Here is a 210,016-nt window from a genome sequence, read left to right as displayed (position 1 = left end):
ACTGGGCAGTCATGACACCAACGAAAGAGGAAATTACTGGACCTGAAGTCAGACTTCTCTGTCGCCGGTAAGCCGTTATCTTGCACCACGGAGCCGCTGTAAGCTATTTGACCGCCGTATTCCTGTCTGTGACCTCCGTTCCACCCACAACCGGCAGGATTTGCCTTTTGTTTCTGCTGCTGGTTGAAATCTGTACTTGTACAGCGAGCTGAATGATTTATTTTGCTCGCACAAAACTATTTTTAGTCGCAAATGCGAGTAAAATGCTCGCACGTAGAGCTCTGTGGAAAACAAATCACTGCCGACAAGTAAAAAGAAAAAAATAATAACTTTCACTGCTCAAAGATACTCACGTCTGGAAAACAACCACTACAGCAGCATATTGAGTGCCAGGTGGCCAGCGCGTGCCGTTATTGACCAGCGCGCGCTGTTATTGGATGGCGCATGGACATTCATCCTCTTGTGATTGGACTTTGAACTTATCCCACAGTAGTGGTACGTGAGGCACCGTAGTACAACGGTACTCCACCCTGCAACACTAATGATATCAGCCATTAGGCTACTGTATGTAGTTTTTAGATGTGAAAAGTTCTAGACCCATGCAAATTAGTTCCGGAACGCACCAGGGCCTTTTCTGAAAAGATCCTGGTATGCGTTCCAGTACGTTCCGGCTCAAATTAAGCAGTGACTCCAGTCACAAATTTGATAACCTGACAAAATCTAAATGGAATAGCTACTCGACTTGGACTTTAACACCAGTGACTCATGGCTTTACTTGGACTTGGGCCTCTTGACTTGAAAATACTTGATATATTCCACCAAGCCCAAAGATTAAACGTTTAAAACGAAGTTTAAATTTAAATTTAAATTCAAGTCCAAAGTTTAAACACCCCTCTCACCCCAGTCACCAACTCTTTGATCTGCTGCCAGATATCCATTAGCACACTAAATAAAACAAAAATCAAATAATGTTTACTGCTACCATCCACTAAGCACTTTGCGGCACTTACAATGCTTTTATATTTATTTATTTATTTATTTATTGAATTGTGTCTTGTGTTTTTATTGTCTTTGTTAGAATGCACCACTTGAGTGTCACAACTAATTTCGTTGTATTCCTATTCAATGACAATAAAGGCTTTCTAGTTCTAGTTCTAGACTTGGGACTTGTTAGTCTTGACTTAGAACTTGATTCAGGATTTCAGGGATTCAGGGATAGTGCACCCAAAAATTAAATTCAGCCATTATCTACTCATCCATATGCCGAGGGAGGCTCAGGTGAAGTTTTAGAGTCCTCACATCCCTTGTGGAGATCCCAGGGGAGAGGGGGTAGCAACCCAAGTCCACCTGATGCAGGCTGACAGCGCCCCAGATTCAAACGTCCAAAAAAACACATAATTGAAAGCACAAAATATCTCCATACTGCTCGTCCGTAGTGATCCAAGTGTCCTGAAGCCCCGACATAAAAAGTTGTTTGGAAAAATGTCATTTGAACTCTGTTTTTAGTCTCATTGCTGCCTCTCTGTACACCGCGCTCACGTGTGCGCGCTTGCACGAGACTGTGAGACATGGGCACCGCCTTCATGTGTGTTCACGTGCTTTCGCTGGTCTCACGGGCAAGCGCGCACACGTGACCGTGGTGCACAGAGAGGCAGTTAGAGCTGCAGGCTACAATGAGGCTCAAATGACGTTTTTCCAAAACAACTTTTTATGTCGGGGCTTCAGGACTCTTGGATCACTATGGATGAGCAATCATGTGTTTTTGGACGTTTGAATCTGGGGCGCTGTCAGCCTCCATTAGGTGGAGTTATGTTGCTACCTGCTACCCCCTCTCCCCTGGGATCTCCGCATGAGATGTGAGGACTCTAAAACTTCACCTGAGCCTCCCTCGGCATATGGGTGAGTAGATAATGGCTGAATTTTCATTTTTGGGTGCACTATCCCTTTAAGTGCAAAGACTTTAGACTTACTTGTAACTTATAAAAGAAAGACTTTGACTCGCCTCTGGTACAGGACTTTACCACTACACTGCATGTTTTCTAAAAGTTTTCGTTTCAGACAGCAGAAACAAAACCATCTGAAAGGCACTGCAACTGAAGTAATGAGGTAGGACCGATGGTTTTTACTATCATAACTTGTGTTTCTGCCTTTTTTTTGATTTGCATGAGACATGAATTATGTAAAAGTCACATAGCAAAACTACAGCTGGTTTTTCATTCATTGGTGCTCTCACAATGACAATTCCAAAATGCTGATATTTAGCATGTGTAATATTTTCTGCATTCACCATATTTGTTTAGGGCAGGGGTGTACAACATACGGCCTGTGGGCCAGAACCGGCCTGCTAAAGGCTCCAGTCTGGCCCAACAGATGACTGGTGTCCACGTCCTGTAAAATTATAAAGTCAAACTCTGTTCTTTTTTCTTAAACCTAACCACATTTGTTGTTGGAGGAAAAAAAAGTCAATTTGCATTGTTGTACTGACGTAGTGCATTTATTTTGAAAGAGACAGTATGTAACAGGCAGAACATGACACGGTGTCCCAGAACGTCAACAACCAGCACACCCAGGGTAGCTTTGACGTCATATCTGGACGTGGAAGGTCCATGACCAATAGCGATATGTGACAAGGTCAGAGTGAATGTGTTGCCTTTGGGGACCATGAATGTCAAATTTCATGACTTATTTGCCCAGTAAGTTGTACCCATGAGCAAACAGAACTTCAAAGTGAAAGTGAGGCTTATAGGGAACCAATCTAAACACTGATGCTGTCAATATTCTAAAGCCATTACATTGTGCAGTCAACATTTACTCCATAATAAGTCGTCTATTTCCACTTTGAGAAAATGCAACTCTTCACCCCCTTCAGTTTAAACCAACTTTGAAGACTTACTTGTCACTAACCTCCGACCCCAGCATGGTAATGTCAGACTGGGACCATGAGAGGGCCGAGATCAAACTGAGCAGTGTTACTCTGTAGAAACTGAATTATAATAGAGTTGCAGACACGACTGAAACAGAAGTAAATAGATGTTTGTCCACCAGCTGGAACTAATCAAAGTTAATGAGAACGCCCAAATAAAGCAATACATTTTAAAATAGATCCTCTTTTTTCATCCTGATGGAGACTCAGTTAAGAGCTAATGCATTACGTGCCAGGAATTAATCTGTCACTAAAACTTCCTACAAATGGCAATTACATGTCACAGTGCAAATAAATCACTGTAATAACGTGGTTTTTTATCTAGATTTTATCAGGAGAATGAAGGAAGTAGGTTTGTAACAGAAACAACACAAATTCAAATCCCCACATTTGTAACTTACTTACTTCTCTTCATCCTCTGTGGGACATGAGGCTTCAATGAGCTCTTTCCATTGCATTTAATCCTTGGCAGCATGTCGCGCCTCTCCCGATGACAGGTTCATCTTTTCCAACCCCATTGTCACAGAACTTTTCCAAGTGGTTTTGGGCCTTCCAGCTTTTCTTTTGCCTCGTGGTGTCCATCTTATGGAGGCTCTCGTGATCTGTCCCTGTTTCATTCGTAGCTCATAGCCTGGCCACCTCGAATGTCTGTGTATGATTATTATTATATATTTTTACTTTTTATCCGCTCTCGTTTGCCTTGACAAAGTTAATGCATTGCACCGCCATTTCAAACTCAACACTTCCTGTATCCGTTTCAAAATAGAGAAAGAATCCCTTCATTTTCTAAACGGGCTCTTATTGTGAAACATTTGCAGGAACTTGTTGTGGAGGATTCAGTGACTTGTATGTTTGCGTACGGTACTTCAAATGTAGCTCCTGCCATGGCGCTTTTTGGCTGGCACATGAACAGACACAGTGACTCAAATAATAGTAATAATAATAAAAATAGGACAAGAATAACCCGATGACAACACACATCTCGTGAAAGACGACCGGGGATAATTGACCTATAGCTAAGTCCCGCCCTCAAACGCGATGAGCCAATCACAGTGCGTATAGCAGTTCCGATACACTCGGACATTCTCTGCCTGGACGTTCATTGGAATGCATTACAGAAAGTCCGTTTGGTTTTATGAGCTTTTTTGGAGATTTGAAGATTAAAAATGGTCAAACAGTGTGCATACATGCAACTCCTACACAAGGTATCCTGAGAGGCTGGGCAACGAGGTGTATTTTTTACCCTTTCTTAAACCACATCTCAACCGAGAAAAGTGTCTCCTTTGGATAAAGTTGTGCGGTAACGTTAGACCACAACATCAACTCAACGTGAATAAGATTAACAATGATGTCTACATCTGTTTTAAGGCAAGACAACATAGTGTTTGAAGCAACATATTGTCACTTTGCTGGAAAGAAATATAAAGTTATCTTTAACATCTCTAGCTAACGTTAGCTAAAGTTAGCCTAACGTTAGCTCCTAGCTGCATTGTTCATCATGTCACCTTGTTTGCTGGGAGTTCATTAGCCTATTTTGTTCTAGTTTTGTAATTTGGTGATCGTACATCATTGTTAGCTGTTGTCCAAAGGGCTCTAGTTAAGGTAACGTTAACTTCTGGAGCTTAGCTTCATTAACTTATCTGTAATGGCAGAGATAACAAAGGTTGGCAAACGTTATGCTGAATGATTCAGTGTAAATACTGTAGCACCAAACTAACGGAGAGACACTCTTGGTAAAGATGGTAAAAAGGCTGTTATCCTTTTCTCATATTCTGAGCCAAAAACCTGAACTTCAGTGGCACTTTAACTTGTTGTCTTAGATGGCGACGGCAACGAGATGCGGTTCACAAACGTACACTGTGACCTGTAAATTTTGGCTTGTAATTTAAGCTTTTCATCGACCTTCTCAACAATAAAATGATGAATATATCCCTCCAATGAGTAGTTTAGGCCCTTTTGGTTACTTCTCAATGACATCTGATCGTTATGTCCCCAAAAATCATCAATTGCCTCCTGCGAAATGCCGTGTACTGTGACACCTGCCATAGCGCCAGTCACTGAATGTTGATAGTTTGTCTCAGAGGCCGTTTACACGTACACGGTGATTTTGATAAACGGAGACATCTTCCTTCGTTTGTGCCCTTCGTTTACACGCAAACAGAGATTTCTCCTCTGAAAACGAGTCTTTCTAAAAACTCCGGCCAGAGTGGAGATTGTGGAAAACTCCGGTTGCACGTTTGCATGTAAACTGAGATAAACGCAGATAGACGGAGTTATAGGCAGCCGACGTCACAGTATGCGCCGGAACTTGCGCCTGTGTCAAAAGTGCGACCCATGAGTGCGACCTATGTTGCTATGGTGACAATGGATACATGGAAGGCTTGAGCTACTCGTTACATTGCCACCTACAGGTTTGGCATGTTCTTGTGTATATATACACGGGTAAGTGTAAACGAAGAATTTTTTGAAAACGGAGACGGTGAAATGTCCGTTTATGAAAATAGCCGGCAACGTGTAAACGGCCTCTGAGTGAGTGGAGGGGGGCGTGGCTTAGCCATAGGTCAATTGGTGTGGACCATCGTGTAGTGTGTCATGTCTGTTGGCCAAGTCACGGCACGATTTTATGACTCCACAATCGTGTAATATGACATAGTGACTTTCAGAACGGGCAGAAAAGTCTTGTAGTGTGAACCAGGTATTAGTCATAGGTGACAAATCAGTTACTATTTCACTGTTCATGTGGTTATTCTAATTGTTTTAGTTACTAACACTCAATATACAAAAGGACCTGTAAAAGGACAAAAGACACACTCAGGACACATTTAGATTTAAATGTACTTTAATTGATGATCACCAGGCTGTTTCCCTTTTACAATGAATCTGCAGTAGTTCTAGTTTTACCAGTTAGATTTAAAGAGACAGAGAGATATTGAATATCGCATTGAGGAAGAAAAACATAACTAAGATTAATACAATGCAAAAAAAAAAAAAATAGAGATAGAGAGAATCAAACAGAACTACCAATACAGCGTCTTCTTAACAACATGTTAATAGGGCAAACAATAAAAGCACAGCCCAGTATTATATTACTGTAGGTCATTTCAGTACCATTTAAGACAATTAGCTTTTTTTTTTTCTCAAATATACCTCTTTAAAATAGCATTGTATTTTTTATTATTATTTCCAAGTTAAACAATTACATTCAGGATTATAACTAAATAAATCACATGCAGAGAGATTAGATGGACAGATGACCAAATGATATCTTCATTTCAATGCAGGTATGGTGATGAAATTGAACTGAAAGACGCTTTTTTTTTTTTCATTCTGTTTCTTGTCAGCGTTTTGTGTAGTTTTCTTGGTTCGAGGAGTAGTTAGCAGTTTGGGTCATACTGTCACTAAAACCAGTTAAAATGAGCAGGTATCACAAGAAGGATCGTTTGTTGTAGCTTTCAGATTTGTTCTCTCCGGAGCGATTATGTACAAATCTGTGTGCACAGTACGTACATGTACATGTAGCATTTGTTTAATTTCATCGATGGTTTTTGAGTCTGCATGTGTTTCAAGTCATATTCAGGAAAAGGAAAAAGTTGCAGCTGCAGTTAGTACTATTTCTGTGTTACTGTTAATATGTTTGTTACAGGATCTCAGTTGCTTTCTGTCGTGTCAGAAATCAAACTTTTCTCCTCTGAAGCAGAACCGTAATCGAAATGACAGTTTTGTCAAGACAGAACAACAGTATCTGCTCTCACTCTGCGCTCCCTAAAAATGTATTTCTGTCCAGGCTGGTGTGAGTGTTTTGTTTTTTTGTTTTGTTTTTTATTTCTTTTTTTGTCTATTGTTTTGTTCCAGCAGCATTCGCATGGTAGTACCAACTCTACATTCAGAAAAATAGATCTCCTGTATAGTGCATTCAGCTTCTGTATCGTCATACAGTTCAGTATTGAGTGATTCACAGCGTTCTAACTGATGCCTTGAACATCTCAAGGCTGGGTATTTGGAATCCGCCAACTTAAAAACACTATTCAAAGACAGTACAATACATCAGACCATCCACAAAATCTGATCTTCTTTCTGGCTTTTTCGGACACATTTCCAGACAGCATCGAAGAGGGGGTGAAAAGGACTTTTTGCTTGTTTTTAAGGGAGTCATTTTAAACGTTCACTGTCCCCTCTGTGTGCACGTCTTTATGTGCCCTTCACTTAATCATCTCCCACCAGACTAGGGTGTGTACTTGTGCGTGCCCAGCTGTTTAATATACAATCTGCATCAAACTCTCCCCAGTGGGATGAAAATAAAAAGCTATGTCTGCCTGAATCATCACAAGCACGAGATGCATACCAAGGCTCAATGTGCATAATGGACATGTCTAATGTTGGGGGAGGCCGGGCAGAGCGGAGAGCACGGAGGCTTTGGAAGATAAGGTATAAGGTAGCGTGAGCTTTATGAGTTTTACAGGGAAAGAAAATGGCACTGGTCCCAGGCTAGCATCAGCTGACAGCATGCTCTAGCCTTCTGTGGGGGTTGTCCCATATTTTTGAATCAGGTTGAGGGAATAGTTAATATGTGCAAGCAGAGGATCCTCCCTGCTTTTAGTTGGCAACATCCTGACAATCAATGTGTCGTCAAAAGCTCAAACAAAGTCCTTTCAGGAAACCCAAGCCTCCTCTCCTCTATCGCCCAGCCTGGCCTGTCCCCTCGCTTCATATCAATCCTCACAAAACAAAAATAAAAATCATGTGATGAGCCGACTTGGCAGAAATGTATTTCTTATTTAGACGAAAATGAAATTTAAAAACTAATCAAATTTGCGTCTTGGCACAAATTTGGAAAATGTAAATTTGTTACTCTAAAAATTCACATACAAATGAAGAAATAAAACTTGGCCTCATGTTCTACGTCAGCACATGAGCGACTCTCCAATCAGTCTGTGAACAAGCAGAAAGACCTTTCGTACTGAACCCACAGAAGTCACTCGCCTCAGCACCATGCTGCGTTACAAAAACAGCTACTCGGTGTGTATACTCACACACACACACACAACACTACTTCAAAGATATTCCTACTTTATATCTTCGTCCTGTACAATCATAATCATCACATTCATGCTCATTCTTTAAATATTACTCTGGGATTAATAGTAGGTAATTGCTTTATAATTAAAGTGTCGTCCCGTGTTTGACAGCAAGCTCAGTTTTTTTGAGAAACATCTTGTAGAAAATTTCATAATACAGTGAACAGTTATTTTCTGCTACCACACTCTCTCTCTGTGCTTCAACTACAGACAAAAATCCGACTCTTAAACTCTCAGAAAAGTACATTCCTATTTGGTGCAACACTTTGCTCAGAGACATTCATATTTGTTTAAAAGTGGCATCTCAGAATGTGGATTAATGCTGAATCGGATTTCAGAGCTCCAAAGATATTTAGTGTAGTGTTTCAGAGCGTCCTGGGTGTGGCTAAAGTTTGTGCGTGTACTGTGTGAACTGATTGGTCCTCTGCTTCAAAGTACTTGGTTTCTTTGTTTTACCCTGGTTTCTGGTTGCGCTTTAAATTGGCTGACATGTCCTTAAAACATTCCCCTCTCTCCAAAACTCCAAAACCACAAGCTAAAAGGCACATGAAAGAAGCCTCCTGTAACACACTTCACACTTTTTTTGTCCTGAAAAATAACCCCAATAATAAATATAAATATTGCAGTTTCCACTGGCGTAACACTCCCTCCAAAGGGACAAGCGCACAAGCTTCCATTGCTACATTTGTCACAGGTCACTGCTTGTTTTTTTGTTTTTTTTTATTCTCCCATCACTTTGTGATATTGACAGAGACAGTAAAATGTAGCTGAACAGGAGGAAATGACAGATAATGTTAATTAAACCTTCTTCTCAAACGCATGACCAAAAACGTTGCATTTGCCTCATAGTTTGCTGCATCATCACAAAATATATAATTTATTTAACATAACCTCTGTATTGATATAGAAACATTTACCCTATGTGTATACTGTAGTACATACAACCAACAAAGAGCATGATAAAGACTTAGAGAGGAACCATTACATCCAGCAGAGATATGATTAGTGTACAGACATCATCCTTTGTGCCTGGCGCCTACTGAGTTCACTTTAGCATCGACAGCCAAACAGTGTAGTAACTTATCTACACTATACTGCATTCCACACTTGAAGGCTGGCTAAAGGAAGGATTAACCCTAAGCAGTTCTGAAAGAGTCCGAGCTAAAACGCAAGCATCATGCACCAGCTAAGCTGTGAAAGCCGAGAAGAAAGATTTCAAACAGTGGCAACTTCAGGCACCTCCTAAAACCTCACCACAAATGACGACGTAATTTAAATTTTTTTTTTTTTGTCTTTTACATAACATCAATTTATGTCGTTATTGAGTTAATCCAAAAACTACTGTAGCGTGATCAGAATTGCAACAGATGAGTTTGTTATGTGCACAGATGGAAAATAAACTGAAAAAATGTCTAATCTTCTAAAGACACTGTGCACACAGTCTAAAATTATTGATCACTTTTTGATTTTAGGAGATGTTTTGGAGGAGTTAACTAATGAGAACTGTTTTGCAGTGTTTTGGCACTTCTTTTAGGTGAGAGATTTGCCTCTTGGGAGTATCACATTTCCAAATTAATTGAGATTTGAGCCACACAGTTTAAGATCTACACCCTATTATTCTATAGTTTAACTGTGGCATTATGCATTTGTGGGATAATAATGTCCATTTATCTGTTAGATATGAGGCAAAAGCATTATTATGCTAGTAAATGTTTTACATTTTGTAACCACGATTGTTAGTGCTAGTATAAGAGGTGTGTTTGGGCAGACTGTTAACTCACAGAAGAAAACAAACATAAAAGTACATTATTATTTGCGTGATAACCCCACTGTCACAGAGAGCATAAACCCAGAGTTTTGACTTTGACTTCAACTAACAGAATCTAGAGTATCGAGAGCTGCAGCAGATGCGTTTTGAGACTGGTACCATGAGAGAGCGAGAAGCCTTGAAGGAGCAGAGAGTGCTGTTAGCTCTCGCTCTACCTCCAGTAAGAACAGATGACAGGGACAGGGAGGATGGGAGGGGCAGGGGAAGCACAGCGGGGCTCGTGTAGCTCAGAACTCGATCTTGCAGGCAGGGAAGGACTCGTCCTGCATGACTACGGTACTGCTGGAGGCCAGAACCATGATGTTCAGGTCCTGCTGCCTCTCGTGGGTCTGCTGGTACCAGTCCCGAGTCACCTCAGTGTCGTGGGTTGGGATCAGAGTGACCTGACGGGGACACAAGGCAACAAAATGAGTTAGGAGATAGAAAAGACTTAAACAAGTAGTCATTTTTGGGTATATGCGGTGATTTGCTTTCTTCCTATAGTCAGATGATGATTTGATACCACTCCCTCTGTCTGTATGTTAAATATGAATCGACAGCCAGGAGTTTAGTTACCCTAGCTTAGCATGAAGACTGAAAGCAGGGAGAACAAAGTAGCCCAGGTTATCTAAAGATAACGAATTAACACGTAACATCTTACTATGACATTTTGATGACATACAATACTATGACATTATTTATGACATTTTGACTCAATACTATACTATGACATTTTTATGCCATTTTAATGCCATATTACACTATGATATTTTTTATCACATTTTGATGACATACAATACTATGACATTTTTTATCACATTTTGATGGCATACTATACTATGACATTTTTATGCCATTTTGATGGCATACTATACTATGATATTTTTTATGCCATTTTGATGGCATACTATACTGATATTTTTTGCCATTTTGATGACATACTGTACTATGACATTTTTATGCCATTTTGACGCCATACTATACTATGACATTTTTTTAATGCCATTTTGATGACATACTATACTATGACATTTTTTTATCACAATTTGATGCCATACTATACTATGACATTTTTTATGCCATTTTGATGACATACTATACTATGATATTTTTTATGCCATTTTGATGGCATACTATACTGATATTTTTTGCCATTTTGATGACATACTGTACTATGACATTTTTTATCACATTTTGACAACATACTATACTATGACATTTTTTATCACATTTTGATGACATACTATACTATGACATTTTTTATCACATTTTGACGCCATACTATACTATGTCATTTTTATGCCATTTTGACGCCATACTATACTATGACATTTTTTATCACATTTTGACGACATACTATACTATGACATTTTTTATCACATTTTGACGACATACTATACTATGACATTTTTTATCACATTTTGACGACATACTATACTGACATTTTTTATCACATTTTGACGACATACTATACTATGACATTTTTTATCACATTTTGATGACATACTATACTATGACATTTTTATGCTATTTTGATGCCATTCTGTACTATGACATTTTTTTATCACATTTTGACGACATACTATACTATGACATTTTTATGCCATTTTGACGCCATACTATACTATGACATTTTTTATCACATTTTGACGACATACTATACTATGACATTTTTTATCACAATTTGACGCCGTACTATCCTATGACATTTTTTATGCCATTTTCATGACATACAATACTATGCCATTTTCATGCCATTTTGACAACATACTATACTATGACATTTTTTTTTATCACATTTTGATGACATACTATACTATGCCATTTTTATGCCATTCTGTACTATGGCATTTTTTTTTAATCACATTTTGACGCCATACATACCATCCAGAATTGAATTTAAAATCCTACTGTTAACTTATAAAGCTCTAAATGGTCAAGCTCCATCATATCTTAGTGAGCTCATAGTGCCATATTATCCCACCAGAACACTGCGCTCTGAGAACGCAGGGTTACTCGTGGTCCCTAAAGTCTCCAAAAGTAGATCAGGAGCTAGAGCCTTCAGCTATCAGGCTCCTCTCCTGTGGAATCATCTTCCTGTTACGGTCCGGGAGGCAGACACCGTCTCCACATTTAAGACTAGATTTAAGACTTTCCTCTTTGATAAAGCTTATAGTTAGGGCTGGCTCAGGCTTGCCTTGTACCAGCCCCTAGTTAGGCTGACTTAGGCCTAGTCTGCCGGAGGACCCCCCTATAATACACCGGGCACCTTCTCTCCTTCTCTCTCTCTCTCTCGTATTCTATTACTGCATCTTGCTAACTCGGCCATTCTGGATGTCACTAACTCGGCTTCTTCTCCGGAGCCTTTGTGCTCCACTGTCTCTCAGATTAACTCATATCGCAGCGGTGCCTGGACAACGTGACGTGTGTGGTTGTGCTGCTGCCGTGGTCCTGCCAGATGCCTCCTGCTGCTGCTGCCATCATTAGTCATTAGTCATACTTCTACTGTTATTATACACATATGATTATTATCACACATGTATACTGCCAGATATTAATACATACTTTCAACATATTGTACCACAGTAGCCAGAACTATAACTATAATATTATTACTTTCAATAATGTTGTTGTAAGCTACTGTCATTACCTGCATCTCTCTCTCTGTCTCTCTCTCTGTCTCATTGTGTCATACGGATTACTGTTAATTTATTATGCTGATCTGTTCTGTACGACATCTATTGCACGTCTGTCCGTCCTGGAAGAGGGATCCCTCCTCAGTTGCTCTTCCTGAGGTTTCTACCGTTTTTTTTCCCCGTTAAAGGGTTTTTTTGGGGGAGTTTTTCCTTATCAGCTGTGAGGGTCATAAGGACAGAGGGATGTCGTATGCTGTAAAGCCCTGTGAGGCAAATTGTGATTTGTGATATTGGGCTTTATAAATAAAATTGATTGATTGATTGATTGATACTATACTATGACATTTTTATGACATCTTGATGACATACAATACTATGACATTTTCATGCCATTTTGACAACATACTATACTATGACATTTTTATGCCATTTTGATGCCATTCTGTACTATGACATTTTTTTATCACATTTTGACGACATACTATACTATACTATGACATTTTTTATCACATTTTGACGACATACTATACTATGACATTTTTTATCACATTTTGACACCATACTATACTATGACATTTTTAATCAAATTTTGACGACATACTATACTATGACATTTTTTATGCCATTTTATGCCATGTTATACTATGACATTTTTAATCACATTTTGACGGCATACTATATTATTACAATTTTTTCTCACATTTTGACACCATACTATACTATGACATTTTTAATCAAATTTTGACGTCATACTATACTATGACATTTTTTATGACATCTTGACGCCATACTATACTATGACATTTTTAATCAAATTTTGACAACATACTGTAGTATAACATTTTTTATGCCATTTTAATGCCATATTATACTATGACATTTTTAATCACATTTTGACGCCATACTATACTATGACATTTTTAATCAAATTTTGACAACATACTATATTATGACATTTTTTTAATCACATTCTGACAACATACTATACGATGACATTTTTAATCACATTTTGACAATATACTATGACCATTTTTATCACATTTTGATGCCATACTATACTATGACATTTTTGATCAAATTTTGACAACATACTATACTATGACAATTTTTATCACATTTTTACAACATACTATACTATGACATTTTTCATGCCATTGTCAAAATGGCATGACGCCATACTATACTATGACATTTTTGTACACATAGTAACATTTTTTTCGTCATACTATAATAAGAGTTTTTTGTCCGGAGGACTGCAGTTGAAAATTAGCCTTTGGCTAACACCGGCACATTTACAGCAATGGTCATTAATGTGCACTGTCCTCTAAATAAATAAATTAATAATAATAATACTATGTTATGACTCTTTTTTCAATATATGATACTATGACTTTTTTGTTATACTATATTACCACTTTTTTGTCACACTATACTATGACTTTCCTGACAAATGGTACTATACTATGACCTATTTTGTCATACTATACTGTGACTTTTTGACTACATCAAATGGAGCCAACCAGAACCAGACCATGGCATACTTTACTATGATTTATTTATTTATTTATTAATTTTTGTCATACAATACAAAAACGTTTTCTATTCTTTGTTTGTGAAAGTATTGTATAAAATGTATTTTTGGTCAAACTATACTGGGATTTTCTTTGGCATACTACTGCCCAAAAAGTACTGTTACGCTTATTTGTCATACTACATTATGACTTTTTTTTTTAACAGTATACTAAGATTTTTTTGGGGTCATACTAAAGTATGACTAATAACTACTATTATTTTTAATATCACAATTCACAATCAATCTTGAAAGTAAACAAGTTTCTTTGGTATGTATTTTAATTCTTAACTTCATTTTCAATGATTAAGACTTCGAGTGTAAATAAGTCACCAGACTTCATAAAAAAAAAAAGCATCAAAATAGACCTTATTTTAAAATAAATTCCCCAGAGTAGTCTTTACTGTGCATACACTTTAAAGCAGAAATTATGAGAACTGGAGCCACAGACAGATTGAGGACGACAAATACCTGTAAATTGGAGCCCCACTGAGCTTTGCCCTCCAGCAGGGCGTCCAGAACTCCACGGCTGGGCTCTCCGCTGCCAGGGTCGTTCCCGCTCACCACATAGTATGCAGCTCGCACTCTCTTGAAGAATTCCTGGTCCACATTCTTGGCACTGCAGTGGTTGGGCACATAGGCAAGGTCGACATAGATGGGTGGTCCAGGGGGGACGGCCGAGCTAGTTTTCTGGGAGTTGTTACCTGGAGGTGAACAGAGATACATGAGAGCATTAGAGGGCAATAATAGTACTTACTTAAAATGCAGAAGCAAAAAACAACTCAGCTGAACTAAATACATTTTGTTAACCAATTTATTTAAACAAATTGATTCTTATAAAATAATATGACCACAGTGTATTATTACACCTTTTGTAGAATACTGTCTGTGCTGCACATCCATCATTTCAATGTGCTCCTGTTTCCCTTGAGTCATGTTATTCTGTTTAATGTACATCCTTACTGCACAGTTTTTAATGACATAATCTTTTGCATGTCTACACTTGACGTTATTAAAACTAGACTTGTCAAATTTTCGAACAGAAAGTGTACAAGGCCTGTACAAAATGAGCTGTCAATCAAACAGCACATGTACAACTTTCTTCAATGGTACTAATGCAAGTATAACACTTATGTTAGTGTAGTTAACTGTATTTTCATTAAGAACTTAATCTCATTTATATAATTAAAGAGAATTCACAAACACTATGCTGACTTATAACTGCTTTTTAATGAGCATATAAATGTGGCTAATTGCAATTCAGTTGTATCGTTGGGTTTTAACATCCACAACAAAATTTATTTTTATTGTTGAAAAGATCCAATATCAAGTATTTTATTGCTATCTTAAATATGATTTCTGGCACAGGAAATTAAAACTCGTGCTTTTGTCTTAAGTCAGTTTTAATCAGCCCAGAAATAACTTTGAAGGTAAATTCATGTTATGTTTTAGGATGTGAAGATGTTAACACACCTGAACTGCTCTTGACACCGTTGACCAAGGCCTTTGCTGGGTTGAGCAGCTCACTCCTGGAGCCTTGGGTCTCAGACATCTTGATCAGCCTGGAGCTTCTGTCTGGGTCCTTCCTCCTGAGGGAAGCTGATCGAGGTGAGGCAGAGTCTTTAGAAGTCTGCTTCACTGGAGTAGAGGACCTTTTCCTGACTTCCCCCTTACGAGCGGGAGAGGCTGACTTGGGCTTGCCCTTTCTGAGCCCCTTGGTGGTCTTGTGCTCCTTTTTCAGAAGTTTCTCTGTGCTGCTGTGGTCATTGGGAAGCGCCTCTGGATCTACCATGCACACATCTGGGTGTGGAGGGTGGGGATGCGGGTCCTTCATTGGAGTAGGTAGGGGGTCATGAGTCTTTTGAGCTGACCTTGGTGATGGAGGATGGTGACCACCCCCAGTTCCAGATAATTTGTCGACTGGCAGATGTTCAGCGTCTTCGTCTGAGTCCAGATTTCCTTCAGCTGTTATAGACGGACACTCCTCGGTTTCTGGAGGGACATCAGAATCAGACTGTGACGGCAACGACTCGCTCACTGATGTCGGCGGTGTTTCCTCTCCAGCTAACGTCACAGCCAAGCCAGATGACATGGCGCCGGGCTGCTGTTGTGGCCCTTGTCCAGCGTCTCCATGGTAACTCTGAGCGTGGTGGCGCCTCTGCTTGTGGGACCTCCTTTTCACAGAGTGTTGCTCCTGATCATCCTCATCCCCTTCCTGGGAGTGGTCACTGCCAGCGTCCTCCTCGCCTTCCCCCTCGTCGCTGGAGAGCTGATGAGGGCTCGGGTTGATGAACGACGGAGAAAGTTCTCCTTTGCGATGTTTGTATTCGCAGGAGGAGTAACCTGGATGGGAGGCAGAGGAGGAGGTGGCGCCGGTGTTCAAGTCAGAGGGACGATCAGCCCTCACGGCTCCTGTACTGGATGTTTCTGTGTGAGAGGTACTGTGGACACTGGCCATCCATTCCATTGCTTCCATTGCTTCCTCTTCCTCCTCATCATCATCATCCCCATAACCTGGAGGAGGGGCACTTGGGCAGTCTTCAGGCCTCTGTAGTAGCTCCCAGTCAGATATGCTGCTCCTTCTCCTGGTTTCTAATCTCTCTGGTGGTTTGTCCAAAAAGCTTTTCTCCTCCACTTTTTCTGCCTCTCCTTTCTTACCATCCTCTGCTTTTTCACACATCTTTGGATCAGCTGTTGCCTTTTTCTCCTCTGTGCTGTCTTTACACATCTTTTCCTCCTGTTTCTTTTCCTCTGCTTTCTGCTTGACTTCACTGTCTTTAGCCATCTCTGTCCTTTCATCTTTTCCTGAAGCCTTTGCATCCTCCTTCAAAGGTGAAATAGCTCCATCTGTCTTTTCCTCTTTTACTCCCATTGTTTTATCCATTTTCTCTTTCTCTGTTTTGGACACGTCTGTTGTGGCACATGTGGTTTTGCTAGCTCCACAATCACTCAGTGAAGTAAGTGAGGCTGTCTGTTGAGTTGTTTCCATCACCACATCAGGTTTAGACACAACAGTAGTAGAGGTGATGGTGACTGTTTTCGTCTCTGCGGACTGTGTGGTACTTTCAACCACATATGACTCAGTTATTGATGAAAAAGTCTCCTTTTGCTCAGACACTTTGATTTTTTGACATTCAATACGACATGGTAGAGTGCTGTCATCCATTTCAAGTGTAACAGGCTCCTCATCTTCCGATGACTCTTGGGACACCTTGTCAGAGGAGTCAGCCCTTTGGAGGGGAGAGACATCAAAGTGAGCCTCTGATGTGGATAAACTCTCTAACACCTTTACTGGTTCGACACTTTGTGAAGATGGCGCTGCGGAAGATGTTGTAATCTTAGTTTCTAGCATATGAAAACTATCAGTGCTTGACTTTGTTGCCATTTCAGGCTTTGCAGAGCTGCTTTGATCCTCAGTTTGTTTGGCAGTGGTAGAGAACACTGAAGAGGATGGTTTGGTCTCATCAAACTGGCTGGGTAAGGTCACCTTTGTTGCAGGTTTCGCTGTAACCTCCATGTACTCATCTCTCTGAAACCCTCCAAAGCAGGAGCTTGTAGACTCTGTTGTAAACGACGACTCCTCTTTGGCTAGAGGTACTGTAGAGCTTGGTGGCGTTGTGAAAGTTTGGGCTTTTTCTTCAAACTTTTGGCTCAAAGGAGCAAATGTTGACGATGAGGATGAGTAACTATATGATGTGGAGGAGTATGTTGAAGAAGAGTATGTTAAGGTGGTGTATGTGCAAGGTGATGAGGCAGTTTCATGTTTTGTGGTGATATCTAGGGTCTGCCTCTCATCTAGACTTACTTCTTGGGTGTCTCTTTGGCTGTAATATTTATCATCGCCTCGCTTGGACAGCCCGGAGGCATCTGAGAGCACAGAGGTTTCTTTCTTATCGTCCTTCAATCCTACTTGACTCTCCTCACTGTAGAAATGCTCGGAATAACCTTCAGATCTACTCTGTCCGATGTCGGCATAGCTACTGCTTAGAGGAGGGGAGGGACTAGATGTAGTCTTGGACACGGATTCTGAATGTTCAGATGGCAAAAAGCTGCCCGTCACGCTGCTTGTGGATGTTGGTTGACACGTTTCCTTTGTCAAAAAGCTTGGAGATAGAGACCCTTTGTCTCCTTTTTTTGACGGCAGGTCTTCATGAGGTGGAAAATCCTCGGCTGAAGACAACCTTCTCTTTGTGGTTGGTTCAGGAGATAGATGCTTCTTGTCTGTGTCCTCTGCTTCCTTTGTTTCAGGAAGTTTTGGAGCATCTAATGTAGTGAAACTCTTTTCATCCATTCTTTGAGCGCTTAAGTCTGGGGGCGGAGTTGTTTTACCTACATCTTCACTCTTTGTCTCAGGAAGTTTGGATGTGGCTGTATCTTCTTTGAGTGGTTCTGTTTCTGGAGATGGTGATTTTGTTTCTGGAGATGGTGATTTTGTTTCTGGAGATGGTGGTTTTGTTTCTGGGGATGGTGGTTTTGTTTCTGGGGATGGTGGTTTTTTAGTCAAGTCCTGCTTGTCTGAAGCCGAGGCATCATCAGGTGTTGCTCTACCGATTGTTTCCTCTTTAAGGAAACTTGATTCAGGCAACTGAGACTTTTTATTTGAGTCCTCTGCCTCTGCTAATGTGGCACTATCCCCAGAGCTACGTCTACACATTTCTTTTTCAGATTGTTCTCTGGCACCCTTTTCCATATCTACATCACTTAACTCCTCCTCTTCTTCCTCCTCCTCGTCCTCATCGTCGTCTTCATCATCATCAACGTTGAAATCTTCCCCCTCTACAAGTAACCTTTTGTCTATCAGGCTCTCTTTTCCATCTGGAAGGTCTAACATTGATTTACAAGAGGCAGAGCTGCTAATTTGACTATTGTCAGATGCCAAAACATTATCGTCTATTTCGTGTCCTGAAAATGTGGCAGCAGATGCAGGCCTTGAATCACTTGAAGTTTCTTCTTTCTCCAAAGGTGATGCTTGTTGAAGTAAAATGTCTTTTTCTGCAGGTGAATGCCGACCAGATGGAGATCCCTCTCTGTCATGATCAGAGGAATCAATTTTGTCTTTGAGTGACTCAGATTTTTCTTTCTCTTTTTCAGTTGTTCTCTTTTCTGTGAATTCTGCAAAAGCCGTGGGAGTAGGTGAAACCTGGGTACCAAGATCTGATTGGCTCCATGAGGGAGAGGGTGTTTCTTGTCTCGATGATACGCCGGCTGATTGAACAGCAGCACTGCTGGAAACTGTATCACTTACTCCTGTTGCTCCTGGTTGAAAAGCTGCTGCTGCTGCAGCACCTTCCATCATGTCCTCTTTCTCTTTCTCGGATTTCTCAGGTTTGTCCTCTTTGGGACTGAAAGAATAAGACTCAGCAGCCTGGGACATTTTGTTATCTTGCATGTCTGCGGATGAAAAGCTCTTGTCAACATAAGGTGTATCTGGTCTTTCTTCTCTTTCACTCTCTTCCTCTTGGCCTTTCTCTCTGTCTTCATATTTAGGCGAGGCACTTTGACTTTGGTGGCTACTTCTCTCACTCTCTGTGAGGGACACCGGGCTGTAGTCCACTCTGCTGAAGGACAGAGGCTCTTCTTTGTACTGATCATCCAGGAGGAACATTGCTCCTCCAGCCTCTGTCTGGCTTGTTCTTCTGTTATCATCAATTGCAATATCAGAGGCGTGATCGAAACCTAGAGAAACCTCGCTTTCTTCCTGAGAGTCCAAGTCATGATCTTTTGGAATGGGCTTTTCATACGGATCATACTTGGACGCACAAAAGGTTTGCTGTTCATCTCCGAGGCTTCCACTGGCCGTTTCCTTCTCTGAGGTCATTTTTGTAGTGTCTGATTTTACAACTTCAGTTTGGCTGGCGTCTTCAGAATCCAACATAAAATATGAACAAGGCTGTGATAATCCTGGAGAAGCCACCTCTCGTTCTCCTTCCATCTCCCTCTCTGCTTCCTTTCCTGGCTTCTCCTCCAGCTTTGTTTTCTCTGCAGCACTCACCACTGAGCTTGTTGGTATCTGTTTCTCTTGTTGTGGCATTTCCTCCACACTAGACTGACTCTCAGTGCTTGAGAGTGTAGAGCTCCTGGGTTGACTGTCAGTGCTTGATACCGTTGACAACACAGGCTTTTTCTCAGCTGAATCTGAGACTGATTCAGCTTTAGCTGCTGTGACATCAGAGGCTGTTTCTTGTTTTGGAATAGTGGTAGTCTCCTCCTTTGATGTGACAATATCAAAAGAGGGCTCTGGCTTGGCAAGTGGCGCAGCTGTGGTTTCTGTTTTCATGACATCTTTACTGACTTCAGGTGAAAGTCTGGATTCTTCTTTGTCAAAGTCTTTGATGTCTTCATCAATAGAGGGCTCCTGCATTGTAAGTGTTGGTATGATCACTGTACTCTGCTCTGATATTGGCGGTTTAGTCTGGTCACTTGCCGGTGGTTTTGGGGATGAGGGCAAGCCTGCAGACGAGATGTCATGTTCGGATTTTCTTGGCTCCACGGACAAAGGTCTTGAGCCTGCTCCTCCCATACAAATGTCCTCCTCCTCTTCATCTCCTCTGTCTTCATCGGAGGACTGAACCACAAATGCGGGTTTGTAATCTGACTTGGATGCCATCGCTGCGTCTCCTGATAGTGTCTGTGTGGGCTGTTTACTGGTTTTGTCCAGGTCTTTCTCCTGTAACTCTTCTCTCTCCCATTTCTCCTCTTTGGTGTGGTCTGCATCGGAGTCTTTCTCAGTAATGTCATCTATCTTCTTGTCTCCAACATCCTTTTCTTTCATCATCTTTTCATCCTCTTCTGGTTTTGTCTTTTCTTCTTTGGTGTCATCAGTGTCGTAGGTGTATTCTTTTTCCTGCTCCTTTTCCATTTTCTTCTCTTTGCTCAGTTCAGCAACATGTGCATCGTCTTTCTCTTTCTCCATCTTCTCTTCTTGACTACTAATGACTTTTGCTTCTTTATCTTGCTCCTTTTTCTCCTCCTGGATGTGGCCGGGAGACACACAAATGTCATCTTTCACTGGTTTCAGGTCTTCACTTGAAGTAGTTACAGAAATGTCTTGCTGCTTTTCAACTGATGTAGCGCCAGAAGTTTCCTTCTCTTTCTGAGTTTCAGTGAGCTTATCAGAGGTTTCTTCATGTATATGCTTATCACCAACGCCACAAATATCATCCTTTTTAGTTTTCTCCTCGTCCAAGGTCTGAGACATGGGGAGATCTATATCTTTTTTATCTTCCTTCTTAGATTCAGGCTCAAAAGGATAATCATCTTTCCCTTTTTTCTCATCTTTGGCGGTAAATGATGGAGAGTGTATCTCCTTCTCTGCCTCCTGTTTGATGGATTCAGCTTCACAAGTGTCCTGTTTGACTTTGACCTCGATGGTTTCAACTTTAGCTGGCTCTTGCTCTTTTGTGTCCTTGGGTTGCTCAACAGTGGAATCTGTTTCTTTTTCTTTTTTTGTGTCGTCTTTTTCAGTTTCTTTATCCTTTATTTCCTCCAAAATTGGTTTGTCAGCAGAGACATCGGCCTCCTCCTGCTCTTTAGCCTCCTGCATTTTTATCTGTTTGTCAATTATGTCACTTTTTTCCACATCTTTGTCATCTTCAATAGTTTTGACAGAAGTATCATCTTTCTGCTCCTTGACAGACACAAAATCAGAACTTTTTTCTTTCTCTTTTTCCCTTTCTTCCTCTTTGACTGTAATTTCTTTTTCAGAAATTTCAGCCTTTGGGATTTCTTTCGCCTCTTCCTTGGTGAGTTTTACATCAGATGTAACATCTTTCAACTCTACCTTCTTCTCCTCATCTGCAGGGGGTTTTACACCAGGAGTGTCTTTGCTTTCCTCCTGCTTGGCAGAAATGTCATCCTTAATTACTACTGTATCTTTTTCTTCCTTAATGGGTTTGATAACAACACCATGATCCTGATCTGAAACATCTTCCTCCTTGGATGATTTCTCAGTGGAGGTTTCCTCCTTATCCACTGCTTTCTCCTTTTCTTCTTCTATCACTGATTTGTCAGCAGAGGTATCTTTACTGGTGTCTTTCTCCTTTTCTTGTTCTATCATTGATTTGTCAGCAGAAATATCTTTGCTGGTTTCTTTCTCTTCTTTCTCCTTTACTTCTTCTATCATTGATTTGTCAGCAGAAATATCTTTGCTGGTTTCTTTCTCCTTTACTTCTTCTATCGTTGATTTGTCAGCAGAAATATCTTTGCTGGTTTCTTTCTCCTTTACTTCTTCTATCGTTGATTTGTCGGCACAAATATCTTTGCTGGTTTCTTTCTCTTCTTTCTCCTTTACTTCTTCTATCGTTGATTTGTCAGCAGAAATATCTTTGCTGGTTTCTTTCTCCTTTACTTCTTCTATCGTTGATTTGTCAGCAGAAATATCTTTGCTGGTTTCTTTCTCTTCTTTCTCCTTTACTTCTTCTATCGTTGATTTGTCAGCAGAAATATCTTTGCTGGTTTCTTTCTCCTTTACTTCTTCTATCGTTGATTTGTCAGCAGAAATATCTTTGCTGGTTTCTTTCTCTTCTTTCTCCTTTACTTCTTCTATCGTTGATTTGTCAGCAGAAATATCTTTGCTGGTTTCTTTCTCTTCTTTCTCCTTTACTTCTTCTATCGTTGATTTCTCAGCACAGATATCTTTGCTGGTTTCTTTCTCTTCTTTCTCCTTTACTTCTTCTATCGTTGATTTGTCAGCAGAAATGTCTTTTATGGTTTCTTTCTCTTCTTTCTCCTTTACTTCTTCTATTGTTGATTTCTCAGCACAGATATCTTTGCTGGTTTCTTTCTCGTCTTTCTCCTTTACTTCTTCTATCGTTGATTTGTCAGCAGAAATGTCTTTTATGGTTTCTTTCTCTTCTTTCTCCTTTACTTCTTCTATCGTTGATTTCTCAGCACAGATATCTTTGCTGGTTTCTTTCTCGTCTTTCTCCTTTACTTCTTCTATCGTTGATTTCTCAGCACAGATATCTTTGCTGGTTTCTTTCTCTTCTTTCTCCTTTACTTCTTCTATCGTTGATTTCTCAGCACAGATATCTTTGCTGGTTTCTTTCTCTTCTTTCTCCTTTACTTCTTCTATCGTTGATTTCTCAGCACAGATATCTTTGCTGGTTTCTTTCCCGTCTTTCTCCTTTACTTCTTCCATCATTGATTTGTCGGCACAAATATCTTTACTGGTTTCTTTCTCCTTTACTTCTTCTATCGTTGATTTCTCAGCACAGATATCTTTGCTGGCTTCTTTCTCTTCTTTCTCCTTTACTTCTTCCATCGCTGATTTGTCAGCAGAAATATCTTTGCTGGTTTCTTTCTCCTTTACTTCTTCTATCGTTGATTTGTCAGCACAAACATCTTTACTGGTTTCTTTCTCCTTTTCGTCTTCTGTGGTGGGTTTAGCAACAGATTCGTCTTTGGATGTTTTGACAGCCGAAATATCTTCGCTCCTCATTACATCCTGTTCCTCCGTCTTGGCAGGTTTGATGGTAGATATGATATCTTTGCTTATATCTTGCCCCTTTTCTTCCTCTGTGACTGGTTTGACAGCATCCTTAGGTGTCTCTTTTGCCTCTACCTTGGTTGATGCAGCAGAGAAATCTTCATCTTTACATACTTTTACATGTTCTTCCTCCATTTTGGTAATTTTGATAGCAGCAGTATCCTCTTTACTTTCCTTTTGTTCCTTTTCTTCTCCAAGTGTTGGTTTAACAGCAGATGTATCTTCAGTACTTGGCAGCTTATCTTTGTCCTCTGCCTTGGTAAGTTTAATAGCAGCAGTATCATCTTTACTTATGTCTTCCTTCTTGTCTTCTGCTATCGTAGGCTTGATGTAAGCATCATCCTTGATTGTTGTTGTATCTTGTTCCTGTTCCTTGGAAAGTTTGGTGTCCAAACTATCATCTTTACTTGCCTCTTTCTCTTTTTCTTGCTCTGTGGTTGGCTTGTCAGCAAGAATTTCATCTTTACTCAGTGGTGCGTCCTTTTCTTCCACTGTGGTGATGCTGACGGGTGAGATAACATCTTTACAAATCTCTTGCCCCTTTTCTTCTTTCATGGAAACAGCAGATGTATCATCCTTACTGATCACCTCTTCTTCTTTGGTGAGTTTAGCAACAGTGATGTCAGCCATCTCTTTCTCCTTTTCCTTCTGCTCATCTGTAAAAGGCTTGGTAGCAGAAGCATCTATCTTTTCCATCTCCTTTTCCTCTTTCTTATCTTCGATCACTTTGATATCAGATGTTTCTGCCTCTTCTTCCCTCTCATCTTTAGTAGGCTCAGTAATGTGCATATCGTCCTGCTTGATATCTGTGGCGTGTACTTTTTCAATCTCTTTCTCTTCAGTCTTTATAGGGCTAACATCAATCGTAGCATCCTTCTCTGTCTCTTTTCTCTCCTCCATTTTCGAAATCTCACTATCAGCCACGTCATCCTTTTTAAGGTCAGTTTCTTTAACTTCACCTTTGGTTTTAAGGTCAAAATCATCATCTTTCTGCTTCTGCTCATCTTTAATATCTTTGGCCTCAGAAGCAACAAATTCCTTCTCTGCTTCTGTAGTAGTTTTGACCTCAGGAGTATGGTCTTTTTCGGGCTCTTTCTGTTCATCTTTTATGGCTGTATCAGTTGTGAGAATGTCTTTTGCAATTTGCTCATCTTTGATGGGTTTAATATCAGAGGTATCATCCTTTATTGCCTCTTTCTCTGCTTTCTCATCTGTGATGGACGTAATAGCAGAAACGTCTTCTTGGATGACAGATTTCTGTTTTTGTTCATCCTTGATTTGTATGACATCGGAGGTGTCGTCCTTTCCTTTCTCCTGTTCCGCCTGGACGGTTTTAACTGCAGATTTATCATCGTGATCATCGTCATCTTTCTTGTCATCATCATCATCATCCAGGAAACGACTCTCCTTCTCTGGAAATTTACCTGGAACAGGCACTTTAGGTTCTTTGTCTTTGAGCTTGTCGTCAATATCTTCATCTTTTTGTCCAGATGACACGAGGGAATCCCTCGCTGACGCAGGTGGCAGAACTTCTGTAAAAGACGCAGCGGCATCAGGGATTATTTCTGCTTGTTTGCCTTCATCTTTTGGTACTGATGGAGTTTCTTTTTCTGTCTCCTTCATCACTGGAACCTCTTTTATGTCCTTCTCAAATGGTTCATCCAAAGATGTTGAAATTTCTTCTTCCTGCTGCTCTGCTTTCTGTTTGTCGATATCTTTTTGCATTGCTGGTTCGTCTTTCTTTGCAGTTTTGTCTTCAAGAGCTGTGATGACATCAGGGAGCTCCTCTTGCTTTTGCGGCTCTAAATCGGGGAAGACCTTCATCTTGTCTTCCACTGGTGACTGACGAAGAGGAGAGTGAGCTGCACTCGGCGGTCCAGACTGTGGAGGGGAGGCCATTTTCACAGTGATATCATCCGGACTGAAGCAGCGCTCTTCACTCTCTGAAGTTACTGAGTCTGATCCGAAAGGTCTAGTAGGCACAACAGATGAAGTATCTTTAGGTGCAATAGCATCTATGTTTTCTTCTTCGACAGGGAGGTGGACTGGTTTGGTGTCTTGTATAGAAACTGGAGACACTGAGCCAGCAAGCTTTTCAATATCTGTCTCTTTACCCTGTAACAGCTGAGATGAAGCATAGCCCTCTTGAAGTTTTTCAAGTGAAATGTCAACATTAGGAGTTTGGTCTTCATCCTCTTCCTCTTCTTGTTCCCCCTCATCCTGAGCTTCAGAAGCTTTAGCTGGCGTCTTTACTTCTGTAACAGGAAGTGTTAGGTCATCAGATGGAGACTTGGATTGTTTGTCTTCTTCCAAAGACGGTGGTGAAAGTGTTCCTGCAGAGGTTGGCTGTTCTTTGCCTTGGGTGGCGTCAGGTGGTGTTGACAGGGTGACAGGGCTTTTGGGTGGTTCCTCAGCTGGAGGTGCTGCGACAGATGCCACAGATTGGTCTTCGGCGATAGAAGTAGGGAAGGAGGACACTTTGTCATACTCTGTGATGGACGTTGCAGAAGAGACATGCTCCTCCTCTGCCAGAGGAGCAGTGATGATGTTGGTGAAAACTGACACCTGCTCCTGCACACCTGGGATGAAAGTTTTCTCGGTCATAGCCGCAGCTTGCATCTCCCTCATGCCGTGGATGTCTACAAATGATCCAGTCTGATCTGGAACGGAGATGTCATAAGCACCAACGTCGTACTGGAGGTGTGGTATCCTTTCCTCTGCCTCCTCGTGAATCTCCTCGTCAGAGATGGTCTGCTCTGTCTCAGAGTAGCCAGGTATTGTCTCATCTTGGATGTAGGAGATGGGTTCAGCTGCAGCAGCTCCTTGAACAATGGAAGTTATGGGAGCTGTGGCCCCTGCAACATGTGACAGGTAGCCCTCCTCCTCTTCCTCTTCTTCAGCTCCAGTCGGGATTTCAGTAGTTTTGCTTTCAGTGACGATTTCTTCTTCAGCTGCATCTTTGGGTTTGATCTCTTCGTCTGCTATTACGTCTAAATCTTCCACTTCCTCCAGTTCGGCTTTCTCCACTGCCTCCTCCTCTTCTTCCTCCTCCTCGGCTTTAGATGGAATCATTTGTAGCTCCTCTTTTGCCACAACCTTAGCTGCGAGAATTTCAGATTTCTCCATTTCCTCTATCTCGTGTTTCCTGTCAAGCCCATCATCCTTTGCCTCCTTTGATTCATCCACCTCTTCACCTATTCCCATATCTTCTTCCTCCTCCTCTTCTGTTTTCTTCGCGGCAGCAGGGGGCTCTTCTTCCTCCTCTTCCTCCTCCTCATCCTGAGTTGCTGCTCCTTCATCCTCAAACTTCTGAGCCTCTTCCATTTCTCTCTCTTGTGTCAACACCTGGTCTTTGTCTTCAACTTCAGCTTCTTCTGGGACTGCTGCCTCCTTTTCTGGAGACTGTGTGCCAGGTGGAATTTCAGATGTGGTTTCTTGTGCTGCCTCCTTCTCTTGGGTAAGGCTTTGTGCTGTCAGCTCATTACTGTCTTGAGGCTCTGCTGATACAGCTACAACTTCAGCTTTTTTCATATCTTCATAATCCTTGGTGAGGTCTTCTGGGGTTGAGGGAACAGACGTGCCCTCAACAGCTCCATTCTCTACTGGTTCAGGTTGAATAGTTTCAGGTTTCGGCTCCTCAGGCTTCGGCTCAGCAGGTAAAGCCTTTGCTGCTTTGATTTTTCCAGTCTTTGCTTTACTTGACACTTTAGCTTTGTGTAATGTCTTTCTGACTTCTGGTGTGAGCGGTTTCAGGTCAGGCTTTGTAATTTTTCTCAGCTCTGGTTTGGATGTGTCCTTCTTTTTGTCCTCTTTGGACTTAACATCTTTCTTTTCATCCTTTTTAACGGAGTCATCCTTCTTTACTTTCTTGATCTCTTTCTTTTCCTTGTCCTTTTTCTCATCCATTTTTGACACTCTCTCCTTTGGGTGCTTTTTTAAGGATTTTTCCTTCAGGAGTTTCTTCTTTTCTGGCACATCACTTTTAGATTTTATAGTTTTAGTGGGCTTTTTCTCCTCTTTTTTCTCCAAGATATTTTCCTTGACAGAGTCACTCTTTGCCTCTGTGGCGGCTGACACATCATCTTGTCCTTCAGTCTCTTTCTTTGAGGTCTTTGCAGTAGTCTTCGGGGACGACTTGAGACTCTCTTTGCTGTCTGTTCTTTGCTTTAACTTGGTTTGTTTTATAACAGAGGGAGGAGCTCCGGAGGCAATGTCCTTTTGTGTGGCTACAGGATAGCGCAAGAAGTCAAGGTGCTTTAATTTTTCCAGCCCCTCTAGGATCTTGTTTTGTGGTGCATTCCCAGGGAACAGCACTCTGATGATCTTTTCTGCAGGGTTGGCAGGAAGCCAGACGACTAAGGCTGTAACTGATGTCAGGTAGGGTACAGATATTTCTCCTTCTTTCCCGTTGGGCAGCACAATACCAGTTTTGGCCTTGCTGTTGCCAGCCCACTTCTGCATTAAAAACTGCATTTCTTTACTGTCTTTGACAGGATTAAGAATATACATGTCTAACCTGCCCACACCCATCTTGTGGAACAGAGTAATGGGCTCAATGGTGTTGCTGACCACTCGAAAAAGTGGTTCAGGTTTGATTCCTAGTTTGTTAAGGTACTGCAAAGTCAGCGAGGCCTCTTCAATACTGCGCTTCACTTTAAGATTAGATTCTGGCATACGTAGCTTCTCTGGCACATTGAAGAATACCACGCCTAGTTCAGGAGAGATCAGGTTCTTCATCCAGTCGCTGTAGTTGGTGGAGCCTTGGGACTGCTCCTCCTCCTGTTCTGCTATCTTCCTCTGAAGCAGCCCATTGATACCTGGGAGATTGTCAGCGCCGATGTGTGTGAGCAGGATCGAGTCGATGCGGTCCAAGTGACGAACCAGCTTCCAGAAGCATGATTTTCGTTCAGAGCCTCCGTCCACTAAGATGTTGAAGCCGTTCACAGCAAAGAGAGCAGAGTCTCCTCGTCCGCCGGGAAAGATGTAGCAACACGGCTTGGACAGTTTCAGGAAGCCTCCGGATGTGGGTGGCTCCAGGAGGTCAAAAGGTGAAGGGACGTCAACCGTCTCAGAGATGTACTCTGTGAACTCTGTGACGCCTTCCATCTTGGGAAGAACAGACTCAGGGTTTAGTCTGTATTCCAGGAACTCCCGCAGGATCTGCTGCTGTCCCAGGGAGCTCCAGCCCACCTCCCCGCGGCAGGACACAGTAAGTGTTGCCTGCTGCTTGGGGGCTGTTGTGCCCAGTAATTCACTGACCTGCAGGAGGGAGAAACCCACAAACATCAGTCAGTGATCAATTCAGAAATGTGGTGGACTTGTGTTGTGAAAACATGCTGAAAAATACATATATATTAGTCAAGTATGCTTTTCGTCAAGGGGAATGTGTTAAATATTTTATTAATTATTTATTATTACTTGAAGGTGAGCAAGTTAGTGCCTGAATACTCTCATCCTTTGTGTATTATCTATGTGTCTGCAGTGAGTTCTTTGTGTATTTGTGGCCAAATTAGGTTAACAAATGCACTGCTAAAATGTGCTAAAACATGTCCCTTACTTTCATAATAAACTATTTTAAAGCACTGAAATGTATTTATTAATGTGCAGCATACTTTTTCATCTTGATAAGTGTTAGAGGACAGTAGATTGGACTCACCCCAGGATCAGTAAAGACTCGTGAAAAGGTCTGGTAGGTGAAAACCCCAGTTTGAAGAAGAAGGCCGCCGTGATCTGAGCTCTGACCACTCAAGACCAGAAGCTTGTGTCCTGCTGAGTCTGTGACTAGAGACTGGATCTAGGACACACACACACACACACACACACACATACAGAGAGACAGAGGGCAGTTAAAGGAGAGATAACATTGCCAAGATTGGAAGAGAAATGCTTGTGTCACTGATGAAAGAAGATGCACTTAAATTGTGTCAAGGATAACAAGACCTGGCAACGAATTATCTGCAAAAAAACAACAACAAAAAACAGACAAATCTACAAATGTCATCAGTATCTTCATTGTTGTATATCCTAAACAACTGGGAATCAAGTGATAAACTGGGTATCTAAGACCTGATTTAAATCATAATTTGTGCCTGTTGTAGACTATATTATTCTTGCAAAGTTGTAAAAAACAAAGTTATATTCCTCAGAGCAAGGTTTTGGAAAAAAGAACTAGAGCCCAAGTTATTACTAATGATTGGGCCCATATAAATATGGTGTTACCGTTTGAAGCAGCTTCTGAGCTGAAAAAACACATATGAGACATTTCCAACACTGTTCCAACACTTAAGGCCTACAAACACACATTAAGGAACGATGCCCATTTATATAGGGCACAACATTATAACAGCATATATGATGAAGCTACACTACTATTCGCCCTAATTGGCCACCCTGAGCACATAGGACGAATACCTCAAAGCTGAGGCTTGATATAAATAAATCACACACTGTACATGTGACACCTGATACTGTGGAAAAGCACAAAAAGAATGAAAATAAGCAATGAATATTTAACCAGCAGCTGCCTGGGTGCAAGGCTCAAACATGTGCAAGTAATGCCTCAAGTAAAGAGAATGTCAACACTTGCATGATGCTCTTGCAGACACACAGAAGAGGATATACAACAGAGACACAAATACTCTGATACCCACCATCCTCTTTCCCTATAACAACTTACAAACCAATAGAAAGAGAAATGCCTGTGTCACTGACGAAGGAAGATGCACTTAAATTGTGTCAAGGTTAACAAGATTTGGCAAAAATCTAAGAGATACAAATGTCATCAGGTTTTTTGTTGTAGCTCCTCAACAAATGCAAAGCAGGTGATTTACTGGGTATCTAAGACCTGATTTGAACCAAAATTTTGCCTGTTTTAGACTGTATTTTATTCTGGAAAAGTTGTAAAAACCAAAGTTGTATAGAACATATTTATATTCCTCAGATATAGATATACTAGTATTGGTGTTTATGTCACTGATAAGTATAACATACTGCAGTACAGAATAAAGCTGCAATAATTAATCAGTTAGTTGTAAACTATTAATCACCAACTTTGTTTTTTAGGGATTTTTCCTTATCCGAGGGGCCAAGGACAGAGGGATGTTGAATGCTCTAAAGCCCTCTGAAGTGTGATTTGTGATATTGGGCTTTATAAATAAAGTTGAATTGAATTGAACTAATTTGGTAGCTGATTAATTGTCTTGAGTAAAGTTTAGGAAAATAAAAAAGTCAAAGTTCTCTGATTCCAGCTCTTTAATGTGAATATTTTCTGGTTTCTTTACACTTCTGTGACAGTAAACTGAATATCTGGGTTGCGGACAAAACAAGACATTATAGGACGTCATTTTTGGCTTTGGGAAACACTGTTCACTACTTTTGACCATATTCTGACATGTTATAGACCATACTTCTAATTGATTATTTAAGACAATAATCTACAGATTAGTCGACAATGATCATTAATTGCAGCTTTAGTACAGAAATACCAAAAGTTTGTTTTGAGGTCATTTAGAAACAGTGTCTCTATTAAATACTTCATCCACAAGAGAGCACTGACAACTTTATTTCTCAACTGTTAAATGTTTTAAACACTTTACCAAAAATGTTAATTTCACGTTTTAATGTATTAAAAAAAAACACCTTTCTTTATTTGTATTATTTTCTATCATTGTTATTTTTTAATATATTATAATAACTATTTTTATATATGTATACATATATATATATATATATATATATATATATATGTGTGTGTGTGTGTCACAAAACTCAATCAGTCAATCACTTTTATTTGCAGTGGTATTGAAAGATTTGACAAGTAAACGTGTCAGTCAGAGATGTACTCGAGGGTAACATTAAATATGTCCCACGCCATTGATATGTCAGAGTACACATGACCACGTGACAGGGTCCTGTTCCTCAGAACATATTGATATTACCTCTGATACAATGGTGTCTTCTGAAGGGTTGACGAGCACCACAGTCTCTAGGGCATCACTTCTGTGGTGGAGAGTTCTTTGTCCTGAAGGAGAAGATTAAAAACATCATGTTGGCATCTTTCATGAATAAAGCACTTATGTGTACTAAGTGAGCTAGCAGTAGATGCACGCTTCTCTCTGCGCGATGATACGGTTGGTGGGTGTAGTTCGGTAGAAATAAAATAGTTGCTACATTAAACTGCTCACAGCAAGGTCTGTGGATCATCACCAGTAACTGCGTCATGATTTCTGGAAAGAGACATTGCTGTTGAGTTTTTCAAAAGTATTTTTTTTTTAGCTTTGAGAAGTTAGATAGCGCACAATTTGAGTGCTATCTAGTTTTATTATCTTCAAGAGAAGGCAGACATCTCTATGGCCGATATATCCAACCCTTGGCAACTCACACCAAAACAATCTAGACCAGTGGTTCCCAACTGGTAAGTCGCAGGTCCATTCTGAATGGACTGCAAGTGACTTGCAAATGTGTCAAGTTTGTAAAAAACACACTTTATTTTGAGGTACAGTAAATTTCGGGTACAGAGCTTTTATTTTGAAGTGCCATATCCTGCTGTAGAGCGAGTGACTAACGGACAGCTACTTAACAAAGACAGCACACTAGCTCGACGACATGGCCAAACGAAATAAATCTGGACCCCGTGTCTGGACCAGTTGGGAACCACTGCTCTAGACTGATAAGTAGCACCACAGGTAAAAGGAAAAACATATATCTTTGATTTTGTTGTAAACTGTCCCTTTAAGATTCAACTCCATCGAGGTCTAAAGGTCGGACGGGGTAAACGAGTTGACCCTCTGCCGTCTGGCCTGAAGACATCCTGCTGGACGACGTCCAAAGCTCTTTGAGTCGGGGAGATTTACTATACTGCATACTGCATCGTATGTGGGCCAATCACTGTATAGAGACAGACAACCCACTTGTGCATCAACGCAAGAATAAAAGTTGGATTAGGAAATAGGTCACTGATGTCTGTTGGGTGAAGTTTAAAATTACAGCCATGAGCACAACACAATCATAACCATTGATATTAGGTATTAAACCTGATTTCATGCTTTTCTGGCCATTTACAGAAACTTAAGCCACTTTGAAATTTGGTCCGGGTTGAAAAGGAGACGAATATTTTCACTGCAGCCACTGCAAAACACTAATGCGTGGAAATCCGCACACAAAAACAAAGACAATATCACAAAACGCAGCACATTGTTGAGCACATTTCCATACATCCTTTTGCATATTCATCGTAATTATGCCTCAGCACTTAATTCCACTCAGGGGTGATGTTAAGCTTTTAATTCCCCTTTGTTTCAGCACAGATGCAGGATCTAATATTAGACAGGTCTAATAATAGGGGGATCTCAGCGACTCCACTATCCACCGGGATCTTCAGTGCATCCCCTGAGTTTGCAGTGCTTCGCCATCTTTTTAGGATCTGGGCTGTCAACATATGTTTTCCATGGAAAAACTGTAAATGATTGTCTCAGGTACTGTGATGTATAAAGGGCTGAAATTATAGGATTATCAGCAGCTAAGATGCGTAAAAGTTTAAATGAAATGGATACAAAAAGTGATTTCATACATTGAGGAAAACACTCAGCTTCTAAATCTAGAAGGTAATCAGCACAGTACTTAGAGTCTAGACCATCTGTGAGTCAGAGGCAGAAGCACTCAATAAGTAGCTGTTATATTACAGATGATAATCACAGCTGAATTATCTGCTCTCAGCTCATGATTGTATTTTATGCTTTCTTATTCTTCATGGAACTTAATGGCATTAACATTAGAAAAGTAATGAAAAAACATGAGCTGAATTAAATCGTTTCAAATTCACCCACATTTTCTTCTTATCGAGCAAATAGCCATCTGTGACATTTCATATGAACAAATGTCAGGAGGTTCTTTCTCCTCTCTAAATTCAGATCATGAAACTTTTACACGTCAGTTCTGGTGTCTCTTTGTGGACAAAAAAAATATTGCATTTCATATATTCCAGCAGTGGTTTACATAGAATAAATATAAGGCTAACCACAGAGCAGATCCTTATATTCATCTTGAGCAAGTTCTGGTTCTATTGCACTGTCACTGTCTTCTCTCAGGTCTACCCAAAAAAATCTTTTACTGCAGACCTACAACATGTTCAAAATGCAGCTGCCAGACTTGAGACTGAGTCTGGCAGCTGCATTTTAAGTCTCAGAAGAGTCTGCAGCCATGCCAGCGGCTCTGTGAGGCTGCATTAAGGCACATTGGTGCTTTGAGCTAAATGCTAACATGCTGATGTTTACTGTAGCAGGTATGCTGTTTCTTAGTTTGGTATTTTAACATGGAGCGTTGTACTCAAGATCAGTCTTAGTCTCAAGACTATTCTCTGAAAGTCTCTGTTTCTTATTTTATTTTATTTTTTATACATTTTTGTCTTGGTCTCAGACAAAAAGTACTCTGGATTTTATTTCAAGACAACAATTGGGGGGTTATCGCTAAATTGCCTGTGCAAAAAGCTGATTTCAGGTCCTTACTGTTTGTCTCATAGAAACCAAAGGAATATTCCCACACATGAAGTTCACCTCTGTGATTCCTTTTGATTATTTTTTGATTAATTTCCCAGGGTAAACATATACATGCACACATACAGTATGACGATAAAAGACTTAGTTGTAGTGGATTACTCATATGTTTTCTGTGGACTCGCACTGGTCTAGTCTAACTGTGCATTCCCACCAAAAGCTTCATAGTCACCTGCGGGCGCTCTGGTCGCTCTGACATCGCTCACACTGCCAGCTCCAGCAGGCGCTTGCAGTGGCAAAAGGGGCGGGGCGGGGCCGGGCGCTGCAGATGTGTCCATCTAGGCTGACCGGCTGGGCACTTTACAAGGATGAACAAATATACTATCATTTATGTCTTCACTATGTATTATTCATGACTTTGATTACACAATTAAAATAACGCTTATAAACACATATAGCCTTTATGAGTCTTTTATAGTTCTGATTTTACCCTCCTGCTAGCACGTAGGACCACTGAGAAATATAATTGGTAATAAAAAAGCGGGAGCTCATGGGTCGCTCTTTCGGAAGCCTCCTTTATATTGCATCGGTGTATTTGCTGAGGAAACGCAGGGTCCTAAGCCGTCAGGCCGTCTGGGTCCACAGAGTCCTGCAAACCCGGCAACTCCACGGGGAACGTCACCAGCTGGTACAGCTCCGGGAGAGCCCAGACCTCCATATCTGAATCCCGGTCTGCAATTGACTGCTGCTTAAGTGCTGGCGCTGCTCATTTGCATAAGGTTCAGCTTCTCTCAACTTCTACTTGACGCTCTGGACGCTGGCATCACGCTGCTTGCTGCAGCCGACGCCCCTGACACATTTCGTCGCCAGCGTGCATTGAAAATGAATGGCTGCCGGCTGCTTATGATGCTCATGAAGCTTTTGGTGGGAATGCACAGTTAGACTTGACTCGGTCTTAACCCCTCAGGGTCTTGGTCTCAGTCTCGATACAATCTGCTCTTGGTCATTTGGTCTTGGTTGAGATGGTCTTTACTACAACACTGTTGGCCTGCTAACATTTGCTAATTAGCACTAAAGACAAAGAACAGCTGAGGCAGATCTGAATGTCAGATCTTCAAGAACATTCGTTCATTCATTTTCTGTAACCACTTATCCAGCCGACATTGGGCAGGAGGTGGGATACGCCCTGGACAGGTCACCAGACTATCACAGGGCTGACACATAGAGACATACAACCATTCACACTCACATTCACACCTATGGACAATTTAGAGTCACCAATTAACCTGCATGTCTTTTGGACTGTGGGAGGAAAACCCACGCTGACACGGGGAGAACATGCAAACTCCACACAGAAGGGCTCCCCCACCCCAGGGTTAGAACCACTGTGCCGCCCAAGAACCCTCTTCAAGAACAGTTTATCTAATGTTGGTCTGCTGACGGTTCACTGTCAACACAAATTACAGAAAAGTTTTGCTATCATGCTTCTCATAAAGCGGAATAACCTGTCTCACTGAGCATCTCCCAAATCTGACATTGTTGTTTTACTCTAATTCAATCTTCTCTTTATTCAGTTTAACTCAGTTTCAGTTTATTATTTAACCTTCTACCTCATATTAAGATTACTTTTATACTGCTTTGTGTTTCTATAACATCTTGTGATTTACGCCTGTAAAGCTGTTTAAATCGCCTTATGTTGGATTTTCTTTTTATTATTCATTCACTTATTGTATTGCTTTAATGTTGTAGTTACTTTCTACATTATTTTCATCTTATCCTGTTTAAATTCTTCTTTGCAAACTATGAGCCACTTTGAATTGCTTCTGTATATGTTACAGTCATAAATAAATTTGCATTGGCTTATGCACATGAGTAGCAGACAATGAGAGGAGTGCCACAATAGTTCAGAAGCAGAGGGACAGAGGTAACATAACTGCCACAGTAAAATATTACTTGTTAAAAAACGAAAAAATGAGCCTCCTGAACCCTGCAGACTGACTGTTAGAGTGGTCTATAAAGTGAAGATGTATCATTAATATCATTAATCATTCAATCATTAATATCACACAAACATTCAGAGAGCATCACTAGAGCAAACGAGAGGATGTGGCTCCCTCTGTTGATGTTACCATAGCAACACACTGACAGCCGTATGTTTCCCCCCTGCAGACTGACTGCAGTTACCATCACTGATGTGAGATAGAAAACAATGATTTTACTCAGCTGACCGCTGCATGGAGCGAGACGTGAGGAGAGATAATTGAAGGATTTTGTTGATGGATGGAGAACAATGATGTCCGTCACTGTTCAAATAAACATGCTGGTGCAGCAGTCAGGAGGACTTCTAACACTTTAGCTGATCTGCCCACAGACGCGTCCGGTTTCACAGCATGATGACTAAGCAGCGAGGGTGAGCCATGATTTGCAATTTTCTTTTTTGCTTTGATATTTCTGACGCTGGCAAGAGCAACAGAGACAACCTCAGCGATACAGACGCTGGACGCCAGCGTCAACGGTATGAATTAATAAATCCACTTTCAGAAGAATGAAACCCAGAGAGACAGAGTGTCCCTTTGACCTCCTGATGTGCTTTCCTCAGGTGAAACAGAGAAGAGACTGCATTAGCTGCCGTTGATGGCTGCCTGCAGGGTGACTCGTTGCTCGCTGACACATGCAGGCTGGTACAACGTGATACTACAACAACAAAGACACTCTAAGTCAGTTTGGAACGCTGCTGCTTCCTCCCCCAGGAGGGGTCGGAGAACATCAACAATGCAGAGTGTCTGAGAGGACTGTCACTGCCACTGCAGGCTGGAGGTCTCTCCTCTCACATCGGGTCCATTTTCACCCCCAAACAGCTAATGGACAGATATCTGTGGAGGTGACATTGGAACATAAAAACTCTATAAGGTCCTGTGATAATCAGATTTCACTTTGTTTGTCAAATGGTTTATAATTCAGGATAAGACCGTTGTTTTTTATGATATGACAATTAAGGTTTTTATTTATCACTGATTCTATTCTGTAAATTAAAATAAGAGCTAGAGCGGCAGTAATTAGTCTGTTGATCAATTTGTTGATTGCCAGAAGAGTAATAAGTATTTTTCTGAACAAAAATTTAAAACCAACACTTTTGTTTTTTCTCCCATTTTTACAGGATTAAATTAAAGATCGAAGACTTTTTTCATGCACTCATTCGATACATTTCTCTCAAATTTTGGTCATGTTTGTGAGCACTACTCCTTTTCCAAGATGATCCATCCACCTGACAGTAGCATATCAAGATGCTGATTAAACAGGATCATTTCTACACAGGAGTGCCTTGGGCTCATCACAATAAAGGGTCACACTAAATTGTGCAGTTTGAACACACAACATGATGCCTCAGATGTTGCAAGTTTTGAGGGAGCGCACCATTGGCATGCTGACTGCAGGAATGTCCACCAGAGCTGTTGCTCATAAACTGAATGTTTACTGAATGCAGTACATCCTGCTCGCAGGAAGCTCACCTGCAAGGCTGGTTGGATGTACTGCCAAATTCAGGGAAACGACATTGGAGACGTCTTAAAGTAGTAAAATGAACTTTTAGTCAGCATGCAAATGACACGTTCCCTCAAAACTTGCAACATATGTGGCATTTAGCGAGTTAATTATTTGACTGAGTGGCGCAGTAGCGTCCACAAAAGTTAGAAGGTATTTTTGCCTAAGAAAACCTCTTAAGTGCAGCAGACTTTTTTCTGTGGAGGTCTGGAAAAAAGTAAGAGAGGGAGAATAAAACTGAGGATAAGTGATGTGACTGACGTCGATGAGGGAAGCACTTCTGTAAAGCTATTTGACTCGGAAAATAGTGACGTTACCACCAGGCTACTGGGATATATTAAATGAGTCGCTACTTGTTGTGGCCCAACACAGCACACCTGTCAGTTGGATGGATTATCAGTAGCAGTAAACCTGCTGATTGGAGGGTTTTGGGTTCAAACACCAAAAATGTGCTTGAATGGAAAGATTGTTAGTGACATGAGTCAATAAGATTAAGTCCTGCTGTCATGTTCTGCAGTAATCTTAAAATCTAAATTTAAGGAAACATATTTTAAGGGGCCACTTTAATTAAACATCTTGAATCACAGACTATGGGAAGGAAAAACAGAATTACTGACGCACTGAGAGGTGCAGAACAGACTAAGTGCAAGACATAAAATGGACACTAGCTTCATGCAGAATATCAAACTATCACTGTCATGGGACTTTGCTGCCCTTGGGCTAGGAAAATTAGATTTTTCAGCCTCTTGGGCTGATGAATCTTTGTTGAATATAAGTTTAAAAAACGTCCACTGACGACTGTGTCACTTACCAAAACTAAAGACTATGCATCTTTGCCTCTAAAACAACTGATATGGATTCTCACCCCACCAGAAGCGACATTTAATCTCAGCATTTAATGAGTTTGTGCAACACGATCCACACCCTCCTTGCAGGCATGTCTGACTGACCTGCTCTTCTAATAAATGCTCTCTTATTGCTGCTGCAGAGACAGACCGGTGTTTCAGAGAGAGTATCAGTGATGACAGTCTCAGTCTCTGAGAGAGCAGTTTAAATAGTTCTGTGCAGGTGGAGGTGGAGGTGAAGGCACTGGGTTAGTGAGAAGTAGAAATTAAATGTGACTTACATTTCTATTTTCTCTTTTATCAGTTTTTCTGGATCTTTGGGCAAAGACGGCAGTGTTATGTACTGTTAACAAAAAGTTGGGTCACTGTCAGGTGTGGGTGTTGTTTTATCACAGCCTGTATCTGTGTTACTTACTGTAACATATATTTATACATATGTTGTGTCTGTACGAGTTTCAATTCATTTATGCAGTGAAACATAAAGTTCAGAGGCATTTTCCTTCCATTTACAAAAATGATGACATTAACTTAAACGTAATTTGGGTCTCTTCTGACGTAGCTTTTCATTTGTTGTGCATTTTATACAAATAACCAATAATTATTATTCCTTGACAGACAAATTATAATGATAGTAATGATATCATTATAGTTACGGGCTCATGGACAAAATTTTAAACTGACTTTTCAGTGACCCTTTTTTTTTTCTTGCCCCACTTGCTCCGCTTTTTTTTTTTTTTTTTTTTTTTTGACATATCATATTCAAACTCTCTTCAAACATAATTTCAGCTAGTGGGCATACACGAAGGGAGAGATGGAACGTGGGGGAAAAATGAAGTGAAGTACATTACATCATCAGCTACAGAAAAAAAAATTGCTTTTACGGTATGTTCCATAAGTGGAAGGTTATGTTTTGACTGGCTGCCACCTTGGCCAGGTCTCTCCTCTAAAAGAGATTTTCAATCTCAATGGGACTTCCTGGTTAAATAAAGGTTAAATAAATTAAAAAAAATCCACAGAAGATTACTGTAATAATGTCACTATACAAAACAAAACACCACAACTTTTCCAAAACTGTTATTGATTCTTGCTAATTCCATGACTTTTCCAGGCTTGGAAAATATGATGAAATTCCCAGAGTATTCCAATTTTCCATGACCATACTGACACATTATCACCTAATGTTGTGATGGTGAATGTGTTTGTGGCTACCAGATGAATCTAAGTCTATTATTGTCTTTCCTTTTAGCTCTGTTTTTGGTCCCTACCAACACCTGAGGGAAATATCTGGTTCTTTAGCTGCTTAATGTACAAACAATGTTCACCGGCTGGTCTCTAACTGAGTCTTTCAGTTGTTTGGTGGTGGGCAGCTGATGTACTATGGGTTTATCGTGGCTTTGTTGCAGTAACAAGTTGAAGAGAGTAGAAGGTCCGTAGAGCTACGGGACATTGAGTGACTTCTTTTATATTATCGGTTAGTTCTTAACATAATAACACAGCACACATACAGCTGGAATAAATTACTACAATCCAAATGTCCCTCTTAAATAAGGTGTATGCGACATTCAGAGTATATGACTCAGAGAGCATTGTCTGCACACAGCTCTCAACATGGACGTGGCTGATCTGGCCCGTAGCAGGTAATGGTGCTATCAGCGTGAACAGTGCTAGAGTACAATTACAGTGACAATCTGACAGAGCTAAAAGTGTTAATGTGGCAGGGATCGGAGGGTGGGAGTTACACTTCTGTGACAACACTGTTCTGCCACCATATGAGCGCAGTGCAGAGCAGCCATGTTTAGCTAGCTGGCGGGACATTGAGGGACAGACTCACATGCATTAACATATACATGTGGCTGTATGGGCTACCACAAATACGAACAGAGAAGCTCTGATTACAACCACAGATTTATAATAATACCTAGATACCTGATGCCAAGATGGCGCCTGTCCATTCCAATGGAGTTGCTCGCCAAAAGAAGATTTCTAGCTACCGTGTTTACTTCTGTGGTATGCAGCCCACTTAACGTGCGAAATAGTGTTTTGCCTGCTGGCGCAGACCTTACATTGCAATAAATTCACAGATTTTTAAGTCACTTTTCTCGGCTTGAAGAAAGTTTTACAAATATAAAACCACCATGGATCAAAAATTCAAAAGAGTAAAAAGTCATAATAGTTTTTTTTTTTTTTTACAGACGGCTCTTTTATAATCGTGGCCTATGTGGAAAATGCTTTTTAGGGCCATAGGTTTTTTTTTTCTGCAATACTGTGAGTGGCCAAAAAATCAGCTGCAAGGCTGATCAGCGTTCCTGGGGGGCTGATTACAACACAAAGAGGGAGCGTGACTTTGTTCTCTGTTCAGGAAGCTGTTACTCCATTATATCTTTACATAGCAAATTTTTTTGCTGCTACAATAATGCTCTAAATGTCATATATACAGCCCCTTTAAATTTCTTCTACAACAGACTGAGGTAGGACAAAAACAACACTTTGGCCAAACTGTAATTTGCCTTACACTTACACTTTTTTATCTGTCACATTTCATTAAAGCCCCTAAAATTAAAAACTAAAGTTGTGCTTTCTCTTTAAAAGGTTGCAAGAAAATGATCTTTGGAAAAGAAAAGAATCTCTGGGAAAAAATCCTGAAAGGTCTTCAAGTCTCTTTGTATAACTGCTTCATTCAACAGGCTGACATTAGCACACAATTGACAGCCATCTTTGTGCGGCACTGACAAATGTCACATTTATATACAAGCTTCAGTTTCTCGCTCACAAAAATGATAGATGTGCTCAGCCTTAAGAAAGCTGTCAAATGGGGAAGACTGATGGATTTTTCGATGACTTCAGTCAAGGTGGGAATCGACTTATCTCTGCAGTGCATCAGACACGCCTTGATTAAATACATCTCCACCTCCTACTACTCCACACACCATCACGTCAGCCTTCTTCTGTCTGTATCCTCACGGCAGGAGTCCATGAAGAAGTGAGAAAATGCTGTATTTTAAGAAACATCTTAGTAGAGCCACTAACAATTTTAGTTCCAGGCAAATTTCAATGACATTTTTAGGTATCTGTATGTCTGCTGCAGCAGAACAACACATATTACTCTGTTAATGATCACAGTCACAGTCTCTGGTGAGTAACATAAAGAAAACTGTGTCATATCATAACAAACATCTATCATCATATCATTCTTTCAACACTGTGCTCTATAAATTGTAATAAATGACAAGGATGTTACTGGAAATGACAACTCAGTGATGTGAGTGAGCTTTGACGGTCTCATTGCATCCACCGAGACACAAACAATTTGAAGCTAAAGCCTCCTCAGGCAGGCCAGCATCTGTTCCTCAGCTTAAATGTGTTTGTTTAAACAGTCCTTTTGAAGAGTGCGATGTTCAGCCAAGTCGCCCTCATCTATTCATCCCCGTGGCTTTCCTTCACCGGCATCCCAGACAGGGAGGGAGCATCATCCTTTGACATGAAGTGACTTTCAGCCAAAGGCATTTGGAGAATCTTGTGAAAATGTGCACGCTGGCTGATTATTTCTAATTGCACCATTTTAAAATACCTCTTATTTCTGCTCAGGGTTTATGGGCTCTCTGCTGTCTTTGTCAGCTGAGTCAATCTTACTCTTAGCTTCTTCTTATCACATCAGTTGGTCCTCAGTGATGTGCCTGTGATTCTGAACATCAAAGCGGTGCATATCATTAGCATATCATTGTGACACATTTCTGCAGTTCACTGAGTCCAACGACAAAACAAATGGCATCCGACTCCGGGATTTAAAAAAAGTGAACGCTCCTTCTGCAGCGAGATACTTGTGTACTTTTAGTGCCATTGAGTTTTCAAAGCTTTGAATCCAGTCCGTCTTTGCTTCAAAAAGCATCAGGCTGAGAGGGCTAAAAATAGAAATGAAGACTTCTTTCACAATAATAAATAAATGTGAGAGTCAACCAGTTCATCCAAAAACTCTTTTAAATTGGGTGTAACCAGTTTTGACAATTAAAGCCCAATCGATGATACAATATTTATAGCTCACCAGATAATAATAATATCAGCTGATATTTTTTATACATTTTACATTTACAGTGTATACTTACTGATACATTTTACAGTGTGGAGGACAGTGTTTGATGGCTAATGCTACGTTCAGACTGCAGGCTGATCAGTTTTATATCACAAATCAGATCTTTACGATAGACTGTCTGCACTGTTATTTGCAAACGATCAGACTTGTGTGTCCAGACAGCACTAACCTGTCTGCACTGGTTGCTCTGGTGACAATGTGGCATCAGCGACTACATAGCTACGTTGGTGACACGGCTTTCCAACTCTGAAGCATGAGAAATGGAGACTAACAACAACTATTTACAACACACAAAAAATGGATATATAATCACAGAAGACACTTAGATCTGCAAAGTCTCCAAAAACACACTGCAGTTCAAGGCTGGTTTACAAAGCTTCTGTAAGGGACGTGATCGCACTGGAGTCCTCGTTGGAACAGCACGAGGGTTACTGTTAGCTTATAGGCAAAATTAAGTAAGTCTCTCTATAATGCATCATGCTAGAGATATTTAACGATAATCACACTACATCTTATATGACGTTGTCCACCCCAGAGTTAATTTCTATGCTATCTAGTATGTTAGATTTTTCTCATCAGCCGTGTTAAACATTTGGTGGTAAGACAAACTCGTGCACACAGCTCAGCCGGAAAAGCTCCACTTAAGCAATACAGTACCGTCACACAAAAAACATTCTGAAGTCCACTTTGGCTGGCGAGAGCATCTCGAGTATAAAGATGTAGAAATCTGATTGGAATCACATTTCAAACCACCCCCACGTGGTTTGGATCAGATTTAGAAAATGTGTAATTTTTGTGGGTTTTTTTTTTTGCTGTCTAGACTTTCTAAAATTAATTTGGATACAATCTGGATATGCCAAAAAAACAGATTTAGGCTGGCAGTCTGAAATTGCCTCAAACACACCTTCACCATTTCTGGATAGCAATACCTTGTTATGTGCCAGCTGACAAATGAAGCACAGCTGATCTGTGAAATGCTAAAATCCATTGATTTGGCTCTAACAGTTCTGTTTGTAAGAAGAGTCAGTGGAATTGTAATGGAATTTATTAATGCGAAGGATAAAGCATGCCTTTTTTTTTAATCATCAACAAATCTCATGATAAATGTAAAATAAATAGTTTCTTTTTTTAAATGCTCTGTAATTTCCTGTAGTTTTTAGCAAACATTACTCAAACAGTAGCAGGAAGTGCATTTGTTGGGGACTACTTTTGGATGAAGGGATTAATTCATTGTTGGTTTTAGGCTTTACACAGGATTTGTTGACAATATGAAAAATACAGAATATTGCCATACTTTTTTCATACTTTCCTGACATTTCAGCGGAGTATACAGTATGTGATAGTCTAAAAAACACAACAAAACATAAATACATAAAAAAACAACAGATTGTCGAGTCTACAACGCTGCATGTCTTATGTGCAATTAGCCTACTTGTCTTGCTGGGTTTAAACACTTATGGCCCACTGAAGAGTGAATAGATATAAAATAAGTGGCCTAGATTCTTGCCGTGGGACCCGATGACATGTGTTGCCGTGGTGGGTACTGACACATCAGTGGGCTGAATGGAGATGATGTGCCGGTGGTGGTGGCAGACTGGCAGTTGAAGACAACTGTGTCGCTATTAAACTGCTTTTGTAGGTGAAAAAAAATACCTCAAGATAAAGTTATGAGTCAATATTTCCATGACCCATATCGAGCCATATCCAATTAAGTCATCCGCACCTCTCACAGTTGCCATCATTCTAAGCTCAGCTGTCTGTTTCACCAGCAGAGACTGACCTCTGGTGGAGTGTGTTGTGTGATACAATGCATCACCTTAATACAGCATCTCTGTATCACTTTAATAGAAAGAAGAGTGTATTTTTGACTGTTTTAAAAATCATACTTTCGGGATTTCTAAATACCCTGGTATACCGTAATACCTTGATACTGCCCAAGCCTAATTTATAGATTCTCTATCTTTATTCATGATGCATGCCATGATAAGGACGCAGGCCTTAAACCAGAATGTGACCTGTTTTTATGGCCTGATCCAAAATTTATTTCTAAACTCCACCAGTCCAAGGAAACACTTAGTAATGGTTGATCCAGCCGGGGTTTCGGTGTCATCTGAAATCACTGCAATCTGCAATGATCCATTTATCTTGACAAAAATAACTTGTGGCAGAGCAGACACTGGATATCATCTGCCCCGCTTCTGTCGGTTGACTTAAGGATCTTGGAAAGTGAACTCTTCACTCCCTCTCGCTCTTTCCACGACTCTGCTCATAACTGCGAGGCCCAGAGGAAGGGAAGGTCATTTGTCAGACAGAACTCAGTGTTTCTGCTCATTTCGGCTCTTCCTCAGCTGACCTGCTTGATATAAATATCCATGTCTGAACTCCCAAAACGAGAACGCTCTGTTTAAAGGCGACTAAAACGGAGCAGTGATCGACCGAGGCCCAGCCACTGCACTGCTCCAGATAGCATGTTCCACATTACAGTGGCAAGTGGGATGATGGTGAGAGGGTTCAAGGAATTTGAAGACAACATGTAAAACTAGCCAGAGCCACTTCTATACAGACTTTAGCATGTACTTTACTTAATCTTTGCTGAAATAAGTTGTGATATTCAAATGCTTTTATTAAACTCATCTCCAATGTTACCACAGCATCAGATCAGTTTTTCAGAGCTTAGTTTCAGCGAGATGCCAGTGTGTCATAAAGTACAACGCAGAGCTGAAAAATGATTCAGTACCAAGGACAGCTCCTCTTTCAAATGTAAAAGTCACAATTCAAATGTAATGTCAGACTGACAAGACAGCCAACATCCTGTTCTAATTATAAAACCAATGAGCATGATGGGGATGGTATTATGCTTTGAAAGCCACCCACGTCAGCACACACATACAAACAAGGACGAAGCATTTAATGTTGTTATAACGCAGATTTCTAGCCTCGACCACTGCAAAGAAATGAAAGGTTGACTGTTAGAGCTAAGATGATTAGTCAATAGGTTCGTCGAGGGAAAAAGGGGCCGAAATAGCTTTCTTGGGAGACACATCGGTAATGCCTCGGGATATAAGGCATAAAGCACCTTTATTCAAAATTGCCTCAACTACTGGCAGTAAACTTACTGCTATGATGTTCAAGAATGACTCACCTTCAAACTTCATGTGGTCCAAAGAACGAGCCTCGTATATGCCATTGAAAAAAAAAAATGTTTAATTCAAAAGAACTGTATAACTTTTTGAGAAATGTTCGAGTGACTTTAGGCAATATTCAGCAAATACGTCATATTTTTTCTGTGAAATTCAGACATTGGATATAACCTTGTGTTTGTTTTATAAGTAGCCTATTTACATAGTATATATAGTCATATCTTGTTTTCAAATTTATGTTATTTCTTGTTTATTTTTTAAATAGTTTAATAACTCAAAGTAGTTATCATTATTAACATCCTTATTATTATTATTAATATTATTTCAAGTGTAGAGGGAGAGAACATGAACATTACAGAGCTTTGCTGCATAGGGAAATATTGTAAATCATTTTTCAAAATTTCTAACACTGTTACAATCCTGTTCATTAATATTTTCAAGAAAAATAATGAGAAAAAAAAAAGGAAAAAAAATAATCAATGGAATCTGATTGAATCAAATACTCATTCGACGGACAGATTGGTTTTCCCAGAATTATTTATCCATAAAATAATACATCTGGCTTTTGGAATGCCAACTTGTGATCAGGATTTGATATTATTTTTGATATTCTATAGAATAAAACTAATTAATGAATTAAACAAAAAAATATTTTTACTCTGAGACTGGAATTGGTATTCTTGACCTAAGGGAATGATCCGTATAAAAAAAACGATCTAAACTTAAGTTACAAGAAGAGAATGACGAGCATCAGACAATGCAAGTCCATGAGGTCAACCAGAAATGTCCCTGTGGGCCTCCCTTATGTGGCTGAGCTGTTATGACATCTGTGTTGTCAGGTCTCAAAGATTTAGCACTTACCACAAGACATTTCACACCTTAAGATCTCTGCTGGTTAACCCTAAAGACTAGAAAACCACTTCATGGAAGACCGGAGTGGTGTATGATGTCACACGTTAATGGACCCCAGGAAGATTAGCTTTTGCATGTTACAAAAGCTGATGGGGATCCAATAAACAATAAACAATAAACACGGAGAACACTATCAGTGAATCTGAACCTGGACAAGCGAATGAATGAACACCAGAACCAGACCAGCATCAACCCGGATTCGAACTTATCTTCCAGGAGTCTGAGGACGGCCAGAGAGAGATCAACGAGGATTCTTACATCCTACATCAAAGACCATTCTTGAATTATCCATGACTTGGGTCATGTGATAACACCTGAGACGTCAGCTGCATTTACTGATCGAGACCTTCTGATGCAATTTTTAAATGTCCTGAAAGCTGGTAAGTGAACCTTCAGCCTAGTCTCAATCCCAGAGCATCAAAAATGCTGCTGAGGCCCTTGGCATCGGATATGGACGTACAAAGCACCCTTTAGAGCACTGATTCCTAACTAGAGGGTCACTGGTCCATTCTGAATGAACCACAAGTGACTCACAAATTTATTGATTTAAAAAACACACTTTATTTTGAAGTACAGTGAATTTCTGGCACATTTGAAGTGCAATTTCCTGCTGTGGAGTGAGTAACTAATGGACAGCTATGTGGCAGAGACAGCAAACTAACTCGTCGACATGGCCAAGCACAAGTATGATGCTGATGGACCTTAAACTAATGACTACAGAGAAATCTGGACCCCAAGGCTGGACCAGTTGGGAACCACTGCTTTAGAGTCGGTATGAGACGCACCCAGCTTTCATCCAACTCCAGTGTCTTCTCAGGGAAGGTGAGATTGAGGTGGATGGGTCAGACAAGCACAGGACTTTGATCTAGGAGACTGGTGTTCATGTCACGTATGAAACTGAAGGTCAGACAATGTCAGAGTTATTTTGTCATGTCAGTCATTGGTTACATGAGTCAACTGACATGACTAGCATCAACCATGATCTTTTCCTAAGCCTAACAAAGTAGTTTTGTTGCCCAGAATCAACTGCTGAACCCGGCATAAGGCTGCCTAAGCATCAAAATATTACGAGTAGGGATGAGAACATGTTGAATTTGTGCTTAGATTATTTAGTTTAACATATATATACTATATTTCTATAGATTCACTAATAATAAAATGAAAATAATTCCTAAATGCAGGCCCACCAAACATCCCACTGCTGTAACCCTGGCCTTGTTTTCTGTCAAAGGTAAATCAAGTAAAATTACGTTAAGTAATGAGCAAGTTAATGAAGCTGATCTGACCCCTCAGGTTTCATCTTCATATACACGTCAGACCAACAGAGGGTGATGAAGGCTGACATCGAAAAGTTATTACCCTGTTCTTAATCTCATTTGCCTAATGTGAGCTCATTCCTTCCCTCAGACTCACAACTATTGTCTGAGCTCGGAGATAAAGTGGTGTGAAGTGGGTTGGAAAATTAAAGAAGCCGGTACAGACCCGGCTGTCTCCGTTCTCATCTTCACCCACGAGCAAAGCCATATATCAACTATACATTTGTTTGTGTCTAAAAGCGTTGCTGCTGAGTCACTGCTGGAGTCTGCAGTGCAGATCATTGAAATGCAGGTCCTGTTACACTGAAATATGTCAGATTATTCCTGTTTTCACTGCTTGGAACAGTCTCAATATTAACTTGTGCAGATATTAAAATTCAGAAGGTATACTTAATTAATTACTGTCAGGTTCTGATGTTTATTCATCTGTCTCATCTACCTGAACACTGAAATACATGTCATGTTTGCCACCTGTTGTTTACTGTCATTAAGCAGGTAACTGCATAATTATGACAACCTCAGCCATTATGTTCAACCCTCGACAGTTGTCATTTACTTAACATTTCGTGCCAAAATGATGAAATTCACCCTGAGTAACCTCCAAGACACACATTTGCTCCTTGACCTAAAACCACTGTCACTAGTTCACAACAGCAACAGGAAGTCTTAATTCCTGATGCTAATCCTAGTCCTGTGATTTGGCAGCGCTGAATGTTTGGGCTGTTAAGCTGCTAGAGCCTTTATGCCACTTAGAGTTAGCAAACAGTGTTTCTAGGAAAAGAGGAAAAAAAATGTAACCAGTATCCATTTGAATAGGTCAAAATAATCACAGGTAATGTTAAAAACTTGTTCACCGAGAACAAGTGTTCATTTGTTTGTATTGTATGGTGGATTCGCCTTAGCTTCTGCCATAGAAAAGTAAAAATAATACAATCATGGCAGCAAAACAAACTGCGTGGACCTTGAACTAATGACTAAGGAGAAATCTGGACCCCCTGACTGGACCAGTTGGGGACCACTGCTATATATGGATATACTACTGTATATAACGGATTGTGGAGGGGAAAAACAAAGTTACAAAGTCATTTACAAAATGCATAAGTATAAAACAATAAAAATAGAGTAACAATGATAAAAAACAAAGAACTCAGACAAACATTGGGCGGAGAAGCGAACAGAACAAAATTAAATAAAACACTGTTTTAGGCAAAGATTTAAAAACAGGTAATGTGCTAACAAGCCTGATCTCCTAAGGTGCAGAATTCCAGAGTCAAGGAGTCCTGACGGCAGAACCCCAGTTACTTCATGTCACCAGCCTTGATTTGGGGACAACTTGCAAGGATAGGTTTGAGGATCTCAGACTATGACCTGGAGCATTGGGAGTCAGAAGCTAAGTAATAAACCTGGGGGCCAAACCATTGTTGAATAAACTATCTCTTAAAATGAATCCTGATTTTAATTGGCAACCAATGAATGGATGCAAATATTGGTGTGATAGTGAACTGATAATTGGTCCCAGTTAAAATTCAAGCAGCAGCTGAAGCTCAACCACTGAGGATTTACTCAGGCATGCAAACAGTGCGTTGCAATAGTTCAGGCGTGAAAAGACAAGGGCATTAATAAGGCTTTTTCGATCAGGAAAAGACAAAGCTGATTTAATGTTGGTAATATTTCTTAGGAGGGAGTAGGATTTAATGAAGTTGTTGACATGTGGTTTGAAGTTCAGTTGAGAATCAAATGTAATACATAGAAAATATTTCTGGCTGTAGATCTAGGTGATCAGAAGATTAATGTCTGTCTTGTCTGAGTTTAGCTGCCGAAAATCATGGCTACAGCTATATTTAACTATACAACCATCCTTAAAATTCATGAAAACTAAGATGGCAAAAAATGTGTATATTCAGTCATATAGTCTGCTTTAGGTGAAAGTGTACAAGCACTTTTTGATTTTCTGATGGTAATTTGTTCCACTCACAGAACCCCTGTATGTAACTGTATGATTCGAGAAGTTAGTCTCGGCTCTAGGGATAACTAATTGTCGTTTATCCACATACGGCATGGGATATGTACAGTATGAGTTAGAGAAACTCAACACAACAGATTGTACTGAACTTTGATGTACAATGCAGTGAATCTGTTACAGCGGTGTCTAGTAGAGTCAGGAGTGCAACGTTGGTTTAATGAGTGACTAGATATCCAACCTTAAAATCCTTCAAATATCCCCACAGGGATCAGTTAAAGCGCATCTTATCTTAAAATACTCAGTCCCTCTTGTGTCAGATTAAATCTGTACACAGAGTTTCCTCAAAGCTAATCTTCCTGGTGAATTCTTACCATGGCAAATTGTTGCTGATAAATTGTCAGTGTACTCAGCCAGCATGGTTAACTTGGTATAACTGGTTGCTTGGGACTTGAGTCCCAACAACGAGCCATGAGCCATGCAGTAAATTGCACCTTTAAAACAAGTACTTCAAAAGTGGAACACATTTTAAAATCATGTAATATCACATGAGAGGGTGTGCTTAAGTGTGCCTCAGTCAGAACAGGCGCCACAGTCGATACGCATCACTGGAAATAGAAATACATGGGTCTGACTAATAACTGAGACACAATTAGTCATATCAGTAGACACCTGTGTAATGAAACCTAGTTTACTACTCCAGCACATGGGCCAATGTTTAGTAACGACCTAGCAACAGAGAGCTAACGTTAATGCTTTGTAGAGACTGTGGGATTTCCCAAACTGAATGAATACCACACACATAAACACAAAACTGCCTTGCTAGTGTTGAAAAATGACTTGTATGACTTGGGGTCGATTCACAGCCTTTCGCGGGTATCGTAAGACACAGATCCTCCTCAGATAAACATCATACCTAACTTTCCATGTGTGTGCAGGTGTGATTTCCTGCCATTCTCAGAACTTGCACTTATCTTCATTTAATTGGCGTTCTACCACTCTTTGTTCTGCCAACTACATCTATTTGCCCATCACAATGTTTCTCCATCACAATGTTTGCCAGGTCACTAAGCTCTAAGGCCTCACCCAGAGTGAGACCATTCAGGGTTGCTCAATTTTAGTAAACATGTTTTGGTTCTAACTTGACCTTAAGGGACAAATACTTCTAGGCCTTTTTCGCCACCACACTAGCTCAGTGTTGTTGTTACTAATATATCTGCTGAATAATTTTTTTTTTCCTTGAACAAATTTACGTCTGCGATCATCATATGTAGCCCATTTTTGAGATAGCACAGTGTCATCGACTCGCCAACACAGCTAATATGATCCAAATATTTCCAATAACAGTTAACTCCAGAGCATCCTTAAGTCCAAAAGTTAAAGTTTATGAAAAAAAACATTAATTATTTCCAGAATTCACAACGTGTTTTTAATTGAACAAAATATTCTGCTTCAATCCATATGTGATGGTCACAGTCACACATGGTAATGTTTTCCCAGTCCATACTCTTTAAACTCATTAGTTTGTTGTCTACACAGGTTACTTTCATTTATGGTTAACCATACCTAAACAATTCACATCACACTATTTGATTTAGAGTCTGTTTATTTGTCTTTAACCTTACATTGCTTAATTTAAGTGAACATATTCTAGCATTGTAGGGTTACACAGGCAAATTCTTTGATATTAATCATCTGCTCCTTTGTCGCTGAGTTACCGTCATTGTTTGGGGAGGTCCCTTCTTGGTGGAGCAAAAGGTGCGGCTTAAATTCTGGAGACGACTCACTGGACCAAACCATGTGCTGCCATGTCATGGGGGGGATTTGGGTTTGGTTAGTTTTGCAACGTTTAGCGTTAAAAAGGCTTAGTTCGGATTCACCCAAGCCACACAAGAACACTAACAAACTAACTGATTAAGGCAGCAGCAGACTAGCTGCTCCCATGTTTGATAAGCTATAATTACTGTTTCTGTCAATGGAGTCTGGTGGCTTTGACAAGAGCATAGATGGAGAAGTGAAGCTGTTAGCGGCTTCCCTGTCAGGAGAGCTGTCTGTACTAGGTTACTAGGTTTACCTAGGTAAACCACTTAAAATACTCCAGTACAGCGTACATTTAAAGTGCTGTTGATTTCTTTGGTGGGACTTTTTTCAAGTGACTAAAATACATTTTGCTGCTGCCCCCGTCTACTGCAGTACATTGCTTCCATGGTGATGATAACGATTATTATAAAATACAATTTAATTCCCGACAAAGCAAAAACGATTTGGTTGAAAACTTCGTCCTCACTTCTTCAGACTGGGTTCTTAAATAGCTCCGATTCATTATCAGCATATGAGTCATTAACACATGAATAAGGAGATGAGAGAAAAGAATATTAGCCAACTGATTGCCAAGTGCTTTACTAACTTTTCCAGCCTTTTCAGAAGAACTTTTCACCTGATTTAACTGAGTGGCTGAAGCATTAGCTCACTGTCATCGTGTCTGACACATCAAAAGAGGGAAATCAATAGGAAGAAGAGGAGAAGATAGCGGGCGAAGAAGTGTGGATGAAAGAGTCAGCGCTCTTTGGTATTTCAGTATGTAAGTATTTCAGGTCAAACTCGAGCTAGTTTAACTTCCTTAATAGTACCAGCAATCCCAATCTCCTCCTTTTTCGTCCACTCCTTGAAGGGCCCCTGAGCTCCTTTTGCAAGTCTATCATTCAGTCTTTGTTGCTGCAGACTGCCATGGTGATGCCCTACAGCTCTCATACACACTCACACACACTGGCACCTGCACACACACATTCATGTGAATACTACTATGTCTCATACCCAATGCTGGAAGACGTTTTCAGATTTTATACTGAAAGGAACAGTTCAACTAAAAATCAAAAATACATATTTCTCCTCTTACCTGTTGTGCTATTTATCAGTCTAGATTGTTTTTGTGTGAGTTGCAGAGTGTCAGAGATAGCGTCTGTAAAGATGTCTGCCTTCTCCAGTATAATGGGACTAGATGGCACAAACACTGACTTTCACCCGGGAGAGTGGTGTTCATGTCCCGGAAGATCATAAAGCCAAACCTTTATCTTTTTTCCTAAACCCAACCATGTGCTTTTGATGCCTAAAACCAACCATGTGCGTTAGTCGCGGAAGAAAAAAACCCCGTCAATTTGCATTATTGTATTGATGTGGTGCAATTATTTTGAAAAAGGCTGTATGTAAACGATAAATTTCCTGTGAAAACAGAAGTGTACTTTGAAAATTGAAAATGCGTGTAACAAGTACAGCTTGACACAGTGTCCCAGAACGTCAAAAACAAACGCAGATAGAAATAGACGGTTGGAAAAAAAAAAGATGTACTTTTGCGAGATCTCATAAAACATTTACAAGATCTCGCAAAAGTTTTGCGAGATCTTGTAAAAGTCAATCAGGACCACAGAATGTTTTTCGACGAAAGTGTCCTCTTGCGTTAAGTAGTCGCTTCAGATGTCTCTCACTTACGTGAAAACCGTGTTTACTCGCGAGCACTGATTTAATGTCTTTATATTTGAGGCCAATCTCAAAATAAAACTCTATGAATCTCTCCCACGGATGAATGCACTCCATTGTTGCGTTTGTTTGCAGTCTCTATGGGCCAAACTGACCGCAAAAGTTTTGCGAGATATGCAAATATTTTGCAAGATCTTGTAAAAGTACATCTTTTTTTTTCTCAACTGTCTATTTTTTTCCCTTCCATGTTCCCTTAGGGGCTCCGTAAGAATGAAACATTGCTATTGAATTAAAAAAATAAAATAAAATTTGGCACTATGAGCACCACAAGCCGTGTTCCATCTAGTTCCATTATACTGTAGAGAAGGCAGACATCTCTACGGCTGATATCTCTGACACTCTGCAACTCACACCAAAAACAATCTAGACTGATAAATAGCACTTCAGGTAAGGGGACAAATATGTTTTTTTGATTTTGGTGTGAACTGCTACTTTAAGTGAAAGAAGCAATACTACAGTGTAGAAGTACTCTGTTACAAGTAAGTCCTGCACTCAAGTTCTTAAAATAAAAGTACAAAAGTATAAGCATTTATAAACAATATAAAATATACTCAAAGTACCAAAAGAAAAAATACTGATTATGAAGAATGGCCCATTTTAGAATAAGTATATTGTATTATTGAATTAGAATTATTGATGCATGAATTGGCTGATTTTAGATAGATAGATAGATAGATAGATAGATAGATAGACAGACAGACAGACAGACAGACAGATAGATAGATAGATAGATAGATAGATAGATAGATAGATAGATAGATAGAGAACTTTATTGTCCACCTCAGTGGAAATTTGTCCTCAACATCCTTTACATGTTGACTTCTAGATGCTTCCATCTGGGAGGAGGTTTTGTCTCCCCAAAGGCAGCACTAATCGACACAAATAGTCCTTTCTTCAATCTGCTATTGTTCTTCTTTCCCCTTGTTTTTTGAACAAATCATCAGCCCATATGTCATTTTGTGTTCTTTTCTAATGATTTATGGTGTCAGTGTGGGAGATATGGATCTTATGCTGTGCTGAGTTTGTTGTATTGTATTATTTTGTGCGTGTTGTGTGTGCGTGTGTGTATGAGACTACTGCCTGTAAAGCGTGTTCACTGTGTTAAGGTCTGTAAGTGCTTGATTACTTGTGGTTGATTACTCTGCCAATCTTACAAAGGAGGACGACACTTGAATGGTTTCCTCCAGTTTGTTTTGCTATCGAAGCTAACGTTAGTAAATGCATTACAGAGAAATCCAATATTCCTCTTAATACCTCCCCAGTTTCTGATGAGGTGGACATGATAACTCTTAATACACATAACTTTATTCATCCCTACAACAGGAAATACTTTTTCCCTAACCTGATATTAAGTGTGCGCTGCACATGTGAGCATTTTTGATGATCGCCTCCGTCCAGTTCTTTCGTCTTATCACATTTAACCATAGTTGTCTTTGTTTTTGTTGATGGGCAGTGGTGTCTGGTATGTGATAAGATTTAAGTTTAGAGCCATGACTCCTTCTATTCTGGCTCCCAATAACACAACAAGACAATATTTTAAGACTCTTACGTAGCCTACAGCCCTGTGGTGGAGAGTCGTGTTTTGCCTCCAGCTAATTAAATTATGTCATTGTGACATCAGCCCTTACTGGGTCTACAGTATCAAGAGGACTTTACTCTAATTAATTAAATGAAATAAAAATACTAAAAAAAATCCTGTTTAGCAATAAAATAGCAAGTTAAAGATTTTTTCTATCAAGCTGTACCTCAGGTAGAACAACATTACTGTAAGTGGGGATATATTGCCATACTGCATTAATGAAGGGTCAGTGATGTTTAATGGCCTAGTTTGCACTTTGTTAAACTTGTGTGGCATTAATTAAGTGCAGGCTTTACTTTTTTCCTCATGTATGCTGTTTTTTGATAGTCTTGCACCTACGTGATGTGCGTGTAATTATTCACTCTCAACTAGTTTACACACACACAGCTATCTTTAGATTAATACTTACAAACTGCATTAATGTTTGTAATTTATTTAAAGCAATCCAATTAACCAGTTTGTTAAAAGACTTTGATGATAAACTTTATAGGAGCAGAAGAGAATATAATGAGAGCAACAGTGAGAGAAACAAACAGACCGGCGGGCCGTCTGACCACCCCGCGAGTGAGGGGAAGCATGAAAATGCAGTGAGAGCTGCTGCTAGAATGGAAAAGGGCAGCAGGAGGATATTGGCAAAGTGTCATCGTCTCTTAGAGTCCGGTCCACAGCGTGCCAACCATGACATCACTGCTACCCCCTACCACCGTCTAAAGGCCTAAAGAGCCGCTGAAAGCAGTCTAAATTCACACACACACACACACACACACTAAAGTACAGTACATGCTGCCAAAAAAATCACACTAAAATGTGTCAGACCATCTTTTTCAGGCCACCACAAACATTTCCCCTCGCTGTCCAACAGTATAAATACCCACAGTAATGAGCCTTTTGTGTTCAGGCTGTATCTAGAACAAGAAGTCACACTCAGACATGTCAGCGTTATTTGTCCTACATGAATTTGTGTGGCAGTGTGTATGTTACTGAGTTAAATTATGGGCCTTCTGAAATGAGAGTCTTTATTTTAAAGGGTACGCATTATATTTCCTACTTTTCTCACTTTTCCTAACATGTTACTTTTTTATGGGAGTAATACATTCTAATAGAATTCATACAGTTTCCTATTAAAGTAAATGTTCTGTGTTTTAACAGTAAGTTTAGCAACATTTTTTTTAAATTAAAGGTCCAGTGTGTAGGATTTAATGGCACCTAGCAGTAAGGTTACAGAACTGAAACTTTGCCTGTGTGCCAAGTGCGAAGGGCAACTTCAGTGTAGACCCAGTGTTTGATATGTTTGACATCTTCACCCCGGCAGCACAGGACACCCAAGATTAGTGTCACCAGTTGCCACCAGGTGAGAAGTAATGAGGAGAATGAACTGTAACCTTATTCACATTAATATATGAAATACACAGAATCAATGCATGAGTTGATGATGTGAATCCATCAGCACATCTTAACTTTCACTGTGACAACTTTGACCATTACTTTAGTTTTTATTGTCTCTCTTGGATAACGTACACTTTTAGTAATGAGTTAGTAATAATCAGCTAGTAATGAGTGGATCCTCGTTCTGTTGACAATAAACGAGGTGCAGACATTCCATCTACAGTGAGTGCTGGACGGAGCAGTGAGTGACAACAACCCCGCCCACATTTAAGAGTAGTGTTTGCAGTGGAAATACTAAACAGACCTAGGTTCTTGGTACCATGTCTGAAGGGTTACTTTTGGTTCCAAAGGTACCATACTGAAAGTGTTTGGTGGAAACGGAGCTTTAGTGGCACTTAGTGCTTATAACAATTAACTGTAGTGGATGGAAACACGCATACATTTTTAGTTTCTTTTTCCAGTTTTCTTCAAATTGATATTAAAATTTGCAGATGAAAACTGAGACTGAAAAGCTTTACTTCTTTACAATTGAAGGGAAGATGTGCTGATACTATCTGTGGTGTCTTTCTATACAGTGCTGAAAGACTGTCCAGTGTAGTGTGCCGGTGCTTGTCCATTATCCATTATACAACACATCCCAGAGTTAGACCCACCATACTTGCAGCATGTCAACGTGTGGAACTTTGCCTAAAGCTGGAATAAATACTTTCTTAGAGCTTTATTTTCACCATGAAGCACTGACATAAATATATGCTGCATCACACACCCACACTCACTCACACATGCCCACATCTTTTTAAAAAAGGACATTCCTCAATTTCACTGCTGAGGACTTGCGGTGTCAGGAGAGAGCTACAATGATTATAAACTGGTTGTCAGCAATACGTTGACAAGCAGGGACATCTCATTCATCATGGTGACAGACACAAGACAGGGTCTGCGGGTCAGGTGCATACAGGCAAGGGAGACGACAGTTATGAAAAATAAGTGTCGACGTGACCTTCTCTCAAACAATGACAAGATATTCCATCCCTCAAGGTGGGAAAACCCAAAGCGATGGAAAAGGGGGAGAAGAAGCTTTCGTCCCTGAAGGAGAAAACTCGGGAGATCACAAGCTCGAGAAAGAGAAAATGGGAATGGAGAGGTGAAGAAAAAATGCCACTCAGAAGGCACAGGCTGTTAAATTGGCTGCAGATAGACTGCTATTTGTTTGGAGCTTTTTCTGCAGCAGCTCCTGAGTGAGTGGCATCGGCCCTCAGGGATTTACTCTCAGCTTAAGGTGGCTTTAAAACAGCCAGTGTGCGGGTTCAACATACTGGCTGGCTGCTTGGTAATAAGAGCTTATCAGAAACAACAGCCTCATAGATACGTGGCTTTGGATGGCAGATGACTGGGATGCTGATCCAGTCTAACACATACAGAAACTCCTCTATTTGAATGGCTATACTGCGATTATACAGCACTGCATCTGTGCAGTAGAGGCTCTCAGAGAAGCACAAGCCAGTGTAGATCCAAATCTGTGACTAGTGGAGCTCAAAAGGAAACTGGAGCACACAGCTTCAGCTTTCACTATTATTTATTGGCTGCGTTCAATTCAAAGCAATAATAAAAGAAGAAGAGCTGCGTGTTCCAGTTTCTTTCTGGGCTCTGCTACTCACTAGATTTGGATCAACATGCACACATGCTTATTTCAGGACTATCCACACTCTTAACTAGAATCATTTAGGGTTATCGCCACAGAAGAACCCTTTTTGGTTGCTGGTAGAACCTTTGATAAAGATGTCACCAGCAACCCTTTCAGATGGTTCTACCTAGAACCCCACAGAAAGCGTTATACCTAGAACTATTTTTAAATAGTTCAACCTTTTTCCACCAAATCAGCTCTGGATCTTGAACTGGTTCCACTCATGAGTCCTTGAACCTTGATGCTATCTTGCCAAGCAGCTCATTTTTCCACCAGTTTCGAGAGCAACCATCGTAATCAAGGATGAGTCATCAACAGAAAGCGTCGCACAAGGCACAACTGATGTTAGCGGTAGTAGCAAAGTGGTACTAATTACCTGAGAGCTTTTGTTCTGTGATTACAGATATTTAATTTTATCCAAAAACAAGTATGGCTCAACTATTAATTCAACCACTGCACACTCTTTTTCCCGGACAATTTCTCACTTGACATCTCCATTGTTGCCCATGCCATGCTCCCTTTCCAACCTGTAGAATGTGGGACACCAACTGATGTTGAGGTGAACCAATTTATCTATTTATTTATTTTGAAATGCTCTGAATGGTTTAAAATTAAATGCAGGAAATGGAATGGAACCAGTTCCATGTTGGTGAAAAAGGGGTAAATGAGAGGTTCTTCAGAGAACCCTTCTATACTATGATGGTTTCACCCAAAACCCTCTCTTATCCCTTTCCCACCAACATGGAACAAGTTTGGTTCTGGTTCTTGCACCTAATTTTAAACAGTTCAAAGCATTTTCGAAGAAAAATAAATAGGTTTTGAACCCAAAAAGCTGGTTCTCAGCTGGAACCAAAAATTAGCAGGTTTGCCTCTGCCTGAAGTGTGAACCGTGACGACATCAGTGAGCGTGTCATAGTCTACAGGTTGGAAAGGAAGGATGGAGAAGTCAACAATCAAGAAAAAAAAGGGCATTTAGTGGTCTCATTAAGTAATCAATGGGATCTGCCACCTTGCTACGACTACTACTTCCATTGTGCATTGTGCAACGCCGTCCACTGATGATACATCCTTGATTACAATGGTTCCACTCAAAACTGGTTGAAACGCCTGCAGGTTCGCTAGACAGCACCAAGGTTAAAATAGTCCAGAACAGAACTGGTGGAAAAGGGGTATCTGGGGGATTTGTCCAGACACTTTCCACCTAACAAGAACCCACCCTTGCTCTTCTACCAAGAAACCTTTTATATTCCAAGGGTTTCATCTAGAACTCACCCACGGGGGCTCTAAAAATGCCCATAGAACTATCTCACTAGTAATGGTTTCAGTTTAAGATGTTAGCCTGAGGCCAAGGGATCCAGCAGCACTGGGCTTCATGAGGCTCCGACCAGCCGGGCCCGATGTGGTCCAGCAACCTACAACACTCATGGTTCACAAGTTTGTCTTTAGGGAGTGATCGTGAAATTACTACTACAGCCTTTACTATTTCAATGGTGCAGTAGAGTTGAGAAACAAAACTTGGTACCAAGTTAGAACCGGCTACAAAATACCAAGTACCGGATACCCAACCAGATCATGTGGTACTGTATGACATGAAGTAATGGTTAAGATATCAACTATGGCAGAACACAAGTAAAATAAACCAAGGATATTCAGATCTACATTGAAAAATACCATATAACACATGGGTAAACATTTGAATTTTTGAAGGGTGAGAATATTTTAACACCCTTTCCTTCAAAAATCCTTTAAGATTTCCTTCTTCAAAAAGGGTTGTTTGGATAAAAAGGGCTCCACAAAGGACCCTTTCTTCAAAAAAGTGTCCTTCAGAAGCAAATTGTTCTGGGTAGAACCTCAGCTCTTCAGGAAGAACCCTTTTGCAACCCTTATTTCTAAGAGTGCAGCTTGGCATGGTGGATGTTATTCAATCTATTGTTGCAGGTTTAAAAGTCTGCAAGAAGATTTGAAGATTTAAATTGCAAAATTAAGAGTCCAATATTTGAAAAATGTGACCCTTACTCTGACAGAAACCCACTAATAAAGACTCACCAAGGCCTCAGCTACTCTAAGACTTTTGTGTAAAAAAATAGGAGTGTGTCTCAGCTTTGTCACAGCACGTTACAAACCAGAGAAGTTATTTCACATTATAGGGTTAAGTGAAGGACAGGTTACCATGGACACCGGCTCCTCATTAGTTATCGTCTCCCTCCTCATTTGCATCTCCTGGTTGCAGAGCACATTCAAACCTGCTATGTTCAGCAAGATGCAGGTCCTCGGGTTAAACCTCATCATTTTTTACAAACAGACAGTGTTTCTTGTCTGTGTTTTGTCTAATAACCATACTCGCTGCCTGTGTTCACTACAAGCCAAGCAGCTTCATAAAAAGAGAAGCAGTAGAACATTTTTCAGTGGCACATTGAACTTCAGTCCAGATCTGAGGAAAATAAATTCAACTGCAAAGACCGAGTTTCTCTCAAATGCTCAGTTTATCAAAAGGAGTTCTTTTGATTTACTGTTCTGGTGACCTCACCTTCATTATGTACCATAATCCTCACTCATTTTCCTACATATACCAGAATACCTTTTGATAACCTTTTTAGCTCTACAGTAATAATAACATATCATGCTGAGGCATTACATTCTGGTCTGTAGAAAAACAAAACCTTGTTTCTGTTCTCCTTAACCACAAAGGTTTGAAAATTTTAACCTCCTACATTTACCAAAAGGTATTACTTTTTTTCTAGCATTCAACAATTTCACCTCGCATGCTTTCGTGACTGCGCACACAAAATGTGTAGATGTGTAGGTGCGGAAATCACAATGGACAAATGTGGAAAAAATGCTAGCATAGCGGCTAAAATTTGGATACTTTTGTGGGGTTTTTTACAGATTTCTTCCTGTGTGATTATTGAACATCAGTGCAGAGTGTTGGTGCTGGAAAGAAGCCCTTGCTCTTTATTTCAAAAGGGCAGACATGGAAAATATGTCAGATAAAAACTAAATGCCGATCTTAAAGGATTATTCATCTTGGGTCTTGAACAAAGACCATGTGACACACTGAAAGCCCTACACAAAGCCAGTAAGTGACCCTTGAGTTAGAACTGTTTTGTCAAACTAGTATCTTCAAAAGAAATGAAAAAAAGTGAACTTTGACATCCTGAAAATGCTGTGCTACTACATGTAGACAGATTTATTTCCATGACAACTGAGCAAACTCCATCCACTTATAAAGACAATGGATGTGTCCAGAATTACATACCAACATACTAACATGCTATTTAGTGGGCTAAAACAAGATGTGAGGTATTTTGGGTTTTATGTCTAAAACCTAGTATGAGACCAATTGTACTTGAATTGCATACTACTTCCGGTGACGTATTACAGTATGCAAACTCTGGACACTATGCTACATGGTAGAAGACAATGTTCACAACAGACTGACTGTTACTGCCAACTGTTTAGCCAGAATATGTAAACCACATTATTCATCAGTAATGGCAGTAACAGTCAGTTATAACCCCTCACTGGACCGGACCGGAAAACTGAGCACATGCACAACCCCAGCAAGGGTTTAAATTTGGACGATGGTTTAGGGTTAACATTTTGCCATTGCCTGTCATTTCCTTTACCCAAATAGTACTGTCATGATACTGGACTTTCTCACTTCGGTGCAATACCTTGAAAAATATTGGTATTCTAATTCCGATACCATTTTCGATACCGCAGGAAAAAAAAATGACATTGAGGGCACACAATTTAATATTCTTATTAAAAGATAAATATAATAAGGCTATGACAAGATAATGCAACTTTTATTTTCTTGATTAGCAGCAGAAAATAACAAAATGACTGCAGTAAACACTGACATAATAAGAGAGAGCGAGAAAGTGCAGTTGGTACCGGTGTATCAATACTGTGATCATCAATGTCGATACAGCAATATTTCTGACAACACTACTACCAACTTGAGAGTTTCTTTAAAACTAGTATGATTATCTGATTGCTCGAGTTTTTGACCACTGTTGAATTTCATGTAGCGATGTCACTGCATTACCAGATCTCAGCAATTAACTATTAATAATGCCTATTGATGACCAAAACAAACAAACCAATGATGTAATAAAACAAAATGATCCTTCAGTGCTCACTGTATCTGCAATGGTTTGTCACCATATTGTCTAACTTTGGTCAGTTATACAACAACAAAATGGAGGCAGAAATGCAGCATGTGTCACAAGAAACTGTTAACAAACAGAAAAAGGTTCACATTCACAGCGCCTATACATTGCTTGGCTTGCAGAGGTCCGTCCCCTCAGAGTCTGGGCGTGTCAGGCACACTGGGAACACAGCGGCGTCCCTGTCAGCAGATCAGAGTGGACAGAGGGATGAAGGTTGGGGTCCTCTGGGAGCGACTCCTGATGGAGGGATCAATGTTGCTGCTGCTCTTCCCCCTTTGATGGTGGAGGGGAACAACGGCAGACACTGAGGCATCACCTCCGCACTCTGGCCCAATATGGCTGCCATCAGCATCGAACTGCCAGTCTGCAGTGTGACTACTCTCTCTTTATCCTATATGTCTGTCTCTGTCCGTCTGTGTTAGTCATTGTCATTCCTCCTTTGTTCAATATGTGTGTCAGGCAGTCGGTTCAGACTGTTATTTGTTCTTATTCTCCATCCTCACTGACTATGCACTCTGTATAAGACCATCTTCTTTCGTTCTCTCTTATTCTTGCTTTGTCATTCAGATGCTTGAATCTCTGCAGCTTTCACCCAGTCTTCTTGCTCTCCATCGAAAAAAAAAAGCTGCATAATGATGCTCCTTACTCTCCTTCACTTCATACATCTCTCTATTTCTGCTCTACAACCCCCAGGGCGTGGAAAGAAAAAGAGAGAAACTGAACAAAAACATTTGGTTTTTAACCCTGTGTGTCCCTAATTCTGATCTACTGGCGCTGGTGGCTGTATGTTTAAGAACCGTTGGATGTGGGTCGCATGGTTGCAGCGTTAAAAAATAAAAGATAAAAATTAGACAGAGGGACAGCTAATGTAAAGAAGGACAGAGAGCTCATCAAGCCAATGAGGCAGAGATAGAAAACAGCTCCTGCACCTTGAGACTATATTCTCTTCAGAAAAACAGAGTCTCTATTCACAGCAGGGGGTACTTGGAGAATGGAGGGAGGGGCGGAGGAGTTCGTCGCATTGGTCTGCACTAAGATTCGAAACAGTCTCTCTTTACATAAATATAATACAAACACAGCATGGCTATTTTCTGCAGATCTGTACATTCTCTCTCACACACACACACACACACACACATACACACACACACACACACAGATTCCAGCAGCAGGGAGAGCCGGCTAAAGCAGCAGAGCAAACAGGGAGGTGCGAAACACTGCAAAGACTGCTCACTGCTGCATTCTCCGAGCCAGAACCTCCCCTTTTTCTCCATTGTTGTCGACCAGTCCCGAGACTCTCGGCTCAGTACCCGTTCTCTCTGTACTCCTCCTTTGTCTCGTAAACTCTACCCAGGGTTTTTCAGAAGCAGAAATAATACACAGAGATTTATATTTAACACGGCAGTGATGGTGATTTGTGCATGATTATTTATGTAACTAGCACTACTTTATCATACATAAACATCAGCAGGAGACAGGATTAGCTATACTGTAACAAAAAAAAAAATGCAGCGATTATAAAGACACTGTTGCTCAGACAAAAGGTTCACCTCGTCAGGGTTTGACCAGCGAGGTTTTAGGAAAGTCAGTACCAATATTTATGACTGTGAGCCTGACCGTGTTTCGTAATGATCTTCGGCGTGTTAAAGGCAATTTTCATGCCCCCCAAATATACCAGTGCAGTGCTCAGTGTTCCCTCTGACACAGCAGTAAAAAATGGGACACTAAAACTGTCCTTTGAAAGCTAAAATATTTCTGGCAGGTCAGCTTCTCCTGAAGGTGGGGTGACCCAATAGCAGGGGACGGTCTAGAACGGACTACGCCTTTAAAATGGAGACAGAAAAACTGTATGATCACGTCGCAGTGATGAGGAAACTGACGACTGCTGACAGACTCTAGATTTAAAACATACTGTACAGATATGGTACAGATACATACAGTAATATCTATTCATGAAATAAAATTCAGTAAAAAGACAAAACATGTTATTAAACGTCACATTAAGGATCTCAAATGAACACCTGTTAAATAGCATTAAAAATGAAATTGAACTTTGACAGGCAGGTACAATATGTCGATAACTTTTGAACGTCTTTGGTCTATGATTTGCTTGTTCTCAAACTTTCTGACTCTATCTGACTGTCTGAATTTAATCAAATCAAAACACTGATTCTTTAACAACAAGACCAATAGGCTAAAGCTATGCTAGCAGCTCTGTGACGCCGTACTTTAGCACAGCACTGCTTTAAGTAAATGCTAACGTCAGCACTCTAATATACTTGTAACAACAATGCTAACATGGTGATGCCCAGGTTCCCATGAAATAGAAGTCAGAGTGTCCTCAGCTTTTGTTTTGTGACGTATTTCCGAGTAAAACTGAATATTTGATCGATGCACAGTCAGAAGAGAGATTTAAATCAAATCCTTTGTATTTGATTGGACCACTGCTGAGCGGACTGTTGGCTCCACACACACCTCCCTCGCCATTAGGAGGAGGATGAGAATTAGACTTCTGTCACATTGTTGTGGAAATGAAAACAAAGGTTTTGTCCCTTGATATCCAAACATGCACCTCTTCCTGTCTCTCTCCATATTGTTCTCTAATTAAGCTGCAACCTACAAAGGGTGTAGGGTTGCAACGATATAACGGTTTCAAGGTATATTGTGATATATAAGTTGACATCATAACGTGCATTTTCTTATCTACAATATTGGAAACAAAAATCCACCTGGACTCATTGTTTAGGAACAACGACTGTTAAGAGTTTCATGGCAATCTGTTAGTGGTGGACTGACTGACACTGTCATCCACAGAATATCCAGAGTGGCTAAAAACCTCCCACTTGTCTACGGTAAAGTGCTGTTTGTCCACTGTTTAATGTTAATTAGGTTAAAGGAAATCTTTGCCAATTTTCAACCAGCTCTGTGTTACTGCATTCTGAACAGTGTGTGCAGAACAGTGTTTGGCTTCCCCCCATGCTGGGAGCATCTGAGCATCCCACCCATGTGCCGGCAAAAAATCCATCACGTGACACGCAATGCGTCACTGAAGTCCGCCTGCAAATGACCAGATGTTCCAGGTACCCGTAGCATGGGGGGAAGCCAAACACTGTTCATCTGTACACACTGCGATGACCCAGAGCTGGTTGCAATTGAGCAAAGCTTCCCTTTAATGTTTAATCAAATTAAGCACTATTTCCCTGTGCCACACAACGTATTTGTGAGGACAGCAATAGTTAAAAAAAATATATATCCAAGAGAAATTTGTATTTTGAGCAAGTTTTGAACTGAATAGCTAATCTAGTCTTGTCTCTTAATATTTCATACTGTATAAGCTGATTCTGCATATATAACAGCACTGAAAATGGGTCAAATGAAAAAACATGTGTCCCATCCTGTAAAAAGAATATGGTATGTTTTATCTGGTACAGCTTTTAATTAAAAATACCTGAACTAAAAATACCTCTTTGCTGGTATTTCAGTTTCCAAATGTTTGTTGGATGAGCCTAAAACAAAAACAAACAAAAAAAAATGGACACAGACGACACCAATTTGCAGACCGGTCTTCTTCAGGGAATGAGCCAGCAGCAAAATGATGCCAGTTTCCTGCATCGGCTTTATAGTGTTCTCCCAGTCCATCTAACAATGCGACACACTCCCCATGTCTGTGAATTACATTTCAGCATTTAGCTGATGCTCTTATCTGAACTGAGCAGGTAGAGGCTTGGTGTCTGTGTCTGCCCCCCTCTTAAAAAAACATCGGTGTTGATGGAAGCTGGCATCAAAGCCACAACTCTCCTGCAAGAAGTCTGCCTCTCTAACAACTTGACTACCCTGCTGGGCCTGCGTAGAGAAGATAATGACAACTGAACGATTTGCTTTGTGAGGCAGGTGTTGGGGGGAGAGACGTCAAGTTTGCAGAGAGTAATGGTGATAGTAGTAGAATTAGTGGTGATAAAGCAGTGACCTTAAGCTGAATTAGCAGATCAGCAGACTTTGTTACATGCAGAAATGAGTAACAACAGCTCTTTTCGACAGTTCGTCAACCCAAGGGGATCGTTCAAAGTCCAGCTGGTACGCGAGAGAAGCCGGTTCAAGCCGATTTCAGGAGCTGCCCTCCGACTACATTTACATAATCAAGTTGGTCACTAATTGGAAAGCCATCTAATGTCCCCATTCGAGCATTTATCCATTGACATAAGACGGCTAATACTTTAATAAGACGACCTAATGAAGTATGTCAACGATCACAGTGGTCTGCAACGTGAGCTCTGCCAAGTGGTGCTGGGAGAGTCATGACGGCTTTATAATGGGCAGTGGTTAAACCATTAAGAGATATTAAATGGGATAGAGGTGAGTGTTTGTTGTACAGCTGTGAGTTAAGTGTGTGTCCGCAAGTATGATTTCAATCAATGAACTTCTAAATGAGGTGCCTGCACTATCATGTGATCAGTTTCCCCAGACACTTGCCTCCCCTTCGCTGTGTTAAACCAGCCAGCAGCTAATCTGAGAGCGAGCGCAGTTCATTGTCTCCATCAACAAGCCCAAATCCTTGCAGTTTAACAAATAAGCACCTTCTTGAGAAGCTGTTGAGTCTGATGAGGCAAATTATACCAGAATAATAACTGCAGTAAGCACAAATGTGATTGAAATAATGGTGGAATAGTAAAGGGATAGAGTCAGATAAAAGATGGAACGACCTGCCAGTTTTCTTACAATAAATGTGCCTGTTTTGTTTCTGGCTCTGAAGTTTAGTTGATTAGCAGCTACTCTGATAATCGCTAAATTGTTAAGGTGAATTTAAAGTCAGCATTCCCTTTTTCCAGCTTCTACATTGTGATGATTTGCTGCTTTTCTTTGTCTTATATAAGACCAAACTGTATCTTTGGGTTTTGCACTGCTGGTAAAAAATAAAACAATTTTACAATGTCACCTTGGGCTTTAGGAAACAGTGTTGGACATTGCCCACACAAGAATCAGCAAATTAAACATGAGTTGCAGCCTTAGTCTATGATAGATAAGAGGACTATTTATCTGTGAGTGCCGGTGATGTTTTTTTAATCTTTCCCACTACCGTGCTCAGGGTTGGATATTAGCACAGCCACCAGCTAAATGCTGGTAAAATATCAATCAATCAATCAATCAATTTTATTTATAAAGCCCAATATCACAAATCACAATTTGCCTCACAGGGCTTTACAGCATACGACATCCCTCTGTCCTTATGACCCTCGCAGCGGAAAAGGAAAAACTCCCCAAAATATGCTGCTAGATCTGCTTCACTCACCAGCCAAAAAACAATGGTTGTCTAATTTCCTGTGCGCCCAAGACAGTGTTCACGCTGAGCTGCTATTTCTCATTATAGCCTTAGGTTCCGATCCCACAGAAAGCATTTTGCAGGTTGCAAAACACGAGGCGTGCCGCACTGCCTTTTTTTAAGTAAATGCCACTTGTGAAAAAAAAAAAAACGCTTGCTGTGCATTTTTATTGTTGCCAGGCAACATAGACTCACCTTCTTATTCTAAACTTCTCATGTAATCAGTTTGCCGTTTATTTATTTATTTATTTTAGTTATTAGCCAGTAATTAGTATCTAGTTCCTAACATGGTGAGGCAGAGGGTACTTGCTGTAGCTCTGGTTGAGGGTGAGAGGCTGTCAGTAAATAGTTTGTTGTGCACAGGGAAACAGAGATCTGTGTGGGTACATGAGACCCTAAAAAAGAGGGTGGATCATGGGGAGTACAACCAGTTGGTCCAGGAGCTTCTCCTCCATGATGGCTGTTTCCAGGTATATTTTAGGATGACTCAGGGTCAGTTTGACAACCCACTGTCCATCATCGGGCCGTATAGCTCTGGGTATCCAGCAACTACTGCCACCAGTTTCTCGTACGTTGTTTACCAACTGTAAGCTTGTTGTCATGACAACCAGAGATGGCCCACCTCTCAAATCATCTGATTGGACAATTGGGAAAAAGATAATGAAAAAGAGATGACGTGGGGCGTTTTTCTGCTTTGAGTTGAGGTTTTTCCAACTCCAGGAGTTCAGAGTGCTCCAGCAAAAACGCCAGGTGGCTAGAGCACAGAAATGCGAGGCACGTCACAATGCAAAAACAGCGAGCAAAGAGCTTCACTCTCATTAAAAAGAACCACAAAATGGCGCCTCTAGCTGCTAAAACACTTTATGTATGATCAAGGCCTTAGTCTGAGCCTGGTTCCCTAATCAGAATCCATATTTTAACTGGATGACCTCCATGTCATCAAACACCTGCACTGCTGAAGGACAAAAAGACAAAACACCCATCAGCTACAGGACAGCTGTTCTCTAGCCGACCCTCACCTTTGACCTTCTGTTAAAGAGGGGGGTAGAAGAAAGGACAACTCTCCCTCAGTGATCAATTAAAATGATCACATTATTATCCTTTTATATTAGTTATGTGCTTATTATGAAAAACCCTTAATAGTGGTTTTCAAAATGATATCTGATTAAATTTCACTTTTTGTTTCATAAATTTGTTGCTTTACAACTCAAAATGGACACAGAGAAATCTTTTTTTTGAGACGGCATGCAGCTTTTGAAAAACAGTAGTTCTAGGCAACAAGAGTAGTGTTGTCATATTTTGCTTTTGGTGTGTTTAGTGAAAACATTAATAAATCATGAACGATGAGAATCTGATGCTCGGCTCAGAGGCACTTTCTGTGGACGTTGTTAAAACATAACAGCTACTCACTCATTTTCCTTTCTCCACCAAGATTTCTGTCTTGTGGTTTAAAACCTGCTCTAACCTTTATGCTTCAGCTGCTCCATTAACTGGAACACTAGTCAATGTCTAAGGCTTCAGGAACCTAACACTACAGCAGCATCAGCACTCCCTGCAGGCCTATCGACAGCATATCTGTTTCAAAACTCCATCATGGTTATGTTTTATAAAAGAGACCCAAGATGATTCATTAATGAATGCAGAGTTTCTGTTTTAGGATAAAAGACGAGTACAACTGCTGGATGTCTGACTGAAACCAGAAGGTATCAACAGAAAACTAAAAACATTTCTTTATGATTTGATAAGTCATCTACAGCAATTTATTTCCCTATAGCCCACAGCACTCTCCATATTTCATGGAGAAACCTTGCATTTATGTAGAGTCGGTGTGGGATGTGAGGACTGAATCGTAGGATGCAAATGTCAAACAGTGACTCAGCACTCTCACTGCAACTACTAACTGTTGATTCACAGGCAGGCCAAACAGGTAGGCTAATTGTACGTCATTCCTCAGTTGCCTTAGTCAGTGGTACTTCAGCAGTAGGAAAGAAATACTACACTCGCACCAATACCTATACCTCTTGAAGTAATACCAATAGCATACTCCACTTGATACCTTTTTTCCCCACATCATTCATGTGAATGGGAGCATTAAGTTTAGTGAATGCGAACATGCTGTCGAACATTTTGTTGACATCTCGGCATGCTGAACTGCCAACTCCGTCAAACGCACCGTGCTCGACTTCACCACAACACAGACTGTATGGGTTGTACTTTTTGCTATAGTGTGCCAATCACACACTGTATTAAATCAAAGAGCGCCTGCGGTCATTGGCTACGAGCAAAACCATACAAATAGTCTGATTTTCTTAGTCTGGGTACAAAAAGGATCAAAAGCAGGTATCACTTGACTCTAGAAACTTCGAAACAACTTGGTTCTGGGTTATTTCGGTTGATACATTAAAAGGTATTCAGTACCAATATCCAGCCCTATACAACAGTGCCTAATTAAGTGTCACTGCTGCAGGGATTTTTAACAAGTAAGTAAAAAATGCTACAAGGTGACTCAGCGATGTAAGCTGACCTGTTACGCAGCTGATTCTCTGGCGGGCCAGAAAGTAGGGCTAAACTTAGTCTGGCAAATCAAAGATTGCTAACATGCCGCAGGGCCCAGATTCTGCTCTAAAGGAAGCATCAAAGACGTCTCTGCTAAGATGTAAGTTTTAGCACATATTCAAATAAACACTCCATGTACTTCAGTACAAATAATGACATTGAATTTATGCTTAACACAACATGCATGTACAAAGTATACTGCAGCAGTAGAGCACTTTAAACTGGGCCAAGTTAGCCGAGTTTAGCTCAAGCAGAATGTTAAAGCGAAAGTTTACCCTAAAATCAAAATTACATGTTGTTCCTCTCACCTGTAGTGCTATTTATCAATCTAAATCATTTGCTGTGAGTTGGTGAGTGTTGGAGATATCAGCTGTAGACATGTCTGCCTTCTCTCCAATATAATGGAACTAGATGGCACTCAGCTTGTGGTGCTCAAACGCCAAAAAATGCGTCCCTTAGCCGGTGATACACTGGCGGGTGTAGTTGGGTACAAAGAAAATGGCTCCTACATGAAACTGCTCACAACAAGGTCTGTGGATTATCTTGAGTAACCGGGTCATGATTTCTGTAAAGAGACATTGCTGTTGAGTTTTTCAAATGTTTTTTGGCACTTTGAGCACCACAAGCTGAGTGCCATCTAGTTCCATTATACTGGAGAGAAGGCAGACATCTCTAGAGCTGATATCTGCGACATTTGGCAACTCACACCAAAACAGTCTAGACTGATAAATAATGCTATAGGCAAGAGGAAAAGTATGTATTTTTGATTTAAGGATGAACTGCCCCTTTAAGTTTTCTGGCTCCATCTCTCAAGTTATCTGAGTCAAACTTGACAGTAGGACTCCATGACTAATACAGATAAAAAAAAATGTGTTTCTACTGTGAAGTACTTTATATTTATTTCAGACAAAGTCATGGACTGATATGCGGCGTCACTGACTGATGAAAATCAAAGTTGCCCATCAGAGGAAATCTTTTATGACACAAGATTATAGAAGCTGACGTCCCAATTTTATCCCAAAATTAAAGTTGGGATTAGCATGCTGCAGAGTAATTACTGAGACACTGGCCAGGCATGCAGACAATCAGAGTTTATATCAGTGAGCAAAAAATAATCATGCGCGCAGACAGACAAGTCAATCAGATCAGTGACACACACACACACACACACACACACACACACACACACACACACAAAGAGGCTGGGTCGAACCACCTTTGCTGAGTCACTGGAAACATCCAGTCCCAAGAAACCAACACAGGAAACTGGAGCAGTCTATAACATGGTGATAACTCAATAACACAGGATGAATACTGACTAATACTGACAAATAACAGCTTTACTTGGCATCAATCGTCATCATACAGACAGCCCACAACACACACACACACACACACACACACACACACACAAAGATGGTTTCACTGCAATGGCAACATCCTCGGCATGAATGAATCATCACAAAACCCAGTTCTCTATGTTTAAGTTCAAATGATGGCTGGTTGCTTCTCTACCAAAACACATACCCCTCATCCACACACACACACAGTCACACACACACCCACAAACACTGTCTCTACCCCCTCTTTGCGCACTCAAGTCTGAACCTGCACAGTCATTTGTCCTCCTCTGGACCAAAACATAGCCCAGAGACTTCATCCCATTACATTACCAACATGCCAACTGGAAACCATGGCAATGACACCATGAAAACAGAACTGGGTTTTTTCTTGTCTGTAGCAGGGGGGCATTGAGTTTATCTGCATCACCTGCACAAGGTATCTCTCCTATCTATCCATATGGACTCACAGTGACTTGGCAGAAAGAGGCTCGTTTTATGGGATTCAACCTGCGTCCTTGCAATTATAGGACAATCTATCTGCTGCATCACCTGTAAAACTCGTATCTTTGGTTGTCCAATGATCATTTAATTTATAAAAGTAGGCACAGGCTGCACTAATTTCGATCAAAGCTCACACACATCTGTTACAGACCAGAGAAAATAGGTTAAATGAGAACCTACTGTTCTGTCAGCCTGCATTAATCCCGTTACTTTGGATAAAGAAAGGACTTTCTGAAATCCCGTCTGAACCTTACGTGCGTCCTCTTATGTCAAGGTAGATTTGAGAGGATTGATTGTTTAACGAGTTTATGCTGTCTCATGCCCTAATTACTTCCAGACATTTCTCTCCCTGACGCGCCATCAAAACACTGCGCATAAAAGTAAATGTTTCCCTCCTGGATGTTGGATGCTTAGATGATCTTTGAAAAACGAAAAACCGACTGACACGCAGTTGTTTGAGGGAAAACGTCACGTCTGTGCGGAGAGGAGAGAGAAAAGCTGGGGATAAAAAAACACAGGCAAAATACGCAGCAGTCGCTCCACAGCATCCCACTCAAGAAACCTGCCGTCGCATTAACTCCGTGCAAAAAAGAGGCAGAAAAACAAACATGATACATGAGTTGGAGGGATCTCAGAAACAGTTTACGTACCGTTATGGATGATGAGCCACTTTACCGGAGAGTTGTGTGTCTAGAAACCGGAGAGGAGCGTCGGCGGTGCGTGTTTGTGTGTGTGTGTGCGCGTCAGGCGGAGACAGGAGGACAGAGGAGGAGATTTGGCACATTTGGAGAGGAACGCAGCCTGGTGGCGGAGCGCAGCGCGCCGAGATGCGGCAACATCCGTCTGCAGACAGCCGACCAGCGGCGTGCGGTCCAACCAGGGAGGGGCGCACCAGGCTCACACACTGCACCAGCAGTAACTCATTCACTGCCGAGCCGGTGTGGGTGGGTGGGTGGACTGCTTTTGTAAGCAGAGAGGGAGGGAGAGAGAGACAGCGTCTCTGTGCTGCTGCTGCTGTGTGTGTGTGTGTGTGTTTGTGTGTGTGTGTGTGTGTGTCTGAGTGAGTGGTGTTATGCACCACATCTCACAGCGCTTAATAAAAACATCTGCTGTCAGCCGATCGTGAATTTTACAATGACATCATGAGAATAATCACAGCAGGTTATGAATTAGGCAGCAACTATACGTCAAACACGATCACAGACAACATGGTACAGTAGTTGTAGAAAGATGGAGAGAAAACATCAATGCAGCAAATGAAATTTTCTATTAACTGACTGTGTGTTCGATTATCGGGGAGTAAACGGGATTAGCCTACAACTTCACTCACTGAGGAATCAACCAGATGCATCATTTTAATAATAACAAAAAAAGTGATTATTCTATATTTAGTTTCTATAAAGAGGGCCAAATGGAGCCAAGGGGAGTTTTAGAGTGTTACCATTACTGATTAATGTGTAGGGGTAATGCAAACTTACAGTTTAGTCACCCCTGGGGCACTTAATTTGGCTTGGTGAAATGAATGACAAAACAATTTTGTTCTGATGGTGACACTCCAGGGAAGACCAGGGATGCACCAAAATCAGGAGACTGAGACTATTAAAATCGATGTCTGTGGTAATCAGGGCAAAAGGGAACCCAACAGGGCTCAACATGACAAAAAGCACAGCTGGAATACCACACTAGGTGGCCCCAGGGGTAAAATAGAGGCCCCAATGACCCCCTATGTTCTCCCAAGTAAATGTGAACCATGTAAACAAACAAACTAAAGGAGGATTTATACTTGTGCTGTGGTGTGTCTGTGTCACTATGCAGTTACACCTTCAAAACACTAGTCGGCGGCAGGGTTTCTGTGAAGCGCTGTAAAGTTAAGTTGATCAAAACACACATTAAACACACATGGCTTAATAGCAACAACTTCAAACACAAGTACACAAATCAGCTTCACTATAACTCGCAGCATTCACAGACAAAGCACTTGTCTTTATCTGAACACATTTTCCCCACAAATACAACATGCTAATGTTATTAGCACAAGCCTATGGCATTTTACATTGTATAAATTAGCCTAGCAACAAGCTACGTTTTCTTCTACTCATATGAAGCCCGGATAAATCACACACAAGACTTTAAATGCTAAGCTGTGGAGGCTTTATTGTCTTCACAATTTTATTGTTTCTTATCTGTGAAATTAAAGTAAATAAATGTGTAGTTTACTGGGGAGGTGCACGTTAGGCGACAGTGTAGGGTACGGTGTAGCTTATGGTGTTGATTCGACACAGAAGTATAAATCCCACTTAAAAAAAGGTCCTAAAACTGGATTGTTACTGAGGGCCCCTCAACAAAATGGGGCCTTATATGGCTAGTTTCCACATAGCTGTGTACGTATGCAAGTCAACCTGATCCATCTATTGCTATGGGAACCAATGTGATCACCAACGCTAGTGTCCAGTGACTGCCCAGTGTCAGCTGGGATAGGCTCCAGCATCCCAACGACCCCTAACGGGATAAGCAGTTAAGGAAAATGGATGAATACATTAATGCTATATATGGGTAAAAGTATTTGGACATCTTAGTTACCTACTACTTTACAGTTTCTGTTTGGGGCTCTTTAATTTGGGCTAGCCATCTTATTTTAATTAAAATAAATCTTAATGTTACAGCATTAAAATAAAGCAACAGTTCAGTGAAGGTGTTCTCCTGTGACAACATGACAGTGTCCTCATGCACAAACTCAAGTCTATAAATAAATGGCTTTCACATTTTAGTGTGATAAGACCTGATTGACCTGCACACAGCCCTGACCTCAAACACATCCAACACCTTTCACATGAACTGGAACGCCGCCTTTAAGTCGGGCCTTAACGCCCCAACATCTGCGTCCGACCTCGCTAATGCTGTTGAGAGCAAATCCCTGCAGATCTGCTTCAAAATCTTGTGGAAAGCTTTCACATAAGAGAGGAAGCTGTTACAGCAGCATGCTAAGGCCCACAGTGTACATTTTGCATCATCCTGGTTTGAGAGAAATAATAATGCACAAACAGCAGAGCCTGACCTAAACAGGCCTAATCATAATGCTGACACTCACTGTGTGCATAACGTCCGCTCACAACTCTGATAAGTTTGTATTTACTTGTTGACTTAGTGTCACGTTATGTGACAACCAACAACAGCGCACCCTTTCCCTTTCCCGCACACTGTCTCTAATCTGTTATACCTCTCTGCACCAAGCTGCTGTGTCATAAAAATAGCTTTAAACTAATCATTAAAGTAAATGATGATCAATGTTTATGCTCCAGTGAAAAGGAATGTGATTAGGTTTGTGTGTGTGTCTTTGTGACTGTGTTTGCTCTTGTGGCTATAATATCAAGTCATGCTTGTGTGTTAAGTATTAAATATTTAATATGTGTTGTTGTTGTTGGCTATTATTTGCTCTGTGTGTTGTTGACTGTGTGGTGCCACGAGTACACTGCACCAACCGCCATCGATCTGTTTAACAATCCCCTGAACACACACACACACACACACACACACACACCTCATCCATCTCTCTATCTCCTTTGTCATGGTGATAAAACCTGTCAGCTGATCAGATCACCAGAGCCCATTCACTAGACAGTGAAGCCACACCTCTCCACCCACTGAGCCCGCCCTCTCACCCTAACAGCCAATCAGAGGAGCCGAGAGAGCAGCTGACATGTCTCTGTACAGATAAGGCTGCAGTTTCAACCAGAGGAAAAAGATTTTCCTTCCAGATCTTGGCAACAAATCATCTTAGTCATATCTATAGCTGGATAGAGACGGAGACAGAGCAATGCTAGCCTGGTTTCACACCACTACCCACAGCTCAGATTTTCCTGGAGTGATGCAAATAGGTGTGGTTTAGCTCTTATGAATGTCTGTCAGAGAATCAAACCAAAACAATCAGAGCTTTTGTGGTTTGGACTGAAAGCTGAGTCACAGTGTAGTCAACAGTTAAATCACACAGCTGAAACACTGCTCTTAGTTGATCAAACTGCATGCAGGCAACCATATAATCAATACATAGAGGTTACCTTGCATCACCAGCTGCCTGGAGTATGATTGATACTGGATTTTTTAGGCAAATGCCAATATTGAGACAACTATATATCCATTTATACTCATTTTTTTAACATAAATGCACAACATAAGTTTTTAAAAAATATATAAAAGATCCCTCAAATTTGATTATTAAAGCATTGCGACCAACGTATGTGCTGAACAGGACATTTTACAGTGGAAAAATAACCATGTCAGCACTCTCAGCACATTATGTTTTTGTGGTCCTTATCCGCTGTGAGGGACCAAAGGACAGAGGGATGTCGAATGCTGAAGCCCTCCGAGGCAAATTGTGATTTGTGATATTGGGCTTTATGGATAAAATTGAAACTGAACTGAAATTATTATTGATACAGCCTTTTGAGGCATGCTTTGTGACTGGGTCATAATGAACTTTGGCTTGACCTGACTAATATGAAAAGCACTATAAGTTGCCTTTGGGTATGAAATGTGCTATATAAATACTTTTACTTTGGCTTGCCTTGTTTACAATAACCTCCAGGTAGAAAACCCCAGCATGGTGTACATAAAATGAAATGGCAATAAGCAAACGCTGCCTCAATTGGTTCGTTTTTAGCCTACTTAAAAATCCATATCAGTTCAAGTGTACGTTATATTTAGAATATCTGCACCACTGTCAGACAGCCCATTCTGACTGAAGCCGCTATCTCAAAGCCACCAGACTCCATTGACAAAAGTTATTTTAGAATACAGGAGTTGCTGCCTCGACCACTTAGTTTTGTAAAGTGAAGCAATGAAAATATTCCAAAAATAGTTGGCTAACATTTGCTACCTAGCTACGTTAGCTACGTTGGCTAACGTTACATTGCTGCTGCTGCTGGCCGAACCCACAATAACTCAAATTACTTCAATGACTATTACTTGTAACAGTGTTTTCACACCGGGCGCGAGGCGGATTTTTCGCGCTTTAAGATTACATACAAAGTCAATGTAAAGACACGAATAGACGCAAATTTGTGCCAGCGGCGCGAATGGCGCGAATAGCGCAACGCGAATGGAGCAAACACGCGAAATTCGCATCATTCGCCTTGTGCAAGTTCAAAATATTGAACTGGAGTGAAATATTCGCTTGATGCTGTGTCGGGGCAGCCTATCAGCGTTGAGATTTTCCTGTCGTCACCGACGTCACTGACGTGCTGCTGCCGTTGTAGTAAACAACATTCATTCAGGCGACATGTGACTTGCCGGATACAGTGAACATTTATTGATTTTCACACGCCGAAAACTGCCACTGTCTCGCTGTAGTAAACAACATCCATTCAGGCGACATGTGACTTGCCGGATACAGTGAATATTTATTGATTTTCACACGCAAAAAACTCACCGGAGACAGATGGATATTTATTTTGGTGCTAATATTAAATGCAGGCTCCACTTCACCGACGGCGACTGGGATGCTTGCCCTCACTGCAGGTGTCTGGGTTATGGAGAACGCAGGTAGCCTTCACACACTTCTCTGCCACATCTGAATGGACCTCAATGGTCAACAACTGCCCCGCGTTGTTCCGAAAATGGAGGACAAGCTAATAATAGCTGTTTGTGGCCACCCTGAGCTTTATGACGTTACGTCCCCAAATTATAAGCTTCGGACCAAGAAAGACCTGGCGTGGAGGAAAGTGAGTGAGGAGGTCAGTCTGCCTGGTAAGTTTTGAAAATTGATTCCAACTATCGGCTGTACGTTTCTATCAACAAAGTTAGCACTAGCATTAGCCCCAGTTAGCACAACCGATGTAGCTTGCTTTCCGGCCGGCATACTTGTCTGATTTACTCGCGCGAATGACTCGCGTGAATGTCGCGAGTAAAAACAAATATTCCAGCGGTCAAACTTGTGCGAGTAGAGCAAGGCGAATATTTTACTCGCGCCCGGTGTGAACACACTGTAAGAACAGATTTAACATGAAACATTGTTGAGTTAGGGTGGCAGCAGAGCTAATGTTAGCTTATAAGTAAGCTAGCTTAGCAAGCAAGCGCATATTAGTCAGCTAGCTCAGTCAACTTCTTTATCTCATAGACTGTATTTATGGACGTAGCTTCTGTGATGTCACCCGTGGATTTGGGGACTGGTGTTTTGAAGCCACGAGTTCAGCATTTCGGCTATCTCCATCTTGGTTTTTTTGAGCCAGAAGTGGCCATATTTGGATAAGAGGGTGGAGCTGTGGAGCAGCGAGGGGTAGATCTAATTCAAGCCTCACAGACAGCCTGTCAATTAAGCAGCCCTGCTTTTAAATATGCATAACTTTGGGGCTTAATTAAATAAAAATGGGTAAGTTATAAAAAAAAGCTAACCTTTTGTACAACTGTCATGAATGTTGAAATAAGCGAGAGAGTAGAGCCGTTTTTTGTACCAGGCTGTAATTAAGGTTATTTCTGCTATAAAGTTACAGCATGGGGGTCTATGGGGATTGACTCGCTTCTGGAGCCAACCTCAAGTGGTCATTAGAGGAACTGCAGTATTTGCCACTTCCGCACTGGCTTTATTTTTCAGCCTCAGAGGTTACCGCTTGGTTTATCTCTGCCAGCTAAAAAAAAATAAATAAATCTTCTCTTGTCTAAACAAAACACAGCCTCCCTGTGTTTGTTGGTGTCAATGTCAAAATGTCTTTTTTATTACTGTGAGAAAACTATTGTGTTGTGGAAATCTTTACCTGGTCTATTATCATCCCATTTTACGCATCATTGTTTATTTAACTAACAGACTGTCTTTGCATAAACAGCATTCACATTATTGATTAGCATCCTCTGTTAACTCTACACTGGTAATGGTTTCTGCTCTTAGTAAAATAACAGGTCTCATGAGCTCCTGGTATTTAGAAAGGAGACAAAGACAAGAAGAAGATCTCACTTTCACAATGAGGGTGTAGCCACTCTCTCCACCTGACTATGCCACCTGGAAGCACTCATTTGATCAATGACTGTGCAGAGGAAAACATATTAGCACAGATGGTGTTTCTACCGTCACTGGTTGCACTCAAGTCTGACTTTTACCTCATTTCACCCCTAATAAAAACCACGTTCAAGCCAGGCTACTTGGAGATCAACTTCACGCCTGTGATAGATGACAGATGTTCCTGTGTGCAGCACTGGCCTCAGTAATAGACAGACTGAGAGTGTCTACAACAGATTGGAGATGGATGCTGCTATCTGCTGCTAAGGTCTGATGTGTTGGCCCTCCAGGAAGGTCATTTATGTGTGGACCACGAAAGTGCTGGTCCCAGAGAGCAGTTTTTCTTAAAGGGTAACTTTGGTATTTTAGAATCTGGACTCTCATGTTTTTGTGGCTATATCACAAATGGATGCATTTTTTGAAACTGGTCCAGTGTTGAGTGAGAGGGCTGCAGCTTGTAAACACTTGGGGCGACTGCACACCATCAATTTATGTCCACTAAATATGGTTGTTTTGCCACCGACCAGCTCAGATTGTTATCAAAACTGTTTGACAACATTATGGAATCTGATCTAATCTAACTGAGTGAATTAAGGGCTTATTTCATGCAAACCATTTGGTGATTGTTGGAACAGTGAAAAGATTAACAAAGAAGGCTTTTGTGAGTTTGTATTTTGTTTCTGTCAACTTTAAATGAAGTGTATTTCATGATGCTAAAATTACAGTTAATTTGAATGCAGTCTAGTAGGTTTGACGATAGTGATTTCAGGGCTATGTCTGGTTGGAAAAAAAGGATCTTACTTTAGCAATCACACTCAGGTGCGCACCAAAACAACCAGACCGAGACCTTCTTGAAGAGGTGGTCTTGGTCCAGTTACAAACGAACTCTGGTGCGGTTCGTTTGTGGTGAGAACATGTTCCGACCTGGATCTGAACCAACTGCAGTCACATGACACATTGTTTGGGTTAAACATGAGCATGTTACAGTCCTGGAGGATTATTAATGTGCACCTCCTCCTGTACTGCCTTAATATGCACATTCAGCACATCCAATGCATCAAAACATTGTTTTCTAGTTGGAGCCGTGCTTCGTTTTCAAACTGTATGGTTTGACTAAAATGAACAATGACAGCAATATAGTCCACGATGAGCAGCGCTAAAATCAACCTGCGTAGTTGTCCCTCCATTGTGACATTAGAAAGTGTCACATTTACCTTGCAAGTGTACTCTTCTTCAACATTTTACTTCCTGCATTTTTCCTGCATGGAAATTCTGACCAATCAAGAGCAGCTTTCTCGCTCAAGGCATTTGATCTGGTCCGCTTGTAAATGCTGCCGTGAGAACACGAACCAACTCTAGGCAATTATACAACTTTGTAACAAAATTAGTCCCTGATTCAGACCAAAGCAAGACAACTCTAGGTCTGAAGAACCTAGAGCTTAGAGCTTAGAACAACAATCTGAGCCTGTCAGTGGCAAAACAAGCCATTTAGTGCTTGGCGGTGCACATATGTGTTTACATTGCAGCCTGTTTCTCGGCTCCTGGCTGCAGCTCTCATGCTCAATATTGGAACCATTTCAAAAGCTGTTCCCATTTGTCACTTAGACACAAAAACATGTGAAAACAGGGTCCAGGTTGAAAAATACCAAAGTTACACTTTAAATCTTTCTCTCTTTGTGTTTCCTCTGAAGTTACTTTCTTGTCTTCTTATTTCTATATTTCTTTACTTCTTCTTATGTTACCTTTTAACTAGATACTTTCCACAAAGGTTGGAAATTAATCGATGAATGCAGGATGTATTCCTGTTGTCACACACCATATGGGCACCTCAGTGTGTCTTCATCTCTTTCTAACTTTGTCTTCCGTGGACTGTTCACTCCTTTGTTTCTCTGATGTCTTTTCCTTTCCATCTCACCGTCCTTTTCTCTCACTAATTCCCTTACTTAGGATACATCTGTCTTCCTCATTTACTTACGTTTTCCAATCTTCCTTTTCCTTACTTATTCTCCACTCTCACTCACTTTCTCCCAATCCCTCAGACTGCAGTGGTGGCAAGCCCTGGGATCAATATCAAAGCTTTGCATAATTCAACAGCTGCCTTAATAATGTATGACGCAATGAGCCACATTGGAAGGATGCCTTCGTCTCTCCCTCTATTACAGTCTCTCTGTCTCCCTTTGTTTTCCTCAGTCAGGTGAAGTCAACCTGCACCGCTATTTGCATTAATGATAAATGTGAAGCTTTCAAACAATGGAGTGAAATTAGTGTATGAATGTTGGCCCTGTTCTGATTTGTTCCCTGCATGTCTCAGTTCAATGTTAATAAGGCGTTTTGGCTCTGAAAGTCTCTCAAAATTTGTTTCTCCTGTTGCTGCGATAATGACATAACAACCAAACACAGAGAGCAACAAGAAACAAGATGATTCAACAAGCTGTGTATCTGCCTCACTGCTGCTCTTAGCTTTGTTGCAAAGAGGATTATGTAGGAGGATTCATTCAAATATAACACTGAGGAAGAGTCTCCATATCTGCTGCAGCTGGGACAATACAACATACTGTATGACAGGGATCAAAAGCTAGCCGACAGTACTTTGACACTACAGTCACCACAGATCAAAGACAGCAAAGTGAGCACATATTCATTATTTAAAGTGCTCATATATTTCTCATTTTTAAAGTAGAGCAATTATTAGAAATGTTTTACCTGGAAAGAAGTTTTTAGGTGTCGTTCCTCACACTGCACTTTCAGATTAGCTGTCCTAGGTGGGTCGTGAAAAATGGACTGTGGCAAATCACCTCTTCTTGGCTATTTGTCTTTAGGAAGTGAAATTAAATTTGAAGATAACACTGAAACATTACACCATACCAGAAACACATCCTCCCTTTTGCCCACATGGGGAGTGTTCGGCCGGTGAACCATCTGAGAGAGATTACAGGAGAGTAGTCCATGATGACGCTGCACTTTAAGATCTGTTGGATTAGCATTAGCATTGTAGACTCACTCAGATCTATCCAGCACCAAGTGGAGCAGTTTCATCATCACCAAAGGTTTAATGTCTCCTCACCTGAAGTGGTTCATGTCACAGCAAGATGAGTTTAGGGGCTTCAGAATGTGAATCTAATTCACACGATGTTTCCCCGCCTTGCTGGCATAAATATTTGCTACCACGGTGTCTTTATGAGGTTAAAGTTGAAGGACTTTAATGTGTCTGTTCATCATAATGAACTCAATTAATCTGAGGCTCTTGCATTAGCATTTTATGAGCAGGTAGTATGTGGCCTCTCTTCATTCACCTCTGTGTGGATTTACTTTCTTATAGAAGTTATAAATCCTGAGGAGCTGCTGGTTTCACACCATTAATACTCATTTCAAACTTTATCTTTAATGATCTCAATGTTCCACAGAAACACAGGAGAAAAATCATGCCATAAGTCTCAGCAGCCATCAACACAGAGAAGAACGGGAGGCAGAAATCAGAGCTTCGGAAGTTCATCAAATGTTGACACAGAATCTGAAAGTGAGGTGATTAAGGGCCTGTACATATGGCGCATTTTTTGTGCCCTCAAACACATTGTTTTCAATGTAGACACATGGAGCGAGTGCTCAAAAGAGAGAGTGAAGCGGCATTCAAGCATTCTCAAGTTGTTTTTAATATTCAAGCTGTTTTTTCAAGCATGTTTTTCAGGGTGTGACAGCTGTGCCCCGAGATAAACAAAGTTCAACATTTGGAAAGCAGCAACATGCACCACATGTCATGTGATGAGGAACAACCAATCCCAGCCGGCAGGTATTGTCCCGTTCTTCCATAAATATCAATCTATGCTAAATATGGAGAAGAAGTTGACTGATTTAGTGCAGGACATATGTAGTACATCTGTCTCAAACTAGATATTTATAACACAGCTGTGCTTTTTGATACTTTTGATTCAACCATGTCACCATCAACTCACCTAACGTGTGAGAAATACTCTGAATGAAGCTACAACTTGACAACGACACGAATACTAGAAACAAACATTAAACTTTTATGTTCTACAAACCGATGGGAGCCAGTGGCACTCGTGAACTTGGGGGGAATTTAAACTCTTCACCCCACTCACTGCCTCCAGGCACTGGGGAGTGCTTTACTAGAAAGCACAAGACAAGACGATGTGCAGAGAGGCGGAAAGAAAGGAGTCGACTAAGCGCAAAAGGCCTTTCCACGTTGGTTCAGCTCGGGGCCGATGAAATGGAAACCGACAGCTCCTCAGATGCCATTACAACGATAGCTGACGCTATGTGTATTTGCAGGGCAGATTGTGCCCTAAGTGTGTGCTCGTGTGTCCGCAAGAGTGTGAACAAACAGTACTCACATAAGCTTTACTGTACTTGTATGAGAAAGAAGAATGTGTGTGTGTGTGTGTGTGTGTGTGTGTGTGTGTGTGTGTGTTGTCAGCAGGTCTGTTTAGAAAGGTTAAAGTGTCCCAGAGTGAGACTCTGTGACCTTGGCTTGAATGAACACATCACTGAATCCCACTGAGAGTGATGACCCCTCCCCATTGTTCCCAACAGCACCAGAGGGGGTAATCTCTCTTTCTCTGTCTCTGTCTAACACACACACACACACACACACACACACAGACTTCCTCCCTTTCCTGCTGCGCCAAGGTGAGACAATAGAACTGCTGTGTCACACTGTAGGTCAGGACACTGTTCACTGTTACACAGCAAAATTAAAATGGTTACCTTGACTGCTGTAACAGCCGATGATACCCAGCTGGGACGATGATGATGATAATGATGACGATGATCAATGAGTAAGCTTTATAATGTGCTACAAAATGCACCTTACTCATTTCTGTTAAGTTTTATTGGTACTGTAGGTCCTGACACATTTTATTTCATCATAGTTTTATTTGCATTTTATCTTATGTTGACATTATTATATTATATATATATATATATATATATATATATGTATATATACATACAGTACACATTAAACAACAGAACATATATATTAAAGTTACAATGTGTAATTTACGTGGTTGTTTATTAGCAAATATCAACTATTGCTTTCAAATGGAAGCTTTCTCATAGGCTTAGAATGATTTCTCTATATATACACAGGCAGGGCGCGGTCTGCAGGAGACGGTTAAGGTGAAGATCAATCCGGGGCGCTTCTGCGTGAACCTGCTTTGTACTTTTATGATTCTGTCGCACTTTAAATGGAGGACCACACATATGTTTTGCCCCGTAAGAGGGAAACCACGCCACCAAATAAAAGAAAAAGATCAGATAAGTGAGGACGGGACAAAAAGCGAGTGAATATCGGTGTTGCTTATTCCAGGTGGAAAGAACTCCTGAAGGAGAAGGATTTCACAAGGGATGTGGAGGTTGCCTGCTTTCTGCTAGACAGGTAATTCAATCTGATATTTTAAAATCATTTTGGCTTCATGTTTGCAACTACTTTTCCCTCTCGTCTAAGTTCGAGTGATGGCTACGTTTACATGCTAACGTTATCCTAGCCTTGGCTAATGTTATCCCAGAGCTACAGCTAAATGGTTAGCCTAGCCTACAGCCTAATCTGTTGATTCCTCTCGTGCTGCTCCTCCTCCTCCTCCTCCTCCTCTTCCCTCTGTGTAGCTGAGACACACCTCTTCGCCAGGCTGTTCCTGCACCGCCTCTAACGTTACCCCCTCGCCCCCTTCCTCTCCCTGGTCTTCCTTCTCTCCCTCTCTCTCTTCCTCATCTCCCTGTGTGGAAGAACACTCTGGAAACGCATATTCTATAATCGTACCAACCTATATTTGCCGCACTGTGCCGTGACTATCACATAAAACGTGTTATTTTAGCATTACTGTGCTAATGCTCGTGTTACCAAAACAATTAGAAATAAAACACTCCTAACATATATCTCACAGATAACCTGTATCTCACTGGTAAGCTATAACATATCGTAACATGGTTTAGATTCCTAAATAAATATTCACCTCGTCGCTAGATACTCCTGAAAAACTTGAAAAACTCTGCTGTCTGCGCAAGGCTTTTTGTCCTATGAGGCCACCGTCACTTACCCGACGGGAGGGGTGAGTGAGTGAGCGCGAGTGAGCGCTGCAATCTAGAATTTGACCGCTGATGTCACTGTTACTCACCATTTTTACACGCTGAGGCTTTAACACTTGAGCATAAACTATCTCATCCATGTGTAACCAGTGGACTCTACTGTCGTCTGTGTTGTGTTGATATGAAGAGGCCCAGACTGTGGATATCTTTGGGGGTGATCTCCCTTTATTCCTGACAACTCTGGCAGCAAGAGGTAAAAAAAAAATCCTCTGTCAATTAGGACCATATAAACTGGAGCCCCTCTCCCATGGAGTACAACAGCAAAAGGGGCGGCCATGTTACAATCAATTCAGTACGATAAAACACAGAAAACAATCCTGACAGCAAAGGGTAAAAACAAAATCCTCCGTCAGTTATGACCATATAACTCGAGCCCCTACACAAATTAAGTGACACAGGAATATTGTTATATCTTATTATACAATAAGTTTAGGCTGAAAAATTAACTTATAAACAGCTTAACAGCACTAAAACACAGAAATTACTACAAGAGCAATGTCTCTTACCTCTCCCATGAAGCACAACAGTAGAAGGGGGGAGATAAGGCAGGAGACAACCCTTTACAGGTGGGGTATCAAACGTTCCACATATTGACTTTGGAGGCCTTAGCGTGTCAGGTAATAACAGCTGAAACAAATTTTGCGTAATTATAATACTTAAAGCCCCTACAAGGAACTTTAATTTTGAGTTGATTTTAGCGACCCTGTGGACAAAAGCGATAGTGTTTTGCCAGAATGAAGCCTACATTTCCCATGAGCTCTAGCGTGTATTGTCGTGAAGACGCTTACCTGGCTCGCGCATGCGTTTGTTTTGGGGATGAATGAAACAACAAGACGGGAAAACTTTGCCCCCGCTCCTATCGGGGATCCCAGCTCACCTCTGCCGTGCCCCAGCTCCACCTCTTCGGCGTAAGCGCCACCGCCGCCGGGGTAAACACAGCGGTCGGCTGGTAAGGCTGAAGGCCTGTTTGGCAAGCACTTCCACAGCTTCTTGGACTGAGTATGGAGCGGTGCCTCGCCTCTTTATTTCTCAGCACTTGCTGGACCCTGTCGACGCCTGGCTGGTACCTGTCGTCGGCCCGGATGAGGTGTTCCAGCCCCGCTGCCCCTGCTCTGCTCGTCCCCGCTGGCGTGGGGTGAATCTTGATGATTGCTGCTATTTTAACTCTGTCGGGTCGAGGAGGAGGAATAGCGGCTATTTATAAGAGTCACTATAAATGTAAGCAGCTAGGTAAGATGACATGTGCCGTCTGAGTGCCTTAAATCGTTTCGTCCTGGAAGCGACCTGGGGCAGACCTGGAGACAGTTTCCTAAAGGTATGGATATACACTATATAGAAATAGCTTATCTTCACACCAATGGTCTCATTTGCTGTTGTAGGTCACGCACAGACATCAGCAGAAACGAGAGACTTTTGCATATCCACTTAAAAGTTCCTTGTAGCGGCTTTAATATAACGAATATACAAGACTCGTGTGCACAGTGAGAGAGGAGAGGGATAGGCGCTGTGCTGCTGCCAGAGGAGCTGCTGACTGAGTTCCCTCTGAGCAGTAACTCGCTAACAGAGTCTGAGAAGTCCAGGGCGGTTCATAAAACATTCAGGACGCATTATCGTGAACGAGATGATATGGTACACCCATAACAGTATGTATTCATTATTATTTCAGAGATCTGTATTCTGGTCGGGGTGGAGAAGCCTCTGAAGCAGCATTTTACATGAAGTATCTACGCAGTGTCAAACTTGCTCCTGAAACCTGACACCTCTTAGCCTTCACAAGTGCATCAATATTAGATGTGTTAAGTCATCCAGTGGGCCAGATTGGACTCCGAGCTGTATGTTTGACATCCCTGATTTAGAGGGTAACGTATATTCCTTTAAGGACATACTATGCAGGATTTTCCTAAAAAACTAAGTGTAGAATCATACAAAAGTAATCCCTCTCCATCATCACTTACAACCCACTCTCAGTGTGTGGTGGTGTATCATTCTGAAGAAACAAACAACAACAAACAACCAAACGAGAGTGAATCAGGGGTTGGTTTTTACTTTCGCTTTCACTGGCGAGCGTGTTTACAAGTAGTCCTCGAGGATCCTGCACGATATTCCTTTAAATCATTGCCAGACATCATTTACAAAAAAGTAGGTCAGAAAAACACATCACAAAGTGCCCTTCAACACACTGAATCAAAGAATCCTTAAAGCAAGCAGATAAAGCGTACGTGACTTTGTTACACAGTGTGGAATAAAAACGTTAGCTCTAAATTTAAAGCTGCTCACAGAGACATCTGAGGGCGGTACTGAGGATGTTGAAGGTTAAGAAATTAATGGTACAAAGAGCAGTTCTACACTGTTTGCCCCAAGCATAACGAACACCCCACTCTCAAGTCATTGATCAGTACGTGAGACTCAGCCTGCACAACACTGACAGATAAATAATAGAGTTCGGTGAGAAATAATGCTGCATTGTTTACATGTGCAGTGCTTTTCTTTAAAAATAGATTTTCCAGAGATGTTTGCTGGAGCAAATTTGTGACTGAATATTGATTGTGAGTGGAATAACAAGGAGCTTTTTATCGTGAAACTGGATTCTCCACAGCACCAGAGAGGCCATTTGGGACTAAATAAAAACAGCAACCTCATGCAAGCTGGAAAGTGCAGTGTTGATTTTTATATGACTAATTGTTGCGCAGCCCTACATGAGAGGAAAACACCACGGAGTTAAATAAGGCTCAGCCCAGGAGCCCAGAAACATCAGGCAGAAAGCGGTGGAAATGAAGAGCCGGCACAGTACCCAGGCACTGGGGAGAAGAGCTCCCAGCTTCTCAACCATAACTTCAGCTGCCACTGTGCTCAATCGATTCCTTCAAGGCAATCTAGCCAAGCTTAACAGTGATGAAAATGTCTCCTTCTTGCCATCCAATATAGGAGACAGGCACAGAGACTGACACAAGAAGAAATATTTCAGAGGTGGGAGGTGATTGGCGATGGGAATAGGAAGGAACAATGGCGCCATAAATGTGAGAAATGGTATGTACGACATGACAAACATCACAGGTCAGTGGAGAAAACCAGGTCTGCTGTGAATGTTTGTACATGTATGACAGAGAATGCAAACTGACTCTTTAAATCTATCATCTGTCCGTCAATATCAACATTAAATAAAAAGAAATGAGGATAAAAATGAGCAGGACGCATCAAACCAAACCTTTCCTTATCCTCAGCTGGGCCACGCAGGCAGTTTGTGACCCTCCACCAATAACGCTTTTATCAGAAGTGAATAAATCAATTTCCTCTTCCTCACCATCACCAGTGGGGTTTCCTTAATTTGATCACACTTTGTCTTCATCTTTGCTATTACTCCTCTGTCTCTCATGGTCTAACAGTCTCAGTGTTTGTTGATACAGCTTAGGGGGCAATTAGGAACGCTCAGTTTGATGCAACAGGTCTCCCTGCCAATGGGCCAAACAGTCAGAGTCCCTCAGGTCTGGGACTCCCTGCCCAAACATCTGAGACCTGAAGCATCAGTGACATCTTTAAAACACCTCTCACCACATCTATCTTTTGAAAAAAGCTTTTTATTAAATGGGACCACATCATTTTAAATCAAAGACGTCTTATCTTTTTACTGTTATTGCCTTTTTTTAATTACTTTGGGTTATTTTATTTCCTTTTTAATTTGTATTGTTTTAATTGTCTGATTTTATGTCATTAAGTTCTTAAATGTTTTTTGTTCCTGTTTTGACTATGTAAGGCCCTTTATACCTGTGTGCTGTATGAATTAACATGAGAATGGCATTGCATATATGTATGAATTAATTATTTTTTTCACATTGTGTCATGCATAAACATATGACCAAAACAACACAAATTCATCCTAACACTGCTATATTTTCAAACTACATAAAACAGTCACAATCAGATCTTCAGATGTTAGAGGAACACTTCACCTACACAATGATTATTTGTGTATCAGTTACTCATCCTGTGTAACATTGAATTTGTGAAGAAACCTTTTACTCGCAAGCCTTTAGGGTGAACAAAGTGTCCAAAATGGAGAAAAGGAGCAATGAGGGAGGGCGGCGAGAACGGAGGCGATCATCAAAAATGCTCACATGTGCAGCGCACACTTCATATCAGGTTAGGGAAAAGGTGTTTCCTGTTGTAGGGATGAATAACGTTATGTGTATTAAGGGTTATCATGTCCACCTCATCAGAAACTGGGGAGGTATTAAGAGGAATGTTGGGTTTCTCTGTAACACTAACTTTTTAGCGCATTAGCTAACATTAGCTTTGAAGGAAACCATTCAAGTGTCGTCCTCCTTTGTAAGATTGGCATAGTATTCAACCACAAAGCTTCCTGTGACATCATCCATCCACTGAGTGAGAGCATACGGGTCGGCCAGTCTGGTCCCATTGGTCAGTGTTTACTTATTAAAGTTACACTCACAGTCCCGGAGAGTGAGTGACCTGACATGGTGCGTTCGTAAATTCAGTCTGACGCTCGACACTAAAATGAGAGCTCTGTTGGTCGAAGAAACGGAGCGTTATTTTTCTGTATAAATTCACAAACGGTTAAGTTAATGACACGTTCACTCCACTCTGCGCTCTGCTGCTCTGTTTTCCTAGACAGAGTGCCGAGAGTGCGCTCTGCCACTCTGAGTGCGGTGCTCTGGATAACTGCACAGTAAATTCAGACAGCACTCCAATTTCCAGTCTAGTTTTTGTCCGAATGCACCACTCACGTCATCTTCCTCCATTGTCTAAAACAAGCTAACACAACCTACTAGCTAGCGTTAGCTAATGTCTGTGGAGAATTGTTTAAGCCCCGCCCACCCAAAAACATCATACTGTTTACTAACAGTGAAGAGTAAACACTAATTTAACAGTCCATCTTGCCTATTTTCACAACTATTCAAATGTTTATATATATTTCAGGGTTTTGTTGTGTCATTTCATTGTAAATATCAGTCACTATTTTTAGCATTATTACTTTGTGCAATCCTACGACAGAAAGTAAATGATGTCATATTTATGATCTCAATGAAAGGTAAACAGATGAGAGCAATTATGAATCATAACCTCAGAGGATCATGCTCCATAAGCACAGCTCAGCAGATACAGTGTGTTTACAAAAACAAAATAAGTCTTGTATTGCAGAACATCTTCTGAGTCACACTTTATGGTTGATGATTTCCAATCAATCCCACCTGTTAACTGACCGTATCATTTACAGAATATATTCTGGGATTCACCCTGTTCAAGGTCATAAAGCCATGCAGAGTTTTGAATTTACAAATAAATACATTTTACCTACTTTGGACTGGTTGTCTTGAATGCAACAAATTGTGTTTTTTAAGAATCAATAAAAAACGGTATCAAGGTGGTGATCAGTCCAAGAATACAAAGACAAGCGTATACTTCTCCAAAATACATATACACAGTCGATATTACTTGTTTCTTCCAATCTGACAGTTGCTAATTGGAGATAATAACTTACCCATCTTTTACTGACCACAACAGTAGTGAGTGGAACCAAAACTAGGCCACACTCGGCTAAGCTCAAATACTGTCAGATCATATTTTTCCCGCGTCCCTCCCCCTCACACATTTCCCTCAAGGCTACCGTCTGTACAAAGAAATAAAAATGGTGGGTGGACAGCCCATTCTCCAGCAGACATGGTCAGCAAAAACCTCGCTGAGTGAAATAAAAAAATGATGATACCTAAATGATTTGTTGGTGAGATGTTAAAGAGAGATCAGGATGAGAGCATGTAGCTCAGAGGTCATGACTTGGACTTCTTCAGTACAGATTAGAGCTGCTTAATCTACGTGGGTAATTCCTTGTTTGTGCCTTCACATGAGACTTCCCTTCTCACTTTCACATTCAAACAGATCTCCAACCTTATACGTGTTTTAAAGCTCAGAGTCAAACACTGCTGGGACCTGTCTGAGAGGAAAAGTGTCAGGGGCAGAAGTGATATACGATCTGAGGTAAGACATTGAAGGGATTTAATTTGAAGTAATTAAAGCCATCTATCGCTCAGATTTTAGGTGTAAAAATATTCCTTAAAGCTCAGAATGATGAAGACAGAAATAAGTGAGAGAAATGACAGCAATGAGAGCTTACAGGAGATGTAGAAGGGTTTTTCTTTATTTTCAGATCAGCATATATTACAGCAAGAAGAGGGGGAAGATTTGGGAGAGATAGAGGAACAAATGAGGTTCGACTTCCCTCCTAATATAAAGCACTCTCAAACCTATTCATGCGCGCAGACATTCACGATGTTGAAAAGTTCTCCATCCATTCTTTGTACTTTAAAAGACCAACTTTTGGGAGATTGACCATTGGGTGAACTTTTACATTAGGTATTAAAGTAATGATTAGAAGCTCATTTGAGTACAGGTTGAGCGATAACAAATGATTAGCTTTATCCAAAGTAAGAAGACAAGCATTTCAAATAAGAACTTTTAAGCTGATCTTATTGGATGATCTGTTGAGTCATTAACCACGATAAAGGTAAAGCTGGGGTCGGCTGAAATCTGGAAAAGGCAAAAGAAAAATAAATCTCTGTCCTAAGCTCCTCCTACGAGACAACCACGGGCATACGCACACTCCTCATACAGTAACTAAGTGTTTCCCAGATATTATTTATTTCTTTATACAGTTGCAAACGGAGCATTTGCTCAGCCACTCTTTGCCCCTCTCTCTCTCTGTTTATCAGGCCAAAATGAGACAAGAATTAGCTAGCTAGCCAACCCACAGTCCCTCTGCCTCACTCCCCGCCACTGTGGACTGCTTCGCCTGGAGGAGAGCAGGCAGCAGCTCCAGAGCTTCGGCAAGAAAACTGTAGCAGCTCAAACTGTGCCACAGTGGGCTGGTAGCCAGCAGCCGTGTCTAACCTGTGTAATAACTAGGGCTGCCCCCTAACAGTCAACCAGAAAGGTCAGTAGTCAGCAAGATTTCATTGGTTGCTTAGTCGCAGAAGAAGAACAAAACAAATGTGAAACTCTATTAGGAGCTGCGCCTTGTCAAAATAAATCTAAACCTATATGACTGGACCATGTGGGAATTTAAGTTGAAAGGACAGACAAAGGAGGTGGCCACGCTCAGCAGTCAGACAGGAGTCAGGTTACATATAATAACATGTCAGGCAGGAAATCCAAAGTGTGGGATCATTTTGAGAAGGTGAGGGACGAACCCAAGGTGATATGTAAACTCATCTTGATTGGTCGACTACAAACATGACGTATCATCTGAAACATGGAAGTAGCTACATGCCCATTAGCCCACAGCGTCATTAACAGGCGGCTCGCTCAGTGTGTGACGTGCACTTGTAGATAAAATATAGGCCTATATTAATGAAGGTTCATTAGTAAGGTTTTGTATTTCTCTGTAATGTAGCACAGTGTTAACAATGTTACTGATACTATTCTCCCTCACACCTTCAACTCAAACCATTGTGTTGCCCCGCCCAAAATGTATGATTTAATAATTAAATTAATACTGTAAACATGCAGGCGACTAGTCGACTAATGTTCCTAATGGTCAATACAGGAAAATTCTTAGTTGGGGGCAGCCGTAGTAATGACAGCAGAAAGTCTGTTGATCCAGCAGGGAGCAAGGGCAGTCCAGTCCCACTGAGCTGGGGTCTGCGCTGCCTGGATTCGGGCTCCTGTGGCCGCTGACTGGGGTTCCATTTCCAGAACTGCTGCCCGCTGTCGTCCCAGCAAAGTTGCGGTGGAGAGTGACGCGGAGAATGCACTGTGATTTGAGGCTCTTGAAGCCGCAGAGGTGACCCTTTAGCTCCTAGTAGCAATATTTTCTCTCCATCTCTGAAACGCTTCGCCAATATTGACATTTTATTTCATTTATTGTCGGACCCTCAGACTTCTAGAGTCTCTTTTTGATAACTCCATCTTACTTTTTTAGGGTGCTTTGCAGTGTATGCAGTTGTTGCCAATCCTGGAATAGCAGCAGGATTCTCCACCACTGAATCAGGCTTTTACCAAAGGACGTGCATGATCTGCATTTGCAGAACAGCTAATAAGACCACCCTCTCTCTGAAATGACTGGCTAAAGTCTCCCATCACGGGCTAGATTTTCTAAAGCCCAAAAACAGAGCCAAGAGGAGGAGCAGAGTTCTATTGTTCTCTTAGTCCACTCGAATTAAAATATGCATATGGCAGTGTATTTTGATTTGTGGGTCGGGTAACTGTGTTAGTTTCAGCTATAACAAACTGACAACTGAATGTATCTTCCCAAAGAAAATAGTAGGTAAAACTGTTTGTTTTTGTATCAAAGTGTTGGTTTATTTTACCAAGCTGCACTGCCAGCCAATCTAAATACTTCATTTTCATACTTCTACATACTCCATATCTGAGATAATTATAGTTTCCTGCCACGTACACCAACACACTCTACGATATGGTGTTCACATGCAGCACTGGATCTGAAGAGACACCTGCGGGTTTGTTTTGGCTATTGCAAAAAGGTTAAAATGAAAAACAGTCTGAAAACCCCAAATGCTCACATTTTTTTCATGCTAATAGAAAGATTTACACATTTCTTACCTAAAGCCATGAATTTAGTTGTTGCAGCTACATGAATATTTGATATGGACCCTCAACCAAGACACTACATGCTGTAGTAGACTGTGGCATAAATCCTGTACACAGTAGCTCAAAGTGCACAGGCTCAAACTCGTGAAGAAAACAGAGGTGAACTATTTTTTTGCCACAACTTTCCTGTGTCCATAACTCTTCCTGTAACACATGTTGTGAGTGTTTTTTTGCAGAGCAGAATGGTAAAGAATGAACAAAAAACTTTAAGTGGCATCGGGGTCAGGGATGACTAGTGAGAGGTTTACAGGTGTCGATGTCCTGCGCTAGTAAGTGTTGTATTTTCCTTTCTTTTCTTTTTTGTTCTCCATTTTCTTAACATACAGCATCTACACAAGTGAGGTAGTTTTTTTTTTGTTGATTATTGGTTCACACATTAATGTCATTTTAGACCCACTAAGAGGAGTAATCGAAATTGCAAGCACGCTAACGAAAGAAAGGGTGCTTTCACACCGGCCCTGTTTGGTTCGGTTCAATCAAACTAAAGTTCATTTACCCCCTAAGTGTGGCTCGTTTGGGCAGGTGTGAACACAATCACACTCAGGTGCACACAAAAACAACCAGACCAAGACCTTCTTGAAGAGGTGGTCTCGGTCTGGTTACAAACGAACTCTGGTGCAGTTTGTTAGTGGTGAGAACGTGTTCCGACCTGGATCTGAACCAACTGCAGTCACATGACACATTGTTTGGGTTAAACATGAGCATGTTACAGTCCTGGAGGATTATTAATGTGCACCTCCTCCTGTACTGCCTTAATATGCACATTCAGCACATCCAATGCATCAAAACATTGTTTTCTAGTTGGAGCCGCGCCTCGTTTTCAAACTGTATGGTTTGACTAAAATGAACAATGACAGCAATATAGTCCACGATGAGCAGCGCTAAAATCAATCTGCGTAGTTGTCCCTCCATTGTGACATTAGAAAGTGTCACATTTATCTTGCAAGTGTACTCTTCTTCAACGTTTGCTTTACTTCCTGGATTTTTCCCACATGGAAATTCTGACCAATCAAGAGCAGCTTCCTCACACAAGGCATTTTCTCTGGTCCGCTTGTAAATGCTGCCGTGAGAACATGAACCAACTCTAGGCAATTATACAACTTTGTAACAAAATTAGTCCCTGATTCGGACCAAAGGAGACAACTCTAGGTCTGAAAGCACCCTTAGATGGTGAAGCCCAGTTGCTGGAAGAAAATGTTTCTGCAAATCATGAATATGCTACATTTGCCTATTTTATACATATCAGTGGTTCTAAAGTGACATAGTATATGAGCTGACTTTGTCATCAGGAGATGGAGGGGATTGTGGGTGGCGTGACACCTTGGCAAGTGGCATGCGAGACTGCAGACCACAGTTTGAGACCAACAAACAAAACTGGTTGTTTTTTAGCAAGACACTGCTTTGTTTCCAGGGGCTTCTTAGCCCCCAGACATGGCTGTTTTTTAGCAACCAGTTGCTGTGTTTCCAGTGAGGATGATGCCCCCAAAACCCAATATTTTAAGCTAAAACATGAACTTTTCCTAACCATAACTAAGTGTTTTTTGTGCCTAAACTTAACCACAGTGTTTTTGTAATGTATTCACATAATAATGTACAAATGCAACATATTTGTGGTTTACAGAAACATACACTGGCAACATTTTTTGGTGATTGGGTTGGACTGTGAACTTGTTTAACAATATACCTGCCTAACATCAGCATGCTCACGCTGTCATTTTGAGCATATTAGCATGCAGATGTTAGCATTTAGCTCAAAGGATCACTGTGCGTAAGTGCAGCCTCACAGACTTGCTTGCATAGCTGTGGCCTCTTAAGCCACATTTTCCACCAAGTAGTACCTTACAGTTTAATTCAGTTCAGTATGCTTTTTTCCCATTTCCACTGTGAAAAGTTGTGGATGTTACCAATGGAACTGTTCCTTAAGCCCCGTTTCCATCAAACACTCTCAGTATGATTATAAGGGTACTGTTTGAAATGCAAATGATAAACAGAACTAGGGTCTAAGTACCATGTCTGAAGGGTTACTTTTGGCTCCAAAGGTACCACACCGAAAATGTTTGGTGGAAAGGGGCTTTAGTCTTGATCCTGTATGAGTAGGGCTCACTGTTCGCCTTTCAACATACTGGCAATGTTGAAAATCATTGAACACGGGTGAACTTCTGTCTGCCACAGTGGGTTTTTTGATATTTCCACTGGGAGCTGCTTTTGCTATAGTCAGAAATTTCCGAATCCAACAGCATACTCCTGAGTAACATCATGATGTACCAGATAAAAACCTAGACTCAATGTTAAGTTGTGATAAAATATTTCTGGGAATTTGAACTTAGTTGATACAGCTTCTCGTTTGTCATCATTTCCCAAACCAACATCTTTTAACTGGAAAAAAAAAACCCAATGCCTCACGGCCTCAGTCATGATACATCGATAAAGTTCATGCAGCCTCTTTAACCTCCCATCTTTGAGGCCTTCCGGCGTTCCGAGTATCATCCCGCGCATACAGGGATAGAGGGGTCGCTACGGCAACAGCCATGAAAGGGCACGGCTCTCCAGGTTCTGGAGCAAATTGGCTCCACCAATCTTTAATCACTGTGCTGCCCTCAGGCCATCTCTCACCTCAACCACATCTACGTCAGACAATGCCATGGAGATAACACTCCCTTCTGAGTGTGTGTGTCCATAAATGCTAAACACACACCAGGGATACTTGGGGGGGGGGGAAAAATGGAAAAAGTTTTCTAATGGAATTAAAAATCATTTTCTTGCATCAACACCTACATACACAACTGACAGTACATAGGGATTGAAGGATTTTTCTAATTATCAAAGGCAGAGCTGCAACCTGAAATTACTTTTCTTCAAGAGTACATCCTCTCTATTCATTTCTTAATGTGTTCAAGTGCAGTTTTGTCTCCAGAGGTCACAGATTCACACAGAAAAGTTACAGAACAAAGTCTAATCCGTGTTCATGACTGAGCAGCAGAGTTATAACACAACAGCCATACTGCAGATCGTACCGGAAGCCTCTTATTATGGACTGGATGTCTGTAGTCTTTCATGAGCTCCCTGCCTGACTAAGCCATCTTACTGAGTTCAACCTGTGTGTGTGTGAGTCTGAGTGTGTGTGTGTAGGAGGGAGGATCTGCACGTAATGATTACATCGAGTTTATTTCCACTGATTCTTTTACTTTTCCCTTTCTCTCCACCCACATCCTCACATCCTCAGCCCTAAACGAGAGCAGAGACAGAGAGAGAGATAGACAGGAAAGAAAGACGTGCCGTTTCACATCTCACTTCAAAGGATCTCTGGACCTTTGGGACATTAAAGCCTGTTTCCCATAAACCAACTGCTGCTACAGTCCTAATTAGCATTCTCAGTGCTTTTGTTCAATACGTTTCATAAACATCTGAGAGAAATACCTGCACTGACGGGGTAGTAGTACCATGTGTAATCACTATATTCTGTGTGTTGTAAGTACGTGTCTAGTAGGGCTGGGTATCGCCACTGATTTCCTGAGTATATTCGATTTACGATTTGATTGGGGGTATTTCAGTTACAAAACCAATTTTTGCTCGTATGTGAAAGAGATTTTCGGAGAACTAATACTTTAAATTTTTCAAGGAATTTAAAAAAAAAAGTTGTTTCTAGAGCAGAAACATGATATTAAAACAGCCTAGTCACAATATCAACTCAATATCTCACTGGAAACAAATAAAAAATGTCAATAAAATAAATCATATTCCTGACATCACAATACTGAGTGAAGTTTAGAAAGAATAAAGAACACAGACATGAGTTAGTTTCAGCCCTCCTGTCCTCGCTGCTCCTCTCTCTGCTGCTGCTGCTGCTGAGTCACTGCCTGCAGGTCACACTGCCACAGGTATGTTTTAAGATGCAAACTAAGCTTAACAGTTAGACATAAACAGTTGTTGGTGTTTCAGCTTGTTAGTAACAATTTCCTATTAGATGGAAAGAGCTCTGTGCTAATATTAGCGGCAGTGGATGAGAGACTGCAGACAGAGCAGACTGAAGTTTCACTTTTCTACATGTTCACATGTTGCTGAACAGGTGTATTAATAAAGTATAGACTTTTTCCCCATGGAGGTTTAATTGCACTTACAGTAATAAGTGCAGTTTACTTCTCAGTGCTTGTATGTCTGTGTGTGCGTAAAAGTGGCACAGCAGCCCCGACGCACAGACAGCAGGAGGAGCGGCTGCTGCAGCATGATGATGAATTAAAAAATTAAAAAATTAAATTTCCTCTCTGGGATTAATAAAGTATATAAAATTAAATTAAAAATTAAATTAAATTTTAAAAAAAAATTACACTAAAACATAAAAATGTAAGCTAACAGTTACATATATTTAAACATTAAAAAATAAATTAAATAAACTAAACCATAAACATAAAATACACAGAGCTTCGTATGCATTGCCTTGTACCTGTTTCAGTTATGCCGCACAATCTTGGTCAAATCACTAATTTTCATTAAACCCGGGACGACATAGGGAAGCTATGTCGTCCCGGGCGCAGTGACAACTAGCTAGCAGAGAGTGGATCATCTCCTCTGAGCATCCCGGCCTGAAACAAAATGTGAGTGTTGTTGGTGCAACCATCCTGATCTGTATAATGTTAACATGAGAGGCATCTGGTAAATTAATTAAAAAAAAAAGATGTTACTAATTATTTTGAGATCCTACAATGAAAGGAAAAGGAAAAATGTCATAAAATCCTACTTCCCATATCTAAGCATTTTAAGAATTTTAAAAGATTAATTCAAGGCATTCTGATACCAATCAAGGCCCTATTTTTAAATGATTGAATTCAGTGCCTTTTAAGACTTTTTAAGGATCTGTAGGAACCACGACAATGCAAGATTTCTCTAAAAAGCAATGTATAGACTCAAACAAAAGCAATCCCTCTCAATCATCACTTGAAACCCACAAGAAGCCTGTGGTGATGTATTTTTCTGCCTTCTGTCTGTACTTTCTTGTGCTCTGCATATTTTGCTGCGTTTGGGACGTTCCTGGGCACTGCACGCAGGTGAGGTTCACATCTTATAGCGCCCAGGTGCCAGACCATGAGAAGCACGCATCCAAGAGGAAGCTATGAAAATGGCGGACAGAGTGCTGAAAAAAAAAAGCAAACATACAGCTAATGTGGGCTTTGGCTTTTACTTCCACTTTCATTGATGATTCTGTTCATAAACAGCACACAACTGCTGCATGGTGCACCTTTAAGGCTCTAAATGGATGTTAGGTGTAATCCCTGTAGGCTTCCATTTAAAAAGATAAATCTCCTACTGTTGTGAACTTGTGAACTCTACTGATCGTTCAAGACCTGCAGTTTCACTGTGAGCATACACAATAAAGTGTTGGGGGAATAGAATAAATGAATAAATAATGTAAGACATACCAGTCATTTCTGAGAAGATTGGGAACAAACTACTCAAAATAAAAACATAAAAAAAGTTCCTAGAGTGGTGTCGGACAAAAGGATGCTTCTGTAATGATTATGTGTCGCTGATGTGTCCCCTCTGGAAGACCCATAAATCCCGCTGCTTCCCTATTTTTCAATAAATGTAGAAGTGATTTTTTTTTCACATCATACACTTCCTTCACCTTCCAAAACTCTGAAAGTTTTATCTGAAACTCCTTTTGCATGAAGCAATACAGCAAACTTCAAAAACCAAACCAGACAAAAGGTGGATTTCCCAAGAGAGCGGCTCTGTGGCGTTCCTGGAAATGTTCAGGAACCATTGATGTAAAAAACCACAGCAGGGAGACGGACGTTCAATGACTTAGAGAAATCAAGAGAGAACTTTGATGCTCAGAGAGCAGCACACGTACAAACTCCACAGAACACAGCATGCACACGCATGTTCAATATTCAGGCAAATGCGTGCACACACACCCAGCGAATGGACAGTCACACACACACACACACACCTCTGTGAGTTCAGTGTGGGAGGGTTAATCAGAGTAAATCGCTGACACTAATCCATGGCCTATCTCACCCAGTCTTTGCCTGGGTATTTGTGTGGGCAGCCTGTGTATGTATGTGTGTGTGTGTGTGTGTGTGTGTGTGTGTGTGTGTGTGCATGTTGAGCTTTATGGGATTCTTAAGTGTCACTAGATTTGTCAGGTTTTTGTGCGTTTCTTTGTGGCTGAGAGACTTCAGACCAACCCTGTCCAAAAATATTAAGTCATCACTGCATTACACCATTTCACCACTAGGGGCCGCTGTGTAATATTCATTACAGAGTGATGTTCATGTAAGCGAAGTGAACCTTTCCTGCAACTATAAACACAGCATGTAGAGAACAAGACATGTCTGACAGATTTAAACTTTAACTATATATTTTATAATCAACACTCATATCACCGTTTAGGTCAAATTCAGTCTCGGACTGACATGATGCTTTGCACTTGATCAGCTTTTTACAAAGGGAGGGGTGATCGTGTTTCTTACTGCAAGGCTGTTGTACTGAACAGCACCGTCATCACTCTCCGACAAAATGTACCCATTAGATGGAAAATGATCACCACTGAAACTCTGAAGAACAATTTTAGATCTCAGATCAATAAAGACAATCTATGAATACGTTTCCCTGACTGGACCTTCTATATTTATTTTTAGGCGTGGTACAACGGCCCAATATTGTCGTCTGTATTCAGATAAACAAATGTAAAGGTTACAAAGGATGTTAGTAGGTCATCTCATTCAGAAATATAAATTCTGTAAAACACCTCTCAAAGAGGGGCCTGATTTCATGCTTCTATAACACAATCAGAGATTTGCATGGTGTGAGGACTGGCACACAATCTGCTTTAAAGCTCAAACACAATCCATAAACACCCATTTAAAATTACTCCCATATAAGTGGATAATGAGAATATATGTAACTCCAACCATGTTAAATACATTTGGACATCCTTTCACATGTCATAGATGTTAGGTCTGTATGCCCCAAACTGAGTATCCTTGAAATTATCCTTGGAGGGCAGATAAGAAAATGACAATCTACTGCTGATTACAAGCAAAACACACTAAAGCCAGATTCTGGAAATCCACTATCGGACCAAGTTTACAAGCCTTGCTTACCAAACTGTCACCCTCTGTTGCCCTAGAAAAACTTACTTTTATAACATAACATAACATAAAATTTATTTATATAGCACCTTTCAAGAGCATAAAAGTCACAAAGTGCTTTACAGAGGCAATAAAGCAAAAAAATATACATATAGATATAAAACACAGTAAAGGGAGAAAATAGACAGAACATAAAAAAAAAAAAAAATCAAACAAAGGCAAGTCTAAACAAATGGGTCTTAAGCTGCTTTTTGAAGGTGACCACAGTGTCCACAGATCTTGAATTCAGTGGGAGAGAGTTCCAAAGTTTAGGTGCCACAATCTCAAAAGTGCAGTCTCCTTTGGTTTTCAGCCTAGAACGAGGAACTACCAGCAGGCCCTGATCTGAGGACCTCAGAGACCTGCTGGTGACATAAGGCTGCAGTAGATCACTAATGTAGGCCGGTGCCTGACCATGCAGAGCTCTATATGTGACCACAAGAACTTTAAATTGGATCCTAAATTTGATGGGGAGCCAGTGGAGAGCAATTAAAAAATTGGAGTCACATGAGACCTTTTGGGGGACCTGGTCAACAGTCTGGCAGCAGCGTTTTGGACTACTTGTAGGCGATCCAGAGACGATTTGCTGAGGTAGGTAAAAAGAGAGTTGCAATAATCCAGACGTGACGAAACAAACGCATGGATCAACATTTCCATCTCTGCTTGAGACACAATGGGCCTGAGTTTGGCTATGTTCCTCAGCTGGAAAAAGCAAGAGCGGATCAATAACTTCACATGTTGGTCCAGAGTCAGAGCCTGGTCCACAGTGACACCAAGAATTTTTACAGATGATTTAACCATTGAGGTATGAAAACCTAGACCATCTTTGATCTTAGGGACAAGACTTGGAGGGGCAGAAATAAGGACTTCTGTTTTGTCAGAGTTAAGCTGCAAAAAGTTATTGGCCAACCAGTTTTTTATAGCTGTCACACAGTCATTTAGAGCTGACAGTATAGCAAGGTTGTGGGGTTTAAAGGAGGCATAAAGCTGAATATCATCTGCGTAGCAGTGATAACAGATACCTTTAAACTGTTTTATTATTTCCCAAGGGGAAGCATGTACAGGGCAAACAGAACTGGACCAAGGACTGAACCTTGGGGCATACCACAGCTAAGAGCTGCAGCAAAGCTCCTGTCAGAGAGGTAGGAGGAGAACCACTGCAGGGCTGACCCAGTCACACCCACCCACTGCCCAAGTCTCTCTATCAGTATACAGTGGTCCACTGTATCAAACGCTGCACTGAGATCCAACAGCACCACCACTGAACATTCTCCTGCATCACTGTGCATCAGGATATCATTGGAGACTCTAAGAAGGGCTGTTTCTGTAGAGTGCAGCCTTCGAAAGCCAGACTGAAAATGATTAATGGTAAATATTCTACTTTTGATAAGACGTTTTACGGCATTTCTAAAGGGGCTACATAAGTCTACTTGTCTTAACGTCTTGAATGCAACATAATTATGTGCATTTTCTTTCCTTTAGACTGTCATCACTTGAGTAGGTAGCATTTCTGATTATTTATTGTGAACCTTGGAAAAGTACTCACTCCATTGCCTTGTTGTTGCAACTGATATTAAGACGATGCCTTGCTGTGAATGTTCTATTTCGTACCTTACTTGTTTTTTTGTTGTTGTTTTTGATGTAATATTGCAGTATATTAAAAATCCAATAAACACACTTGTTAAAAAAAAGAGAAAGAAAAGAAATATGGACTCTACAGTAGGTCTTGCATTTATTTGGTATTCAATTTGGTTCTGAAGGTTTAAAGGTCTAGCGCAGAGATTCTCAATTTGCTTTGCCCAGGGGCCACTTTTGCAGAATGACAGAAGGCCAGGGGCCAGTTAATAAACAAACATTAATAATTCATATACAATTCATTAGCCCACACCTCTACCGGAGGGTCCTATGGGATCCTTCTCTGGCACTATTTTTTAAATTAACAAGCTCTATTTTGATACTTTCTAATGCACTCTGACACCTTATTTACTCTAAAAGTACAAATAAAATTCTCAGTGTGAATCAGAATCTGGTGTGCAAGCCACAAGCTGAGTATCAGTAGAATTTAGTGGCATCTAGCAGTGAGGTTGCAGACTGCAACTGAAACCTCTCCTGTGAGCCAAGCGTGTGGGAGAACTATGGTGGTTGATGCAAAAACACCTATGGCCCTGTCTAGAACCAGTGTTTGATTTGTCCAATCTGGGCCACTGTAGAAACAACATGGCAGACTCCTTGGAAGTGGACCTGCTCCAACTGTAGATACAAACAGCTTATTCTAAGTAAGTCAGACCAATGATTCGCAATGAGACGAGTTGAAACAGGCAACTACTTGCAATGCACCATTCTGCAAAAACCTGCCGGTTCACACCAATGCAACTAGATGAGACGGTGTATCATCTCTATGCAACAACTCTCTGTACTTCTGTTCTGATTTGCAGCTTTACAGGTTTATTTTGTGGCTGAAAATAATTTGTAGCTTGGGGGGAGTGACAGCAGTGACCCACTGTCTGACATAAGCACACCGTGAGGACGGAAACAGAGGGGCTCGGCGGGAACGGAGCATCTGTCGCAGCAAGCGAACACACCATCTGTGGTCATTTTGACTTGACCAGCAGACATTACTATAAGCTGATTGGCTGTTCAAACAGGTGACGTCCATTATGTTCTAAAACCAGCTGCTGATGATTTGACCAGCTGAGTTGCAGGTGACATCATCAGCCGGCTTGAGTCGAGCTCAGACCGGCCAGTTCACACTGCTGCTACTTTTCCCTGTAACGTTCTACAATGGTTTAATCTCATCGCAAATCTTTGGTCTGAACTGGTAACTGAGTAACTTAAGATAAAGAAAACACAATGATTCTTATTTTCAGGTGATTGAAAACTAATGAAAACATAGGTATGAATATTATATACCATTCTCTGCCATTATATCACCCTAAATCGTACACACTGGACCTATTGTGGGTAAAACTTTTATTTTTGAATCAGTATTGTATTTATTCCCATTTTAATTTCCACATTCTTATCTTGTGTTTTGTCATGTATGATCTGTGTGTTTTGTTTTTCCTTTAATTTGGAGCTCACTGAGTTTAAGCCTGTCGTATGACACGTGCTACATAAATAAACTGACTTGACGTGATTTTTAAAATCAAATGTACAATACAAGGAGAGACAAAAAAAACAACAGTAGTGTTTTGATCCAGCAGTAATCTTATCTTTGGTATCAGAAACAGTAAATCCCTCTGATGACTTTGAGTGTATCCGTATTGTTGTGATGTGAGCTTGTGCTTACATTATGAAAAGAAAATATAATTCTTATTCCACACGAGTACGGAGGGCCCTGGAAATGTTCATTAGAAACCAGCGTGCTGTGAAATTTGAAGATATAATTAAAACTATTCTGGCTTTGTCTGCACAGCTTGTAGTGTAATTTTAAATAATAATACTGTGAAATGTTGTATTCTGCCCTGACAAGCTAAGATTAAATCACTGCTGTTAGTTTACACATGGAGATAGGTAGCATTTACACAAGGAGACTGCAAATCTCCTCCTGAACAATAAACCAGACTTTACTGGAGTCAGACAACTTTGTTAACTGGCTGCACTTTAAACTGAACATTGAACCTAACACTGTTTCTGCAGTTACTATCATGATGCAGTTGAAACGAGTTTTATATGGCAGCCAACCCTGGTATACAATTATAAATTTAAAAACCATGCATCCCTAAACACCTCCATAAAACTGTAGCTCCCCTTCAATTAACCAACAATTGCCACTTGGAGAAAACAGCACATTCATGAATGGAGAGACGTTATGTGCACCGAGAGAAATCAAGGACAAGCTATGAAAGAGGGATCAGATAAATGTCCCTTCGTACTGGTTCAGCACCGGAGAGTTCTGCTGCAAAATGAGGAATCCAACAAAAAATGACAGTGAATGTTTCGAAAGGGATGGAAACAAAAAAACTGAAAGTCGTTTGTGAAGAAATAAAATGGTAGCAGAGCGCTGAAGGCCTTGGACGAAGATATGAAAAAGAAAACACTAAAAACAGAGTAAATCTCTTTATTATTGAGACACTTATGAATGTAAATGGTTATTTTGTCCCCCAAAATGGATACACTGAAAAATTAACATGTGAATGTTCTTTCAAAAGTTAAATGTTTGTAATTCTGTAAGGTTGCAGGAAATGGGGCTGGATTGGGCACACCTTGACGAAACCTCCCTCCAACACGACCAGACAGTCCTTATCCTGGAACCCACAGGGGAAAAGAAAGCCCGGAAGACCCAAGAACAGCTGGAGAAGGTCTGTCAAGGCAGAACTCAAGAAATCAAGAACAGCCTGGAAGGAAGCAGAGAAGATCGCCCAACACCGAACCAGCTGGAGAAAGTTTGTGAATGACCTATGCTCCCCAAGGAGCAAAAGGGTTTAAGTCAAGTAAGTCATTCGGTAAAGTTGAGATGTCGCCTGTAACTCTACTTTTGCCATAGTCAGGGCCAGCCCTGGGCATAGGCAGTATAGGTGAATGCTAAGGGTGCCGTCATCCATCGGGGGCACCGCTTACAGGAGAAGAAAGTAAAACAAAATGTTTATCTTTTACTATTTTAAGTAAGTTTAAGTTTAATCAGGGAGACTTTCTTTGTGCTCATCATTCACGATTCTCTCCCTCCCATTCCCTATGCTTCCTCTAATCAGCCGACTATGGGTGTTCACTCTTTTAGTTATCCAATCAAACTTTGCCACGATCTCTATCAGCCTATCAGGATGCTACTGCAAAAATTCAAATCTGCTCTCTCCTCTGCTGCTGTCAGCCGTCATTCTAGGCAGAACTGTTGTTCCCTCGTCCACCCCGTTCACCTCCAGCCACCGTATCCAGAGTCCAGGACAAGCTCAACAAAGGCTCAGTCCTCTGCTCATCCAGATCATCAGCACCTCTCCACCTTCCTCTCATCTCATCTTCACCACCTCTACCATCACCAGCGTCTAGACCCCAGTGGGGGTTCCCTATTCGACTATGGATTCATCACCCTCCTTAAATCATATCATCTCTATGGGGTCTAATCGCCAAACATTTTTCATTCTTATGTGCACATGCTAATAAATATTCCTCCAAGTTTCACCTGATTGACATACTAGTATTGTTCTGAAATGTTTCATAAGGCCACAACAACATAACTACATAGCAAAACCTACTAAATAATATAGACGCCTTTTTTCTGGGCTCCTGCCGTCAAAGTGACAAAATGCTCTCTGGTGCCCACTCAGCTACCACTAGACACGAAAACAACAACAACAACAAATACATGTTGAAATTGGCAGGAGGAGAGCTCGTTATCATTACCGCTGAGCAGCCGGTGGCCACAACGAACAGCTCACAAGGTCTATTCAGCAAAAATGAGTACTGGGTGAAGGTAAATTATAACGTTCTCATGATGTGTTCAGTGTAATCTTGTAAAACATAGCTTTTGGTGAGAAACTTGAATAAAACCAGCTGTTTGAAGGAGGAATTTGTTTATGTTTTCACAGCACTATAAAATAGATATTAAAGAGGGAATTATGATATAATGAAAAGGCTTTTTGCTTATTTTTTTAAAGATGTTGTTCATGTGAAAGAAGGTTATGTTAAAGGTTGATTTACAAATGTGTATTATTAAATTTGTGATCATTCATAGGTGGTGTAATGACGGACTGAATGACTTTAAAACTGTTCATGTATGTTTTTATAGTGTAGATTTCTGTGGTTCCCTGGCACAAAATAATAAAACACAACTAAAACAAAAGAAACACCAAAATAAAAACGTCTTATTTTAAACATTGGTATCGGCCCAGAATTTCAAAATCAGTGCATCCCTAGTTCATTAAGAAAGTTAATTTGTACATTCATTATTATTTTACAATGTCACATATTGTTTCATCGTTTATTCTTCTGAACAAGTTCATTTGTAATTCTTTATTTGTTATTTATTATTGATTTATATGATTATCAGGGGAAGACTCGCCGAGGGCACCAAATGTTACCACAAAACAATTTCGATCAACACCCTGACTCACGCTCATACAACAGGAGTCCTGTATCATCCCAGGACTAAGACTTTAATTGTTTGCCAAAGAGCACCTCAGCTAGTTGAGAGAGAAAGTAGAGCGCAATCGATATACTATTCACTCAGACCTTTCCAGACTTTATCAGTGGACCGATCAGCCCTCCCTCACCTTATCACCTCTTGTCCAAACTCAGCCGAGTGGCGAGGGAGGACTGTTGCTGCCATTTTTCCCACAATGGAAATTTTTCCGCTAACCCAAAGCAATGTGATCCCCTTATCTATTTCTGCACTGCAGCCATCGGATTGCTCTCCATTGAAGTGCTATTGATCTGCCTTGTGTGCTGTACTTGAAAAAAAGGGGGGTGGGGTGGGGAGTGTAATCAATACTGCATCCTTGGCCCTCCGGCCTCAGCCACCTGACAGCTTCAAAAAGGGGAAGAGGCATTTTCAATTATCTCCCCTTACCAGTTTGGGAAAGCAAACTGTTGGTTTTCAACACCATGTACTGTGAGTATGTATGCTGAATACTCATGTATGGTGCTCCAGTACAGCGTGTTACTGACACATGACATTTTCATAATACCATACACATCTATTTTGAGGAAGTATTTTATACAGTGCCCCATCACATTGGTTATTAAAAGTGACACTATGTTATAATGCAATTTTAAGGAGGAAATAACTTTTTTTTCTTATGAATAAAAAGTTGAATTCTTGAGCATTTGAAGGCATCCTTGCTCAATGTATTGCATGCAGAGGTTTTACCACTGCTGCTTTACTTGGTCTGGCATGATCAGGAGCTACTGTCAGAAAATATTAGATCATTTTAGCAAACTTTAGATAGAAACGGCTGTATGCTGTAAAACTTCTATTAATAGCCCAGGTTATTGTTTGCTTAAATCACTGAACTCAACGGGCCTATATTTAAGACAGGTGTCTATATGGGACAGGCCTTTGATTCCTTTCACATAAAAATGTTGCTCAGCAAAGATGATTAAATTCTTTATTTGAACCAGGATAAATATTACTTGGCTTTGAATAGCATATCAATTATGAATCAGTCATTTAATCTAGCTCCGACAGACAAGGCATCAGAGAAAGCGCATTATGACACTTGGTGCCCGAGGACTAGAGCACCCGGCATACCGACACAGAACCATTTTTATCCTGCTAAAACAATATTCATAACTTTCATGAAAGACCCTTTAGATTCTTTTGATTGGCTGACCCTTATGGACTAATGAATATGAATAACTTACCAGGTAATCAAAGAACACATATTCTTTGTAGACTTTATGACAGCTTCAGAGGTAGAGAGTTATCATTCTTTCGTTTCTTTTGTCATGGCTGTAAATCTGAATGAATTCCGGTCTTCTCTGGTGCTCATGGTTCCAGTAACATGAACTGGCAGACTGAATTGTGGAGAATCTAACCGAGCTAACAATGTGTAGCATCTACATGTTGACAAAAGTTCAAATATTTATATTTGTATGTGTGACCTAAGCAGCTAACTAACTTTAGCTTAAATGGGTAGCCAACAACGGGTCCATGTCATTGGTCCGACAGCCCATTGGTCCGACATCCCATTAGTCCGACGGTCCGCGGTGCTGAATGGCTCCCGGCGGGCGTATTTCTACCTTGATGGTGCGCCACGACTGGCTCTGAGTCAGCTGGGAAAGGCTTGAGGTGAAGCAGGCTCACGGCTTATGTGTTTGTCACTTTCTTTTTCATTTTAACCCACACCACGATCTTTTCCTAACCCTAACCAAGTGGTTTTTGTGCCTAAACCTAACCAGACCTTAACCACAGGGCATCATGATTGTTTCGGAACAACGGAACAATGGGTTTAATATGGTCGGAACAATGGGATGTCGGACCAATGGGCAGTTCCCACCAACAACTTGGTTTTAATCATTCAAAGAACTTCTATGAAAATGAACTGCTTGGTAACCAGACCAGGTGTCAAACTGAGCCAGCCTTTTATTTGTCAAAGTGTGTAGCCAAACTGGGCTAGTAAAAGGGACTAGGCGTTAAATTGGGACTAGGCATTTTACTGAAGTTTTATCGTAACTCACGTTGCTAGGTCAGTTTGCTGACTACTTGGGTAACAGTGATGCCATGCCATCATTCCAATGGCCAATTATTTTAAACCCCAATAGTACGAAAAATATCCCACTGGAGCAAAAGCCCATTTGTCCGACAGCTGGCTATCCTGTACTCAAATGCCCATGGCTCAAAATACGAACACTCTCTCTGCAGTTACAAAGGGTCCTAACCATTACCACGCCAGCGTACGCCTGCGGTGTGTCGAGTAAGTGGAGTCTGCACACCACTGGACAATTATCGTAGATGGCAGGTACGCCGGATCCATCACCAAGTTTACACCATCACGACCACATGGCCACATGGCCCATACAATCACAAACAAGTCAAGGGAGATTGATAATATAGAGAAGTGATGAATGTCATTCAGGCATTCAGGTGTAATCCTGCCACCCTTCTGAGGAAACTCATTTCGGCTGCTTGTATCCACGACCTGTGGGGTATGCGGTGAAGTGGGTGTGAATGTCTTATAATCGGCTTTGGAAAGTTACAGAAATGGTTGGACAAAGCCACCCCTAAACCCAATTTAACAGACACTGTAGTTTGCATCAACAAACACCATTATCACTGACTAGACAAAGCTTGTCACCTACATACTGACTACTACCTACCCTCAACAGAAAATCCAACCGCACAGATGTCACTGACTGCATCAGTAATTATTTAAAGCAAAAACTGCGGTATAACTAAATAACTATAAATGGCAGCGAGAAGACTCCATACATGTTAGTTTTCATGAAATATTGTTTGTTTATCTCCAAAGGAAACACAAACACCAGCATCAGGCAGACTCACAGGGATTTAGCATCATGTCTGTAGGGAGGATGCTTAAAGTCATCGGACACTGGAACAATGACACTTACAGGGCGTCCTGTCTCACCACTATGCCACCATGCTATTTTACATTACAGCACAGTGCCTTAGAAATCTAATATACCATTTAGAAATCAATACAGCTTCTCTCAAAGCAATACGAATGCAGCTAACCGAGATCCATTTAACGTCAGAATGGTTTTCTGTCAAACATGCTATTGTCCCGTGAGGTTAGAAAAAATGTAAGAAAATAAAAAGGATTTGTATGTTCCCATCATCCTGTGTTCAAAGATCAAATGTTGTTCACACGTGCTGCAGACGGAGCTGACCTGAGGGAATTAATCAGTAAAATATCAGCAGTTGTATCAGTAAACAACAGTTGTAAGCACGAATGAAGGTGACTCACTTTGGTTCACAGTGTTTCTGTGTGGTGAAGTAACCCAGGAGGACAGACTGGATGACAGATGGACGGAGGACACTAATAATGTTTATTGTTTCACAGGAATTCCTCTGTTTCCTCTGAACGTATTTGTTCTGTTTAACCATTGTGTTGAAAAATGCTGTGTCATTTTCTGCTGACTCCTGCTGCTACTTAGCACTTGCCACCAGCGCAGTAATAATCTCTCCTGTGGCTGTCAGTTTCCTGGTATTTGTGTGTATTTGTGTATATAAGTGTATGTGTATGTGTGTGTGTGATCCCATCAGGCCCGTACCTGGAAGATGATTGAAATAACTCCCTATTCAGCATCTATTGTACTTTCAACCTGGGCTCTGAGCCCTAAATCAGCACAGACACAAGAGGAAGGTGCACACACACATATATACACACACACACACACACACACACACACACACACACTCACTCAGGCTGCAGGTCCACAGTTCTCTGAACAGTCACCATGGTGATTATACACACAGTTCAGCTTTGATGCAATGCAGATGGATTAAATGTCGACTAAATGCAACTCACTACTGTCAATCAATCATTCCACTATAAAAAAAATAGGCTAGTGTGATGTTTTAATCTAAATAACTTAGTTTACTCTCTTAATTTGTTTTGATTTATATTTGTGTCTTTTAGTGCAATTCAAAATCCCAGCAGTGTACTTGTCACATATACTAATATATCTGGTATATACTATAAATAATTCTGACATGTCTGGTCGTAAATTGACTCATTTTAATTCTTTTGTAAATATTCCATCAATAGAAATAGTGGAAAAAACACAGCTTACTGGCATCAGCAAATTATCAAAACTAATGCAAAAAGCTTCCGTTCACTCAAATCTGTGCAAGAATCTTGCCGCATTGACCTTTCGCTAAGCCCCGCCCCTTTGTGATGGTCTGACAAGCTGTCGCAGTAAGCATGCAGCCCACACTGTAATTAACTGCACTCCCTGAAGAAATACTATCCTATTTTTGGGAAAATGAAAGAGTGATTCCAGAGAGAAGCAGACAGAGGGGTCTACAGTCTGTGTTTGAAGGACATATCCAGGATGTCAAACTGACTCAGCAGCAACAACAGGTTAAAAAGACAAAGATAGTTAGAAGCTAAAGCCGAACTATAGGCTACAGATCACAGTGTAAAAGTGAACCACCACATCACTGCTGATGCCACACAAGACAATGAATATAAAGGGAAACTTTGCTGATATTGAACCAGCTGTGTGGCATCACAGTGTGTGCAGATGAACCGTGTTTGGCCAGACTGTCGGGGAACAAGCACTGTTCTTTTGCACACACTGTGATGACACACAGCTGGTTGAATATCAGCAAAGTTTCCCTGCTTCCCTTCACTGGTTCCTGTACAGCAGGGTCGGTCTTTGTTTCACTGTTATAATCATCAAAAACCAAAAGCAGCATGTGTATACATTCAGTAGGCTATATCTTCAGTAGCTAGCTAGCTAACCCTACACTTTTCAGGGTTTGATTTTGGTTTTGGAACAGGGAAGAAACGGATATCTTTTTCCAACCTCTCCAGGTAACGAGTATCATTAATACACAACGTGCCCCAGGCACAACATTTAGCTCCAAATCCACAAAACCAGCCTGAAAATGAAGGAAATCTGACCCTGGTCTGAGCCGGCCCAATTCTACGTTATGATAGGCCAGTCTGCATTGGGGGGCGGGACTTAGCGAAGGGTCACCTGACAAGAATACTGTCAACATATGGCACCTTTTATCCTGTGTTTCTAAAGTTATGTGTTTTTGCAGACAAGTAAGGAATCATTGGTATATCATATTTCTTAAAGGGAGTTTGGCATAATATTTTGCACCAGGAGCATGATGGGAAAATTCAAAATCATTAAATGATGTGACATATTATCAGAAAACTCATGGTCAGCCCAGTGAGTGTAAAAGGATCTGTACCAAAGAATAAGATCTGTAAAGTGACACCAGCTTTGTCAGTCGCTGATAATTTGGAGTTCATCCCGTCTTGTATCAGGAGGAGCATGTTTACATTTATCCACAACATCTCAGGTCAAATGTGCTGCTTGTTTTTAATTCAGCAAATAAGACAAGTGTATATTTAGATAAATTCTTGCTGAATGGATCTTTCTTAGTAGTTGTTTCATCTGAATCAGCTCCATAAAGACTCCATGGTTAATTGTTTCTCATATATATTCGACCCTAATTATACTCATCACTGGTCCATTGGCTCAAAGAGCATCACATCACACTGACCTCTGACCTCGGAGGAGAAGTGGGCGGAGTGACGAGTTATAAACAGCTGCAGCTGCTGATCAAGGTCGCAGCACTTGAGGTCGACGTCCCAGGATCGAATTCCTGCCAGGAAAGAGGAAAGAGAAAGATTGCATGAGGACAACGTGAAGCAGAGAAGGACAGAGATCAGTGAAACTGAGGCAGAAACTTTTAAACTTGTATCTGATGAACCTGAGGCACAAACAAACATATGTAACCTTTTTACCAGATGTGGCTGCAGATTCTCGCCTCCCTCCCACCTTCTCCCCTCAACTCTGTTTAAGCTGCAGGGAAGGTCAGTGAGCAGAGAGCGCTGTAGCGTTTAAAATCTCCTGAGACTGAGAGCATGCATCTCTCACATCAGTATTACTAACCTAACACTGATATCACACTGTATCACTACTCGCTACTCTGTACAACCACAGGCCCAGTCTGATACTATAACTTTACTGTGAGCATATTCGTATAATAAACATTTTTCACACATACACACATAAAGTTACTGTATCCTTCAACTTTTCTTATTTGATGAAAACTACATTTTGCTTAGTCACTGTTTACATACAATGAACAAACAGTTGAGATTTTAGGGGGGCTGTGGCTCAGGTGGTTGAGTGGTCGTCTAATAATTGGAAGGTTGGCAGTTCAATCCCTGGCCCTTGGAGTCTGCATGTCAAAGTGTCCTTAGGCAAGACACTGAAGCCCAGATTGCTCCCGATGGATGTGCCATTGATGTGTGAGTGTGTGTGAATGATTATCTGATGAGCAGGTGACACCTTGTACGTTAGAGAGATGACCAACGTGAAAGAAATGTGGTGATATATTTGGTCATGGTTCTCAAACGGTGGTGCTAAGTCACACAGTGAGAGAGATTCAAGGATGGTTGTTGTCACAGTCTTGTGATCAAAGACAGCCTGGGATAAGACTCCCACAGTGTCAGAAATTTGGGATGACCATCTCTCTGTGTGATTGTTGTTACGACCTACGTACGTCTACTAATCAACCAATAGATATGCAGCATGAAATGGTGCTAAACCCAAACAAACAGAAGGATAGCAGCTCACCATGAAGACAAAACACGCTAAGAGAAATGTGTGGGATTCCAGCAAAGAGGAAAACCTTGTCGAATTGACCTATGGCTAAGCCCCGCCCTCAAATGTGATGAGCCAATCACAGTGCGTATAGCCATTCCCATACACTCGGACATTCTCTGCCTGGACGTTCATTGAAATGTATTACAGAAAGTCAGTTTTGTTTGGTTTTATGAGCTTTTTCGGGGATTTGAAGTTTAAAAATGGTCAAACGGTGTGCATGGGGTACATGCAACTCCGACACAAGGTATCCTGAGAGGCTGGGCGACGAGGTGTATTTTTTACACTTTAAACCACATCTAAACTGAGAAAAGTGTCTCCGTACCCAAGTTTGTTAGATCCATGTCGCACAGTGTAGCTGCACTAAACTTATTAGTTTGCTAAAATCTCAGTCTGTAGAAGGCTTTACACCATTAAAGCGTTTTATAAAGGCAGAACACTCCATTCATCAAAGACTTAAAACAAATTTTGCAACAACCGACAACAATGAAATTTAAATGAAAAGAAAGTGTAATAAGGGCCCTTCCCTACTTCCTAGCCTTCTACCTCTGCCCCCCGACTTGAGCCACACCAATTTTTTAACTCTTGCTTTGATTTTGACATCAGTTGCAGACCTGTAAAGTTTCATGACTGCACCCTGCACTGTAGCTACACTATCGCTACACCCAACTACTGCCTACTTCGCAATGAAAAGGAGTTCAACTATATTTTAACTACTCTCATATTTTAGCTTGTCGATGTGAAACTAGTTTCAAAACGGAGTTCAATTACACCCAAACTACATCCTGGGAAATGATCAAAATCTGAGTCCTGAGGTATAACTGAGCTGCCAGTGACTGAAGTGTAGGTGTGTTTGATTTAGGGACTAAGGCAGGCCAGTCCTCACTGAGCCAGTCCAAGGATGTGTTTTTAAAAAGGTGGTAGAAAGCAATTGTTGGGGCAGAATCAGGAAAATGTTAAACTTCTTGGGAAATTCATAGCACTGATCGCAGATCTTGGATGGATATCAGGGGTGATTTTAGACAAATAACAGGAAATTGTCATTAAATGAACACCATGGCACTGTGCCATACTGTATGGAAGGAAATCCATATCCCAGCTGACATTAGGTGAGAGGCAGGGTGCACCCTGGACAGGTCACCAGACTATCACAGGGCTGACACATAGAGACAGACAACCATTCACACTCACATTCACGCCTACAGACAATTTAGAGTCACCAATTAACCTTTGGACTTTGGACTGTGGGAGGAAGCCGAAGTACCTGCAGAAAACCCACGCTGACACGGGGAGAACATGCAGACTCCACACAGAAGGGCTCCCCCACCCTGGGTTCGAACCTAAACTGCCAACTAACTACAGCAAATTGTAGTTAAACTAGTAATTGAACTGGTAACTTCTCCCCAACACTTGTCACCAGGAGTTTTTCCATGATCGCGCACCCACACACTCACAAGGTGAAAACAACAACAGCTGTTGCCACATTGTCACACCTCCTAAATAAATCTGAAAATCTGTCAACTCTTTTCAGACCTGCTGTAACTGATTTTTTTTTTTTTTTTTTTGGCCACTTGGGGGCGATGGAAACAGGCTGAAAAAAAAAAGATTGTTTATTGTTTATTCATACATCCAGCAGATTCAGAGCTCTTGTTTGGAGTCATGCTTGCATCCACCTGGTAAATGCAGGTCCAGTATACACTAACATTAATTAATGATCAGACTACAACTGGCCAATAAACATGTGTTAGTGACATACACATTTATATAACAGCAGGATTGATGTGTTATTGTAAAACAGACCAGTTTTAACTAATAATGTAATATTATGAGGTATTGATTAAATAGTTAATTAAAGTTACTACATTATTATTAGTTTTTTTTAAATTTAATAATCAGTCTTATCAGTCTGAACACACACCTTTTCACACTGTCATATTTGGTCTGATTTAAAGGAGACACACATATGGTGACCTGCACTGATGATGACTTTATGATGATAATTTTATACCTAATATTTATAATTAATTATGGATTTTGTGTAGTCATCTTATAGACTTTTATTGTTTAATTTTATGATCTATGGATACATTCCTGCTTTTTTTAACTGTGCCTGTAAGATGTCCTTGAGTGCTTTGAAAGGCACCTATAAATAAAATGCATTATCATCATCATCATCATCGTAACACATTTCATATCTTAAGGATTTATAATATCTAGTTAAAGTAAAAGTCTTTACATAAACATAAGCACTGAAACTAATTAGAGTCCACTGGATCAGTTTGAATGACTCAGTAAAGAACTGATCAGCATCTAACACACCCACACTCTATCTCTCTCTCGCTCTCTCTCTCACACACACACACACACACACACACACACACACAGCAGCAGCAGCTTTATCAGATCCTTCTGAGCCGCAGTGAGTCAAACTTCAGAGGGAACTTGTGTCAGATCTCATCCAGCCTGACTGAAACCAATACACACACACCTCTCTCATCTTATCCACTTGTGGATTCCTTCGGCGAGAGCAAGAAATTAGATTATTCTAATTTTTCAAATCCATACCCCTATGCTTAAAAAAAATCTTCTTTAACAAAAAAGACTTTGAAGACCTTGTTTTGCCCTTAACTGAGGAGAAAATGTTCCCTCGCTGCAGACTGCAGTCTGTTCCAAGAAATGCTGTGTCACTGTTCAATTCACTGGCAAACATCTTTCTTTGCACTACCAGACGCATAAAAATTACAACCTCCTGCTCTGATGTCGACGCCCTTTCATCACAGCCCTCACAATAAAAAGATTGTTAGCGTTCACAGAAGTGAGGAGAGAGGATGGGAACAAATAAGGTCCTTATATCGTAGGTCTGAATCTGCTCCTCTTTGACGATGACATCAGCGTCAGACATTTAAACTGGGCTCAGACATGACTGCCTGTTTAAAGACAAGAGGAGAGCCGTCAACGGCTGTGAATACATGCATGGAAAGTTTTACTTATCAATAAAGGAGCCAGCATTGTGTCAATGTACATTAACATGTCAATGGTTTAGTGATGAAATGGTTCGTCAATCAATCAGTCCATCAACAGAACACTAACAGGCGGCCATACGTGTAATAAATTAATCATTTTAGTCATTTTTCCAGCAGGAAGGCCAAGAACTTGTTGGTTCCAGCTTCTCAAATGTGAGGATTTACTGCTTTTCTCTCATTAACATTATTTGAATTTTAAATATTTGGGTCCTAGGCTCTCATTCATAAAACAATGTGTAGGATCCATACTTAAAATGTACGTACAGACAAAAGCTAAAAATGGTGGGCCCCAAAATATATTCGACAGTTTCTACAATCTCACCATCTGTGTCGCCAATTTCCTGTCTCCAAAATGTTCATAAGCATGGGTCAAAGTTTCTCCTATAACGTCTGCTTTTATAGATCACAACTTTTGCGTGCGAAGTGGCGTACGCCTCTTTCAGGCCTCGTTTTATGCAAAAGCAATGTTTATAAATGAGACCCCACGACTTTTGGTCCCACGAACCAAACAATCAAGGTCTTGAGAAAATGTGATGGACATTTCCTGTATTTTCTGACATTTAAAACACTTAATGATTAAATTATTAAATAATCAAATCTATTGCTAGAACAAATAATACATGATAGCACTATACCAGTTGGAATAAGCCAGTTAAAGGGACAGTTTACCCCAAAATTAAAAATACCTTTTTTTCCTCTTACTTGTGGTGCTATTCATGAATCTAGAGTGTTTTGGTGTGAGTTGCTGAGTGTTGGAGATATGTGTGTTGGCTGTAGAGATGTCTGCCTTCTCTCCAATATAAAAGAACTAGACACTCGGCTTGTGGTGCTCAAAGCCCCAAAAACTAAACTAAAATAAAATACATTTGATAAACTCAACAGCAATGTAGGGTTTGGCGATATGGCCCTAAAATAATATCACAATATTTCAGGGTATTTTTGCAACAACGATATTTTTGACAATGTGACAAATTTGTACAAAAAAAAAAAAAAAAATCAATTTAAGAAAATAGAATTGCAACAAAATAAGTGATAAAATGATCTCCCATTTCTTTAGTTTGTGAACAACAACAGTAACTCAGAGTGAGATTCAGACTCTGTAATGCAACACAAAAAATGTCCCCTGGGATCTATATATATATAAATCAACAGGTGATTTCCTTCTTTTAGCAAAATCCTAATTGACTGAGTTGTGTTTTTTCCACCTGGACCTTTATGCTCTGCCATTTCTCCTGTAATCATCACGCTGTAACCTGTGACAGGCTGTTATGATACCACAACTATCACACATTCACATATATGGAGTTTTTTGTTGAGCTGCGAGCGTCACGTAGGTTTACATTACCAAAGGTTTATGACAAAATCACTTGACGACACTGACTCCTGTGTGCACACGGTGAGAGAGGAGAGGGAGAGACGCTGTGCTGCTGCCAGAGGAGCCGCTGAATGAGTTCCCTCTGAGTGGTAAGTCACTACAAGAGTCTGAGAAGTCCGGGGCTGTTCATAAAACATTCAGGACGCCACAGTTTATTCCACACTACTGAAGCTGCTCCTCTTTTTGGAACCACTGCTGAGTCAGTAATAATTTCACTTTCAGCCATGCTTGTTGTTGCCGTGGTTACTGGTATGACATCAATATGTCAACAAGTTGAAATATCACAAGTATCATGACAGGAATTTTTCATAACATTTTTAAAAATATACCAGTATTATTGTGAACGAGGTGATATGGCACACTACAGTAGAGTCTATTTCCAGAAATCATGACCTGGTTACTCAGATAATCCACAGACACTGTTGTGAGCTGTTTTATGTATCATCTTTCAGAAAGAAGCGTACATCTACTGCTAGCTCACCTAGCACCACTGAGCTCGCTAACGTTACAAGCTAACATTACAGCTCAGCCTGGGAGCACACCATTAAGGTAACAAGCACAGGCTACCCATCCATAAGTAGATGCACACTTCCTTCTGCTCAGTGATACAGTTGGCAGGTGTGGTTCAGTAGACAGAAAATAGTTCCTACATGTAAGTGCTCTGTGGATTATCTTGAGTAACTGGGTCATGATTGCTGTTAAGAGACATTGCTGTTGAGTTTTTCAGATGTATTTTTTTGGCGCTTTGAGCACCACAAGCTGAGTGCCATCTAGTTCCATTATATTGGAGAGAAGGCAGACTTCTCTATGGCCGATATCTCCAACACTCAGCAACTCACATCAAAACAATCTAGAGTGATGAATAGCACTACAGGTAAGAAGAAAAATATGCATTTTTGATTTTAGGACTTTTATAACTTTTTAGGCTTTTATACTAGTTCTATTTTGTCCTTTTAGTTGTCAGTATCTGTTCAAAGTCACAGAGTCATCCAGACCTGCACATCAATATGCATGATGACAGCCCAGCTTGGGACCCTCCACTGCATGGGAGAGAGTCACTAATGCTCCCACTGAAAAGCTTAGGGAAGCGTCTGTATGCTGCTTATGGGATGAGGAATATTACCAGATGTCCATTTGCCAAATCAACGACTTAGGTCTCATCCTTGAAACCTTCTTACTCGTAAAACTAAAACATACTGCTTGATGAAGCAGAAATCTTCCTCAGCTTTGTGGTTGTTTTATAGAATTAAACAGGTTCACTGCTGCACTTTATGACCAACAGGAGGAAAAACACCCACTGTAACTGCAGTTCTCACTGGCCACAGCTGCAGTGAGTGTTTTCTGCTCTCCAGTTTCAGGGAGGCAGTAATGAGCCCATTACCAGAAGGAAGCAAAGAGGATGCTGCACTCAGAAACCTACTTAGACAACTGACATTTTGAATGGTTGTCTGTCTCTATGTGCCAGTCCTGTGATAGTCTGGCGACCTGTCCAGGGTGTACCCCACCTCACGTCCAATGTCAGCCCCCCACTACCCCTAACAGGATAAGCGGTTATGGAAAATGAATGAACATAAAATGAATAATGCCTGCACTGAAATATTCAGAATTATTTGGTTTCCCTATGGCAACATACAGACTCAGTAAAGCCCTGATCAGACAGACTGCTTTTTAGCAGCCTTTTTTAATGAGAGTGTAGCTTTTTGCTGCTGAGCATGTCATATTTCTGCAGGAGCGCCCTGAACAACTTGAGTTGAAAAAACTCAAAGCAGAAAAGCGCCTGATATCAATTGTGCTTTTTCTCATCAACCAATCAGATGAATTGAGAGGCAGGCCTTCTGTGATGAGATGCTTGCAGTAATTAAAAAAAGACAAAGGGAGTCACTCTTTTATTAATTTGTAGATTAGAACAAAAAAAGCAGTGCAGTGAGCCTCGTGTTTTGCAACCTGCAAAAAGCACTCTGTCTGATCTGGGCCTTTTTATGTCTTAAGGCTGAGCTAGGGACGGGCATTGCAAATGAGCTTTGGCTATAAATGCTGTGGTGTGTGGCATTTTCGTATGCTACATACAGTCCCTATACAAATAAACATTAAATAAAATAAAATAAAGATTAATTCATTTAATCTGAATAAGACCTGAACCAAAGTACGACCAGTAAAGCTGTGTGACTCAAATCATCCTGAGCATTAAAGTATGCAACATCAGTATCTGACGATACGCCTTGCTATCGGCAAGTAAGATGATATTCGCCAACGGCAGTTGCTCAAGTTTTGCTGATGTGTCACATCAGCTTTGTGCAGGCTAAAAAGCAGGGCTCAAGACTAACAACATCCCGTTGTCCTGGAGACAATAGAAAACATGTTTGGGATGAACAGAGATTTTCCCCAGGACGCCGCTGGTACAAAAAGACGCAGTAAACTCACTATCGACGCATCAGGGAACATACCCTGTTGGTTTCCTGACAATGCTACATTGTGAACAACAAATCCGTGTTAAAATCGGCAGGAGGACAGCTAGCTAACATTAGCTGTTAGCAGCCAGTGGCCACAACTAACTGCTGACAGAGTTTGCATTGAGTTACATGATTCGGTAAAAATGAATACAAGGCGTAGCAGGTAAAGTGAAATGCTCTTGTGATGTGTTCAGTTTAATCTTGTAAAATGCAGTTTTTAGGTGAATAACTCCAATAAATACAATTGTGTGAAGGAGAAATTTGTTGATGTTTCCACAGCAATATGAAATAGTTTTTAGGGAATTACGATATAGTAAAAGACTTTTGATGCAGTTCTTTTTAAAAGATGTTTTTCATCTGACAGTTTATATGTAAGGTTGATTCAGAAGGCCCTGATCACACAGAAAATGTTTAAGCAGCTGGAGGCGGCTTTTTGTAATTGTTTTTAAAGAGAATTAAGCGTTTTGCTTGCGGTTTTTGTGTTGCAACCCGCCTCGCATTTCTGCACTCTAGGCGCCTGGTAGTTTTTGCCGCAGCTCTCTGAACTCCTCGAGTTGAAAAAACTTCAGCTCAGAGTGGAAAGGCGACCCATGTCATCTCAGCTTTTTTCCCATTTTCTAATGAGATGATTTGAGAGGCGGGCCTGCTGTGGTGGTCACGACAACAAGTTTACAGCTTGCAAACCATGGAGGAGAAACTGGTGGTAGTGGTTGCTGGATACCCAGAGCTATACGGCCCTATGATAGACAGCAGGTTGTCAAACTGCCCCTGAATCATCCTAAAATAAGTCTGGAAACAGCCATCATGGAGGAGAAGCTCCTGGACCAACTGGTTGTACTCCCCATGATCCACCCCCTTTTTTAGGGTCTCATGTACCCACACAGATCTCTGTTTATCTGCTGACAACCTCTCACCCTCAACCAGAGCTACAGCAAGTACCCTCTGCCTCAACATGTCAGGAACTAGATACTTATTACCATGAAACAAATAAAATTAATAGACTTAGACTTACTTTATTTGTCCCAGAGGGAAATTCGTTTCCACTAACTGTACATTTACAGAGATATATTCATGGTGGATTGATTACATATAAAGGTTAGGATAAGGCAGTGATGACATGGTTGCTGATTTGTTTTTTTTCTAGCAGCATTCAATTTAAAAAAAATAAATAAATAAACGTAGCACAACCTGCAAAACGCTTTCTGTGTGATTGGGGCCTTAATTTATATAATTGAATTTGTGCTCATTCAAAGATGAAGCAATGAAGAACCTAAATCAGATTAGCTAATTTTAATAAGGAGATTCCTGTTTTCCCTTCACAAAATGGGGAATAAAACATAATAAAAACAACAAAAACATCAGTATCGATATCGACTCAGATTCAGTTCATCCCTACATTAAAACAATCCACCTCTTTTTAGTATCTGTGGTCTTATAAAGTGGCTGTAAAATGTTTATAGTTTCCTCTTTCAGGAAGATATGACAAAGACATGATTGTTTGGAGCCTAGTGGCAGAGTGGACTCTGCTGCCCCCCTCATAATTCACCACAGCAGCTGTTCTCTGTGAAGGACAAGACTACAAAGTTTTTACAGCCACTTTCCAAACCTACAAGGGACGAGCCTCTGGTGCTCCAAAGGTGGGAGAATGGAAGAGGTGTGAAATGTTGATAATGGTATTAATTCAAATATGTTATCACGTAATACCTCATCAGTTGTTGAATGAGTCATTACCTGCACTGTGTGTAAAATGTTTCATCACTTCCCTCTTTGAGATGCAGCCAAAGGAATATGGCTGCTTAATGCTGCAGAACACCTACACCCTCTTTATGTAGGGGGAAGTGTCACAACACTGTTTCAAAGTTATATCCAATATAAAATCTACACTCAGGGTTGGAACATGGTGTCTTCATGCTGTCTGAGGTGAGAGGGGAAGAGCATTAAGCTCAGTGTCAGAACCACAGTCACACTAATTTTCTATTTCACCGCCTCCAGGTTTCTGATCTGCTAAACCTAAAAGGTGTTAGGCCTGAAAGTCCTTCCCTGCACCTCTGGGGAGAACACTGAATACCAAGCTCAGGACATGTTAGTGATGTTTGATCACCCTCTCTCCTCAGGAACAATAAAGTCTAATAGGTATTTGGTGCAGGGACACTGAAAGAAAACAAACTGTAGTGGACAAACACACGGTGCAGAAACTGGGCCTCAAATAACAGAACAAATAGATGGTGAAATGTATATATGACTCAAACATATACACAAAATGTCTGTACATCTGCAGAGCAATGTTGTATTAGTTAAGTAACATATCTTTGAAGCGGTTATGGGCTTTACTCAGTTCTCCCCTAAAACAAGATATATAGTTTTCCTCTAACCTGTAGTGCTATTTATCAATCAAGATTGTTTTGGTGTGAGTTGCTGAATGTTGAAGATATTGCTAGCTCACCTAGCACCACAAGCATCTCATCCATGAGTAGATGCACGATTCCTTCTGCACAGTGACAAGGTTGGAGGCAAAGACAGTGGATAAACCAAGACGGTCCACTGCGAGTCAGTTTCCTGTATCAGTGTCACGTGGGGTTCGCGACCACCACGCCCCTTTAGGAGACTAACAGCAGGTCCTGAGTCCATTAACTTCAGTGGGAGAAATGAACACGATTACAGATTATGGCCGATTCTTTCGCCCCATAGTCACGGAAGCAAATGTTGGACCCATTTATCACAAGCCACATATCTTCAGAACATTCCGACACCAAAATAGCAAATTTCAGACGGACAAATCAGGAGAAAATTTACTTTGTTCAAGACCTGTCTCTGTCTCAACAACACACTCTCACGAGATCTGGCAACAGATATCTCCTCTCTGGTGCTGAAATCAGTGCAGTTTCACCAAAGATACTGGATTAAAAAAATATTTTTTTCCAGCGGATATCTTAGTTACAACATGATTGAGCTAGCAAAGCAGTTTTGTGTTGCTATGTGTGGTATTTATTCAGTTTTGGGAAATCATGATGTCTAGAAACATCAGTGGCTGCAGCTGACAGGGACAGCTACTCCAGTTAGCTCAATCATGTTGTAACTAAGACATCTGCTGGAAAAAAAAAAAAAAAAAAAATTCACGGACGGTTTATTTATTTAGCTTACGGCCAGTAAGCGTACACACATGTTGACGGAAGTGAGGTTGGGGATACTCGTCTTTGATTGGCGGTTCTCCATCGTTTTTGATTGGGGTACGGGGGACAACGCCTACTTAGGAGACCGGAAATGTAAACCATTTCATACAATGGGAGTATATTGTAGGTGGGCCATCTTGTAGTAATCCAGTATCTTTGTTGGAGGTTGCAGTTCAGGAGAAAGAAAATAGTCCCCACATGAAACTGCTCAAATGTAGATTGATAAATAGCACTACAGTTTAGGGGTGGGCGATATGACCCTAAAATAATATCAGAATATATCAGGGTATTTTTGCGATAATGATTTTCTTGACATTATGACAAATTAGTAAAAAAAAACAAAAAAAAAACATTTATTATCAATTTAAGAAAATAGAATTGCAACAAAATAAGTGATATAGTTTTACAGTTTGCCTTTAAATATTCAGTAAAAAATAAACAAAAATTATTTATCATTTCTTTAGTTTGTGAACAACAACAGTAACTCAGAGTGAGATTCAGATTCTGTATACAATATTAATAGTGCAACAAAATAAAATATACCATAAATTACACATTTAAACAGCTCCCAAACACAAAAAATGTCCCCTGGGATCTATATATACGTAAATCAACAGGTGATTTCCTTCTTTTAGCAAAATCCTAAATGACTGAGTTGTGTTTTTTCCACCTGGACCTTTATGCTCTGCCATTTCTCCTGTAATCATCACGCTGTAACCTGTGACAGGCTGTTATGATACCACAACTATCACACATTCACATATATGGAGTTTATGTCAAGCCGTGAGCGTCATGTAGGTTTACATTGCCAGAGGTTTAACCATTTGACGACACCGACTGCCAACCTCGACTCCTATGGAGAGGGAGAAACGCTGTGCTGCTGCCAGAGGAGCCGCTGAATGAGTTCCCTCTGAGCAGTAAGTCACTAAAAGAGTCTGAGAAGTCTGGGGCTGTTCATAAAAACAGTCAGGACGTCACAGTTTATTCCACACTACTGAAGCTGCTCCTCTTTCTGGAACAACTGCATAGTCTGTAATAATTTTGCTTTCAGCCATGCTTGTTATTGCCGTGGGTAACAGTGTAATCTGTCAATACGTCAGTAAGCGAGTATCACAATATGAATTTTTCATATATTAAAAATTACACCGGTGTTATAATGGAAGGGGTAATATGACACACACCTACTGGCCGCTGGATCTACCAGTCGTCGTGGCTAATGAGTCAAAAAGTTGACACTGAACTTGACTGACTTTTGACTTTCACACAGGACGCAAACAGCGGTCTCCCAGGTAAAAGTCCAGAGTTTGGTTGACCCACCCACCTCCCCTCTCACTGACTTTATGCTGACTTTCTCACTCTTTATACCACAGTAGTTGCCAGAAGCATAAAAAATGTTGCTGCCCGGTGCATCTCATATTGCAGAGTCACTTTATTCTATTCAACACTTTGTCTGCCATTTTTTAGTCACTTTATTCATCTGATGTAGCAATTTTATTTTATCTTTTATTTATCTATTATTATCTTTAATTTTTATTCTTATTTTTTCTCTTTAATCTTATTCTTATTTAATGTTATCTTATCGTATCTTAATGCCAAGGTCCCCCAAGATGACAATGAATTATTTAAAAGAATAACAGGTAGATTATTTAAATATAATTGTTGACCTTACATTAAAGAAACAAAGCAATGTCAAGACATCACATTGGGATCCGAGGAAGTTAATTTCATTATAGAGACTAAACAATTAGACAAAAACATTATTGTTACATTAATTCATAAGAAAAGAGTCAGTAGTTGCGGCACTGTTGAGATTTCAAGGAAATCAAACTGGTCCAAACAAAAACATCTTTAACCTCTGTCTTTTATGACGACAGCACTGCAGTGTGGGTGACTTGTTGCCGGCCTACATAAGGACCCTGCAGCTAACATGTAATGAGAGGCGAGGGCAGGTCGTTCGCATTGACTCACACTTGAAACACCGACCTGGGCAAAAGAATCGATGCAAATGAACGATGGAGGTGTGATACTGAGTAGCAGAGCAGTAGCGTCCCTGATGCTGGTAAGAGGAGGTCAGAGGGGATGGATGGGGTTGCTATGACGTCAGACTGGCATCTAAAAGAGCGACTGATCATCTGGACTGAGAGCAGCTTAGACTGGGCAATGGCACAGCAGAAAAATTGCTGACTGGCACACCCCTGAGTCTGCACACAGCCACATCCTTCACAACCGCTCAACATCCCCAAACTTCAGACATCCCACACTGACAGGATGACTGGAGCCTGATGCAGCTCCTCAAGAGGGGAGGAAGCGTTTGAAGCCGCTGAGATATTCAGCTGAGTAATGATGCCTGAGTGTGACAAAGGAAGCAGGAGAGAGAAAGCTACGTGTTTTCCTTTATAATATCCGTGAAGCTGTTGTGTTCTCGCTGCTGAGCACAGCCTGCAGATGTTTGTTTACTGGTTTGAGGGAACAGGACACTGCCATGCAGGAATACACACATGTAGAGACACACATGCCAAACACACATTCGCCTGCTCAAATGTAAACTGCATTTTAGATGTCTGCTGCAACAACTTACAGGCTCATTATTGTGCAGGGTGGAAATAAATGTTTTACTAGGGACTGTTCGTTACTTATGAGGGGGAGGAGGGGGTAGTGCAAAAGGGAAGAGGCGTGCCGTATAATTTTTTTAAGCCCTGGGGAGGAACATATGTTTGTTTTGGCTTAGGGGAGGGATTTACAACTCCAAATAACTGTATTTGCATTCATTTTAAAAGTGAAGCGTGTAAGATTCAGGGGGATTTGGTGGCATCTAGTGGTGAACTGCAGATTGCAACCAGCTAAAACGTCCTTTAGTGTTCATTGTTCTGGAGGTTTTTACCAGGAGTTACCCACAGAGGACTCTTCCGCTCCAAAAGAAACAAACCAGGTGATTTAAACCCGTAAATACACCAAATAAAGTAGTGTCATGGTAAGGTTAGGGTCAGAGACTCCAGTGGCCGACGCAAAAAATGCCAATGGCCCTATCTAGAGCCAGAGTTTGGTTTTTCTGTTCTGGGCTACTGTACATGGCAGTGCAACATGGCAGTGTCCATAAACAAGGTCCTGTTTCATGTAGATGTAATCTGCTCATTCTTAAGCCCAGTTCAGACCAATGATTCGCAACGTGACGAGTTGAAACAGGCAACTAAATTTACTTGCAATGCGCCATTGTGCAACGTTCTAAAAACCTGCCGGTTCACAGCAATGCAACTAGATGAAACGGTGTATCATCTCTATGCAACAGCTCTCTGTACTTCTGTTCTGATTTGCAGCTTTTGTGGCTGAATATAATTTGTAGCTTCTTAAAATATGAATGAGGATCGTGATGGTGAGATACTGGCTACAGCTGCATTTGTAGTAGTGATGAAACGGTGGAAAACAAACAAAACCAGCATCAGATGGACTGTATTCATAATAAATATGCCACAATAATGTAAATAACCAGCGCCAATTTAATAAGTCAAAGAGACTGTGTGTGTGGATGTCGGGGGGACATAAGCACATACAGTGAGCAGCAGAAGTGACCCACCGTCTGACACTGGCACACCATGAGGACGGAAACAGAGGGCTCAGCAGGGGACAGAGCACTTGCCGCAGCAAGTGAACACACCATCTGCCTTCATTTTGACTTGGCCAGCGGACTTCACTACAAGCGGATGCTTTACGTTCTAAAACCAGCTGCCGGCGATTTGAACAGCTGAGTTGCAGGTGACACAATCAGCCTAGCTGAGTCGAGCTCAGACGGCCAGTTCACACCACTGCAACTTCTCTCTGAAACATTCCGCTCCGTCGTAATCCAAGTGCCCTGAAGCCGCGGCATGCAAAATTGACTTGAAAAGATGTAATTTACTCCACTTTTATCGCATCATTTCTCACCGTGGTCAGTTAGCCTGCAGGAGTGCTGTGTTTACATTGCAACTTGCATGAGACTAGTGGTGGTGCAGGCTAACTGACCACGGTGAGAAATGATAGCGATAAAAGTGGAGTAAATTACGTCTTTTCAAGTCAATTTTGCATGCCGTGGCTTCAGGGCACTTGGATTATGATGGACGAGCTGTTCTGACGTTTTTGAAATGCATTAGCTGAGTTTTATTACATTTTCAAAATGTGGGTTCCATGCACTTCAAGTGTAGCTGTTATTCCGGCTAGCTGTTATCCTCCGATATCCCAAACGAGTTTTGTGGATTAAAAAACTACACTGGACTTCTTGTCAGCATGAGGGTCAGTAAGTACTGTCTGTATTTTCTTTCTAAAGTGGCTATTTCCTTTAAGGTAACAATAACACAACGATTTTTATTTTAAGATAATTATACACAAAAGAAAATATACTTTTTATATTATATCCCATTTCTGCCACTATATCGGGGGACATATTGGCCATCTGAATCCCTAAATCTGTCTGTGGATTTAGAAGGCAAATATTGCCAAAATTACACCATTAATCACAGCCAGGAGCTACAAAAACAGAAATTATGGTTAGACTTTCAAATTTCTGACGGTCCTTGAACACATCATGTGCAACCAAAGCATCCCTCTGAAACAACATAACCAAACTCATTTAACATTTGGCCAAAAATAAACTGCTTGCAGTGACTAACCAGCATGAACGACAAGAGTGAAGAACAGAGGGGTTTTTTTAACTCCAGGATTTCATCTTCAACTTTTCATTTTCAGACATCACAGGGTACGTTTTTTAAAATCTAATAATTGATTTGTGGTGGAGGCAGGGTCATGCATTTTCCTCCAGTCACTACAAGAGGCTCAAGGAAACATATTTGTCGCTTCGGGGAGTCACACCCCAGCCACACCTCTCCTCTGGTAAGTAAAGAACAGTCCCTTATTTTACTCATCTTATCCAGCTGTGCTGTGCTGATCAGTCAGTGATCTCTGCCTAATCTGTATTTGATTCACACACTGATAAAACAGAGTGCAGTATTTTGGTAAAACAGAGAGACAGGCTGTTTGCTAAATTACTGCTCTGTTAAAGACAGAACACCTCTGCTGCATCCACAACTTGAGTCTGCAATTTCGCAGTCATAGAGTTCACAGTGGGCAAGAGAAAATGCGTGGTGTCCCATGGTGCAATGCTGCAGCAGCTGCCTCTACCTATGGATACTATCCTGTCCATTGCGTCAAAACATTTCTCTCCTGTTGATGTTTGAATCACTTTCCATCCCGGAGCTGCAGTCACAGCTGCCCAGCAGATAACAACCACAGACCGGTGATTCGTCCGTCACTCACCCCGCTCTATCTGCGCTCTGGCGGTGTCCAGCTGGTGCTCCGTGCCGATCTCCCCGATCACTATCAGCATGTAGTAGGAGCCCCGGTTGAACGGCACCCCGCGCCGCCGTCTCCCTCCTCCTCGGCGGTACCGTAGTGGCTCCTCGGACCCCGGCGGCGGCGGAGCGCTGTAGCCCTCGTCTTCCTCAACCACCGGGAGCGCACCTCGCACCGGGATCTCCATGGCAACAACCCCTGGAGCCGACGCCGTGGCTGACTCCATCGCCATGACAACTACCGGTGTGAGCGAGGGGAATAGTGTGGTGGGGTGGGAGGAGGGAGGAGGGGGCGGAGGATGAGGAGGATGCGGAGAGGTGAGGGAGGGGAGGGAGGTGAAGACAGGGGATAACGTGTCAAACCGCACGGATTATTGATAAACATTTATTTCCGGTGGAGCTTTCAAAATAAGAGTGCTTCAGTGACTGTGGCACTGAGAGCTGTAAAATGTTATTATTGAGCTGGAAGAAGTTTTTATTTTTATTTTATTTTATTATCCTCTTCCTCTATCTATAAAAATTAATTATGCCATGATAACATACTTTAAATGTATTTACATATATAATAACTCACTGACAATAATAAATTATCATTTTTAGTTTTAATATTGTTTACATAAGTAATACGGTAAATATGACAAAACACAACCTACTAGTCTTTTTTAAAATTCTAAAATAACAAGAATGTGCATTAATTCTATTGATGTGTACACACACACACACACACACACACACACACACACATATATATGCATACAGTATAGTTTTTTTATTTTATAATGTACATTTTCATTTCTATTTTATTTTATTGCTTTATATTTATATACTTCTATTTCATACTCTTTTCTTACTTCTTACTAGTCTCACTTTCCCCTCTGAGTTCGATAAAGTATTTCTGATTCTGATTCTGATAATCAATGGATTGGGTTTGGCTTAGTACGATTTACAATCGTTTTAAAACACGGGAGGGGATAAGTCAAAACTTTATTTTTATTTAATTTTATGTTATTTTAATTTTAATTTAATTTAATTTAATTTGATGTAATTTATTTTAATTTAATTTAATTTATTAATTAATAGTTTTACCTGTTATTCAGGAGGGGATTTCATCTTAAATTATTTTCGTGATTTTCGTGAAATCTAACACTTCCGGTCACTGCCCTGCCACAGCTAATTTAGCTTAGCAGAGTGTAGCGGCCCGACGCACTGTGAAAACATTGGATTTTACCTTTAATGTCGGCCCGGAAAAATATTTAACCACTCCTAATAAATGGTGCACACCTATATGATAAATAAAACACGCTAATAATTGCAACCAGCTTCTAAAAACGAGTTAAAAATTAAGCTTTAACTTATCCAAAACACGATTTCTAACGGAGCGTTATGTGACCGAATCACGGTGTAACGTCAGCTGTGAGGTCACAGAAGATGCTAACAAGCTAACGTTAGCTCAGCTTATGTTAGCACATTATCCTGCTGTTTTTACGTTGAACAAAACACGTTCGACAAGTTTATGTCACCTATCAGCCGTGAAGCTTTTTCCCATGTATATAATAGTCTGACATACTGTTTGTATAAACTCCCCTAAGGTGTTAATCTTACCATTGTGTGGGTTGTCCAGGTGTATTTCCGAGTGAAACCAAAGTTATCCATTATGTTATTCATACAGATACATTCTCTGTAAACGTCAAAGTGTTTTCTTTAACTGCTCATGAAGTATGTCGGGTTACTTTTCCATCTTCTCACATGATATTCAGTAACACCATTGTATTTCTAATTGACAGCTGACAGCTACCGTCACTCTTTAGGATTCATTTCAACTGTCAAAACAAGTAACACAGGAAACATGTATTAACTTATACTGTTAGTTAAACTGTTAAACTGGACAAAGTTAGGACTGGTTAATTCAGCAGTACACCATGAAATTGTGGCTGGCCTTGCAAAAGTACAGCTACAAACAACCCACAATACAACACTGTCTTAAGGGAACATCCACAAATTTGCAGAGAAAAATACATGAAATGATTTGGCAAAAACTACCCTTTTTTTCTTTCAATTATTTCTTTTCTTTTTTTTTCATTTCATAAACATCCCAAAAGAAGTACACAAAAATAAAAAACTATAATAGTAATGATTTAAGAGGAGAAAATGATAAGTATTTTTAAAAAAAAAGATATCGATAAATAAAAAAGAATAATGATCAGTGGAAATTGTTCCTTTCTTCATAGATTCGGGGCACATGAAAGCAGACAAGACTACGCTCCTTTTATATTTTTAAAGATGTTAAAACTTATTTGACCACTATTAAAAATTTGAAACTCAAAAATTAATTTTTTTTTTTAGACATTTCAGTTTCATGCCATTTAGAAGACCCTGGAGGTTTTTTTGTTTTCCTTATGTGTCTTTCTCAACCTGCATTTTGTTTATTTGTTGTGCAATTGAATTTATTTTTCCATTTTTTTTATTATGAGATATATTTTTCTAGTTAGTTAGTTTTTTTTTTATTGACACAAACAAATAAAATATTTGGATCCAAACAATATACAAAAAATATGTATGTAAAAAACTGTGAAAAAGTCCGGTCTCTGTAGGCAACCCAGGCTCCGCAAATGGCAACAAAAACACTTCACTTCTGTTTACGTTCAACAATGTTATCAACCACAATGGAGCTAGCTCGCCTTATAGCCTCATTGTAGGCTGTAGCCCTAACTGCCTCTCTGGGCACCGCGTTCACATGTGCACGTTTGCGCGAGACTGTGAGACACGGGCACCGCGTTCATGTGTTTGTGCTTGCTTTCGCTGAGATGTTTGCTGTATGTGACAAAAACTTTTCAAGGAAGACTCAGAGAGTCTTTAAGTGTCAACCCCATTTATATCAGTGAGGGCAAGATGAACAACAGAAATGCCTCAGTTCATTAGCACCACAAACTACATCCTCCAAAATGATCATTGAATCTCTAAACATTATCACTAGGGATGCACGATATTGGATTTTTTTGCCAATATCTGATATGCCGATACTTGTCGAACTTATTTGGCTGATAACCAATACCGATATCAATATATTCACTTTTTTCCCTACCTAAGTTTAGTGATCATCAAGTCTCTTCTGTAGTGGAGTTAACATCATATTATACATCAATGCATGTGTGTTGGAGCCATAATATAGTTTTTGTTTGTTTATTTTAATAAACTTTATAATAAACTTTATCTATAAACCACCTTTCAAAACACAGTCACAAAGTGCTGTACGCTAAAATTAAACAAAATTAAAACACAAGAAGAATAAAACAAATAACGTCATAAAATGTAATCTAGTAAAAGATAAAATAAGGAAGGCCAAAGTTAAAATCAAGATAATAAACGGGCATAAACATCAATAATATAGAAATAAAACAGACAGCTCAGATAAAGTCAGGATATGCTTTCCGCTAGAAGTATGTTTTTAGGAGAGACTTAAACGAAGACAGTGACTTAGACGGCCTTATATCCTCGGGCAGGTTGTTCCAGAGCTACTTTATTCTTAACTAAACACAAGGTAGATATAAATATACACATGCAGTTATGACACTGAACACAGGGTGGAGCATCCATGTGTGAAGAGCATATAAGTAAGCTCCAGGTAGTGGGAATCAGGTGTGTTGAACAGGAAGCAAACCAGAGGGAGATATTTTGTGATTGAGGTACATCTGAGCGGCAACAGGATAAACCCCCCCCATGCAGTCCACACAATAGTGGTAGTGGTGGCTGATGACTCTGAGGCTGCTGAGGCATATGAGGCTGATGAATCTGGAAGACTAGGTGGTGATGGGGAGGTCGAAGGTGCACACATGAGCATACGTGCCAGGAGTGAATGGCAGGGGAAAAAACTTACAGCCTGAGCCTGAAAAGTGCTGTCGTCCTTACTGAACTTTTGCTAGAGCTTCATTTGCTGCGGGCTAGTTTTAGCTAGGTGTACCTAATAAAGTGGCAACTGAGTGCAGTAGCATAGGGAGATTCTCTTGTTTGTTACATGAGGACTTGCAATGCATCGATGTACTGCCTGGCCTCTAACAGACGGCTCCTATCAAAATATGAATTCCACACAGACCTTTTTTTCACATCATATTGTACAGTTACATGTTCAAAATGTTCCATGTTCTACACAATAGAAAATGCAAAAAGAACCAGCGATTGATAGCTGTGAAGAAGCTGTCACTCTGTTATTCTTGATGTCAATTTGTTCCAGGATATACTCTCGTACAACACACTGCATGATCATACCACTTGAAGTACATGCACTCAACTCATGAGCAGTTTTGGAAATATCTTCAAATTAGACATCTTCTAACTCAAACATTCAGGTCCACTACAACCTCCCCGCCAAGCCCTGTCAGTTTAATGTGGTTAAAATATTTGGAACTGGCCATGAGGCATCAAAATACTGCTTCCTGTTGCTTAAAGGTTTTGGCAATCAGAGCTCTAATCTTAAGTTCACATTGTCAGTTCATTTGAAAGAGGACCCAGTTCTCTTTCTGGTCCACTTCAGTTCTAATGGGGCCTCAGTCCTCCTTCCGTTCACACTATAGCCTATATACAATATTGACATAGTTTATTGTTTTTTCTTTGACGTGGCACCTTAGTGTGTCTGTGTTGTAGACTGTTGCTGATGTATTCTACATTCCACATCTGGAGATGTGCAGTATCTTCTGTGGACCAAACTAGTCCTTTTCCTGCATCCTCCTTATTTTATACAGTCTATGTGCATCCTGCACCTCATTCGGAGTTACAGGCTAACTTGGTTTTGTCTGTTTTTTCAAGTGTCCCAGGTCAACAACATGTGATCTAGAGGGTTAAATACAATGGCAAAGAGCAAAGTGAACCTGGAGCACTTTGTGTTCACAATGCACAGGTTAAGTGAAGCACACTGCAGACTCAGACACCTCGGGAGGCAGTCTGAGTTTGGGTTGTTTCAGAGGGGTCCGAGTCCTCTTAGGGTGTTTTCACACTTTTGTTTTCCTTTTCAGCCCTCTGAGTAGATTCAGAACTGTGACTCAGCATTTTTTTGCGCATATGTGAACACTCCAAGAGAACTCAGACCCCTCTGAAGAGAACCGAACTCAGACCGGTTCAATATGCTCCAAGTCCGCAGTGCAGTTCAGGGTGTTTTCACACTTGGTCCTTTTCAGCCCTCGAAGCAGATTCAGAGTGTGACTCAGCTTTGTTGTGCTCCTGCCTGTTGCACAAACATTCTGGTCTGCCATACATGAAAATATCAAGATGATTGTTAAATTAGACATCCCATCCTGCCCAAATTTGTTTGTCCTCGGTTATCATGTCCCTCTATAACCCTTGTCTGCACCCCAGGTGGACTGGGTCCTGAGAGATTAAAGTGGATCAAGTCACTCCGATAAGCTGTCCCCGTGCTCTTACTTGACCCACAGCCCTTTGATAGATAATTCAGTAACTAGTAAGTTTATAGATAAGACAGAAGGAGGAAACTGCCTTATGTTATTATGGCATAAAGGAAGGCGATCAGCTTACTGCCAGCCAGGGTGTGGTTCTCCCAACTGGGCTGGCCATATGATGTAGGCTATCCCATTTAATGCTGTTTTTTCTCTTAATAAAAAAACTATAAAAATTACTGATTTTTTTTTTTTTTTTTTAAAAAGTACATGCATTCAATTAGTAAAAACAAACCAAGAAGCTTCAGCATTTCACTGAGTCATGCTAACGTTTTACAAACTCACAACCCCTGATTTAGACAGACTGAACGTAACAATAAACTGTGACAGTGAAGACGTCACACACAGTCTTGCAGGGTTTCTGAGTAAAACAGGATTAGACCTCTCCAGACGTCAATCACACACTGCTGTTCGCTCTTAATCTCCATTTAGGATTCAGACGATGTGTGAATGTAGTCAGCCTTGTGCACTGAATGTGGAGGACTTATTAAAATAATCTGCAGAAAATTAAAGGACAGCTTCTCCAGAGCTCAGGCGTGTTTTTGTGCACACACACACACACATTAGGACACACTGATAAAGACAGAGAGAGAATACAGACTGGCCTTAAAATAGCCTCTTTCTTCTCAGAGAAATGTTCCTCATTCAGCCTCCCTCCTGGTTAACCTTGAGCCTGGCACATTTCAGTGTGTAGCAGAGGGCGGCTCAGCATAAACTGTCAGCACCACACTGAGGGGATAATAAGAAGGTCCGCACCAACTTCTGTTGGGCCTCAAAAGTTAGCATGAACCCTCTTTTTACTGTAATTATCACTGATTTAACACGTGGCGGGAGCTATCTGCAAATAGATCTGTCCTAGTTACAGTTTGCATTGATGCAGATGTGTAATACTTTCAATTAGGCCATGTTCAAGTATCATTTCCATGTGCTGTTTTGTTAATTATCATTCCAGATTCAAAAATCAAATACACCAACATATATGATTAAAAACTATAACTGACTAAGCCAAAGTCAAACAATTATCTTGCATTAAACAAAGAGTATGTGTCACTTGATCAGTTGTGTAAGGTCACTACTGCCTCTGATCAGCTGTGTTTGTCAGATTCACCATTACAGATGTAAAAATAAACAGCAACAACATCCTACAGCAGCAGCAGTGTAAAGATTCTTCATATGTTTTTTTTTTTACTGCAGGTCTCTGACAGTGAGTCAGCACTTCACTTCATGGTCGACCGACACAGACATGCTTCCCTCTAGTGGTGATTAACAAAACTCCAAACTCACAGCAAGTTAGAGGATGATGTAAAGCTTTAATACATATGTAGGTTATGGCTGTGCAAAGTGTCACACCCAACACACTGTGCTGTGTCCTTTTTCTTTTGGAAAATGAAAATAAAATAGACAAAAATTAATCACAGACTAAAACATTATTCTGAAGTAGCTGCTCGGACGTGAGCAGACACAAACTTCTGCACAATTTAAATTTGAGTTTCACAATAAAGCTCAATGTTCTCCTTTTGTTTTAAGAAAAAAAGTGACTTTATTAAAATAGATATCAGAATATTGTTCCTGAGGATGCTCTCTATATTTATTTATTTATTTATTTACTTCTATGACTTGCAATTTTTATTTTCACTGTGCAAAACTATCAGTGCAAATCCTCAAATCCTACCCAACACCCAGAGCACAAGAGATAAACAACAATTCAGTACATCAGTAATGTGGTTTCATAAAAAGAAAATCTAAAGAAAATAATTACATAAAACAACAAACAAATACGTGAATCCCTCAAAGCAGACAAGGACTTTAAAGATAAACATATATATATATAAACTGTGTAATTTTTTTTAGTGTATGACTTTATCATGCATATAGCTTATGTTTACTTTATTCTATTCTTGTTTCTTCTATTGATGTAAATATGGCAGTTAAATTTCACTCTTACAGCCTTACAGAGACAATATATATTTTATTTTTAATATTTTTATATCTTAAGTACTGGTGTTAAACACTGTTGCATAATGCACATTCTATTTTTTATTTTAATGTACATTTTCATCTCTATTTTATTTTACGTTATTTATTTATGTATTTTTTTTGCTTTACATTTACATGCTTCTATTTCATACTCTTATTCTTCCCTGTTATAAGTCTCTATTCTTTACATCAGAGTGACTGTAACACATCATAATTTTTCCTCAGGGATCAATAAAGTATTTCTGATTCTGATTTAAAAAAACACACACACAGTACTTCAGCTGCTTCCACCTCACCCTTACTCTGGTGTACTTATAAAAGCAATGTACTTAACCCCTCTTAAGCCAATACTTCTCTGCCTTATTACATTTCCTACATGACATCCGTTCATACGCAGCCCTAAATCTTAATTAATATTATATTAATCCATTCAACAATCAAACATATCACATTAATTCAATGTCAGATTTTCCAATTGTTTCAGATTTGATGAGTTTCATCCCAATATTGTTGAGATCACTGGATAAAGATTTGGAAACTGGAAATTGGCCTCTACCGCCCCATCTGCTGGACAGCTGATGTTAAAACACATTAAAACATCCTGTGAGACAACCAAGAAGCACCAACAACACATTTGGGAACCTGGGAATCAGGAAATAACTTAACTGAAACCTAATCAACACAACAAATAAGTAATGATCTTCTAAGGTTACTATAAATGCATTTAAATCAAAGGAAACTCACATTTCATATACTCAAATTCAAAGGCAGGATGAGGCTGGTCCACATGCTGCTTTGTTCTCCAGAGAAAAGGATTGCCACCTGTGAGCTGGCTGCAACATATGTACATATATATATACATATATATATATATATATATATATATATATATATATGCTGTGTCTCAAATCGTGTACTTCTGTACTTACACTTAATATTTGGAGTGCATAAGTGCATTCACACTGAGAAGTATGGAAAAATGCAGTGCACTATGAGTACCCAGATGGTGCACTCAAAACGGTCAAGAAGTTGAGCGTGGAGCTATGGACACTTCTCGCCCTCAATGGTCGCCATCTTGGCTATGTAGCAGAAAGGGAGGGACCACTTTTCAAACTGGAAATTGTGGCTGAAGACTGTGCGAACGTGAACGTCGCTGCATTGTACAAATACATGTGTTTTTTGCACTAAACACCACTATACTGTTGTCGGGTATAAGCCAGCAGTATGTTTGTTGGGTTAATTTAGCGGTCTGTAATTATTTGGTATCTATCTTCTTCCTGTTAAGTTTATAGGAAGATTCATCCATTTACTCAATTCAGATTTCATATTATTGAGTAATGAAATATTTTTTTCTTTATAGATCTGTCGCTTGTTGTCACTTATTACACATCCTAAATATTTAATACTTGTGGTGCACTTAAATGGTTGTCTTGCGATATGTTTTTATGCTTCCCTACTACCATTTTTTCTGTTTTTCCCATATTAATTCTGTAACCTGAGACCAATGAATATTCAGAATAATTTTAAGCAAAGAAGGTATAAACGTTGGTTAAAAACAACAAAAGATCGTCTGCAAATAAGTTAATTTTTTACTGTTGTTTTCCTATATTAACACCTGTAACTTCTGGATTTTGTCTAATTTTCTCGGCAGACGGATCCATTGCTAAAGCAAAAAGGAGTGGGCAAAGTGGGCAACCCTGTCTTGTGCCTCTCTCGAGTGTAAATTCCTCGGACAGTAAACCGTTGGTATAAATCTTAGCTGAAGGATATTTATATAGTAATTTTACAAAATCTATAATCTCAGCCGGTAGGTTGAATTTTTCTAAAACTTTAAACAAAAAAGGCCACTCAAGCCAATCAAATGCCTTTTCAGCATCAACCGCCATCACTGATAAACCTATATTATGTTTTTTTGCATGTTGTATTATACCAAAACATGTTCTTGTATTTGTTTGCAAATGTCTATTTTTAATAACTGGTCTAACCTTTGCTAATCTATTACTTTTAAGTTTAGTTAATATTTTATTATCACAATTGAGTAAACTTACAGGTCTATAGTCTGAAGGGGACTCTCCAGACTTACCTGGTTTTAATATAACAGAGATTGTAGTTTGATACATAGATCTAGGAAGGACTGGATTTTTTGACATGTTTCTTGTCATATGAGTGAATAAGGGAGACAATTTGCTCCAAAAAGTTGAGTAAAATTCAACGGAAATCCGTCCATTCCTGGCGCTTACTTGAGTGCAAATGTTTTAATTGTTTGTACTATTTCAGCCTCGGATATTTCTAATGTTAATTGCTCTTTTTTATCTTATCTTATCTCTTCTCAAAATTATTTTTTGGCGCCTTGAGCACCACAAGCCGAGTGCCATGTAGTTCCATAGTATTGGAGAGAGGACAGGCATCTCTCTGGCCGATATCTCCAACACTTGGAAACTCACACCAAAACAATCTAGATTTATAAGCAGCACTACAGGTAAAAGCGAAAATATATAGTTTTGATTTTGGGGTGAACTGTCCCTTTAATGTGGAACAGCAAACCCTCATTGTGGCTGATTTGTTGGGGAAACCAGGTGTTGGTAATTAGTTTGTTTGGTAATTAGTATGCTGAAGATAAACCACAGGGCTGTGACCTTTACCCGTCTCTCATTACTCGCACCATGTCAGCAAAACATGGATTGTATTTCTGTAGCATTCACCTTGTACAACGGACATTACAAAGAGAAACAGTCACTGGCTACAGTCTCCTTCTATATGTGACTAATGCTGTATGCATGTGGCTGCAGAGAAGAGTGAAACTGCATATTTGTATTTCTAAAAGTGCCCGTCTGCTCAGGAAGCTGACCCGTCTGACCCAGTTTGTTGATGGCTGTGTTTGATGAACGTGTTATTCTGAGCTACAGACTGAGTGACAGAGCCTGGAGAAACACAAGCAGACAGACTCACAGACAGACAGATGGTAGAAGCAGCAGTTTGGGCTCCAGTGCAGATTCCCCACAGACTGTCTGGGTCACTGCAGACACAAAGTGGTCACAAAGGTTGCCCTCCCCTCTTTGCTTTGTGTCTGGTCTTCTCTGTACTAAAAATAGAGAGGAGGAAGAAACTGACAGAAAAGTGTGAGACTCTGTATCAAAGATGAGACAACGGCCTGAGCTACTGAGCTGTCTACAGTGTGTTGAGCTGCTGTTTAATGAGTTTAAATGTTCTAGTTAAGGGCAGGTATTTCAGTTCAGTAACATCTGAGCAGGTAAGACACACATCAGCAAAGAAATATGAAAATCTAACAGATACCAGACAGAATCATCTGTGCAGCTGCAGTTCCAGTCAAACCAGTGGCAGAACAAAGGCAGTGTCCTTGCCGCATTTTTTTTTTTCTATCAAAAATTGAACCACTGCCTTAGATGGTTGGCATGAAACATCTGACAGTGACTAAACAGCTCCCCCTTGTGGAGAATCTGCAGCCTGACAAACTGAAATGTGTGTCTGTGACCAAGTTTTAGGCCATTTCAACAACGTTATGCAAAACTTGAATTAACTCTTAATTCCAGGTACACAGACTGAATGTGTATGGTAAATGGTGGTTATTTCATTAGTTCTTACTCGACAGATCACCAGTGCAAAAATGTCAAACAAGGGTTCATCAGAACTTAGAGGCTCCAATAAACCCAAAGACCCCGGATTGTCGTGGTGAAGAGGGAGCTGAGCTGGAAAGTAAAACTTTGGATTTACTGGTCCATCTACGTCCCAACCCTCACCTGTGGTCATGAGCTCTGGGTAGTGACCGAAAGAATGAGATCGTGGATACAAGCAGCCAAAATGAGTTTCCTCCATCGGGTGTCTGGGCTCAGCCTTAGAGATAGGGTAAGGAGCTCGGACATCCAGACGGAGCTCAGAGTGGAGCTGCTACTCCTTCACGTTTAAAGGGGTCAGTTCAGGTTGTTCAGGCATCTGATCAGGATCCTCCTGGGCGCCTCCTGTTAGAGGTGTTCAGAGCACGTCCCACTGGTAGGAGGCCCCGGGGCAGACCCAGACCACGGTGGAGGGATTACATATCTCAACTGGCCTGGGAACGCCTCTGGATCCCACAGGAGGAGCTAGAAAGTGTTGCCGGGGAGAGGGACATCTGGAATGCTTTGCTTGGCCTGCTGCCCCGGATAAGCGGATGAAAATGGATGGAAACCCAAAGAATTTTGCAGAATTTTTAATATATATTTTGTCATATTATGAAAGTTTTACAATAAAATCTGTTAAAGGATTGTGATAAGATTCTACAAGAAAAAAAAAACGACAGCCTTAAATGAAAGCAAAGCATTTTATTAGATGCTATATTCAATATTGAAATACAAAAGGCACTGAATTCTGTTCTTTCAAAACGATGCACACAGCGATGTGTGCGGTAATACAAGTCTTGTTTTATATGATGGATGTAAGATCGAACCTTAAATTAAACCGGTCTGTTGCAAGAACATCAGACAAATGATCGGAGTTTGCAGTTGTTTATTTTTCAAGAATGCTCACGTGTGTTACGTCCAATCTGATGTAAGAAATCACACTGAAAATACACATCGAAACAACTAATTTAGAGCTTGTTGGTCATCTTAGAGAGGTACAAGGAAGACTTCAGGGAGCTGAAACAGGCAATCTATGCGAAAAAAGTGAATATGAGACACTGGTTCTCTTCAAAGAAAATGAAAGTGTTTTGGCAAGTTTACACCTCTCTAGTAGAAAATTCAGATTATAGCTGAATACACTGTTGAGCATCATGAAAAATAAACCGCTCCACCTCTTGCATTCACTGTTTGTAGTGAATCTGATTCAACAGGCTCAGCCCATTGACGCAAACTGTGAATTTCTACTTTTATGACATTTTAAGAGCAAAATGTTCCATTTTATTGTCAGTACTGCTTTGGTTTCCTCTGAAACAACTCTTAAAAGGCAGTGATCAAAAAGAAAGGTTGAGGCTGCTTCATAAACAATGTACATGGTAAGAAACAAAGATCGGATGCTTTAATACATAATTTGGCCCCAAGTTGAATCTTTTTTTTTTTGTCTCTGTATTCTAAATCACAGTGGAAATTAAATTTACAAGCATGAAATTATTGGAAGCAAAACACTCTGAGTTCCTCTGTGGCTGTGATCTTTAAATAGAAACTGCTTCATGTGATACCTAATAACAAAATATACAGTATTTCCATTAATGTTCTGACACCGCGGTGGTTTTCCAGAAAGGTCTTGGCAAAAGTTTGGTTCCAGACAAAAGTCAAAGGCACGTTTTACAAGCGTAGTGCTACAATCTGACAGAGATCATGCATGAGTGTAAGTATTTTTCCTCATTGAATAATTAACCACAGATTTAGAAGAATATTTACAGTAAATGTAATATCCCAAAATCTAAGACCAGACAGATTACGACTAACTGCACGACTTATCCGTTTGTTCCTGCTTATGAGACTGAAATTTTGCGGAGCATAAAAGTAATAGCTTACCAAAACAGGTTCAACAAAAAGAGAAATGCCTGTGAGACAGAAAGAAATGCTGAAACACTTCATCTTATTTATATTACAGGATCAGCGTCCAGAAATGAAAGCGTACTGCACCCACATGGAGACATGAGATCAGCATGCCGGCGCACACACACCCACATACACACACATGCTTACACATTCACATATTACATTGAAGAGCGTTGCCAAAAAGTGCACACATAATATACAAAGCCAGGACAAACTGAGATAACCATCAGTCAACTTCATTCATGCTCTCCACCCCATAATGCACTTGATGTGTGACTTTCACCTGGACTGCTTTTTACAAACAGAGTCGACGCAGTCACTCTGCAGACGACGTGCTGAGTGTGAGAAGCAAAGTCAACATGGGGAATTATGTGTGCATTGATAGTGGGGGTGAAAGGAGGGAGGCTAATAATGTAGCCTCACCTAGCTCAAGGTCTATACATTATAAGGTTCGATTATAATTTGCAGCCTCTGAGTTACAATAACTTCCAGGAAGTTCTCCGTGAACCTCCTGATTCATTCAGCTTTGTTTTAGTTAATCATCTAGACCTGATAACATATAGACCTTCAATGGAGCTCAGCTGAGCTCAGTCTACCATTGCTTAGTTTCCCTGGAAGGTTCCCTGTGCAGCGGAGGTTGCTGCAGTGGCAGCAGCTGACTGGAAGGTTTTACTGGTGAAGACGCCCTGTGAGAACTCCTGCTGGGCCTTCTGGAAACTGGCTCCGGTCCGGCGGTACATGCTGTGGACCTGAGGAGAAAGAGATCATGAGTAAACAGCTGCGTGGAGTCATAGCTGTGAGGGACATACACTCACCAGCCACTTTATTAGGTACACCTGTTCAACTGCTTGTTAACTGAAATAGCTAATCAGCCAATCACGTGGCAGCAGCTCAATGCATTTAGGCATGTAGACATGGTCAAGACGAACTGCTGAAGTTCAAACTGAGCATCACAATGGGGAAGAAAGGTGATTTAAGTGACTTTGAACGTGGCATGGTTGTTGGTGCCAGACAGGCTTATCTACTGGGATTTTCACACACAACCATCTCTAGGGTTTACAGAGGATGGTCCCAAAAAGAGAAAATATCCAGTGAGCCAAAAAGCCTTGTTGATGCCAGAGGTCAGAGGAGAATGGCCAGACTGGTTCAAGATGATAGAAAGGCAACAGTAACTCAAATAACCACTGGTTCCAACCAAGGTCTGCAGAAGACTATCTCTGAACCAACAACACGTCCAACCTTGAAGCAGATGGGCTACAGCAGCAGAAGACCACACCAGGTGCCACTCCTGTCAGCTAACAACAGGAAACTGAGGCTACAGTTCACACAGGCTCACCAAAACTGGACAATAGAAGATTGGAAAAACGTTGCCTGGTCTGATGAGTCTGGATTTCTGCTGCCACATTCAGATGGTAGGGTCAGAATTTGGAGTAAATTTGGAATGGGAGATTCACATCATGGATGTGCAGCCGACAGATCTGCAGCAACTGTGTGGTGTCATCATGTCAATATGGACCAAAATCTCTGAGGAATGTTTCCAGCACTTTGTTGAATCTATGACACCAAGAATTGAGGCAGTTCTGAAGGAAAAAGGGGTCCAACCCAGTACTAACAAGGTGTACCTAATAAAGTGGCCGGTGAGAGGATATGATAAATTTATGCATTTAGATCACATTTGTATTAATACTAACAAACAGTTTACAGCTAACCTGAGTGGACGTTTGTGCCAAATTTGAGGAAGTTCTCTCGATGCTTCCTGAGATATCACATTCATGAGTATAAGATGGATACAAGGCCACAGTGACTTTTGACCTTGATCACCAAACTCCAACCAGTTTATTGTTGAGTCCAAGTGGACATTTGTGCCAAATTTGAAGGAATTCAGATGGACAGATGCACAACTCAAAAACATGAGGCCTCTGGCCATGATTATTACCAGCGCCGAGGCAGAAACCGTAAAAACAAGTATGGGCAATTATTAAGTATTTATAACCAAGAAAAGACACTTAATTAACTTAAAATTGTAGTCCTGTCATACTCAGTTACTTTCTGTCACATTCCCTTTGCCAAAATCCCTCTGAGATTTAAATGCAAACAGCAACAAAACTAAATTCAACTCATAAGTCAAAGCACAGATTGATTACAGGACATATCTGCTAACCCTAAAACTTAAAGGAATATAAGAAGAAAAGTGGATAGAGTCTCACCATCTTGAGCAGGATGACTGACAGCACGGCGCAGATGGTGAACAGGATGGCCACTATGATCATGATGGCTCCCACCGCCTTGTTTTTACCGATGATGGTGAAGGCAGCGATCCAACCACTGGAGTCAACAAACATTAAGTATATGATGAGCTCATGAACAACACCGATTAACCTGAAGGTCATCTCCAACAGTATGAAGCATGTATAAAGATACATACAGAGTAAATGTGTTCTGGACAAAAGCTGGGTTACATTTAGGGAGAGAAGAAGAAGCGTTAAAAAGAAGAGCTGAGAAGATGCAAGAAGAGGTAAAATAAAAAGGTTGTCAAACAAACGCGGACATTTTAAAGGGGAGACACTACAGGTGAAAACAGTTTTTTCATGCACTTGTCAATTTTGAGATTTTGGGCTATTTTGCCTCCTTTACATGCTGTCTTTCAGGACAGTGGACAGAAAATGTCCAAAATACACATTTAGGTATTTATTTTATTTCAGATTTCTGTTCTAGAAATGTAAGCAAAAGTACATGTTTAATTATATAATGTATCATTTCCAGCATGCACTGGAGCGGTTTGCAGCCGAGCGTGAAGCGGTCAGAATGAGAGTCAGAACCTCCGAGTCTGACGCCATGGTTCTCTGCTGGAAAACACTGTATTGCCCCCTCCAGGTTAGGAGAGAACTACTGCCCCAAGAGGAGGAGTCTTGTTCACGAGTGAGGGTAGAATGGAGCGTGAGATGGATTGTTGGTTTGGCGCAGCGTCTACAGTGATGCGGGCACTGTGCCGGACCATCGTGGTGAAGAGGGAGCTGAGCTGGAAGGCAAAGCTTTCAATTTACTGGTCCATCTATGTCCCAGCCCTCACCTATGGTCATGAGCTCTGGGTAGTGACTGAAAGAATGAGGTCACGGATGCAAAGAGCTGAAATGAGTTTCCTCAGAAGTCTTCAAGACAGGGTAAGGAGCTCGGACATCCAGAGAGAGCTCGGAGTAGAGCCGCTGCTCCTTCGCATCAAAAGGGGTCAGTTGAGGTGGTTCGGGCATCTGATCAGGATGCATTGTTTGTATTTGGGAGCTGTTTAAATGTGTAATTTGTGGTAGATTTTATTTTGTTGAGCTATTAATATTGTATACAGAATCTGAATCTCACTCTGAGTTACTGTTGTTGTTCACAAACTAAAGAAATTAGATATTTTTTGTTTAGTTTTTACTGAATCTCTGAAGGCAAACTGTAAAACTATATCACTTATTTTGTTGCAATTCTATTTTCGTAAATTAATAATAAAATATTTGTTTTACTAATTTGTCATATCATCAAGAATATCGTTATTGCAAAAATAACCTGATATATCATGATATTATTTTAGGGCCATATCGCCCACCCCTACATCATGATAATTGTTAGTTTTAAGTGTTACCCTTTTCACCTGTAGAGTCTCCCCTTTAAAAAAAGAGACATTGTTCACTCAGTAACAAATAATTAAAGTGGTATTACTACAACATGAGTGCATGCTCTCAAAGATCAAATAAAACACATATCAAAGTGTGGGCACATTCTCCTAAAAGTGCCTTTGTTGTTAAAGTTGTGCTGCTTTGTGATTTGTATCTCATCTGCAAAGCAAGAGCTATAAAACAAGTAAGAGTCCCCTCCACTGTGTCTGTTTTGATATTATGCAAAGCCACGATGAGATGAGAAGGGTTGTTATAAAATGAAAGAGGGGCAAATGAAGAGCCACTTGGACAAGGGTCGTTCTGAAAAGTGCCATTTTGAAACCAAACATCACTGACAGAGTCTCTGCACACTTTACAGGTTCAAATATAACATCAGAAACACAGATATGAGCCTTCACATGTAAAAATACACACACGCCTACATATGCACATAGTAAGAATATATTTAGGAAAGTTCATATACTGTAGCAACAACAACAGAACTGAATTAACTAGTTATTAAAGGAGAAATCAGGTGAATGTTCACTCAGCTGGTAAAACTACAACGAGCCAGACCATAGAGGAAAAGACCAGATTTGAAAACCTCAACAGTTCTCCTGAATTTGCACAGGGAATTTAATCCTGAGAAAGGCAGCTTGATGACCAAAGGCTCTAACCCCAAAAGAGATTGGGGTAAATCTCAGAACAGTTCAATCACCGCCATCAAGAGTACATGGAGACCGTGATGGAGAACACAAAGTAAGAAGACAGGAAATGTTGCGAGGAGGCAATCCTTTTAAAGTAAGGTGGTCACGAGTACTTGATACCTTGATACTTATTCGATACCTCGCATTTTAAACAATACAAGCTCCATTAATAATATATTCAATTGCATTGAACCTGAAAGTGGGTGTTTTTGTAGCGACCTGATGTTGTTTATCCACCAGGGTTAGTGCCACCATGAGCAGCTGTCTTTTACAGAGATATTACTGCATTTCAAGCAGTGAGGGCGCCACCAAAACCTCACCACGCTTTAACTACAGTGTTGTTGAAAGTGTTAAGTGTAAGAAACATATCCGTAACAAAATAATGTACTAATGTAATGCATCCGTGGTTTGCAGAAACGTACAAATTTCTTTCCTGGTGATTGGGTTGCAACTCAGAACCAATGAACCAGCCCCGCTTCAGTAGCTCGACTAGCTTCTGTTAGCATAGCAAGTCATGGTCAGAGTTGAGCTCAGAGCTAAACGGCCTAGGAGCTGTGGTTGCTCTGCCTCTGTTTGACCATTAGAAAGGTGCTTGATCAGAAATCATCTGAAAACGGTGCTAATCGCAGTAAAGACAGCGTTAGAAATTGTTGGTGATAATGTTACTGTCAATGGTAAATGGACTTGCACTTGTATGGCACCCTTATAGTCACTACTTGTTACATTTGGTGGCTACCATACAAGGTGCCACCTGCTACTCAGTTTTAAACACTCAAACGCACCCACAAGCTCCAAATTTTTAGGGTTCATTATCTTCCCAAGGATACTTCGACATATGGACTGGAGGAGCTGGGGACTGAACTGCCAATCGTCCAATTAGTGGACGATCTGCGCTTTCTCCTGAGCCACAACCCACCAGAATGTTTCACCACGGTATTCACTAAAACCAGTATACTGGCACACCTCTTCTTGGCAAAGCCCATCATTTTACCACTTAGCTCGTACTGTCAAAAACCAAAATACGAGTTTACGAAGACAAAGCAAGAAGAGTGAGTGTTGGAAGAATGTAGCAGAAACAGTGGGAAGCAGAAACTTACAGAGTTACCAGCAGACAGAGAGGCAGCAGGCTAGAGGCTGAAGGATGGAAAGTCGCTGTCAGAAGACATGAAGGAATGCAGATGAGAAAAAAAGAGAAAGGACAGCAGCTTAGAGACCAGCTGAGAGGCAGTTCTTCTGATACTGAGGCCAAGGAACCATAATTACAAATGAACATTCCCTTTAAATCAATAAGGAGTCAATCTGCAATTCGTTCAGATGTTCAAACTCACCGTTATTTTTTGTATCTTATTCCGACTTTATTTTAGATCATGGTTGGATTTGTGCAAAAAAGTTGTTTGTAAAGTCATTATCTCATAAGGAAAAACATTAAGTTTTTAAATTTTTCAAACTAATGTTAATTACAATTTATGTGTTGATTAATCAAATTTGGCATCCAAATCTACAATTTAAGCAAACAGGATTTGGAATTGTATATTTTTTTAACTTTAACTTGGAGCTTACGCTACATTTAAAAAGGCACAATATACTTGAAAAAATGTTATCATCAGTGTCATATCACTGAGCACATTTCTGAGAATTCAAGGATCACTGAGGACAAACCACTGAACCTTTATTTCATAAACCCTCCCAATGTGAACATGAAACATACGGCGTGTGACTCACCTGTTCCCCCAGTAGGGGATGCCTACAGCCTGGATGATGAAGATCACCACTTGGCAGAAAAAGACAAAGAAGAAGAAGAAGAAGCTGAAGGAGCTGTCAGTCCTGAAAATAAGAAAACAACAAACATTTCACTCAAAATTACACTTCAAATATTTTCAAAGGATCATTGACAAATCAAAATAAAAAAGATAATGATGCCCTTTAAATGGCAGGAAAACACCACACCACTGTGACTTTAAGTGACTTCAGTTTTTTTTGGGTCAATGGCACAATCGCTTCCTGCTGCCTCAAAATAGCAACACGCCAACGATGTGCCTGACCACACCTCATTTTAAGACCTACATCCCACTGGCACACAAATGGGTGCATTGGGTACATTTGCTGCTTACAAACTGCCATAAAAATGTCTGAAACTAGCAACGACATTTGCGCGCTTTTTTGGCAACTGTGTTAACAGATAAGAGCAGCCACACTGCCCGTGTGAGCAGCGCTGCTCCGGTGCAGATCACTGCTGCTCAGCAGCGGAACATCTAGAGAGTAGGAGTCTCGCCTATTTTTTTTCTACAAGAAATGTGCGGTTTTCAGCAAAAATAGACTGTGAAAGTGGTCCTTTGATGATATTCATCTCAAGGCAATTGAATCGAACGCAACTGGACTTGGTTTTGTCTTAGAAGAAGAAAAGCCATCTCTCAATAGAGGAGGAGGTCTGCGACACCACCTATCCCCCACCTATAATGCTGTCCTTTCATCCTTGCACAGGAGGTTTAACAACTTAACCTCTAAAAACAACGGTCGTTCACAAACGGCCTCATGTGACTCTAACGACTCCAGTGACAACCGTTGCAGCAGGAGTTTCAACGACTGTCGTTGACACACCATTGGAGCACTAACGATCAGTGACATCATTGGCCTTGTGAAGACCCCCCCAGAGGTTAAATACCTGGGTGCTTCCACACCAGGTTGTCAGACTAGTTCCAGCCTAGTCAGACAAGCATGAACTGATGAAGCCTCTTGGATAAGAGGTGAAACGTCTTCTAAGACAAAACCAAGTCCAGTTGCGTTCGATTCAATTGCCTTGAGATAACTATGACCGGGATGAATGAGAATATCCACAGGCACTTTGATGATATTCCTTTTTAACTCAACACGTCCTGTCTCAATTTCAAAATAAAAGCCTTCTGGACAGCGTTTCTGAAGACGGAATACCTGCATTTGTTAACACATAGCTTTTTATTGTGAAATGTTTGCAGGACCTTGTTCCTGACAATGTTGTGTCTTGCAGGTCTCCATAAATGAGTGGAGTAATTGTGTAAATACAGTAGTTAAGCGTAATTTATACTTCTGCATTGAATCGACGCTGTAGCTACGGCATAGCATGTTGTATTTATGGGGAAAACGTGTCCAGATAAAGACAAGTGTTTGTCTGTGAATGCTGCGAGTTATAGTGAAGCTGATTTGTGTACTTGTGTTTGAAATTGTCTTCATTAAGCCATGTTTAATGTGTGTTTGTGCAGTGTGTTCTGAGTGTAAGATTAGGCCCATACTGACATTTATAAAGGCTGACTCACTTGAAGGCTTTATAGACGGGCCGGTACCAGCAGAGGAACGAGCAGGGAGCGAAGAGGATGAGCCAGAGAATGGAGAGGCCAAAATCCACACCATTGGCTGTATTAGTGGTGAAGTACGCCAAACAAGCCAGCAAGTTGAGGAACAGAGTCACACAGTTGACTGAAGAAACAGAGGAAAAAACAGCAAGAGTCAATGATGGTAATACTAGAAATAATATCAGCATCATCTTCAATCATGCAGCAGAAACGCCTCTAATACAACTGCTGCAAATACAGATGAACATACCACAATATTATGGTTATTGCTACTTAGTACTTCAGACATGTATTGAAATGTTAAGCAGAACTAAATTGGAATAATCTAAAAACAAGATGACAAATCATAAATGAAAACAATATAAAGGGCAGGAAACCCAAAACATTCTCATAAACTACGTGAATGAGTTCTATATATGTAACTCAGCATAAGTCAAGAAGTAAAGAAGTCTCCAAAGGAAAAAGACTGATAAATATTAAACCAGGGATTCTCAACTTGCATTGGCTGGAGGCCACTTTTACAAAATGACAGGAGGCCAGGGGCCAGTGGCAGCCTGCATATGTATGTATTTTCATCAGATGGATGAATTAGAAAATGGTTTGGGGGGCCACCCACCCACCCTACTGGTGACCAAATGTGGCCTACAGGCTGTAAGTTGTATTACACACATTTTTCACATCAGCTGCAGCAGGTACCAGAATGATCTGCATGCAGAGTGTTTATGTTGCCACAAGTTGGCATTTTTACAGCAGCACTGTTACTGTTTCATATGAAGCACAGAAAATACGTTTTAGGATGAAAGTATTTCAAGGAATCATCAAAATACATTAAAGTCTTAAAATGCTGTGTGGTGGGACATCTCAGGTTTTGTGCCGAGCGCCATTTCCTGTATACAAAAGGTAAAGATACTAAAAATGTATTCAACATACTTGAATTGCTTAGGTTACAGCCCTGATGCACACCTATTACTAAAATGTACTTACACATCCAGAGATAGTACATCATCTTGCAGACTCTCTGGTACTCGGGGGGGATTTCCTCTGAGAAGTCCTGATAGAAACATGGTTTGATGGGGAAGCTCTTAGGAAGTGGAGGCCAGTTGTTCTCTTTACCTGTAAACACCAGAGACAAAATACAGTTTTCACCACCGTAGGAGAAGGAAACCCCATCTATTAAAAAGAAACATGTTGAGGTTCACAAGTTTCACTAACTTTCTTGTACATCCACCAACAGGAAATCTGTGACTATTTTTAAAACACTGACACATTCATATCAAATGGAAAGGGGGAGTCAGTGTCAGCCTGTCTCCTGATAATTCACACATTCAAAAAATATTTTAAAATATTATATTGAAAAAAACTAAAGGGGCACAGATTTCACTAAGCAGAACAGCAATAATATAAATAAGCATGTAGACAAACAGATGGAACATTCCTCATGCTGCAAGCTGAACACAGTTTACATCATGTGTATGTATAAATGTATAAACAGCTTTGGCTCTGTCTGGACTAACACGCTGTACAACACAGCTGATGAGAGAATCCGCATACTGTCTCCTTCCTCTGTATTCCCACTTGTCTCTAGAGATAATTTTCCAGGACATTTTAGTGATGATCTCGCTGATATGACAGCCAGATATCACACCATACATCAATATTACACCAGTGCTAGCATCCCTGCACTGGCTACCTATCAAATACAGGATTGATTTTAAGGTTCTTTTATCTGTCTTTAAAGGTCATATGTATAGCTTTTTCATCAAAACAAATATTTAAAAAAAAAAAATACATCCATAGAACGTCTAGAAAGGTGCAGAATTAAAGTCTTTTTTCCTGGAAAAAAAAAAATTACAGTAAAGAAATAATTGTTTTAGAAATTTTGATGGGTCCAAAATATGTCAATATTTCGATTTGTTACGGGGGGGAGCTCAGGGTTGCCAGATTGTGACAGCTGCAGAGGTATGGTGTCGTCCCAGCACTATCCGTCGCATATCCGTCACATAGCTGACCAACGGAGAAGCAAAACCAGAATCGACATCGGTTCAGCTTTGATCATTGGTGTAAGATGAAGGCAGAAAAAGGGCTAAAAAGCCATGCAGAGGTTGCGGCTTTCCCTCTGGACAGGTAAGCTAATGTTTGCTAACTAACACAGCAGGGTTGTAAAAAGATATATCTGCTGAATATATCTAATATCTAGTAAAGCCGAACTTGTAATGACACTACACCTAGATGAAATATGTTAAGAAAAGGTATGTATGATGGTTAATTTCAGATATTTTAGCAAGTTCTCTAGAAGCGTTTTTGGGACTGTGATTGTTCCAGTTGTAGAGTTGTCTAATAGTGTCGTAAAAAAGTAAATCTACTGAATATATCAAATATCTAGTACAGCTGAACTATCATGTTATTATTATTATTATCATTGGTGGTGGGAAATTATAACAGAGGAATATATTTGCTGTTTTTATTTTAAGAGGGAAATCCGCATGTCCACCATGACGAAGGATCCTAATTGACTAATTATGTTAGCATTAATGACGAGTAGAGCTAAAAATGCTTTACGGAGATTGTTACAGTGTGTTGCAGGGCGCACAAGAGAGGATTCATAATTTATTATTATTATTATTTAATCACTATACCACAAAAGACTGTTCACTTGACATTGCTGTCTCCAGTGTCTGTCATTTACGAACCTGGCAACCTGTAGAATTGAAGAGTGGAGCGAGAGCGGGCAAGTGTGAGTGCGACACCTACTGACCGGGAAGTATGAATCCTATATCTATCACCTTGAAAGCCATACATGGGCTGGCACCCCAGTATATTGCTGAACTTCTCTGCCCCTACTCCAGCTCCCATCCTCTTAGATCCTCCTAATAAATGTCTTTTAAGTGTCCCACAATCGAGGCCGGTGGGTAAGGGGAGATCGTGCCTTTGCAGTAGCTGCTCCAAAGCTTTGGAAGAGCCTTCCACCCTCAATCAAATGCTCCCCCTCCACTGACACTTTTAAGACGAATCTTAAAATGTACATGTTTTCAATGGCCTTTGGTTTTAATATTTAGTATTTTTCCTTTTTTTTTTTACGTATGAGCCTTACTGATGCTATTCTGTCATATGTTTGTGTCATTCTTTTCATTTCTACAGCACTTTGGTCAACTGGGATTGTTTTTTAATGTGCTATATAAATAAACTTGATTTGATTTTGTCTTCCTGTGGAAGTCTCATTTAGAAGACATGCAGTCTGTGGCTATAATTTATCTATGAAATCGTCTCTTACCTGCTACGAACATCTGACCAATTGATTATTGAATAACACCTAAAGATGTACGGCAGTTCACTTGCAATGTCCATTTAAAATGTGCCTGCTTGGAACGGGTTGATTGCTACCTCCAGTTTCGCTGCTTGCAGCTGTCTCAAGAACCTCTCATCCAAACAACTTCATTTACATTTGAGCCACTTAAAATGTCATGTCATGCAACCTGCATGTGCGACCATCTGGCGCGACTCGGGGATGTGCTCACAGTGTTTCCACAACATAACGGAGAGCAATCTATTTAAAATACTCTCTCAGATGGCAATGTCATTCGGTTTAAAGAGCTCTGATAGCCAAATGGTTCGCTCTCAGCCAAAGGAAAATGGGAGAACGCTGTAATAGTTTTCCAGGACAATACATTTTCTCCCCTCATTTTCCAGGTGTTTTCCATGACTGAAAAACTGGTCAACTGTCCATCTACTGAAGCTCATACATAAGATATCTGAGCATAATAATAACATTAAAATGATATTTCTATTAAAATTCTGCCTATTTAAATGTCAAAGATGATGACAAATGTCCATCACAAGTAAGGCAGCCCTATAAAGAAGGTAAAATTGTCTGATGTTCAGCTTTTAAATGAAAATGTTTGCATTTGAGATTCTGTAACCTAGTTTGAAGAAAGGTAGTCACACATCCAACTGTCCCAGGTGCGTTGGAATATCAGTCTTTACAAAGAAAATCCTGCACACTGCTCTTGCTCAGAGTCACAATTTATTAGTAACACTAACATTTTGGTCCTCCTGGACCTTTGTAAAGAATGTTCAACACTATTATATCCAACTTGTTTGCACAAGTGTGAGGTCATTAATCAGCTGTGAGTGTGTTTCTCAATGACTGACAACAGCCTGTGCACCACATATCCCACAAACAACAGGACAAGGGAACAAGAAAAACATAGGAAACTCAAGCTCCTTTCACCTCCTTTTTACCTCAGGTAATACTAATCCCGTGCGAATAGACCAGCAGTAAATATGTGTGTAGATTTTTCATCATATCCTGTTTACAAGTGGTTTTTCACAGATTTTCAAGCATGGAGGTTCTTGAAGAAGCACTCAGTTTCGCACTTTACAGTCAGACAAGTCCGTGTGAAACCTCAGGTACTGTGGGCCTACGACGAACATGATTCAAGTGTGTTCGAGTGTGGTACGCGCAGGAAGCAACATCATATGCACATGACGACAGGAGGGGACGGCGGTGTGTGAATGGATTTACCCCTCCCACTTGTGGTAGTTTTACTGATATTTCTTATCCTGTGCGAATTCGCCATTAATATTACCGACGTCCCGTGGCAAAGTGACATTACCCCACTTGCCCATGTAAAACTAATCCCGTCCAAATAGTGCTTTAGTCATACCAAAAATTAGAAAAAAAACCAACAACATTCAGCCACAGGGGGAGCCACAGCCATTGGTTGCATTTTAGCCATTTTTAAGCATTTTTCTGTTGTTATAGCCACTCAGTTGCCAATTAGAGTTAAATTTCTCCAGTCACCTTGAGGCGTCCTGTTCTACATATCTACCAAGTTTAGTAAAAATCGGTATGGCAGTTAGGCCTAGATAAGAAATTAGCTCTCTTTGTTTGATCGGGTCAATGTGCGTGGTCATATGCCTACAAAGCTGTGTGGTGATCGGTGAAACCCTTGAGATGTTATACACCTTTATGTGATGAGCCACGCCCTCCGCAATATTCATTGCCTTATAGAAGCTCAGTTTTAGTAAGTTTTCCAACTTTTGCCAAGAGGGAACTTTGGTCCCTAGATTATGTTCACCGAGTTTCATGCAGATCGCTCAAACTTCCTAGGAAGAGATTGATTTTAAGTGTTTTTCAAAAAATTCAAAATGGCAGAAAATCTATATAACCGGAAGTTATGGGTTCTTGATGCAAATGTGTTCCTCATGAGGAGAGGCATCTCTGTGCAAAGTTTCATGTCTCTACGACATATGGGGCATGAGATATGCCCATTCAAAGTTTGTGATTTCAATCAGTTGCTATAGCGCCCCCCTTTGGCCAATTGATGTAATATTGCTTCATTCGCATCCTCCCATGACCCTCTACCACTGTGCCAAATTTCACATGGATTGACCAAGTCAGTGAGGAGAAAAACGTGGAACAGACACACAGACACACCCACATACAGAGTTTTCGTCATTACATAATAAGATATGAATTTTATACTCTGCTATATTATCACATAATGAAAAACATGTTCTGGGAGGGTGCATGAACCCCTGTAGAACTATATATGTGGACATCAGAGCATTTGTCACAGCCTGTGTGCAAAAAAATGTTTCTATATTCCTCATAATACACATATTGCAGGAAGCTGTGCTGCTTGTGATTGTGCTGCAGAGAGAAGAGGAAGGGTTTTGTCTGCAATGACCTGTTGAGGCTCTGCTCTGGATCTCCTTCTCTCTGCGGTCCAGCTCGGCAGCTTTTCTCTCCAGCTCCTCCTGCTGCCTCAGCAGATTGGCCTGAGCTGCAGCAGCAGTCGCCTGAGGAAGAAGACGAAAAAGAAGAGGAGTCAGAAAACACTTTACTCAACAAACACATTGAACGTACAGGAATTTATCTTGCTGACAGTGGTGCAGAGACACATCAGCAGCTCTCGGGAGTTTCACATTACATAGAAACAGGAGATACAACTACATGTTAAACACATTGTAACCCAACACTGCAAAATGATATCACTACAGACATCTTTATATTTTTAATATCTTACATATAACATCTGAGAAAGCCGCTGTGAACTATCAGAAAAGCTGCATGTGGACGTCACCAGCTACTCTCATTCACAAGAGTTTTTAAAAGGCAACAATACTGTTTGTAAAACCAAAATACATATTCATGATCATCGGATCTGATGTCTGACGTGGCAGAAAAAAGGTCAGAGGTGATCTGTGGTGCTACTCATGAATATTTATAAGACTGTCGGTGGAACAAGGAGGCACATTATAATAATGTGTAAATTGAGTACATGTCCGTGGGGCAATCAAACATCTTCAAGTGACACTTGCTATCTGAGGAGACAGTACTCGGAGGCAGAAAGGATGGTGAGCTCTTAGTCAAACTGTCAGCTCAAAGTAAAAGTCAGACTGATGACATACTGTTTATCAGATGTTGTTGGGCTCTGTCAATTAAGTAAACATTACAACCTTAATTAGGCAGTTGAGCCTTGAGCCAAACAGCAATTACATACATCATCTTTCCAGGTTTCATAAGGAGCTGTATATGATGTTTAGAGCATTAATATAGCAGCAAACAACTATTTGCTATGTAAAGATGTAGTGGAGTAATGATGTACTGAGCAGAGACTGAAGTCATGCTTCCTGTGTGTGTTGTAATCTGAGCTTCTCTGTGGTTTGTTTCGGAGGCAGCAGTGCTGGCCATGTTTGCATGTTAGTACATGTGAGTCCCTGTGAGTGTATCCCATTGGTTGGCTCATCGGCACCACTCTGCACTGCGCTCATACAGCAGTTGTCTCTGATGTCGGGACAACGTTGTCAACCATCTACTTTCAGGTTTGCATTCCGCTTACATGAATGGGTATAAAATGGTTTTATTGCGCCACTCTTGAAGACTTTCCAAATTTTAGCAGATTGCATGGATCAAATTCTGATATGCCCCGTTTCCACCGAGCAGTCTGGTGCGGTTCAGTTTGGTACGCATTTTTTCATTTCCACTGTGAAAAGTTGTGGATGGTACCAATGGAGCCGTTCGTACCGTCCCCATTTTTGGTCCCCCCTCTGTTGGGGTACCTAGCACACAGATCTGGTACTGAAAGGTGGAGCTGTGAACACTGCAGTCTGATTGGTCAATAGAGGACGGTCACTCTGCTCAGGGCTGAGTTGTGTCTGGTTTTGAGGCTCATGTAACTACTGTTGATACTGTGGAGAGTTTTACATATATGAGTAAACTATAATTATAAAATGAAATGATGTTTTGCTGCCTCTTGCAGCAGCTGGAGTCAGAGAAAAAATAATTGAATTCACTGGGCCGACTGCCGGCGACTTTTAAGGTTGAACGTTACCGTTACTTGTAATGTTACTCAATGCATGAGGTGATGACATGAATCCATCAACACACCTTCAATTTCAACATGACAACTTTGACTATTACTTTAGTTTTTATAGTCTCTCTTGGATGACATACACTTTTAGTAATGAGTGGATCTTCATGCATTGAAAATATATATTCATTTTGACCGGATCATGTGAACTGCATATATTCTAATCCTCACTCGGAGAAAAAAAATGGTGTCGTGGAGCTTCGTTCCTGTGGGCTCCGGCAACACTAAATCCCTGCGCTTGCCTGAGAAGGACTAAACGCACAAACCGCTATTTTCAAATATCCCATGGAGAGAGACCTACGGTCTAGGTACCATGTCTGAAGGGTTACCGTTGGTTCCAAAGGTACCATACTCAAAGTGTTTGGTGGAAACGGAGATTTGAGTCATTTGTAATGCATCAACTGATTTACAGAAGTCTCTTTCGTCATGTATGTCTATGGGAAGGTCTCTTTGGGTCTCATCATGTGATGGATGTAATTACACTGTGTGGCCACTGTGAAATTTGGCTTCAAACCCCATCATACTTCCTGTGGGCCTGCCTTGCATCAAGTTCTGTGTTCTTTTGTACTGTCTTTATTCTGTCTAAAACTGAAGCATGCAGCTGCTCCAACTGCGAGAACAAAAGCAGAGCTGCAGTACACGAGACACAAAACAGGAACAGGACCCAGGGAAGTACTGTCCTACTTCAGGGTAGTATTCTTCAACTGCAGCAGATAAGTAAAGGGCTCGGCAGAGAGGGAGTGTGTAGTATCTCGTAATAGGTGACTCACTTTTGGACTTGGCTCTGTAGACGGCTGTAACACAGCAGGCTGGTAGGGAGAGGTGGAGGCTGGAGTGGTATGGGTAGCTAGGCTGTCCTGAAAAACAGTAATAAGCAAACAAATGGCACTGATGTGAGGAGGTGTATAAGGATGAGACAACATGACCAAGAAAAGACCAGGACAAACAGGAAAATGACAGAGAACACGGAAATGAAAGGTAGGGAGAGCCAGTGCAAGCAGGAGGATCAAAACAAAAGGAGGAGATTAACAAGGAAGAGGAGAACAAAGACCAAAATACATGCAAAACAGCACGTAGAGGAGGGCCATCAAGATCAAAGGAGAAAAAATAAAAGACAGAAAGCAAGAGAAGGTTAAAAAGATAAGGACCAAGAAGAGAACAAACCAAAAAAAGCAGAAGAGAAAAGGAAAAACCAAGAAGATAATGACACAGGTTTCAGATGTCTTACTGTGGGATGGGCAGGGAAAGGGTTGAACTGGTCGACTGGTTCTATGTTGGAGCTGGTCACCTGTGTGACCGACGGGTCCTGGAACACAACAAAACACGGGTCACTCTTCATTATCAGTCAATCAGCTAATCACCACAAATTTGATGCAAAAACCTGATCAACTTTAACATAAGACACTTAGATAAACTGCAGATTGGGGGTCATTGTGATTGAATTCGGGACCTTCCAAGTGCAGGACAGTGTCTCTGAGTATAGGGCCAGAGGTGAAGGGTCAGCAACAGATCAGACCAGTTATTCATAGTTATTAAGTGGATATGACTCACTGGTTTGTTCAAATGTACTCTAACCTTGAGTTTTGATATTTGGCCTTACATAAAAATATTTATTACTGTTTATCTTATCTTCAGAAGAACTCCTCATTAGAAACTGTCACTTCCCGAAACACTGAAGGTAAACCTGGAAAGAAAAGTCAGCCTAGACTATGAAATCTGGTACTGTGCTTTACCCAAGCCATAAAATGACTACAATAACACTCAGCTGTTGTTGCAATAAGCTCTAAAGGTCCTGATGAATCATTAACGACCATTTCTTAACAGGCGCTGTAAAACATTAATTGACTCTAGTATAAAGATGGGGCAGTTTATTCAGATGTTTCTAACTAATATGAGAGGCCGGACTGCGGAGCCTGAACAGTTTAAGGCCCTGATCACACTGAAGGCGCTTTACAGGTTGCACACAACCACCCCATCACATCCTTACAGTGACCTTCCTATGGGGGGGTCATAGTAAAATGTTGAGATCTGTGTGGGTACATGTGACCCTAAAAAAGACGTGGGGAGTACCACCAGTTGGTCCAGGAGCTTCTCCTCACTAAAATAAGTACTGGCTGGTGGTTCAGATATATGCAGAATTAAACACCAAGTCTTGTTCAGCCCATAACTCCACCAGTTTCTCCTCCTTTTCCACAGTACAACAGAACCAAGACTTGCTCACATTCTTGTGCTTCTCAAAGTCCCCCCCCCATGTTTACTGTCTACCCAGTTTGCTGCATCTTGTTTGACTTTTGCCTTTACTAGACAGGACAGGTAAGCGTGAAAGAGGGAGAGAGAGGGGGGAAGACATACAGCAAAGGGCCACAGGCTGGATTCGAACCTGGGCCGCTACGGCAACAGCCTTGTACATGGGGCACCTGCTTTAACCACTAAGCCACTGACGCCCCACAGTGGTGCATTTTTACACAAGATTAAACAGTGTAAATATCTAACGCAGAAAATTAATCTGCAACTATTCCAATTAATTAAATGTACGTGCTCTATGTAATCGTGGAGAAAGATAGCTGATTGTTGAGTCTCGTTAAATACCAGAACTTTAGGTTGGTAATCAGACTGAAAAACCAACCCAAAGCGTCTGTAATTGATGACCTGGGAATGAGACTAACCAATCAACTATTTTTCTCCACAGTAACATCAGAACCTTTAACCATTTTAGTAATTTTTATAGTAAAATTTCCAAACATTTGCTGATTTGTCATCATATCTGACAGTAAACTGAATATCTTCAGGTTTGGAGGTGTTAATCAAATAATATGAATGTATCACCGTGGGCAGCCATTATTTTTTAATATTATCTGATGTCTTGTGGACAAAATGATTCATCTATTCCTCGAGAAAATCAGCAAAGTAATCAATAATGAAAATAATTGCCCTAGATAAGATCTGTTTTGATAGGAAAGACAGCAGAATGGATTGTGGGTATTAAAGGGCTTCTGCGAGACTGTCTATGCAATAAAACTTAAACACAGCTAAACTACATTAACAGCTGTCAAAAACGTTCCGTGTCAAAGGTAAGAGGAAAGAACAGGACCCTGATGTGATAACCCAACACGTCACTTACTGGACATGCCATTAAAAGTGTGACGTGACTTACTAAAATTTATCAGCTCAGGACACACCTGTAAACATTCCCAGCAGGAAACACAGGGATGTCTGAGCAGTTTCACTCCTGAACTACTTATGGGGGGCCATTTTGGAGCAAAAACATGTCTTAAGAAACAATCAGTTAAAAAATATTAATAATCACATCATTTTAGGCTCTTAGTTAACTGCCAACCTTAGTTTTTTTTTTCAAAAACATCTTATCAGGGTAGGTTTTACATGACAGATGTTGTCTTTAAAAAAAAAAAAATCTTCATTGATCTCCACAGCCTATGGCAATATTCAAAACAGTGTATAATGCAAAATGGGTTTACCATTGACCACAGTGTAATTAATCAGGAGAAAAACCTGCTGAGTCACACAAGTGAGTGACAGCTGGTGTCCTCTGATGACACAGCATTGACAGCACTGAATGAAGAAATCTGTAACCAATCTGATGAAAAACAACCACAAAGCACTTCTGAAATCAGGACTAAGCTGAGACAAGCTGAAACAAGACAAAGCCAAATAACAACAAAGGGATGTGGAGAGACGCACAAAAACAGCTCTTTGTTGATGTTAATGTAAGGTTCTGTATTGTTTTGGTCTGATATGTTACTAATCATAAACTAAAACACAATAAAGGTAAATTTGGGACAACACCTGCATGATATCACGACCTTAAAGTCTCTCTGTACCGGGAAACTGGACTCTCTGTGATAACTGTTGATTGCTTAGGTGTGGCTGTTTCATAACTGCAGTTGGATATTGGTACAAATGGACTTCAGTCACTTCATATCACATATTACAGCCTTGTAGCACCACCCATTTTTAAGAAGCACATGGTCATAAAAGCACACTGTAGATGTCTGGGAGAAAATAAACTCCAAGGTCACAAAAGGTGCACGTTTTCAATTATTTTTCAGTGGTGCCCGACTGAAATTCTTTCAACAGTTGGCAACATGTTGACTATTTCAATGTCATGGCAGAGTGCAGGCTTATAAAGATATAACTGCTGGAGAGCTCCTGCACTACAGCACAGATGTCATACTCCAGCTGCCACTGGGCTATTTGTTCAGCCACACCCAGCAAACAAACAGTGGTCTCCGCTGACATCACACAGCCGTCGTGCACCTGATACAATAAAGTGTGACTCTGCATTATGTAATGTCACGGAAATTGTAAGAGTTTTCACAGATTCTTAACTTTGATATGTAGCGTCCATTCATTTGCCATCACTGTATGTGAAGCCCGGTCGCCATTGAGCCAGGAATTTCTTGTTTTACCATGCAAACGGTTTGCAGCTCTGCAACAAGCTGAATTCCTCTAACAAACAAGGCCTAAAGACCGAAAACTGCAAGTGTTTAACAGATATACACAGGAAACATTACAGCACGTGGTGCTATAACCTAGATTAGATGTTATCTTGTACAGTTTCACAAAGGCACTGAGAGTGGCTCAGCAGGCTAACTCCAGTATATATAGTGACTAATGCATTAAAATTCAGTTCACTTTTTATTTTGCGTGTCAACCGTTCCCACATTGCTGAGGCAGGTCCTTGTGACCTAAATGTCACGCTTCAGGCACTCCTATCAAAGCGCAGTGATAGAGAGGGAGTTGTGCCAGTTATTTCTTTTCTTACAAATATTCCATTTTCACTACCCCATTCTGCATAATAACAAAGAAAAGATGAAGGAAATATACAGCTTCATGCATACTGCAGAAAAGTAGGTTAATGTGTTCATGGCTTTACAGCATCAAAGGAAAATACATGGGTCGTATCCTTAAGAAAAAACAAATGCATGTGGGGATTTCCAGGCAGACTCCAAAGGTTTTCTTGTATTAGGAAAATGCAAAAACAAAAAGAGGATTACACCTACGAGGGTGTAGGTTTGTTAATACAATTAATGATGATGATAATAATTAAATTATAATAAAAAAATCCATCAAATTTTGTTGAAATAAGTGGGAATTTACTAGGGATGGGCATGATGTCAGAACCTAACTTGAACCTGTTTTGTTATATTAAGGTTTACATTTTTGGGATGGGACACTGACTTAACTGTCATCTGTGAATAATTGCAGATCCATATTAGGGCTGCAACTAACGATTATTTTCATTGTCGACTAATCTGTCGATTATTTCTTCAATTAGTCGACTAATCATTTTATCAAAAAATGTGTTAAAATGTTGAAAAATGTCGTCGGTCTCTTCCAAACCCCAAAATTATGTCATCTAATGTCTTGTTGCGTACTCACGCCAAAGGGTTTTAGTTCACTGTCACGGGAGAGTGTGTAAAGCTGCCAATATTTGAACATAAGAAGCTGCAATAAGAGTATTTTGGGTACTTTTACTGTACTTTTCTCGAAAAATTGACTCAAACCGATTAGATGACTACTAAAATAGTCACTGATTATTTTAATAGTCAATTAGTCATCGATTAGTCAACTTATCGTTGCAGCCCTAATCCATTATTATTTATCATTATTATCATTATTATTACTACTGCACAAAAATGAGCAATGAAAACATTTGTGCAGATAATACTCAAGGTTTTCTATCAAGCATCACTCGGTCTAATGTTGCAGGCAGAATGGCGACCAGGCATGTGAGTGATGTCTGAATGTATTATCGAAATGAACGAAATTAGTGCACAGTACAAGCTATGTAATATTAAATTTGCGCATAGCAGCTAATCTCTACAGACTGCACAGCGCAGAAAGAAAGGCTAACCCCTACCCACATTTTCACTTACGTCAGATTTTTAGTTTTTTTTTGCAAGTATTCAAGTACTCGATAATAATTTAATGCCAGTGCTTCAATATGGAAAATACTTAAATGCCCATCACTAGAATTTACCATGCAGGAAACGTCTAACATGCAATACAAAGGTTATCACAGCATACGTCCTAAAAGTTATATCACAATATTTTTAGGCTATATCTCCATACACCATACACAATATATATCTTGATACTTTTAAATCTCCTCAAAAGCATTTCATTAATGCCAGGATTGGGGGCAAAATCAAACAAAACAATATTTGACAAAATACCATCTCTGATGCAAAAAAGTTGTAGGGGTGACTACTGTTTGTTTTTTTGTCAGAAAATATTAACACAACAATATTTTTGACCAATAATCATCAATAATATGGATATAATGACTAAGTGGGTTGAGGCAAATGTTAAAGCAAATAAATAGTCTGGTAAGTTGATATATTTATATCAATTTACTGTAATTCAGCCTTTAAAATAAGGGAAAAAACACCATTCATGCATATCACGATACACACAAGGTGATATATAGTCTCATATCTTGATAACGATATAATATCTTCATATTGCCCTGCCCTGGGATCCAGCATTATTGAAGTCTGAAATATGCTAGAGAACAAAAGTCTGCATATCTCACCCTGTGCTGCTTCTATGTTGACTATTCTTTCTATAATGTGTTTCTCGTATGTCTCCAAACTTTATAAATGTATAATATTTGGTCACTGGAGGGCCCCTTTAAAGGGTCATGTTGGGGCAATGTAAAAAAAACTATGAGAAACTTGTCTCAAATGTGTAAAGTCTGGAGTGCATGCTTCATCTGAAACGTTAAGATACATCCCAAGGATAATTTAATTCCCTGTACATTTCAAAAATAGTCACTCACTGACATTTTCCATTTCCATAAAGAAACACTTTCGGCTGTAGGTCAGCCACTTTGACACTTTCACATTATAGATGGCCTACTTGTGAACATTGAACAATACTGACTGCACACAGCAGGCACAGAAAAGTCGTTTGAGTTCAATGAATCTTGTGCACATAAAGACAATGAAGTTACCGAGCTTTTTATAGACTGAACAGACTTCTAGGCTACATCCTGTAGGTTAGAAAGTCTTTTCAAAGAGCAAACCAGCAGCACCAGTGGAGGTACAGTGCAGCAGTTATTATATTAAACACTCCTTACATATTAGAAAAGCCACATAACGATACAAATATATATTTTGAATTGAACACTAACAGTTGTAATGTGGCTAAAAAACTTTGACATACATTCCTAGTAAGCTACACTTTAACTTCCTGCAACTCGGCTCGCACAAAACCACGCCCCTTTTTCTTAAAACAGCCCTCTGATTGGTTTATCGCCTGTCAATCATGCGTCTCTGCCCAATTACTTTCAGGAGAGCAGAAATAGTTCCCTCCCCGACATCCACCCAACAAGTTTCCTGACGTGCTGGCTACCTTTTAACGAATGATATGTCAGCACACAGGCTCGACTCTGCTTTAACAGCTTTAAAACTCTAAAACCACACACTTACATTGAAAGGGTTGCTGCTGTCAGGCTCTGCGAACGGGTTGCTCTCAAATCCCGACATGTTGACAGGGCTGCGGGCCGGTTTGTCCTCTCTGAGCGGGGAATAAACAACAAACTCTTCTCCGTCGTTTCAGTTGCCTCTGACCACTTCCTCGAATGAATTCACAGCGCATGCGCATTCCGCCAGCTGGGCAGTGACGTGTATGTCAGTTGACACATTCAGCGTTCATGAAGCAAAGCGCCACCTGTGGATTACTGTTCAATAGTGTCAAATTAATGTAGGTTAAATGCTTCTTTGAAAGGTTCTTTTAAGAAATCACATAATAAATTAATAATGATAACAAAAGTTAAATAATATTTCACCGCTGCATGGCATAGTTCTTGTTATTAATGGCTCCACAATGTGATGAGCAACTGAACTGATATTTTGTCAAAGGAGATGGTGAAAGGCTTATACATTAACCATTAGATGTTTATTTGAAAAATGAATACATAAATAAAAAATAAAAAAAACTAAACTAAAAAATTACATTAAAGGGACACTCCACTTATTCTACACATAGAGTAAAAAAAGGTCAGTTTAATCATCCTCAAGAGCACTACAGCCTATGAAAACAGTTAGGCTATTCATAGGCTCATTCAAGATGATCTGTGCCTCGCCTAAAAAGTGGACGAGATCAGGCAGCCGCCACAGGAGGCGGTGACAAAAATCTGCAGTTACGCTGGACAGTTTACTGACAGTTTCCAGCAGCCTTCAGTCTGTGCAGGAAGTCACAGAAAAACTTACATCCTGTTAGATCTGATGTCGATTTATTAAAATGTTATCAGACAATCAACAGTTTGTTCTCAGTCCCCAGTTGTTTTAATTATGATTGAGTGAACTTCAAATCAGACAAATAACATCTAAATCTTTGAAATTCAACAAAAATGAAAAGTTTATCCAAAATGTCATCTTGTTGAGTCGACATCTAAACCAATAAGCTCTTTGATCAGGTGAGAACCAGGTGTTTCCCATCATGCTCCGGGTCTTGCAGTCCGTGGAGCAACTGCAGCACCTGGCTCTAAAAACTGCAGCCACCTCACTTTTGTATGATGTCAGAGCAAGTCAGGATGAAGTTGGACACAAAGCTAACTGGCATGCATTGTGGGGCGGCAATCGCCGGTGATCTGTAATCTGCACAGGCCTGGCTCGTCTTGAACAAGCCTGTTATGCCTGGTCAGACTTTTTTTTAAATCTGAGAAAAACAATGATCTAGGCTGCGTTCAGCCCTGACAAAACATAGCAAAATGTTAATTTAAACAGAAATGGTGGTGCGTTGAACATCCTGTTGTGTTGCACAAGCGGGATTTAATTCTCTTCAATTCAAAGGGGCTTTATTGGCATGCAAAAGATATGTTTACATTGCCAAAGCAAGTGTGAAATAAAAACAAAAATTGCATGTATAGTAAGTAAAGATCTACCAGAATTTACACATTACTACTAACTGGGAAACATCTCTCACCAAACGAGAGAAAATGTACCTCCAAACCTGTTGCTCACTGTTGTTCAACCAGAAAACCATAGCAAAATGGCCTCAGGCCTAACTTGAGCTGGGTTTATATTTGATAGAAAACCTGCTTTATAAACTGGCCTGACTGCATGAAGTTTGAAAGATGAGGGTATTTCACAGGTAGGGAAGGTCTAATGAGAGGTGCCGTTGAGGTGCATTATGGGACTAGTCTCATAGGACTAAAATGTGAGGCTCTTGACCTCTGCTGCATACACTTTGACCACTCTATTTGAAAATCTGCCCCTCACAAGTTTCTCAACTTAATGGAAGAGCAATACTAAATAGGAGGAGCAACCCTTTAACTTGTCAGTTGACATAGAACATTTATGTAGCAAAGCACACCACCTGTGGATTTTACATCAATAATGTATTGTTAATGTAGATTAAGTGCTTCATTAAAATGTTCTTTATAACGAATTTATCATCACAACAAAAATCACTGCTACACAGCATAGTTCTAGATACTAGTGGCTCCATAATGTGGTTGCTAAGCAACAGTAGGAACTGGTATTTTATTGAAGGTGATGGTTAAAAATTTCTACATTAACCATTGGATGTTTATTTGGAGGGGGGAAAAAAGATTAACCACAAAATTAAAGGGCCACTCGACCTGTTTTATACATAAAGGCCATTTTGAATATCATGAACAGCACTACTCAGCTCATTAAAACAGCAGTTATGAGTATTATCCAGGTATTATCTGATAGAAAACCTGCCTTTTAAACCAGCCTGGGTGCATGGAGTTTGGAAGTTGAGGGCATGTCACAAGCAGGAACGGTCAGGCCAAATGCTGTGTTCCATTTACCTTGAAAGTTGAAAGCTAGAGCTGGGAATGAACTCACACACACGTTGACCATGTTCCAGTTGAACATGTCAGAAAACCATTACTTCACAGCAGGGTTTGCTCCAGCCGGGTTTGAATAACAACAAATTATACTGTATTTTACAGACACCATGCACACTGGCAGATAGAGGCTCGACAATACTGTGTGTACGATTGCAACTACAAATATTATCAATCATAAATAAATAAGTTTCAAATATAAAATGTGATCAGGTTTTTGGCCCTGTCTACTTTTATGTCGGGTTCAGCTGCAGGCTGACTTGGCAGGGATAGCTGCCATGTTGTTTTTACATGGATTGGCGTATTGTGCTCTTACTACCACTAGACAAAATGTGTCCATGAAGAAGGACAACAGGTCTAAGTGAGGTAGAATAAGGTCAAGGTCAAGTAAACCCAAAATGTGATATCTTCATATGAGGACACTGGTTCTCAGGAGGATATAATAAAGTAAAGATATAATACCCGTGAATAAACCAATAAAAAATACACAAAATAAAATAAAAACGGTGCATAGAAAATAATACTTAAAATATGTTTCAAACATTATACTTTTTATTTTCAATGGGTCACATATACACCAATAAATCTAGTACTCTGTACAGCTGTAAGGACTTTTGCAAGTAATTAGACATGAAAGATTAACAATTAAATCGAATATCGGTATCAGCTATTTCAAAAATCAGTGCATCCCTAGTTCAGTTAGAATATGATATAACCACTGGCTGCCACAGTCCTCAGAATTAAAATTTGCGATGCCATTCATTCAACATATATTCAGCAATGAGTGTACCAAATTTGGTGCTTTCATCACAAAATGAACAATAGTTTAGCTATGCCGACCCACTATATTACTTTGTATATTTTACAATGACATTTTTATTTTATTGTTTATTCTTCTGAGAAAGTTCATTTGTAATTTTTTAAATCAGTTATTGATTTATATGATTATAACACATGTTACAGAAAGAAAATTAACACATATATGCATTTTGGTAATTCACATGCAGTACTTTGACTGTTTAGCTGCAGGAAGTGACATCTTTTGGTGGGAGGGAATCAGGGCAACAAATGTGCTAGGGCTGGCACTGGGCATATGATTAATTATATATAATATAATAAAATAAAGATATAATACCTGTAAATAAACAGATAAAAAAAATATATAAAAACAGTGCAGAGTTTACAAAATAATTCTTAAAACATTTTTCTTTTTTTTTTTAATTATCATCACTATTAATTTTAATGTGTGTATTTATTCAAATATAATTTTGTTATCTGTATTGATTTTTGGCGGTCTTGGACTGGTCCAAAATCAAGAAAAACTTAAATAAAAATAATAAATAATAATTTTTATTTTTTTTATTTTCAGTGGATCACATATACACCAGTAAATCAAGCTTCTGTACAGCTTTAAGGACTGTAATAACACAAGAAACATTATTAATTAAATTGATTTTATTATTGGGTTTATAGTGACGTAAGCAGCTCTGATCAAACTGAAAAAAAAAAAAACCCTCCATGAAGTCGCGGGTCGAGTCGTGACGTCACCAGACACCAACGGTCTGACAGCCAGCCGACGTTGCAGCCATGGAGGAAGTGAGAGGTGAGTGAGCTCTTCTCCTTCAGAACTGCCTCAAAATTATCTGTTTCGTCGTTAAACATTCAGCTAGCTAATGTCACAGCGGTTTATTCACGTCACACGACACCTCATAGAGATTATTAACGCGACAGACTGAGCGATAAAAGCTCATTGTTGAGGCTCCACATCAATATTTCAGCCGGTGTTTTGTTTGTTTAACGGCAGGCGGACAGTGTTTAGAGCTGCTCTGTTAGCGCTACAGCCAAAATAACACGTCGCCAGGCCTTTAACCACATATAACATCCCTGCAGCCATACGAAGAGTGTGTGTTTGAAACCGACGGGCGAATGTAAACCTGCTTACTGTGTGTTTCTGTCAATGAACGCTGCATCGTCAGCTGCCCGGTGTTCCGCCAAATAATGTATCCCCAGCGGAATGTGCCCCCCCGTTTCTCCTGGGTTATAATGAGTCTATAGAGGATGTTTGGGCAGGCTGTGTGGGATTATGTCTCCCTGTCAAAATATGCCACGCCTTTTTAAATTGCAATGCTGCTGATGTTGTTAACAAACCGGTTTATCATTGATTAAAGCGACTTTCTGCTTTTCTCTTTTTGTTACCAATATGGGGTAACAGTTTGTAACAGGGAGCCAATCAGTGGGAGACACAGGCTCAGACAGAGTACTCGCAGGAAGGTTAACAAAAGGCAGTTGTGTTTTTTGCACGGGTCTAAATAGCTTGGAATATACTGGATTTAGCTCTGTATTCACTTTTTGTTTAAAGAATTCACACATTGAATGTGGTCCCTCCTCAGTGTTTCCCCTGACCTGTGCCGTGCAGCATTATGCGTGGGGAAAGGTCGGGCTGGACAGCGAGGTGGCCAAACTCGTGGTTGGTGGAGACCCACTGGCTGTTGTTGAGGATGGCAAGCCCTACGCAGAGGTAAGGTTATTATAAATACACTGGTCTTTGAGCGAGACACTTGCGATGGGGGTGTATTGTATCTGTTGGAGGTTACTGTTAAAATACGTGTTTTTAATTACAAATTCCAGGTTGTAATAGAATGATTTTACCTGTTATTTAACATTAGTTAATAATGCAAGCACTCAATGGAAAGAATGTCCCGCTGAGTGTCTAGTAGTGTTGTCACGATACCAAAATCTTTGTTTCGGTACCGATACCAATATGAATTTAGATACTTTTCGGTACTTTCCCTAAGGAAAAGTCCTTTTGGATACAAACCTTTAGAACAATAAATAGTAGAGGTGTAACGGTACCAAAAAAAAATCATGGTTCGGTAAGTACCTCGGTACGGTCATCATGGTTTGGTTGCTCAAATGTTTCACCAAGTTGGTATTGTCTCGTGATGTCTCCCTTTGCGAGGCAGACTTTCTCTTGCCTTTTTTCACGTGTGCCAGCCGCAAATGTTGATACAGGCGTTGTCATACACACCAGTAGGAACAAGGAAGGCGTTTGTGTGCATAAATGAATTAAATAAATTAATGAATTGAATCAATTTAAAAAGTACCGGTATTTTCCAAATGCAGTATAGTACCGTTTGGAATACTCTAGTACCGCAGTACTATTTTAGTACCGGTATACCGTGCAACACTAGTGTCTAGAGCAGTGTATTCAAACTTTTTATGCCCATGGCACCCCAAAGGTCAAGCCCAAAATCTCAAGGCACACCTGTATTTACATCTGTTCTGTAATGTGTGTTATCACGATATAAGACAATAAAAAGAACAAAAAATGAGACAGGTAGCTTATGTGATACTGTCTACTTTTCTCCTTTCTTTATGTGATAGGCTATCTTCACTGGTGCTTTGTTGTGATTTGCTCCGTGCAATAAAGCGATCCAATGTCTCGCTCACGGCTTTCTCCTTTTAAATGTTATCATCCCTCACACTGGCTGCCAGTCAGGGCTTTTGATGTGTCACATACTTAGAATTTCCACGCTTTAATGGCGACAAATTTCCTGGGAAGGTTTTTTCAATTAAATTACATTTTTTAGGTAGAGTTTGCCTCTTTTCAGGAAATGGGTGTGCACAGCATACTGATACAATCAATAAAGAATTCATTTATAACTTTTTGTACAGGCCCAGTTGAATATTGCAATAAAAATGTGTGGTTATCACAGAATCCCACGGCACACCTGGACTGGCATCACAGCACACCATTTGAGAACCACTGGTGTAGAGCAGGGGTAGGCAACCTGCAGCTCCGGAGCCACAGTGGCTCCTTATGGGTTTGTCAGATAAGGAAATAAATGACTGTTATTTTTTTAACATTTTTATTTTTCATACATCATTCTTCTAGGACTAGTGATTGTACATTCTCTGATTTTAAAAATGTGTAGCCTGTACACGGATTAAAAAAAGGTTTTAAGATTTCTTTGACTAAAATGTGCGTCATACATCTACGACCTGGTGACTTTTCCTTGAAGGTTGCATTCACACCGGCCCTGTTTGGTTCGGTATAAATGAACTCAAGTTTGTTTGCCCCCTAAGTGTAGTTCATTTGGGCAGGTGTGGACACAGCAATCGAACTCGGGTACACAACAAAACGAGACTGTGAGAACGTGTTCTGACTTCGATCTGAACCAACTGCAGTCACATGACACATTGTTTGGGTTAAACATGAGCATGTTACAGTCCTGGAGGATTATTAATGTGCACCTCCTCCTGTACTGCCTTAATATGCACATTCAGCACATCCAATGCATCAAAACATTGTTTTCTAGTTGGAGCCGCGCCTCGTTTTCAAACTGTATGGTTTGACTAAAATGAACAATGACAGCAATATAGTCCACGATGAGCAGCGCTAAAATCAACCTGCATAGTTGTCCCTCCATTGTGACATTAGAAACTGTCACATTTATCTTGCAAGCGTACTCTTCTTTACTTCCTGGATTTTTCCCACATGGAAATTCTGACCAATCGAGCAGCTTTCTCACACAAGGCATTTGATCTGGTCCGCTTGTAAATGCTGCCGTGAGAACATGAACCAACTCTAGGCAATTATACAACAAAACTTAGACATCTGAGCTGAACTTTTTTGATCTGTGAGCAGCAGTTCAGTTCAAAATCAGTTAATGTAAATTTTTAAACATTGATACAGAGTTAAAAAAATGCTTTTCCTTCCAGTTTTTCTGACATATAACTTAAAAACTTTGATATTAAATTTTAGGCTCCCCATTAAACAGGATAACTACACTCATGTAGCAGCAGACGGTGGCACTTATTGTCAGCATTATAGGATCTTTAAGATTCTGAATTGTTGCTCTGCAGTGCTCACACTCACTACAAAATACATCACTCCTTGGTTTGACAAAGCAGTGTGAAACTGGTATCATTTCCAGGGTTTAAAATGTGGTGCTGCTGCTTGGTATCTTGCCAGGGAGCCCTGTTCTCTCCATATCTTTCAGAAGTCTTTATTTAGCCACAGCAGCTCTGCAGGGTTTTTTCATAAAGGTCATTAGTTCAGGTTATAGTAGTGTTGACATTTTCACATTCCACAGGCCACTTTAATGTCACATGCCATGGTTCATGCTCATATAGTCAGAGGGTGGTTTGGATATTTAATCCTACAGTACAGTATGTGACTTATTGTTCTGGTAGACTATGAGATATATGTCCTAATAATCTAGTGTTTTTATTGAGTAGATTTTAGTTTTGCCTGAGCGTAAGTAGACATAATCTAGCAGTGACGACAAGTTCACACAGTATGTATGTTTTGCAACGTAACAGGATTTACTCAAAAGCAGCTTTATGTTAACACAATGAAACAAGACTGAAAGCACTGAAAGTTATCTGTGCGATTATAAAACAAAGCAAAAAATGACAATATGGTGTTGTAAGATTGCTGAGACTGCTCAGGTCTGACCCAGGACTTTGGTTAAAGAGACCACCCTGTACCAAAAAGGCTACAAATTTGAGCCTCACTGGTGCAGTCCTTGTTTGTCCACCAACAAGTGTGTGTCCTTGAGACAGTATCCTTCATTTACATGTAAGGCATTAGCGTAACCCTCTTATCCAGAGTGATTTACACCCAGTGAGATGGTTTGGATTCTTCTCTCTTCTCACTGAGTAGAAATCACACTGGATTACAGCATTAGATAACTTGATTTAAAGGTCCAGCATTGAGGATTTAGGGTGATAAATTTGTGTCTTTGTTATGCTAGAATGAGCCGTGTATATCTACATAAGGTGAGGTGCTTTGTCTGTAGAGTCCACCGTGTTGCATCACCATGATTTTACAGTAGCTCAGAATGGATAAACGAACACATTCACATCCATCACCATAGTTAGCAGCCCCTCTGTGATTAGCAGCATCAGAAAAACACTATTTTTTTTAATGTGAAACTGCTTCATTCAGTGTTTTTACCGGTGAAATTACTAGATCCATTTATTTTGGAGAGAAAGAGACCTCTACGAATAATTTGACTCCTGGTAAAACCTCCTGAATTTCTGGATCTTAAATTATCAGAGAAAAAGGTGAACACAAGTTAGCAGGTGCCGGGTTCGCGGCCTATTTTGGACGAGCTCAATAGCGTCAGAGAAACACTGATTTCTAACGTAAATCTGCTTTATTCAGTGTTTTTAAATGAATTCTTTTTTAACCTTTATTTAACCAGAAAAACCTTCTTAGATTAAAAATCTCCTTTTCAAGAGTGTCCTGGCCAAGACAGGCAGCAACATAAGTTACAGACAACACAGAACAAAATTACAGAATAAAAAATATACAGCTCTAAAACAAGCAATATAAAATATAAGATAAGATTACTACAAAGAAAAGCCAAAATGTGTGTTAATATATACTAGAAGTGAACCATAAAATTGCAGGGCAACTACACACGACCACAAAGACCAGCTAAAACACACCCTGACCTGCTTGCCAAACATTGTGCGTACCCTCGGTACAGACAATAAAAACATTTTTAATTTACTGGTTTCCCTGGTTTAAATCACCTGATCCATTTGTTTTAGAGAGGAAGAGACCTCTGCAGATAATTGGCCCCCTGATAAAAACCTCCTGAATGATGAACACTGAAGGAATTCTAATGGGGAGAAGTTTCAGCTGATTACAAACTGTATCCTCACCACGAAATGCCACTAAATCCCCTTAATTCTTACACACTGGACCTTTTAATGTAAATGTATGATACCAGCCCTTTTTCTGAGAGGGCCTGGGCACAACTAGGACTCCCTCAGGATGCTTGTTAAGAGAGGACAAAGGAGGGAGGCAAAGAACTGCCAAGTCTGTATTTTTTAAGTTGTATTTGGTCTGAGAGTAGTTATATTTTTAATTGGGATTCAGCACTCATCATTACACACTCTTTCCCACTTTTATTTTTCCAGTTAGATCAGCATTATGACCAATAAACCTTTCAGTCACAAACCCACTTCTGCAACCTTTAGTCTACCTCAGCCCACTATTGCCATCATGAGTGTTATGAAATTCTAATATTGGACATAATGTATGAATCTCTGTGATCTCTTCAAGCTGTGGATGGGTGCCCACCCAAAAGGCGATGCCCAGATTAAAGACAATAGGATCGCACAGACGACTCTGGGCCAGTGGATCGCCCACTTTCCTGCCTGCCTGGGTTCCAAGGTCAAAGACACCTTCCAGGGACAGCTGCCCTTCCTCTTCAAAGTCCTCTCTGTCAATACTGCCCTGTCCATACAGGCCCACCCTAACAGAGTGAGTACACAAACACACACCTACACAGTGTTCAGATTCTGCATAAAATGACTCAGTCTGAATTGGGAAATCATTTAGCCTGGATTGAAACAGCTTAATGTTTGCTTTGACTGCAGCTGAGAATGCACCTTAGAACACCTACGCATAATGACAAGAACCAACCGATTTGTTCATCCTTGTACTGTAGCTTTAAAATCAGACAGAGAACAATCCATGTAGTTTCAAATCTTTTTGAAGGTTATTCCAAGTGAGAGGAGCAGAGCACATAAACGCTTTCTGTCCCAGCTCAGTCTGAGCACTAGGAACAGACAACAAAACTGAGTCTAGAGATTTCACTCTATAGCTACAGTCAGATCTCTGTTCAATCAAAGTACAAATGTACGAAGGGTGTTTACCCAGTATGGCTTTATAAATGAACAAATATCAGTGACTGAGCCTACAAAAGGTCAAAGATGGCCAACCAGCTCTGGAATAAAGCATGCAGTGATGTTACCTGGATGATGGGCACATCATTAGGCCAATAGACCAAGCACATTAAAGACTTCCACCAACCGAGCCAACTTCTTCTGTTTTAGCGTTCTGTTAACTTGAATGGGGATAGTTTGATTTATTTTGTGGCTCTTCTAGACTTTCCAAATGTCATTGGACCAAATTGATTAAATCCTGAAAGTGAAACGATTTCGCTCAAAAAAAAAAAAAATGTATCCACTGATTTACAGACACCTCTTTCCCAGTTAAGTCTGTGGGAAAAGTCTTTTTGGCTCAATGGCAGCATGTGCCACTATTTAGCCACTATGAAAATTGTCCTCAAAGCTTGGCGCGCTTCTTGGGTCATCTCTGCTTGAGGCTAGAGGAGCAAGGCAACATTAGCTGCTACTATTAGTATAACACACCCAGATCTTGCACTAAATTATCAGTGGCCAATTTGGATTAAAGGTAATGTAGGCACAAGTTTTTCAGAAAAATGCATGGAGTAGAAATGATATTTCTGGTTTTGCTGCATCGATTTTGATTGTTGGACTCTTTTAAGACATTTTGCCTATTTTAAGAGAAGAGTGCCGTGTGATGGGGAGTGTTAATACAATTATTTTAGTTGTCATGTAAAGTCATGCTCATATATTTCTTTTATTTAGAAGGTTCGAATTGTATAATCCTTGGGTTTGTGTATGAACTGAACTGAGTTTAGTCTACACACTCATGCTCTATCCTCACTTCTCTTTAGTAACCCTCTTCCCTTTCTGTCTTTATGGTTTGGTTAGGAGTTAGCTGCTCGTCTCCATGCTCAGTTTCCGGAGCACTATCCAGACAACAACCACAAGCCAGAGATGGCCATCGCTCTCACCCGCTTTCAGGGCCTCTGTGGCTTCAGACCAGTGGAGGAGATCCTGGGGTTCCTTAAATGTGAGTCCCAAAGTCCCACAGGGTCATTAGAGGATTGTGGATCGATCTTGGGCAGTTACTGGAGAAACAGGGAAATAAATGTTTTATGCTGTCAAACCTGTACAGATACTGTACATTACACTATAATGGGTGAGGAGGTTTAGTACTGTTCTCTGAAGGGTGAATGTTTCACTTAAACTAAATTCATACCTTTTGCATGTATGTGTGCATCCATCAGCTGTCCCAGAGTTCCACGCTTTGGTGGGAAATGAGGCAGCGGAGGAGCTGCGATGCAGTGTGGGAGACGCAGCTCATACGAGCCAGGTGCTGAAGAAGTGCTTCACCAGGATGATGAACTGTGAGAAGAAGGTGTTCGTAGATCAGCTCAACATGCTGGTCAAGAGAGTCACTGAAGAGGGTGAGGAGGCTGAGGGATGGAGCTAATGGAGCCCCAAGCAGCTGAAAACAAATGGAGAATACCTGCTTTTATTACTAGTCAGTGTAGTTGGTTAGACGTTAAGCATTACCAGGGTGTAGAGATAGCATTTTAGTCAGTTCTTTTCTCCGTTGCATGCAGTCTATTTGACCATGAGAGGATTGCTCAATATGTGAAAACAATTTCATCATAGTCAACAATCTGGTATCTTATGCAAGTGTGTTAGAAAGAGAGATATTCACCAGTTAAAAAAAAACATCCACCAAGTTGTGGTACATACTGAAGCTTAGAAAAAACTTGCAGCTGCTATTTTGTAAAAGCAGTAAAATACTGCTTTAGTCCGTTCATACCAGCGTGCCTGAGTCACAGAGGGAAATAAGCAGTGTCTTTTTTTTTATACTACCACCGGTAGGCGCCAATATCAGACATTTATCTAATCCTATAAATAGAGGGCTCTTAAACACAGCACAGGTCAGTTGTTCTGCTGTTTTGAAACACAGTTTACTGATGTTTATGACTCTTCCAGGTGCAGCGGGGAAGGACACATCAAGCAGCAATGGTGATCTGTTGCTCCGTCTCCACTCCCAGTATCCCGGAGACATCGGCTGCTTCTCCATCTACTTCCTCAACCAAATAGTCCTGGAGCCAGGCCAGGCCATGTTCCTGGGAGCCAGCGAGCCCCACGCTTACCTTTACGGAGGTAAATAAAGTTTTCATTTGAAATGGTATTTTAAAACGGTTAACTCTGTGGTTGGTCACTTAGTTATGTAAAATACTCTGGAGATGGTTAAAGAGATTTCTTTGATCGGATCACATGAGTATAAGGCGGTCAAGATGGCTTAACACAGATTTGGAGTCATTGCGAAACAAATATGGCAACATGTTAGAGCGGTAATGTCACCAGGGGTATTATCTGTTGCCAGAAGAATTGATAATTCTTTCTGCTCTATGCACCTCACATTTTTGCAGGAGCACCTTACCTCGAGCTGAAAAAATTTCAACCCAGAGCAGAGAAGTGCCTGACGTCATTGGCATTTTTTCCCATTGTCCAATTGGAGGAATTGAGAGGCGGGCCTTCTGTGGTGGTGATGACAGCAAGTGGTAGCATACAGCGTTAAGCTAATGTTGCTCACTTTAATCATCACCCTGCTAGGCAAGCTGCAAGACACATTAGAACAAATGAGAGCCTCACCTACTTTATAACATTTAACCAACACTAATTAGGCCCTACGATTCACAGCAGATTGCCAAACTGTCCGCGACTCATCTTAAAATAAGCCTTGAATCAAGTATCATCCAGGCAAAGCTCCTGGATCAGCTAGTGATTTGTATTCTTTCTGGGAGTCCCATGTAACCACACAGATCTGTTTTTCCCAAGTGCAGTCCCCAAGTGCAGATTTTAAGGTACAGATCTGTGAGTTTACTTCACAGCAAAACAGTGGTTAAGCTATGGACAGGTGATTCGGTGGTTGCCTTGCAACAATTAAAAAAAAGAAGGAGCAAGCTGCAAAAAGAGCTCTGTCTGACTGGGGCAGGCAGTGTGCCTCGACCTCTGTCTGATAGAGGCCTAAGGATGACATCACAAAATATATGTAGACTCTGTAATGTTTTGACTTGACACGTTGTGACGATAAGACCCAATCGGGAAGCGAACAAGGGTGTCTGCGTCATCATTTTTAAAAGTCTCCGCTTCCAACTGTCCAGACCAAAACACAGCCCCGGCGTTTTGAAATTCAGACGGGGTCAACAGCATTTTCAAACTTCTGAGTTTATGGGCTCCAAAACGCCAGAGTGGCATGGACACTAGGTGACAATGCAGCAATAGTTACGCTTTCAAAAATGAAAACGTGTTAGTGTGGATGTAGCCTCAGTGCTGTAGATCTTACCCAGGCTGAATGGGTACAACAGTAGCAGGGTCATGAATTCCTACATTGCTGACACTTCAGCCTCCCATCAGTGCTCCTGTATAACAGAGAAGCTGTAGGAGTATTAAAGGATAAGGCCAGCATTATTCTGTATTGTTCTGTCAACCAATCCCATGAAAAAGCCAAAAACTGACAATGTGTTAATGAGTCTCTTAATGTTTTCTGACTTTTTACCTTGTTTGTGGCACTCAGCTCCAAGCCCCCAGGATCCCTCTGAAGATATGAATCCGAAACAGTGGGTCACAAATATATAATTTCATCTTTTTTAAATGATCAGTAACAGGAGTAAATAGTCTAGAGCATTCATGGGGACTATTTTCAGTTGCAGATTAATACGCATTTGATGCCCCTGTCATAGTTTCCTGCAGCAGGATGGTGTATTTAGGATTGCGTCAAAATAAAGTGTGTGTCATGATAATGAAGGAACATGTTAGCTATGTCCACCCACATATTCATCCCACAGTTGAGTGCAAGTTCACACCAGATTCAAAAGGCATTCTTGGAAATCACTTACTATGAAAGCAGATAAAGCAAGTGAAGAAGAAATAGCTCTGTAATGCATTTAACCTCACAGGCTGACTGTACGTACAATTGTAAGAGTATTTGAGAATTGATTTTTCCATTTGAAGGAGAGTCGACTGCTCGCTTTGCTTATTTAAAACTCGCTCTCCTTTTCTGTCTATTCATCCGTCCATCCAGACTGTATTGAGTGTATGGCCTGCTCAGACAACACGGTGAGAGCTGGTCTGACTCCAAAATACATTGATGTCAACACGCTGTGCGAGATGCTGAACTACAGCCCAGCCCCCGCCAGCTCCAAAATCTTCCCATGTGTCCAGGACGCTTCAGATCCTTGTGTGTCCCTGTACGACCCCCCAGTGCCAGACTTCACTGTGATGAGGATACAGGTAGGAAACCTCAGCTAACTAAATGATAAACCTTCAGGAGGGAAAAATTAAAACTGAATGGTGATGGAGGAAGTAAACCTCACTAACTGTGGAGTGGATGTTATTTTTAAGGGACAGTTCACCCCAAACTCAAAAACACATATTTTTCCTTACCTGTAGTGCTATTTATCAGTCTAGATTGTTTTGGTGTGAGTTGCAGAGTGTTGTCGATATCAGCTGTAGAGATGTCTGCCTTCTCTCCGATATAATGGAAATAGATGGCACTCGGCTTGTGGTGCTCAAAGCGCCAACAAATTCATTTTAAAACCTCAACAGCAATGTCTCTTTACAGAAATCATGACCCAGTTACTGAAGATAATCCACAGACCTTGTTGTGAGCAGTTTCATGTAGGAACTATTTTCTTTCTACCAAACAACACCTGCCAGTCAAATCACTGCCCAAAAGAAAGCGCATATCTACTGCTAGTCTAATGAGGACGCTATCAACTCTTACATCTCGGGCTGTCACAAACACAAGCCTCTCATCTGTTGTAGTCGCATGCTTCCTTCTGCGCAATGATTCGGTGGGGGTAGCTGAGTAGCAAACTATTTTTTCCACAGCAGGGCAGGTAAAAGAAGTTTACCTGTTGGAGGTGAGCTGTTTGCAGAGGTGCAGTAAGAGCCTGTTGTCTGCAGCTCTTCAGCAACATCTCACTGTGGCTGTTCCTGCTTTTACTCTTCCTCCCTGCCGTATTATTAGACTTGTCTTTATTTCAGAAAAGCTGCTAACAAAGTTCCGCTAATTTAGTAATGACACTTTTCATTTCCTATAGATTCTTCACAATAAAAGTCCCCCCTTATTTTGTTATGTATAAGCTAAAGGTAAAATAAAGCAGTTATCTAAAGTAAAAAAAGGACGCTGGAGGTAACTAAACTCCAAACCACAGATTCAGTTAGAAGCTACAAAAGTACACAAAAACCTTTGTCTCTGGTCACCTGCAGACAAAGGTGAGTGGAGTCTGTTTGAGGGGGAGCAGGGGGGTCATCAGAGGTTTGCTGCAGTCCGCGCCACACTGCTACACGCTTGAGTGCGGATGGCCCGGCTTTTGGACCTACTCCTGACAAGGTCCATCTCTGATGTGGCTTGGCGTGGCTTGGCGTGGCTTGGCGTGGCATGGCGAGTCTAAACTAACAATGAGAACAAAAATCGGCGTGGCATTACTTTACTCGGCACGGCCTAAAAAGAAAAGAAAAAAGGGTAAAGTGGAAAAGGGGTATAATAGTTCCTACAAGAAACAGCTCACAACAAGGTCTGAGGATTATCTTGAGTAACTTGGTCATGATTTCTGAAGAGGAACTTTTAGAAATTAAGTAATTTATAAGTTTAATTATTTAATGAATTACAAATTTGGCTGGTGTGTCAACGTAATACTCATCTAAGAGGTAAAAAAGGGAAAAAACACCTTTTAAAAGTGTTGTATGACTTGACAGTAAAAAGCTGGAAGGTTATAATTTGGAGAAAAAGTAAGTTTTAGCTTAAAATGCCATCATTGATTTAATTATTTGCAACTACTGTGACATGCCAAAATATCCTCCCACACACCTCTTTTGTAACACACAGTCTGACTTATAATGGCAGAGAGAGCCTACGTGACATCTGGATCTTGGCTTGCTAAACATAAATAAAATGCAGCATTCGTGATTTATGTCATTTGTTACACCTGTGGTTTTTCCTGCGTCTGCTGTGGATGGCTTCAAAAGTTCTGGAGACCCAGAACTCATGCTCAATATAGGTGGTTTCAACAATCTTCAGCAAATTTCAGATATAAAACTGTCCCACATGAACCTACGTAACATACTAAATACACACGCACCAGTGCTGATGAGAACATCATCAAATGGTCTGTTACAGTCGAGCATATGCACAGAAGGTAGATACAGACTGGTGGATATAATAAATCTTTTTTTCTTCTTTTTTTTTTAAATCACTGGTAATTTGTTAAGAGCAAACAGAAACTTTCTCACCTCGTTCTGTGCCGTCCATCCTGCAGGTCCCAGCCTCAGTGAAGCAGTACACTGTCGCTCCAGTCGACAGCGCCAGCATCCTCCTGGTCATTGAAGGTGACGCCACGGCAACCTCTGCAGCCGCCCTCTCCGATGTCACACTGAGGCGGGGCACCGTCCTGTTCGTCTCGGCCAACGAGAGCGTCTCCCTGCACATCACCTCCCAGTCGGGGATGAGCATGTTCCGAGCCTGCTGCCTCCTGTAGCTGTGAGTGTGAGGCTGTGTGTGAAAGCTCATACTACTTGTGTTAGTTTTCCTCTGGTTCGACTCACAAAGGTCGACATTGCGTTAAGGATTGAGCCCAATGATTGCTGTGCACTTTTGAAGTAGGTAGTACGTTAAAGGAGCTTTCAGACACAGTTTACTGATGCCTGTCTGTGCCCGCTGCTCCCCCCGACCCAAACTCGACCTGCGGACTGCTCCAGCAGTGCTCTTTAGCTTTAAAATCCAGCAGTAATCCACTGCTGCTGGATTTTAATTGGTTTTAACTGTCTTTTTTACCTTTAATGATGCAATCACATCTTATAAATCAGAGGATGTGCACATCCCAAATTGATAATAGGTGCTGGACAGAAGACACGCCAAGAATAAAAAGTAAAACAAGTCCACAACACTGACACATGACAGTGCTCACATCACTCCATCCTCAGGTTCCTGAAGATCGAGGGATTAAAATGTTGCATGAGAATTTATTCTTGACCTTGGAGACAGCAGTTGGGAAAACAATCTTATAAGGTCCACCAGCTCTGGAGTTTAAAGTCCTTTAAGCCCAACTCAGACCAAAGATTCGCGACAAGACAAAACCATTTTAGAATGTTGCAGAGAAAAGTCACAGCAGTGTGAGCAGGTGCTCCGTCCCTACTGCGCCCTCTGTTTCCACATACACACACACAAATTCTCACTGACTGATGAATTGATGTTGGTGGCGTATTGACTATGGTTACAGTCCATCTGATGCTGGTTTTGTTTCTGTCTTTTGCCATTTCATCACCACTACAAATGCACCTGCAGCCAGTATCTCACCATCACTATCCTCATTCATATTTTAAGAAGCTACAAATTATATTCAGCCACAAAATAAGCCTGAAAAGCTGGAAATCAGAATGGAAGTACAGAGTGTTGTTGCATAGTGATGATACACCGCCTCGTCTAGTTGCATTGGTGCGAACCGGCAGGTTTTTGGAACATTGCAGACCAGCACATTGCAAGTAGTTGCCTGTTTCAACTCATCTCATCACAAATCTTTGGTCTGAACTGGGCTTTAAATGCTCAGAAGAATGGATATTTTTAAATCTACAACTCCATGACAACACGGCAAACACTATCCCTTGATTAAGATCATGAAATGCGATAGAAATCCTTATAACAGTTAATATAAACCTTTTGGTGAGATTGATTTCTTAAAACAAAACAAAAAACACTGAGCAAACTCCATCTACTGGTGATTACAGTGTGGTGCATTTAAAAGCCTGAAAAACCCTAAATGGACCTCAAGGTATTGTTAATGCACAATTTATAATTATTATTATTATAGTTATTTCTAATGGTTGCCCTTTTTATTCCTAATACACTTACAGCTGCACGTTTTTATCCTCCAATCTGAGATAAAGATATTATACATTCAAACAGCACTGAAGCAGGGTGGGGGATATGTTTACACTGGTGCAGCCCACCACCAATCACTGCTCAACTACAGAACCACCTTGTCGAGGACTGAGCATATCTGTCATATGAGACAGGCAGCAGTTAGCCTTTCCACAGGGTCACTGGTGCAGTTAACTGCTTCATCATTCTAGTTCAGCTTAAACAAAGTAAACATCCACCTCTGGGACAAAAAATATTAGTTGAGAGTATATATTGTAATACTGAGATGCCTGTGCATGTTTGATTTAGAGCAGTTATACTGGAGAGGGACTTCTATCTCGACTGTCACGGTGAAGTCAACCCTGGGAAGTATTACTGCTTTTAACTGTTACCAGCGCATGTTTACGGTCTGGAAACGTCTTCTCAAGGTAGTGAAAAATCAGAAAAATAACAAAAAAAAACAAAACAAAAGGGGCCACTAACTATTGCCGTCCCATTAAAGGGATGATTTGGATTTTTGAATTGGGGTTGTATGAGGTACTCCTGCCTGCCTCTTCAAAATGGAGGCGTACCAACCGACATCTACTGTAGGTAACACACTGACTATGGATAAGTTCTTTATACAATGCCACTTAAAAAAATCCGAACTATCCCTTTAAGCACGACTACATGGGAATCAGGAATGCATTTTAATTAAAAAGTTATATACGACTGAAAATGCACTACTGCTGCTTGTTACATACAATTTGACCCGAGCCCGTTAACACACCCACATCTTGTACAGTTGTACAACAAAATGCTGCATTTAATTTTCTAGTATTATAGCAACAAACGTGTCTGTATTTGAGTATTTGACGCCAATTTTTTACAGACTTTGCATGTTTTGTTGTTTGTACTGATTCATCAGTACTTGCCATTACATGCTAAAGAGGAATGATCCCTGAAACCGCACCGCATCATAAGGTTTTAACTGTACATTAATACATCATGAGGTGAGTGGTTTGTCGTCACAGTGAAATCTCCATGGTGACCACTTTCCATCATGTCGGTACAATATCGTAACTAGATTATTTCAGTATGGTGCAAACGTCTGCGTAATATTCCAGCTCACACCAGGGTTCGTCAATAAATCATGACGTGGATTTTCTTGTTGTAACAATTTTTATAGGTTATCTAGAATTAAATATTTGAGAATGAATGCTCTCTTTGCCTGCCAACCTACCAGTGAGTAAATATTTCTCTCAATAGTTTGACCTGAATGAATGACTGCAATGAATCGAGCCAACGCTGGTGATGCTTTTACCGACGTCATGACCGTGTTAGTGATGACAGATGATCTCTAAGCTTGTCCCTATTATAGATGCACTAAACCTTTAGTTGTTGGTTGTTGCTAAATATTGTTGAGAAGCTGAAGAATATTAAGAGACTGAAGGATGTTGATAGTTAAAATCACAGCATCTTTTTGATTAAAGAACCATTACCTCAGATTCATCCTTCTGTATCTCTATAATTGTAAAACCTTTTAGTTATATTTGTCAACAAACCATTTTTTCCATCTTTTCAAACTGTTTTAATGTAGTTAGCATGTAGAGGCTGCAGTTTCAAACAACTGAATTTTGACTTTTGATTTAACCATCACACACACCTTTGTTACTGGTCTTGTTTTATGTCACCTTTTAGTTTTAATACTGTACATCCAGGACTTAACACATAATTTAACTCCTTCAAATGCACACAAATCTGAAGGCCACAATGTTTCACCTTAATTGTTTTATTTAACTATAGTGAGAACATTTCCTGGAGTATTTCTCCAGATGAGGACGTGGTTTAGCATTTTTGAATATGGTGATGCTGTAGCCTGGGACTGCAGAGAACATGTGTATGTAAAAGTGGTTTAATAAAGCCTTGTTCCGTTACTACACCGTCTGAACTCCTTATTGTTTTGTGTTGCATCTGTACCATTTGTTACCTTAGTATTCCAGTCGAACGATATTCAACAAGTATCAGTCTGCTCTAAGAAATCAGGTTGGCTGAGTCAGTGATCTCTTTTAAGTCCCTTCTTAAAACATACTTTTATCAGAGAGCCTTTCCTGATTTAATTTGAGTTTTAAGTTCATTCAGACTGTCTTTTATTTCCTCTGTTTTTATCAGATCAGATGTTGTTTTCAAGTCTTGTCTGTCTGTGACAAATTGGTCCAGTATTGAGCAACATGGCTGCAGCTGGTGGCGCCAAAACAGTCTGCAGTTAACCACCCAGTGCAGTCATTCACTGCCAATTCATGCCCACTAGAAGTGTTTTTTTTTTCCTTCTTTAACTTTTTTTGTTAGAGAGTATGATACCTTTTTTTTTCTCGGAAACAGACCCAAATTCACCATCACCAAACCCACCAGACTGCAGCAGCTGTAGACTGAGAAAAAAATGACTTAATTCACTGGGTCGACTGCCAGCAGTTTTTAAGGTGGAACACTGACTTGTAGTGTTGCTCAATGCATGAGTTGACGACGTGAATCAATCAACACACCTTAAATTTCACTGTGACAACTTTGACCATTACTTTAGTTTTTATATGACAGACACTTTTAGGAATGAGTGGATCTTAAAGCATTTTTATATATAATTTCACCCAGGTTATGTGAACTGCATATATTCTAATCCTCACTCGAGAAAAAAAAAAAAAAACACTGCGGAGCTCATTCCTGTGGGCTACGACAACACTAAACCCCTGAGCTTGCCTGAGAAGGACTAAATGCACAAACCTGCTATTTCTAAATATCCCATGGAGAGAGACTCTCACTGGAGCCTGTTTTATTTTGTTCTGAAATAGTCGGCGTGCAGCCTCGTTCTGTGGACGATAAACAAGGTACAGACTTCCTGCTGTGTCACCGCTGATGAGGGAATACAGTGAGTGCTGGATGGAGCAGTGAGTGACAACAACCCCGCCCACATTTAAGAGGACTGTTTGTGGTAGAAACACTAGGGTCTAGGTACCATGTCTGAAGGGTTACTGTTGGTTCCAAAGGTACCATACTGAAAGTATTTGGTGGAAATGGGGCTTTAGACATAGACAAAACATGGTAAAATAGGGCCCAGTTTGAGATACAAAAGTTACCCTTTAAATTTCCAATAACTCAGAGAACCTTGAAACCTTGAAATTAGAGCTGGACAATAATCAACTTTATGTGAAATTGTATTGTATGAAACTATCATTATTACTATTATTATTATCACTGTGTTATGACCCATATCTCCCAGCCCTACTGAAATATTGATTCATTTAGGACACACTGTAGAAATACAAAACATTTATTAACACATTTATTTACCCTCAGTAAAAAACAGTGCATGAATTTTCTCAATAACAGTCAGCACTATTTCCTCCCACAGAAAACCGGGGAACAATCTGCCTGCAACTACTGACATTTTCACCATTTATAAATCACATAAAGAGATGTCTGACTCCATTTTTTTTTCAGAAATACTCATGTCTGTTTCTTGTTCCTGAAATAAATGGTGAGGAGCTTAAGCGGTGGCAAAGAGCACCCAAATTTCAACATCCATTTTAACATATGTATAAGGAAAGTCTTATTTACAGCTGTGACTGACTCGCATTTCTCCAATCTGGTCAGTACTGTGCAATAAATTAAAGTGCATGTTGTTGGAACAATCAACAAGGCGAGACTGAAGCGTACAAATTGGTAACTCCAATTTGACAAAGTCGTCTAGAAGAATTTAGGGCCCTACAAGGCTGAGGAAAAAACCCATCACACCCTGATCTAAGTGCTGCATCAGGCTGAAGTAGCACAGTGTGACTTCCAGATGTGCATTCATTGTCTTTGTATGCTTTCCTCCACCTTTAAGATTCCACAAACAGATATTCATTCCTTTTTGCTCCACTGCAGAGGACGTTTCAAGTGATTTCTCATGTTCTACTTTGTAGCTTTGTCTTCACTGCTCTCTGTGACCTTCACCGTCTGTCTGAAGTGCTCCCACAGGGGGCGCTGTCCTGCAGGCTCACAGGGCACTTTAGATTTAGCAGCTGGTTTGTTCTCCATTGTGTCCAAAGTAAACCTATGCCTACTAATCAAGTCTGGTGTGGGCTGTAGAACACTGTACAGTGCCTGTAATGCCCGCACATCCTCCAAAGCATCATGGGCCTTGTAGTTTACACCCAGCAGCTCCCTGACCAGGTTCTCCTGTCGGAAACTCCGCAGGCCGCGGTCCTTCAGCATCTCTCGAGCCAGCGGCAGAGTGTCAACACAGCCGAAGACTGCTGACTCAAAGTCTGCTCTGAGGTCAAGTTCATCAAGAGCTCGAGCCAACAGCCGACAGTCGAAGCGGCGAATGTTGTGGCCAATGAGAAGTGGGCGTCCGAGCATCTTGAGGAAAGCTATGAAGGAGACCAAGACCTCTCGCAGGGAGTTGGTGAGGACAAGCTGGCGATGGAGGTAGAGCCTCTGTCTGCGGACCCTGAAGCCGGTCACTTTGGCTGCTCCTCGCTGTATTCGAGACCGAGGGATGATGTAGAGGTTCAGTGAGTGGCCTCCACTCACTGCAGCCAGCTGGACGATTTCACAACTCTTATCTGGTGAAGTAAAACATGTGGATAAAAGGAATCACTTGATGTGTGTTAGAGGAGGGAAACTAGGTGTTTAAAACAGCAAATGTGATTGTAGGCTGAGTCACAGGCTGTTTATTAGCAGTAACTGGGCATGGGAGATAGTTAACGTCATAACATAAATCATGATGAGATCATTAAGTAACTGGAAAAATCAACTGAGAATCTGTTAAAGGGATAGTTCTGATGAAAAGAAACGCAAGAAAACGTATTTTAGCCATCTAAAAAAATCTATATCAGTTTAATCAATCGGTATCGGCCGATATCAGCTTTGAAATGAACTATCGGACTTGACCAGCATGCTTTTACTTAATTTGCACATTGAATGAATATCACATACATTGAAAAGCACTGTATTTCCTGTCTCCATCTGCTGGTGGGCCATCACGATGAAAGCAAGCACATATAATATGATGTTAATTCCACTAGAGAAGAGACTTGATGATCACTAAACTCAGGTGGAGGAAAAAACAAATACAACGATATTGATAGCGGTTATGGAACAAATGAGTTGTAATATATCGGCATATCTTTAAAAAGTCCAATATCATGCATCCATGCTTTTAAACACCAACGTCACTCAATAACACAAACAAAATAACTGTATGAGGCAGTTGTAGACCAGCACCTCCTTTGTTCAGCAATGTTAAATCACTGTTTTTCTCAATAGAGTCTGGCTCTGAGGAAAGTGATTTAAGAGCTTCATGTTCCAGCTGGAAATCATTGTCTGATAGCAAAGTACAGCAGCGAAAACATTCTAAATAAAGCGTACACTTAAACTGTTGTGGACTTTTTAAAGTGGGACTTTTTTTAGTTAGCTAACCAGGGTATGCAGGAATCCTGAGGTTAATTTCAATACCTTTTTAAGACTTTTGTAAGACCTTCCAAAAAAACCTTAAGACCTCATCGCCACTTCAAGCTGTCGTTAGCAGCAGTGCATCTTTAACTTACTCAACAGTTGTAGTTTACAATTAAATCTATGGAGCACAAACATACAACAGAACTCAGATAAGATGAGAAGGATTTTTTATTGTCTTTTGCTCCTCTGTTTGGCGCCTGTACGTGCACCGTCGCGTGATGTCGCACAGGTATGCGGACGGCCCCGAGTGGCAGTCCGAGTGTGCCTACCTACACATCATTGTTTGTAATAGTCGCGAGGAGGAAAATAAATTATACATTCATGGATACTTTTTGTCAAAGCTTGAATGCCAAGAAAATTTAATACTTCATAAAATCGCAATTAAGATTTTTTAATACTTTTTAAGGGCCTTAATTTTCCGACATTTGATTTATCAACTTTTAATACTTTTTAAGACCCTGCTAACATACCTTAAGTTGCTGACCCCTCCACAGCAGGACATCGCTTAGGGCCGTTTCATAGTCGACGCACGCAACATGAGCAAGCAACGCGAGCAACGCACTTCCTTTCTTAGTCAGCACATTGAAGGCAAGCGACGCGGGCGACACTTAAAATGCAATACATCGCTCACACAATAGGGGGTAGCAGAGTCACCGGTACATTCCGGCTCGCTAGTACTGCTGTAGCTAGCTAGTACTGCTATTTTATTAAAGTGCAGGGCACTAGAACTGTCATATAAATGGGAGTGTGCCCGTACGAGCTCGCAAAGTTTTTCCTCTTCACCCGCCAAATGTCATACCTGCTTCTTCTGTGAATAACAAAAAGTGGTTAATTTGAAGTATGTCACTTGCATTATCACCCCCGCTGGCAACACATGGTATTACACACGTCACTGCATCGCGTATCAAAAAAATGGACAACACATTTTGAGACGCAAGCACGCTTCATGTCTCGATGCGTCCCAATGCGTTCGCATCTGCGTGCCTTTGCGTGGACTATGAAACGGGACTTAGCTTCCCTGTTGGACTCCGGCCTGCTTCTCCAACCTGGGGGTGTGTCAACTGACATCTACTGTATGTAACATGCTAAGTGTGGATAAATCCCCCATCCAACCCCACTTAAGAAAATCTGAGCTATCCCTTTAATGGATAAAATAAGAAGACAATAGTTTGGGGTTGATTCAGCAAATCAAATAGCCTATCTGACAAATCAAGGTAAGACGTCACACTGATGCAAAAATCATTCACAAAATTGATCATAAAACTGATTGCAACAATATTTACAGGGGGCTGACACACTGGAGATGTAAATGTATTAAAAAACGAGAAAAGATTGTAGCCACATTTATATGGTCTCGCTCATGGCCCACACATGTAATAATTGCTTATTCTTATCATGCAAAACTGCCAGAAATTCACTGGTTTCACTGTGTTGCTTCACATCTGAAAATAAGCAGTTAAAACATGGATCAAAAGAACATAATTTAATCATTACTTGCTATCCCACTATCAAGTTAAATTAACTACAACAGGGCAAAATCTTAAGTCATTTTAAACAGACCCAATTTGAAATAGAAAGCTTTGTCTAAAGGAAACATCTGACAGATATTAATCTTCCTGTATCTTCCATTAGCAGGCAGAGTGAACTGTTAACGACAGCCATTTATTTAACCTGTAACGTTAGTGAATAACTGTGAAACTCCCCCTGGTTACAAAACATAAAGTTTTCTCTGTCATAAGTGATATGACAGCATGCAGTGATCTTACCCAGCCCAGTCGTCTCCACGTCAAAGAAAACCAGCGGCTGTTGAGACTGTTCAGCTCCGTCAGAGTCTGGTGTTTGCATCCCGCCACGGCCACCGTGTCAATCAAGCCTGACAGCCACAGTGACGTTTTGTGAAAAACAAACTAAGCAAAAACACATTAGAGACATTTGCAGCGCGTTTTTAGCTTCTTGTGTCCCGTGAAGATTTTCCCTCCTTGTTTTTAAACCCCGGCGGAGACAAAACTTTCAAAACAAAAGCCTCGTTAAAGATGAATTTCATGACGAGAAGAAGAAAAAGAACTTTCAGCCGGGCGTTAAAAAAAGAACTGTCCTGAACATGTGTATCTATAAACTGTACAGTGTAAGTCTAAAGCAAACTAAATGATTATTTTCCAACAAAAACTAAATTGAACCAAGATATTTTACTTTGCTACGCTTCAGACTCGCGCATGCGCAAATAAACCTTTTCTTCTTCTGTGAAATGTGGAGCAAATACAACCGTCTCCGGCACAGTGCTGCCCTCCACAGGATATAAATGGCAACGCAATGAGGCGGTTAATAAAATGCTGATGTTCAGTTTAATCTTACAGTACATCTGTTTGGTTGGTGGACATACCAACACTGGTTATACTTATATATTTTGTAAAGAAACAAAAAAAACTTATTATACAGTATGTGCCAATACTTAAAGAGGACATGAAACACTAAACATAGTTATCATAATTTAAAGAGGGTCTCTCGCCCTAAAAAGATAATTTTAGTTTAAACACTGAAAATGAAAGGAATCTCAAAATCCTGTCATTTAATGTACAATAACATTAAGTATTAGCCTACTGTTAAGAGGAATATTTCGATGATACCATTCATATTTTGTAACAAAAACTTTACTTGTAGTCTAATTCTCCTCTTCCACATGCAGTTAATTGGATTATATGAAGTCTTAAAACATACATGATTTCAATGGCTTTAGGTTTTTTTGTACTGGTTTTAATATTTTAGTATTTTATCATCTTATTTTATGTATGTAATTGTTCTTACTGGTGTTTATCTGTTTTATATATGTGTACATTTTATATTGCTATATATTTGTGTGTCAGTCTTTTATTTTGTACAGTGCTTTGGTCAACTGTGGTTATTTTCAAATATGCTATATGAATAAACATGATTTGATTTGATATTACTGGGCAGTTCCACATGTCATAAACCCAATTTCTTATTCTACATAATTTTTCCTAGTTTTTTTAAAAATCTTTTCCCCTTTGTATATATTACACCATTGAGAATATTCCTTTAAGTTCATTCTTGAACAAATGTGAAGGATTCCCTCGCGTTCACAAGAACGGGACGGATGGAGAACCTAAAACATGATGCCTTCGGTCGGGGCTATCACCGGCACAGAGGCATAAAAAAAAAAAAAAAACAAAGTTGTGTGTAAGAATCAAATGGAAGTTTAATGGTTATTGTAGGAAAACTGTGCTACAATTTACTGGAAAGACAAAACAGTACAACACGTTTGTGTACGACACATTACAGTACATAGACAACACTAAACAAATTACACAATATGGAATTGACATTTCTGTCAGTTTGGGTCCAGTTTGGGGTGTAACATGCATCATTTGTCTCCCATCACAAGAACCTGGATCTATGCATCATTTCATTTTTTTCTAATGGTCATAAATATCATCCATCTTCTCTGTAGCTTATCTTAAAATAGGTAGGTTGACAGAGTAACTCTGGAGACGTTCCATTTGGTGGGACTCCATGAGTTGAACAGCTCCTGCAACATCGTGGCGTCCTCCACTGCATTGTGTGCCTCGTAGGTCCTCCCCAGGAAGTGGCGCACCATGTACTGCTGAGAATGACTGCTCAGATTGCGATACAGGTTCTTGCTTAGCAGGAAGGTATCCACGAACCCAGACACCACCTGTTGGAACTCCTGGTGTAGGGAGAGCCTTCGCAGCACCCTGGTGAGCACAGGTGCATCGAACCGCTTTGCACTGTGGGCCGCCAACAGCACGGGGCAGCGGAATGAGCGCAGGAAGCTGATGAAGGACGTGAGAGCATCAACAAGAGGAACGGTGTCCACAGATTTCCCGTGGAGAAACAGGGAGCCATCAGTGACCGTGAAACCAGTCACCTGTCTGGCGCTCTCAGTGAGGGGGCGGCGGGGGAGGGTGTAGACATTAAAGACCCTCTCTCCACAGATGGCTGACACCTGGATGATGTCACACACAGCAGTGTCTGAAAGCAGAGAAGGGATGGATTACAGAAGGGAAAAGAGAAAAAGAAAATATAAATAAATGTAGTTTATAATCTCAGAGATCTGAGTGACGTAGGAGTGGCTGACGACAAGATATACCATGAGGAGATATAGATTTATCTGCTCCTGCTTCTGCTCCACCAACACATTCTCACTTCTATCACGGTCATTTGCCGAAGAAATAACCCATTAATTTATATTTTCATGCATTTTGCAACCAACACCTGAGGGTTTATCTAATACCTGGAACAATCATCGCTGCCCCATAAGGTTCTTAAGCAATGCAAACATTCTCCACTACTCTGGTAAATAGGAGGAACCTTACGGTGCTTTCAGACCTAGAGTTGTCTCCTTTGGTCTGAATCAGGGACTAATTTTGTTACAAAGTTTTATAATTGCCTAGAGTTGGTTTGTGTTCTCACAGCAGCATTTACAAGTGGACCAGGTCAAATGCCTTGTGTGAGAAAGCTGCTCTTGATTGGTCAGAATTTCCATGCGGGAAAAATCCAGGAAGTAAACCAAACGTTGAAGTAGAGTACACTTGCAAGATAAATGTGACACTTTCTAATGTCACAATGGAGGGACAACTACGCAGGTTGATTTTAGCGCTGCTCATCGTGGACTATATTGCTGTCATTGTTCATTTTAGTCAAACCATACAGTTTGAAAACGAGGCGCAGCTCCAACTAGAAAACAATGTTTTGATGCATTGGATGTGCTGAATGTGCATATTAAGGCAGTACAGGAGGAGGTGCACATTAATAATCCTCCAGGACTGTAACATGCTCATGTTTAACCCAAACAATGTGAATGAACAATGAACACGTTCTCACCATAAACGAACCGCACCAGAGTTCGTTTGTAACCGGACTGACACCACTTCAAGAAGTTCTCGGCCTGGTTGTTTTGGTGCACACCTGATTGTGATTGCTGTGTTCACACCTGCCCAAATGAACCGCACTTAGGGGGCAAACAAACTTGAGTTTGATTGAACTGAACCAAACAGGGCAGGTGTGAACGCACCCTTAAATGTGACTTGGCAATGAAAGATATTTCTATATTTCATGAGGTCTTACAGTGGTGCAGGAATGAGACATAAAACCCTCGCAAGGGCTAACTAGAATAACATCTTTTATAGTTTCCTTGTCCAGTATCAGGTTTCAATGGACACCCTGCAGCCAATCAGAATCGAGTATTCAGCCAGACGTGACATCCTGCTAAATGTGAGATCATGCGTGCAGCCACCGAGTCATTCAACACAAAGTCAAAACCACAGACTCAGGAACTTCGCTTTAAAGTTACAGTGAAAATCTTCCTCTTAACATCTGGTTTCAGCCACACTGTTCCTTCAAAGGTTTTGACATGAAGGGTAATTTTGACAGACATATCTAACAACCAGGTCTGCAACTAATTTTCATCATGTATTAATCTGCAATCTCAATTTCTACATTAATCATTTAGGATTTAAAATATCAGAAAACACTGAAAAATATCCATCACAATTCCACACAATCCTCATAGTCTCTGAATCCATTGTTAAAATACATATATTGATTTAAAGAGGCCCCGAGGAGTCTGTGGCCGTGCAGTTGCTGGTTTTGAATCCGCCCTTAAATCTTGCCAAGCTCACAGGGCTCTGTATTTAATATTTTAGAATATGTACTGTTTGATCATTTAATCTGTAGGTTGCAACTCTCATACAAATCTGTCATGTAGGAGTGGCATCCTGTGGCAGCAGCATGAACAGCATGTCTGTTAAGTTTGTGGTTTGGCACGTACATGTCCCCTGTGTTGTAATCTTGGTTCAGAGTTTGATGCCAGCCAAGTCTTGCTGCACCCTTTTCTAACTAAACGAGACAGATGCAAATGTGAGATTTGAAACCTATGAAATAGAAACTGAAACACACTCTTTCATGTTTGGGTTGGGCTCTAAAAAAACTTTATAAATTGTCAGCAGATACCTGTATCTCCTCAGGGACCAAATTATTGTCATTACTGTTCAAGTCATCTGTGAGTAATAGAAGGAAGGTTAAGTCTTGTTGATGCTTAGGCTGCCCCTGACTAAGAATTTTCCTACTTGACCAATAGTCATCTTTTAGGAACATTAGTCGACTAGTTGCCCACATGTTTATGATATTAATGTAATTATTAAATGATATATTTTGGGCAGGGCAACACAATGATTTGAGTTGAAGGTGTGAGGGAGAATAGTATCAGTAACATTGTTAACACTGTGCTACATTACAGAGAAATACAAAACCATACTAATGAACCTTCATTAATATAGGCCTATATTTTATCTACAAGTGCACGTCACACACTGAGCGAGCCACCTGTTAATGACGCTGTGGGCTAATGGGCATGTAGCTACTTCCATGTTTCAGATGATACGTCATGTTTGCAGTCGACCAATGAAGATGAGTTTACATATCACCTTGGGTTCGTCCTTCACCTTCTCAAAATGATCCCACACTTTGGATTTCCTGCCCGACATGTTATTAACTAGCCTGTGGAATAACCACAGGCACCAGCCCTGGAAATTAACCTGACTCCTGTCTGACTGCTGAGCGTGGACACTTCCTGTGTCTGTCCTTTCAAAATAAATTCCCACATGGTCCAGTCATATAGGTTTGGATTTATTTTGACAAGGCGCAGCTCCTAATAGAGTTTAATTTTTTTTGTTTGTTTTTTTCTTCTGTTACTAAGCGACCAATGAAATCTTACTGACTAATGCCCTTTCTGGTCGACTAACGTTTGGTCGACTATTAGGGGGCAGCCCTAGTTGATTCAAAAGTGTCCCAACTGACCCCGCTCTCCCCTATTTCTGAGATCAAATATAAACCTCTGAGCCCATTAAAAGAACATAAAAATATAAGTAAATATTTTTTAAAAAAGTGCACAATATACCACTGACTGTCATCTAATAAGGTAAATAAAGGGTAATATTTCATCTGAGAGTGATAAAGTGATAAGCAGACAAACATTATATCAGTGTTACCTAATCCAGTGGTCTCCAGGTCAAAGAAAACGATTGTTTTGTTGTCAGACATCTGCAAAAATTTAAAGAGACAGACATTTGAACATGAACTAGTACACCCCATAGTCATGTCTGATAATTCTGACAATACATTAAAAATATTTACAACATCTTTTACAATTTCAGCTATAAATTTAAAGTTAAAAGTTATTTTGAACTAGTTGATAAAGGAAAAAAAAAAAGTTTGAACCATAGAAACAGACTGACATCTTATTTCTGTGGTCAGAACTCACCGTGGACAGTTTGAGGTGCCGTCAGCTGAGCTGTGTGACAGGTCTCATGTGAAGCCAGCTGCGGGTATCCCGGGTATCTTCACGTCATTTACGACTCATCCGGAGGGAGGGAGTCAACAGGTGACTCAGTGCCGCATCAATTCAAAACCTACACTGAACCCGAGTTTCATTTAAGTGGAAAAGAAACTGGACGTTTTTGATCTCTTTGTGATGAAGTCACCTCCCTGCTCAGCTGTGTTGCTCTGATCGGTCACCTGACAACAAGGTCGCAGTAAACCGCAAACAAAAGGAATTTCTCTGTGGAGGTGGAAACTTCCCTGCTGTTCGTTCAGTTTCACTTTTGACCCGCTGGTTGACGGAACTGTTGCGGTAACCGTCACGTGCAACGTATGAGAATGAAACTTAAGTTTGATAATTAATTCATTACAAAAAACAAACCAACAGAATAAATACAGTGGCGAAAATAAAAATCAAATAAAAATAAATTCAAACATTTCAAAAGTGGGGCCTATATAAACAGAAACAAGATACGACTTTGAAAATAGATAAATAGAATTGAAAATAAATAAATAAAATAGGTACTTAGGCATACTTTGTGTCTCCACAGTTGTGAAGTTGCTGTCATGACCACAGCAGTGCAGCTGTCTCTCCGTTGTGTCCCCAGCCACCAACACACCTGCTGTCAGTCAGCTCATCACCTCTGCAGGCTCCCAGCTCACCACACATCTGGCTACAACCACTGTTTTTTTGAAGGGCAGGTGCTCAAGTGGAAAAAAGGGCATCCCTTCCACAATTTATTTATTTATTTATTTATTCATTTATTGTGCACACACAAAGTGCACCCTGCCGGAGGTTCCTATGTAGCAGCACCAGAGGGTTTCTTCAGCTTGAGGCACATACAATACATGTGTGCACAGTGATGAGCAGGGAAATGTCTGTCTAGCTTATGTGTGATGTGTCTAAATATATATCCATACAGCTACTACTGATTTTAAGGGGTTTATAAAAAAATATTTTAAAATATATACATAGGCCTATAGCTCCACATTTCATTTATTTATATGAGGAAAAACTAAACAAAGTTCAGTCATGAACACTTTAGTAAATGTAACTTTATTTCCATTTGCAGTGTTATATTTGGAGGTATGGCTGCCTTTCCTCAGGCCTACGTAGAAAGCCTTAAGGCAGACAGAGCACACCAGTCTGCCCTTCCACGTGCAAATAAGGAAAGCCTGAGACAGAGAGAGCAAACCTCAAACCTCCCTGCCCTTCCATGTGCCTACATGAAAAGCCTAAGGCAGGGAGATCAGCAGCAAAGACCCCTGGGAACAGAACAGAGCAGCATCAATGACAAACAGAAATGACATTGATAAGTCAGACACAGCATGAAAAGGAGGAGCTGGGGTGGAGGCAGGTTGCAAAGCAGCTTGCAGAGGAAGCAGCAACAGTAGGCAGGCCAGAGCAGTTAATTTTATCCCAATTCAAGTTAGTGAAGTCCTAAACAGGAGTAGCTGGCTCTGCCGGCGTAAGTCTCTAGTGTGCCTGCTCTCTGGACTGCACAGTGCGGAAGCAGTGCCGATCATTGCTTAATTTTCATATGTGGCAGGTGGACCATTTTGGCCTCACACGGCACTGAGCGGCTTTCATAGAAATGAACAGGGTCACTGCTCCAGCACTCTATCCAGGTCTCTTAATACACCCATGGCTTTTGCTTATCATTCGCCGTGTCTGACACCGATTCAACATGCTGAATCACCTGAAAAAGCTGACAAGGGTTGACGATGGCCAATGGTGCGGGACACACCCCAAAGACTATAGCGACAGATGCTCTCCAACGGCCCAACACTGGTGGTGTGTCAGGGTCTTAAAAGGTACAATCGTGAAATGGGGGGACAGAGTCGTCTCGCCTTTAAGCCGGCATTGGAGGTAGTAACTGCACCGCAATGATGTTTGTATAAGCAGGACAGCTGGATGGCACAGGTGAGACGTTTTGACAATGTGTTATGTGTGTAAGCCACTGTGGGAGATTTAAAAAGTAGCTGATAGCAGTTAGCAACTAACTCAAAGCAGAACAGTGGCTGACAATGTCCACAAATTGGGAAAACAACAAGCTCCTAACTCTCTGAGCAGAGGATGAAATCAGCCACCATATAACAGAAACAGTAAATGACGGAAATGAATGATGTTATTTCCATATTTTGCTATTGTTATTGTTTATCACTGCCGAGGTGTGTTATACGTCACACTGGAGGCCGATGCCATTGTGTTACAGGTCATGCCTCATTCGATTCCATGATGCCAGCATGCTGTGTAAAGTTACAGACTGATGTGGCATGATGTCGCTGTTATGTGGTTCTGTGTAAAAATGCAAAAGCGGCACAAAGATGGGACTTCGTAGCGGCCCTATAGTGCAACCCTGTTTAAAATATCAATCTGTTTAACAACCAGAGAGAACATGATGAGAACAAAACTGCGAAGAAAAGGTCAGGTTTTTTTAATGCTTTATTTTCCAATACTCTGGTAATGAAAACACATTAACATGATACAATAATGCTGAAATGCAAATTCCAAAAGGTATTTAAATATGGAAAAAATAATCAGACAGGGACAGCCCATTTCAAATATCAAGTAATGCTGATGTAAAAAACATCATGTGGACTAACTTCGAGTTCTGCCCAAGGCTGTATGTTCTCAGTGCTCAGTTGCACAATTTTTGAGTGTCAGAGAGCTCATCTGCTGCTTGTGGATCAGAGTAGATTGTAGTGTATATTTATGTAGAAATATAGATTTTTATTTTATTTTATTTTTTTTATCTATTTTTCTATGCATTTTTATATTATTATTTTATTTATTTATTTGAAGAAAAAATGTCCTCCTCGTGTATGTTTATTAATGCTCGGTGACTGCTTATGTTGCAAAAGAGTAAAAAAGTTCAAGAGAATAATAATGTTTTAAAAAAAAATGATAATTGTTTTAAATACAATAAAATAAAGTTTTTCTAAAGGCAGAAGAGAGAGTACCTGCTTTAAACACATTTAGGAATGATGAGCCTTTGTTTGACTTTCAGTTAAAAAGAAGCAGTCTGTGAAGTGAACGCTACAGCATTCATCTGCAGAGTTGTGATCTTGCAATTTGGGGATGGGATACCAAAACTGCCAATGTGAAATCAGGTGCTATGATGAGTTTATAAATATGCAAAAAAATATTAGTTCCCAGTAGTTATTGAGGGAGCTACATGCCCAAAACGTGTCCTATTGCGGCTGGGCTGTGGTTACACCTCGGACAGCCAGGATCTGCTCTGGAAAACAGTCTGGCAAATGCATCCCTTGAGTAATACAGACAGTGAGGTACTTTAAATTGATTTAAGCCGCGTCATATATGCAGTTAGAAGGTGTGTATACAAGTTAAACTGTCTCGTCAAGCATTATCAGAATTTTTGTTTTATTTTAGGATATCTGTTTTAGTTAAGTCAAGTCAAACTTTATTTATAAAGCACATTTAAAAACAACCTCAGTTGACCAAAGTGCTGTACAGTTATTGAAATATAAAATAATCATACACAAATATCATAATAAATAAAACAAAGGAAATAGTAAAGGCTCAATTTAAAAAACTAAAAATTAGATTAAAAAAGGGAAAATAAAAGAGTAAAAAGAGTAAAAAGAGTAATTACTGTGTCAGTGTGTCAATCATAGAGACATGTTTCTTGTCAAAGGGATCCGATTCCAAAATAACGTCTGGTTGGTTTCTGGGTGGTGGGTAAGGAAATGAGGGGGATCTTTTGTTTTTTTCTTGACCCCTAAAAAATGGGGTCTGGATATGTTATGGTTTGTAGTAAGTGCTTCAAAGGAGGTAAATGTATTGTCTTTAAATAAATCACAAAAAAACTCCAGTCTCTTTCTATGCCAATATTAATATGCATCATTTAACACAGATGGTGAGAGGAAATGGTTATTTGTTACAGGAAAAAGCCCGCTTGCCTATCTCAGTCCAAAATACCTCCCTAACTGCAACCATACCTTCAGCGAAGCTTTTATCACCGGGTTTGTTAACTGTACTTTACAGTTATGTGGTAGTGGAGAGGTGAGTATCATTAGAGAAATGGATAACAGTTCCATATAAACCCAATCTGGGCCCTGTTTACAGACCCTTTTACTGTTAGTAAACAGCATGAAGTTTATTGGTGGGCGGGGCTTAGCTGGAGGTGAAACAATTCTCCACAGACATTAGCCAGCACAAGTTAGCAACTTCTGTTGGCGTGTTTTGGACAATGGAGGGAGATGATGTGAGTGGTGCATTCAGGAATATTCACTGCAAGTGTCAGAGAGCACTCTGGCATGAACTGGACCTTTCGTAAATTTTGAGTGTTGTCTGAATGTACTGTTTGGTTATTCAGAGCACCACACTCTGGGCACTCTATGTCAAGAGACGGAGCAGCAGAGCATCAAGCGGAGTAAATGTATGATTAACTTAACTATTGGTTAATTCATGTAGAAATATAACGCTCCGTTTCTTCAACTGACAGGGCTCTCATTTTAGTATAGAGCATCAGACTGAATTCATGAACACACCATGTCAGGTCACTCACTCTCCGGGACCGCCAGCTTTACCTGAATAAGTAAACACTGACCAACAGGACCACCGTCATCTTTACTATATTAATGCAGCCTACTAGTAAAATTGGTAATGCTGACCATTTTGTGAAATCTTGTTTTGTTTGTTCCAGTAGTGTTTTAAAGTTATGGTTGTATAACTCCCGTATTGTATAAGTGACTTTGATTCCAAGGTAGGTAAATGCCTTACTTTCAAGGGGAAGTCAGAGTAGTCTTTGTCCATTTGGTTCATTGGAAAGGTCAGTTTTTAAATGGAATATTTTTTTTTGTGGACAGTTTTATTTTGTTTGTTTTTTTAAAGCTCTTTAAAAATTTTGGGGTCATGCAGGTATCTATCAAGACTTCCAAACTCTTGACTCCATGAGTTGAACAACTCCTGCTGTATCATGGCGTCCTTCGGCGTGGGGACATTGTAGTCTTCTCCCAGGCAGTGCTCCACCAGAGTCTGAAGCCGATGATTGGGCAGATCAGGATAGAGCTCCTTGCCTAGTGGCAACATATCCACAAACCCAGATACCACCCGCTGGAACTGATGCCAGAGGGAGAACATATCCAACAGTCTGGTGAGTATGGGTGCACCAAACCGCTTTGCACTGTGGGCCACCAGCAGCACGGGGCGGCGGGGGCGGCCGCTGCGACAGGAGCGCAGGAAGTTGATGAAGGAGGTAAGAGCATAAAATAAGGCGACGGTGTCTACAGGTCTCCCGTTGAGAACCAGGCGGCCATCATTGATGGTGAAACCTGTCAGCTCTGTGGCTCTTTGATTGATGGGGCACCCGGGGAGGGTGAAGAACTTTAATTCCCTCTCTCCACAGACAGCTGACAACTGGGTGATGTGACACTGCTGGCCTGAAAAGTAGAGACGAGATGGATTAAAGGAGGAAAAGAGAAAAAGAAAATATAAATAAATGTAGATTTCAAATTATTAAACTGGTCAACACATTCTCACTCCAACCTCGTCTCATTTTGACGCTTTGGTCATGGACTTCCCATGTCCACATATGACATGAAAGGTACCCTGGGTGTGTTGGATGTTCACGTTCTGGGACACCATGTCAAGTTCTACCTCTTACATGCATTGTATTCTTTCAAAATACACAGGAAATTTAACGTTTACGTACAGTCTCTTTCAAGATCAATGCACTACATCGGTACAACACTGTGAATTGACTTTTTTTTCCTTCAACACACATGGTTAGGTTGAGGAAAAAAGAAGAGGGTTTGGCTCTATAATCTTACAGGATGCGAACACTGCTCTCTCGGGAGAGGGTTGTTGATTGTTGGACCCATCCACCACCCCTCCTGTCTATAAAGGCAATCGGTCGCATATCATGCTAACATTAAAGGACGCCTTTTTTTGTCGGTCTCTGAAGCCGCAAGTAACTGCCCACACATTGGATTTCGATGACTTCGGAGTGAGACCATGCTCAACTGGTTATGTGCTGGACTATTTCTGGGAGCCAGGCTGGCCACTCTCCCAGCCTCCATTCTTTGTGCTAAGCTAACTGACCGTCAGTTAAAATTTAGTTTACTTTAGCATACATATAAATTACATTTGAAGAACAAGGTCTTTTTGTCAAAATCTTGTGATGTGATCTGCTGATAGTTGTGGTTTCAGAATGAAGCATCTTTTTGAATTTCTTGCTGGGTGGCGCTCTCTGTTCGTCTGTGCAGCCATTAAGAACGTTTTCTATCTTGACATCTTGCCAAATGTGTGATGATAATGCATGCAGCCACTGAGTCATTTAACACAAAGTCAAAACCACAGACCCAGGAAACTTCAATTAAAGTTACAATAAAATCCGTCCTCTCAGCGTCCGGTCTCAGCCACACTGTTCCGTCAAAGGTTTGAGACCCGCCTACTTGAACAGGAAGGAAGTAACAGCTTCCTTCCTGTTCAAGTTAACCTAATACCTGGAACAATCATTGCTGCCTCATCAGGTTCTTATGCAATGTAAATGTTGTTCACTACTCTGTTAAATCGGACGAACTCTAGATGTGACTTGGCAACGGAAGATATTTCTAGTCCTCCGAGCTCTTAGAGCGGTGAAGGAATGAGACATAAAACCCGGAAATGAGTTAGCATTTCAGCACCTCCAGTTCACTCGCAAGGACTAACTAGAATAATAATATCTTTTATAGTTTCCTTGTCCAGTATCAGGTTTCAATGGACACCCTGCAGCCAATTACAATGAAATCTCAGCATCTGGTTTCAGCCACACTGTTCGTTCAAAGGTTTTGACAGTAACTTTGAAAGACGTACTTTACAACCAGGTCTGCAGCCAATTTCCATTATGAATTAATCTGTCACCTTCATTTTTCAATCAATCAATTAATCATTTCGGCTTTAAAATGTCAGAAAACACTGAAACACATCCATCACAATTTCACACAATCCTCATAGTCTCTGAATCCATTGTTAATATACATATATTGATTTAAAGAGGCCCCGAGGGGTCTGTGGCCGTGCAGTTGCTATTCTGCAGGTTGCAACTTTCATATAAATCTGTCATGTAGGCGTGGCATCCTGTGGAGTGCCTCTGTTCAGTTTGTGGTTTGGCACTGACATCGTCTATGTTGTAATCTTCATGATTCAAAGTCTAATGCCAAGTCATGCCTCAAGACAGATGCATCTGTGAAATTAGAAACCAATAAAAGTAGAAGGTGAAACACACTCTTATTACTCTATCCTCCTTCTGACATAACGACTCCCTACTTTTATCTAGAAACTAACAATTAGTTTGTTCTTCTCTGTTTGCTAACATTCATGTCTTACTACTGCATGTCACTACCTTGGCTTTTGAGGTAAACTGTAATTTGTGATATTGGGCTTTTTAAATCAATGTAGAAAAATTGGTCCACACTTTTGTTACCTCTAGGCTGGATTACTGTAACTCCCTATTATCAGGTAGCTCTAATAAGTCTTTAAAAGCTCCGCAGCAGCACGTGTAATAACAGGAACTAAGAAACGAGATCATACTTTTCCTGTTTTAGTTTCTCTGCACTGGCTCCTGTAAAATCCAGATTTGAATTTAAAATCCTACTCCTAACTTACAAAGCTCTGAGAACGCAGGGTTACTCGTGGTCCCTAAAGTTACCAAAAGTAGATCAGGAGCCAGAGCCTTCAGCTATCAGGCTCCTCTCCTGTGGAATCATCTTCCTGTTACGGTCCAGGAGGCAGACACCGTCTCCACATTTAAGACTAGACTTAAGACTTTCCTCTTTGATAAAGCTTATAGTTAGGGCTGGCTCAGGCTTGCCTTGTACCAGCCCCTAGTTAGGCTGAGTTAAGGCCCAAACATACAGTACAGGCCAAAAGTTTGGACACACCTTCTCATTCAATGCGTTTTCTTTATTTTCATGACTATTTACATTGTAGATTCTCACTGAAGGCATCAAAACTATGAATGAACACATGTGGAGTTATGTACTTAACAAAAAAAGGTGAAATAACTGAAAACATGTTTTATATTCTAGTTTCTTCAAAATAGCCACCCTTTGCTCTGATTACTGCTTTGCACACTCTTGGCATTCTCTCCATGAGCTTCAAGAGGTAGTCACCTGAAATGGTTTCCACTTCACAGGTGTGCCTTATCAGGGTTAATTAGTGGAATTTCTTGCTTTATCAGTGGGGTTGGGACCATCAGTTGTGTTGTGCAGAAGTCAGGTTAATACACAGCCGACAGCCCTATTGGACAACTGTTAAAATTCATATTATGGCAAGAACCAATCAGCTAACTAAAGAAAAACCAGTGGCCATCATTACTTTAAGACATGAAGGTCAGTCAGTCCGGAAAATTGCAAAAACTTTAAATGTGTCCCCAAGTGGAGTCGCAAAAACCATCAAGCGCTACAACCAAACTGGCACACATGAGGACCGACCCAGGAAAGGAAGACCAAGAGTCACCTCTGCTTCTGAGGATAAGTTCATCCGAGTCACCAGCCTCAGAAATCGCAAGTTAACAGCAGCTCAGATCAGAGACCAGATGAATGCCACACAGAGTTCTAGCAGCAGACCCATCTCTAGAACAACTGTTAAGAGGAGACTGCGCCAATCAGGCCTTCATGGTCAAATAGCTGCTAGGAAACCACTGCTAAGGAGAGGCAACAAGCAGAAGAGATTTGTTTGGGCCAAGAAACACAAGGAATGGACATTAGACCAGTGGAAATCTGTGCTTTGGTCTGATGAGTCCAAATTTGAGATCTTTGGTTCCAACCGCCGTGTCTTTGTGAGATGCAGAAAAGGTGAACGGATGGATTCCACATGCCTGGTTCCCACTGTGAAGCATGGAGGAGGAGGTGTGATGGTGTGGGGGTGTTTTGCTGGTGACACTGTTGGGGATTTATTCAAAATTGAAGGCACACTGAACCAGCATGGCTACCACAGCATCCTGCAGCGACATGCCATCCCATCCGGTTTGCGTTTAGTTGGACCATCATTTATTTTTCAACAGGACAATGACCCCAAACACACCTCCAGGCTGTGTAAGGGCTATTTGACCAAGAAGGAGAGTGATGGAGTGCTGTGGCAGATGACCTGGCCTCCACAGTCACCGGACCTGAACCCAATCCAGATGGTTTGGGGTGAGCTGGACTGCAGAGTGAAGGCAAAGGGGCCAACAAGTGCTAAACACCTCTGGGAACTCCTTCAAGACTGTTGGAAAACCATTTCAGGTGACTACCTCTTGAAGCTCATGGAGAGAATGCCAAGAGTGTGCAAAGCAGTAATCAGAGCAAAGGGTGGCTATTTTGAAGAAACTAGAATATAAAACATGTTTTCAGTTATTTCACCTTTTTTTGTTAAGTACATAACTCCACATGTGTTCATTCATAGTTTTGATGCCTTCAGTGAGAATCTACAATGTAAATAGTCATGAAAATAAAGAAAACGCATTGAATGAGAAGGTGTGTCCAAACTTTTGGCCTGTACTGTACTCGGGCGGAACGTACACGGAGCAGACTCCGCGGAGGTCCGCCCGGACTAAAAGCAGACGTCTGCAAGCCCTGTGCGCGCAAAGCTCAGATCAGACCAGTGTCACACAAAAGACTGCTCGGCATGTGTTTTTCACATCGCAGGGATTTTTCACGGACATTTTTACAGGAAACTACAACGCGGAAGTGTGCTTGACTATGGAAGCCCGAATGACATTCCTCCCGGAGTCTGCTCCGCTTATAGTACACCCGAGTCTGTGAGCACCTTTAGGACTAGTCTGGGGGACCTTCTATAATACACCTTCTCTCTCTCCTTAGTTTCTGAAAAGTTGGGTCTTCTTCACTTGCTAACAGTCATATCCTATTTCTGGATGTCACTAACTCAGCTTCTTCTCCGGAGCCTTTGTGCTCCACTGTCTCGCAGGTTAACTCATATCGCAGCGGTGCCTGGATAGTGTGACGTGGTTGTGTTGCTGTTGTGGTCCTGCCAGATGTCTCCTGCTGCAACTGTTATCATTAGTCATACTTCTACTATTATATACATATGATTATTGTCACATTTGTATACTATCATATATTAATATATACATACAACATATTGTACCACAATTACCATTATTATTATTATTATAATATTATTACTTAAATTAATGTTGTTGTAAGCTACTGTCATTACTGTCTGTCCTGCATCTCTCTCTGTCTCTGTCTCTCTCCTTCTGTCTCATTGTGTCATACGGATTACTGTTAATTTATTATGTTGATCTGTTCTGTACAACATCTATTGCACTCTTTTATTCTGTATTTTTGTTCTATGTTGTCTGTAACTCTGTTGCTGCCTCTCTCGGCCAGGACACTCTTGAAAAAGAGATATTTAATCTCATGAGGTTTTTCTGGTTAAATAAAGGTTAAGTAAAAGATAAAATAAGTATCAGTAAGCAGTCAACCAGACATAAGGTTAATCTTACCAAATCCAGTGGTCTGCAGGTCAAAGAAAACGATGGTTTCAGACATCTGCAAGAATTTAAAGAGACATTTGAACATGAACTAACACACTCTGTATAGTCATGATATTCCTGATAGTACATTAAAATATTCACAACAGTTAGTACTTACAATCTAAGTTTATATTAAAATTAGAAGTAAAGTTATTTTGAACATGATTAGTCGATAAAGAAATAAAAAAGGCTTTACTCACCGTGGACAGTTTGAGGTGCCGTCAACTGAGGTGTGAGAGAGATTTTATCTGAAGTCAACTGGAGTAATCCAGGTTATGTCTACGTCATTTACCGACTCATCCTGAAGAAGTCAAGAAGTGACTCAGTGTCACATCAATTCAAAACCCACACTGAACTCTGGTTTCATTTAAGTGGAAAAGAAACTGGACATTTTTTTCCTTCTTCTACAAAAATCTCCTCCCTGCTCAGTTGTACTGCCCTGCCTGAGCCCTGCTGTTGGTTTAGTTTCAGTTTTGACCCCTTAGCTGATGGAAAGTAAAATGTTGCATATGCGTCATGCAACTTATAAGAATGAAACTTAAGTTAAAAAAAAAACAAACCAAAAAAATATGAATAAACAAACAAAAAAATAGGATAAATACAGAGCTGAAAAGAAACAAGAAGATACAACTTTGAAAATAAATAAATAAACTAGATACTTAGGCATACTTTGTGTCTCCGCAGCTCTGAAGTTGCTCCCCCAGTACATACAGTAGATGTCATGACCGCAGTGGTTTCCAACGTGGGTCACGGTCCACAAGTGGCTCGCACGGCCATTCTGAATGGATGGCAAGTGACTTACAAAGATGTCAAGCTTGTAAAAAAACAAAACAAACAATCTTTAACACTGCCTCTACCAAACACTTTCGGTATGGTACCTTTGGCACCTTAATTTAAGGTTTTTAGTCTTAGTCATAACAAGACTGACCTAGCATAGCAGTTTTGTGTTTATATATGGGGTATTTATTGGAAACCCGGCAATCTCTAGAAGTATTCAGCTTATGTTGGCTGACAGACTCAACAGGGACTAGAAAACGTGTCCATTGCTAGATCGTTACTATGGTTCGACCTACTTGCTGGAGTAGTAAACTAGCCTTCATTACATATAGGAGTCTATTGACGTGACTAATTCTTAATAATTCAGTAATTAATTAAAAATATTGCTTGATTAACTCAGCCTATGCTGCATAGGCTGAGTGAGCAAATCAGTTCTATTTTCAGTATTTATCCTTTCACGATTTTCACTTTATGAACACTGTGATGTTTGTCATGAAGCTCCACTGCTTCCAGGCAAGAGGAGAGATTTTATCTTGTCTGTCATGCACAAAACATCAATACTAAAACTGTTTACAGTATTAAGGGGAGCAGCCAACTCTTTTAATGCATTGACTTCAACTCACAAGGGGCGGCTGTGGCTCAGGAGGCAGCACAGGTTGTCCCCTGATCAGAAGATCGGTGGTGCAAATCTATATATACACCTTTCTTGTCTCATTCTTGATAGCAATCCTCATGTTCCCAAATTGCTGTACAGCAAGAAAAGTCTTCGAGATTTAATTTATTACACGTGTTCACTACTGTAGGTAAAGGCAGGTGCTTTTCAAGCGAAACACAACCTTGTGGCTGCATCTATGCTGGAATAGTAAGGAGAGAGATTTCTCAGTGTGACCGCTGTAACTTGATTCAATACAAATAGATAAAACAAACAAGTTGGCTAGAAAATTCAAATGAAAGTTTAATGATTATTGGGGAGAAATTGTGGTTCAATTTACTGGGAACATTTGTGTGTATGACATGTTACAGAACATTGCACAACAAAACGAAATAATAAAAATCATAATACAGTGAGTAACATGTGAAGGCCTGTGTCCACTTTGCATATTTCCTGGACGCCAGCGTGTTTTTGTAATTGTTCCCAATGAGAAGAGAAAGAGCACCACACCCAGCGTCTTTTTTCAGATTGCTCTGGCTTTTCTGTGCAGTCGCTCCAAGCGCTACTAGTTGTAAATCTATAAACTCCGGTGACTTTAATAAAGCTAGGTTACCATCTACTTTCATGGCAAAGACAGAAAAGCCCATTCGTGAGAGCAGAGTGGCTGAATGCAGCTGCTGCTGCTGCTGCTGGGCTTTTATCACCGTTCACGTTATATGATTGTTAACTGTGTAGTCACACAGCATTACATTAGCTTTCCTAGCTAGCGTTAATGTCAAGATATTGTTGTCATAGCAACAAAACCCACACAAAGAGCATCAATTAAAAAATGCTAGGAGTGCCTTTTTTTAATGAAGCCCTGGGATGAAGCGCTCCCCAGCATCCTGCCACTTCCTTTCTGCAGAAGGAAAAACGCTACGTGGACACAGGCCCTAATGTATGTAACACTGGCCCCTTTGACACTGCCTCTTCAAGGCAGGAATTTCACACTATTATGCCGCCTCACCGTTCTTTATAGAGGCCTAGACACACCAAACCGACATCAGAACTAGTGGCGATTAAATCCGATTGTTGCGTCACCTCATGTCACCTGTGTCTCGACCACATTGCTGCATATGAGCACACCGCAAAGACTACAGCTGACGGCCAACCGGCATGTACACTGTGTGTCTGCGTGAAAGAAAATGACTCTTCATACCAGCAGACGGCTGTAGTCTGTGATCATCATTCAAAAAGGGAAACCGGGAGACCGACATTAACAACACAACCTGATGTAGAAAGATCTAGAGAACAATAACACAATCAATTACGCACTTTTCTGCAAAATACTTTGCGAGTAAAGAAAACAAATCTCACCTAATGTAACAAGTTTGTTTCGATCTCACTCCCCCTTGACTTAAGTTGTTTACTTTCCTCACTTCCGTTTCTCTGTGCGCTGAGCTGAACTGCCAGTCAGAGTGATTTTATTAACCAAGGGGTATCGCTGTCTCCGACGATGATTCAAAATGCTTAATCGGCTGTAAAAAAGCTGACAAGGGCCGATGAGAGCCAATGGTGTGGGACACAACCCAAAGACTATGGCGACAGATGCTCTCCAATGGCCCCACACTGACCATCTGCTTGGTGTGTCAGGGCCTTAAAAAGGTACAATCATGAAATGGAGGGACAGAGTTGTCTCGCCTTTAAGCCGGCATTGGATATAGTAACAGTGCTGTAACAGGGCAGGGCGGAATCATGGTTTTGACGATACGTTGTGTGTGCAACCCACCACAGGAGATTTAACAAATACCTGATAGCAGTTAGCAACTAACTCAAAGAAGAAGATCAGCGGCCGCAAAAAGTCCGCGAATTGGGAAAACAATAAGGTGCGGGAGCTCCTTACCCTCTGAGCAGAGGATGAGATCAGCCGCTGTATAACAGAGACAGTCATTTCAATGTTTTGCTATTGTTATTGTTTATTGCTGCCGACGCATTGTGTCACACTGGAGGCCGATGCTATTGTGTTGCATGTCATGCCTCTGTGACTCCGTGATGATCAACATGCTGTCTAAAATTACACACTGATGTAGCTGCAGTTTTGTGTAAAAATGCAAAAGCAGCATAAAGAATGGACTTCGTAGCAGCTCTATAGTGTGACCTCTGTGTAAAAAGGGCTATAGAGATTGGGATGTAACCTGCATTATTTTTTTTCCGATCACAAGAAATTCAACCTGTCATTTCATTTTTTTCTAAATGTTCAAAATATCTGTTCAACAACCAGAGAGAACATGATGAGAACAAAACTCAGAGTAAAGTAAAGGTCAGTGTTTCAATGGAGTATTTTGTTTTTGTGGCCATTTTTTTGAAGCTCTTGAAAGATTTTGGGGTCATGCAGGTATCTATCAAGACATCCAAACTTTTGAATCCATGAATTGAACAGGTCCTGCAGTGTCCTGGCTTCCTTCGGCCTAGGGATAATGTAGTCTTCTCCCAGGCAGTGCTTGACCAGAGTGTCATGCTGATGATTGGGCAGATCAGGATAGAGCTCCTTGCTTAGTGGGAGTGTATCCACAAACCCAGACACCACCCGCTTGAACTGATGCCAGAGGGAGAATTTTAGCAGCAATCTGGTGAGTATGGGTGCACCAAACCGCTTTGCATTGTGGGCCGCCAGCAGCACGGGACGGCGAGGATGGCCACTGCGACAGGAGCGCAGGAAGTTGATGAAGGAGGTAAGAGCATAAAATACGGCGACGGTATTGACAGGTCTCCCGTTGAGAAACAGGCGGCCATCACTGATGGTGAAACCTGTCAGCTCTGTGGCTCTCTCATCGATGGGGCACCTGGGGAGGATGAATTTCTTAAATTTCCTCTCTCCACAGACAGCAGACAACTGGATGATGTGACACTGCTTGCCTGAAAAGCAGAGAAGGGATGGATTAAAGGAGGAAAAGAGAAAAAGAAAATAAGAGATATTTAATTCACGAGAATAAGACAGAGGCAGGGTCACAGTGACCTTGACATTTGATCACCAAAATGTATTCTGTTTATTGTTGAGTCCAAGTGGACGTTTGAGCCAAATTTGAAGAAATTCTTTTTAGACGTTCCTGAGATATGGCATTCACAA

The 210,016-nt window shown here is 40.6% G+C and overlaps 6 protein-coding genes and 1 long non-coding RNA gene across 8 annotated transcripts in view; 1 reads left to right on the top strand and 6 right to left on the bottom strand.

Moving 5' to 3' along the window:
• Positions 1-9,514: 9,514 nt before the first annotated feature.
• On the bottom strand, positions 9,515-129,055 carry map1ab (microtubule-associated protein 1Ab). Of its 2 annotated transcripts, XM_033634570.2 has the most exons (7): positions 128,751-129,055; positions 112,341-112,442; positions 31,436-31,518; positions 29,155-29,292; positions 15,485-28,757; positions 14,483-14,715; positions 9,515-10,209 (listed from the first exon to the last, which is right to left on the bottom strand). In XM_033634570.2, the coding sequence occupies exons 1-7, from the start codon at positions 129,016-129,018 to the stop codon at positions 10,054-10,056; spliced, it is 14,253 nt and encodes a 4,750-aa protein (XP_033490461.2). In that variant the 5' UTR covers positions 129,019-129,055; the 3' UTR covers positions 9,515-10,053. The 2 variants fall into 2 exon arrangements, with proteins under 2 accessions (XP_033490461.2, XP_078023860.1); XM_078167734.1 differs by lacking the exons at positions 112,341-112,442; positions 128,751-129,055 and adding an exon at positions 72,514-72,809.
• An 11,447-nt stretch (positions 129,056-140,502) lies between these two features.
• On the bottom strand, positions 140,503-164,388 carry scamp2 (secretory carrier membrane protein 2). The gene is made up of 9 exons (XM_033635775.2): positions 164,221-164,388; positions 157,995-158,072; positions 157,537-157,623; positions 155,081-155,192; positions 150,375-150,503; positions 149,355-149,514; positions 147,787-147,888; positions 143,930-144,047; positions 140,503-142,471 (listed from the first exon to the last, which is right to left on the bottom strand). Exons 1-9 carry the CDS (start codon positions 164,275-164,277, stop codon positions 142,325-142,327), a joined length of 990 nt encoding a protein of 329 aa, XP_033491666.1. The 5' UTR covers positions 164,278-164,388; the 3' UTR covers positions 140,503-142,324.
• Positions 164,389-168,116: 3,728 nt separating this feature from the next.
• mpi (mannose phosphate isomerase) lies at positions 168,117-182,640 on the top strand. Its single transcript, XM_033635595.2, has 8 exons — positions 168,117-168,213; positions 169,001-169,128; positions 173,692-173,892; positions 175,152-175,293; positions 175,511-175,690; positions 176,235-176,408; positions 178,333-178,541; positions 180,572-182,640. The coding sequence occupies exons 1-8, from the start codon at positions 168,198-168,200 to the stop codon at positions 180,788-180,790; spliced, it is 1,269 nt and encodes a 422-aa protein (XP_033491486.1). The 5' UTR covers positions 168,117-168,197; the 3' UTR covers positions 180,791-182,640.
• Positions 182,641-185,472: 2,832 nt separating this feature from the next.
• Positions 185,473-189,883, bottom strand: LOC117262101 (protein PML-like). The gene is made up of 2 exons (XM_033634785.2): positions 189,411-189,883; positions 185,473-186,752 (listed from the first exon to the last, which is right to left on the bottom strand). Exons 1-2 carry the CDS (start codon positions 189,487-189,489, stop codon positions 186,097-186,099), a joined length of 735 nt encoding a protein of 244 aa, XP_033490676.1. The 5' UTR covers positions 189,490-189,883; the 3' UTR covers positions 185,473-186,096.
• Positions 189,884-190,833: 950 nt separating this feature from the next.
• On the bottom strand, positions 190,834-195,292 carry LOC117262734 (DNA polymerase III PolC-type-like). The gene is made up of 3 exons (XM_033635834.2): positions 194,942-195,292; positions 194,670-194,721; positions 190,834-191,652 (listed from the first exon to the last, which is right to left on the bottom strand). The coding sequence occupies exons 2-3, from the start codon at positions 194,719-194,721 to the stop codon at positions 191,117-191,119; spliced, it is 588 nt and encodes a 195-aa protein (XP_033491725.2). The 5' UTR covers positions 194,942-195,292; the 3' UTR covers positions 190,834-191,116.
• Positions 195,293-198,374: 3,082 nt separating this feature from the next.
• LOC144463449 (DNA polymerase III PolC-type-like) lies at positions 198,375-205,821 on the bottom strand. Its single transcript, XM_078167733.1, has 3 exons — positions 205,682-205,821; positions 205,452-205,497; positions 198,375-200,403 (listed from the first exon to the last, which is right to left on the bottom strand). The coding sequence occupies exons 2-3, from the start codon at positions 205,495-205,497 to the stop codon at positions 199,850-199,852; spliced, it is 600 nt and encodes a 199-aa protein (XP_078023859.1). The 5' UTR covers positions 205,682-205,821; the 3' UTR covers positions 198,375-199,849.
• A 1,372-nt stretch (positions 205,822-207,193) lies between these two features.
• The window catches only part of LOC117262112 (uncharacterized), a 12,277-nt gene continuing 9,454 nt past the window's right edge, over positions 207,194-210,016 (bottom strand). The window contains exon 3 of the long non-coding RNA XR_013491588.1: positions 207,194-209,805. This is a non-coding gene — a long non-coding RNA (uncharacterized LOC117262112). The remainder of the gene's footprint in view (positions 209,806-210,016) is intronic.

Source organism: Epinephelus lanceolatus, chromosome 5 (assembly GCF_041903045.1).
Source record: "Epinephelus lanceolatus isolate andai-2023 chromosome 5, ASM4190304v1, whole genome shotgun sequence".
In the NCBI taxonomy this organism is placed as follows: Eukaryota; Metazoa; Chordata; class Actinopteri; order Perciformes; family Serranidae; genus Epinephelus; species Epinephelus lanceolatus.
The sequence above is the reverse complement of the archived record's forward strand: the minus strand, read 5'-3'. Positions and strand labels throughout refer to the sequence as shown.

What these genes read in the sequence shown, in the direction of transcription:
- map1ab (XM_033634570.2), bottom strand. Translation starts at nt 129,018, where the DNA reads ATGGCGATGGAGTCAGCCACGGCGTCGGCTCCAGGGGTTGTTGCCATG. An exon ending in CTTCTCCTCCGAGGTCAGAG is followed by an intron (nt 31,519 to 112,340) that starts GTCAGTGTGATG and finishes CTTCTCCTTCAG; the next exon opens with GACAAAGAACTCTCCACCAC. An exon ending in GAGTCTTTACTGATCCTGGG is followed by an intron (nt 28,758 to 29,154) that starts GTGAGTCCAATC and finishes TCCCTCCTGCAG; the next exon opens with GTCAGTGAATTACTGGGCAC.
- scamp2 (XM_033635775.2), bottom strand. Translation starts at nt 164,277, where the DNA reads ATGTCGGGATTTGAGAGCAACCCGTTCGCAGAGCCTGACAGCAGCAAC. An exon ending in CTTTCCCTGCCCATCCCACA is followed by an intron (nt 157,624 to 157,994) that starts GTAAGACATCTG and finishes ACTGTTTTTCAG; the next exon opens with GACAGCCTAGCTACCCATAC. An exon ending in CCAGAGCAGAGCCTCAACAG is followed by an intron (nt 150,504 to 155,080) that starts GTCATTGCAGAC and finishes TGGTGTTTACAG; the next exon opens with GTAAAGAGAACAACTGGCCT.
- mpi (XM_033635595.2), top strand. An exon ending in CAAGAGAGTCACTGAAGAGG is followed by an intron (nt 175,691 to 176,234) that starts GTGAGGAGGCTG and finishes TGACTCTTCCAG; the next exon opens with GTGCAGCGGGGAAGGACACA. An exon ending in CCACGCTTACCTTTACGGAG is followed by an intron (nt 176,409 to 178,332) that starts GTAAATAAAGTT and finishes CCGTCCATCCAG; the next exon opens with ACTGTATTGAGTGTATGGCC.
- LOC117262101 (XM_033634785.2), bottom strand. Translation starts at nt 189,489, where the DNA reads ATGCAAACACCAGACTCTGACGGAGCTGAACAGTCTCAACAGCCGCTG. An exon ending in CGTGGAGACGACTGGGCTGG is followed by an intron (nt 186,753 to 189,410) that starts GTAAGATCACTG and finishes TTACTTCACCAG; the next exon opens with ATAAGAGTTGTGAAATCGTC.
- LOC117262734 (XM_033635834.2), bottom strand. Translation starts at nt 194,721, where the DNA reads ATGTCTGACAACAAAACAATCGTTTTCTTTGACCTGGAGACCACTGGA. An exon ending in CCTGGAGACCACTGGATTAG is followed by an intron (nt 191,653 to 194,669) that starts GTAACACTGATA and finishes CTCTGCTTTCAG; the next exon opens with ACACTGCTGTGTGTGACATC.
- LOC144463449 (XM_078167733.1), bottom strand. Translation starts at nt 205,497, where the DNA reads ATGTCTGAAACCATCGTTTTCTTTGACCTGCAGACCACTGGATTTG. An exon ending in CCTGCAGACCACTGGATTTG is followed by an intron (nt 200,404 to 205,451) that starts GTAAGATTAACC and finishes TCTACTTTTCAG; the next exon opens with GCCAGCAGTGTCACATCACC.